Source organism: Xenopus tropicalis, chromosome 8 (assembly GCF_000004195.4).
Source record: "Xenopus tropicalis strain Nigerian chromosome 8, UCB_Xtro_10.0, whole genome shotgun sequence".
NCBI lineage: Eukaryota > Metazoa > Chordata > Amphibia > Anura > Pipidae > Xenopus > Xenopus tropicalis.
The window spans coordinates 125,538,216-125,826,573 of record NC_030684.2 but is presented as its reverse complement, the minus strand read 5'-3'; the positions used below and the strand labels follow the sequence as shown (position 1 = coordinate 125,826,573).

Below are 288,358 nucleotides of genomic sequence, written 5' to 3'. Positions count from 1 at the left end.
GTCACTTATTTTGACTTGATTCTGTCCCTTTTTTGTTAAAAACTGACTGATTGCAAAAATAATGTATTAACATGGCCTGGCAAAGTGGTTCATATAACACTGATATACCCACACCCATTATGCATGCCACCCATGGCAGGTTACATATAGTTACATAATAGAATAGATTAAAAAAAGACACACTTTCTTCAAGCCTTCACAATACAACTTTACTAGGCAACATGGCACAAACTGCTGGGTGCTAAAATGGGCCCAGAGGTCACAGTTGGGTATGTACAGGTGTCCCACTGGAATACCCATCCCTCCGTAGCTGGCAAAACTGGCATTCAGTTTCCTGGTGCTACTGTTCGCTCCTCCAGTATCTGCCACAATATATTGTCGTTAAAGATGTGGGGAATAAAGTTTCATGCTCTTCCCGGTTCATCTTCCCACCTAGTAGGTGACCAATAAGGACTCAGATTTGTTAATTATTAGCCCAGTGTGGACTGGCAGACTACTAGAGGCTCTGTTTAGCAGGACACATGGTCTTTATGCCTTCAAAACATGGCTCCAAGTCAGAAATTCAAAAATGGGCACCAACTTGGAGGCCACTGGGAGCAACATCAAAGGGGTTGGGGAGCAACATGTTACTCACGAACCACTGGTTGGGGATCACTGGTCTACTGGGATACCAGGAAAACTCCCGGTGGGCCCAGGAGTCAGTAGGCTCTCCTGCTTCTATTTAGCCCATTTCATGGTTAATCCCTATTTCTGAACGGCAACAAAGAGGCTAAATAGATGAAGGGATTGTAGTATGTCAAGAAAGTATGTAGTATGTAAGGCTAACTCTTCTTACTGCAATAATGGAGGCATAAAAAGGGGGCAGCAAAACCAGCACATTTAGGGGGACCCAGGAGTGTCAATCACAATTTCAAGAAATGTTTATAAAGCAGATCATCTTGTCCAAGGCTTAAGGGTCCCCATAAGATTTTGTTGTGGGGTTCATTTATGTATCATTATGCTTATTCCTTCTGCCGGCTACCAGTCTGTATCCTTCCCACTGGCGCTGAAAGAAGATCTGAACCACGGACAACCTTTAGATGTGACTTCATTCTCTGACCATTGAAATCATTCAGTATTCTGCTGACATTTTCCTCTGGATTTACAGCAGCCCTTTGGGGGAATTTTCTGTATCTCTTCAGTATCTGTCCCTTAAGGCGGAAGAAGCGCCTTTGAGAAGGTCACGCCATAATACTAACATGTAACCATGACCTTCACTACTCCCGCTTGTCTTTGTGGACAACATCCAAATAATATTTCCTTATTTAAATAATGCCTGCCCTACAAATTCCCCTTCCCCCAGGTACCTTCTGGGCTTTTGAAAAGCAATGAATAATATTGAATGTATGCCGGAAAGTGTTTGCTTTTACTTTTGGGTTTATATTCCCTTTAATATCCTAGGTGTCACCAGTTGATTATTATGACATATTTCATGCAAAGATATCCTACATTCTAACATACTAATGCAAGTTACATAATTTAATTACCGTGGGGTTATATTTTCATCTGTTATAGAATGTCCTATTGTCGACATCTTTTCAATTGGGCTTCTTTTTAATCTTTTAGAGTTTTGGAACATTGGGGTTTTCTGAATTCCCACGTGTCTGCTTTTTCTATATCTGCTCTGTTGTGCCAAGGCTAATTGGTGGTATGTGTACTATGCATTGAAGTGTGAAACTCTTGTTTATTAATATTTACTTATTATATTAAGAATATTATATGTTAACAAACCATGTGCTTCCTTGGCCCTCTGATTTTTGAATAGGTGAGCATCGAGTAATTAATTAATTTGTATTACCATTCTGCTTGCCCCTATCTTGGCTTGGGAAACAGATTCTGATTTGCACCCATTTCTTTTTAAGGATTTTGCTTTGTGTGTGTACATTAGGTGTGCCCTCCAAAAAGCATATTGTTTGTATTGTGCCTCCCTTATTCATCTTCCAGCGTCTCATTCAAAAGACTGCCTGGTTGTCAAGGTAAATCAAACCCTAGCAACCAGACAGCTGCTAAACATAAAGCTAAATAATTCAAGACCAATTGCAAACTGCCTTAGAATGCCACTGTTAACATCATCGGTGTCATATCCATCAATGAGGTACAACCAAAAATAAGTTCCCTTGCCCAAGAGCCCACAATAAGCTACTTGCACCAACCTTGTCCCCCTTGCCACTCGCTCAACCACCCCCATTGCCTCTCAGTCCACGTACCACCCAGCCACTCACTTCCCCCTGACCCTAGTAGTTGGTTGAAGGCCAGCTCAGTAGCCTTACTGACACTTAGTAATACCTACCTGCCCTGCTCATTCCACCCCACCCCAGCCCTTCTTACAACCTGCTCCCTACTCCAATGCTTTGGATAATATTGAAAAAATTCTGGTGGTAATCCAATGAATTTCAATGGAGCAGGTAAGTTAGGTTTTGGGTGCAAATAACTAACAGCAGGTAACCAGGTTAGGGGTTCTTATATCAAGGTGACTCTTGAAGAGTATGGGTCAGATGAAATGTCTGGAGTCATGGTGGGATATAATAGGGGCCTTGCTTCAGATGGAGCAAGTCAAGTTGGGATTAACCCTCCACTTTTCTTCTATAGCAGCACATTAGGCTTTTACTCACAGCTATCATTGGATTGTTAGGCATTACATCAGTGATCCCCAACCAGTGGCTCAGGAGGAACATGTTGCTCCCCAACCCCTTGGCTGTTGCTCCCAGTGGCCTCAAAACAGTTGATTATTTTAACATTTTTGGCTTGGGGGCAAGTTTTGCTTGCATAAAAATCATGTGTACTACCAATCAGAGCCTTCTGTAGGCTGCCAGTCCACATAGGGGCTACCAAATAGCCAATCACAGCCCTTATTTGACACCTCTGAGAACTTTGTGCATGCTTGTGTTGCTCCCCAGCTCCTTTTACATTTGAATGTGGCTCACGGGTCAAAAAGGTTTGGTAACCTTGCATTACATTATACTTATGTTTGTCGGGGGGTATTCAAAAATTGTAGACTCCCCACCCTAGGCGGATTTTTCTGCAGTTTCCCTAATGTCTCTAGTCAGGGCTAGTCATGGTGGATTAAAGAGGCATATGGTCTGCAACTGTTTTACTATATCTTATGTTAACCCCCCCCTCCATCATTTTATCAGAATTTAGTATATTTTGCCCATAGTCACACAGCAGTGTTAGGATATTTGATTAGTCCACATAATTGGTGCGCCTGGAGGTGATGTTGGCTAGTGATATGAGATGGAGGAGGTAGGGAGCAAAAGGGGGATATTGGGGTGTATATATAGTCATATACACAAACAGACAAACCCAGTAAATTGCAGGCAGAACACAGGTTACAAGTCACCCGCTGTATATTGTCTGCCAGAAGAAGATTCTTGATGTGCCTTTTGCTTGACAAGCCGGCTCAGCGTGGATTCATTATCCATACCCTGTATCTATAGAAGAAGAATATCTCCCATCTCAAAAGATATTTCCTGGAAGCTCATTACCATAATTACTGTCTGATTTCACACGCACATTAAAAAGGTAATGAATTATCAAAATATTTTCATCAGGCACTAAATTGCACAGGGAACAGGGAGACAGAGACGAGGAGCAGTCAAGTCGACAAGCTCGCAGCCGCCTCGGCTTCACTGTGAGGGAATGAGGCACCCACGGCAGCAAAGCCTTGGGGTGTGAAAGCTTTTTTTTAAAAATGATCCGGTTCTCCCGGTGGATTCTGGGACGTGGGTTCGTTAATACAAGAATTGCCGCTGGTAAGAGACTTCACATAATAGGCAGTGAGCGCTGGGGCTTTTGGGTTAAGTACCCTGGCTTTCAGAGAAAAGGCTTTAACGAAAAGGATTGGCATGAAATAATGTCGGCCCTTGTCTGGTTGCGCAGATTAGCCTTAATGAATGCAGCATTATGGAGTGGGGGTGTATTAACTCCGGCTGCATACGCCAGCACTGCTACGTCTTTTTGGGGCCTGTTCATCCAAAATCCTGAAGTGAATATTGAGCTGGGGAGTGGCACTTAGACACACGGCTCTGCCCATTCAGTGGCTCATGTAACCCAGCAACCTACCAGTCAAGAAGGAACATTAAGGGGTATATTTATCATGCTGTGTAAAAAGTGGAGTAAAACATTACTGGTGATGTTGCTCATAGCAGCCAATCAGATGCTTTGCTTTGATTTTCTAACTGTTGAAATCTAATTAGTGATTGGTTGCCCTCGGCAACATCCCCTGTAATGCTTTACTCCACTTTTTACACAGCATGATAAATATACCCCTTGCTGTAGTCCCTTTACTTAGGCCACAATTTGACTGGCCCAGCCGGTAAATCACCAGCAAGGACTGGGGCTGGAATTACAAATTACAGGCAATGTAACTGGTGGTACATTTGAAACACCCTACAAATCCCTCCCTTCCCTGATGCACTCACATTTCTCTGCCCATTCCACCCATTACCCCACCTCATATAATGCCCCTGCCTGCTCCCCCCAACCCAAAGGCCAGTATGAACGTAAACAAGGAGTGGCAACTGTACTTAGGCTAGAAGAGCCAAGGGGAGAGCTACCGCCAACTATCAATCTTTGTTGGAACAAAGGCTGCTCTTTCTAGGTATTCCCAGGGTCGGACTGGGGGTGCAGGGCCCAATGAGGCTCCCGCCCCAGGGGCCCTGCAGGGGCCCCCCTAACCCCCCCACAGGGTCCCACACTTGACGTTCTCCCCTGATCTTGCCTAAATTTAACGCGTCAGGGGAGGAACGATCGGGCAGGGGGAGCACCAGCAAGGGTCGGTCTGGGCCGTCAGGATTTTTTCCAAGGGTCCCGGCGGCCCAGTCCAACCCTGGGTATTCCTGACTCCTAGAATGTGCTGTTACAGTAGCTAGTCCTGTAACTGACTAAACCTCATTCACAGGGTCCATGTCTCCTGACTTTCACTAGAAGGGTTGTCAGAAGTCTTTATTGGGCCCTGTTGGGCTCCCCAGACACCTACAGTACATAGGGTTGCCATCTGTCTGGTTTTTAGCTGGGCTGCCCGGTTCAAAACTACTTGCCTGGTTTTTAGACATCTGAAAATGGGGCAGGACTGCCCCCTGATTGACGTGAAAAAGGCCACCACATCATAGTCTACCTCTAAACATTACTGCCCCCTGACATCATTACACCCGCCCCCTGACATCATTACGGTTGCCCCCTTACATCACTGCCCCAGCCCTATCTAGATCAAGCTAAAGACAAAGGTGGCAACCCTACACATTCACCTGGGTAGAGTTGCCACCTGGCCGGTATTTAACCAGCCTAGCCAGTAGATTACAAGATAGGGTTGGCACCGTCATTACAAATCTACTGGCAATGTAGTTAATTTGTAATATCCTATAAATCCCCCCTTTCCTCACCTTCTTTGCTGCTGATCAGCCTTTATAATCACAGGCCTACCTCTGCCCCGCCCATGTCCCTGTCCAGTCCACCCATTTCCCTGCCCATTTACCAGTCACAGTCACCTATTTTGCCCATTTTTCCACCCCTTACATAATAGCCCCACTCCCATATGACATCACTGCCAGCACTCAACTCGAAGGCCAATATTATGGAAAAATAAAGGCGGCATCCCTACACCTGGGTCAGCAGAGGAAGGCCAAAGAGAAAAAGCCTCCCCTTTCCAAGCACTATATTAAAGTGTGACAGGAAGTAGTCCCCAACCTATAGGCCAATAAAATCGATATATAACGAACTAACTTAGATACATTGGTCTCTACTTATTAAACTAAGAAACGTGTAGCCTATTTAAAGCCATACCCTATGGGTCCCTACATAGTCAACTGATAACTTTCATTGTAGTGTTTAGGGACATAGCAAAAATACCTTGTTGCAGTCATTATACGCAGACTGAACACAGTTAGGGTTGCCATTTTTCCTTAATCTTTTTACGAGCAGGGGTGGGTCCACAAGGGGGCAGGTCCTTGAAACCAGGGGAGGAGTTGTGATGTAAATGGAGGTGGGCATGACTTTGGTGGGCCGCATATAAGTGGAAATAGAGATCAGGGCAGGCTAGAAAGGGAGCTGGGAGAGGGGATAGGGGGTGCGGGCAGAAGACAAGTTAATACAAATTTACCGGAAGCTACAATGCTAGTTAATTGACTATATCGTTCCCAGCCCTGGCCGGCATTTTACTGGCTAGGCTGGTGAAATACTACCATGTGGCAACCCTACGTACAGTTGCCATCTCTTCTGGACGAAATGTCAGCCTTTTTATCTTCATTATATTTATTTCTACCAGCCATATGGCAACCCAGGTTATAGGTGCCTCCAACAAATCTCAATCCCCTTCCAACCATTAAAGAGAACTGTTCTGAGGAAATTGTGTGGCAAGTTTGAATACAACAGCTCCCTCTGTAGGTTGAATGTGGCACTGCAACATACAAAACCATAAGATTGTAGGTGCAGCACTCCATTTGTTTAGGATTTGTTTATTACGTGTGCTTAGAGAATAGCCATAGCTGTAACGTACACACAGTCTCTCACTTATATTCTTTTCATGTCTCTTCACCAGAACTTTCAGGAAAAGAGCGTTAAATTGTGGAAATACAAAAACAAAAGCAGATTGCAGCAAGCCAGTAATTGGTGGTGGTGGGGTGCTTCCTTTCCTAGCTATACCCACAGCCTGCCTGCCGTCCCCTCTGTTCCACGGGCAGAGCTACGGGGCCTAGTGTGAGCGCACAGCCTGCTACCAGTAGGAGTGCAACATTAACATTGCCATTGCATATTCATCAGCTTGTGTCAGCACTGTCAGGCCAGATGGGAAGTCTCAATTTGCAGTAACCCTTCCGCTGCTGCCAGCCATTAACCTATTCACCGCTCACAGCAGGGCTATTATACAGACAGAGCTCTTCTTTAAAAAGGAGATTATAGCACATATGCAGTCATGCTGCGGGCAGTGCCAGGGAGGGAGCCTGGGGCATTTGCTGATTTACTGTTTCCCTAACGCTGTGGAAAGTTCTCCCCATCCATCCTACACCCCCTTCTGAGACAACAGGAATCCAGATTTTGGGATTAATGAAGGCTACAGATTTAATTAAACATAAGTATAAATAACATAATAACAATTTATTTTACAGTCAACAGTCTTTGAACTTAAAGAACCAACCCCTCCCCCAAGGACTGCTTGCCAAAATACGACACACCAACCATAGGCTACCTGTCATGCCAGCCTTTTAAACCAACAACAAGGCCAGACTAGGGGGCTGATTTATCACAATCCGAATTTCGGACTTTTAAAAATTCGTATTAAATTCGAAAATTTCTGATGTGCATTAATTGCATCGTGGTCGTATGAAAATCTATGTATAACTTTATTTATAAAGCGCCACAAGGGTACGTAGCGCTGTACAGGTATAGGACCCATTATCCAGAAGGGTATTCTGGATTAGGGGTCTTTCCGTAATTTGGATCTTCATACCTTAAGTCTATTAAAAAAATCAATAAAACATTAATTAAACTCAATAGGATTATTTTGCATCCAGTAAGGGTTGATTATATCTTAGTTTGGATCAAATTCAAAGCACTGTTTTATTTTTACAGAAAAAATAAAATCAATTTAAAAAATCTGAATTATTTGATTAAAATGGAGTCTATGGGAGACAGACTTTCTGGATATCTGGTTTCCGGATAATGGATCCCCTACCTGTACAATCTGACAATATACACAATTACACACAGGGAGGACAAGTGTTATAATAAATAAATACAATAAATACGTATAAATACACAGGGAATAAGTGCCATGTGGTATGAGACACAGTAGGAAGGAGGTCCCTGCCCCGTAGAGCTTACAGTCTAAGTAAGTACGATCCGATAGTGGTACGATCAGAAAGTTCAGAAATTTTTGTATACGAACAATCGTAAAAGGTGAGAAAACCTTTCTGACTTTGATCCTTCTATGCATGATTTTGGAAGTCTCCCATAGGGCTCAATGGCACTCTGCAACCCGGCCCAAGGAAGGTCTCCCATAGGGCTCAGTGGCACTCTGCAGCTCCAACCCGGCCCAAGGAAAGTCTCCCATAGGGCTCAATGGCACTCTGCAGCTCCAACCTGGCCCAAGGAAAGTCTCCCATAGGGCTCAATGGCACTCTGCAGCTCCAACCTGGCCCAAGGAAAGTCTCCCATAGGGCTCAATGGCACTCTGCAGCTCCAACCCGGCCCAAGGAAAGTCTCCCATAGGGCTCAATGGCACTCTGCAGCTCCAACCCGGCCCAAGGAAGGTCTCCCATAGGGCTCAATGGCATTCTGCAGCTCCAACCTGGCCCAAGGAAAGTCTCCCATAGGGCTCAATGGCACTCTGCAGCTCCAACCTGGCCCAAGGAAAGTCTCCCATAGGGCTCAATGGCACTCTGCAGCTCCAACCCGGCCCAAGGAAAGTCTCCCATAGGGCTCAATGGCACTCTGCAGCTCCAACCCGGCCCAAGGAAAGTCTCCCATAGGGCTCAATGGCACTCTGCAGCTCCAACCCGGCCCAAGGAAGGTCTCCCATAGGGCTCAATGGCACTCTGCAGCTCCAACCCGGCCCAAGGAAAGTCTCCCATAGGGCTCAATGGCACTCTGCAGCTCCAACCTGCCCCAAGGAAAGTCTCCCATAGGGCTCAATGGCACTCTGCAGCTCCAACCCGGCCCAAGGAAAGTCTCCCATAGGGCTCAATGGCACTCTGCAGCTCCAACCCGGCCCAAGGAAAGTCTCCCATAGGGCTCAATGGCACTCTGCAGCTCCAACCCGGCCCAAGGAAAGTCTCCCATAGGACTCAATGGCACTCTGCAGCTCCAACCCGGCCCAAGGAAAGTCTCCCATAGGGCTCAATGGCACTCTGCAGCTCCAACCCGGCCCAAGGAAAGTCTCCCATAGGACTCAATGGCACTCTGCAGCTCCACCCCGGCCCAAGGAAAGTCTCCCATAGGGCTCAATGGCACTCTGCAACTCCAACCCGGCCCAAGGAAAGTCACGATACCAAAGCTTGAATGAATCCGAAACTTTCTTACTCGTTGTGCCAAATATGATTTTGTTGCACAAATTGTCGCAAAGTATGTAAAAGTAGCGGAGATTAATGAAGAAAATTTCAGAAAATACACACAGTTCTAAAAAGTTAGAAAAATATGATTTTTAGCCATTCGTACTCATTCGGACTTTATTGAAGTAGGAGTAGGTGGGGATAGGGAACTAGGCACATACCTCTTCTGCCTCTTCTGACTGCCTATCCATAGTTGTGGATAGTTGGCTGCCCCAATGTGGTAAACAGGGTCAGACAGGTGTGAGAGGCTCAAAGGGGCTTCTACCCCAGGGGCCCCCACACCCCCACAGGGGCCCCCAACCACTCACCCACTTAGTCACCTCTAGCCCCGTCCCTCTCTGCAAGTGTAGCTTATACTTCACAGCGACCAGGGAGTGAGGGCAGCGGGGGAGCGAGGGCAGCAAGGAGGGGCAGCAGCAGGGATTGGCTCTGGGTCCCCAGGGCCCATGAAGGGCTGGTATTACAAATCTAACATGCAATGAAATTGGTAGTAAATTTGTATTTCTTCCTGTTTCGTAAAAGTTGTTTGGTGTGAAAAGATGGCAGCCCTAGATGTAGGTGCATACCGAAACAACGAATGGGGGGGTTGAATTATGCCTTGGGCACCCGCATATTTTGGTCCTACCCTAGACCTCCTTGGCCCAGGTCATTTCCAGCGGAAGCCATGACAGTCAGTGGAGAGAACAGAAATGACTTGCTGTCAAAAGCAATAACATTTACAGAACACATTTAAAAACCACTTCTAAATTGTGCTTAACATATTGGAAAATTGCTTTGAATAACATTTTCCTTCCTCGTGAAAACATAGTTTTTTTTTATTATTTGTAGAAATGTATTTTACCTTTGATGCGAGGCCAAATAGAAGTGCAAATAATTCCATATTCAGGTTACAAATATGCAAGGCTTGTTCTAACCAGGAGCGGCTCATTATGCCGCTAATAACAGAGAGAGAGGTAATATCTCTATGCTGTGTGAGCTCAGGATCTTACGCCTAATTGCTTGCCAGTATAGAGACTTATGTGTGTATCCGTCTGTCTGGGTTGGTTCTGTATATCTGTGCCAGCTCCTGTTCCGGCCTGGAAGCTCATTTGTATTTGCTGCCGGTGTGCCGGCTACATCTGCGTATTTTATATTTATGTCTGCATTTTAGCAAAAGGGGTTATGCAGCTGTCTCTAAATATTTCATAGCCCAGGGCGGGCAACCTTTGACACCCCCCACATACAGGTGCTGGTATTAATACATAGTGCACGGGTAGTGCAATATTCATCCAAGGACTTGTCTCATTACCACAGAGAGCCAGGATGCAATTTGTCTCCCCTTCTGCAGCCAACTGGAGGCAACTTCAGATGTTTTTTTTATGGCGCCTTTGCCTGGATACGCTAGGATGTAGGTAGGGATCATTTGAACTTGACAGACGGGTGTCCTTTTTTCAGTTATAGCGACAATATAATTACCCCTATCTCTGAGTTAGATGAACTAGTAACTAGAGGTTGGCAATTGTATTTCTATAACATCTGGGGTGCTGCCTATATCTGCAAAATGCCCATTATGGACATTATGGTTTATACTTTGAAGTCAACATTTTCCCACAACAATCCAAGCATTCATCGTTAACTGTTCATTGGGTCCATATCTGTTATATAGGGCAAATCAATAGTGCAGGCAGTGGCATAATAAGAAATCTTCAGCCCGCTCTGCAAAAATTCTTTGGAGGGGCCCACGTGCATGGTGCCTCCTTAGGGCACCCCCCACCCACAGGGGCTATTGCTAGATTGCAGCAAGTGGCTAAGTTTATAGTGTGAAGAAGGCTGGGGAGAGAGGACTACAATACAGCAGTCCCCAAGGCCCGGGCCCCACTGTCCCCCCCATGGGATCCGCTGTATATGTAGTTGCACCACTGGGTGCAGGCTAGGTGGGTGAAATGGTGAAATGGAGCTTCCCACAAGTAACCGCAAGGTGCAAGGAATATGTATTAGGGATATGGCACATCTCACTCCATAGGCAGATAGGAAAGTCATCTTCTACATTTCTAATTAGGAAATCATGTAAATACACTGTATTAGTGCAACAAAACTGGTGTCGCCCACAGCAGGGGTCCAAAACTGCCAATTAGCCCTGCAGGATTATTGTTATTATTACTATGGGATGTGGATTTTATGTGTCCAATTTTGAATGGCTAAGGTGGTAATCCTCTTAACTGTAGATAATTACCAGTGCTGGGAAGTATTTGCCCCTCAAAATCCAAACTGACCCTAGGAGACAGAATAATTCAGCGGCAAGAAAGTAGTGCTTGGTGTTATCCCTTACTCATTAATCCATATTTAGGATTAATTAAGCACACTAATCGTGCCTGTAATGTTTGTGCCTTCATTCCAATTTAAATTTAGATCAGATAGACAGCAGATATAGATATATGATAGATAGATAGATAGATAGATAGACAGCAGATATAGATATATGATAGATAGATAGATAGATAGACAGCAGATATAGATATATGATAGATAGATAGATAGATAACAGATAGATAAATAGATAGATAGATAGATAGAATTACAGAAAAAGAGAAACAGATTTTTGTTTTGTTTGCTGCAGTAAGGATAAAAAAAAAAAACTAGTCCAGGTGGGATAGAATTCAGTGTGAACACCTCATCTTAAAGAATCTGCAGCGAGCCTGGATATACTGTATATTAACCTCATAATTTAGACCTGCATGCTTTGTCTGTTGGAAACAGTCTCAGTATTCTGTATTTCAACATGTGATTTTCTTTGCATGGATGGTTAAATTCTCTTACTTGGAATAAATAAGGGTAAACGGAACACACAGTCAATTCACCCCTATTTATTTATTTATTTACTTAAGGGTAAATTGAACACCTTTTCAATTTACCCTTATTATTAGTCGTTACTATCTATGTGTGTGTCAATGTGAAATTTTGATGACAGTGGTGGAATATTCATTCAGCTACTGAGACCAGCCCACTCCAAACACCCTGCAACATGGAACATGGATTGGTTGAATTATGAGCCTCCATATTACAAGGGCTTTGCTGTACCTGTGGGATACACCCTGTAAGACTTGCTGAGATGGCTACTGCAACATTTGAGCATCCAAAATCAAGGGATTGTGGTTAGTGATGAGCGAATCTGTTCAAAAAAAATTGTCGCGCGCGGCTATTGTTTCGTCGCACGCGGCTATTATTTTGTCGCTTGGCTATTGTTTCGTCGCCCGCGGCTATTGTTTTGTCGCACGTGGCTATTGTTTCGTCGCACGCGGCTATTGTTTCGTCGCCCGCGACTATTGTTTTGTCGCACGGCTATTGTTTCGTCGCACGCGGCTATTATTTTGTCGCGCGGCTATTGTTTCGTCGCACGCGGCTATTGTTTCGTCGCACGCGGCTATTATTTTGTCGCACGGCTATAGTTTCGTCGCCCGCGACTATTGTTTTGTCGCACGGCTATTGTTTCGTCGCACGCGGCTATTGTTTGTCGCACGCGGCTATTGTTTCGTCGCACGCGGCTATTATTTTGTCGCACGGCTATAGTTTCGTCGCCCGCGACTATTGTTTTGTTGCACGGCTATTGTTTCGTCGCATGCGGCTATTATTTCGTCGCCCGTGGCTATTATTTTGTCGCCCGCGACTATTCTTTTTTGACGCCGGCGACAATTTTTGGACGTGCGGCGAATTTTTCCGCAGTGAAATTTTTCATCCGTTTCGTGAAACAATCCGCCAATGGCGAAACACGGAAATTCGCTGGGAATCCATGCCTGGCGAAACTTTTCGCCCATCACTAATTGTGGTACAAATGCCATATTGCCCATTTGGCATCCCATGGTTTCAGGGGCTGTGGACGCAACTAGTCTTAGTGGCCAAATATTCAGATACTTCATCACAGAAGCCAAGGTCACAATACGGCAGTTATGTTAGATCAGGTAAACTGTAGTTTAGGTAATGAGTGGGCCCTGCACCACATTTAACTACAGGGCCCCAGGGCTTTGAGCTACATCCCCAGTGTGTTGCATACTAACTACCCTTTCATACCCATAAGTGACTCCTCTGTCCATCAGCCCTTGGACACATGGGAATTTTTAGGTTGAACGCATGAAATGCAAAAAGCTGCCATATGCCAAAAAGAATACTCTATACACATCGCCCATTCGGCATTCCATGTAAGGTAGATTTCAGGGGCATCACTGAAGGGGCATCACTGAAGAAAATGACAATGATGAATTAAGCGGCCAAATAGTCAAGGTCACATGAAGGAGAGGACATATATTGGGGTTAATGAGGGCATATGTGTATAGGCAAGGAATAGGCCATACACCGCATTTTGCTACAGGGCCCCAGGGCTTTGAGCTACATCCCCAATAGGTTGCATACTAACCCCCCTTTCATACCCATAAATTATTTCTATGTCCACCAACCCCTGGACATATGGGCAGGGGCTAAAAGCTACCATTTGCCCATATCAATACCCTATGCATACACATCATTATTGGCCTGTGCTACTCATACCTCAAGTAGCCTGCACTCACCGGCACAGCAGGGATCCATGGAAATGAGCCTCATTATAGCATGTTGTGCAAGGTGGTGACAGAGCTCCTATGTGTAATTGCGTACTCTTGCTATTGGCTGTCACAGCCGATGCCTTTGATGATATATACTCTCCAGTGCTCAGACTGGCAGGGAATTGTCCCTGGGCAGACCGGTTCCTCACATCAGATGCAGTTAAAATGATCTGCACCTGCACCTCCTCCTCCTCTATTTCCCATGCACCTATGCTGGTAGCAGCCCCAACCTGATAAATGGGATATTTATATCTGGTGGTAATTAGAGTGTGATCAGTTTGCAGGTGCCACTAACACTCCCATTATTTCCTCTGTGCCGCACACTGACTCCTGCATGGAATGGTGGGAGGATTGGCTGCTGCTGCCGGCTCACAAACACATCCCCTCACGTACGGGTACACACAAATAAACATATATATAGTCATACACATGCGTATGCCAACCCACACAACATATACACCTATACACAGGCACATAAACACAGAGGCATCTTGTTACATGGCTCCCTAGGGCCACAGAAACAACTGACAGAATGAAAAAAAGCAGCCATTGTATCTAGTCTGCTCCCTGTTACACCATAAAATACAAATGTGCTAAAACCATGTAGTAATGATGATTATTCAGTCTGATCTCATTCACGCATTCTCCGCCATTTTTACAAAACATGCTGTTTTTTTAAAAGAAATGTGAGTTTTCTGGAAGGGCAGTTGCCCTTGCAATATAGAATGTACAGTAGGACTATAAAAATAGAAATCTATGAAGCAGTATGTACTGTATATTGGGGTGTTTTCACTGATGCTGCCCTCCAAGTAGAACACTGCTCAGCTCACTCATAGTAGAGATAAAGTTGAACTATAACACACACACACTCAAAAGAAACCTTGAGTGCCAGGAACAACATGAATAAAGGTACTTCTCTTGTACATTGGACTATTATAACTGATTATCAGTATCACAGCAATTCCACAGCTGTCCACACATGGGTATTATACCACCAGGTATCTATACCACCAAGTATATATGAATCTCTTTCTGTTGCATCAGAGAAATGTTATTTACCACCCTGGTTCCCAACCTTTAGTGTCACTACAGTTTGGTGGGCATTGCCTTGTTGACATGGACTTTCCATAGAGTGAGGGTGAAGACACACTGAGCTACTAGTAGCAGCTACTAAACACCAGAAAATACCCTGCCATAGACAATACTGAGATTTGCCTCTGCTAAAACACACGTAGAGATAATTATCAGTAAATGATCAGCAGTGTCTATTTTAGTAGTCATAACAAGTAGCTGCTACTAGTAGCTCTGTGAGTCTTCACCCTAAAGAGCTACAAGGTTCTGGAACCATTATTGGCTATAGGGAATAAAATGAATGGTCCTGATCTCCATGTGTCAGTCCTAATAGGCTTACTGTAAAGTGAGTGAAGTTTTGGTCTCACCCTTATCATGACCTAGCATGTGTGTGTGCCTTGGCTTGTTTGTGTGCACTGTGAATTGTATGGGGTGGCCCTTCATTTTTGAAAGGGCAAATTTCTATTTAGGATTACCCAATGGTGCATATTGCTTAATGAAAATGGTTTATTTATCTCATGTATTTGAATGTGTCTATCATATCCCCCTCTCTCCCTTCTATCATCAGCTGTACAGTTGGGGCTGCACTCTCCCATATACTGTATGTATGTGACTGTTACAATCTTCGGAAGGAACATATTACAAGTGGCTTTGTTCTGTCATATCATTTTACAGCCCCAAGAGAGAGAGAATAATTAAAAGGGGATTTGGTACTTGTAATTAGCTGTATATTACTGTAGTTACTGCTGTCTGGCTGCACAGTAACATGGCGGATTGGAACAAAACAATCAATTGATACGTGAGAGATGCTGGTGACGGCTTGCAATCTAGATAAGTGACTGACGCCGCTAGTTTGGTGTTTGGAGGTAAATAAAATTGCCTTTGAGGATGAGAGTCTCAATCTTTTACGAGTAGCGGAGATGACTCTGGATAGGAAGCAGTGTATAAATCTCCCAGTGCTGAGGTGGTATATGCCCTCCAGTGTTTACCTCTCTGCATTAATAGCGCGACAACTGTCAGGATTGTTTGGGCCGCCAGCACTGAGCTTGGACACGTAAGGGAGGGAGCCGTGGGATAAAGGGGAAGATATTACCACACTATTGCTTGCGCATGGAGTATTTATAAATCACTAAATATTTATTAAAGCACATACTTAATTAGTAGTGATGTGTGGGCCGGCCCGATACCTGCGGGATCTCAGCACATCAATTGCAGGTTGCGGGAGGGTTTGAGTTGAGCTCTTCCGCTCGCCCTCCTCGCCCACAACTTTACACTGCCGGCTACCTCTTCAGGCTTCTGTATTTATAGACATGCACACGGTATGCCCCACCCCTTTTGTGACATCACTGTGGGCGGGAGCAGGTGTATAAATAGAGGGGAGGGGCCAGGTTGGGTAGGGTTCATAGCGGGCGGTTGAGGTTTTCTCGACCCAAACATCACTGTTGATTAGGGATGCATCAAATCCAGGATTTGGTTTGGAATTTGCCCAAAATTCTGCCTTTTTCAGCACGATTACGATTCGTCGGTATCCACTTGCCTGGCCGAAACCAAATGCAAATGCTTAAAATCACATGACCTTTCATCATGAAAACATGGAAGCGGAACATTTTTAACACTTCTCTCTCTTTAACCCTTCCTTAGCCCAATTTGCACATAATAGTGGATTAGGTGCATCCCTATACTTGACGAGCATTGAACGATATTTTACTCTTTATTAGTGATGGGCAAAATAATTTGCCATTGCTGGATTTTTTTGTGAAGCGGGCAACAAAATTCGCCATGGGAAAAATTAGGGGGCGTGGGTTCAGATATAAACATGTTTAAAAAAAGTAAAAGTAAATAAAAGTTGGGGGGGAATGTATAATTGTTAGGGCCCCCTTAATTGCTGAGATTATTTAAAATCCTAAAAACATTATTTTTCCAAGATCCATCACTTACATAAAGCTTTTTTTTTGTGGAGGAACCACTTTGTTCTTCCTCCGCTGATAAGGAGCTGGAAATCATTCACCATATTCTCCTGCCGAGATGAAAACTTGAAGGGTAAGAAATGAAGAAAGCTTTGCATGAAAAAAGCCAGTAATTAGAAATGCATGTTGTGCGGGCTATGTATCTAAAGGAAGCTCGTGAGAGGGGGGACTCGGGGTTGCACCACTGCCTTTTGTTGCATCTAAAGAAGTTACATGAAAAACACAACATAAGGTTGCACGTGTTCCCGGTTACACGCTCGCCCTACCTGATAGTATTCACAGTGCGTCTTGGAACGACTGGTTTGGAAGTCATTTCAAGGGGAAGTCGCAAGCAGCAAATCAAATAAAAAAAGCAATAGGAAAGAATTATTTAGGTGGAACCACAGTTACCCCAGTGTAATATAAAGAGCCATGCCCAACATGAAAAATATATCTTAAATCTTGTAAATGATAAGGATATTAGAAGTCACTGAGGGGTTCTGTGACCATATAAAGACACAAGGTTGCAGGCTGAGTTAAACAAGGAACTCTGGGTATTACTCATGTATTATAAGGGATAATGTACCCCCTACTGTAACCTATAAGGATATTAGCAGTCACTGAGGGGTTCTGTGCCCATATAAAGGCACAAGGCTGCAGGCTGAGTTATACAGGGAACTCTGAGTATCACTCTTGTATTATAAGGGATAATGTACCCCCTACTGTAAATGATAAGGATATTAGAAGTCACTGAGGGGTTCTGTGCCCATATAAAGGCACAAGGCTGCAGGCTGAGTTATACAGGGAACTCTGAGTATCACCCATGTATTATAAGGGATAATGTACCCCCTACTGTAAGTGATAAGGATATTAGAAGTCACTGAGGGGTTCTGTGACCATATAAAGGCACAAGGCTGCAGGCTGAGTTATACAGGGAACTCTGAGTATCACTCATGTATTATATAAGGGATAATGTACCCCCTACTGTAAATGATAAGGATATTAGCAGTCACTGAGGGGTTCTGTGCCCATATAAAGGCACAAGGCTGCAGGCTGAGTTATACAGGGAACTCTGAGTATCACTCATGTATTATAAGGGATAATGTACCCCCTACTGTAAATGATAAGGATATTAGCAGTCACTGAGGGGTTCTGTGCCCATATAAAGGCACAAGGCTGCAGGCTGAGTTATACAGGGAACTCTGAGTATCACTCATGTATTATAAGGGATAATGTACCCCCTACTGTAAATGATAAGGATATTAGAAGTCACTGAGGGGTTCTGTGCCCATATAAAGGCACAAGGCTGCAGGCTGAGTTATCACTCATGTGCAATGTTCACTCTACTGTAAATTATAAGGATATTAGAAGTACATTACTTATTTACCTTTGAAGAGAGGATATTGTTTAATATTTATAAAGCAACTGAGATGGGTTTCATATGTTTGTTTTTGCTTTCTTATGACACATATAAGATATATAAGATCCAAATGAGTGGAGATGACTTTGAATAATGAATGTATCCATTCAGCCTAACAACTATGCATTTCATGATACAAATCCTTAACCAGCTCTGCTTTCCTGACCTCTTCTTCAACACTTACATATACAGTAAACATGGAAGTTGCCACCCATGGCTCATTCTTACATAGTTACATAGTTACATAGGGTTGAAAAAAGACCTGTGTCCATCAAGTTCAACCCATCCAAGTAAACCCAGCACACCTAACCCACACCTACCAATCTATACACTCACATACATAAACTATAAATACAACCACTAATACTAACTGTAGATATTAGTATCACAATAGCCTTGGATATTCTGATTGATCAAGAACTCATCCAGGCCCCTCTTAAAGGCATTAACAGAATCTGCCATTACCACATCACTAGGAAGGGCATTCCCCAACCTCACTGCCCTCACCGTGAAAAACCACCTACGCTGCTTCAAATGGAAGCTCCGTTCCTCTAATCTAAAGGGGGGCCCTCTGGTGCGCTGATTGTTTTTATGGGAAAAAAGAACACCCCCTATCTGCCTATAATCCCCTCTAATGTACTTGTACAGAGTAATCATGTCCCCTCGCAAGCGCCTCTTTTCCAGAGAAAACAACCCCAACCTCGACAGTCTAACCTCATAGTTTAAATCTTCCATCCCCTTAACCAGTTTAGTTGCAGTCTCTGCACTCTCTCCAGCTCATTAATATCCTTCTTAAGGACTGGAGCCCAAAACTGCACTGCATACTCAAGGTGAGGCCTTACCAGGGACCTATAAAGGGGCAAAATTATGTTCTCATCCCTTGAGTCAATGCCCTTTTTTATACAAGACAGCATTCTTGCATTAGATCACACAATATTTCAATCATTGATCTTTATTGTGGCATTGTGTTACATTTGTGGTTAAATGAATTCTTACATGAACACACAGTTACTCCTCACTCACTCCACACATGCCCAGTACAACCAGCCAGGTGTATTGAGCTGCCTCTACCATATCAGAAACAGTAAGAGTTTCCCTGTGTCTTACTACAGACTGCCTCTTGCCCTCTTGCTCCTGTCCTGTGCAGCCACCTGGCGCCCAACACGCTGCCCTTACTGTGAGTCTTCTTCATTTCGCTAACCTCAACCATACATGCTCTGTCTCTCAACCATACATGCTCTGTCTCTCAACCATACATGTTCTGTCTCTCAACCATACATGCTCTGTCTCTCAACCATACATGCTCTGTCTCTCAACCATACATGCTCTGCCTCTCAACCATACATGCTCTGTCTCTCAACCATACATGCTCTGTCTCTCAACCATACATGCTCTGTCTCTCAACCATACATGCTCTGCCTCTCAACCATACATGCTCTGTCTCTCAACCATAAATGCTCTGTCTCTCAACCATACATGCTCTGTCTCTCAATCATACATGCTGTCTCTCAACCATACATGCTCTGTCTCTCAACCATACATGCTCTGTCTCTCAACCATACATGCTCTGTCTCTCAACCATACATGCTCTGTCTCTCAATCATACATGCTGTCTCTCAACCATACATGCTCTGTCTCTCAACCATACATGCTCTGTGTCTCAACCATACATGCTCTGTCTCTCAACCATACATGCTCTGTCTCTCAACCATACATGCTCTGTCTCTCAACCATACATGCTCTGTCTCTCTATAACTGCGATCACACCAACGGGACTCTATCTCACCAGACTCCTTGTTGGGGACAAGGCTTCCCTCTTTTCACTAGTCTGGCTATCTCTCACCTCTGATGGAGCTCCATTTCCTCCACCCTGTCACTGACAAGCCCTACAAAAGATACTCAAAGAATGTTCAGGTGGCCATACACATTGCAAGGTTGCCAAACGAGCAGATCTTCTCCCAATACACCCTTAGGCCTACCCTAGGGCCAAAAGATTAAATTAAAGTGACAGGCATAGGCGCTGTCAGACTGAGGACCACATCAAGGAGCCAATGCGTTCCCAGACCCGATGGAAAATCAAACCTGCCCAATCGAGAGCTGGCCAATTTTAGGCCAGATGTCGGTTGGGTGGGCCATTGGGGATGCCCAAATACAGGCAGATAAGCTGCCGATTGGAATAAAGGACTTTGAATCGGCCCCTGTATGGCCACTTTAAACAGGCTGAAGGATGAGTTTTATTCCAATTATATCAGTTTTAGAACCTCCCTCTTTACTAGAAACCTTCAGGGGAACCACGGACGAACATTAGGATTTTTTCAAAGACACATAACTATATGCAAAAACACTCTGAATGTATGATCCTGCTCGGGGTGAGCGGACCAACAATGGAGGAAGAATGTAGCAGTAAACGCAGGCTATAGAGGTTCTCTAGGGTTCGAGTGTGATTATAAATGTTCTTTAAATTCCAAGCCAGCCGGCACTGACCTTTACATCATAATGTAGCAACTTAGGACTTGTTCATTGTAACAACTCTTTCAGCTACTATTAAATGTAGTTGTAGATATCAATTACTGTTCCAGGTAGCAGTAAATTTAGAAATGAAAATGGTCAAAATCCCAGGGCCTCTTTATTGTACACTCTTCTGTTGAATTTAGTTTTCACTAGAAGAAAGGGAAAGTATGCCAAGGGACCGTACTGTTTTCCACTTGGACATTTAAGTTGTTTATTCTGCCAATGTTGAAGGTTCTTGGGAAGGATGCGGACAGAATACAATTAAGCCTCGGACGTTGTGCCGGATGATAGACGGGCTGTGGGTTGGCGATGGGAGCCAGTTCAACATCCTGCGGCTGGAAACACCTTCTATCAGCATCTGCTACGTGACTCCAGAACACCCCCCAGGAGTGCCCGCACAGCTGCCACGGCACATATACTCACAGCCAAATGTGGACACGACCCAATAGGGACGCTGGTGTCACACATCACTCATGAAAAAATGGCCCTGTTCATTCAGAGATTATTATGTAACGTGTCAATAACTTGATAAAACTTCTCATTTTATATCTACTGATTTAAACAGGGTGCCAGTAATAAAACTATACGAAAACTATAAAACCATAAGAAAACCTTATAAAAATACTTTCTCTTACTCTTTAAAATGCTAGGGGGGTGATTCATCAACGTTCAAATTCAACTTTTTTTCCCCACAATTCCAATATGTTTGTGCCAACACTCCCAGTGTACAAATTATGGTTCAAAAACTTGAATGTTTGATATTTATTAGGCACAAGAAAAAGAAAACTCAAATGTAAAACGTCAGCATGTAAAAAGCTTGTGAGTTTTTATAGAAGTCAATGGGAGTCGTCCCAGGCAAAATTCAAGCTTATTCCGATTTTGTAATAAATAAGCATACATTCATTTTTTTTTTTTAATTCACAAACTCAAAAACTGATAAATAAGCCCATAGATTGTAAGCTCTACGGGGCAGGGACATCCATCCTCTTGTGTCTTTGACTCTTAACTTATTGCAACTGTATTTATCTTGTATTTATCTGTATTTATTGCTATACTTTGTTTTTTTCTATTATTATCTTAATAATTCCCTGTTTATATTAATGTATTCTACTGTATAGCGCTGCGTACATAAGAAGCACTTTATAAATAAAGATATACATACATACATACTGTACATACATACATTATAAAATACACTCTTTAAAACAGAGATTCTCAACCTGTGGGTCGGGACCCCTTTGGGGGTCGAATGACCCTTTCAAGGGGGTTGCCTAAGACCATCGAAAACACATATTTCCAATGGTCTTAGGGATAATTTTATGGTTGGGGGTCACCACAACATGAGGAACTGTATTAAAGGGTCATGGCATTAGGAAGGTTGAGAACCACTGCTTTAAAATAATAGATGGGGCATCTGATGGTGCCCATACACTGGCAGATCCGCTCGCTTGGTGATGAAGCCAAGCGAGCGGATCTTCTCCCGATATCCCCTACGGGTGGGCAATATCGGGAGAATCCAGGGTAATTTGATAGTTTGGCCCTGGGGCCAAACAATTTAATTATAATCATGGGTATAGGCAAAGTCGGTCCAGAGGCCGCATCAACGAGCCGATGCGGTCCCCGATCCGACTAGATTTTCTAACCTGGCCGATCGATATCTGGCCAATTTCAGACCGGCAGGCCTGTCGGAAGTGCCCATACACGGGCCGATTAGCTGCCGAATCGGTCTAAGGGACCCATATCGGCAGCTACTATCGGCCTGTGTATGGGGACCTTAAATTCTGTCGGGATCATATAGAGGTAAATGGCAGGTGTCCCTTTTACAACCAGTAGATCTTTCTTTGCTTTGTGGTTTTAGAGGGTTTTCATGTGTTTTTATGCTGTCATTTGTGGAATGATACAAAATAGTCATGTTTTTCGCCTTTTCCTGCAACTTTTTTTTTGGTTGTACTTTTTAAAAAATGATTTTTGTTTTGAGTTTATTCATGGTTTAAAAAAACTATAAAACCATGATAATCAGAATGTTGATATATGCCCCCCTACATGTCACAAATTTGTATTCTCTAAAGCAGGGGTCCCCAACCTTTCTTATACATGAGCCACAGTCAAATGTAAAAAGAGTTGGAGAGCAACACAAGCATCATAAAAGTTCATGGAGGAGCCAAATAAGGGCTGTGATTGGCTATTAGGGGCCTCTATGCACACTATCAGCTTACAGGGGGCTTTATTTGGTAGTAACTCTTGTTTTTATTCAACCAAAACTTGCCCCCAAGTCAGGAATTCAAAAATAACTACCTGGTTTGGGGGCACTGAGAGCAACATCCAAGGGGTTGGTGTGCAACATGTTGCCCCAGAGCCACTGGTTGGGGATCACTGCTTTAAAGATTCTAGTGGTTTCCAAACTAGGCGCTAGCATCCAGGGTGGACTCAAAGCAATGGGTGAGGGAGCGCAAACCATTGAGAATAATTTGTATTTACCATCCTTGATACTTCTTAAAACTCAAGAAGGGCAAAAATGTTGTAAAAAATTGTTGTCGATTTTTTTATTTTATACCTAAGCGGGAGCTGTTTTGTACCCCAAAGAAAGGCTTAGGCCCAAATACCTCTATACAAAGATATGTTTTAGGATCCAGAAAATCATTGGTGGTGAAAAATTCACCTCCCACACAATAAAGTTGGTTAAATTGACTCTACCTTGGAAACATTTGAAAAAAATGGATGTCAGAATTTAGTTCTATATAAAACTAAGTTCTTCCATCCACTTTTCTGTGGATGTTTATACTGTAGCTATTGAAGATGGCAGTTGGCTCTATTAATAACTGAGAACACATAATTCTAATGTTCCGTTGGCTGAAGACCGATCTAGTCCTGTGAACGTTCTGTCCTAGTAATTTGCTACTGGGTCACTTCAAAGTTGGTTACACCAAAAAGAAAAACAATTACGTGTCACTGGAATCCCCAATATATATTGTAGGTAGGCACATATGTGACTTAGCAGCCATATTAAATCCCAGGAAGGATTTGACCCAGAAACTTTACCCGGATTTTCTGTGTTTATACAAACTAATTATTAAAGCAGAGAACTTGAATATAGTGGATCTCCCAAAGCAACTGCTGATTTTGGCTTTTAACATAACTATACAAAGAATAACCAGAATAACCATGCGTCTGAAAAAAAGTTGCAAGTCAAGTAAATTTCTAGTTTAGAGCCAGAAAGTGCTTTGGTCCTTGTTTTTCTGAAGGGATCTTGGTCATATCTGGTAAGGGGTAAGTTCAACATATAACGCTACACATTGAATATCTTTCCATATTCTGAATGAACACAGCTGCATGGAGTTGACAAATCCAAACTGTTGGTGTAACTGTGAGTAAAAGCACAGGTATGGGACCACAAACCTGCTATGTTTGGGACCTGGGAATTTTACAGAAAAGTGACCTTAAGTCTACTAAAAAATCATTTAAACATTAATAAACCCAGTAGGATTGTTTTTCCACCAATAAGGGTTAATTATAGCTAAAGGTGGCCATACACGGGCCGATTGTAGCTGCCGATATTGGTCCCTTAGACTGATTCGGCTGCTTATCGGCCCGTGTAGGGGCACCAACGACAAGCCTGCCCAACCAACATCTGGCCTGAAATCAGGCAGATAGCGATCGGGCAGGTTAAAAAATGTAATTGGATCGGGGACCTCATTGGCTCGTTGATGAGGTCCCCGAACCGACTCCACCTATTACCGGTGTTCTAATTAGCTTGTTTGGCCCCAGGGCCAAATGACAGAATTAGCCTAAATTTAACCAATATCGCCCAATCGTAGATGGGGATATACCGGGAGAAGATCTTCTCACTTGACATACACATGTATAGCCACCTTTAGTCTGGATCAAGTACAATGCCCCTAGTTATTATTACAGAAGAAAAGGAAATACATAACAATATGTGAATTATTTGATTTGAATGGAGTCTGTGGGAGATGACCTTTCTGTAATTCTGGGATTTCTGGATAATGGGTTTCCAGATAACAGATCCCATACCTGTACTCTAATAAACATTGTTGTGGTTGCCAATCAATTGTACAAACATTCACACCCAGTGGAATACATCTTCCTGGTTTGGGAAAACATTCCATGACTGTTGGTATCTACCAACTTTTTTGTCTTCTCATTCCACCAATCTGTCCACAGGTTCTTAATAAACAGACTTAACCCACTCAGGTATCATAATTGTGCCTAAAGGTGTCACATGGTCTGCTTCATACTCTATAGCAATGGTATTGAGGTTTTTTTAAGTTCAGAACTTATTTGAGGTCCATCCTTTGGCCAGGGCCACCATCAGCTTATAAAATATGTAGAAAATCAATGCATCAACCATTCAGCCATGGTACCATGAATATAAATGGAACAGCAAATATGTTTATGCCTCAGATCTTACCCTGACATCTAAACTGGACTTTCAGGGGTATCTAGGAGTCCATATTCAGTACAAATCTTACCCTAACTAGCCTTCAGAGTTAGCGATGAGCGAATCTGTTCCGTTTCGATTCGCCGAAAAATTTGCGAATCTTTCAAAAGATCCGCGAAACGGTGAAAATGTTGTGCGCCAAAAAACATTGTCGCCCGCGGCTATTATTTTATCGCACAGCTATTATTTTGTCGCCCATGGCTATTATTTCGTTGCACGGCTATTCTTTTGTCGCCCGCGGCTATTATTTCGTTGCGTGGCTATTCTTTTGATGCCCGTGACTATTCTATTTTGACGCCGGTGACAATTTTTGGACGTGCGGTGAATTTTTTCGCGGAAACAATCCGCCAATGGTGAAACGTGGAAATTCGCTGCGAATACATGCCTGCCAAAACATTTCGCCCCTCACAATTCAGAGTTCCACTGCTCTAAGCCCTCCCAGGGTGGTCAGTTTGGGAACCACTTATCTATAGGAAGCACATTGCAAAGGTAATTATCAATATGCTAGTCACAGATTAAGAGCAAATATAACCTCCCAGATTTTTATTGAGTTGACTTTCAAAGGTTCAGAATGTAATTTTAATAGTGTGTTTATTTTCTCCATAATTGATACAAAACATGAATAAAGACACAGAAGCAAAATCAAGGTTTTTAATTGAGATATAATTTTAGCATAATCTTTTCAGATTATCACAGGATAATAAAGATTATAAATGGACAGATACAGAGATATATACAACAGAACAGCACAAACGATTAAAGTAAATCTTTCATTGCACCCATATGTCCAAATAAGCTCTTTAGAAACATGGCTTCATTACAATGAAATCAAAAGGGGACCAGGGTTACTAATTACAAATAAAACAATATCAATTTTGCATTTTCATTGTTTCATTGTTTTTTGTCTCAAAGCCATGAATATCCCATTGCAAGTAGTAATTTTGCCTGGTTATGTGTATGGTCTCCATAAATAGGCCCCGCATACAACTCCATGACCTCATTCTGTTTGGTGATATAAAGGGATTGGTGAATGCAGAGCAGACCTACACAACTGGGTTATGTTATCAGATAAAAAACACAATATTCTGTAGCATGGGACACAAATAAAAAGTATTGCAAGTGTAATAAAAAAGGTTGTAAATTAACAGTATTGTCCATGACATCTTAGTCCAAACAAAAATGGCTTCAGTCTGAAGACAAGAATGACCCCTACAGTCTACTAACTGTGCTTGTACCCGATCATAAATACTCCCTGACCCTATTGTGGCAGTTTTGTTTTTTTTAGAATAGATAGAAAACAAACTATATCAATATATATATATACACAGTATAATATTTGCTACTTTGTGACACTGGAAAACTTTTTAGAAAAGTCAGAAGAAGCACAAAATGCTATAATGGACACACCCTTTCCTTAAAGGTACTTTGATCCGATAGCTTGCCCTTATAACTTGTGCATAACTCCAATGAGTTTCGGTTTGAGATGCTCTGATTAGTGATGAGCGAATTTTTTCGCCAGGCATGGATTCGCAGCGAATTTCTGCATTTCGCCATTGGCGAATTGTGTCACAAAACTTCCGTGAAAATTCACCGCAGAAAGTTGGCGCGCAGAATTTTTTCCGTTGTGCATCAAAAATTGCCCGTGGTAGCATCAAAAAAGGGTGCGGGCAACAAAATATAGACGCGGGCGACAAAAAAAAAATTGTGCAACAAACGTGTTTCACAAATTTTTTACTGTTTCGTGAATTTTCTTGCCATTTTGCAAATTTTATGGCAAAGCAAAATGGGACAGATTCGCTCATCACTAGCTCTGATAAATTGCACCCAATTGCAAAGTACAGGGTGCAGAGATGAAACAAATTCCTTGAGAAAGTGCTACTTAGGGGATCGCACCCTTGCAGCATTATTGCACATCACCACAAATTCATTAATAAATAATACTTTACATATTACACTTAAATTCATACACAAGCCCCTCTATATTTTGAAATTTCCTTCCTATGTCTTTAAAGAGATTTGTGCAGTCTATTACTCCATTTGGAAATTTGAACAGTCAAATGTTCATGGAGGTGCCAAATAAGATTGGCTATTAGGCAGCCTCTATGCCAGTGTTTCCCAACCAGTGGCTCCGGAGGAACATGTTGCTCCCCAACCCCTGGCTGTTGCTCCCAGTGGCCTCAAAGGAGGTGCTTATTTTTGAATTTCTGGTAAGGAGACAAGTTTTGGAGGCATAAAAACCAGGTGTACTGACAAACAGAGCCTTCCGTAGGCTGCCAGTCCACACAGGGGGCTATTAAGTAGCCAATTATAGCTTTTATTTGGCACCCCCAGGAAACTTTTTCATGCTTCTGTTGCTCCCCAACACTTTTTCCATTTAAATGTGGCTTACAGGGGCTTTATTCGGTAGTAAAGCTTGTTTTTATTCAACCAAAACTTGCCACCAATTTGGGAATTCAAAAATAACTCCCTGGTTTGGGGGCACTGAGAGCAACACCCAAGGGGTTGGGGGGCAACATGTTACCCAAGAGCCACTGGTTGGGGATCACTGGTCTACAGTTTATGGATCTGAACAGTAGGGTAATGGCAAAAGTTACAAATCTTCCAATCTCAACTTTAAACCTGCTCAGAGTTGTTCTTTATGAGAACTGTAATGACTCCAGTTTAACATCCTATCAAATATCATGTGGTTTGTTGACTGGTCCTGTTCATTAAAACACTGATTATATTAAACTGTCATACTCAAGTGAAATCTCCTAAAAAGGAAACCAGACTGATGATACATGGAATTGTAATTTTCCCAGAATAGGCAGACAAAATGCCTAAAAAAGTATGGAAATGGTAAGTGGACAACCTAGAACTATCTTGAATATAATGGAGAAGAAAGGTTCCGGTAGAAGAAGGGGTCAAATACTTGATGCTCACACTGTAAGTCAGTATAGTTTGAACATTTACACAAACTTATCTCCAAACAATACTGTTCAATGGACCCAATGAGCATCAAAACTCTGTACTTTTTCACTTATGACATTCCTTGGAATTTGCAATCAAAATTCAATTTTATTTTTCTTGGTACGATCCATTACAACCCAAAACGGATTAACAAAGGACAATATTATCAAGCTGGTATAATGCACAGCAAATCAGCCCACATGTATATAAGATTGCAATTGTTCCAGTTCATCTTTGCATTTGGGACTTCAAAGTGGCAGAACAATAACAACAACTGTTGACAGAACCACTGAGACTGATGGAAAATTACATTCTCTTTAAGCAACGTTAACAATGTCATAGGAGAAACACAGAGCAGAAAATAAAGAATAGTTTCTGATTGTTCTTCTCAAATTGCGTTCTCCTTAATGTTCCATTCGGCTGCAAGGACGGTGTAAACTTGATTGGTGGAAACATTTATTTTACTTAACTCTTGAAAAGGTTGCAGTTACTTTTTGTACTTCTGGGGTGAATTTCTAGGTTTTCATATAGTTTTTTCTCCTTTGGAGAGACAGTTGTAATAATGTATGCCCAAGATTTCTAGTTTATATTGTTTCTTTATAGAAGAGCATTTAAATGACCAAAGTCAAACATCTTCTTGCTCAGTTTTCCTTGCCCGTTATTTCTATACAACTCATTGCATTCACTAACATAAAAACTCATGATGGAAATTGTGGTCCACAAGCTTTATGCTGGCCATACAGAGTCATCAGTTTATAAACCTGGATTCAGTGTCGGACTGGCTCACAGGGCCCAAGTGTCAGTGGGACCTCCTGCTTCTAATCATTGACCTAATTCATGGTCATTCCTTGTTTTTCTATGGGAACAAAGAGACTAAATATATAGAAGAACAGATTATATTATGCAAAGATAAAAAACAAGAAAATGTGGAGGTTGAGTGGATAAAAAAATAGTTGGGAGAGTGGGCCCATGGTCTAAGGTTTTCTAGTAGGCCCCTGGCATCCAAGTCCAATTAGATTAGTCCTGAATTAAACGTATCTGTCAGGCAGGTTGGAAAATCCAGTTGAGTAAAGGTGGCCATACACGGGCCGATTGTAGCTGCTGATATCGGCCCCTTAGACTGATTCGGCAGATTATTGGCCCGTGTAGGGGCAGCATTGATGGGCCTGCCCGACCAACATCTGACCTGAAATCGGCCAGATATTGATTGGGCAGGTTAAAAAATTCAGTCGGATCGGGAACCGCATCGGCTCATTGATGCGGTCCATGAACCGACTGCGCCCTTAACAGACGTTATAATTCAGTTGTTTGGCCCCAGGGCCAAATAACCAAATTAGCCTAAATTCCCCCGATATCGCCCACCTGTAGGTGGGGATATCGGGAGAAGATCCGCTCACTTGGTGACCTAGCCAGGCAAGCGGATCTTTACGTGTATGGCCACCTTAAAGATCGCACAGGAGTTTTGATGTCTTCTATAGATCCCTTTTATAATCCTAACAATGGACTTTACAAAGTTTTTGAAGTCTCAAAAGCTTAGTTTATTAACCTATAATAGCTTTTTTTGGACATGCCCATGTCAAGAGCATCCTGACCAGCCTGGTTTCTGACCTTTAATAAACACCTTTTTACACTTTTGCACATGGAAGTGCCATGGTATGTTCTTTGATATATAACTTAATACCCCAGAAAGGATTTTATATGGTGGTTGTTGCTCTCTTAACTATTGAAGAGAGCACCCTGACCACACTTAGTTATGCCCTGGCAACTTCCAGTTATCCCTACCCATGCCCAGGGTATAAATATGGGATAGATGGCAAATATGCAGAGTTAGAATATCCCTGTAGAGCATTTTATGCTATGCAGACTTGCCAGTAGGCAGAACAAATTACTCTTTTACCACATTGTAATTGTATAATTGATTCAGTACAAATAAAACTACATCCAGTCCCTATCATGTCTTCCCTTTCCCTGCTACTAATAGCTCTTTCATTGCATCCTAATTTCCGGCTGCATTCTCACTCTACCTTCCTTTTCTCCTTCTTGTGGCACACTCTGGAATTATTCTTGACATTCTATACATTTTCTCTACATTTTCAGTGAAGTTATTTTAACTCCCTGTCAGAAGGAAGTGTGAGCATCGCCGAGAACCTGTCGGGTGGTAATTAGCAAGATCAGACAATCAATATGATTTTCTTAGCTAATTACAGCTGCGAAGTGCGTCAGTGGCCTGCTCGTGGCCCACGTGGTTTGTTATGCTTTTGCACACATAGTTTATATTTTTCATGGCTACGAGGTATCACATGATGCTACAGAGAAAGAATAGCACTTGGAAGCCAGTATTTGAGGAATATAAAAGGATGAATTTAGCAAGCTGTAGCAATAAGCCGCATCTCAGACAGAAAACCTGAGAAGCGGTGAAGGGATGATTCAGTAGAATGTCTCAATTGCCGATCATAGGGAAGCCTAGCTTGATATTAAATAATCAGCTCTTGAATATTAAGGTCTCGCACACATTTTTTTCATTGTCTCAGATTAACTTGCCAAAAGCGTTGGCATTGCTGCCGAGAGACAAAATGTTTAAGCGACACTAAAGAGGTGATGTAGTATTATAAACCCATCGCAAACAGATGCTCGTTGTCAGTGTTCTGACAGTGCTAGACCAATAGAAGCAAACTGCTGACTGGTTGCTACGGGATACTGAACATAAGGCCAAATGTTGCCTTCATAATTAAATAAGCCAATCACCATCCCCCCCAAAAATAAACTCCCCAAGGGCAAACATCAGCTAGAAATTTGTCTTTGACTCTTGGATAAAATGTGGCTTATTTACTAGGTGGCCATAGTCCCTGATTGACCAGAGAATGACCAGCCATTATTGGTAGTAGCACTTTCCTCCACCCACAATAAGAAATAAATGGACAGGATGCGTTACATTTCCACCTTAAACGGCAACTTTCAATTTGTCTTTCTTAATTCTTCTGATTTTTTTTCAACCATAGTATTGAAGTTCCCCTTAGGAGAAGAACCATTAATTATCTTCTTTGGCAGCAACGCTGTTTAGCAGGGAACAACATTACCGCAGTTCCCTGTACAAAGTGGAGAAATGAAGCTGTGCCAGGGGAGATCATGATGTCTCCCAGATGCCTGCTTCAAGTCAGTGGTTTGCCTTTTAACGGAAAGTAATGGGCAAAACTAAAATATGACAACGGTTATAGAAGCCTGTATTAAATTACCGGTTGACAATATAAAGTTGTTCCTATAAGAAAAATGTTTACCGATATATCTTTTAACGTTGTTCGGGAATTAAGGTACTTCAGAATTGCATTTGACAAGCTTTCTTTAAGAGAACATGAAACTGTAATATCTGTACTTTGGGAAAAACAAAGAAAGACAAAAGCCATTCAGCATTTGCACTGAATTTGGGGAAACATTGTTGATTAATGCACAAAGCATATATTATGGATGTTGCGTAACAATGATTAGATATTTACAGCATATACATCTGGGATGTCCAAGTAGCAGCCTCTCAGGACATTCTGCCCTATAGAAATGTATTTAGCTATAAATAGTGATGGGCGAAATGTTTCGGCAGGCATGGATTCGCGTTGAATTTCCGCGTTTCGCCATTGGCGGATTGTTTCGCGAAACAGATGAAAAAATTTGCCACGGAAAAATTCTCCACGCGTCCAAAAATTGTTGCGGGCAACAAAAGAATAGCCGCAGCGACAAAAGAATAGCCGCGGCAACAAAAAAATAGCCAAGGGCAACAAAACAATAGTCGCGCGTGACAAAACAATAGCCGCGGGACAAAACAATAGCCGCGGGACAAAACAATAGTTGCGGGCGATAAAACAATAGCCACGGGCGACAAAACAATAGCTGGGCCATTTTTTTTTGACGCGTGACATTTTCACCATTTCGCGAATTTTTCACCATTTCGTGAATCTTTTGAAAGATTTGCAAATTTTTCGGCCAAGCGAAATGGGACAGATTCGCTCATCACTAGCTATAAACCAATGCTGCAGAAGGTAATGGACTTCTTACCTTCCACCATAAGCAAAAGCAGCAGTCTACCCTATTTCCTAGGTTCAATTAAAGCAGGGATCCCCAACCTTTCTTACTCATGAGCCACAGTCAAATGTAAAAAGACTCGGGGAGCAACACAAGCACCATAAAAATTCATGGAGGAGCCAAATAAGGGCTGTGATTGGCTATTAGGCAGCCTCTATGCACCCTATCAGCCTACAGGGGGCTTTATTTGGTAGGAAATTTTGTTTTTATTCAACCAAAACTTGCCCCCAAGTCAGGAATTCAAAAATAACTCCCTGGTTTGGGGGCACTGAGAGCAACATCCAAGGGGTTGGGGAGCAACATGTTGCCCCCGAGCCACTAGTTGGGGATCACTGAATTAAAGTATAGAACAGGGGTCCCCAACCTTTCTAACCCTGGAGCCACAATCTAATGTAGAACACAGTATCATAAACGTTCATGGGGTTGCCAAAAAAGTGCTGTGATCAGCTACAGTACTTGGTAGCCTCTGTTCACACTGTCAGCTTACCGAAGGCTTTGTTTGGTAGTACATCTTGTTTGTATTTAACCAAAACTTGCCCCCAAGTCAGGAATTGGAGAAAAATCCAAGAAGCTGCCACTGGTTGGGGATCATTGGCACAGAAAATGTGTTCCTTTGTATCAAGAGCTGCTTATTGAGAGAAATTGTGATTGGCCCTAACTTGTTGTGGATGAGTGCACCTAATGCCATTCCGATAGAGAGGGTCGGACTGGGGTTGTGCAGGGCCCACTGGGACTTCTGCCTCAGGGGCCCCCGCACCCCCCAATGGCCCCCACCACCTTCACAACCCCCCCTGCAGGAGCCCCCAACATCCTTCGACCCCCTCCCCCAAGCGCGCCTAAATGAAACTCACCTGGGTGTGTAGGGGGAGGGAGACTAGCGAATCGCAGGAGCACCCTTGGGGGTTTGGGTCTGGGCCGTCGGGGCCCACTGGGTTTTTTCCCGGTGCCCCGGCGGCCCAGTCCAACACTGCTGATAGAGCTGACTTAGCATAAAAAAAATAGCACAGGCAAGGGTCAACTATCAGAAGTCAGTAGAATGGTGGGAGAAATCTGTGATGGATGGATTTGACATGGTTAGTATGAATACAGACAGAGAAATGTGGTGCGAGTGGTTTAATAGGAGTCAGGATGCAGTTTTAATGGTGGCATATATAGACAAAACACAAGGAAACATCATGTCTCCAGTAAGTTTGACTGATATAAAGGAATCTATGATAGCCCTTTAGACTACCTTGTACTCTGAAGAACGCTAGAATGCAAATGCTTCCATAGGAAAGTAGTGCTATAGTAGTGATACAGGATATCCTGTTCATTGCATCGGCCTGAAGATATGAGGATGTAATGGCTCGCACCATGGCATGACCTGGTCACAGATAGCTGACATATATGTTTTAATATGTCTGTATTTTTGGGTTCTGGAGGTCGGAATATAAAGAAAACCTACTCTTTGTTTTGATCATTTATATATTAATACCTGTTTGTGCCAAACAGGTACAGTACATCATACCTGCATCCTTCCAACTGCTTCTTAGGGACAAGGAACCCGGAGTCTTTCTTAACAACAGATGGAGAACTGCGGGCTACCCGTAGAAACGCTAAAATTAACATTTTAATTTTCCTGCTAACATTTATTCTGTATTCATACAAAACTATTTGATCAAAATAAATTAAATTGCCTTAAAAAAAAAGAAAAAAAAAAAGCTTTTGTTAATAAACTCAGAGAAGGCAAAACAAGCACAATAAATCTGATTTAAAGTCATCACATTATATTTCCAAACTAAACTAATCTAACCGATAATGAAGTCGTTCTTTTTTTCCTTGTATCCAGGCAAAGCCATAAATAAAAGTGGCACCGCACATCAAATCCTGACTAGCTCATAACATTCGCCTTCCACCGAACATACAAACGACGTCTTGCTCGTGCCTACAATCAAAGGGAAAGTAATCACGAATGAGATGGAGCTCTGGAATTCATAATACAAGCTGTGCATAAGTTATAACAGTGAGCATTTAATAGAATAATGCTTATTAACCATCTCAGTATGCTCATTTAGGGGAATTCTGCCCTTCATATTCCCCCGGTGCAGGCGTAGTGTAATAGGACTGATAATAGCCTTGGGAACACAGTGCTGATTCAAGTTCCTTCTCTATACACCCACACATAAGCAGCAGAGCCTCAGATGACATCTATGCACATTGCTAATATCACAAATGATGGTTTTGGAGTAGTGATGGGCGAAATGTTTCACCAGGCATGGATTCGTGGCAAATTTCCACGTTTCGCCATTGGCGGATTGTTTCGTGAAACAGATGAAAATATTTGCAGCAGAAAAATTCGGCGCACATCCAAAATAATAGCCGCGGCCGACAAAATAATAGACACGGGCGACAAAATAATAGCCGTGCGACAAAATAATAGCCGTGCAACAAAATAATAGCCGTGCAACAAAATAATAGCTGCGGGTGGCAAAATAATAGCCGCGTGACAAAATAATAGCCGTGCGACGAAAGAATAGCCGCGGGCGACAAAAGAATAGCCGTGTGATGAAAGAATAGCCGCGGGCGACAAAAGAATAGCCGTGCGACGAAAGAATAGCCGCGGGCGACAAAAGAATAGCCGTGTGATGAAAGAATAGCTGCGGCCGACAAAATAATAGACACGGGCGACAAAATAATAGCCGTGCAACAAAATAATAGCCGTGCAACAAAATAATAGCTGCGGGTGGCAAAATAATAGCCGCGTGACAAAATAATAGCCGTGCGACGAAAGAATAGCCGCGGGCGACAAAAGAATAGCCGTGTGATGAAAGAATAGCCGCGGGCGACAAAAGAATAGCCGTGCGACGAAAGAATAGCCGCGGGCGACAAAAGAATAGCCGTGTGATGAAAGAATAGCCGCGGGCGACAAAAGAATAGCCGTGTGATGAAAGAATAGCCGCGGGCGACAAAAGAATAGCCGTGCGGCGAAAGAATAGCCGTGGGCGACAACATTTTTTTGACGTGCGACATTTTTGCCGTTTCGCAAATTTTCCGCCGTTTCACAAATCTTTTGAAAGATTCGCGAATTTTTCGCCGAAGCGAAATGGGACAGATTTGCTCATCACTATTTTGGAGACTACATGCAACTTACTAATGATTGTAGCCATTGATTAGCACGCACAATTTCATGCCAATACAACAACGTGCATGACTAATATTGAATGAAATGGGAACCTTAAATTCCAATGGAGATATATCGATGAGTAAAATATGAGCTTCACAATGATATATGCAAAAGAGCTCCCAATGCCTCAACCCAATACGTCTGATATAAGACTTTGGCCGTGGAAGAAACCATTTGGTTCTGCACATCAGACACTGCAGTTGGATCGGCCTATAGCGGCTCATAACAGAGAACAATATGCAATTTCAAAACAAGGACAAGGAGCATAAATCTGTGAAATTTAGAACAAGGCATTCCCATTATAAACAGCATGGATGCAGGTTTATTGTTACTTTAATATCACCAAGAAAAAGGATGATGAAACTCTACTCCACCATCAATGCAATGGTCCTGGAGATTTAAGGCCATTTAAGGCCTAATCAATTTGTTTTACGGAAATTTTACCAAACTCAGGATTGCACAACCAGACACAGTAAACAGAGTTTATGGACTTTTTATGATGAGAAGTCATCTACATAGGAGTAGACATGCAAAGGTAAAGAACATGTTTTGCCATGTGTGGTGGTCAAATACAGCCAGCAGATCGGTGACAAGTAGTTATGAGCGAATCTGAAGTTTGAAAAATTTGTGAAACGGCAGCAAAATTTGCAAAACGGCGAAAAATTTGTGTGATTTTTTTGTTGTTCGCGGGGTCGGACTATTGCCACTTCTTCTGGCCTCCGATGTCCTCTCCTGACACGTTTCACATATGCGCGTTCAGGGGAAGACTTCAAACAGGGGCCCCTGCGAGGGGAGGGTTGTTAGGGGTGGCGGGGGGGAGCTGGAGTCGGCACCTTGGGGGGTGCAGTGCCCCTGGGGCGGCATTTCTTGTATAATTGCAAACAGTTTATAACTATGGTGCACTGGTCTTTCATAGGGTTTTATACTCTCCACAACTAGACTTATTTATGATCTGTGGTGGGGTAGGTTGTGATGCACCATGTCTGTTATATGATGTCAAAACTACATTGACTCCATCTGTATAACATGCAATACTTATCTTACAGTAAGAAAAATTTTTTGAATGTTCCCTTTATATTTAGTAAGCTGTTGACAATCCAAATTGTCAATTTTTTCAAGCCTGATGTACCAGGATGCAGTGGAAATCAGAGAAATGTAGAGTCGACCGGTCTGGGTCTATAAACATCACCAAACATGGTGCACCATAACCTACCACAGATCATAAATTGCAAAATTGATGATGAAGGCACTTGATTAGCATTTCGTAGTCTAGATTGCTCACCATGGCCCACCATATCCGCCTACTGTCATGCATCATCATCACAACTCTTTAACCATGAGAATGAATGCTCTGCCAAGGTGTACCATGTGATGTAAAGTATGCTCCATCTACACTTTATTTCTTGTATAATTGCAAACAGTTTCTAACTATGGTGCACTGGTCTTTCATAGGGTTTCATACCCTCCGCAACTAGACTTATTAATAATCTGTGGTGTGATAGGTTGTGGTGCACCATGATGTTATAGGTGCACCATGATGTTATAGGTGCACCATGATGTTATATGATGTCAAAACTAGATTGACTCCATCTGTATAACAGGCAATACTTAACTAACAGTAGGAATATTTTTTTTTGAATGTTCCCTTTATATTTAGTAAGCTGTTGACTGAATCCGAGCTGCCAATTTTTTCAAGCCTGATGTACCAGGATGCAGTGGAAATCAGAAAAATGTAGAGTCGACCAGTCTGAGGCTATAAACATCACCAAACATGAAATGTTGAAGTCAATGTTTGCCCAGCAACTCTTGGCAAAGTTCCTAGCGAGCTGACAGTTTCTCTGACATGGGAAAGTCGTATGAAATGAACATCTGTGGAAGGCGGCACGGGGAGAATCAGAGCGTGCTAATCCCACGTGAGTCTGGAAGGAGCGAGCTGGCACTTATTGGCTATGAGGGGCAGCAGATGGCAGCAGGGCCATTTGGGGAGGAGAGCGTGTATGTCGTTTGTAGGAAACACTCTGCGTTCCGGTGTAAATAACGAATGGGCCAGACAGAGAAAGTGATGATGAAGGATGCCAGTCCTGTGCTGAAGGCACTCCTAACCTTTTCTCTGCCAAATTACGTAAAACATACATTTTATCTTTCAAATGCTCTTTGATGCTTATGTTCTAAAAATAATTCATTTTTATATGACAAATTTTATGAAGGCAGAGCTGCCCTTCAGACAAAATATCACATTTAATCGCTTACCGGCCCTTCTTTGATTTTTGCTGTGCGTTTCCAATCAACACAAGGGCCCAGAAGTGAAGGGTTAAGGGTAAACAATGAACTCCCAGAGTGTTTGGGCCACTATGTTGTTCTAGGTGTTCAGCCAAACATATTGTTATAGATTAGTCTGCATTGGATGTTACTCTGCAGAAACTTATTCTAATTCTTCTTAAAGCCAGAAAGGGGAGTAGCCTAACAGGCAATTACATCATTGGAGGTGTGGCCATGCAAACAAGTCCATTAAAGAAGCTATCCATAGACAAAACAACTTTTGTTTGTACAGGTATGGGATCTGTTATCCAGAATGCTCTGGATCTGGGGTCTTCTGGATAAGGGATCTTTCTGTAATTTGGATCTCCATACCTTAAGTCTACTAAAAGATTATTTAAACATGAAATGAACCCAATAGGATTGTTTGCCCCCAATAAGGGGTAATTATATCTTAGTTGGGATCAAGTACAGGTACTGTTTTATTATTACAGAGAAAAGGGAATCATTTAACCATTAAATAAACCCAATAGGGCTGTTCTGCCCCCAATAAGGGGTAATTATATCTTAGTTGGGATCAAGTACAGGTACTGTTTTATTATTACAGAGAAAAGGGAATCATTTAACCATGAAATAAACCCTATAGGGTTGTTCTGCCCCCAATAAGGGGTAATTATATCTTAGTTGGGATCAAGTACAGGTACTGTTTTATTATTACAGAGAAAAGGGAATCATTTAACCATTAAATAAACCCAATAGGGCTGTTCTGCCCCCAATAAGGGGTAATTATATCTTAGTTGGGATCAAGTACAGGTACTGTTTTATTATTACAGAGAAAAGGGAATCATTTAACCATTAAATAAACCCAATAGGGCTGTTCTGCCCCCAATAAGGGGTAATTATATCTTAGTTGGGATCAAGTACAGGTACTGTTTTATTATTACAGAGAAAAGGGAATCATTTAACCATTAAATAAACCCAATAGGACTGTTCTGCCCCCAATAAGGGGTAATTATATCTTAGTTGGGATCAAGTACAGGTACTGTTTTATTATTACAGAGAAAAGGGAATCATTTAACCATTAAATAAACCCAATAGGGCTGTTCTGCCCCCAATAAGGGGTAATTATATCTTAGTTGGGATCAAGTACAGGTACTGTTTTATTATTACAGAGAAAAGGGAATCATTTAACCATGAAATAAACCCAATAGGGCTGTTCTGCCCCCAATAAGGGGTAATTATATCTTAGTTGGGATCAAGTACAGGTACTGTTTTATTATTACAGAGAAAAGGGAATCATTTAACCATGAAATAAACCCAATAGGGCTGTTCTGCCCCCAATAAGGGGTAATTATATCTTAGTTGGGATCAAGTACAGGTACTGTTTTATTATTACAGAGAAAAGGGAAATCATTTCTATAAATTAGAATCATTTGTTTAAAATTGAGTCTATGGGAGATGGCCTTTCCGTAATTTCCGTAAAATAAGGAACTTTCTGGATAATGGGTTTCCTGATTACAGATCCTATACCTTGCACAAAATTGTAGGTGTGCCATGAAATGATTTATTAGTTTGTATCTGTGGCCAATACCAATTACCAATGACTGTTCCTACTGTACCATTCCCAGAAAAAAGTTCCAACGGGTTGCCAGAGACAGTGAGTGTCCATGGCAACCGGGGAGATTTTCCGCAGAGATAGTTGTTTGCGACCGACAGTATTAAGAAATGTAACGGTATGAGCGGAGAGAGAGAAAAATAATTGCAAATTGGCTGATGTCTCCTAAATGTGACTTTGCCTTTTAGGGATGATTAGAACTATAGCTGAAGTTCAAACTGCCTCTTAGCGTATACGTCCCACCAGAGACAGACACGGTTGGAGGTCACATGTTCAGCGGTCAAGCCACTAATTCAGTTGATGTATTAAAGCAGACAGTCCGGTTTATTAGCCTGAGCTCAATGAGTTCTGCCATTTCATCTTGTTATGCGGAGCCCGGTGTATTTCTCTTCAAACAAATGTAAAAGCAATTTGCTGGCTCCTTGGAGCAATGCCGTACATTTTTTTTTCGTGCCAACGTCAAGTGGGTAAAGGTGATATATTTTTCTGAGATGATTGATCCAGTTCTGATGGTAAATATAATAAGAGAGGCAGCCCGGGCTGAAATGAACTGCAGTGGGTGCCATCCTATTTACATGACTAGTAGGCAAGGATGCATGGTGTCAGTCTGCTGCCGGGCGTGATAAATGGCGCCACCGTGCTTGTTACCTGCTATGGAGTCACGGGGGACGCTCTGCAATAAACATGCTGACACAGAATATTATTCTTTCTTTTCCATATCCCTGTTAGCTGCGACTTCGGATTCCGACTAGGAAAATGGCACGCACAGATTTGTTTAAACAGAGGGTCTGATTCTTACTAGACAAGACCAGCCAATCAGTAATGTGCTTTGATCAGTCCATTGCAGATAATCTAATAAGAGCAAGTCTCTGATTGGTTGCTATGTGTTACTACACTGGGGCTAATGTGCTCCATTAGTTATCAGGCCCTCTTCCTGGCACAGATATGCAATACTCTAGTTACCCCATGCTGAACACGAGCAACAATGTATCCATGGGTGGGCGTGCAAGTCTCAGAAACTTATATGTGCAGGGTAGGGCACAAACCTACCTTGCTCGTAATAAATGACCCATCATGAGTGGGAATATCTGTACATGTCTATATCAATATCTAGGGCAAAGGCGAGCATACGAGATCTGACCCCATACAGTATATCGTATGAGAGGTATACAAAGGGTCGGACTGGGGGGTGCCGGGACCACTGACCCCCACCGCAGTGCATCCCTAACTCCCCCCTTCCCCTGCAGGGGCCCCTGTCTGACGTCCGTCCTCCCCTGAATGTGCGTTTGTGAAACGCGTAAGGAGAGGACATTGGAGGCCAGAGGAAGTGGCAATAGGGTTGGGTCTGAGCCGCTGGGGTCCACCAAGGCCGGGGCCCACCGGGTATTTTCCCAGTGTCCCGGCGGCCTAGTCCGACCTTGGGTATAAACAGCATGGCCGCCTTCCCCTATTTCTTTGAGATAATAGGCTAAACAGCAAGAAGCTGTGGTTCCTCTTCACTTCCTTATCTGCCAATGCATTATACGTTGGTATATATGGTCCATCGGCAGATTCTATGTACAGTCCTGCCTAACGAAAGAAGTATTATTCAAACAAACTACCAAACCAGTTAAACAAAATGACAGTTTAAATAAGAGAATGGAAAGCAATGAATTGCAATGATGGATAATAAAGACAGATATAATAATAATATAATAATTTACCTTCTGTATAACTAAAGGGGCAATAGAAGTCACCTTGGAGTTCCATGACCTGTATAAAAGCATTTGGTTTCTGGTCTGTTACCTTTATGATCTTGGATTCTACAGTGACTTCTTAAGGTGGCCATACACGGGTCCCTTATCCCTTATCGGCAGCTTATCAGCCCATGTAGGGGCAGAAACGAGGGGCCTGCCCGACCGATATCTGGCCTTAAATTGGCCAGATATCGATTGGGCAGATTAAAAGATTTAGTCGGATCGGGGACTGCATTGGCTCTTTGATGCTGTCCCCATTGCCGCCATTATAATTCAATCGTTTGGCCCCCAGGGCCAAACTATGGAATTAACCTACATGTTCCCCGATATCGCCCACCCATAGGTGATCTAGATCTTCACGTGTGTGGGCACCTTTATATCCTTAACAAGTACAACATGGGGGTACATATAGCCTATATAAAGTCTTTTCTTTCTTTTGAAACAATGAGATCAATAATAATGTGTAAATGGGGTCTGAGCCCTTTTCTATTAATGGCACCGCACTATATTAGCTTACATAGATTGTTGTACAAGGGCAAACTTTACGTTTGTTACTACTCCTAGGGGGTTATATAATAAAAGATAGCATCAGCACAAAGCATTTACTGGTCACCTGTTAAAAAACAATCATCTTATTGGTTGGTATTAGTTACTACTCCTGGGTGGCTTTTATTACATATAGGGGCTAGCCCGTTGATGCAAAAACTGTATAAATTCATATAAATATTGATGGAAAAAATGTCTCCTATAAACTAACTAAATATTAATCAAACAGATTTCATGCATTTAGTCGCCCCTTTTTATCTTTCCCACCTGCACTTTTAATTTAAATGATTTATGTCTAATCCTCTCTAAATTGTAAGAGCCCAAATGGTACCAATAAACCAAGCGAGAGATTTACCCACAGGTGCCGTGAAAAGAGAGATTGCAAACAGCAAGAAATACAGCAGCCCCGCATTAAACCTCATTGTAGGAAATAATGCAATATACAAATTGGCTCTGGATTAAAAGGGTTCCCATAGGATAACCGGCTTGCCAAAATGTCCTCTGAACTCATCAGGTGACTAAACCAATTTGTTATTCATTATTCATACTAACAGTAAGCAAACTATGAAACGTGATACACGGCATTGATGGTACCTTAGATACTGCTCAACTCCATCTCCTTTATTCCTTGCAGAGAAAAGCTGGGCCTTGTAGTTGAGCAACAGCTTAAGAGCGAGATTATTATTTTGTCCATCCTAAACCAACGTTAGTCTACAACAGTGGTCCCAAACCAGTGGCCCCAAAAAATGTGCTTATTTTTGCATTTCTGGCTTTTAGGCAAGTTTTGATTGCACAAAAACCTGCAAGTCCACATTGGGCCTACTAAATAACCAATCACAGCCCTTATTTGGCACCTCCAGGTACATTTTTCTTTCTCTTTTTACATTTGAATTTGGCTAATGGGAATAAAGGTTGGGAACCCCTGGTATAGAGAAAAGGTCCCCAAACATTTTTTTACCAGTGAGCCACATTCAATTGTAAAAAGAGTTGGGGGAGCAAAAAAGCATGGAAAAGGTTCTTGAGTGGTGCAAAATAAAGGCTGTGATTGGCTATATGGTAGCCTCTATGTACTGGAAGTCTAAAGGAGCCTCTGTTTGGTATTATATCTAGTTTTATGCAACAAAAACTTGCCTCCAAGCCAGGAATTGGCCGCTGGGAGCAACAGATAAGGGGTTGGTTGCTTAAGGGCCACTGGTTGGGGGTAACTGGACTAGAACAATTGCTCTGGAGAGGGTTCTGTATGTTGGTAAGTTCTACTATATATATATATATATATATATATAATAAGGGCCTGAAAAGACTGTTTTCCCCCATTGCAGTCTATAGCTACAACTAGTTTCTCTTACTGGTTACCATCCTACCATCGTTGTTGCTTATTTAATGCTCCCTGAGCATGAAGGCATCACTGGTTGAAAATTCTATCTATCAAACTTTGTGGGTCCTTTCCTTGATGGCCTCTTTCACTCATACGGTATATAGAGAGTAATTAAGTCTACTTTTGAATAAGGTACCTTTTCTAAATACTCTCTAATACTGTCCCACTGAGTCCATTAGCTCTTTAATGTAGATGTGTTTAAAGCTTCCGGTGCTAGTTGCAGGATGAAAGAACATGGAGCCGGGTATCCAGAGATCCAGTGGGATCCTTATTCTTTTTGCATTTTCATGGTGTCCCCGGCCCTTGAGAGATGGAGAATGGTTTTTCCCAGCAGTATTGCTTTATAAATGCAACCCGGATGTTGTTGCAATGCAGCTCAAAGCAAGCTTTATCCCTGGTTAATAATGTAAATGATGCTGGGATTTGTGTTTAAGCAACAATTGAGTCATATAAGGTTGACCAACAATGTTTAGGGTTCCAGCTATCCAACCAGCACTATAATAATATGTGTAGCTACCCAATTGCCCAGCCCCTCTTCTTCCCAATACAGTCTATAAGCATGTACCAACTGGGAAGACTCCCCAACTGAGTTACCCTCCATCCTCAGTGTCCCATGGTGGGCCTTATCCTCTTTCCAGCTTCTTTATATCAGTTGGGTTCAAGCAAAAGGAGTAAACAATGCAGGTCACCTCATACCTACTGCCTCAGATTATCTGTATACCAATTGTTGCTCAGTACCTGTGGAGAAATATGTTGGCGCTCTATGAATAAATGTAATGACTCCAGTCTATAGGACTAATGGAATAATGCTAGACTTTGGGAATATTTCAGCAATACTAGGATATTCTTTATTAATTTTATATATCTTAACTGTACCAGAAAGGGTTAAACATTCTCAACCATCCCACTGCCTGCCACATGCATTTCCACTTACAGCACCAGTCCGGCTGCCAAACTGCTCACATAACAACGACATTTGGCTGCGCACAGCCATTTGGCATCAGCTAATATACAATCCTGCAGCGAGCACCGGCTCATACTGTGCAGGGACGGTAAGTGCGGCCAGACCCGGCCGAATTGTCTGTGTTATAAAACCCCTCTGCATATGTTTACAGGGACTGGCTGACGGCTGCACAGTGGGCACGGAAACAGGGCTACACAGCTGCAGGCCCTTTAGAAAGTGAAGGTCTTTTCAAGGGTGCACTCCACTCAGTTTATCCAAGTGTGAGCAGAAATTGGAAGTATCAAAATGTTCCTTAATCCTAACAAATCTAGATTTTACATATTATTATTATTATTCGAACTTATATCATGTATCTTCAGAAGGCGCCAACATAATCCACAGAGCTGTACAAAACAATAGCAAGCAGCCAAAGGTTCATGATTGGTGAATACAGAAAAAAGAGATGAAAAAGTCTGAATCTAATGCCAATATCTGATACCCAACCCAAGTTTATGATCCATACATGTATGTGAGGGTTTTCTTCCTGCTGAGCTATGTGGCTGATCAAACAGCGTTGATGTTGATGGCCAAAATGAAAACTTGGGCCAACAACCCAGTACATTGCATAAATGTGATCACTTGCTTAACAGGAATTGCATTGCCCAAAAGGCTTTTGGCCGGATTATACTGAAATTCGGTTGATTGCCTTGCAGAATGATTGTTCGGATTCTTTGATGCAACTATACCGAGTTTAATAAGAAAAACAGCTTGCCGTGCATAGCTAGAGGTGCTCATTTGGCTAGGTCATTTAATAAACAAAGCTTGGTCTGACTGGGTTAACCAAGTAGTGTTCCAAATTCAGGCTGGGCTAAATATTTGGCATAAGGGGCTAGTGCTTGAATCACATAGCGGCACATACAAATCTATGGCTATTCATCCACAACCAAATGTCGACTTTTGGGCTAATAAAAAATCCAATGGGCATGGGCATGGACGAGTCTAAGGGGTATATTTATCATGCTGTGTAAAAAAATGGAGTAAAACATTACCGGTGATGTTGCTCATAGCAGCCAATCAGATGCTTTGCTTTAGTTTTCTAACTGTTGAAATCTAATTGCTGATTGGTTGCCCTGGGAAACATCACCGGTAATGATCCACTTCACTTTTTACACAGCATGATAAATATACCCCTAAGTCTAAGTATTTTTCAGACCAGATAATAAACCCGACACTCCCCAACTTGCACATCTGAATGAAGCAGCAGCTTGCCTACTTGCCTCTACTTCACCCTACAAGGGGCGCCGCTGCCATAAGGCAAGTTGAGAAGCTTGCCTCTTAAGTTACCAGGAGTGGCAAAAAGCTACTCCAACTAACTTTTGGTTCTTTTTAGCGACACACCCCCTCCTTGATCCCTAGACTGCCTTGGGGCAGCACTAGCCTCTGTGCCCATCCTGAATACAATGCTGCAAAATACAGGAATTGCTGTATTCATGGGCTGGAAAGGAGCACAGAACAGCAATTCTGCTACCTACAGGGCATATATGTATAGGTATAATATAAAATACTACATGAAGACTGAGATCAAAAACACTTGGTGAAACTGTTCTGTTCCTTTTGTGCTCACCCTTATTATCCATAACCGTAGTTAATACTTGTGGAGCAGAAAGCATGTAGCTTTAGACTAAAAGTGACTGTGTACATGAAGCCTCGCGCTTATGGGGCTTCAGATCATTATTATGTAAATAAAAATACAAGTTGGTTGATGCATTTGTTTAGTTTTCTGTGACATGCACCAAGGCATTCTGCACACTGTAATCTATTGTAGACAAAATGACAAAAATGTGTCTTTTTAGAGCCTTTTCTTTACTAATTTCTATCCCACCCCCCGCCATGTTGCTAGCGTATATCCAGCGGCGCTAAAGCGCCTCCATAAAAATATATCACTTTGGTTATTGCGTTCATCTTTGATATTTGGACGGACTTTGAATGCGCACAAAGTTGATGCATCTGCCGCACAGATGCTCGTGAAGCAAATCAACTTTATTGGGAAGCGTGTGTTAGTTCATTCCCCCTGTGTCCCAACTACTGCAACATTGTCTGCCAATGCGAAAATGGAACAGAATTTGGAACAGTTGGAAGCCATTGGTCGTTTTTAATCATGCATGGTTATTTCATTTTAGTACATAAATATAACCCATTTGACAACATGGAGTTTTTTTTTTCGATTACATTTGGATTGTAAGATACCGTCATGGGAGGCACAATTCATAGCAGTTTGTATCTGGGATGACGTTGGACATCCTATATTGGTCACATAAAAAATAACACTATTATATTTGGGCTGCAATACAATCCATTTGTTAGCCGTTTAGAGCCAGACAATGAATTCATTCAATAAACAGAGTACTGCACTAACCTCCATATAGTAGATAGCACACATGTCCCCTCCATGGTTGGTGCGTTAACTAAAGCCTTTTAATCTATAAAGGGATATGTTCATAGCTATAAAAAAAAGAATCCAAGCTCTGCTTAGCAATTGGTTTGTATATATTTATTTGTTGTATAGTTCAATGAGAAATAATGGTTTATTACTGAGTTCCGTCAGCCTATTGTTGCCAACAACTCAACAACCCTTTATGGCAGTTGGGTATTTCATATAGTTCACTCTTGCTGGAATCTGTTTTATAGCCCAAGGAAGGCACCAACTAACACAACCCAACGCATTTTTCCCATGCTACAACCAATTACTTGGGCAAACAGTAAGTGTGGGCATAAAAAATGTTAGGTTGATTACTGATAAAACACTAAATAACTCAAAAGCGGTAAGACAAAAATTAAAAAAGACTATTTGTGAAACAGATTTATTTGACATCTGTAGGGGGAGTCATTTAAAAAAAAAAATCTGGACCCAGAGAAAAAGAACTGATGTTGATTAAAGGTGGCCATACACAGTATAATTCGCTTATTTACAGAGGCCACCAAATGAGTGAATATTTACCCTGATATACCCACCTTGGGTGGGCGATATTGTGCTAACAAATTTGTTTGGCCCTAGGGCCCAATGACCACATCAATCAACACCTGGCTGACCCGTCCAATCGACAACTGGCTGACTTTTGGCCAGATATCGGTTGGGTAGGGCCATTGGAGGGCAGATAAGCTGCCGAATTGATCTAAAGGACTGAAATTGGCAGCTGAAATCTGCCCGTGTATGGGCACCTTAAGGTTGATGGCCAAACCTGTTTCTATTTTAAATGGAGATGACCCCCCCCCCCAAAAAAAAATAGAATCTAAACTTGCTCAGAGTACTCCTCTGAGCACTTTTGATACAGACATTCATTTCTTTTTTAATTTTTGGTGGTTTCTGAGGTATAAGCAGTTTCAGCAGTTTTTTTTAATACCAACCTGAGTGTTCTTGACTCTTATCGCCTCCATAGCTAGTTAACGCCAGGGCCACTGACCCTCTTGACTTGCCTGGTATGAGCAGTAGAAACCTGGTAGTATCTCAGAAGCCATTCAAAATAGAAAACTAATGTTAACTCAGATGAGCAAGTTTAGATTTTTGGGGGGGGCGAGGTTTGGGGGAATAAGGTCTTCTATACCAAGGTCATAGCCATGCCCCACTATTCTGGTTGGTTCATTCAGACTCTTTGTTATGATTGGCTCATTGAGATTCAGTCAACAACCTTCTGGCTGTATGACAGGGGCATTCAAGTGTCATATCTTTTGTTGCCTACTAAAAAAGTACTACAATTTGCAACCCAGAAATAAACAACAATGCCAATACTTAAGTTTCTTTAATGAATTTGCTGTTTAAACATTCTTATTTGCAGTAAGGACGCCCCATTAACATCTGCCCAGGACACCATGGTTGCCAATCTAGAATTATTGCTTCTAAATTATCCTCCATCTCGTTCTGTCCCATTCTTCTGAATTTGTTGTGGGGGATAGGGAAATCCAAAATAAATGACAGGAATGGACACAGTAGAGGTTATAGATATTTCCAGATACCTGACAGTTTTGGATATATAAAATACACATTGAGTCACAGTACTCGAAAATTACTCATTCCCACAAAATAACCACGTGTATTGTAAATGGAAATATAACTTTGTTCTGAACCTTGGTCAAAAAATAACTTCTGTCCAACTCTACGATGCTCTATAGAAATATATCCTACTGAAATATGTTCTCCTGCTTCATAACTGCCCCTCCTTTGGGTTAAGGGGAGACCCTGACATTTCCTGAAGGACATTGGGAAGAAATCACATATTTAAGGGAATAAAGTAAATAATTAAAACCAAGACAACGGCTACATGTCCAACATAATAGCATAAAAAGTATCTGAGGTTTGGTCTTGGTGAGGTTGACATGTATTTTAGGGGTTCACCACCTCACTTATCTGTGCTTCTCTTTTACCTTAAGTTCCACTATTGCATTGTGCATCATCTTAGTCAACAAAATAAATGGCTTCCACCAATTCAATGACCTAAGAGGAACGATGGCCCCTTTAGTGGTTTGCAAAACTAAAAACTACGCCTAGCAATTGGCCAGTGGCCGCCCATAGTAAAAAAGGCAGAATGCTATGGAGCAAACAACTCTACAAATATGGCTTCCGAATGAAAGGTTGGAGTGATGGGACAGCTTTCTACTGGCCACTAAACCAAACCAGCCGTTAATGATGACCTCAATGTCTAGGGTATTGTTTCTAGTTTCCTTAACGTGATACAGAATATATTACATATTAACCACATCCATCCCCCAATGGGCCAGCAAACAAAGGAAAGTGAACATGGAGAGAGTAACAAACATATTAAGAACTACATTCATTAAACAGTCATTGAAACAACCAGAAATACAACATTGACCCTTTCAGCGGCCCCCATCTACCAGTGAAAGAATTCACAAATACTCTTGTAACCCAACCTATGTACATATATATATCTATTTATATATCGTTATGTTATAGCAAGTTAAAATCTATGGGGAAGCACCTGGTTGACTGAGTTTTAACGGGCAGCAATGTTCAAAAACAAGTTGCTTTCGTATGGAAGAGCGCACTTCACATAAAATATATGTTATATGTTTAGGTTATTGTCCTTCATTATTTACCCTTATAATACTTTGATTTATTCTTTAGCCTTATTCTATCTTCACACTTTTTGTATGTTGATCTATCTCCAACCCATTAGTACCTTGGTCTTCTGTACCACCCTACTGTCCATAGGTTTCATTCCCTAGGTTTTATTTGGTTATTTGCAGTTTTACTGATATACAAGTTGCTCTTGGACACAGGAGGCCTTGTTGCTAAGCATTACTGCCACTTTAATTCTACACAGGATGCAACAAATAACCATTTTTCTTAATGGTGCAATTAGAAGACCACAAAACAAAAATATACTATAAATAAAAGTCACCATGGTGGTGTCTTAATTGTATAACTTTTGATAGTTTAATTTGTTGTCTTCCTATGTAGAACATGACTGGAAGAGTTTGCATTGAGGTATGTGGTCCATAGCGTGTAAAAGTATGGGATGGAAGGGCACTTATAGCAAACATATGGCTTGTGATGACTATATACATTGTGACACATACAACAAACTACATACAGATGGAGCTGGCTAAGTTGATTTATTTAAAGCAGCCTCATATTTTGTTGCTATTAAATAGGGGCATATACATCAATACAGTCGTTATATATTGTGTACAAATGAACAAGTGTGTGTTGTTGTGTCGCTTGTGTGTTGTAATAGTTCTATATACAGATGGAACAGGCTTGATAAAATCATCTAGAACCACAATAATGCACAGTGTTTTGTGTGCATCAGTTGTATCAATAACGTCTGCTTTATCTTTGTGTGTGTGTGTGTAAATGGTAGAGTGTGTCTATACAAAAGTGTGCGCATGTATTTGACTATGAACCTAAGCGACACATTATTGGCAAGGTAAGAGTCACAATGCAACAAAACGATTTACACCAAGCCCGGTACATATGGAGTATGACACAATACATTGATTTATTGGTTTATATCATTATCTTTTCCATATGGCTGATGCTATAAATTGTTACCGGTTGGGCTATGTTTGCCAAGCAGAGATAAGCCCTGCATTTGAATGTGTTGGACTGAATGTGCCCTTGTCTTAAAAATGCTCAGGAAGTGTTTAATTACCATCTTTTTTGCCCTTGAGAGTATGGTAACTAGTCCTATGTGCTACAACCAGAACTCTACAACTGACCCACTATCTGGGATGGAACAAAGTGATTGGATCTGTGGCTGGGTTACTGATTTAATGGGAATACTTCATGGTTGGGCAACGATACAGAAAGCTTATATATTATATAATTAACACTTTGTCTTCTAATGTCCTTTTAAAACGGAGACCCTGATTATTAGTTATACTCATTTGGGCTCGCTGGCCACTTCATTTCATTGGAGGAAGGATTTTTTCCAGGGGGGGGGGGGGGGATGGCCAATGGTTCCATTCATTTATTATCTCACTGCCAAACCCTAAAATGGGTGTTTCCTTTATTTCCTACTTAATTGTATAACCCACACTCCTTCTTTAACTGCCTAAATCTCTGCAAACAAAAATGTAATTCTGGTGCCCCCCATATAGACACGACCCAAAGACATTCTTGGGGTAAAATAAACCAAACTTCTACCCTACCTGTTTCATTTACCCTAGCAACCAAAAACGGCAAATATGTTTAAATAATATCGTTTCCATCCCTCTCAACATTCCAAAGTAAAAAATAAAACTTTATACACATTTCAAAAGAAATGAAACCCCCCCCCCCAAAAAAAAGAGCTTAACTCACGATTATTATTTGTTTGTTAGATTAGTGCGTTCACCGAAGATATGTAGATTTTAAGCAAGCAATTTTTTTTATAGTTTTAAAAGTTTTTAGTAATAATTTGTTTTTACAAGTTCGTTTAAGAAGCATGATCTATGCATTCACTGTCTCTCTCTCTCTTTTTCTCTCTCTCTCTCCGGCACACTCTGTTCTTTTTTATAGCCGCCATCTTGCTTTGACTTGGTGAGAGAGAGTTTTCCTTGTGAATCAGATTTTCTTAATGTTGATTTGAATTTGTTCTGCAGGTGCATTTTTGTATCACATGTTGACCTCTTTGCCTTTGACTTGTCTTCAGGATTAAGGGTTGGAGCTTAAATGAAATATTCCTTCTTATCATCCGCTCCGCCTTGTCCACCCTCTGCATTGATGATGGCGGTATCAGCATCGGGGGCATCATCCGATCCCTTGGCCTCGTGGGTAAGATAGGTACCTGAGAAAGGACAGATAGACAACACTGCAGCTTCACCATTATCATCCTCATCATTCAAAGGTACTTGCAATAGAATACAAACCATCTTCTTATGGAAAGACCCTTACCTCAGCCATTCTAAGTCAACTGGTGGAGCATCACCTAACCAAACACTGTAGTATCTTTGTTTGTTCAAAAATAAAATTATTAGGGATAGAGTAGGACAAAATGGGACCCATGGCATGTCTGTTATTTGAAGTCCCATTGTTAGCGCTTCCCATAAACACACATGCAGGGTTGCCTTTAGTTGCAAGACTGTCCTAGTGCCCTACAAGCAGTTGTAGATAGAAAGAAGTTGCAGGTATTTAGGCAAGATGGCGATGGTAATTCTTTATAATGGTGTGGGCTATCCTGTGGTCTTTCCCTTTTTATTGAGAATATTAACAACACAAGGGCCATAGGTCAGTATATATTTTGCCCCTGGTCTGCTTCTACTAGAGTTGGCCTTGTACTTATGCTGTTGTGACTGAGTTTCCTAGCACTTAGAGACCTTTTACAACTGATAGGAAACTTGGGTGGCTGAAACAAAATCTGTAGCTGATTTAATTGTCCCTAATACATGTACTTAATGGAAAACCTTGCCATTTCTACCAGAACGAAGACTCATCTATAAAGGTTTCTAACTATTTACTTCTATTACTTCTACTACCTTTGTTCATTCATGGAGATGATGTCTTTAAGTGATTGATTTTAGTAGATGAGTCTTCCACATATAGTAAGAGATGGGTTCATAATGGGACAATGTGGTGTGCATTGAACATCTAGCAAATCCTATACTTCTACTGTATGTTAGAATAGGGACCTTCACTTCTTTGTACTTCTTCTTCTTTGGACTTCTTTGAGCATTTCTACAGCTAGGTAAAATCTTGTTTGTGACAGTTGCCCATGACTGTTCTTGGACCTTGGAAAGCTTCCTTATGTTTCCTTATGCGTAAGCTTACTTATGAAAACGTTTCAGGCAGAGGAAAGGCCACCATAGGCCTGAAACTATTGGATGGTGCTGTTTCCTCCACAAGGCTTCTGCCACTGTATTTACAAGCTGGCAACCTGTAATGTGCACCTATTGTTGCCCTAAAAAAGTGAGTGAGAGCTGAACCTTGCCATTTTTACTTCCTTATATTTTCTATATTTCTATTTTTCTACATTTACCATTCAGTGTAGTGTAGAGTCCCTTCTCCTCTACTCTTTCTACTAAACTGCTGCTTTGTGCAGAAACCTCACTCTATGGGGTTGATTAGGCAGTTTCCACTGGTTGTACCACCCAAAGACATCTCTGCATGTGTTTAATAGGCTATAGTCTGCATAGACTTAAGCTGGTTTTACTGTATTAATAGCACCTCTGGTCATCCTCTCCTTATAGAAATCCAAATTACAGGTCTCTAGGTTAATAACTGAGGCATTTGTAATTGTGGATTTTTTTCTAGACTTCGGTAAGTCCACAATAAATTTATTTTATACACTGGGGTTTATTTTTTTATCTGAACAGAACAAGCCATTCAGATCAACAGCTAAGTCTCCAGAAGACAGTGAATCTGAAGATGATACAATGATCTGAAAATGAAATTTCTACAAGTACAGTAACTCTGTGTTCAAATGGAGTCCATGTGATTATTTTATTATCTAATACAGGTATGGGACCTTTTATCCAGAATGCTCGGGACCTGGGGTTTTCCGGATAAGGGATCTTTCTGTAATTTGGATCTCCATAACTTAAGTCTGCTAAAAATCATTTAAATATTGAATAAACCCAATAGGCTTGTTTTGCCTCCAATAAAGATTAATTATATCTTAGTTGGGATCAAGTACAGGTACTGTTTTATTATTACAGAGAAAAGGGAATCATTTAACCATGAAATAAACCCAATAGGGCTGTTCTGCCCCCAATAAGGGGTAATTATATCTTAGTTGGGATCAAGTACAGGTACTGTTTTATTATTACAGAGAAAAGGGAATCATTTAACCATGAAATAAACCCAATAGGGCTGTTCTGCCCCCAATAAGGGGTAATTATATCTTAGTTGGGATCAAGTACAGGTACTGTTTTATTATTACAGAGAAAAAGGAATCATTTAAACATGTAATAAACCCAAATAGGGCTGTTCTGCCCCAATAAGGGGTAATTATATCTTAGTTGGGATCAAGTACAGGTACTGTTTTATTATTACAGAGAAAAGGGAATCATTTAACCATGAAATAAACCCAATAGGACTGTTCTGCCCCCAATAAGGGGTAATTATATCTTAGTTGGGATCAAGTACAGGTACTGTTTTATTATTACAGAGAAAAGGGAATCATTTAACCATGAAATAAACCCAATAGGGCTGTTCTGCCCCCAATAAGGGGTAATTATATCTTAGTTGGGATCAAGTACAGGTACTGTTTTATTATTACAGAGAAAAGGGAATCATTTAACCATGAAATAAACCCAATAGGGCTGTTCTGCCCCCAATAAGGGGTAATTATATCTTAGTTGGGATCAAGTACAGGTACTGTTTTATTATTACAGAGAAAAGGGAATCATTTAACCATGAAATAAACCCAATAGGGCTGTTCTGCCCCCAATAAGGGGTAATTATATCTTAGTTGGGATCAAGTACAGGTACTGTTTTATTATTACAGAGAAAAGGGAATCATTTAACCATTAAATAAACCCAATAGGGCTGTTCTGCCCCCAATAAGGGGTAATTATATCTTAGTTGGGATCAAGTACAGGTACTGGTTTATTATTACAGAGAAAAGGGAATCATTTAACCATGAAATAAACCCAACAGGGCTGTTCTGCCCCCAATAAGGGGTAATTATATCTTAGTTGGGATCAAGTACAGGTACTGGTTTATTATTACAGGAAAAAGGGAAATTATTTTAAAAAATTTGAATTATTTGCTTATAATGGAGTCTGTGGGAGATGGCCTTTCCATAATTTGGAACTTTCTGAATAACGGGTTTCCGGATAAGGGATCCCATACCTGCAATTAGAAATATGCGTCACCCCCAGAAAACTGGGGACCCGGGGATGACACGGATATACATTTTTGATGTTAGTATCCTTGCAATGGCTTTACTTTAGTGTATACAGAAGATTATAATGGATTTCACGTGCATGTCATCTTCTTATTGTCACTAACCTATGTCACCATCATCCACACATCTAAACTGTCATTCTTAATCTTCGTACCGTTTAACAAATGTGTTTTTGTTGAAACCGTGAGTTGTTTGCAGCTGCGCTCCTGCAGGAAATCACCTTTCCATTTGTCGTTATTGATGCCATGATTGCTCTGCTAAAGGTTCACCAAGCTCCTTTCTAATTATTAAAAGATGATGTTGTTCCAACTGAAATGCACCTTTAAATTGCACTCTTTTCCTAGTTATTCCTACGAAGGCATTCTTATTTAGCAGCAGATATTTTATTGTTTCTATCAGAAATATACTGCTGCTACGGTCTTCCTTTTTCTAATGGCATGATAGATCTGATTAACTGATAATACTGAGACTTGGTATTTACTTCCTTCCTTTAACATAAACAGTGTTATCAAGCTGTGTGGCAGATAGGACACACGCAGCAACAGACATGTCAAGATTAATGATAGTCTATCTCCCAAGCCCAAATAGTCTATTGTTGCTGTCCTCAGTCCAATCATTTTCTCGGTGCGTGAAAGACAGGATTATGTGCAATCCAGCCACATACATGGCCACAAATGCAGCGATGCCCAAGAACTGCATAAAGAGGCATTGCAGGGAGGATCTTACCTTTGTGTCTGATCAAGTAGCGTCCAAGGACAATGAGCAAGCAGAAGAGTAGAAAGGCAATCACGGCTACGACTCCTCCGATGACAGCATGATCTATGCTGGAGGTGGAGGGGATAGGGCTTGGGTCTGATGGGAGGCATTGAATATCAAATTAAAAAAAAAAAAGAAGGGATAATGTTTAAGAAAGAAACATGAGAAAGAAAAAAATGAGATGCAGTTTTAGAAGAAGAGAAGAACAGATGGAAGTGGGGCAGCAAGACAGAAGATATGGCCGAGAGAAGATGAAGAGACAATGCAGAAGACAGGGACAGTTTGAAAGATAAAGAGCAGAGATGATATAGATATACAGAGTTAGAAAGTTGTGGATGAATTGGATAATGTAAGAAATGTAGAAAGTAGAAGGTTTATTAATAAAGATGAAAAATGACAATAGGAGAAGAGGAAGGCAATAAGGAAGCAATGGTGGGAAACATACAGTACAGATGTTATAAGAAGACAATAGAAACACAGGCAAAGAAATCAAAAGGTTCCAGATGGACAGAGAATCAGACATGAAAGGAAGGGGGGGGGGGGACAAACCAACAAGAAAAGATGAAGGAGGGGGAGACAAAATGTGGAGAAGAGAAAGAGAATATTAAAAAATGAATTTCACAGCAAAAGCACTGTCATTACTAGCTAGAACTACAGGCACTGAAGGAGAGGTATTAATTAGAATTGACAGGAAGATTCGTCTAATGAGAGGCTTTCAAGTAACTCGGTACATGTCAGGCACTGCGCAGGATGGCGTTCCTAGTATCACCAGGTAATCCGTGTGGGTTTTCTATCAGAGTAACACCAACAAGTACTTTATACTGAGTAGAAATGGATTTCCATATAAAAGGTCATGGTGATTAAAACCATTTCTAACATTTTAAAAAAAAATATGAGCACAAGAAGAAAAAACATTATCATGGGAAAAACCCCAATCATTTCAGTGAATATTCCCCTTAGGGTAACATATTTAATATATATATAAGAAACCCATTATTTGTTGGTGTTACTTGTCCTTTACAGGAGAACTAAACATAACCAATGCATATTTAGACACCACCTACCAAGACCAGGCCCATTTTACCTTCTGAACTGTACCAAAGCGACTCCCCAAAAACTCTTCCCTGTACCAAAGCAACTCCCAAAAACTTCCCTGTACCAAATCTTCAATTGCAGAGCTGTGCAGGAGTTCACTGCCGCCATGTTTGGCCAAGATCAGTTTACATCGTGCACTTTTCTGCTCTGCAATCAATGCCAGGGAGCCATAAACCGAAAATGAGGCATCAAATATGGCAGCTGCTCGACATGAGGAGAACCTTTGGTGCTGTTCTACAAGGGGCTGTGTAGGGAGGCTGGTGGGTAAAACTGCATGGATGTTTAGTTCTCCTTCAACAAAGAAAATAGCCATGGGATTCTGAAATGTTAATTCTCATGGAACAATAATACTGTCTTCATGCACACAAACATACATCTAGGGTATAGTAGGGTATAGTTTCATGTGATGAGTTAGTGTAGCTGCCATCGCAGTTTCTGTAGTGAGTAAAAATGGCGTAGGAATGGGAACTAGTGATGAGCGAATTTGTCCCGTTTCGCTTCGCCATTAAATTTGCGAAACGGCAACACGACTGCACCCTTTTTTAACGAGAATGCGCCCAATTTGACATAACCGCGCCTGGTTTTGACGCGGGCGCACCCTTTTTGGCACGACTGCGCCCAATTTGAAGTGCGACAATGGCGAAATGCGGAAATTTGCTGCAAATTCGCTCATAACTAATAGGAGCCAGATATTAGGATGATGAGTAGGATTATATGAAGTGTATTATATGAATGTATAGTGTTGGGGAGAGGGAAATGATAAGCACCAAATCTACATAATGCTTAGGGCCCATACTTGTATATTCCTCTATATTGGGGTGAATCTGCTTTCCAGTTAAGGGGAAGTTTCACTTTATATTTGATTTTAAAATGATATAAACGAACCACAGAATGCTAAGCATTAACAGGAAAATGCTAGGCTGAGGGGGAACATGACTACACTTGGGAAAATGTTCCGTAAATTGTGCTTTTTGATCAAATTATAGAAAGCGACTTCGGAACCGCTAACAACTGTTCCCTACGGTGCCTACGATGCACGCATTGCAGCTCAGTTTCCCTGTTATAGCACCAACATAAAGTGAATGGCGTTACCTGGCTACCTGCGACATTCGCTCAAGTGTCCTCCAGTATTGAAGCACCATTTCTCTCAATACTGCTTAGTGCTTCTTCTATACCTTCACTGAAAACTCCTGTCACTTATCCTTTTATTTACTCTCAAATCTCATTGTTTTCAGGTAAAAACAAACCAATGTTTTTATGTTCATTCTTAATCCTTTCTTTAAAAAGCTATTTAATTAGCAGCACTTATAAAACCATATTAACATTTAAAAGCCTATCTAACAAATTGTTCATACTCCATTTCCAGCCCATAACGCCACCTGGGTTGCACAGTCAGGGTGATGAGGAGTAAGGAGAAGAACCATATTGTTTTGTTTTTTTCCAAACAGAAACAATTTGAGAGTATTGCCCCCACTGCCCAGCCCTGGTGGTATAATTGGCTGAAAAGGAGTCTGAACAACTTGCTTACTTTTTGTCCTTGTGACCAATGAATGCAGTCTGAAATAGCAAAATCAATGGATCATTTAGACTCTTATGGGGTACTGTAAACAATGATCTTGTCTAGTAACCCATATCAGCAGGTAGCATTCATTGCTGTTTTAAAAGACACCTGATTGGTTGCAATAGCTTCTTAGTTGTGAACAAGCTTTTGTCTTTTCATTACATTATCCTATATAGGCTCATTTGCAAATTTATAATACCCATATAGCTAAGCCCTTGAGGGGCTGTTATTTTAACCATTTTATAAAATAAAATTCTGATTAAAGTAAAGCAATTAATGCCCTAAGTAAACAACAGGGCCAATATAAGATTATAGGGCATCGGTTCTCAACCTGTGGGTCGGGGCCCCTTTGGGGGTCGAACAACCCTTTCTTAGGGGTCGCCTAAGACCATTGGAAACACATATTTCTGATGGTCTTAGGAACCAGGACACTGCTCCTCTATGGTTGGGGGTCCCCACTAGTGATGGGCGAAATGTTTCGCCAGGCACGGATTCGCGGCGAATTTCCGTGTTTCACCATTGGCGGATTGTTTCGCGAAACGGATGAAAAAATCCGCTGCGGAAAAATTAGTCACACGTCCAAAAATTGTCGCCCGCGTCAAAATAATAGTCGCGGGCGACAAAATAATAGCCGCATCAAAATAATAGCCGTGGGCGAAAAATTCGCCAATCTTTCAAGAGATTCGCGAAACGGCGAAAATGTCGCACGTCAAAAAAAATTGTCGCGCGGCTATTATTTTGTTGCCCGCAGCTATTATTTTGTCACGCAGCTATTATTTTGTCTGCGGGCGACAAATTAATAGCCGCGCGACGAAAGAATAGCCGCGCGACAATTTTTTTTGACGTGCGACATTTTCGCCGTTTCGCGAATCTCTTGAAAGATTGGCGAATTTTTCGCCGAAGCAGAACGGGACAGATTCGCTCATAACTAGTCCCCACAACAAAAGGAACTGTGTTAAAGGGTCACGGCATTAGGAAAGCTGAGAACGACTGTTATAGGGGAACAAAAGCAATTCAGGAAAGGTAGAAAGGAAGCAATGTGTATTGGCTAGGAGTTGAATAAACATCTCCAACGCTGATCCTTACTATAGATTATAGCAGCTAGTCTATAGGGCCAGCATAGAACGCATAGAACAGATTTGGGCAGGAAAGGGAAGGAACTGGAGAACCCACAGAGATTAGGTCCCACCTATACTTCCCCTGGTTTCTTGTAGGACAACAAGAAACCCTGAGATGATATATTTGAACACTTTTATCTAATGAGGACCGATAAATAGAACTCACCAGTATTATATGGTTAAATTAGACATTGGTCACAGCACAAGAACAAAAGTAACTCTGAAAGGAGCCTACTAATTTAGCAGCTCTTGGTAGGAACACTGGAATAAAAGTAGAACATCTGACAGATTCTGATAACAAGAAAACTGTTCTTCTGCTGTCCTACAGTGTGTATCATTCCCCACAATCTATATGATTGGAAGTTCATGTTATAGCGTACCAATTTCAGACTATTGCTGCCATTCTCCTCTGTTCTGTCTAGATCTTTAAAACTCATCACTAGGGGTCCAGAAACGGTTGACAGCTGTGCTAGGCTCCATAATAGGATGTGATAACTATGAGAATTTCTGCTCAATGGTTCAAAATAATAGTCCCTTTTTGAGGAAACTTGACAAATAACTTGCACCCTGATGGGTAACCATTTGAGTGTGTTAATTTTATGTATGTAAACTGATGTCGATCAAGTGACAAAGGACTATTTTAGTGTTTTTGCTAGGTGAGACTTTATATTTGAGTGCACGGGACTGCATTATTCTCAGAATTAACATGTTTAGCTTTCCTATTAACATGCATTTATGTACAAAGCCAACAGAAACTCAAGAAGCGAAGGGAAGGATACCTGTATGCGATACCGGGGCATCTGTGGATGGGTTATGAGGTCAGGACAGTTCACCCCACACACAGCGAGCAGGAATATGGACAGGTGACAATGGATGAAGCATTAGGGAGGGAAAAATGAGACATGGTAAAATGACAGGCAATGGGTTTAGCAATAGCTAGTCCTCTCGCAGTAGAAATTAGACGTTTAGAATTTGACAACAGTAATACCAAGGACGGAAGCAGCAGTTAGTCTACATGCTCATAATGGACGGTATGTTATATTTTTGTATAATATTTTGGTCTTCCGCAGTTATAGAAGAGAAGCCCAAATGGTGGCAAAGTGGTCAGATTTTCATTGAAAGGGGCTCGTGCCCCAGTGTCTCTTATTTTATCAAACACCTCTTGCCATTTTGCCAAGTCTTGAGGTATATCTTCCAACAGATCCAATATAGAAATAAAATGTATACAATGAATATCACATTTGTATTCCCACATAAAAACAATGTATGAAATATTGTTTTATCATTTTCAGAAACTTTCAAATGGAAATGGCAAACAATTGCAGTTTTAGAATAACTTAACCATCAATAATATTCAATTACTATATGAAAATTATTATTGCTAACATGTATTTCTATCTTAGGGTTTCAAAGAAGATCTAAAGCTGTCTTGCCATTGACTATATGTATCTGCCCCTTGTGATCCAGGCTGTAAGATATCTAAAGATGGACACACTCTTGCTTAACACTTTAGAGGTTGCCATGGAGATGGAGATGGCAAATGAGTTTTGGTTCTTTGTTCTAGACCTTGGTAAAAGCTTCAGACACTGCACACAGATTATATAAAACATGGCTCATTTCACTTTGTATTTGAATTTATTAGAGGTTGTTTTTTGATGTGCACTTGGTTGACAAACAAGGAGGATGCCTCGGAAAATTTGTGCTGACGAATACATCAAGCAGCAAAGGGATCAGCAATGCGTAACCCTTCAACTACCAGAAGCTGGCCGGCTGACAAATAGGACGTTAAAACAAAATTAAAAAGCATGTGCTTCCCATTCACGGTATTCAGTCATATAAGAAATGTATATTTTGCTGTGTTTTGACTTGTTTGACAAACAAGAAAGATGGCTGCTCTTGTGTACTTTGTCAGGGCCGGTTGCTATGGTGATGGTGCTGATAAAGCCTTGGACATTTTTGTAATTCCATTATCTATATAGCTAAACCAGACATTACATTATGTTCGGCTGTATAACAGGACAAAGCATTTGAGATATAAACACAGCTAAATAGTTTCACCATCCATTAGGATCCGGACTTAAAATTTTAGATGCGGAAATAAACTTTCTAAATCCTTTTCACATGGATAATGCAGCTAGAGGCACTATCTCCATAAAATGTTCCCTTGCTTAATTATGCTTAGTGCCGGAGAAGTCACCAGTATGGGCTCCGTATATACGAGCTATGACGGAGCTATAGCACTGTGCCCATCTTGCCAGTGTGCCTTGTCTTAGTCACATCTTCAGTGATATCAGACCGTACCAAGACATTTTTATTACTATAGGTTCCATGCAGAATGTTGCCACTTTGCAGAGTGATTTGCTTAAACTGGAGAAACTGGGCAGCAAAATGGCAAATGAGGTTCAATGCTGATAAATGCAAGGTTATGCACTTCTGAAGAAATAACAAATTCTATTTATACACTAAATGGTATGGTGTTAGGTGATCTGGAAATTTGTGTGGATAACACAATGTGCAACTCTAGGCAGCGTATATAGTCTTGCATAAAATATGTCATAGACATAAGGATAAAAATATAATATTGTCTCTTTGTATATGCCTGGTAAGGTATTATCTTCATTATTCAGAGCGGTTCTTGGCTCCAGTCCTTAAGAAGGAAATTTATGAGCTGGAGAGAGTGCAGGGATGTGCAATTAAACTGGTAAAGGGGATGGAAGAATTACAGGAAAATTAAAACTAAAGAAGTAGGGTATAAATACAGCACATAATGTTTTTGCTTCTGTACCAGCCCAAGAGACCCACAGCCCTTTAGCAGGGAAGATCTATGCCCCCAAAGATGCCCCAGTAGCCCCCCATCTTCTGTTCTGCTGATTCCCTACAAATGCTCTGTGCTTCTGTCAGTTACTGAGCTTAGGGAGCTATGAAGGAGTTGCCACTTTGCAGTTGCAATTTTGCCAAAATTGGAGAAACTGGGCAGCAAAATGGTAAATGAGGTTCAATGCTGATAAATGCAAGGTTATTCACTTCTGTAGAAATAACAAATTCTAGTTATACACTAAATAGCATGGTGTTAAGGGATCTGGAGATTTGTGTGGATGACACAATGTGCAACGCTAGGCAGTGTATATAGTCTTGCATAAAATATGTCATAGACATATGGATAAAAATATAATATTGTCTCTTTATATATATATATAAAGTAAGGTCTTATCTTCATTATGCAGAGCGGTTCTTGGCTCCAGTCCTTAAGAAGGATATTTATGAGCTGGAAAGAGTGCAGGGATGTGCAATTAAACTGGTAAAGGGGATGGAAGAATTACAGGAAAATTAAAACTAAAGAAGTAGGGTATAAATACAGCACGTAATGTTTTTGCTTCTGTTCCAGCCCAAGGCAACCACAGCCCTTTAGCAGGGAAGATCTGTGCCCCCAAAGATGTCCCTAGTAGCCCCCCATCTTCTTTTCTGCTGATTCCCTACACATGCTCTGTGCTTCTGTCAGTTACTGAGCTTAGGGACCAACACACAATATACTGTTTAGTTCTTCTTTAAACTCTGAGGAAAGACTGTCAAGGTTGAGGTTGTTTTCTCTGGAGAAAAGGCGCATTAATCTACCAGCCCAAGACACCCACAGCCCTTTAGCAGGGAAGATCTGCCCCCAAAGATGCCCCCAGTAGCCCCCCATCTTCTTTTCTGCTGATTCCCTACACATGCTCTGTGCTTCTGTCAGTTACTGAGCTTAGGGACCAACACACAATATACTGTTTAGTTCTTCTTTAAACTCTGAGGAAAGACTGTCAAGGTTGGGGTTGTTTTCTCTGGAGAACAGGCGCATTAATATCTACATTAAAGGGCATTATAGAAAGGTAACCTTTTATCAAATAGAGAAGAACAAAGAACCAGAGCCCCCCCCCCCCCTTTCCATTAGAGGAACGGAGGTTCCATTTGAAGCAGCGTAGGGGGTTCCTGAGGGCAGTGAGGTTGGGGAATGCCCTTCCTAGTGATGGGGTAATGGCAGATTCTGTTAATGCCTATAAGAGGGGCCTGGATGAGTTCTTGATCAAGCATTATAATCAGAATACAGAGATACAGAGACACATACGACTAGTTTTATAGTTCAGTGATATAATATTCTTTAATAAACTCACACTCATAGTATTGTGGCGGAAATACATTTCTAGGAGTAGAATATATTTTTCTTTTATATTGCCTTAATATGAATAAGGTTATTTAGCAAAACAAATCTAGGTAAGTAGTAAAGTGCACCATATATACAGCAGTGCATTTTTCTAACATGTTATATATATATATATATATATATATTATACACTCATTTCCCCCCTTTAAAAACCCAGCACGGCTCAGGCTGTGAAACATTAAACAGATATAAATAGCTGAACTAACAATATAGTGTTTAACAGCAATATCCAACAGAGTTATTGCCTTGTTAAATTAAATTAAAAATCTGAACTTGTACAAGGAGGAAGAGGAGGAGGGGGGGGGGGGTTCTGGCTGGACTTTATTCTTTATTCTCACAGGCACAGAAGCACTTTCAGACTGTTATTATGCTCTACTTTCTTTACAACAGAATATACAAAATGTAAATTTATTACATAAAGCCATCATTTACATTTGATTGATCTCCGAGGCGTAGGGGGTTTGCTTTCCGTTGTGAAGTTAACCCCCCCACGTATTTAATATTCCAGCTTCAACTCACAGAACAGAGGGGGTTAAAGCAAAACCGGCTAAAATTCCCTAGTGACTCAAAAGTAATAACCAACACAATAATTTCCCATTAAAAAGCCACTTTCCTATAGTGGCCTCCTCTATAATTCTCCCATTGATTTCCTTGAAGGGGCAGAAATAACTCTTCAAATTAAACAATCGTCGGACAAATTAAATTCTGAAAGCACTCGAAGGGAAGTGCTATTAATCGATGCCAACTTCTCGCTGTTTAATACACAAACGTATTCAAAGAAAAGAGGTTTTGTTCTCTTGATTAGCATTGAAACGGGACACTGAGCCGAAGGAAATTGATTATGTTGCGCGATGATCGTTGCGTTGGTTCTAATTAGAAAAAAAGGCGACAGGATGGACGAGCCCAGTGCTGATAGGATATTGTTTGGGTTGGATAATCCACATGATCCCCTTTATTCCGCCAAAATATGCAGGGAGGTGGTTGGGGGAACTTTGAAAGGCAGATTATGGGTTTGAACTGTTACCGCTTGCTAAAACTTGACTGAGATTTTCAGATTTAACCATTTATTGCCCAATTTTATTCTCAAAGCTGCGACCATTTAGGATTCCCCAGGTCCATTTTTGAATTGGCCCCAAGGCACTAAAGGTCGATAACGCTTATTGCATGCTTTTTTGCGTTAAAAAGCACGCGATAAATAAGTATCAATTCATCAGTCATTTTGCATGTGTTATTCCCATGCGTTATTTACCTCGCATTGCGTTAATTCTCATATAGATATAATACTAACGCATGATTCACAAACACATATGAAGCGCTAAATATCGCATTAGTCTGTGCGAATATTAACACCTACTTGGGGCAGGCGGTAATTATAGAAAAGTACAGTTCATGAGCTTTTGGCAATAAAATATGGACTTTGCAGTGGGATTTATTCAAGTCTGTGTTGGCCCCAGAGTGATGCAGCCGCCAGTTTGCAGGGAAATGGGCATTTTCAAAAAAGTAGTTTTCCGAAAGTAATGGTTAAGTGCGCTAATATAGCACGCGGTGAAATATATCGCGCGCAGTGGGAAATAACGCACACAGCGGAAATTAACACAAGAAAAACACTCATCACAAGTAAAATACAGCAAAGAACATCGCGTCATAACTTTTAGTGAATCGTGCATTAAGCCGCAAAAAATAAGAAGCAATACAATTTTTAACGCATGCTATAAATAGCGCTCATTTTAACGCCCTTTAGTGAATCAACCCCTTAATCTATTAGATGTAGATAGGTGGGCTCAACTCTTCTTACCGGGGGGTTGGAATCAGGACCAAGGAGCAAGCTGAGTACAGAATGACCAATACATGGTATACAAGGGGTTAAGAAAGCAAAAGGTCATATTCAGGCAAAAGGTCGAGGCAGGCAGCAATGAACGTAGCCAGGGACAAGGCAAAAAAGTCAGGAAACCAGAAGATCAAGTCAGAACAGCAATTCAGGTGCACCCAGGAACTTCATGAAGAAAGAACTATATCGGGCATTGGACCTGGGTCTTTGGCGTCTATTTATTTAGAATTCTAGGATCAAGTGTGGCCATGTCACATGTCTACGTGATGAGCACCAGCGCCACACTGCCATCTTGGACATGGCCCGGTTGCTCCTGACACTAATCCACTTTATGGCTTTCAAATAAATCACCTTTTCCAGCACACAACTGAAAATGCCATCTGGTGGTTGGGTTCATTGTCAGGCTTCAGTTTTATCGTCCCTCTTATGTATTTATTGCCTTATCTTTCAGTTCAGCCCCTTTACTATTCACCTTCCATTCTGACGTCCAAACTGCTCCTTGGCTGCTAGGGCAATTACACACAAGCAACTAGCAGTTACAATGCTAAGGGGCTTATGTAATAAAATGTACAAGTTTTCCCAGGAGCAGCAACCCTTAGCAACCAATCAGGAGGTAGTATTTACTGGTCACCTGTTCAAAAGCAAACATCCTATTAGTTGCTATGGCCTATTATTTCTGGGCAAATGTATTACCTATCTAGAGAGCTAGAACAAAAAAATAAAACATAAAGACCAGTTGTAGTTTTAGAAGGTCACCATCACGCAAATATTAAAGAGCAACATCCATGGCATAATACCCAGTTACAGCCAATCTTCCCTTGGTAGGGGGCCAAAAAGTTGCAGCACTCCTTCTGCCAAGTAAAAAACTGTGTTGATTGAGATAATAATTTGGGTGCCCTTTCTCAAGCACCCCCATTTATAGCCATATGCATTCAGTCCCAATAATGGTTTAGTGGAACACAATCACTTATTTAGACAGTAAATAGATCCAGAGGTATAAACTTGGACCTAGCAAGGTTGTGGGCAGGACTATTGCTATTCACATTCGCACATTAGCAGAAACATTGTGCCCCAGTTCAGTGTTTCCAGACATTTGTGGGGGGGGGGGGGGCAATTCATGCTGAACTACAAATAAATATGGACTTTAGGATAAATAAATCTAAAGCAACTGGACTTGTTTGGTAATCATTGAAGAAGTTTAACTACTCATCCGAGCAGCTTCTTCAGTTCTTCAGTTGAACTGAAGAAGCTGCTCGGATGAGTAGTGAAACGTCTTCAACGATGGCCAAACAAGTCCAGTTGCTTTACATTTATTTATACTAGATATACCATGACCTGGATGAATAAAAATCTTCATAGACATGGACTTAAGGGTTAAAGTTTAAACAGGTTAGGAACCTATATCGTCACAAACTGAATCTGCCTAAGATTTATTTCAACTTAAACCTCAAGCATCTTTCCCTCTTGAGAAACTCATGGTCTAGTAATGGAGGTAATGTAAGGTGCAAGGTTTGTCCCTGTTCTACCAACTCATAGCAACCAAGCAGCATTCACCAAACTGCTGTTTGAAAGAAAGCACATGATTGGTTAGTTGCTATGGGTTCCTAGCCCCAGATTAAACATTCCTTAATAGTTTCTTAACCTTTTCTAACAGGGGGAAATTGCTCTCCTTTGATAGACACTTGGTTCCTGATTCTGTATGTTGGTCAGTGGTTTTGTTTGTGTCTGTTCTCTCTGTACATTGTGGCCTGGGGACCTAGGATGATATCAGATTAACCTTCAATTGCCTCGCTGACAATACATCCTTCTTTGTAGTTCCTGGGAAGGTTTTTTTTGTTTTGATATGATATAGAAGGAAACATCTCGGTCCATTTATTTTGTATGTTCCCGACTTAAAAGGAATCAAAGAACAAAACAATATGAAATCAAAGTCTGTGGGTGAAGGGGTAACAGCAGGGGTCATACTTCTATTTTCAATTTATTTTCCTTTGAACAGACAGATGCATGATGGAACAGCTTTAAGGAGTGACCAAAAGCTATGGTCCATATAATAAGCTAGAGTCTCTTGTAGAGCATAACATTGCCATTGTGCCTATGCCATTGATTCTACGGTTCCGGGTTTTAAGGAGGAGTGGCACTTAAAAGTTTAATATACAGGTATGGGACCCATTATCCAGAATGCTCGGGACCTGGGGTTTTCTGGATAAGGGGTCTTTCCGTAAATTCAGATCTCCTACCTTAAGTCTACTAAAAAAATAATTTAAACAGTAATTAAACCCAATAGGCTTGTTTTGCCTCCAATAAGGATTAATTATATCTTAGTTGGGATCAAGTACAGGTACTGTTTTATTATTACAGAGAAAAGGGAATCATTTAACCATGAAATAAACCCAATAGGGCTGTTCTGCCCCCAATAAGGGGTAATTATATCTTAGTTGGGATCAAGTACAGGTACTGTTTTATTATTACAGAGAAAAGGGAATCATTTAACCATGAAATAAACCCAATAGGGCTGTTCTGCCCCCAATAAGGGGTAATTATATCTTAGTTGGGATCAAGTACAGGTACTGTTTTATTATTACAGAGAAAAGGGAATCATTTAACCATTAAATAAACCCAATAGGACTGTTCTGCCCCCAATAAGGGGTAATTATATCTTAGTTGGGATCAAGTACAGGTACTGTTTTATTATTACAGAGAAAAGGGAATCATTTAACCATGAAATAAACCCAATAGGGCTGTTCTGCCCCCAATAAGGGGTAATTATATCTTAGTTGGGATCAAGTACAGGTACTGTTTTATTATTACAGAGAAAAGGGAATCATTTAACCATTAAATAAACCCAATAGGACTGTTCTGCCCCCAATAAGGGGTAATTATATCTTAGTTGGGATCAAGTACAGGTACTGTTTTATTATTAGAGAGAAAAGGGAATCATTTAACCATTAAATAAACCCAATAGGGCTGTTCTGCCCCCAATAAGGGGTAATTATATCTTAGTTGGGATCAAGTACAGGTACTGTTTTATTATTAGAGAGAAAAGGGAATCATTTAACCATTAAATAAACCCAATAGGGCTGTTCTGCCCCCAATAAGGGGTAATTATATCTTAGTTGGGATCAAGTACAGGTACTGTTTTATTATTACAGAGAAAAGGGAATCATTTAACCATTAATTAAACCCAATAGGGCTGTTCTGCCCCCAATAAGGGGTAATTATATCTTAGTTGGGATCAAGTACAGGTACTGTTTTATTATTACAGAGAAAAGGGAATCATTTAACCATGAAATAAACCCAATAGGACTGTTCTGCCCCCAATAAGGGGTAATTATACCCCTGGGCCCACTGATACCTTAAAGCAGCCCCGCAGCTGATTAATTTGAGCGACTGGCGACCATACGGTCTATAAGGCTGAGAGTTTCTCAACTCTTCTGTGTTGGTGTTACAAAAATCTGATCAATGGTTGTTCTAATTAACACAAGCATTGGTTAAAATGCCATTAAACCGCGTGTAATAGCCGGACTCCGTAACCCGTAGACGTAAACATCATCTGAGGTTCACACTGCGCATTAGATCTTTGAATTCGCAAACATTCATCTGGACCACGCTGTTTCCTGACACGTAAAAGTACCCTTTCTGTTTTATTGTGACACGCTAATGCAATTTCTCGAATCCCTTTCAGCGACTGTACTGCGCCGTATGACAATCAAATTATCTCCTCATTAAAAATGCATTTTTTTTTCAGATCTAGCAGCAGAGCTCCAAATTAATTGTTCAGAACACAATATCCAGCAAAAGATCTGATAAAGGCGAACACAACTTTGGATAAATCCCCGTGAAATCCTCGCATTTCTAAATGTCAACAAAAGACCTCTAATTGTACATTTGCTTAGTTTAATAATAAAACGGTATTTGCGACAATGTCAGTTTTATTTAAAAAGGCTCATTTTATTCATATAAACCCAAGGATAATGATCCATTCTTCTTATGGGCGCGCTCTGATACCGGGTTGGTAAAGAGCAATAGTGGAAAGAACACTCAGCAAATATCACTTAATAAATGGATGTTTTAATTATCCTCACCCTATTCATGTAAATGTTGAGGAGTAATATTAATTAATTGCAATTAGGCATATGGCACCCATGACATTTTGTACAGGTATAGGACCTGTTATCCAGAATGCTCAGGACCAAAGATATTCCGGATATATTCCGTAATTTGGATCTTCATACCTTAAGTCTACTAAAAAATCAATAAAAGATTAATTAAACCCAATAGGATTGTTCTGCCCCCAATAAGGGGTAATTATATCTTAGTTGGGATCAAGTACAGGTACTGTTTTATTATTACAGAGAAAAGGGAATCATTTAACCATGAAATAAACCCAATAGGGCTGTTCTGCCCCCAATAAGGGGTAATTATATCTTAGTTGGGATCAAGTACAGGTACTGTTTTATTATTACAGAGAAAAGGGAATCATTTAACCATTAAATAAACCCAATAGGGCTGTTCTGCCCCCAATAAGGGGTAATTATATCTTAGTTGGGATCAAGTACAGGTACTGTTTTATTATTACAGAGAAAAGGGAATCATTTAACCATGAAATAAACCCAATAGGGCTGTTCTGCCCCCAATAAGGGGTAATTATATCTTAGTTGGGATCAAGTACAGGTACTGTTTTATTATTACAGAGAAAAAGGAATCATTTAACCATTAAATAAACCCAATAGGGCTGTTCTGCCCCCAATAAGGGGTAATTATATCTTAGTTGGGATCAAGTACAGGTACTGTTTTATTATTACAGAAATAAGGGAATCAATTTTCAAAATCTGAATTATTTCATTAAAATGGGGTCTATAGGAGGCGTTCTGTAATTCGGAGCTTTCTGGATATCGGGTTTCCGGATAAGGTATCCCATACCTGTACCAGCACATTGCAGCTTGGCCCAGTAGCTCCCACTCACATTAATAGGAAAAAATGGAATAGTGACTCCAATCAACAAGAATAAAATGGATTGGTGTCCATACCATGCATTCATCATTGTCTAAACTGTGAAAGCGTTGATATTTCCTTAGCACTCAGTTAAAGGCAGATACAGGGTCTGGCTGTGATATGCATCTAGTGCCGGCAGTTGGCACGGCTTAATTGCTGCTTTTGCTTGCCGATGCTCCCAGCAGGCAGTGCTGTATTCATGGAGGTCTCTGAGCTTTGTATTGAAGCACAGAAAACTGCAGCAGTTCAAGAACGTGCAGGGCAAGGTGCAAAGTGGGAAAAACATGGAGGTTTGCACCCTGCCCTGCATTTGGTGAATGACCTCTTAGGATTTAAACAAAGGTCTGCAATTGACTTGCCTATTCCTTCTGAACCATCCCATTATCAGATCCCTACCTAGCCACCTCTCAGATCTCTAATGGTCCCAAAGATTATACCTACATAGAAAAGTATAATATCAGTTGGCTTTTATGGCTTTTCCTTATAGACTTTTATTTCCCAATCTCAGCCTGTCCTGACCTAGTTATTATATCTCATGATAAAATGATACATTCATTGTAACGTTAGACAAACACATTCTAACAAACATCTCAGCTCCACACAGGATTAAACTACACACTTGTTCCTCCACACATACAAGGTACCCTCAGAAATGCTTCTCAAGAATTCAGTTCAATTTCTGGAAACAACATCCTATTATTATATTGACTTGTGTTTCTGTCCAAGTAATTAAATATGTACATTCTCTGAAGATTGGGGGAGGGGACTTTAATATGGCTGCAAAGTGCAAAAAAAACAGGCTGCCATGCCATGCTGAGCACCCTGCTCAGGCCTCTGTTCTCCTGATCCAACCCTATGAATACAGAGCTGCCTGCATTTAGCATTGCTGTATTCATGAGAAGTACTGTAACGAGTAATATAATAGTCCCAAAATGCAGGGTCGGACTGGGGGGTGAAGGGCCCACCGGGGCTCCCGCCGGCCCTCCCCCCCCCCAGCATGGGCCCCCACCCAGCATGGGCCCCCACCCAACGTCCTCTCCCAAGTGCGTAAATTTAACGCGTCAGGGGAGGAGCGGTTGGGCAGGGGGAGCGCCGGCAAGGGACGGATCTGGCCCGCCGGGATTTTTCCCAGTGTCCCGGTGGCCCAGTCCGACCCTGCCAAAATTTACAGCACTTAAGAGGTCTTAGGCAAGCAAAAATACGTTTTTTATTTAATTTACAAACTTACATTATGTGGATAGACCCGCAACCCGACCAGCAACCTGCAGACCTGCATCTATACCCGCATCTGAAAATCCTACCCACAACCTGCTGGGTACCAGACCCGCTGCAGGACTCTACCCCAGTGCACCCTGCTGGTTTTTGTTAGGGGATTATCAGAGTGAGAGAGAGGAGCTTTGGCTGCTAATAAGTAGATATGTGGTAAGAAGAAGAGACAATGGCAGTAAAGAACAAGGCAGAAACTAGAAACATCTCCAACAAAGCCCTTTAAACAAATTAACATCAACGTCTTAATATTTTGCATTTTTCTCTTTCTGTTTCTGTTGGTTAAAGGAAAAATAATTAAGACGCGTTGAAAAGGTAAATACGATTTCATTGGAGGTTTTCTTATGGAAAAAACAATCCCGAGCAGACAATGAAATAATCACCTAACAATATTCGTTATGTCTAACAAACAGCTCAGACGGCTTATTCTCGTCCAATCTGTACGTAACCCCTAACGATAAGGCTGTTTGTAAGCTTATGAATATGCCGGGTGATCGTTCATTCAGAATCCTTATATTTTGATGCTTTGTTTGGCTAATGATGGCAGTATAATTAGTTTAAGAGAGGATAATGAGAAAAAACGATAATTACCAAGCAACATTAGAATTAAACGGATCAGGAGAAATTGCATTGAGCACAGGGTACAAATGAAATACACTATACAGCAGGGACACTTGGTTGGCAGGTTATTATTATGGTCTGGTATGGCTACCTGCCCCACTGAGATTGCCACTTGATTGTTCTATAGGTCGGCTGTATTTTGCCAGTAACATATAGAGCCCTTTGAGTTAAATCACCAAGTGCTTCGGTTTTGCAAGACAGACTTTGTTCCGGAGAGCCGGAATGGAAGAGATCAGATGGAATCAGTGAGAGGAAGGAGAGACAAGAGCCGGAGGGAGACATAAATAAAGGAGGAAGGAAGGAAGGCGAGTTGATAAAGCACAGCCTGGGAATAGAGCATCTAAGAAAGAAGAAGGTCCGACCTTGTACCTGTGATAAGAATTTGCAGTAGAAAGCAGCCGGGGACTAAGTGATTGTCTGGAATCTGTTGCTACACAATTCTTATCCTGTTCCATTCTATTATTATTTTAATTTCCTCAACAACCCCGCCAAGGAGAGAGAAAGACACAAAGCTCTAGCATTTTGCTTTCAGGTAACTGTAGAGAGATTGTACAATATCTGTAATCACGGGGTATGCATTGCCGAAAAAAAATGGCTGCTACCCACCACTGAAACCCATGGTCTGTTATTACCAGCCTACCTTCCACGGGGAAAAGGAGAAACAAATTGCACATAAGTAGACGGCAAACGAAGGGGAATTAGTGAACGGAACTGCTTTGCATCACAATGGAGACCCACTAAGATGTAAAGTTTGTTGGCTATATTGTGTGTTTTCTACAAAGTCACAAAGTTGCATGTGTCAAGCCAATTTTGGAGGCATCTCACAGCCAATAAAAATGCAGTTTGAGAAAATCATTGGGACTGACTTGCGCGGGCATTAAAAAAGGAGCAATGAACGCCTAGCAACCAATAAAAATGTTTGCTTTCTTATTTTTTTTTATCTTGTAGGCGACCGATTGGTTGCTACTGTACCAGCACTGGTTCAGTTTAGTACCTATGTTAAGGTGGACAAACATTCACCAATATTATTGTACAAAAAAATGTATTGGTGCATGTATGGTGGGAGACGAGGCGACCAATATTGGCAAAAGCCTTGAATAATGGCTATCTCGTCGTAATGTTAATGCTGAATTGTCAGATAGGGGTAAAGAATTCCTTTGTTTTTACCTGCAAATCTGATGATTCAGCTCTTAACATTGGTAGAATGAAATAACACTCTTTCCTATGACCAATGGTTGTGGAAAAGATCGTAATTGTAGTGTGTATGGCCACCTTTAGTTAGTCAGCTCTGTTGTGTATAAAAAACAAGAATGTGCCAATGGATTATACTTCTCTTAATATAGAAAGATTGTGTCTGAAACATGTGGTTTTTGGCTGATTTATTAAGAAATTCCCCCCCACCCATCTGTTCCGCTTCATGCTGCCTTCTTTCCCAAGCTATGCAGGGGAGCCTGTGGCACTCAACACACTGCATTGAAGGATAGGAACCAATCAGAAGCTAGGTGGACCTACATAGTTAGTTTCATAGTTACATAGGGTTGAGAAAAAGACCATCAAGTGCAACCCTTCCAACCCGGCACACACAAATCTATACTGACCTATCAATACATATTGAAGGTTATATACCTTCTACTTTTACTATGCTTCTGGAAGGGACTGTTAGGACATACTCACACTTACACAGATAGGGACCAGAGAGAATCTATAGGGAGCTCCAAGAAAGCGGCCATTTTTAGCCCAGAGCACCATATATTATTCATTATTGCCTGCATGATTAGGGGGCTTTAATTATGCTATATGTCTCCTTTAAGTGCAGTCTAAACCTTGAAATAAATCCAAAGGATCTCTTGACCACAAACAAGTTCAAGGAATGGAAGCCAACTGTTTAGAAAATAGAGGGTTTGTATCGACTTTCTTGATGTTACAGTTCTTTCTACATTTTAGAAACTTTCTGAACAACTGGTTCGAATAATAATGATAAGGTAGCTGTGGGCCTTCCTTTGCTGGACTGAGATGGCAGGGGCCCACTCTTAAAACTTGATTTCCTCCTCTTTTCCCTCAAAACCCTTTATTATCCTAGTCTCTTTTCTCTATATACTATACTCTATTCTTCCAAATATCAAGCTTCCTACAATACAGAAATAGGGAATGACCATGAAATCGGCTAAATAGTTAGAAGCAAGAGGACCCACCTGGGCCCACTGGGAGTTTTGCTGGTATCCTGGTGGGCCAGTCCTATACTGGGGTCTTCTCATTGGGTCTTCTCACTTCCACATCTGCTGATGCCCTATCACATTGATCCCAAACCAATTACTCAGGAGCAACATGTTGCTCACAACCCCTTTTGATGTTGCTTCCAGGGACCTCAAAGTAGGTGCCCATTATTACATTTCTGGCTTGGAGGCAAGTTTTGGAAGCACAAAACACAGTTTTACTCCAAGCAGAGCCTCCTGCAGGCCTACAGTCCCCATGGGGCTACCAAATAGCCAATCAAAGCCCTTATTTGGTATCCTTAAGGAACTTTTTTTCCATGCTTGTGTGCCTTCACAACACTTTTTACATCAGTAATATTAAATTCTGACATATAACAAGATTTGGGCATGTGTGGTCTATCAATCTATCTATGTACTGTATCTATCTATCAATCATCTATCATCTATCATCTATCTATCTATATATCTATCTATCTATCATCTATCTATATATCTATTATCTATCTATCTATCTATCTATCTATCATCTATTATCTATCTATCTATCTATCATCTATCTATCTATCTATCTATCTATCTATCTATCTATCTATTTATCTATCTATCATCTATCTATCTATCTATCTATTTATCTATCTATCTATCTATCTATCTATCTATCTATCTATCTATCTATCTATCTATCTATCTACAGAGCATCACTTTAATCAATGTGTTTATATGTTTAACATGCTAAGTTTAGCAGTACAATACCAGCAAATGATTTCAAGGTGACCACCAGTACCTGCCCAGTTCTACAGAAAAGATATTAGCAGCGGCAATCAGTGCAGCAACTCCCACTCACGAGTATAAAAATCTCTATGTGAGGAAAAATGTAAGCTGCACACAATAACCAGGGTTCTCAGTCTCTGCTGTCTATGTAAAGGGAACAATCGGAACAAAAACATTGCTTTTATAAAGGGTATATTATTGTTTCAAGGACCATATAATTTCATGCAACCTGCCATGATTATGGAATGTAAAAAACTGACCGGCTTCAAAAATTGTGATGAAGGTGCCCCTTTATATAGAGCATATAAATAAAATGAGTTCTTTCTTATTGATAATCTGTTTTACAAGCACAAATACTAATAAAGGACATTCCATGCTTTGATACTGCATAAGGGGGATTACGACAGACGCATGAGTGGAACACTGCATTTATTCTTTTCTCGGCATGCTGGGAAGGTTTATGTGGCATGTACCAATTACAAGTATACCGCACGTGCCATCTGGGAATGGGGAAAGTCTTTGGCCTCTCTGGTTACACTGGGAACAATTGGAACTAAGTAGCTACTTCCTACATCAGAACAGGTATGGGACCCATTATCCAGAATGTTCGGGACCCTGGGTTTTCTGGATAAGGGGTCTTTCCTTAATTCAGATCTCCTACCTTAAGTCTACTAAAAAAAATATTTAAACAGTAATTAAACCCAGTAGGATTGTTTTTGCTCCAATAAGGATGAATTATATCTTAGTTGGGATCAAGTACAGGTACTGTTTTATTATTACAGAGAAAAGGGAATCATTTAACCATTAAATAAACCCAATAGGGCTGTTCTGCCCCCAATAAGGGGTAATTATATCTTAGTTGGGATCAAGTACAGGTACTGTTTTATTATTACAGAGAAAAGGGAATCATTTAACCATGAAATAAACCCAATAGGACTGTTCTGCCCCAATAAGGGGTAATTATATCTTAGTTGGGATCAAGTACAGGTACTGTTTTATTATTACAGAGAAAAGGGAATCATTTAACCATGAAATAAACCCAATAGGGCTGTTCTGCCCCAATAAGGGGTAATTATAGCTTAGTTGGGATCAAGTACAGGTACTGTTTTATTATTACAGAGAAAAGGGAATCATTTAACCATGAAATAAACCCAATAGGGCTGTTCTGCCCCAATAAGGGGTAATTATAGCTTAGTTGGGATCAAGTACAGGTACTGTTTTATTATTACAGAGAAAAGGGAATCATTTAACCATTAAATAAACCCAATAGGGCTGTTCTGCCCCCAATAAGGGGTAATTATATCTTAGTTGGGATCAAGTACAGGTACTGTTTTATTATTACAGAGAAAAGGGAATCATTTAACCATGAAATAAACCCAATAGGGCTGTTCTGCCCCAATAAGGGGTAATTATAGCTTAGTTGGGATCAAGTACAGGTACTGTTTTATTATTACAGAGAAAAGGGAATCATTTAACCATGAAATAAACCCAATAGGGCTGTTCTGCCCCCAATAAGGGGTAATTATATCTTAGTTGGGATCAAGTACAGGTACTGTTTTATTATTACAGAGAAAAGGGAATCATTTAACCATGAAATAAACCCAATAGGGCTGTTCTGCCCCCAATAAGGATTAATTATATCTTAGTTGGGATCAAGTACAGGTACTGTTTTATTATTACAGAGAAAAGGGAATCATTTAACCATGAAATAAACCCAATAGGGCTGTTCTGCCCCCAATAAGGGGTAATTATATCTTAGTTGGGATCAAGTACAGGTACTGTTTTATTATTACAGAGAAAAGGGAATCATTTAACCATGAAATAAATCCAATAGGATTGTTCTGCCCCCAATAAGGGGTAATTATATCTTAGTTGGGATCAAGTACAGGTACTGTTTTATTATTACAGAGAAAAAGGAAACCATTTTTAAAATTGTGAATTATTTGATTACAATGGAGTCTATGGGAGATGGCCTTTCTGTAATTCAGAACTTTCTGGATAATGGGTTTCCGGATAAGGGGTCCGATACCTGTACCTGCTAGGCTCCCTTTGGGCAAAAGTGGCTAAACCCAACTGGAAGTAAGTGTTTGCCTTATACTGAAGGCTTGGACATGATTATGAACACGCTTTTTATTACAAAATTCAGTTTCTCAAAGGAGAAAGGTACATTTTACAGTACTTACCCCCTTTAATAGATCCTTGTAATCAATAGCCGTGACACACTCGGTCTATTTACCAATAACAACTAACCACATGCAAAGTACTTTACTTAACAAGTCAATGGTTCATGCTGATTGGTTGCTATGGTGAGTAGAACTGGTGTGGGCTTTTAACATATTACCTCATTAAGCATGTCTTTATGGTTAATGGGATTATATAATTAGCCTTTAACCATGTATTTATGACAGCATACTGTCAGAGTGGAAAACCCAAGCACAGGGCTGAACTAGAAGCCAAGATGGCATCTTACATAAAGTGATTCTTCAGCTCAGAGCTGTCCAAGGAGGACAAATGTGGGCCATCAAGAGATCTGTATGGCCCCAAGATTGATCAAGAGCTCCACTGAGCTCTTTGGGTGACAGTATATTTTAAAGATAATATGGCCCCTGAACATGTGATATAATAAGTTATTGGCCTGCTATACAGAAACAGATAGATAGTGCTACTTTAGTATTTAGCGACAAAGGAATTTTCTTTTATATCCTATTCTATATCAATTACAAAAAAAAATGTTGTCTTTAGTTCTTCTTCAAGAAGAGCAATGAGTAGACCTGCTTTCCCCAGGTACTGCAATGGTCATCTGAAATGCAGGCATTAAACACAGGGTAGGTTGTCTTACCATTGACGTCAAGCTTGTAGTGGGTGATAAAAGTTCCTAATGCGTTGGAGGCTGTACAGGTGTAGGTGCCACTGTCGCTTTTGTTTAGGGTGAGGAAAACCAAGCTGTTTCCTTCAATGTTGGCTAATACAGGGAGCTCTCCATTTTCCCTCTCCCAGACATAATTCTCAGGCCTGGAGGAGGAACAGCAAAGAAATTGTCAATTGCAGTTATATTACTAGATCATGATCTCTTTATTTATTATGTGAGCTTTGAGAGTCGATGTGAAAACTTCTGGAGGGCTTAAGAACGGCCTGAAGTTCAGAGAATACTCAATGACCACAGACAGTATCACAGAATGGTATCGCATTTCTTATACATTAATTATGATAAAGTTTGTTTTGACATTGTGTTATGGAAAAGTCTGATCCCAAGGGTCATTTGAGGTAAAAAGGTAGGTTTATTAGATACGTATGTGGGTTCTGAGGGTGTGGTTGAACAATAGAAGAAAGACAGCACTGGGTTTGAGTATGGGTGTTACCAATTTGAACAAAGAACTGTTCTTATGCCACAACAGGTGGCACAGCCCTCAAGGCCGAACCAAGGCTAGCTTGGGAACAGCATCCATCCAAGCCAGGGGGGCGGGGCCTGCAGCTGAGCTCTAAACAGTACAAGACCTGCTTTGAAGAATAAGTAAACCTTTTTTTTTTTTTATCAGTAAAATTACTCTAAAAAGCCTCCAGAATTGCCTACCTTTGTCCCAGCATTCTCTCTGACCTGGTTCCTCAGTCAGAAGGTGATTGTTTTTCTTTGCTTCCTTGTGCAGAGTGAAGCCACACCCCCACTTCCTGTTCAGTTCTCTCTTCAATTCGACTACCTGTAGTCGACCTGAGAGCCTTCTGGGCATGCCTGGAGGCAGCAGGAGCCAGTCTGTGTATTAGCAGGGTTTTTTTTTGATGAGAGACCTGAACAGGAAGTGGGGGCGGGGCTTCACTCTGCACAAGGAAGCAAAGAAAAACGAACACCTTCTGACTGAGGAACCAGGTCAGAGAGAATGGTGGGACAAAGGTAGGTAATTCTGGAGGCTTTTTAGAGTAATTTTACTGATAGGAAAAAAAAGGTTTACTTATTCTTTAAAGCTTTAACTCCATTGGAGCCAGAATGAAGGGTAAAATGACTTGCTTCATAACATCCTTCATGGACCACTGAAGGGGGGGGATTGATATTCTTTATCAATTGTAACATGATCATTTAGAAGAATAATGTGAATAATAAATAGTTAAGAGAATAAAAGAACCAAAAGAGAAACGGTAGAGGACATTTTATCTATAAAGAGATGTGGATGAAGAAACGATGACCAGTTAGGAACACAGAAGATGTTAGAGACATGAAAGAATAATAGGAAAAGAAAAGTCAGACAAGACAGAAAGTAAGAAAAACACATATAAATATAATAATAATGTTAACAACAGACACAAACAAGAGAACAGTTTCATAAGTAACTAAAGAAGCAATCGGGTGAGGAGCTACAACAGCCAAGGGAATGGTTTGAAGAACAGTCAGACAGAAGCTCGAGGGGGAGGAGTCAAGGATAGAGGGAGTAGAACCACTGAGAGAGAAGAGCATAGAGAAGACATAGGGGCCCATTCATTAAACCACAATTTTTTTTTCTAACTTATAGAGCTTTTTGTAATGTCCACGATAATTTCGTTAAAATTCCATGACTTTTTTGTGGTTTTCGTTAACCTCCACAAAAAAAAATCATATTTTTTGCAAAGACTGTAGAGTGCCATTGAGTCCTATGGGAGGCTTCCAAAATCGTACATTGAAGTTTCTAAACCAGAAATGTTTACGCATCGTTTACGAACATTCGGATCCGACAATTTTCTTTTGGAACGCAACCACAATATTTTCGTACAAACGATAAAAGAATTTTCGTGACATTTTCGAACATCAGAAATTATCGTGGTTACTCCGAATTTTTTCCAATCATGATTTTGACCACCAAAAAATCGGGGTTCAATGAATGGGCCCCATAGTGTAAAAACTATCCAAGTTTGATATACAGGTATAGGACCCATTATCCAGAATGCTCAGGACCAAGGGTATTCCGGATAAGGGGTCTTTCCGTAATTTGGATCTCAATACCTTAAGGGGCTGATTTACTAACCCACGAATCCGACCCGAATTGGAAAAGTTCCGACTTGAAAACGAACATTTTGCGACTTTTTCGTATGTTTTGCGATTTTTTCGGATTCTGTACGAATTTTTCGTTACCAATACGATTTTTGCGTAAAAACGCGAGTTTTTCGTATCCATTTTGCGTAGCGTTAAAACTTACGCGAAAAATGCGCAACTTTTTGCGTAAGTTTTAACGCTACAAAAAATGCGCAACTTTTTACGCAACTTTCGTAATGGATAGGAAAACTCGCGTTTTTACGCAAAAATCGTATTGGTAACGAAAAATTCGTAAAGAATCCGAAAAAATCGCAAAACATACGAAAAAATCGCAAAATACCGATCATTACGAAAAAAACGCAATCGGACTCCATTCGACCCGTTCGTGGGTATGTAAATCAGCCCCTAAGTCTACTAAAAAATCAATAAAACATTGATTAAACCCAATAGGACTGTTCTGCCCCAATAAGGATTATTTATATCTTAGTTGGAATCAATTACAAGGTTCTGTTTTATTTCTACATAGAAAAAGGAAATCAGTTTTAAAATTCTGAATTATTTGATTAAAATGGAGTCTATGGGAGACGGGCATGCCGTAATTCGGAGCTTTCTGGATAATGGGTTTCCGGATAAGGGGTCCGATACCTGTACTAATAAGGCAGAAGTTAAAGTCAAAATCAGTAAGTTGCAAATCTACGAGACCTGTCAGGGAAACTGCTCGAGAACAGATGAACTATAAACATACAGTAACAGCTGTCAGAAAGACAGTGGGGGTCATTTCTAAAATTTGCGCAGAGAAAAGTTGCTTTTGTGCATGTTTTCCCCTAAATGCTTACATTTTGCACTGCCGTGCTCATCTTTATTTTTCTGAAAATCACAGTGAAATTCGAATTGCGCACAAAAGTCTCCAAATGAGACTGCAGTTGTGATTATCGTGCGTGTTTATTGTGTGCAACAGTGTTGCGGTATAGTTCAGATGTAGAGTCCATTATGAAGAATTTGCAAATATGCCATATTTAAAAAGATTTTGCAGTGCGAATAAAAAATTTGCAATTATGTTTGCACATTTAATGCACCAGCTTTCTCCAACTATATAAATATAAACACGGACAGGGCAAATATGTTCACTGTGCGAATAAGTATAAATGGCCCCCAGTAAGGTGAGAAAATGCAAGAACATAAATTGAAGTAGTTAGACCAAAGGGACGGGGCAGCATACTTTACAGTATATTTTTGGGAAAGATTAAGGGGCAAATATATGATGCTGTGTATAAAAAAAGGCGTAAAAATTCACGTAAAATCTACATAATTTTTATTCGTTTTTTCTTCTCCTGGAACTTACGTAAAATAGTAGTGTAAAATATGGCATTTGAACTCCAGAGTTCTTCATTTATTTTACACAGAGCAGGTATGGGACCTGTTATCCAGAATGCTCAGGACCTGGGGTTTTCCGGATAAGGGATCTTTCTGTAATTTGGATCTCCATGCCTTATATAGGCAGCTGAATACTATAGGCAGCTGAGTACTATAGCCAGCAGTTAGCGCTATATCTATCTATCTACTGTATAGCCAAATACTCTTGCGGGGAGATTTATTAAGACCCGAACAGGTCCGAACGCGCCGAGCGGATTCGCGCCCGATTTATTCGAGCGGCCGTGGCGTTTTCACGCGGGCGCACGAAAAGTCGTGCGAAAAGTCGTGCCGCTGTTTGCAATGGTTTGGTACGAAAATTACGTGACTTTCGGATTGCCAATACGATTTTTTCGTGACTAATACGATTTTTTCGTAAGCATTTTCGGGATATTTGCGATCTTCAGAAATTTTCGTTTCCAATCCAAATTTTTCCCATTCGGGATTCGAACTCGGGTTTTGATAAATCTGCCCCATAGTGTAGGTTACGTACTGCACAGCTATATCCTATAGGCAGCTGAGTACTACAGCCAGCAGTTAGCTCTTCTATAGTCAGGGGCAGTTACTGTATAGCCAAATACTCTTGGTGTAGGTTACGTACTGCACAGCTATGTCCTATAGGCAGCTGAGTACTATAGCCAGCAGTTAGCGCTATATCTGTCTATAGTCAGGGGTAGTTACTGTATAGCCAAATACTCTTGGTGTAGGTTACGTACTGCACAGCTATGTCCTATAGGCAGCTGAGTACTATAGCCAGCAGTTAGCGCTATATCTGTCTATAGTCAGGGGTAGTTACTGTATAGCCAAATACTCTTGGTGTAGGTTACGTACTGCACAGCTATGTCCTATAGGCAGCTGAGTACTACAGCCAGCAGTTAGCTCTTCTATAGTCAGGGGTAGCTACTGTATAGCCAAATACTCTTGGTGTAGGTTACGTAATGCACAGCTATGTCCTATAGGCAGCTGAGTACTACAGCCAGCAGTTAGCTCTTCTATAGTCAGGGGTAGTTACTGTATAGCCAAATACTCTTGGTGTAGGTTACGTACTGCACAGCTATGTCCTATAGGCAGCTGAGTACTACAGCCAGCAGTTAGCTCTTCTATAGTCAGGGGTAGTTACTGTATAGCCAAATACTCTTGGTGTAGGTTACGTACTGCACAGCTATGTCCTATAGGCAGCTGAGTACTATAGCCAGCAGTTAGCGCTATATCTGTCTATAGTCAGGGGTAGTTACTGTATAGCCAAATACTCTTGGTGTAGGTTACGTACTGCACAGCTATGTCCTATAGGCAGCTGAGTACTACAGCCAGCAGTTAGCTCTTCTATAGTCAGGGGTAGCTACTGTATAGCCAAATACTCTTGGTGTAGGTTACGTAATGCACAGCTATGTCCTATAGGCAGCTGAGTACTACAGCCAGCAGTTAGCTCTTCTATAGTCAGGGGTAGTTACTGTATAGCCAAATACTCTTGGTGTAGGTTACGTACTGCACAGCTATGTCCTATAGGCAGCTGAGTACTACAGCCAGCAGTTAGCTCTTCTATAGTCAGGGGTAGTTACTGTATAGCCAAATACTCTTGGTGTAGGTTACGTAATGCACAGATATGTCCTATAGGCAGCTGAGTACTATAGCTAGCAGTTAGCGCTATATCTGTCTATAGTCAGGGGTAGCTACTGTATAGCCAAATACTCTTGGTGCAGGTTACGTACTGCACAGCTATGTCCTATAGGCAGCTGAGTACTACAGACAGCACTTAGCTCTTCTATAGGCAATATCTATAGTCAGGGGTAGTTACTGTATAGCCAAATACTCTTGGTGTAGGTTACGTACTGCACAGCTATGCCCTATAGGCAGCTGAGTACTATAGCCATCAGTTAACACTTCTATAGCCAATATCTATAGTCAGGGGCAGTTACTGTATAGCCAAATACTCTTGGTGGAGGTTACGTTCTGCACAGCTATGTCCTATAGGCAGCTGAGTACTACAGCCAGCAGTTAGCGCTATATCTATCTATAGTCAGGGGTAGCTACTGTATAGCCAAGAACTAAGTGTAGGGAAAAGCTGCTTAATAGAAAAAGCAGTACAGAATAAATGCAGTTTTCACCTTCCGGAGCAGCCTAACATTTCCTACAGTAAACAAATTGTCTTGACACTTATTGAGTTAGAATCCTAATCCAATGTTTTGTGAAAAGACAAGTGAAGTATGATTACGGAGACAGGTGGGTGGCTTGAGAAAGGGAGAGGTGGGAAGGCAGTTAGGCAGTGTGTGGGAGAGGTAAGACAGAGAGTATGAGGAGTAAGGGACTGTATAAAGGGAGGCAGACACACAGCAGGACACTGAATAGCAATGACAAGAGCCGTGAGAAGAGAGACAGAGGGAAAATAATGAACGAGAAAGATGAACATGTGCCATTTTGTCTAAATCTCATATACAGAAGGTGATAATAGCAGGCACAGAGGGGATTGCACCACAAAAGCAGTTCTTAGTTGGAATTTAATTGTATCAACTGCAATAAATATACAACATACGCAGCAAAGAACCTGAGCAAACGGTAGCTGCTAGTTTATCTACAGATGGAGCCCACGCTATTGGAATATAACTTGTGCCTAACTGTGCTTTTTCTCCTGGAGATGGCAGAGAACCAAGGTCACGGTCACAAGCAATCTGTGTATTGGTAGGCAGACCCATACCCTAATATCCAGCAAACAGGCCTCCACTATGGCCATAAAATATAAGGGCTCAATTACACATCTGTGGGTGCTGCAGTGGTGCAAAATTGCAACTCTATTGAGCTTATTTATCAGTTTGCAAGTTTGGAAATGTTTCTAGATCGATTAAACTCACATATCAAATGCTCAAATGTGGTAAACTTGTGCAATAAAAAAAAAAAAACTCAAATACCTCCAATTTTCTAGTTCACAGACTCATATAAAACTCAAAAACTCTGTAGTTCTCTTTGGCCCCCTCTTTTCTCTTCTCCCTCCCCTCTCTCTTCTCCTCGAACCCTCCCGAACTTGGCCTTCTGATGGTCTTTGGTTCCTGCTTCTCCCCTTCTTCACCGGTCTACTCCTCTTCTCCTTTTTTACTACCCTATATCACTTATTGTTTATAACTAAGGACATCTGATTGTAAGCATCTGCTCTAATTTATAAGATAACAATGCTGTAACTATACTGTGAGCAATTCAATAAAGATATGTTGAAATACAAAAAAAAAAAAACTCAAATATTTCAAATGAAAAATATGGCTTGACTTTGTCTAGGGCAATTCCCATTTACTTATATTAAAACTTTTCATACAAATTTTTGGGGTTTTTTTGCACTTAATGAATATCAGGCATTTCAGTTTTCAACCAAAATTTGATTTTTTTTTAGATAAAAAAAACTTGTATTGTGAAAAAAATCAAACTCATGTATTGACAAATCTCCCCCTAAGTGTGCTCTGGACTTTGTGACAGTTGCAGTTTAGTTGGTGCAGAGAATAGTGCAAGGGCCAGTGACCACCAGTGTGGCTCTCCTTCTCCATGCTCTGGGTCTAGCAAATGACCAATGAGCTGTAATGAATGCTAAAGGCTTTCTTTTTTTTACTTACCAGACAGAGGGCTTGCTGGTTGTAGGAACTACTGCTCAGGGTTGGACTTGGCCATTGGGACATGGGGAAAAAACCAGTGGGCCTTGACCATAAAGTGGGCACTACAGCCCCTGTCAACCCAGCCTACTCCTCCCACTTGTAACAGTGTGTGTCGGTGCTCAGACCCCAATCTCAAAATGGGGTGCACTACATGGTGCCGGGGGGAGTGGGAGCTTATGACTGAGGTGGGGGGGCTCCCAGTCGGCAGCCCCAGTAGGCCCCTAAAACCCCAGCCCGATACTGCCAGTACCAAAGCTCTGTGCCATAACAGAAAATCATAAGAACCTTATTTGGGGTTTAACGGTACCTTTAAGGAGCGTTAATAAGGTCTGCAGGGCTCATTTATCTATTTAAAGGCAATGTGCAAAAAAAAAAAAAGGGTGCAATGCACTCTGCTCACTTTCTTCCTTCTTTGAGGAATTGCCCCAGGTCTCCTGGATACCCCCATGAATACTATGCTACTTGTGCTTGGCAACACTGTGTTCATGAGCTGCAGGAGATAGAATGCACATTGGTATCCCTCCCCCTCATACCACCTAGCTTGCAGACTATTTCGATGCACTAACTATGGAGCGGAGGTTGATTTAGGGGCATTTTAAATGCCCCCAGTGTTTCATAAAGACTACTTTCTCCTCCTCCCACACTTGCTCTGCAGAACCATAGAGATAAGGAATTGAGTACGGCAAAAAGTTTGGTAGTTCTGATTGGTGGTAATTATTTGTTAGCTACTGTTAGAAACAGTTCCAAAATAGTTAGGGAAGCTAATTCTACCTGGGTACCTACAAGAACAGATAGGCATTTTTCCCAATATCACTCAATATCACCCACTATCCACCATCTTCGGACCCAAAAGGCGTCCAGCCCCAAATACACCCACAGGTTCTTGGGAATAGGTGCTGTGAATAGGGATTGTGGGATACTTTGTGATCTTGTTCTGTCTCTCTCCTCTGGCACTTGGTTAGAAATAGCTTTGTTTGTATTCCAGAAATACCACAAACTGCTCCCATAAGCATATTAATAGGCTCTCAAAGTCTCGTAAGTAAAAATATATCACTAAACATATATGGAACTGTGAAAAGTTTAGTAAACAGTACAACTGACCAAGTATATAATTAGACTTAACAAAAACAAAACATTTCATAATAAATATTTTCTTTTAAGAATCCCGTATTTTTTGTCAAGTCTCCAAACTGTCTTAAGCTGTTGCATTAAATCTCTCCATTAAGTAAAGCCTACTAATCCTACAGATTAATCTTTCCAAGAGATTTTCTCTCCAGCTGCTTTGAAACATGTAAGATTGTTTGTCCCTTATACAGTTGACAAGTATCTTGCCTCCCAAGGTTTTTTTGTTTATTGCAGCACAAATGACGGTATTCAGACAGCCTATTCTACCATATTTGAAAGTTTTTTCCATTCTGCTTCTTGCACAGGTATTGACTAGATGCTTTATATTTGCACAAAGCTGCCAGATGTTTAGAAAACCGGCCACCCCCCTTTCCTCTACTTTCTATAAATTGATTGGATGTGTTTCATTGGTAATGTACAATCTAGTTTATTTGGTGTACTACTACTTTCTATGTAATGTTTCCATGACTTGTTTAGAGGGGGAAGAAGGGAAGTAAAGCAAAGGAAATAAAAGGAAAGAAGAAAAGGCCAGAAAGATAGAAAGGAAGGCAAATAAGAGAAGGAGAAAATGGATGAAATGGAGAAAAAAAGATAAGGTAAAGAATGAAAGATAATAAAAGAAAGAACGATAGAAAGGAAGGCAAATAAGAGAAGGAATGGAGGAGAAAATGGAAGAAAAGGAGAAAAAAAGATGAGATAAAGAAAGAAAGAGAATAAAAGAAAGAAAGATAGAAAGGAAGACAAATAAGAGAAGGAATGGAGGAGAAAATAGAAGAAATGGAGAAAAGATAAGGTAAAGAAAGAAAGAGAATAAAAGAAAGTAAAATAAGAGAAAGAAAGAAAGAAGAAAGAAAGAGAAAGAAAGAAAGAAAGAAAGAAAGAAAGAAAGAAAGAAAGAAAGAAAGAAAGAAAGAAAGAAAGAAAGAAAGAAAGAAAGAAAGAAAGAAAGAAAGAAAGAAAGAAAGAAAAGAATTAATTATTGGTAAATTAGATTTAGTTTATTTGGTGTAAACCACTTTCTTTGTAATGTTTCCATCACTTTCTAAGAAGGGAAGTAAAGTAAAAAAACAAGAAAAGGCCAGAAAGATAGAAAGGAAGGTAAATAAAAAAAGGAATGGAGGGGAAAATTTAAGAAAAATAAGAGAAAAAAGATAAGGGAAAGAAAGAAAGAAAGAAAGAAAGAAAGAAAGAAAGAAAGAAAGAAAGAAAGAAAGAAAGAAAGAAAGAAAGAGAAAGGGAAGGTGAAGGAGGAAAAAAGAAAAAGAAAGAAAATAGAGAAGGGAAAACAGCAGGGAAAAATAAAGGGAAAGAAAGGAAAAGATGAGATAAAGAGAAGGAAATAAATTCATTCATCTAAGATAGAGAAATAAATGCTATAGGTTGTGTTGTTCCATTGGGCAACATTAAGTAGAACGAGAGCACCACTTTCTGAAATACTAGAATATAAACTGGCGAGACAAAGTAGAACTCATGCCCACTTGACCCTTTAGTTCTTGTAAAAGTCATGAACTTCCCTGTTGAGGAGGAACATGACATTTTGACTCTCTGCTGACATTTCAGATAGTTTGTAAACATCTCTTTGTAAACAATTTGTAAGCAAGGCCCCTAAGGCAAGGATTCTAAACCAATGGGTTGGGGGCTCAACTATGGGTCCCCTTGCTGTCACCATGGTTCCCTTTAATCCCTTGCAATCTCCTCCTACATCAAAACTTTGAATTAAAATAGTCACACAACTAATTCTAAAGTTACGCCATAAATGTTATACATACACAGGATTTCCGTAGGCATCACACTGCAGCCGCAGTTTATCGCCCTCTCTTGGCATGTTGGGCCTGGACTCAATCTTTGCTGTGGGTTTGTCTGAAAACACAAAGAAAAAGGAAAATCATTATAGAGAAACTGGTTGCCGTTACAGGTTCAGGATTTGCATCCTCAGCAGTAATATAACATGCAGGGACCAAATAATTGCATTGCTTATTAGATGTTGCGGACAGTTTTATATAACCCAAAGACTGTTTATGGTTTCTGGCACACCCCTCTGACCTTCAGAGCTTACAGTCTAAGGTTTCATGAGATAACGGATTATGTTGTCCTCTAGGAGACCTGTCTGATATTGTTTCAGATATCTAATTCACGCCATTCAATGCCAGTCATTAATCTCATTCATCTATAGTTGACGTCAAGATGGTAGAAGTTTTAGCATCCCATCGATTGTAATGTAACCCAGTTTATTATTAAGTTGATTTGTCTTATTATATACAGGCCCTGTGATAAACCTTCCACTAAATCCACTTCATGTTCTACTTTCGCTCGCACCTCTCCAGTCCTCTCTGCTAAGTGCCAAATGCTTTATGGAGCACAGAAATAAGCACCGCGAATAATGTACCAGATCCTTAACACTTTGGAACAAAAACATAAATCTAATAATGACACAGTAGCTCGGAATAAGGCAGCAGAGACTCACAGGCAAGGAGGAAGGCTGATTTTATCATGTGCAGAAGCTGGGAGGGGGCAGGCACAGGGGAAACAGAAGGATAATCTGCACTGCTCAAGGGTACATGAGATGCCTGGAGGGGCTGTAGTGTAGGAGGGGACAGCAACATGGCTAAACTCATGGATCACTAAATAAACATGCACCAAGTATAGGTGGATACTACTGGGAATTTTAAAACAGCTTGAGGTTTGCATATGAGTAATATGGGAACCAGTAGGAACAGGCAATAATGGACAAGAAGACACTGGACAAAATACATAGTCTACTTATACTGTTCAAATGTCATGCCTCCTTAAAAAAGGGCTTCCATGACTGCACTGGCATTGAGAAAGAGACAACAGGAAAGTGATAGAAGTTTAATTTTCTGTTTCTGATGTCCACTGACTAGGCATTAAACTCCATGCTCTGGACCAGCTTTGTCAATGACACATAGATCAGGGGCATGGGTGCCATGGGTGCCTAAAACTGTTTTTTTTCACCTTGCATCTTGCCCCTATTTATAAACAGTTCATTCTTCAATCTGGGGTCAAGGACAGGAGGGGTCAAATGCTGGAGTTAAATAAGTGTAAGCCCATGATAAGCCATGTACATACAGTCCCAACTGAAAGAATAATAATGCAAGGATTCCGTATTAGCTTGAAACTGTTCTTCTACCAAGAACACCCTGATCAAGCACCCTATAGCTTAAGTATGTTCTCTTGCTGGAGTTATAAGAAAGTCTATCAGTAAGCCAAGCCGATTCATCAGGGCATATTGTTGCAGAAAGATTGAGACTCGGATGCAAAATAAGAGAGTGAAATTCAAATTGGGAAGGCTCATTCCCTAGACAGGCAGCTTCCAGCCATCATGGATAAGTTACTTCTTAGTCTTATGCCTCCAGCAGCGGGAATATAAGCTTTTCCGAAACAGGGGAAACAGCGGATGCTGTAACTGGTTCAGCTCCTCAGAGGACAGTGTGCTTATGGCAGCAAGTCACCATCATAAACCCCACAATGGGAATTGCTAAGTAGAAATGCACACAACAAAGGTAATATGCTTAACCCCAAAATCACTGAAATTTCTACCATTTCCTGAATCCAAGCACACACCGACCTATTAATACACTCACATACATAAACCATATATGCCAACATCAATACTAACTGTAGATTTTAGTATCACAATAGCCTTGGATACTATGCTTGTTCAATAAATCATCCAGGCCCCTCTTATAGGCATTAACCACAACTTCACTGCCCTCACCATGAAAAACCCCCTACGCTGCTTCAAATAAAAGTTCTGTTCCTCCAATCTAAAGGGGGGGCCTCTGGTGCACTGATTGTTTTTATGGGAAAAAAGAACATCCCCCAACTGCCTATAATCCCCTCTAATGTACTTGTACAGAGTAATCATGTCCCCTCCAAGCGCCTCTTTTCCCAGAGAAAACAACCCCAACCCTGACAGTCTAACCTCATAGTTTAACCCTTCCATCCCCTTTTCCAGTTTAGTTGCAGTCTCTGCACTCTCTCCAGGTACTCAGGTGCTCAGTAACTCCCATTGCACTTGGCAGCCCTAGCGGAAGCTAAAAACTAATTTTATTTCTAGTCCTATGTGCTTTTTGCTCCTGGGCAACTCAGCATTAGTTCTTGGTCTTTTCTAGGGCTACCCCACCTAACCCTGTCTGGGGTCTACACCACTCTTGAACACACAGATTAAGGTGTGGATTTTTCTTACCACTATTTTGCCCCACCTCAATGGCACACTGAAGAATCTCTGGAATGAGTAAAAACAGTGACACTCTCCTACAGTTCATATGGATCTCTTTTATCACCAGAATTTTACACAGGTACTTACCACTTCTAATGATCTAAATTGGATATTTAAGACTCACCCATCATTTCTGACACATGGAGCACTTTATCATACAATAATAGTTTTATGCTTCCCACTTTGTGGAAACAGTTTGGAGCATTTGCTGTTTTGGCACCTTAATGTCCCAATTCCCCAAAGGAAGGTCAACAAAGTAGAACTTGACTGGCTTTCCCAGAACTTAGCTGAACATTTGCAATGCAACTCCTTCCTTAGACAATGCAAGCCTAGTCTAATTACCCAGCATCCCTGCCCAAGCTCATATATAAATGTAACCAAATCGCACCACCAACATCTAGAGGAAATTTCCCAGAAGAGTAAATGGTGAAGGCTGTTTTAGCAGCAAAGAGAGGACCAACTTCATATTAATGTGCTTAGTTTAGGTATCAGAGGTTTAACAGGCAGGTGTCAACATACTTTTGCCCATATAATGCATTTATAAATATGTTTTCCCCCGTTTGTATGGAAATACCTAGTTTCTAGTAGGACTGTGACCTTGATTTCTTCAACTCAGTGACTAGACAAAGAACCTGTCATGCTTTGTATTAAAGAAACAGAGGAGCTTTATAGCAAAGTACCAAGATGACCAATAATCTGAGCAGAATCAATTCTAAGTGTCTTGTCATCACGAGAATCTCTTGTAATAGCTGCGGAGACAATATGTTCATATACAATAAGCCTGAGGGCCTGGAAAGAATCAATTACTAGATTGGGTGACATAAGTACGATAACGTAATGCAAAATACGCACGAGCACAATTGCTCAAAACATATCATTTTATCACTCTTGCACTATTCCGAGACAGAAAAGCGTTGAATGTTAAAAAGAGTTCTAAAAATAGGTGATAATGGGTGGATAGTATCAGCCAGGGTGCTAGCTGTGTAATCCATGAGACAATAACTGTTTTGTGTAGGTGGAAACCATTTAACACAATACAAATGTTCCAGTATTTTAAAGAGCTAGTGTCCCAGAATACAACTGATTTAAGGGTTGCCAAGCCCATATCATTCAAAGTCCCCAAATCCATAATGGAGAAGGACCTTGGAGTCCTTGTAGATAATAAACTTGGCTGTAGCAAGCAATGCCAGGCAGCAGCTGCAAGGGCAAACAAGGTTTTGAGCTGTATTAAAAGGGGTATAGATTCACGGGAGGAGGGGGTTATTCTTCCCCTTTACAGAGCGCTGGTAAGGCCCCATCTAGAATATGCTGTTCAGTTTTGGTCTCCAGTGCTCAAACGGGACATTATTGAGTTAGAGAGGGTCCAGAGAAGGGCAACAAAGCTGGTAAAGGGTATGGAAAGTCTCAGTTATGGGGAAAGACTGGCCAAGTTGGGTCTGTTTACACTGGAGAAGAGGCGCTTAAGGGGGGGCATGATAACTATGTATAAATAAAAAAGGGGATCATATAATAACCTTTCTAATGCTTTATTTACCAGTAGGCCCTTCCAACGGACACGAGGGCACCCACTCCGTTTAGAAGAAGGGAGGTTCCATTTAAATATTCGGAAAGGATTTTTTACAGTGAGAGCTGTGAAGTTGTGGAATTCCCTCCCCGAATCAGTCGTGCTGGCTGATACATTATATAGCTTTAAGAAGGGGCTGGATGGCTTCTTAGCAAGTGAGGGAATACAGGGTTATAGGCGATAGCTCTTAGTACAAGTTGATCCAGGGACTGGTCCGATTGCCATCTTGGAGTCAGGAAGGAATTTTTTCCCCTCTGCGGCAAATTAGAGAGGCTTCAGATGGGGTTTTTGCCTTACTCTGGATCAACTAGCAGTTTGGCAGGTTATATATAGGCATTATGGTTGAACGTGATGGACGTACGTCTTTTTTCAACCTAACTTACTACGTTACTATGTAAGTCTTGCATATTTTGATTCCCAGCATCCCCCAATAACTTAATGCCACTTAAACTTTCCAATGTGGTTGCTCAAATATGGAGACTTTTTGAGCTCCCCTTAAGTCAGCACAAGCCCCTATTTCCAGCTGCCGCAAATAAATTCTCCCACTCCAAAAATAAATTCTATTTTGGGTGTTTCCCAAACATTACTACTGTGTGTAATGAATTTTATAGCGTAGGTGCCCATGATTAAGTACCTTGGTGCGAAACGAATTGATTTTGACAAATGGAACCTACTGGTTCTACCTGTATCTCTGCCTTGTAGTGGCTCCATCTGCAATATACATATTTGGATCTTGTGCCCTAAAACAATGGCTCTGTTTAGTGAGTGGGCTTTCAGTTCCCTATGTTATTATTACATTACTGTACCAGTTGGGGTGCAGGGTCCCAATAGGGAATAGGTCCAGGTTTTTAGCACTTGGGACTCTTGCCCTACAGGGTAGGTTGTTTCAAGCAACCACAGATTTGCATAAGGGTATAATTTAAGTAAATCATTTGATTTATAATCTGTTCAATCTCAAAACCATGTTGAGTGACAAATATAAAGATCACTACAGATAGTAGAGCACCTACAGTAAATTGTATATTTTGGTTATTTACCAATACAATTGAAGAGTGTGGCAGTGATCTTATAATAACGGACAATCTCTAGGCCCAGGCATAAAACAGCTCTAGCGTCACTTTCCTGCATTAGGGACAGCAGTCACCTAATCTGTCATTTTACAGTCCATTCCACATTTCTATGATCCATACTTCTTTCTCCTAAAATGGTCTGTAGTGCTGGATGAAAACAAGAGGAGCTCACTTAGGCTCAGGGAGCCCTCAGGTACCTACTCTGATCCTGTAGGGGGCGCTGCTACTTAAGAAAAAGCTTTCCAGCAAACACAAATGAGGCCTTGTTCATTTGTAACCTGGTCATTGGCGTTGCATCAATTCTATACACACAATGGACTAAGTAAACAAGTGTTTATGTAGTAAGATGCTATCAATATACTTCTGTTCAATTTCCAGGTAGGTACAGCAATATCTGGGCTTCTGTGGCGCTTACTAAAGGCCTGCTGTACTGGTCAGGGTGGCCGAAGATGTCTGATGGTGGCCCTGGTAAGGAAAACAAGCTAACTGCTCTTCATGCTGCCCTCGACCTGAACTAGACCCCTCTCTAGGGGTTGGGGCTCCAAACAGTCAAGGATCTTATGCACTTTTCCAGTACTGTCCAACCAATGAGAATATTGCATGATAAAATACATGTTTATGGCCTGAATGAAATATGAAGTCCATGTTTGAGAGTCTCCAGTTGGCCAGCTGTGCACTAGAACAATAAAAGATAATTAATAATTAGTTCCAATGAGCACTGTTAGGCACCACTGGATTTGCACCTATTACTGCATAAGCCTTAAGGAAGGTCTATGATGTTCCCCACACGGTGGCACAGATGGAGGGCCCTATGCGTTACAGCTATTTGGGCAGATTATCAGAAGCCATGCAACTCTATATTATTACATACAATTTATATTATCTATATATAACTTCAATATGTGTATCTTTGAAACAAAGAATCAATTAAGAATGATCAATTGTGCTGAAAAACTGCACAAATCATTAGCATCAGTTTATTTTATTTCTACTTTTTTCTTTTGAAATATGACAATAGCCAGTGTAATGTGACATTAGACTAGAAGGAACAATAAAGCACTTGCTCATTGTGAGTGCAAGCAAGATCAGAAGAGTTAGAGGACAGCATTAGTGTGCATGGGAGGTGTTGGAGTAACTTGCAGACAATGTTTGATTATGATCTGTACTAAATCTTTCATTCACACTACATGAGAAAGACACTGAGCTTGCAATTAGCTTGTAACATTAAACATTGTGGATTTTTAGTAACTAAATCTCAGAGTGGAACTTGAGTATTTTATCCTATTTATTAAATAAGCTTCACTATACCTGCTACCCCACTATTGGACTATTACCCCACTGCTACTATAGGCACCATCTCTCCCTACTATACCTGCTATCCCACAGCCACAGTCCCTTCCCAGAGGCTATTATCCCCCCACTGCTACTATAGGCACCATCTCTCCCTACTATACCTGCTATCCCACAGCCCCAGTCCCTTCCCAGAGGCTATTATCCCACTGCTACTATAGGCACCATCTCTCCCTACTATACCTGCTATCCCACAGCCCCAGTCCCTTCCCAGAGGCTATTATCCCCCCACTGCTACTATAGGCACCATCTCTCCCTACTATACCTGCTATCCCACAGCCCCAGTCCCTTCCCAGAGGCTATTATCCCCCCACTGCTACTATAGGCACCATCTCTCCCTACTATACCTGCTAACCCACAACCACAGTCCCTTGCCAGAGGCTATTATCCCCCCACTGCTACTATAGGCACCATCTCTCCCTACTATACCTGCTATCCCACAGCCCCAGCCCCTTCCCAGAGGCTATTATCCCCCCACTGCTACTATAGGCACCATCTCTCCCTACTATACCTGCTATCCCACAGCCCCAGTCCCTTCCCAGAGGCTATTATCCCACTGCTACTATAGGCACCATCTCTCCCTACTATACCTGCTATCCCACAGCCACAGTCCCTTCCCAGAGGCTATTATCCCACTGCTACTATAGGCACCATCTCTCCCTACTATACCTGCTATCCCACAGCCCCAGCCCCTTCCCAGGGGCTATTATCCCCCCACTGCTACTATAGGCACCATCTCTCCCTACTATACCTGCTATCCCACAACCCCAGTCCCTTCCCAGAGGCTATTATCCCCCCACTGCTACTATAGGCACCATCTCTCCCTACTATACCTGCTATCCCACAGCCACAGTCCCTTCCCAGAGGCTATTATCCCCCTGCTACTATAGGCACCATCTCTCCCTACTATACCTGCTATCCCACAGCCACAGTCCATTCCCAGAGGCTATTATCCCACTGCTACTATAGGCACCATCTCTCCCTACTATACCTGCTATCCCACAGCCACAGTCCCTTCCCAGAGGCTATTATCCCCCTGCTACTATAGGCACCATCTCTCCCTACTATACCTGCTATCCCACAGCCACAGTCCCTTCCCAGAGGCTATTATCCCACTGCTACTATAGGCACCATCTCTCCCTACTATACCTGCTATCCCACAGCCCCAGTCCCTTCCCAGAGGCTATTATCCCCCCACTGCTACTATAGGCACCATCTCTCCCTACTATACCTGCTATTCCACAGCCCCAGTCCCTTCCCAGAGGCTATTATCCCCCCACTGCTACTATAGGCACCATCTCTCCCTACTATACCTGCTATCCCACAGTCCCAGTCCCTTCCCAGAGGCTATTATCCCCCCACTGCTACTATAGGCACCATCTCTCCCTACTATACCTGCTATCCCACAGCCCCAGTCCCTTCCCAGAGGCTATTATCCCCCCACTGCTACTATAGGCACCATCTCTCCCTACTATACCTGCTATCCCACAGCCCCAGTCCCTTCCCAGAGGCTATTATCCCCCCACTGCTACTATAGGCACCATCTCTCCCTACTATACCTGCTATCCCACAGCCACAGTCCCTTCCCAGAGGCTATTATCCCCCCACTGCTACTATAGGCACCATCTCTCCCTACTATACCTGCTATCCCACAGCCACAGTCCCTTCCCAGAGGCTATTATCCCCCCACTGCTACTATAGGCACCATCTCTCCCTACTATACCTGCTATCACCACAGCCACAGTCTCAGAGGCTATTATCCTATTGCTGCTATATGCACAATCTCTCTCTACTATCAGACACAGTCCCTGGTAAATAGCTTGTGGTGAGGACAGGAGAATTAAATACTGTTTGTTTTTAATAAAAATCTGTCATTGGTGTTTTAGTTTCCTTGACATAGTTGCCATACAAGGATAGATTTGCATAAATTCATCATGAACTTTCCATTTAGTAAAGGTGTTATGGATGTAAAGAGTTAAATGCTAGATCACCTCCTCTAAGTGGGGATTAGATAAAATTATAGAGATTTGTACTGCAGTATATTCAGTCTTTTTTTCAAGTGTTTCTCTGAGTCAGAAGAACTCTATGTTGTTTAGTAACCTTGATTTTTTTGGCTGTGGTCTAAATCTCATTCTATTATCTGATTAGCTCTGAGCTTGCTGGATCTGGACTATCAGGACCACAGTCAATAATACAGTCAATTAGAGAAACTCAGACAAAAACCACTAGCTCCTTGCTTTTGCCAGCCTCGATGGGGAATTCTCAAGGCTCTACGAGGTTTCTGTTGAAGGACAGTGGGCCCCTGGCCATACATGAAGCTGAAGCCCCCTGATGCAGTTACGTATATATCTTGGATGCCCAACATGCAGCCCCTCAATTATTCTTGATCTATAACTCAGAGCTTTGACTTTTAACAGCCAAAGATCTTTGGTGTCCTTTGTACTTATATTTTCATTTTTCAATAAGGGGGACCTCTCATGGTTTAGAGACCAGGGCAATAGCACTTTCTACTGACCCTGAAATTAGGTTCAATAAATAAGGAGAAGAGAAATGACAACACACAATGATGGGATTATGTATTATTGACATTTTTCTGATTCACTATGCCTTGTATCTCCAGTACTTGCTAGCTACCAGCTAAGGTTGTAATAAAGAATCATGAGGAGGTTGTGCGTAACAGCTGTGACTGGCACCCCCTTGACTGTTCTGCACTGATGTTCAATTTGTGTGGTCCTTCTCCCAGTAGCCTCAGAGTAGGTGCTTATTTTTGAATTCATGGCTTGGAAGCAAGATTTGAGGTATAAAAAACAAGAACCAGAATTCTCCTCCTCTCATCCAGGAGAGTTCAGGCCCTTCCCTGCTAAAGGCCTTATCGTGGCTTCCTATCAAACAAAGAATTTCTTACAAACTCCTTCTCTTAACCTTCAAATCCCTCCATTCCTCTGCTCCTCACTACATCTCTTCCCTTGTGTCTCCGTACGTTCCTGGCCGACTCCTTCGTTCCTCGCAGAGCAATCGTTTGGTTGTGCCCCCCACTACTACTGCTGTTTCCCACCTTAAACCTTTCTGCCTTGCTGCCCCTTACATTGGGAATGCCCTCCCTGATTTCCTCCGGTGAGAATCCTCCCTCTGTCTTTTTAAAACTAAACTTAAAGACTCCCTTTTGGAGCACTCACCCATCACCTGATCTGGGAACTGGCACTTATATTGTAATGTCACCCACTGTGACCTACAGCACTTATAGTTGCCTATTTGTGTCTGTTAAGGTCCCCATACACGGGCTGATTCTAGCTGCCGATATGGGTCCCTTAGACCGATTCGGCAGCTAATCGGCCCATGAATGGGCACTACCGACGGGCCTGCCTGACCAATATCTGGCCTGAAAAAAAATCTAGTCGGGTCGGGGACTGCGTCGGCTCGTTGATGCGGTCCCTGAACCTACTTTGCCTATACCCGTCGTAATAATTCGATCATTTGGCCCCAGGGCCAAACGATCAAATTGGCCTACACCTTCCCCAATATCGCCCACCCGTAGGTGGGGATATCGGGTGAAGATCCGCTCTCGTGTATGGGGACCTTAAGTTACCCTCCCATATACATTATAAGCTCTATGGGGCAGGGAACTCCATCCTCCTGTGTATTTGACTCTTAACTTATTGCAACTGTATCTTGTATTTATTTGTATCTATTGTTACACTTTGTATTTATCTATTATTATCTTAATAACTCCCTGTTTGTATTAATGTATTCTACTGTACAGCGCTGCGTACATAAGTAGCGCTTTATAAATAAAGATATACATACATACATACATACTTACGCACTAATTGCATAATATTAGATAGTAGTGCTATAGTAATGGGAAGGCAGCATCCTGGAATAATGAATGTATGTGTAATGGTGGCCCTTAACTAGAACACATGGGTTTCATTATTACCACCTCTTCCTTTGTGTAAAGAATGACACATTCAATGCAACTAAACAAGGAAGCACTTGATTATCCAAAGTAATTTAGTTGCATCAATAACACAACTAATTTCATATATACAAAAGGGGAGATCTTAAGGGGGTGGTCAGTACTAATTTGGCTGTCAGTGAGCTGCTATACAGATAGTCCATCATTATCCCAAATGTTGAGCATCCTCAGCCTAATCTAATGTGCCTTTTTCAACACAATACAATTGTGTGTATGCTACACAATTTTCCAAATGTAACACATATCTGCACATGAACAAATAAAAGTTTCCTAGCCATCAGTTAACCTGCGAAGATTTAATTTTGTCACATTAAATCAGCTTTTGTACCTATTAACCTCTTCCCTGCCTGGGAGAGCCCTCAGGCTGAAGCAATGGTGGAACAGTCTAAGGACAGACTCTATAATAAAGACGCTTCTCAGCCTCCCGGGTCAATATAAATTGGGTAGGATCTAGCAGGCTGCTTGCACATGCTGAATATCAGTCACTTGGACATGGCTGTTAACTCCGGGGGAAATTGAATTGCTTATCAAACATCTTTTAGAGCAAGGAAACCTGGCGCATTTCCCAAAAATGAGCCCCCTCCCTCCAGACAGAATAAGAAGGGAACCGGCAGCAGTATGTCCAGTGGGTGTGTCGGAGCTGTCAGTCATTAGCAGGGAATATGAGGAATCGGTTAATTCCAAGAAGGTGACATTGTTCTTGAGTACTGAAGCAATGAAGCGGTAAAAGAAAATTATATATATATATATATATATATATTCTATATATATTCTCTTTGAGAAAGGCTGCTGTGTCAGCCGAAACGTTAGTCCTTGCTAATAAATACTTTTTTGTTTTCATAAGTCCTGTGAGTGCGGCATTTATACATACTCTCTATATATATATATAGGTATGGGATCCCTTATCTGGAAACCCATTATCCAGAAAGCTCCGAATTAAGGAAAGCCTGTCTTCCATAGACTCCATTTTAATCAAATAATTCAGAATTTTAAAACTGATTTCCTTTTTCTCTGTAATAATAAAACAATACCTGTACTTGATCCCAACTAAGATATAATTACCCCTTATTGGGGCAGAACAGTCCTATTGGGTTTATTTCATGGTTAAATGATTCCCTTTTCTCTGTAATAATAAAACAATACCTGCACTTGATCCCAACTAAGATATAATTACCCCTTATTGGGGGCAGAACAGCCCTATTGGGTTTATTTCATGGTTAAATGATTCCCTTTTCTCTGTAATAATAAAACAGTACCTGTACTTGATCCCAACTAAGATATAATTACCCCTTATTGGGGGCAGAACAGCCCTATTGGGTTTATTTAATGGTTAAATGATTCCCTTTTCTCTGTAATAATAAAACAGCACCTGTACTTGATCCCAACTAAGATATAATTACCCCTTATTGGGGCAGAACAATCCTATTGGGTTTATTTCATGGTTAAATGATTCCCTTTTCTCTGTAATAATAAAACAGTACCTGTACTTGATCCCAACTAAGATATAATTACCCCTTATTGGGGGCAGAACAGCCCTATTGGGTTTATTTAATGGTTAAATGATTCCCTTTTCTCTGTAATAATAAAACAGTACCTGTACTTGATCCCAACTAAGATATAATTACCCCTTATTGGGGGCAGAACAGTCCTATTGGGTTTATTTAATGGTTAAATGATTCCCTTTTCTCTGTAATAATAAAACAGTACCTGTACTTGATCCCAACTAAGATATAATTACCCCTTATTGGGGCAGAACAGCCCTATTGGGTTTATTTAATGGTTAAATGATTCCCTTTTCTCTGTAATAATAAAACAGTACCTGTACTTGATCCCAACTAAGATATAATTACCCCTTATTGGATGCAAAACAATCCTATTGGGTTCAATTAATGATTTATTGATTTTTTAGTAGACTTAAGGTATGGAGATCCAAATTACGGAAAGACCCCTTATGCGGAATACCCTTGGTCCCAAGCATTCCAGATAACGGGTCCTATGCCTGTAAGATAAAACTCTGAACACCGTCTATTATATAATGTATAGCATTCATAGGGCCTGATTCACTAAAGGGCGATAAAAATTATCGCACGCTTTTTTGCGTAAAAAAACGCAAAATAATTTGCGCGCGATTCACCATAGTATTATCGCGTGCGAAAAATTGGCATTTTCGCATGCGGTATTTCTCGCACTAGTTTTACCGTTTTGCGTTAATTTCCGCGCTGAAAAGAATATGATCGCATGATTCACTATAACTTTTGCGCGCTAAATATCGCATTCGGCTATGCGAAAATTAACACCTACTACAGGCAGGCGAAAAATTATACAAAAGTACAGTAAATGATTTTTTGCAATAAAATATGGACTTACAGTGTTATTTATTCAAGTCTGTGTTTCCCCTAGAGTGACGCAGCCGCCAGTTTGCAGCGAAATGTTCATTTTTAATACAGTAATTTTCTGCAAGTATTGGCGTGTATGGCTAACATGGCGTGCGTTCATTTGCGCAACTATTTCTATTTGGCTAGAAGTGATGAAATGTTTCGCCAGGCATGGATTCGCAGCGAAGTTTTGGACGTCCGTTGAATTTTTTCGCGACGGATTTTTTCATGCGTTTCGCAAAACAATTCGCCAATGGCAAAACGCATGAAAAAATTCGCCACGCAAAAATTCACCGCACATCCAAAAATTGATACAAGCGTCAAAAAATAATAGTCACGGGCAACAATTTTTTTGCCCGCACAACATTTTTGCCGTTTCGTGGATCTTTCGAAAGATTTGCTAATTTTTTCACTAAAGAAACCAGAACACATTTGCTCATCACTAGTGGCTACTATTTATAAGCATCTACTATTTATATGCTACCATTTATATGTGGCTAATATTTATATACATCATTTATATGCGGCAACAATTTTTATACACTATTTCTATGCTACCATTCATATGCGGCGATTATTCGCGTAATTTAGCGCATGTACCGGCAAATACCGCATTGAAATAGTCTTTTCACGAGTTAAATAACGCATGCAATATCGCGCGTAAAAAAGCGAAAAATTGCCAAAATTAAGACGCGGTAAAAATTTTAGCGCACAATAAAAATAGCGCACGTTTTATCGCCCTTTAGTGAATCAGGCCCATAGATGTTTATATAAGTCTTCTGACTCAAGGCACTGGAAACAAAATTGCCTAAATGTTAAAGGAACATACAATATTATTGCAGACAGTATGGCACGTGTCCACCACTTGCACTGTATTAGCCGCGTGGGCAGCAAACACCATGTCAACTGTGTAGGTCGCAACTGGGCCCATAGTGTTGTGTTTTGAATGTGCAAGGAAAGCATCCTCAACTACTATAGGTGTGAAAATAACCCCAAACCAGGTCAGAATATTACTATAATCCAGTTGACTAATTAAAGCAGAGATAGGGATGCTCAGTGTCTATAACTAGTGATGAGCGAATCTGTCGCGTTTTGCTTCAGCGAAAATCTTTCAAAGATGCGTGAAATGGCGAATAATTTGCAAAACGGCGAAGATGTCACGCGGCATAACTATTCTATTCTTTTGACGCGGGACTATTCTTGCAACAGTTTTTGGACGCGCAGCAAATTTTTCCGCAGCGCCAATGTCGAAACGCAGGAATTCGCAGCGAATCCATGCCTGCCAAAACATTTCGCCCATCACTATCTAGAACTACTAAGAACATTGTATATTATGCCCTAAGTTCTGTTCTTCTAGCATTCCACAATCAATGATGCTCTAGAAAGGAGAGGGGACATGTATATGCCTCACCCCACTGAACCCACATGAATACATTTCTGCTCAAGAAAGGTAACATTGTATTCATATAGAAATGGTGGGTTTGATCGAGGTTTGGAGAATATTGGCTTTCTGCAAGTTCATGGGATATTCTCTACTAATACACACACCTGATATATGTACGTATATTTCTCCCAAGAGCTCTAAACCAGAGAAGGTTTACTATCATAAGTAATTGCACCGGTGCAAAAGCTAACTATTTGTCAACATGCTATTCACAGTTTAGCATGCAACCATCAAATGATATTGGTGGATGGAGTAGACAAGATTAAGAAAGTAGAGGCCATATGTGCTTAAGGTGAAAAGAGGAGGGCCATGAGTGAAATTTTGCACCAGGGTCCAAATGCCTGCTTCTATGTTGCCTCTACTTCCAAACACATATGGGTATCTGTGGCCTCCACTTGCCTAGAGTACATGAGTCCAGATATAAATAACCCCCCCACCATCACAACAGTAGAATTCTTTAATGCTTACCATGAATTATACATGTGCTCAAACGCTAAAGCGTTCTAAAGATAGTTGCCGGTTTTCACACATTTATTAATTAACTTGATAAACCCCTTTAAACATTGCTACACCAAGTGCATCAACAGTGCGTGACAAGAATCTGTCTAAAGATATTGTCGGATACGAACGAAGACGGCAAAGAAACCCAAGTTTTAATTAAAAAGGCAGCTTTCCCTGGGGGTACAGACACATGGTTCTCTTTATTGTTAATTAAAAGGTAGGTACCACTTGCTATCAATGCGCATGTGTCATAGAACGTGCCCAGCTGATTCATACAAGGGTTCTGGTAAATGTAAGCTCCCATGATCTCAAACAGTGTAGTGGCCTAGGACGTAAGCTAATTTATATGTTGTTAGTAGATCTTTCCAAGGGAAGAAGTTCACAATATTAATTGGATGCCTTTGGTCCTTCTGTAGAGTTCTACGATGTGGGAAGTATCCTACCACCAGCCTGGAGACTTATAGGTCTCCACTAAGGCCACACATTTGTTTCTATCCAGCTTGTCCAATTAGATCAGTGGTTCTCAACCTTCCTAATGCCATGACCCTTTAATACAGTTCCTCATGTTGTGGTGACCCCCAAACATAAAATTATTCCCAAGACCAAGATCGGAAATATGTGTTTTCCGATGGTCTTTAGGTCCCCATACACGGGCCGATTCTAGCTGCCGATATCGGTCCCTTAGACCAATTCGGCAGCTAATCGGCCTGTGTATGGGGACTACAGACGGGCCCAGGGGCGGGCCAAGCCAAGCGCCCTAGGCAACCCGGTCGGTCAACTCCGCCCTCCTCCCCGCCCCCCAGAACGGCGCATGCGCGCCAATGCACAGGAGGAGGTGCAGGGGGGGGCGGGGCGGTTAGATTGGTCATTGCCTCCGCCGCTAATGACAAGTGGCGGAGGCAATGACAAATTAGCACTAGGGGTAGGCAGGAGAGGCCCCTGCCTGGCACCCCTAAATCGTTGCGCCCTAAGCAGCTGCCTCTTCTGCCTACCCCTAGTTCCGGCCCTGGACGGGCCTGCCTGACCGATATCTGGCCTGAAATCGGCCAGATCTCAGACAGGTTAGAAAATGTAGTCGGATCGGGGGCCGCATCGGCTCGTTTATGCGGCCCCCGGACCGACTTTTCCTATAACCATCGTTATAATTCGATCGTTTGGCCCCAGGGCCAAACGATCGAATTAGCCTAGATTCCCCCGATATCGCCCACCCCCAGGTGGGGATATCGGGAGAAGATCCACTCGCTTGGCGACATCTTGGTGGATCTTAAGGTGTATGGCCATCTTAAGGTGACCCCTGTGAAAGTGTCTTTCGACCCCCAAAGAGGTCCCGACCCACAGGTTGAGAACCGCTGAACTAGAGCTTTGCTCCTCTTCTTTATTCTTATTTTATTGAAGAGAAATGCTGGAAACTATTTCATGTTTGTATGATACACTTAAAAGGCTTAATGCATCCTTTTTATCAATCTGCAGAAACATGCTTTTATGGCTTCTATTAACTAGCTATGACTTTTCATCTGGCTAGAATCGGCGCTGGCCCTTCCCCTTTCAACATTAGAACAATCCCTCCTGACCTGAAGTTTTGAGCTAATGGGGTCGTCTTGATATCTAATTTGCATGAGGACAAGACCAATTAGCATACAACAGACTTCTTCTGAGCTGGATGGAGTCTATTTGCATGCTAATGACCAACCATTTGCATAATTAATACAAAAGAGTCAGGCAGATTGGTTTGGTCAGAGCTTGAGAGGATTAAATGAAGATAAAAAAAAAAAAGAAGGCAGGGAGGTATCGGTGAAGGGGTTAAAGAAACGCACGCACAAAATGAAATTAGGAATGAAATACAAAAACATCCAGAAGCAGCTCTAACTATGTAACTGTAGCAAGAATATGGACCCATCTTTTACCTCTAAAGGCCCCCATAAACGACCGATTCCCGAACGATCCGATACTATCGTTAAGTTATCGTATAGTTGATGGTGTTGCAACGATCGTCGGCCCACTAATCGACCCGACATTATCGTCCCCAAAATCGATCGGCCAGGTTTAAAAATGTTAGTCATTTAACAATAAAATCTGCCAGTTGGTGTGAGTGTCAGACATTTCGAACGATTGTTCTCTGCGCATGTCATGATTGCCAGCAGCGGAAGTCAACACGACATTGGATCGTACATAGATGTACGATCGTACGTATTTTACGATAATGATACGATGAAATCTTTTGCAAATTATCGTTGCCCGTGGATGGCATATCGTATGGAAACCCGATCGCCATACGATCGTTTGTCGATATAATCGTTCGTCGCACAACGAGTGAAATCACCTCGTGTATGGGGACCTTAAGCAGGAACATTCTGATAGGGACCTCATGGCTTCCAAGAAAATTCCAAGATGTAAGCAGGGGAAGGCTCTTACTCCCAAGCAGGCTGTTAGGAGGCACACTGGCTGCTTTACTGACATGACTGTACCACTTCATTCATTACTGTAATATTGTGCAGGTTGCAGAAGACACTCTTCAGCATATTATATACAGCATGGTACCAATACTTTTAAAATAAATACCGGTGAGTTTGCTAGGCTCTTTTCTGGGTCCCTACCCATGGGTAATAAACTCTGTCCTAGACTAAACAGTCAAATGGTTCAGGGCTTCTCATCTGGTTTGCTATAGACATATTATTACTCTTCTTCTGCTTCACCCATGAATTTACTTTCAGATAGCAGTGGTGCACACAGCCATGCCCATCAAATGCAAGATGTAAACACTGTTAATTTCAATGCCTCCCTTGGCATGACACCCAGAGCCACCATGGAGGACATTCGTTCTGGGCTGGTGGATTTCTGCTTATAAGGGGGCTCTGGCCATGCTACACTTCACCTTTTATTCATTTAATTCATTGGTGACCAGCAGCTAATCCAAATGGAATAAGAAGAATCTGCTGCTGCTGTCAAAGAAGGATAAAGAAGCCACCAGAGAAGGATTAAGAAGCTGCTGAACAAGAACAAAGAAGTTACAGGAGAAGAATGAAAAAACAGCCGAAGAAGAACAAAGAAGCTGCTAGAGAATGATGAAGAAGCTGCTGGAGAAGAATGAAAAAGTTGCTTTTGAAGGACAAAGAAGTGGCCAAGTAGAAGCCACTGGAAGAGGACGAAGAAGCTACCAGAGGGGGAGGAAGACAACCATCCACCAAAGTTTAAAGCTAAGTTCCACTGAACACCAATGTTTTTTCCTCCCTGGCCACCAATGTCTTCACCTTTTAGTAGGGACCCTGTGTCTACCAATGATCTTTAATTAGGTAGGGTGCCCTGGCCACCAATTGCACCACTCGATGTGGTAGCAGACTTAATAATCCAAAAAGGTTTTATTTACAGTTTTAGCAATTTTGTTGTACGGTTTGGTCCCGTGATTTCTGAAGAGGCCCTGATGGCACCTTAGCATTTGTTCCTCATGAAACATCAGCTAAATGAATAGTTATCATATCTTTTATTCTTCATTCTTCTTTCATCGTTAGCAAGATTCCTTCCTCTAGCAATAGTGGCCTCCTAAGCATTACTATGCATAAGCCTAAGCATAATGGGATATTATTTGCTTAATTTCACACCTACGTGGAAGCATCTGCTTCTATTATCTTTTGTAGCCCATGTTTTCCTTTATTTTTGCAGTTATCTGTATGTTACATTAGTTAAAAAGAAAATATCAAAGCCCTTATTGTGTTCATTTGGAGAAGACACCATCCCAGTATATCCCTTGGCAATGGCAGAGAACCAACCTTCATTCTAATCTGTGTTTCCCTGTCCTGTGGCATTGGAGTGGACATCAGATAAATCAAGCACATAAGTAAAGACCGAGTTACAGTAGGTGAAGAAGGGTTGAATGAGGATTTATATTTGAGAATTTATGTCCTCACTTCTTATGCATAAACTGACAGGAAAGGTAATATACAGTATGTCGAAGTAACACTTTGCTTTTCACATCTAGGAAAATATAGCAAGTTCCATTGGTGGCAGCAATGCTTTCTAACATGTCTCTAGGTACAGCAGGAAGGCACATTTTGTGGCATACAGCTCTGATGCCTTAGCTTAGCATTCAGGTAGGGGTTTAAAGAAATACTTCTTTATTGTCAGATTTTGGTTCCGGTGCCCAGTTCTCTTGTCAAATCCAAATAGGCAGGTAACTGCTGTAGGAGGAAGAACTGTAAAAACAGTTATTTACATGCAATTTACTCGAGCACTTGAAAGCAGGTATTATGTGCAGAAGCAAGACTCAATTTGACAGTCTGTGAGTTTACTTATATTGATTTGAAAAGCAGTATAGGCGATAGAATTAGACTGGCTTGGGCATGGATGACACTGTACAGTCGGTCCATCTCCATCTGAATTAAAAAGGAACCAAGTATGTCCGTGGCTCTAGGCTGTTACAAGCTTTGGCCTGTGGCATAGGAGGCTGCCCATAAGTACCTACCCAGAGCAACAAGGAGCACAATTACAAACATGAATACCTCTTGGCCCACAACTCATTAGATGGAAGTCACACCGATCAGTACACTAAAGTTGGCCATACACAGGCCGATTCTAGCTGCCGATATCGGTCCCTTTGTCTGATTCGGCTGCTTATCGGCCCGTGTAGGGGCACCAACGACAGGCCTGCTCGACCGACATCTGGCCTGAAATCAGATATTAATCGGGCAGGTTAAAAAATGTAGTCGGATCGGGGATGGCATCGGCTTGTTGATGCGGTCCCCGGAACGACTGCACCCATTAGAGTCATCTTAATTTGATCATTTGGCCCCAGGGCCAAACGACCGAATTAACCTAAATATCGGGATATCGGGAAAAGATCCCCTCGCTTGGCGAGGTCACAATCTTAACATGTATGGCCACCTTAACTGCCCCACAGCCCAATGCAAAACAATGATAAACAAAAATACATTCTAGGAACCTGACAAACCAAGTCTATACATCACTGGGCTACATCCCAGGAACTGCTCATATATGAAAAGTAAGATGGAGCAGACACCAAGCTCTGAAAATCATCTCATGGGCCATCTCTCTATTTTTACCATATTTTAGCTGTTTTGGTGTTATTAAAGCTATAAATGCCTCTATCGCTGGGGCAGGTCCAGCAATGTGGAAGAACGAGGATCTCTGCAGAGCAGGAGGTGCAGATGATACATCCTTGGGAAGGAGGTTCCTCCCGTCAGCAGCCTACCTGCGTATATATATATATCTAACTGAGATGAAAGAAGACCTTCAGGAACCGCAGAGAGATATTGATCCTATCACAGCAAGACAGTAATTTGTCAAGAACAGCTTTGGCAACGAGGCTTCTAAATAGACAAGCCCCTGCCCTGTGGACATAATCAGAGGGCCACTAAAAGTTCACATTTAGAACCCAGCACAGTCTAATAGTATTATATCTATACAAATGTGCAGTTGTAACAAGTACTTTGATATGAAGAGACCTTCAATCTCTAGATCGGTATGCTTTTAGATGTAGGATATTTGACAACCATCCCTGCAGGAATGATACAGAGACACATTTGTGTACGGTTTGGCACTATTAACACTGCACATAATATAAATCTGCTCCGGGGCCAAATGGCATCTTTGGTTCCCCATATGCACCTCTCGCCGGCCCCCTCTACTTCTTGTCAGTGTGTGTGAATAGAGATTGCTACTCTATTATTTCATCTCCTGCTCGAGCTGTGCGGCTAACCTTTAGAATTTGTGTGTGTTTATATTCCCTATCTCTTCCACATTGATTTTCCCTGGAGTCTTGCCCCCCCCCCCCCTTCTTTCTTGGGCCCCCACGGTGGAATATTCCCTTTTATCTTCAGGTAAATACTCAGGCAGGCGAGTTGAATTCTAAGCAGCCAAGTCTGGCTGGCAGCCACCGAGCTGCGTGCTTCTCTGATACGCCGGCCTATGAAGTGTAAAGTGGCAGGGGCATAGCTGGATTGCCAAGGGTACTTTATAGAGGATCTGGTATATACAGTACAAAATGCTGGTGAGTTAATGTATCATATAATAATATTATCATTATATTTCATTTTTTGCAGAACTACTGGTACCACAGAAAAGAAACTCATGTTCCAAATGGATAATGAAGAACCTATAGATGTAGAAGACACTCCTGTTGCTCCACTATACATCTGTCGCCATGGATTTTTGAGGCCCTCTTATAAGAGTTATCGTATAACAGGTACAGAGAATCTGCATTTGAGCAATAAAAGAACCAACAGCCAATTTCTAAAATACTTATGTTGTATTCTGGTTTGTTCATTTATCATGGGGCAACCAGTTTCAAAAATATATTCTACGCATATTAGCAAATTCAGTAGCTTGCCCACTGAGCGATGTGACTTCAGAGTGGTCTATAAATACTGAACACTGCTGCCCCCTGCAGTCTTGTGTTGTGCCTACGACAAGGGCAGGCAACATGGCCACACAAACATAGAAAAAAGTGCTTTTTGTAGGATTAGAAACTGACCAATTGTATGGTCTGTCTGTTTGGTCTTGGGCTGATTGGCCGGACACCTATTAGAATGAGCCAGTGTATGGCTGCCTTAGAATACTGTATCATAGGTCCCCAATAGTAAATATATCCATGGAATGTGGGTTGGATTTCTACAAAATGTCCATACTAAAATATCAGGGGCTACTAAAGGTATTGCGTGTTTGTTTACTGCTGAGGTGTATTAAAAATAATGATGTCTGGGAAGACACCCCCTATATTTGTGATATATGACAAGACCTGCTCCTCTACAGTAAGTATTCCTTGATACATTAGTGTCCTGATGCTACACTGAGTAAAGAGGGGCTAAAGAAGTCCCCTAAAAGTATAAGAATCAGAAACAAAAACTGAAAGTGTTACATACAGTACATGTTGAGGATTAAAAGGCCTATAAGAACTATATATCTGAGATACGGCTGGATGAGATTGTTTTCGGCTCGTATCTGGCTTCTCACTGATAAGCATAGTAAAAAGGATTGCAAGAAGAATTTCAGAGCTTAAATGGCTGATAAGGAAAGACAAGAGGCTAAAATGAAGTCACGGTCACATACAATGTCAAACAATGTCTCTCAAGGTCTGAGATATATACAGTATGTATATACACACACACACACACATAATATGGCCAAACTTATGCGGACAAACCTTCTAATATTTGGAATTGGATATTTAACACAGCTATCATTGCTGACACAGGAGCCGCTGCATCATGCAATCATATTCTCTGCAATTCTCTGCTTCTTAGTTTTTGACAAAAGTTTGTGGAAGGCTTTCCCCTGTTTCAGCACAGTAATACCTTGCACAAACGGGTTTGCTGAGATGGTAGTGGAAGAACCTGACTGACCTGCACAAAGCCCAGACCTCAACCCAAACTGAACACTTGAGGGATACATTGAAATGCTAACTACTGGCCAGAGCGGATCACCAATATTAGTGCCCAATCTCTGGAACTAGGGTTAGTTGCCTAGGGTGCAACAGAGTGTGAGTGAGGGGTTAGGCATATACTTCTTCTGCCTATCCCTAGTTTCTGCAACTAAAGCTGCTTCACTGTCTGACAATGCATGATGGATGCAAGAATCCCCTCTCATCACTAACAATTATTGCATCCATCGCCCATCACAACCCCTCCCTCCCTCACTTCACAGTGCCAGGGCTTCATTGAGTGTGGGAAGGGTGTGCCTTTGACACTATTTAAGCTGGACTTACCACTGGCAAATCCAACCCACAAAGTTCCAACATCTAGCAGAAAGCATTCCACTAGTGGAAACTAAAACTCCTAAAACTTGCAGTCACCACTTGGCTAATCCTTTTGTGCTTGTTATATAGACCCCAAGAGTTGTAAGAGTTGTCATATAGACCCCTTTTCGCATTCATTGTCCAAGAAACTCATTACAGTCTCCCATCCATGACTATACATTTTTCCATTCTATTGAGAACTCTTTGGCATTTGGGATAATAAGTTGTATAAATTGTTTAGATGTCCATACTCACAGCTGTAGACCTACATAAACTTTTGGATGTTGGAATACTGGGACTTCTAGATCAATAATAAATGGATATCTGCAAGGGCTGAGATTAAAACCAAAAGTAATGTTATCCCCCTCAACCCTAACACTCTCCCTGTCATAGTTCAACCCCAGGGAGTGTATGTCTTACTTCATTGGTTCATTGGTTACTTATATGGCTTACATCATTGGTCTCTATATCAAAGAAGTGAGTTGTGTTCAGTTTTTGGTGCTGACTTCTGTTTGGCACTGTATGTCGTAGTGTCTTATTTCACTTGAATGAATGCAAACAATAAATAAAAACAAGACAAAGAGTAGAATCTATTAGAAGACTTACACTGGACTTGAATCTTGTGGCTGGAAGATTTAGAGGAATCATGCAGTGACTCGTGGCCAACAGCGCAGGTTATCTCAGCTCCATCATCGTCTTTGGTCACAGTGAACTCAATAAAGCTCATTACTGTGAAGGTTTTGCCATTACCATCCTCTAATACACTGGTCTTTGCTCCTGGTAGAAGAGACAAAGAAGAAAGTTGATAAGTCAGTCGCAATGTTCATTATGTCTATTAAGTAAATGTCTGGAGGCTACCATCTACATAGCCTAAATCACATGTGGGTGCAGGAGTAACAATACCATTTTGATGGAGCAATATTTCTATATCATTTGTTTTTGGTTGTATTGCATGGTTGTATTGTATTTATGTGTTCCATAAATTCCTTCCAAGCTTATTGTAGGCAGCAGTAAACCACTACATGTAGCTTGTCATTGTAACAGAAAAAAAAACTACAACAAACCGCTAAACAACATCTAGACTGATTATTGGAAGATAGTGATAAGCGGTTTTTTTTTGGCCAGTCACGGTCATTTCGGCATCTGTGAATTTTTTCTCCAAACTTCAGCAAAAAGTTTGGAGACAAAAAAGTCGCCAAGACAAATAGTGAAAATGAAAAGAAAAATGTGGACAAGACAAAAAGTTGCTGCAATGAAAACTCCCATTGACTTTATTGCATTAGGAATGAGAAAAAAATGGCCGTTGACGAAAAAGTCGCCAAGGCAAAAAACTTGCCTAGACAAAAAGTCACCAAAAAAATGTTGCCGAGACAAAAAAAGTTGCTATAAAAAAAAACACCCATCGACTTGCATGCATAAAAAAGTCACCTATTGACTTCAATGGCTGTTTCGCAAATTTTTCAATGGTACGGATTGACTCATTAATGTTTGAAGACACTTGCACTGGGGGTGTTGATCTAAGTCAATGAAGTTGTGGGATAACAGAGCAGTCACATGACTGTAACTGCAGATCAACAGACTTTGTGGTTTTGTGATAATGAGTGCATTCTCCCATTACCATTGTGGGTTCTCCAAGATAATTGTTGTTGTGAGATGCTTGTTAATGCGGTTCTGATACAATTCATGTATAGTTTATGTGGGTAACTGAGCACAGATTTGTTTGCAATTGTTACGGGCATCTTGATCATGAGAATATGGCTTTGTAATCATAAGGTCTTGGACAACCATTGGCTGTTGGTATGCTTGTTATAATAAGGCTGGGAGAGGAAGATTCCCTATAGACCTAAATGGAATTACTTGGGTGAAGATACATGTGCAATCACCATGATCCCAAATGGAGTGTATGTTCTCTCATATTACATTCGCTGCTTACTCGCAAATGGGCTTTTGAAACAATTATCTGGGCTAGCCTGAATTATCCTACCGAGAAAACACCGGCTACATACATCTTTTATATAGTGCCATAAATGTGCACAGTGTTTTCCAGAGGAAAAGAGCCTGAGGGGGAAACAATGTTATAGCTGATATGGGACTTAATGGGGAAGCCAACCTTGAGGGGATTTAGAAGGAATTAAGAGTAAATAAGCTTGTGTGAATATGGTTTAAGGGGGAAAATAGACCCTGTTCATAACAATGGTTCACTCTCAATGTATAAATATTTATGACAGGACATAACGAGGGTTGTTTATCTGCATATTTATATTTATGAGTGGGAATGGCAACATTGCTTCCTCTACCAGAATATAATGAAATGCCTTCAAAAGACTCTAGAATGACTGTAGAATGCCTGCTTGATTTTTCAAGCAATAACCTCTGATCTAAAAATTCTTTTGACGTGGGTGTACCCTTGTCCTACTGAACTTAATTAAAGAGAAGGAGGGAAGAGTAGAGTTGAGTAGGCTTCAGCAAACAAGGTTGAAATAGGCACACCTGGTGTGGGCTGTTGAGTAAGAACCCTAGTACTGGTTTAGAAGATCAGAAGAGGACATGGTCACTACTGCATGGGAATGATTAATATCCTAAGGGGACCTGAGCAGATCAACTTCAATTTCATACCTACATTACTATCTCAGACCCATGCTTCTTCAGAATGCTAATTCATACACACTTTCTTTAGAATATCTTTGATATAATTCCAGAAGCTGCAGAATCCCTGTAGGGTACTCCATGGAGATATGCCAGAGACTATCACGCTGGCTCACTAAAATTGATCAACAATTACAACCAACTAACGGCAATTCTCTAAATCTCTCTAAGGCTCTCTTTGATTTCAACGGTGGCTCAGTGGGCTCTCTTTGATCACGATGAAGGCTTTATGATCACCAGCAAGTTGCTTTGATTATTATTGAGTTTCTTTGATAAAGGCGTTCTCTGATGTAGTCTGTGTACTTTGTTGTTACTTAGGCTTCCTGATTGGTCATGTGGCTTTCCTTGTCTATAGTTGATCACTATCTATACTTACTGATCACAGCAGCTCAGTAGTGGGAAATTGCTTTTGCCAGGTATCCAAACCATATAATTAATAGAGATTTATTCCACTGTACAACTGTCGGTTCAGGGTGGCACGTGGGTATTTGTCTTGAAGTTAAGTATACTCAGTGTGGTCAGGAGAGAGTCACAATCTTTATTTTAAAGAAATAGTTACTTCTGTAGGAATTTAAATTACGAGTGGGCTTCCCTGGATCACTCTAGCATTCTAGCCTCCACTGTGACTCTCGCTTTCCATTACAACGCTCTAACTGTGTGAGAAAATCCCAGCATGTAGGTGCTGTTCTTTGAAATCCTTTACTACAAGCTGAACAGGAGACCTCATGTGGCTCTTGCCCCGCTGTTGAATTTCTACTAACAGGCATATCATTATCTTCTCATTTTGTATTAAAACCAGATCTGCTTTACAGAAACTAAATAGATATGGAGCAACAGTTGAGGAATTTTGTGCTCACAGAGTTCTCAGTAGGGAGGAAGGGCGTGAGGGTGAATGCCAGATGTTTAGGTCTGTCATGATGTAGGTCTCTATGCCAATACAACTCCCAGCTGAGCAAGTAGAACTATAAGAAGCACTATCAAGGGCAAAAACAATGTGAGGTCCCAGTGAGGTCTTTATTCTCCACCTTGAGCCACATTTTCAGCACTGACAGTTACAAGGTAGCCCAGCCAATGGCAACAGGACTTTTTATCACCTTGTTTTTCCCCAGGTTCCTGACTTGCATATTCTTTGTACATACAGGGAGAGGTGCAATTTTTAATTCTTCATTGTAGAACATTATCTGTCCTGCTTCGCTGTAAAATCCGAAACTTCTGAAAAATACCTGAATCGGCGAAAAATCCACGAAACACAATTTTTTATCATACGCAGAACTTTTTTGATGCGACTGTGCCCAATTTGATGCAACTGCTTCTATTTTGACACAACCGTGCCTACTGTGATGCAACTGTGCTCAATTTGACATGGGCATCACGCTCATGTCAAATTGGGCACAGTTGCATCACAATAGGTGCGGTTGTGCGACAAATTTTTCCTGCCATGAATCCGTGCCTGGCGAAAAATTTCGCTCATCACTACAGAACAAAAAAGAGTTGTGCCTCAGGTCATGAGGTGCATGTCCCAGCCTTCCGGGTGCATTCTAGGCACCTTGCAACCAATTAGCTCTCTAATGTATATGTGTTGACGTGATGGACTTATATATAGATCAGTGCTGTCCAACTTCTGTTGTACCAAGGGCCAGAATTATGGAGGATCGATAATGGAAGCCAGTTTTGACCACTCCCCTTTTTAAAACCACACCCACTTGAAACCACACCCTTGTTATCACATGAACATACCCATATTAATGGTGGTAGTACAGCAAAAACCTGCCATACTCAGCCTGCCCTACCATGCCTGTGTGTGACATACTCTGCCTGCCCTATGCTATCTGTGTGTATGGCACACACAGGCAGCATAGGTTAGGCAGAGTATGGTACACACAGGCAGCATAGGTTAGGCAGAGTATGGCACACACAGGCAGCATAGGGCAGGCAGAGTATGGCACACACAGGCAGCATAGGGCAGGCAGAGTATGGCACACACAGGCAGCATGGGGGGGGGGGTCGCGGGCTGCCAGTTGGACAGCACTGATATAGATAATTGACCAAAGGGAAACTGACAGCCGTCATGGCTCCGACTCACAGAAAGGAGACATCACATTTTTCTGTCTATTGAATGGGAACATGTATCCTTACCCTCCAGTTCCTCTGGCCCCTTGTACCACTTGATAATAGCAGCTGGCTTGCTTCCACTTGTGGTGCACCTCAGTCTGGCCTTATCATTCTCCTTAAATGGCAGGTCAAAACCAAAAACCTGTGGTTTCTGTGGCACGCCTATATATTGGGAGGGAGGAAATAGAAAGAAAGACATTCATATACAAATTGCTGTCATATAATCATGAAATTATCTTCTATATTTCACATAGGTGACAGATGTCCCTCTAGGCAGATTTTCATATAGCAAGAACTCTGGCTCCTTAGGTTGCCTAGGATACGGGAACCCTTAGATATTAATCATGATTCTGTGTAAGATTCAGTTTTCAAACATCTCTAAGCACTTCTCTGTCATGTTACAGACTTGTTAATATCCAGAAAATGATGATGGGGAATGAGTAAGATGTACTTAGCTTCTCCATAGTTTTTTTTCTAAATAAGCTTGGTGTAATAAGCTGAGCGATGCCTGGGAATAAGCAAAACGTGCAGGAGAATAAGACTTACCTAGAACTGTAACCACGGCCTTGGCTGTCCTGACCGGCATGGTAAAGATTGAGCAAGTGTACTCGCCCTCATCTGACAATACCACGTTACTGATACTGATAGTCAGCTCATTGGGGCTGGAGTGGACCAGCTGGATTCTGTTGTCCCGTAAAGCTGAAAAAGAAAGAAGACGTTAGAACACAGGTTAGGAGAGATATACACACCAGAAAGGTGGTCTTGTCTTCTGACTCCAATGTGCTACTAAGTGCAGAACAGAAAGACTATTTTAGATGAAGTGCAACCATACCCGGGCCAACTGGTGAAGCACCCAAATGGCCAAAAGCACTGATGAAACAGAAGTAAGAGGAAGACAACATTTAAAAGTAGTTCTGGCATTTATATATATATTTACCTCTCTTTTCACCAAAGTAGAGTGTCTGCTGAGCAGTGTTAGACCACTGAAGTGAGGACTCTTGGTGTTCCTGCACTGTACACTTGAGAATTGCTGTACCTCCTGTTGGGACGACCACATCTGCCGTGACTGGCTGGCTGGCTGCGGAGGAGAAAAGATATCGTGTGTTATTACATCTATCATTTACACTTCAGTGCATAGGCAACTTTGGCATATAGGTATGGGATTTATTATCTGGCATGCTGTGGGGATTTCCAAAAAAGAGGCCTTTCCATAGGTTGAAGCACAATAACTTAGGCCAGGGATCCCCAACCAGTGGCTCGGGGCAACATGTTGCTCCCCAACCCCTTGGATGTTGCTCTCAGTGCCCCCAAACCAGGGAGTTATTTTTGAATTCCTGACTTGGGGGCAAGTTTTGGATGCATAAAAACCAGGTATACTGCCAAACAGAGCCTCCAGCCCATATAGGGGCTACCAAATGGCCAATCACAGCCCTTATTTGGCATACCAGGTATATTTTTAATGCTTGTCTTGCACCCCAACTCTTTTTACATTATGGGTATTAGCCTAAAGGCTAATAAACCATTGCAAATGGAAAACCATGATGCAAACATAGCCTCAGATATAGGAATACCTAGTAACCAATGAGCTGTTTTTTTGCAAATATCAGACCAATACATGCTGCCTGCTGATTTGTTGGGTTACTAGAACTGTAGTGAACCAGTTTACACTGCCACTCCTATCATGTTGTTGTAACCTCAGTTCCAGTTACATCTCCAACTCCAAATATGAAGTGAAATGAGCCATATCTGGCCATTCATAAATCAATCAGGAAGCTCTGGTGCTAAATAGCACCAGTGCAGTTACCCATAGCAACCAATGAGCCCTGTAAGATATATTATACCAGATTTTGCATTTCATATGCCATCAGATATAGCACACTCTCCCACATGCTGCATATGTACACTATGTATAACTTTATTATCAGACTACATTTAGGAGTGCGACACAATACAAATCCTCATTGAACATACTATTTTTGATGTCCCAGGGCAATTATAGGCTACGTGAGGTTATTATCCAAAGCCAGAGGAGCATAAGGCTGAATTGATGTAGCCTTCAGATGAGTAGGCCTCAGATATTCTGATCATCACATTCCAGTCGAGTCACCGCCTCTGCTTCCCTGGGTGAATGGCAGGGTTTGAACCCTTTAGATGCCACCAGGCTTGTGTAGAACGTACCGTGTTAATCAGTGGGCTGATATAATAAGAAGGGGGATCTGGTCACTCACACCAACTTATTGCGACATTATTATATCAATTACATTAAGAGCAAAGCAATGAGTGGTTGCCAGGGGTTACTAGACCTGGGCAATATTTATGTTGCTTTATTATTATAATGTACTCTTTTAGCTACATTTCTGATCATAACCAGCGGTTCTAAGATAAAAATCTACCCCTTCCTTTCTCCTAGTTAGAAGTGCTGCTGATATAGAGACAGATAGCCAGTCAGAACACTCATCATTCCAAAATTATTTATCAACGTCCATAGAAGCATTAATGAAATACAGAAATGAGCATCTATTGGGGGCACTGTGTATGGGGGGTACTGTCTCAATTGGGGGCACTGTGTATGGGGGGTACTGTCTATGGGGGCAGTTGGGGGCACTGCGTATGGGGGGTACTGTGTATGGGGGCACTTTCTATGGGGATTAATGTTTATGGGGCACTTTCTATGGGGGCAATTGGGGGCCTATAGCTATACTGTATAGAAACATATTGTGCCTATACAGTATAGCTATGACTATAGCTATGACTATGACTATAGCTGATGTTCTGTACTTATTCCCACAGAATTAATAACCCCTTAACGTATTTGTTATAAAGAATATCAGTAGCCAGGGGGCACACAGATGGAATATTTTGACAAAGGATGATCCTATATGCCCTACTGTCTTATTCAGTAGCAAATAAAGCAAGCCTTCCCATGGTACACTGCAAACTGGACGGGGCAGGGGTTAATATACAATAAAATGCTGATTGTTACGAACTGAAGAGTAAGAAAAGGGGGGGGGGAGTCTGTGACCTAAAGCTCTCCGCCAAATGGTCCTTTCTGCAGCCTGAAAGTGCATTATACTAATAGAGAGCCATTATCTGCTTGAAGAAATGCGTCTTAAGTGGGTGATTTCTTTTATCCGACTGATAAACACAGTGAAATCTCCCCACAATGCCCATACACAATCGCTGTATAAATGCTTGGCCTATTCCTCTCACCCTGTTGTTGTACAATACCACTTCCATCTATTCACTTGGTATGGTGGAAAATGTTATATCAGTCTTTCAATATATCTGTAACCTTGTTATGAGCTAAGGGGGCCCAGCCTGAAGGCCAGTTAGGGGGGGATTTGGGGTGAGTGCTTATTTGTGCCCTGGGTACCCCTGGAACTATAGCAGGGTGACTGTTACCCCAATGTTTCTATATTTCTGTAACCTTGTTATGAGCTAAGGGGGCCCAGCCTGAAGGCCAGTTATGGGGGGGATTTGGGGTGAGTGCTTATTTGTGCCCTGGGTACCCCTGGAACTATAGCAGGGTGACTGTTACCCCAATGTTTCTATATATCTGTAACCTTGTTATGAGCTAAGGGGGCCCAGCCTGAAGGCCAGTTAGGGGGGGATTTGGGGTGAGTGCTTATTTGTGCCCTGGGTACCCCTGGAACTATAGCAGGGTGACTGGTACCCCCAATGTTTCTATATTTCTGTAACCTTGTTATGAGCTAAGGGGGCCCAGCCTGAAGGCCAGTTAGGGGGGGATTTGGGGTGAGTGCTTATTTGTGCCCTGGGTACCCCTGGAACTATAGCAGGGTGACTGTTACCCCAATGTTTCTATATATCTGTAACCTTGTTATGGGCTAAGGGGGCCCAGCCTGAAGGCCAGTTAGGGGGGGATTTGGGGTGAGTGCTTATTTGTGCCCTGGGTACCCCTGTAACTATAGCGGGGTGACTGTTACCCCAATGTTTCTATATATCTGTAACCTTGTTATGGGCTAAGGGGGCCCAGCCTGAAGGCCAGTTGGGGGGGATTAGGGGTGAGTGCTTATTTGTGCCCTGGGTACCCCTGGAACTATAGCAGGGTGACTGTTACCCCAATGTTTCTATATATCTGTAACCTTGTTATGAGCTAAGGGGGCCCAGCCTGAAGGCCAGTTAGGGGGAGATTTGGGGTGAGTGCTTATTTGTGCCCTGGGTACCCCTGGAACTATAGCAGGGTGACTGTTACCCCAATGTTTCTATATATCTGTAACCTTGTTATGAGCTAAGGGGGCCCAGCCTGAAGGCCAGTTAGGGGGGGATTTGGGGTGAGTGCTTATTTGTGCCCTGGGTACCCCTGGAACTATAGCAGGGTGACTGTTACCCCAATGTTTCTATATATCTGTAACCTTGTTATGGGCTAAGGGGGCCCAGCCTGAAGGCCAGTTAGGGGGGGATTTGGGGTGAGTGCTTATTTGTGCCCTGGGTACCCCTGGAACTATAGCAGGGTGACTGTTACCCCAATGTTTCTATATTTCTGTAACCTTGTTATGAGCTAAGGGGGCCCAGCCTGAAGGCCAGTTAGGGGGGGATTTGGGGTGAGTGCTTATTTGTGCCCTGGGTACCCCTGGAACTATAGCAGGGTGACTGTTACCCCAATGTTTCTATATATCTGTAACCTTGTTATGGGCTAAGGGGGCCCAGCCTGAAGGCCAGTTAGGGGGGGATTTGGGGTGAGTGCTTATTTGTGCCCTGGGTACCCCTGTAACTATAGCGGGGTGACTGTTACCCCAATGTTTCTATATATCTGTAACCTTGTTATGGGCTAAGGGGGCCCAGCCTGAAGGCCAGTTGGGGGGGATTAGGGGTGAGTGCTTATTTGTGCCCTGGGTACCCCTGGAACTATAGCAGGGTGACTGTTACCCCAATGTTTCTATATATCTGTAACCTTGTTATGAGCTAAGGGGGCCCAGCCTGAAGGCCAGTTAGGGGGAGATTTGGGGTGAGTGCTTATTTGTGCCCTGGGTACCCCTGGAACTATAGCAGGGTGACTGTTACCCCAATGTTTCTATATATCTGTAACCTTGTTATGAGCTAAGGGGGCCCAGCCTGAAGGCCAGTTGGGGGGGGGGGGTGAGTGCTTATTTGTGCCCTGGGTACCCCTGGAACTATAGCAGGGTGACTGTTATTTATCTCAGCAACTGAATAACCTTTTAGAACACAACATTATATACTCAATAAATCACTTAATTGCACTAGCTTCCTAAGTGTGGTACATTTCTTATATTGTATATATATATATATATATATATATATATATATATATATATAAAAGGAGAAACGCTTCTCCAGGATTGGGAATACACATTCTGTATATATGAATATATATAGACTGTAAGCTCTACGGGGCAGGGACCTCCATCCTCTTGTGACTCTTAACTTATTGCAACTGTATCTTGTATTTATCTGTATTTATTGTTATACTTTATATTTATCTATTATTATCTTAATAATCCCCTGTTTGTATAAATTCTACTGTACAGCGCTGGGTACATAAGTAGTGCTTTATAAATAAAGCTATACATACATACATATGAATGGCTTATATATTTAGAATTATACCCAGAATACCCATGAAGCTTGCCAGTTTAATGTAAGTCACTACCCTGTTATTATATTAGTCTATACAAAACTATAGCAGAATCCGGCACCCAGGGAGCTTCAGAAATGCTTTTCCTACTCTTCATATACTGTAAAGCCTACTGCCACCCAGACAGTCCTGCCCCGTAACTGTCAATACATTTCCAATGCCACGCTGGGTCCTGTTGCCCATAGCAATTACCCATCCTCTCCAACTGAGTGCAAGCTCTGCCGGCACCCATTCCGCCTGCTGCCTCGCTCAGCAAGGGCTTTCTTACAGAATAGGATTCCCAGAAGCGTTCCTTCCGGCTCCCACCCGGTAATATGAATTATTGAATAACCAGAGAGAGAGAGATCCAGAATCCCAAGGCGTTTGCAGCGGAGAGGTGCTTTGCAGCGCTGTGTCTCCACTTAATGGGAACACGTCACCGTAATTAGGCTTTCTCTATCCTCTTAACCTCCTTAAAGGTCAATATATCAAGAGAGATTAAAAAGCCATCCTGACACACCGTGTGTTGCCGCTGACGGCCGTGTCCAATGCAGGTGCTGTTTAATTGGATTCCTTAAACTGATGTTGAATTTAAAAAAGAGTCCACTGTTTAGTTACCCTGCAATACGTTGGCACACTGCGCTAACTGCCATCTCATCCTTCCCTTAAGTGGCGTCTGCATTTAAAATCCATAGGCTGCATGTCTGATTATTGATTGGTTCGGAGGCGGAACGCACGAGTGCTTTGGAACAATTACCAATCTATTACGTTCTTTGCACTTTGCACCTTTCCCTGCACCTTGGAACAGAAAAATATCAGAGCAAGTCTTGCACTCCCAGTCCCAGTATGAGTATACACTCATACTCACTTACTCTGTTATACCCTTAGCATACACCTTGGTGCTGATTTTAACACTTTGTTTTTAACCCTTCTTATGATTAAGGGCAAGGGCACACAAAGGGGCACATTTACTAATCCACGAATCCGAATCCCGAATGGGAAAAAATCGGATTGGAAACTAAAATTTTGCGACGTTTTTTTCGTATTTTGCGCAATTTTTTCATCGCCGTCACTACTTTATCATATTTTGCGTGACTTTTTCGTCGCCACCGCAATTTTTTCGTATTGAGCAATTGTAAACAGTGGAAAAACCAATCCAATTTTTCGCGCCGGCGACGAAAAAGTTGCGCAAAATATACGATAAAGACGTAACGGCGACGAAAAAATCACGGGACATACGAAAAAGTCGCGACGGCGATGAAAAAGTCGCACAAATACCGATCATTACAAAAAAACACGTTCGGACGCTTTTGGTCCGTTCGTGGATTAGTAAATCTGCCCCAAACGCAGGATCTAGTGGATCTAGTTAAGTGTTATTTTTATTGCCAGTGGAATCCCACTTGACAGTTGAAGTCAGGTTGCATGGTTCTGTTTTGGAGCCCTTGCGCTCTGCTGATTGCCTGCACCTTGGAAAACTGCCGGAGGTCTCTGTGTTCTAAAAAGGAGCATGGAGTCCTGCACACCCCTCCCTCCGTCATGTATACAGTGCTGCCTGTGTTCAGCAGAGCATTATTCATAAGGGTTGGGTAGGGAAAGGCACAGTCACAGTGTTGGACTGGGGTGTTTGGGGCTGTAAAATACAGCCATAAGCATTCACAGAAATGCTCCCAGAGTCACAGAGTCCTCTATCAAAAGAAACATAGGATTCCGTGTATCCTTTTTTGGGAACATGTTTTTCGGTATCAGACTTCCTCTCTTTCTTTTAGGGCTCCTTCAGGTTTGGGGCACGAGTCTGCTCAGTTCTCTCCTCTCTCCCTCCATTTGGAATGTGTGATATGAGCTTCCAAGGGCTATAAAATGGCAATTGCTATCAGAGGGAGCTTCTAGGGCTCTTTACTTGGTATAGTAAAGCTTTCTGCAGAATAAATATAGTGTTCTAGGTGGCACTAATGTGGCGAATCTATTGGTAAGGTACCTACAACCCAGCTGTGGAGACCCTAACACGAAAGTGAATTTCCACGCTGCACCCGTATCCCAAATGCGTACCTCCTAGCTGCACCATTCCCTCCCAATGCACAGGCCTGGTTTTGTGGCAAGGCCCAGGCCTAGAGTGGCACAGATTTAGGGGTTGGCATGCCACCTAGCCGCAATTTGCTCACATCTAGAGCACTGGGGGCCCGGTGGGCCCCGGCCCTAGTGGGCCCCAGCGGCCCAGTCAGACCTTTGCCGGCGCTCCCTGCTACTGACTGTTCCTCCCCGACGCGTTCAATTTATACGCGCTCGGGGAGGACGTCAGGTGGGGGCCCTTCAGGGGGGTTAGGGGGGCCCCTGGGGGGGTTAGGGGACGCGGCTGGGGCACCTGCAGGGCCCCTGGAGCGGGAGCCCCGGTGGGCCCTGCACCCCCCAGTCCGACCCTGGGTGTAGGCTGGAGATGGGGTTCAGTACATACTGCCTGCACTAAGTGTAGAGCTCAGACAGAACATGGACACAAATGCTTTTAATTGCCCCTTAGTGTCTTTGAACTTGTATCCAGGGGTCTCTGTAAATGACCCCTCATTTCCCACAATGCCCTGTAGGAAAGTCTGCGAATCAGATGGCTTCTGTTTCGGTAGTCATAACCACTAGTGCAAAGAACAGCAATGCAAAGCCAGATCCAGTGAACTGGTGGGTTAATCGGCTCCTGAGTAAACTGCCCTTAGCATTTATGGTCACATGACAGAGAATTCAGATTGCAAGCTCAACGGCCGGAGCAAATGAACTAAGTCTTCTCCTTCTTAAAAAAAGGGCATAATAATATTAATCTTGGTTAAAATACTTTAAAAAGGTGACACAAATAGTGGCGATTTTAAGTGAATGCGGATCAGATCCATCTCTTTTAATGCTCGCTATGTTAACTCACGGCGGGCCGAAATGAATACAAATTCTGCTTTAACCGGCATTAACTCATATTTATATCTGACAATAAAAGAAAGTCGTAAAAGAAACGGCCGCCGATTGATATCAGCGCTGTAAAGCAGGGAGCGCTTTCCTTCTGTCTGAGCTGTAAGCACAAAGATGCTCTTATTTAATATACATCCCTAAAAAAAATGCCGCGGACTTCATAGATTTGCATTTTATTTGTCATAAACTTTATTTCTCGATCTGGGTATCTCGCCGGGGAAATGGCGCCTTAAATGCTTCTTTTAGTCGGGGGGAAAGGCATGATCACCGCTATTATAGGAAAAAAATAACTCTTTTACATAAATACACCCCGGCCCATAATATGTAAGTGCTAGATTGCCATGAATTTCCTCGCTGCCGCTGTTAAACACATAGAGGGGAAGGGCTCATGTTCCAGGGCAGGGAATGGCTCGCTATGTACTGTAATATCAGATGATCGACCAATCTGCCCGATTTGCGGCCTATTCGCGCTTATGATTTGGTGCGTTTCAGTAATTTGTAGCCACTATGTAGGCAGATAATAAGCCACGCTCATGCAAGATGATTGGTGCCAGATGATGGGATCTATCCCTATCACTATCACTAATGCTATCATTCTTCTGGCAATGATACTCAGGCATCCATGAAAGCCCAGAGCACCATACAGGCTATCTGCTAATGTCACATATAGTTACATAGTTACATAGGGTTGAAAAAAGACCAGAGTCCATCAAGTTCAACCCTTTCAAGTAAACCCAGCATATACAAACCCATACTGACCTATCTATACACTTACATACATCACCATATATACCAACATCAATACTAACTGTAGATATTAGTATTACAATAGCCTTGGATACCATGCTTGTTCAAGAACTCATCCAGGCCCCTCTTATAGGCATTAACAGAATCTGCCATTACCACATCACTAGGAAGGGCATTCCCCAACCTCACTGCTCTGATTGCACTCACCATCACCCTCAATGGAGACTCCTTAAACCTCCTTTCCAAAGAAACCCCCACCCACACCAGCCTTGCCAAGTGCTCATCACATGGATCTCTGGACATCAATGCAGGACTGTCTGTCTAGATCATGGTCACCTCTTCTGCTTTGGCCCTAACTGACAGCTTGAAACTAGAGCTATAAAATAAGATATTCCTGCCCAGGCAATGCCTGATAGTAATTCCTCCCAATGTACCTGACTTAACTACAGGATCCTGTATTCTTTCAAACTGGTACCAATCTAGCTAAAGAGTTCTTCATCCTCCTGTTATACCTTCCTGGGACTCCCTTTCTGGAGGAGTTTCAGGCTCTTAAGCTCCCTCTAGTGGCCACTATAGATAGTTACAGTACAGTTCCCTCCCCTTTCTGGAGGAGTTCCATTCTCCTAAGTTCCCCCTAGTTGCCACTATTGACAGTTACAGTACAGTTCCCTCCCCCTTCTGTAGGGGTTTCATGCTCTTAAGCTCCCTTTAGTGGCCCCTATAGATACAGTGCTGTACCTTCCCTTTTCTGGAAAAGTTCCATTCTCTTAAACTCCCTTTAGTGGCCACTATTGACAGTTATACAGTACAGTTCCCTCCCCTTTCTGTGGGAGTTTCATGCTCTTAAGCTCCCTTTAGTGGTCACTATTCACAGTTATACAGTACTGTTTCCTCCCCTTTCTGTAGGAGTTTCATGCTCTTAAGCTCCCTCTAGTGGCCACTATTGACAGTTATACAGTACAGTTCCCTCCCCTTTCTGTAGGAGTTTCATGCTCTTAAGCTCACTCTAGTGGCCACTATTGACAGTTATACAGTACAGTTCCCTCTCCTTTCTGTAGGAGTTTCATGCTCTTAAGCTCACTCTAGTGGCCACTATTGACAGTTATACAGTACAGTTCCCTCCCCTTTCTGTAGGAGTTTCATGCTCTTAAGCTCCCTCTAGTGGCCACTATTGACAGTTATACAGTACAGTTCCCTCCCCTTTCTGTAGGAGTTGCATGCTCTTAAGCTCCCTCTAGTGGCCACTATTGACAGTTATACAGTACAGTTCCCTCCCCTTTCTGTAGGAGTTTCATGCTCTTAAGCTCACTCTAGTGGCCACTATTGACAGTTATACAGTACAGTTCCCTCTCCTTTCTGTAGGAGTTTCATGCTCTTAAGCTCACTCTAGTGGCCACTATTGACAGTTATACAGTACAGTTCCCTCCCCTTTCTGTAGGAGTTTCATGCTCTTAAGCTCACTCTAGTGGCCACTATTGACAGTTATACAGTACAGTTCCCTCCCCTTTCTGTAGGAGTTTCATGCTCTTAAGCTCCCTCTAGTGGCCACTATTCACAGTTATACAGGACAGTTCCCTCCCCTTTCTGTAGGAGTTTCATGCTCTTAAGCTCCCTCTAGTGGCCACTATTCACAGTTATACAGTACAGTTCCCTCCCCTTTCTGTAGGAGTTTCATGCTCTTAAGCTCCCTCTAGTGGCCACTATAGATAGTTAAAGTACAGATCCCTCCCCTTTCTGTAGGAGTTCCATGCTCTTAAGCTCCCTCTAGTGGCCACTATTGACAGTTACTGTACAGTTAGTTACATTGTTACAGTTTTTCAGTTCTCTATCCCTATCTTGTGATCATAACTGAATGCATGCATACATTTTCAACCTCTGTAACTCATCCATATTCTTATTCACAAAAATTATTGGGTTAATTTTGCAAGGTATGATGGGAATTTAGGAAGATATGCTTTGGCGCGTTGAGTTATGACATGTAGAAGTATCTTCAAAAGCATTGAGGAACATAAACCCTGATTTAATAATTAAGACCACCCTTAGATTAAATGAGACACGTTAATCCCCCCCTTACCCAGCAGTGACAGAAAGTGTAACCTTGGCTATTGAATAATGTAATATGAGCAGCATTAGGATATATATTCCAGTAATCTCTGCCGTGATTGGACACCTCCTGCATTCCGACACTTTCCCCTCTATAAGACGAGACCCTTTATTGGTCCCATTAACAAACTTAATGGCAAGTGAGGACATGACATGTGAATACGCTATTAATAACCCAGTTTTTATTCCCCTTTAAACGCCGCGTGCTGTAGAGTTGATTATATCCGAAAAATAAATAAATAAAGCTTCACCCAATAGTTTTTAATCAAGGAAATGGTTTTATTTTGTCAGGAACAATTTTCTCTGTAAATCACAAGGGACCGGTATATTGTGAGCGCTAATGTTGTTTCTTGGAAGTAATCTGTGGCCTGCCTGTTGCAAAAAGTCTTTTTTAATGCAAACGCACTTTCATCACAGACCTGTGTTAAATAATAGGTCGACTGTAGAGATAAAACACGAGGCTTAATTAAAGAAGAAACTAAAGACTGACAAGGGAAGACATTGTGTAGGTTTCCTCCCACACCCCAAATTGTAAGCTCCACTGGGGCAGGGACTGATGGGAATGTGATAGGGACCTTAGATTGTAAGCTCCACTGGGACAGGGACTGATGGGAATGTGATAGGGACCTTAGATTGTAAGCTCACTGGGGCAGGGACTGATGGGAATGTGATAGGGACCTTAGATTGTAAGCTCCACTGGGGCAGGGACTGATGGGAATGTGATAGGGACCTTAGATTGTAAGCTCCACTGGGGCAGGGGCTGATGGGAATGTGATAGGGACCTTAGATTGTAAGCTCACTGGGGCAGGGGCTGATGGGAATGTGATAGGGACCTTAGATTGTAAGCTCACTGGGGCAGGGACTGATGGGAATGTGATAGGGACCTTAGATTGTAAGCTCCACTGGGACAGGGACTGATGGGAATGTGATAGGGACCTTAGATTGTAAGCTCCACTGGGACAGGGACTGATGGGAATGTGATAGGGACCTTAGATTGTAAGCTCCACTGGGACAGGGACTGATGGGAATGTGATAGGGACCTTAGATTGTAAGCTCCACTGGGGCAGGGGCTGATGGGAATGTGATAGGGACCTTAGATTGTAAGCTCCACTGGGGCAGGGGCTGATGGGAATGTGATAGGGACCTTAGATTGTAAGCTCACTGGGGCAGGGACTGATGGGAATGTGATAGGGACCTTAGATTGTAAGCTCCACTGGGGAAGGGACTGATGGGAATGTGATAGGGGCCTTAGATTGTAAGCTCCACTGGGGCAGGGACTGATGGGAATGTGATAGGGACCTAAGATTGTAAGCTCCTCTGGGGCAGGGACTGATGGGAATGTGATAGGGACCTTAGATTGTAAGCTCACTGGGACAGGGACTGATGGGAATGTGATAGGGACCTTAGATTGTAAGCTCCACTGGGGAAGGGACTGATGGGAATATGATAGGGACATTAGATTGTAAGCTCCACTGGGACAGGGACTGATGGGAATGTGATAGGGACCTTAGATTGTAAGCTCCACTGGGGCAGGGGCTGATGGGAATGGGATAGGGACCTTAGATTGTAAGCTCCACTGGGACAGGGACTGATGGGAATGTGATAGGGACCTTAGATTGTAAGCTCCACTGGGGCAGGGACTCATGGGAATGTGATAGGGACCTTAGATTGTAAGCTCCACTGGGACAGGGGCTGATGGGAATGTTCATGCTCAGTAATATCCTATAGGGTTCATTTGCCACCACATCCATCCAAAAATGGACCCAGTTGTCATGCGTATTGATGACATTAACTAAAGATGTCCAAGGACACTCATTGATTTCCCTATAGTTGTGCTCAGTGCCAGTGTTTCTGCCCCCCTTCGGTTCCAAAGCGAGCTTATTATAGGAGAACCCTGGAGCTACTGGCACTTTCCAGATGGTGGTAATTCCAGGGTTTTCACTATGGCCTGTGCCAATTCCTGCACCTAAAGAATCTTGCACGGACATCTTTTTTGGCACAGAGCACCGTTCCAACACTCTGACAAGATGTTGCCCTAATTCCCCCTCACAACCCCACTGACACAGGAATTTTGGGGAAAAAAATCTTGCATTCTGGGTAAAGAACTGCATCCGAAATTGCATTTTGCACCTAGCGTCTGCAAAGTTATGGGCACCAAGAAGAGAGAGTAGATTAAGGGTGAAGACACATGGAGCTACTTGTAGCGGCCACTAAAACAGACAATGCTGAACTTTACTGATACCAGTCTCGACATGTGTTTTAGCAGAGGCAATTCTCAGTATTGTCTATGGCAGGGGATTTTTTGGCATTTAGTAGCCGTGAAAAAGTAGCTGCTACTAGTAGCTCTGTGTGTCTTCACCCTAAGATTAGGTTTATGGAGCTGTATGGATATGGCTGAATAGACAGGGGCGTGGCTAAAATTGTCTAGATGTTTTGATTTGCCAAGATATTTACAAGGTACAGGTACACACTTATATCTTTATATTATCAAAAATATGTTTTCCATGAATTAAATATCACATTTTTGCTGTTCTTGTATTACCAGAAAATTCTTTTTTTTGCTTTTTCCCCATTGTCATGTAGTGAGCCCGGCAAGCTCTATGATAGGCTTTAGTCAGTACATCTCTCAGCAGCTATTCCCTCGGGGCAGACAATTTTCTATTTCAGCTCCATTTGTATATATATTTACTTGTCTAATGCATTTGCATTTTCCTAACCTTCCCCCCCCCCCTTCCATTTGTAACAACTATTATATTGTGTTTTTATTGCTTTCTAGTTGCTACATCCAGCCGCTAGCTTTCTGCCGTATTGATACAGAAACTGGCGGGGAAATTAATGCAACAATACAAATTGTTATAATATAAAGGAACATGTTGTTACGATCACAGCCACTTAATACCATTTCTGCCAATGATAGAATTGAGGCTATTTAATAACGTTATGAGGCATTTATTAAGAAGCCAAAGGGAAGCTGATAGCTGGAGATGCTCTCGGGTTGCCTGGCCAATAGGCCACTGTGTATAACTCATTGTGAAGTCTATGGCCCCTAGTTTAGTGTTATATTGAAGTATTATAGCCCTTTATTTCTGCAGCCTCATCATCCTCAACATATTGAGATAGAGCAATATCGGGGTACCTCCAAAGAGAGGCCAAGCCCAATATGTTTCTAAGGCATCGGGGAACCCATCTATTCTACATGGAGGGCAAGTGAATTACTAAATGGCTATGTCAAATGTAGTAATGAGCGAATTTTTTTGCCAGGCATGGATTCGCAGTGAATTACCGCATTTCGCCATTGGCAAATTGTTTTGCGAAACTTCCGTGAAAATTCGCCACAGAAAAATTCGGCACGCAGGTTTTTTTTTTGTTGTTTGTGCAAAAAAGTCGCGGTCGTCACGAATCGGGCTCGGTCGCATAAAAAAGGGCGCGGTCGGGTAAAAAAGGGAGCGGTTGCATCAAAAAGGGCGTGGGTGTGTCAAAAAAGGGCACGGTGGCGTCAAAAAGTGCGGGCGACAAAAAAAAAAGATGCAGGCGACAAAAAAGACGCGGGTGACAAAAAAAATTTGTGATAAATGCATTTTGCTAATTTTTCGCCGTTTCGCACATTTTATGGCGAAGCGGAAAGGGACAGATTTGCTCATCACTAGTCAAATGCTCTTAGGGAACATGTAACCCCCTTTAGGCATATTAGGTAGGCCCCTATGGGTCTAATCAAGGTTTTGACATGGAGTTTAGCCCAATTCCTTTGAGGAGTCACTAATAAATGGAGGCACAGTGGGCAAAGTGCAACTTCAGATGCAATTTATTTTGGTTTTCCCCCCATAATCGCTGCATTTTTGCAAGTGCAAGGTCCTGTTTGGTTTCCAGTGGCGTAATTACGCCTAACAATTGCTTCCAGTTTTGTCCAGCTGCCCTTGTGGTGATCATAAATGAGCCCTTTAGTGTTAAGCTGAACTAAATCTAAAGTCATATGACTTTGATGGTATGGTCAACTGCAAATGAAAATATTTCAACAAATCAGTTTTCAAATCTGTTGTGGACAATTCAAAAAAGATGGGTTTGACGCATCCCTAACAGAATTATTCTTCTCCTGCACTGGTTAGCATGCACGTGCATTTCCCAGATCTCTGCGCTTGGCCATCTGGCTGAGGATTGTGGGATTTGGGAGCAGTCGGAGAGAGGCACACAGGCTGGATAGCTTTGGATTAGCTGGAGATAAATTTGACGATAATACAGTTTATTGTTGACATAATCAGCTTTGTGTTTTCAATTAGCAACTGGGGTAGATTAAATCAGTAAAGGAATTACTTTAGCTCTGAACTTAACAAATAAACTGAAACATAAAGGAAGTCCTACTGGGCAAACACAGTGTAGAGGGATCAGGCTTGTATTAAGCACTGCTGCAATGATCAAGCTCACCCTGCACCCCAGGGGCCTCCACCCATGGCCCCCACACACCCCCAGGGACTCCCACTGCCCATCTAACCCCCAATCATCCCCAAGCACGCATACATTATATGTACCAGTGAGGGAGAGCTGGCAGGCATTAAGTCTGGATTGACAGGGCCCACCAGGTTTTTTCAGCCTAGTCCAACCCTGGGCCTGTCTATAGACAACTATATACTGTGTTTTGCTTCATTATAGCACTAAGATATTTGGGGCCATTGACTCAATTGGAGGTATTTAAAAACAGGTGTAGCTTTGGTTTTACTAATCCTCACCAACCAATAAACTGGTTTTACTGTTCTCTTTGATCCATTGCTAATGGTTACTGGACCAGTTACATTACTCCTATGTCTTCCTACCACACTGTCTCCTTTGTTCAAGAAAAAGAGCATGATATAGATCAACTTTTCCAGAGATAACACAATGGGCCTCCTTTATGTCCAAAAGGTTCAGGACAGGGCCAAAATTACTGGTGAGCCCAAAACAAATATATTAGCAAGACAATCCTTTGGGGGTTCTCCCAGCTCTACTCAATGCAAAAAGGTGCACATACCTCAAGGTGCAAATACGCCCCATTATTTAGGTTTCTCTATGCTGTAGAATCTCATTTTTTAATGAATGAGACGATGATCACAGAGATTCCACCAAAGGCTGGCTGCTTTATTTCAAGGCCAACTCTTTGTTCTTGGGGCTATGGCAAATAGATGTGTGATGCTCTTGGGGTGAAACATGGCAGTTAAATAGCTTTCCCCAGTGTAAAAGGTTAGGGAATACCATCCTGCATCATAAAGGTAAAAATGGACAGAGGAAGGGATAGGAAGCTACATAGGCAAGATGTTGCTCCTTCTCACTCTTATATCCCAACTGCACTCTATGCAACCACTTATATATTTCATTAAACTACCACCTCTAGCCCTGTTTTGATTGGCCACGCACATTTTTTTTCTCATCCCTATTGTCTTTAGTTGCACATTTAGACCGTCTCCGCTTTGTGACAACGGTTATCATCAATTCTGGACGCACTGCGCGGCAGGCTGTAATCATCCACTGTGCCGCTCGTATTCGCGTGTACGCTCAGAATGATGGACGTCATTTGGAAATTCATAGAAATGGAAATAGGCTTCGACAAAAAAAAAAAAAAAATCAGCCTGTTATCTTTGTATGGTTCCACATCCATATCACAGTTCATTTAATTTTTATTAAAGTCTGAAATTGGGTACATAGCTTTGTTCCTTCTTCTAAGGAGGGTAGGCTCAGCTGTGAAACAATGCCCATAGTGTATTTCCCAACACGTTCTTACCAATCATATAACTAAAATAATTGTCGATACATTTTTGGCTTTTTGCACCCGGCCCTGAACATATTAGCCCTAAAAACATCATTTACAAGTATCAATGTTCTTCCAGTTATATTATTATAGGAATGGATGGACAACCTGCCTCCATTGGCTTCCGGTTAAGGGTTTCTTACATTATTATACAGCTGAAACATTGTTCCATTAGAATAAAGAATAATGTATCTCCAGCTAACATGCCTTGGTGTATAAGACAAGCACATTCAATATGCAGCCTTCCAGCTGTTTCTCTATTACAACTTCTCCTCCAAACTTCATAACACAAGCCCATAGAAAAATCACAGATCCTAAGTCGTCTCAAGGCTAAGAATCATTTACAAAGATAAATCCTTGAATGAAAGTAAAACATCATATTTTACAGGAGCTCAATTTGTATTTTATCATGAGTCACTGACTGTGACATCTAAGGCTAAGGGGGGGGGGGGGGATATCCTTAGTCATTGAGTCATTATGTTAGATTAAGGAACAGGTATCCAACCTTCACTAATCCACTGGAAAAGCCTTTTTGAAGCCTTCTGTCTTCATGTTGCTCGGGGATTCGACATGTGCTAAGGTTTAAATAAAAACAAGGTACTCTGTAGGCTGCCCTAATTCAGAATAACTTGTACTAGAATTCTCTTTGTTTTGTTTCTGAGCACAACTCTAGGGGATGCACGTCCAATCAATGCAAACCAAAGTTACCAGTTGGGCCAACTTGCTTCTGTTCCCTTTGAGCTAATATAGTTTATTTTGCTTGGTCAACTTGACTCCAATCCAGATCCAATTGCTTGAAGGTCAGATGAAAGGACGGGAACCACGTAGCAGCCTTCCCATCTCTTTTATCTTTCTTCTCTAGTCATAATGTTGACATCAAAGTATACTTTTTACTGGCCAGTTCTTAGGTGACAAATTTAGAAGAACATGGGCAGCAGTGGGTCTATCTTGCCTCCCTATCAAGTGTATATTTGAGTTCTTTATAATGTACTTATCCCATGTGTGTTTGGGCCTCTCTGCACTCCTGTAAGCAGAATCACTGGTGGCCTCTAGTGATGGGCGAAATGTTTCGGCAGGCATGGAATTGTGGCGAATTTCCGTGTTTCACCATTGGCGGATTGTTTTGCGAAACGGATGAAAAAATGCGCTGGGGAAAAATTCACCACACATCCAAAAATCGCCGCAAGAATAGTCGAACGGCCAAAATTGTTGCAGGAATAGTTGCAGGTGTCAAAAGAATAGTCATGCGACCAAAATTGTCGCAAGAATAGTCGATCGGGCAAAATTGTTGCAATAATAGTCGCAGGTGTCAAAAGAATAGTCGAACGGCCAAAATTGTTGCAGGAATAGTCGCAGGTGTCACAAGAATAGTCGTGTGGGCAAAATTGTTGCAAGAATAGTCGCGCAGCCAAAATTGTTGCAAGAATAGTCGCGCAGCCAAAATTGTTGCAAGAATAGTCGCGCAGCCAAAATTGTTGCAAGAATAGTCGCGCAGCCAAAATTGTTGCAAGAATAGTCGCAGGTGTCAAAAGAATAGTTGCGTGGCCAAAATTGTCACAAGAATAGTCGCAGGTGTCAAACGAATAGTTGCACGGCCAAAATTGTCACAAGAATAGTCGCAGGTGTCAAACGAATAGTTGCACGGCCAAAATTGTCACAAGAATAGTCGCAGGTGTCAAACGAATAGTTGCACGGCCAAAATTGTCACAAGAATAGTCACAAGAATAACATAGTAACATAGTAAGTTAGATTGAAAAAAGACGTACGTCCATCAGGCGTCAGAAGAATAGTTGCGGGTGACAATTTTTTTTCTGCGCGACATTTTCGCTGCTTCGTGAATTTTTCACCGTTTCGCGAATCTTTTGAAAGGTTGCCTAATTTATTGGCGAAGCAAAACGGGACAGATTTGCTCATCACTAGCACTGGCCTCTGCTGGTTCTGCTGTAAAAGAGTGTTTCTGTCCATACAAAATCCAGAAAGAAGTGGTCTACAAAACGTGGATGTGCTTGTCAATAAGCCAGTTTCATGTCTGGCAGAGAAGAGGGCATCTGTGTACGGAAGCTGACATCTTTGGCCGCGCCTTCCATAAACGCCATAGGGATCTATACTGATAAAGTTATAAACAAAGTTCTCTCTATTGGAGTAGCCTCAGACTTAACTATATGCCAACTTTATACATTGAATTTCTTTTCATTTCATTGAGGACATTCTCACTCTGTTGAATCTGGTCTGGGGATGTTCTTGTGCCTTAGCTCCGCTCCCTCAAGAGAAGTGGAAGGGACAGAAGTAGGTCAATCCACCGGTGCGCTGACATTCGCAGGCAGCTGCTGGGGCCTCATTAGTTGCATTTAGCATACACATCGCTCCCCGCTTAGCTCCCAACAGGAGACCTGCAGCTTTAATTGTGTTGGATAGGCCTCCCTCTAATTAGAGCAGTCCTAATTACAGCCGCCTTGTTAACACTGGTGAAGCTCCCTTTAAGAATGCCGGAAAGGGCACTTGATTTTTTCATGTCCATTAACTATTTTAACGCCTAATGAATGGGTGGCAATCCCAGAGCAGCTCTGGAATGTCACTAAGACTTCTCTAGAAGGTTGTAGCCCAAGCTCCTCCCTATAAATAATAAAGCATACACGCACAAGGTGCGCCTCATTGGCTAAAGGTAACAGATAAAGTATAGCTTTAAGGCCATCTGTGCCAATTCATATCTAGTACAAAGGTTCAATCTGCGTAGGCAGAATTTATTATCATTGTGCTTGTGCATAAGCTAGGATGCTCTTGGAATAACTTAACTGACTCATTTGTATTTTACTGAGCGCTACAGTTCATATATTTATGTGATTATTAGCGGGATTGCAGGGAGTACACTTACACCATGATAGACTTACCAGCTGCCTGGAGCAATAACCTACTAAAACACTCAGCTTTATTTGATAGCCTAGGACTACTATAAAGGTTTCGGATAAAAAGTACAGTTATATTAATGATTACCAACGGATTGGAAACGGAAATTTTGCGATTTTTTCGTCGCCGTCGCAATTGTTTCATATTTGTCGCGACTTTATCATGTTTTGTTCGATTATTTTGCCGCATAGTAGTCCCTATAGTAAACGCCGGAAAAACCAATCCGAATTTTTCGCGACGGCGACGAAAAAGTAGCGGAAAATATATGATAAAGTCACAAAATACGAAACAATCGCGATGGCGACGAAAAAAAACGCAAAAATACCGATCATTACGAAAAAAATGCATTTGGACGCTTTCGGACGTTCATGGATTAGTAAATGTGCCCCTTAGTGTAAGTCAACCACAGTCAAGGACTCATGGAGGCCATACAATGGCTATTACTCTATGACAGTGATCCCCAACCAGTGGCTCAGGAGCAACATGTTCCTCACCAATCCCTTGGATGTTGCTCCCAATAGCCTCAAAGTAGGTGCTTACTTTTGAACTCCTGGCTTGGAGGCAAGTTTTGGTTGCATAAAAACCAGGTGTAGTGGCAAACAGAACCATCTGTAGGCTGCCCGTCCACATAACAGTTAGCAAATAGCCAATCACAGCCCTTATTTGGCACCCCAGGAATATCTTAGGCTTGTGTTGCTCCCCAACGCGTTTCACAACTGAATGTGGCTCACAGGTAAAAAAGTTTGGGGACCCCTGCTCTATGATATCCTACTGATTGGCTTGTTGGCTGAAGCACATACTGTTTTATCTCACTATTTAAACCTTTCTGGGACTGTGTGTTTTTGCCTATGATTAAGTGCGCACGCGCACGAAACGCGTTTTGGTTTTAAATGGAATAATAACGATCTCCTTGTCCGTTGCACTTGGAGTTCTTCTGTCTTTTTGTCTCAATATATTACACACCACTGTCCAGGAATGTTCTTCTATATAAGTCTACAAAATATAATAATGAGTATAGACCTTGGTAGAATTTAATTACTACTGTGCATCTGTGCATGTACTGCAAGAACAGCTTGTGTTTTAATGTAAGCAGCCCCATAAGAGTACGTCTGTGTGGTATATTTTTGCCTTCACCCCACATTTCAGTACTGTCTGGCTTCCGAGCCAGTTTTAAGGACTTTGCCAGAGCTAAATGATTAGATGAAATGCATGTTATACGTACAATTGTGTCTTTTCCTACAATTTACCATAAAATTTAATGTATAGAATACAAACACCATGAATAACCTGCAACATATATCCTTAAGGAAGTGCTGAGTGATGTCACAATTTATAATCAGGGCTTTGTGTCGTTATGGTCACTGAATCATGCTTTCTATTAAAATAAGAGGCTATACGATGTCTCCTTGGAGTCCCACGACCTGAAACTCCTTAGTCTCTCTTCTAATATCCTTATATTTTACAACTGGGGTTACTGTTCCCTGTATAATATCTTTCATGTCAGGAAAGTAATATTATTGCTACCATCCAGAATTTGACAGTAGTAGTAGTAGTAGTAGTGCCTGCTTCTTCCAGCTGCTGAAAAACAGTAACTTAGCATTGTAACTCCCATATGTAATAAAAGGCACTAGATTTGCCCATAGCTATCAATAAGATGTTTGACTGAAAACAAGTTATTGGTAAAGGCTAGGTCTGCTGATTGGTTGCTATGGGTTACAACACCTCATCAAACGTAGTGCCTTTTATTACATAGCCCTATAAGTGTCAGGAGACAGTAGAAGTCAGACATTAGAAGATAGACATAAATTGAAACGTCTAAGATTATAATATTGTGGATGTCCATGGTGTCCACGACTGATGGCTAAAGTCACAATTGTGACATCATTCATTTTATATAATATACGACAGGGACCCCCAACCTTTCTTACTTGTGAGTCACAGTCAAAGGCTTGGGGAGCAACACAAGCACCATAAAAGTTCATAAAGGAGCCAAATAAGGGCTAAGATTGGCTATTAGGGGCCTCTATACACACTATCAGCTTACAGGGGGCTTTATTTGGTAGTAACTCTTGTTTTTATTCAACCAAAACTTGCCCCCAAGTCAGGAATTCAAAAATAACTCCCTGGTTTGGGGGCACTGAGAGCAACATCCAAGGGGTTGGGGAGCAACATGTTGCCCCCAAGCCACTGGTTGGGGATCACTGATATACAAGAACCCCTAATAAAATTGTATATGGATTGAAGACAAGGATGTTTTATAGCATTGTCTTATTGCCTAAGAGCTCTATGGTCCATCTACATTATGCACATAGGTCAATTATGACCCCCACAAGGCTCACTCTCACCACAGATATCCTCCTGTTACTTATAATCTGGCCGTCAGACATGTATATTGTGTACAGAATTGGCCGACCATAATGGAAAAAGGTGGATAGCATGTTCCAGGGCTAAAGCTGTACTTCTCAATCTCAATACCTTGACCTATATGAAGGTAGGAGGCCACGGGCAGGTTTCTAGGCTCTAAACAGAAGCTCATATCCCCTTGCTTACATTGTTCCAAGCTACTGCTCATGTATACTATAATGAAAACCTTACTCAAAAATAGTAGTAGATTAGAGATTACCTAGGAGTTCCTTGGGCATTAGCCTCTTGCCTTGACATGGTCATAGTTACTCCTAATCATTTTATAATTTACGGCACATTGTCCCGCTCGACTAAGGTACATCACCAGTATTACTTTAGTGCTACTCCCTTTCAATCTCTATAACTTTATAATTACATCTTCCCAGAACCCTCTTTAAATTACAGCATGCCTCTGTATTCTTGCATTTTATATATATATATTGCCTTATAAAATGAATATTGGCGGTATAAATTCAATGTCAATATCCCAGAGCCCAAGGGCAATGCGTATAAAATTTCCTTTCTGCAAATAAGCGACACGCATCCCCATAGAGACGCTCGACGCGTGAATCCCCGAGGGCTACGGAGGGGTTAACCTGCTCTCCATTCTCAGCTGTCTCACACCTTTACATCTGCTTTCTCACCATCGTTGGATAACTTATGGTCCATGCAGTGTCTGGCAGGCCAGTTTGTAGGAAGAGAATAGCTGTGGTAAATGGGACAGAAAACAGATTCCATTTGCTCTCTTGCTTGCGGAGATGGGGGTGCACCTCGTTATAATCAATTACACCCCATGCTGTAGACACTCTCCTGAGTTTATTTTATGCTCTGCCTGCCTTTTGCGTATTTATGGGGCTCTACCATCGCCTCTCTCTGCATTTTCTGTGCCGTCCATCATTTGAGATTCTTTTTTTTCCTCGGTATTATCATCCTTCTTTGTATAACAAGCCCGCTCCTATTTATTCTTTGTGTAGAATCTATCAATGGTCTTAATTTGTTGCTGTTTACTTGACTATTCTGTTGTGTCCTCCTGCTCTGAACATCTCTATCACGGGCAGAAAGATATGTTTTCATGTTAGATGAAGACACTTTGGCTCATCTGATTTGACCTTTTACATTCTAGGAAACCTCAAGACCTTGTCAACATTTGCTCTTCTCCCGTCTCTCTGCCGCCTCGCTTCTCCTGTGCCATTTCCATAAAACATTATTGCCTATATGCCCTCGAAAGCACCCAATTAAATGGAATGATCTGACCATCAGTTGAAAAGGTTGACTTGGAGCAGAAGGGTGGGGGTTAGGTTAAAATGGGAATACTCCATGCAGTTTCGTCCTCAGTGATCGCACTACCCATGAGGAAACTTTGCATCTATAGTAGATTTGGGCTTCTTCATGGTAGAAGGGAAGGCATTGGCCACGAGACAAGCAATTGGAAGTTGGCTTTACCTAAGCTAGTTTGAATAATATAAGAACATACAGGTTGTTATAGAGGAGAGGAAAAGGGTGAACGCTTTCCTTTAGCCTTTAAAGGGTATTTACACTCGCAGGGTTGAAGAATATTCTTGGAGTCAGTTTTTATTGGTTACTAAGCTGTAGCAATGCCGGGGGGTCTCAGTGTTATTCAGCCCATAGATTCCACTGTAAGGAATAGAGGTTGCAGGTAGTCATTGGGAGGAAGAGGTAGAGTGACCCATTAGCACACTATACAAATAGTATTAGTGCTTCCCCTGCTGCTTTTCCTTGCACCAGTCATATTTCAGTTCAAGTGTTTGGCTCAAGACAAAAAGGGGTGCAATGATGTACACATAAGGGGAGGGTAGGGAGACACCCCTATACCACTCACACCACCCATTTGTTGCACCATACATGACAGGTGTAATTTACCCCACCAGCCGATGACTCGGGTAAATTGTTATATCATTATAAGGAAACAATGGAGCATTATTGGCAATTTGTGCCATTTTGTGCACTGTTTTTGTAAATAAGAGATTACGTGATAAAAGCCCTAATGATTCAGCAGTAGCAGCAAGTGAAACCAGTCCCTTCGATAGCCTCTGCTTGAACTGAAATAAGCTTGGCCAGTTCGTTCCAGTGAAATATATTTTCTGTCCCTAAAAGCAATCTTCTGTATTTTATTATCACATTTGGCTAGCCAAGCCGGCCGGTATCGATCATGGATGATCATTATCAAAACTAGATTAATTCTGAGCTTTAGCCGTGACATTTACATCTCTAATACATCTCTCTAAGAGAGCAGCTCTCCGATGTTTCATCAGTCATCTGTCTCTTTCAGCCCAAACCTCACTTCTTGCACTCTGCATCCCTGGCCTTTCCCTTTCTGTCTGTGTAACCTACCTGGGTATATTGCCCATCACTTTCCCTCTGTATTACACCTGCCAATATATATTCCTGCCTTTCTCTCTCAGTATAACCCCAACACAAGTATAATATCCATCCCTTTCTTTCTGTAAACAAAACACCTGACTATGTTTGTCCCTGCCTTCATCTCTCTATATAGCCCCCAATATAAGTATATTGTCCCTACCTGTCTGTGTATATAACAACAGTCAGTGTATATTCCTGCCTTCATCTCTCTATATAGTCCCAATATAAGTATATTGTCCCTCCCTGTCTGTCTGTATAACAACAGTCAGTGTATATTCCTGCCTTCATCTCTCTATATAGTCCCAATATAAGTATATTGTCCCTCCCTGTCTGTGTGTATAACAACAGTCAGTGTATATTCCTGCCTTCATCTCTCTATATAGTCCCCAATATAAGTATATTGTCCCTCCCTGTCTGTGTGTATAACAACAGTCAGTGTATATTCCTGCCTTCATCTCTCTATATAACCCAAACATAAGTATATTGTCCCTCCCTGTCTGTGTGTATAACAACAGTCAGTGTATATTCCTGCCTTCATCTCTCTATATAGTCCCAATATAAGTATATTGTCCCTCCCTGTCTGTGTGTATAACAACAGTCAGTGTATATTCCTGCCTTCATCTCTCTATATAGCCTCAATATAAGTATATTGTCCCTCCCTGTCTGTCTGTATAACAACAGTCAGTGTATATTCCTGCCTTCATCTCTCTATATAGTCCCAATATAAGTATATTGTCCCTCCCTGTCTGTCTGTATAACAACAGTCAGTGTATATTCCTGCCTTCATCTCTCTATATAGTCCCAATATAAGTATATTGTCCCTCCCTGTCTGTGTGTATAACAACAGTCAGTGTATATTCCTGCCTTCATCTCTCTATATAGTCCCAATATAAGTATATTGTCCCTCCCTGTCTGTGTGTATAACAACAGTCAGTGTATATTCCTGCCTTCATCTCTCTATATAGCCTCAATATAAGTATATTGTCCCTCCCTGTCTGTCTGTATAACAACAGTCAGTGTATATTCCTGCCTTCATCTCTCTATATAGCCTCAATATAAGTATATTGTCCCTCCCTGTCTGTCTGTATAACAACAGTCCGTATATTCCTGCCTTCATCTCTATGTATAACACCAGCCTAGGCAAATTCCCTATCTCTGTCTCTGTATAACACCACCCAGTATACATTCCAGCCTTCTTCTCCCTGTATAGCACCACATTTCTCTGTATATATAAGACCATTTTTTATCCCTGCCGTCTCCCTCTATAGACTTAGCACTAGCCAATAAACAATCCCGCTGTTCTCTCTCTCTGTATAGCACCAAGGGAAGTATATTCCCAATCTGTCTTTGTATATCACCAGCCTATGTATATTCCTGCCCTCATTCTCTAGTTGACATATATTACTACCTTCTCTGTACATTACACCAACCCATATGCGTTTCTGCTACAACAGTGTATCCCATTAGACTCAATTTATCCCTGCCCCTCTCTTTCTCTATGTCTCCCATAATCCCCTGTATTCCCCTGTGTCTCAGTGTATAGCACCCACACCATGAATACAGATGCCTACACCAGCTCCCAGTGATGCTCTTTTCCTATTCAGGGATTTAATGAATCTCCCTCCCTTGCCCTGTTCCTCACTGTGTATCTTTTATCTCTCGCTCTCTCTCCCTCTTTCATTCTCTCTGTCTCTTATTCCTTTTACTGGGTTTCCATCTGTGTCTTGTCTCTCTCTGCCCCCTCACTCTGTCTCTTTCACAAGCAGTACAAATGTCTCATATCCCCTCTATTCCATCAATATCAGTAGGAAAATATTCTCTCCCCACCCTGCACACATGTCTCTTTTTGTCTGTCCTCTCTTTCAGCTGAGTTGTCTGTTAGTTCTCTTTGTATTTTAGCTCTGCCAGCAGAAAAGTCTTCTCTCTCTTAACATCATGCAAGTGTCTCTTGTTGACGCTCTTCTCATTCTGTACAGTTTCCCTACCTCTACCAGTAGAGATGCTTTCTCTTGCTGTCTCTCTTTCTCTCTACTCTACTGTTCAAATCTCTCTCTCTGTGTCCTCTCTCACCAAAACCCTGTCTCTCCCTCTGTCCTCCCTTCCTCACACATCAGAGGCACCACATGGAGCTGTGAGACCTGGCGGAGATAAAAGCTCTCCTCAGTATACGCTCAGTGATACTACATGTCTCCACATTCATTAATTTACTGCCAAAAAGCCTCTTTTGGGCGCCTGATGAATAGTTCTCATCATTTACAAACCTGACATGCCTGAATGTCCTTGATGTGCAGAATATAGAAACAAAAGCTTTTGGAACAAAAAGAGCCCTAATGCAGATGTGACTCTCGTGGGATCGCCATCAATTGCCTACACTTGTGGCTTTGCAGTCAGTTCGGAGTGCAAAGAGTTACAATTTGCTGCACAATCCAATGCATTTGGGCAGATCTGTGCCAGTTATTCATGTAGCCACATAATTATCTGTTGTAGCCATATGTTAGTGGTCTGGAACCACGCTGGCAAGCTCTGGAATATAAAACAGAACCTGGATGGCCCTTATAGGGCTTTTGGCTCTTCAGTTGGACAACCCTGGTCAGCGACCTCTCCTAGAGTAGAGCTTTGATTGTATGAGATAATGAATGCCCATAATACTTCGCGGGAAGCACTTAACAAACAGACAGGCTGCAAAGTCTAATCGAGAAGCTTTGGAAAAACACCGAGCCGTGTTCTCTAAAACATTAAACTGTAATCATTTCATCAAACGCTCATGATTTTTACATCAGTCCTGAAGTTGCTTTATTGCTTAAAAACATTCATCGGGGCTGCTCAGGTAGATGCAAATGTGGTTACCGCATATCAGCGCATAATAAAGTCGCCAATACGAGGAGCAATTTGAATCGCGCTTGTCAATCGGAATAAAAATCCCGGCCTTGTATTGTGCCGTACGGCAGGAATCAGTGCAATTTGGCCTTTACTGCAAATGCATCTTGTGTTAATGTGTTTATTGCTTTGTTTCCGCTTTTTGTTTATGTTCCTAGCAGGCTGTCCTTCAGGGTAATGTCACCAACAAGGTGGGGGGGGGAATGTCTGTGGCTATGTTTTCTACAGCTGCCTAGGGTGAGTTTCATGCTGTCTAGTACATGTATGGGATCCCTTATCCGGAAACCCGTTATCCAGAAAAGTCCAAATTACGGAAAGGCCATCTCCCATAGACTCCATTATAAGCAAGTAATTCAAATTTTTAAAAATGATTTATTTTTCTCTGTAATAATAAAACAGTACCTGTACTTGATCCCAACTAAGATATAATTACCCCTTATTGGGGGCAGAACAGCCCTATTGGGTTTATTTCATGGTTAAATGATTCCCTTTTCTCTGTAATAATAAAAGAGTACCTGTACTTGATCCCAACTAAGATATAATTACCCCTTATTGGGGGCAGAACAGCCCTATTGGGTTTATTTAATGGTTAAATGATTCCCTTTTCTCTGTAATAATAAAACAGTACCTGTACTTGATCCCAACTAAGATATAATTACCCCTTATTGGGGGCAGAACAATCCTATTGGGTTTATTTCATGGTTAAATGATTCCCTTTTCTCTGTAATAATAAAACAGTACCTGTACTTGATCCCAACTAAGATATAATTACCCCTTATTGGGGGCAGAACAGCCCTATTGGGTTTATTTAATGGTTAAATGATTCCCTTTTCTCTGTAATAATAAAACAGTACCTGTACTTGATCCCAACTAAGATATAATTACCCCTTATTGGGGGCAGAACAATCCTATTGGGTTTATTTAATGGTTAAATGATTCCCTTTTCTCTGTAATAATAAAACAGTACCTGTACTTGATCCCAACTAAGATATAATTACCCCTTATTGGGGGCAGAACAGCCCTATTGGGTTTATTTAATGGTTAAATGATTCCCTTTTCTCTGTAATAATAAAACAGTACCTGTACTTGATCCCAACTAAGATATAATTACCCCTTATTGGGGGCAGAACAGTCCTATTGGGTTTATTTCATGGTTAAATGATTCCCTTTTCTCTGTAATAATAAAACAGTACCTGTACTTGATCCCAACTAAGATATAATTACCCCTTATTGGGGGCAGAACAGCCCTATTGGGTTTATTTAATGGTTAAATGATTCCCTTTTCTCTGTAATAATAAAACAGTACCTGTACTTGATCCCAACTAAGATATAATTACCCCTTATTGGGGGCAGAACAGTCCTATTGGGTTTATTTCATGGTTAAATGATTCCCTTTTCTCTGTAATAATAAAACAGTACCTGTACTTGATCCCAACTAAGATATAATTACCCCTTATTGGGGGCAGAACAGCCCTATTGGGTTTATTTCATGGTTAAATGATTCCCTTTTCTCTGTAATAATAAAACAGTACCTGTACTTGATCCCAACTAAGATATATTTATTCCTTTTTGGAGGTAAAACAAACCTATTGGGTTTATTTAATATTAAAAATATTTTTAGCAGACTTAAGTTATGAAGATCCAAATTATGGAAAGATCTGGAAAACCCCAGGTCCCAAGCATTCTGGATAACGGGTCCCATACCTGTACTGGCAGTCCATTGGCTTACTTTAGACCCCAGGTCTGTGCTCCTATTCTTTTAAAAATGCAACACCCCAGGGTATATATCTTCTCAGCACCAAGCTGCCATACTTTTCTGGTGCCCAAGCTTCCTCTACACATGCACAGTACAGATATTAGTGAAGAATTTCTGTATATCATGGATTTTGGGAAGAAAAGGCCCGGAGTCAGAAGTAAGAGACTAGGATAATTGGGTATCCCCCACCAAGTAATCAACCTTTACTTGTTCTTGTTATTGTAATATGGTAAATGGTTGGCTTGTGGGATTATTGCACCCAACCCAGGAACTAAGAAGTGTCGTTCGGAAGATCCAATTAGATATTATAAGTTCCTAAACATGTTTTAAATTCCTTTGCAAAGCAAGAACCTTGGCTCGAGTGGCAATAACCCATCCCTTGTAACTTATAGAGAAGATTTTCCTAATTTGTCTGCACACTTAATGTAGAAGAACACAGTAGGATGGGCCTGTACACTAGTGATGCTGTCCTATGTGCTGGAAATTATCCCAAAATGTCCTTTGGTTTTTCTTTCTTTGCATTTAAAATTCTCCATCCCCCGATGCAAATAAATATATATTTTATGTCCTTTTAACAGACAGAAAGAAAGAAAGATGATTAGACAGACAGACAGATAGATAGATAGAAGTAATTAAGGACAGCCATAAAGGATACATGGGGTGTCCAATCACTGCTGGGGTCCTGAATCCATAATTCTTCTATTCTTCCATATACTATACTAAATTTGGGTTTCTGATGTCATTTATCATTCATAGGTATAGTGATTACCGGCAATAGGTGCAGAATGGCCCCCCTAATAAAATGTAATGCACATAGCAATTCAGGTGAGATTCAGTACATACTGACACAAAGGAGTCTAGGGTATGGGGTAATAATGGAGTTATGGGGTAATATGGGGTAATAATATTGGTGCCAGGTTGTGGCTTGAATTTTGGGCAAGAATGGTATAAGTGATAGGTATAACTGGATACATCAAGACATGGCGGAGCAAGGCTGCATCGCATTGGCTGAAGCCAACATATAGATTTGGACCAATCCCTGAGCATAGAATGTTGTTTAGTTCACCTACAGTATGTATCAAAGGACAATAAGGAACAAGCAGATTAATGAAGATCCTGACCTACAAGGAAGGGCTTCACAAGTCCTTGAAAAAGATGCACTTATACTGGGATATAATCAGTGTGATCAAATGGAAGGAATGACAAATGGAGAGACTTATCTAATGATCTCCTTTTCACAAGGACTATGCAGGGGATAAGAGGAAATCCATTGAGACTGGATGGAAAGAGATCTCACTGTAATTGATATGGGGAATTTTCCAGTTGCTTTTTTGGGGTCAGGAACTGACCTGCTAGTAGGGTGGGTTGCATCAATGTGGGAGGGATTGTTGGACTGTAAATCAGCCCCATTTACTATCTTTTCACATAGATATATCAGGATTTCCCTAGACAATGGAAGGCAAGATATCTTACTATCTAAGGGGTCTATGGAAGGCTTTACTGTACGTGTGCAAGTCGGGATTATCCTTGTTAGTAGAAGACTTCCTGTCATTTCCTGGAAATGATGTTGACGTCCTACTTGTTCCCTGGTTCTAACAAAAATTCTATTTAGAAAATAACCATTAATGATCAGCAAAGCCATAGACTAGAAGCCTCATGAAGAAAATGATGAATATAAAGGAAAGACCTCAATGTGGGGGTCATATACTGGATAGATTTTCCCCATAGGGTATAAACTCACAGCAACTAATCAGCAACTGACTTTGATCAGTCAAGGGCAGACAGAAATATAAAAGGCAATCAGTGATTTGTTGATAGAATTATTACACTCGTGTCCTACATTTATATCTTTCTGTGTATCCTCCTGTAATGTATTATGTTATGTAACTGTAGGCTCTAGGCTAAGACAGTCCTATGATTTATAGAGCACAAAAGAAAGCCCTGAAGAGTTAATACAGTTATGACAAACCCATGATCCTTTGCTGCACAATAACAACAATTTAAAGGTCTCTGGTTCCTCCACAGATTTGTGCCCACAAACCATGACAGCATAGAAATAAGCTCATGGTCTGTCAAGCTTAAACGAAGACTGTGAATGCAGCGCCTTGCTCCGCAGCAACAAGTTCATGGACTTCTCTGCCTTCCATTAAGTTAATGTAGATCCATAATGCTTTGCTGCACAGCAGTGAAGTTCAAGTCTCTCCTTTCCCTGCAAACATGAGCGAGAACGCGTAGTAGACAAACGGCGTTCTTGGAAGAAAGCGGGTTAATGAGAGGATGAGCCGTGCACTAATGCTCGTTCCGGAGAGATGTATAATTGTGATTGATTCATATTTGGGTATCCGCATAGGTGGAGAATAATGAAGATTTAGAGAGGCTTAGCTTCCCCAAAAAGAGACCAGCTGCTGTACATTCATATTCAATTATATGTCCTCCAATGGAAAGCCTTCTATTGGTAGCCTCCACAAACAAACAAATACACCCTCCTCCCCTGGGTATCCATAAATGCTGTCATCTCAACAGTGAGAAACAATGAGGCATATGCCATGGGCACAGAGGTCTTTAACTCCATCTGCAAAGCTAATTCACACCCATAATCCTTTGCTGTAAAACAATGTCTTACATGTCCTTATAGCATGGAAGCTAGACGGCGGTCATTAAAAAATTGGACAGGGCTGATGCTTCCTGGCTGCCGGGATGTTATTTTGGGAGTTCTGCACTCCAGGCAGAGGATTGGCTGAATCTCCAGCCGTGAAGTTGCTGTTTATCTATGCAGATGCCCTACTTGGCTGTAATTACTGCTGTACATAGCAAATGTGGCTTCTCCTCCCCTCCCCTGTTCATTGGGGGATTAATAATATCATAATTAAAGAGGACCTGCTGGCACCAATCTCTGGTGGGAGCAGGGATCCCTGACAATGGGAAGAGATGAAGAACAGTGTTAAGCAAGGACTGAGGAAAGAGCGATCTAAGTATAGAAAGAGTGTTCCAGAAATGATCAGGGGGAGGAACAAGAGTAGGTGATGATATATGGGAAGGGACTGCATGGGAATACAGAAAAGAGTGAATAAAGGGAAGGGAGAAGATGAAATAACAGGTTGCATAGGGCTATGATCGGGGAAATCGTAGGCTGGGAGAGACAGCGCAGAGAGGGTAGTTCCAGGTTGGATACAAATACCCGTTCACAGGGCAATAACTTTCTAACAGAGTAGATTTTATATGCTATAGGCAGTCACCGGAGAGCAGTCATCATGGTAATACAGTGCAGGGAGGCTCTGTATGGGGATGTGTGTGACACAAGACATAGCAAGTGCGCTTGAGCCCAGGGATAACCTTAATTCTGTCATTCAGCGCGGGTTACTTGGCTGCTGAGTATTTAATAGGATTAGCCGGGTCCTTCGGAGCTGATTTGTGCTGCCTCAACCGCTTGTATATTTATACCGCTGGGCTAATGCAGCAAAATATGTTACTGGTGTTGTGTATCCTCCTAGGGATAGAGTGTTGCCAGGTATTGATCTGCTTCCCCCCAAAGAGCCTCATTAGGTATCTCTTAAAAAACATATTCCAATCCCATAAATCTAGATGGAAAAGCAGTGTTTTCTGTACCATTCTTTATCAAATTACTTAAATATCTTAAAGGGGAACTCCACCCATATGTCAATTCAAAAATACGCAGCCTTTTCATGGTGTTTAATGTAATAATATGGTTTGGAACAGTTCCCTAAGCCCCGCCCCCTGTTCCCCTGCTGATCCGGCTGACTGCTTTGTGACTCAAATAAAATGTAACAGTAGTCGCCTGTCCTCAGCCTGCCTTCAGCCTGCCTCCTCCCAATCCCACAATTCCCTGCACACGTGATGGCAATGAACACATGCAATGCACTGTGGGTTATGTAGTTCCTGCATGCTGTCTGTAAGCTGTGGAGAAGATATTACAATTTGTAACATTAGTGTTTTAGTCCCTCCTCCCCTGCCAGGATTACAATTGATCCAGAAAGAGAAGAACTGTTTTGCAGCTGGATTTCAAAGTATAAAAACAGTTTTTTTATTTATAGTTTTCGAACAGATTACAACGATAGGTATATTAGGGGTTTCTATGTTGGGTGGGGCTCTTTAACAAGTTTTGGTTCAGAAGCTAGAGTTCCCCTTTTAAATATTATTTACTTTATTCCAGATACCACTATCTACATTTCAACTCCATTAATTATATACAATAGGGTCTATTACACCCATACAAAACATGAGGCCATCAACTCCAGGACAAGCAACTTCTACCAGATGGCAATATGAATGCCCTACTTCTCCCCAGTTGAGACTTCAGCCCATCTCATGACCTTGCTGGTTCACCTAGGTCTGTGGCAGACATGACAACTTCAGGTCGAGCCTAAATAAGTTTTTTTCAACCAGCCCCCTCCCAGTATAAAATCGTTGTCAGTCTGTCAGTCTGTGTAGCCTCTTAAGGTGGGCATACAAGCTAAAACCTGCTCGCTTGGTGAGGTCACCAAGCGAGCAGACCTTCTCCCAATATCCCCACCTACAGGTGGCCGATATAAGGCTAATTTTGTAGTTTGGCCCTGGGTCAAACAACAGGAGGGACCGATATCGGCAGCTAGAATTGGCCTGTGTATGGCCACTAGTGATGAGCGAATCTGTTCCGTTTCGCTTTGCCGAAAAATTAGCGAATCTTTCAAAAGATCCGCGAAACGGCGAAAAATTAGCGAAACAGCGAAAATGTCGTGCGACAAAAAAAATTGTCGCGCACGGCTATTGTTTCGTCGCACGCGGCTATTGTTTCGTCGCACGCGGCTATTATTTTGTCGCACGGCTATTGTTTAGTCGCCCGCGGCTATTGTTTTGTCGGACGGCTATTGTTTCGTCGCACGCGGCTATTGTTTCGTCGCCCACGACTATTGTTTTGTCGCACGGCTATTGTTTCGTCGCACGTGGCTATTATTTTGTCGCGCGGCTATTGTTTCGTTGCCCGCGACTATTGTTTTGTCGCACGGCTATTGTTTTGTCGCACGCGGCTATTATTTCGTCGCACGCGGCTATTATTTTGTCGCCCGCGACTATTCTTTTTTTCCGCGGCGAAATTTTTCATCCGTTTCGCAAAACAATCCGCCAATGGCGAAACGCAGAAATTCGCCGTGAATCCATGCCTGGCGAAACTTTTCGCCCATCACTAATGGCCACCTTTAGGCTTGGAGTATCTGCAATTAAAAAAAACGTTCTGAAGGTCTGTATAATTTTTGTCAAGTGTGTTCCAACCAATAGGGGTCCTTGCCTATTGTCTGTGCCCAAGCACTGTGCTGATGTCCATGTGTATGCTATAAAACCCGCCGTATGTTGCTAGAGATGCGTGACTCACGAGGCAGTCAGTTAAGACCCCAGCCAGCAGCTCACACCATATGGAAGGGCCTTTTTATGAGACGCAGTTTACAAACTCAGCTACTTTGAGGATTATGTTATTTTGTCTTTTTTTTCCAAAGAAAAGACAAGGCAACATGAAAAAGGCTTGATTCCCATGATGTTGTGAAGTAGGCATTTGATATATTTTTTTTATAGCACAGTCAACAAACCGAGTGTGGCAGCAAAACATTGGCAAATATTTAGCGTGACCCTGGTCGGCAGGAGGCGTAAGTCATATTAATAAAGCCGCAGAAGCGAGGAAGGTCGGGCCGGGATTTAGTGTGCGGCTCGTGTGTTTTGGATGCAGTGATTGGAAGAGACTCTGGGGAGAGGGAGGCATCGAGTTGGGGAACAGCTGCTGTGTGGGAAGAGCCAGTGCAGGGACGGCATGTTCAGCACAGGGAGAATATGTTCTATGTGTTCCTTATGTGTGTGTGTGTGTCTGTGCCTGGCACAGTGTGGCAATGTTTGGTGACATACACAAAAGGTACGATGAACCATAGGGTTTCATGTGGGGTAGGAATCCAGAATATTGGGAAGTGTTAACTGTAAAAAGAAAATAGGGGATAGAGAAGAGCTGTCACAATAAATGAAAGGATACATGAAAAGATATTGCTCAGCATGGATTATGGTGGGTCTGGAAAAGCATCCACTGACAGCCAAGACTGACAATTGGTTATGGGTGTTGTATCGTACTGCAACACCAGCTATTATTATAATCAAAGCCATGGATCCCCAACCTTTTTTACTTGTGAGTCAAATATGTTTTGGAGTCACACAAGCATGAAAAAGGTCCTTGGGGATGCCAAATAAGGACTGTGATTGGCTATTTGGTAGCCCCATGAAGACTGCTAGACTGCAGAAGGCTCTGTATGGAGTAAAACTGTGTCTCTGTACCTCCAAAACTTGCCTCCAAGCCAGAAAATTAAAAATGGACACCTACTTTAAGGCAACTGGGAGCAACATCAAGGGGGTGGCCACCAACCAAGGCTGACTATAGCTGCTGATATATTTGAATCTGAAATATTTGAAAGACGTGGTTGACATACTATTTCTACATGTTATTTTGAACAACCAACTTGACAGCAAACTCTTGGGACATGTACCATGTTATCTATAATCCCAACACGGAAACTGATGGCAGAAACCAACCACTCAGTCCATCTACTGTAGTCTGCCCATTAAATACCTGATTGTAATTAAAGTTTATAGTACAGGTAAAGGACCCATTATCCAGAATGCCCGGGCCCAAGGGTATTCCGGATAAGGAGTCTTTCCGTAATTTGGATCTCCATACCTAAAGTCTACTAAAAAATCAATAAACCATTAATTAAACCCAATAGGAGTGTTTCCCATCAAAAAAGAATTAATTATATCTTAATTAGGATCAATTACAAGATACTGTGGTATTATTACAGAGAAAAAGGAAATCAGTTTTAAAATTCTGAATTATTTGATTTAAATGGGAGAAAGGCTTTCTGTAATTCGGTGCTTTCTGGATAATGGGTTTCCGAATAAAGGATCCCATACCGTTATTATCTATATCATGCATTTACTGTATTGGCCCAATTTCTTCTGCTGGACAGCTGTTCTATGTGTCCTTCAGCCTTCTTCTAATGAAGATCTTTAATATGTTATCTCCCCTAATTCCAGTCATCCTCCTCAATACAAAATGGCTTCCCATTTGTATCAGCAGTCTCCCTGCTCTCTTGTATAAAGACTTATAAAGTCTTGAAGCCCTTCCTGATATTAGGTAATTAATACACACACATCATCTCAGCAGCCCTTCTCTGGTCAGTTTATCCTATATTAATGTTCTATAGTAGAGAGGGCCTCCAGAACTAAACCCAATAGTCAATGTAATGCTTCACCAACAACCTATAAAGGCAGTACAGCATTTCCCCTTCAGACTAATATTTCCTTTGCTTTCCCCCGCACTGTACTGCATTGCTCGCCTTTGTCTGTCTCTAGCAGGGGTGAACTGATTTGTCTGAATCTTCACTCATTATAAATTGATACAAATTTCACGCTGCCGATCGTTTTGGAAATTTTTCCAAGGGGATTTGTAACAGTTTTGGGACCAAAACATTTTAAATTGGTACAAATCAGGCAGTGAATTGAATTACAGCCTAACTGCACTTGTATATTAGTACATTCCTACTGACCTGTATGACAGTTAGGGGGGGCAGGAAAGTATGAAAGTTAAGGGGCAGGAAGGGGGATATCTACATGCCTCCCACATCTTGTCCATCATGAATACAGTGCTCCCAAAAGCCCACGTGCCTCTCCAAACGTGCCACTTATGCATACAGTGCTGTAAAAGGCATTAGGCAGCAGTGTAGTGATAGGTAGAGCATAATGGGGTACAATGAGGGGTTATAGTGAGGGGCACAGTGCAAATGTGCAAAAAAACATCCTGGTTTGTGCCTATTTTCTGCCCATTGTCACTAGGTATAACTGTGGCCCTCCAACTACCATAAACCTAAGAAGTCTCAGAGAAACTATGGACATCCCAAGGTCAGTAATCACTCTGTATTACAATCCAGGCTCTGATAGTACTGCTTGTAATTGCCGAGAAATGGGCCAGACACTGAAGCTATGGAGGGGGATCGGTGAGTGTAATGGTTTTAATGGGAGCAACATTGATTTGTTGAGTTGTGTGGAGGGAGGGTTGATTGCTTAATATGGCACAGTCTCCTGGAAAGAACACATAGCCCCCTCTCTCTTCCCAGCCACGCCGGGGACTGTGATAATGTGCTTAAGTGCCCTAGAGCAGGGAACCTACACTTTGTCTTGTATTAGTCCAAACTCAGCAACAGGACAGGAGACCCACAGTGTAGAATTGTATCTCTTGCTTAAGGAATGAATGGAGCAGAATCAAGACTGTGGGTACGGAGGGAAGATGAATAAACTGAGGTAATGGGGGCAAGAAGAAGAGAAAATAAAGTAAAATAGAACGGAGGGAAAGGGAGAAAGGAAAAAATGCAGAGAATAAAGAGGAGGAAAAGAGAAACAATACAGGGTAGTATTATTATTAACATTTATTTATAAAGCGCCAACATATTCCGCAGCGCTGTACAATAAGTGGGTTTCATACATTGGACATACAGTGTAACATATAAAGCAATCAATAACCGATACAAGAGGTGAAGAGGGCCCTGCCCAAAAGAGCTTACAATCTAGGGAAGGCTTAATTACCAGAATTTGGAAAATTTGCACACAGCTAGTAACCCATAGCAGCCAATTACATTTTTGCTTTCTCTATTTTACCTGAAGATGGCTAAATAAAGCTAACCAGTAATTGGCTGCTGTGATTAACTGCTCGCCCATTGTTGGCAAACTAGCCCATTGCAAAGCTTAGTGTGAGAGTCAATGTAGGCACAATACAATCGTTAAGGCATCACGTTAGTGCTGCAAACAGTGGAGGCTGTTGTGCCCAGGGCTGTACAGTTATAGAAATAACTTAACAATTGTCCAACTAATGCTTAATTATACAATAGGCCTGGTAACCTATAGTAATCTATAAGCAGATTTTACTGGTCATGTGTTTCAAAGCAAGGGTATGATTGGTTCCTATGGGTTACTAGACCTGGGCAAACTTTAAAGGGTACCCGTCATACAGACATAAACAGCTATATTATAAATATCATTTTCAAATTAATATGAAGCTTAAATTCCTTTTTTTTTATTAACACATCCATAGGCATTATAAATGCATTTAAAATCCTTGCTGTCAATCATATCAATTACTTTCACTTTCTATTCAGCACTTCCTAGATGTCATTGCACTCTTTCCATTCCCCCTACCATTTCACCATCTAATTGTGTATCCTGTGCATGGGCAGATGCCCCAGGTTCCCCCCATTCTGACACATACACAAGCTTTTGGCATGATGGAAAACTTGACTTAATAACAGTGTCCACAAAATGGCGCCTGCCTGATTGCTGTAATTATGTAATTCCAAGACTGAAGGAAACAAAATGCAAATAATTTATCTTGTGTAAATGAAGTTTATTATGCTTGACAAACACAATAGAAAAGTATTTGGAGTTATTTCTTAGGGTGACAGGTCCCCTTTAACCCTTTTATAAAATCACCCCATAAGCCCTTTTCTGGGTTTATACCCAAACACCACATTACTCCTCTTTACCAATGAGAAACGCTGTCTTGTTCTGTATTATTGGTCACTTGGGATGCGATGCCAGAAAAAAACATTTATCCTGTTTCTCAAGAACAAAACCCAGTGGCATAAAAAAGACTGGATGAGAAATAGTGCGGAAATGTGAAATGAAAGATGGAGGCTGTGTGTGGCAGCAGCTAGATAAAGACAGAGAGGGAAGGATATGTGAAAGAACAGAGAGGGAGTCAGTGTAGCAAAGAGAGGAGGGCTCCTAATGTGTGTTGGGAATGAGGAATACAAAGTGGCGGGTTCCGAATATAAGTATGGTGGCTAAAAAAGTAACGTGAGAGAAACATATGGAGCCCGTTGAGCACCGAGAAGAAAAATACAGCCAAGCTGATTAAAAAGAGAGAACAAAGACATTTTCTTTTCCTTTGTGAAATAGGAGATTCTCTACTATTTATTTGACGATTCAAAGATCGCTCACCATGAAGTAGACATAAAATGCCTTAATATATCTTTTTCATGACCAGGCACCCATGTTAACTACACTTGTAGCCAGGACACAGATGAAGCACCTAATACACACCGCGCAGCACTTACTTCTATGGCCGGGCATTGCAACGTCTGCCTGATAAATGGGTAAAAGTCTGCTTCCTTTCTGCCTAGGCCCACCACACTGATTCTAGTTCAAGCCCTAGCATTGTATAAGAGATGGGACAGTCGGTAACTTGAGTAAAAGGTTTACAGTATCTGGTAAACCTAAGTAAAGGTGCCCATACACCTTAAGATCCACTAGCTTAGCGATGTCGCCAAGCGAGCAGATCTTCTCCCGATATCACCCACCTACATGTGGGGGATATCAGGAGAACCCAGGCTAATTCTGGGGCCAAATTATTGAATTATTACAGCGGGTATAGGCAAAGTCGGTCCGGGGACCGCATCAATGAGCGAATGCAGTCCCCGATCCGACTAGATTTTTTAACCGATTTCAGGCCAGATATCGGGCAGGCCAGTTGGTAGTGCCCATACATGGGCTGATTAGCTGCCAAATATCCGATATTGATATCGGCAGCTAGAATCGGCCCGTGTATGGGGACCTTAACTGGACCTGTTGAGTCATTTTGATAAGGTCTCACCACTCATCTGAGCGGATGAGATTTAAGCCATGAATGGTGATAAGTGGTAAAACACATTCAAGAACACTCAGTAATTCCTGTAGCTTAAGTCTTATCACTTCTACATTCTGCATAGCAGGGATCCCCAACCTTTTTTACTCTTGAGCCACATGTAGATGTAAGAAGTGTTGGTAAGCCACACAAGCATGATAAAAGTTCCTTGAGGATGCCAAATAAGGGCTGTGGATGGCTATTTGGTAGCCCCGTGTGGCTGGTAGCCTGCAGGAGGCTCTGATTGGAGTTTTTATGCTTCCAAACCTACCTTGGAACCTACGTTAAGGGACTGGGAGCAACATTAATGGGGTGGTGAGCAACATGTACTGTAGCTACTAAATAGGGATCACTGCTGCATAGAATGACCTGGATGAATAAAAGCTATCATAGACAGGGTTAAGGATGTTCCAACAATCTATATTGGTCTTAATCCCAAAAATATCATGGCCAATGAACTTTTCTTAAAACAGATTGAGCAGTTACAATTACTGTAAATAAGACGGTCTGTCAATGTCTAATGTCATATAACTGAACAGACACAGAGATGAGGGTGAAACAAACCTACAGTAAATCTAAGCATATGGCAGCAAGCTCTTCCTTCAATAAAATCTGTGTTTGATTGTCAGAAATGAGTACAGTGTATTATTAAAAGATTAGGATTCCAGCACTCAAACCTCCCCATCCTATGCTCCGAATATGCTGTAGGGAACGTGCCCTTTGAAATAGCTTGAATTCTGAAGAGATACGTTCATTTTACAGATAGCGTTGGTCTGGGAATGGCTTGGGATACAGGAAGCAGTTGTGAATCTAAAATTCAAACAATCCCCATAGCTTTAGGTGTTGCGAGTATATTTTTATTTATCGTTCATTCAAAGTGATGGGAAGTAATCAGATCTGTCATGTAAAGTAACAGCACTTGACAGGATGACCCTGTTCTGTCAAAGGACCAAGGGGATGTAAAGACTGCGTGAAAGGAAGACATTTTGAGAGGAATAGCGAGACAAGAAGAAGGTTGTGATGGAGACAGGAGAATGAGCAGACAAAGATGATGAGAAGTGATTGATCTGACATATAATAACTATTATTATCCCTTATTTATATAGTAGCAAAAGTGCAGTGCTTCACTGGGATTATTCCTAATTCACTCCTGTCCCAGTGGAACTTACAGTCTGAGGTCTCTCTGAAGAGCACTAGGGCAATTTATCAGGAACCAGTTAACCTGCCTTCGAGTTTTCCGAGTGTGGGGGGATTGTGAGGAATGCCATGCAAACACAAGGAGATCATACAAACTCTCTGAAGATGCACTGATGTTCACTGGAGCTGAACTTAAGGTGGGCATACACGTGAAGACCCGAGGTCGCCAAGCGAGCGGATCTTCTCCCGATATCCCCACCTATGGGTGGGCGATAATGGGGAAAATGTAGGCTAATTCGATTACAATGGTGGCAATGGGGCAGTCGGTTTGGGGACCGCATCAACAAGCCAATGCGGTCCCTGATCCGATTAAATCTTTTAACCTGCCCGATCGATATCTGGCCAATTTCAGGCCAGATGTCGGGCATGCCCCTCGTTCCTGCCCCTACACGGGCGAATCAGTCAAAGGGACAGCTACAATCGACCCGTATATGGCCACCTTTAGGAGCCCAGCCCTGTATGGTGCTAACCACTGCTCCACTGTGTTAATGGTAAAAATAAGAAAGGTCTTACTACCAAATAAAGCCCCCTGTAAGCTGATAGTGTGCATAGAGGCCCCTAATAGCCAATCACAGCCCTTATTTGGCACCTCCATGAACTTTTATGGTGCTTGTGTTGCTCTCCAAGTCTTTTTACTTTTGACTGTGGCTCAAGAGTAAGAAAGGTTGGGGATCCCTGTTGTAGAAGATAGTGCTCTCTACAGTTTGAGGCTAAAATATATTGCATCAAAACAAAATGCAATCTTGAAGCACTTGAAAGCCAAACCTTTCCTGCGCAAAGGCTTTCCCCCATCAACCCTGGTCTTTGTAATGCAAATATCCCCCCAGAAGCTGCTCATTCTCTCCTCTATTAAATGGAAAGTTATGTGCTTTTAACGAGGGTCCTAATTAAACAATGAAACCTACTGAAATTAAAGGCAAGCCATTATCTTTTATTAGTGGAAAAAAGATACACAGTTACTTCTCTCTAGATGGAGATTTTTCTTTTATGCCTTTGTTGTTTTAATCACATCTTGGTCAACCGAATGGAATTCAATTACTGGGATTTGCTTAGAACTACCTTTCTTGCATGTTTTTCACTGTGGGCAAAACATGATTCTAATGAATTCCCGGAACAGTCAGTTGACCCCACTAAGTTATATCCTTCAGGACAGTTGCAAAGGCCACTTGTAGGTTCAGCTTTTGCTTAGGACCCCCTTAACGAATAAAGATTAAAGACAATGAAGTATCAATTATTCAACCATGTTCCATGAATATCTTGGAGATCTGATATATCTTGAAACCAATTTTCACACACATTGAATTTCAAACTGCATGTTTAGTTGGGGATAGGGATACTACTCCCAAATCCCACCCCTAGTCTTTAGCCAACCACTGCTCCAGCTCAACCTAGGAGACACAGTCACATAGTTTAGTAACCACTGCTCTTAGTCAGATGTAGAGTTACTGGCATTTTTGTTGCCCAGACATTTAATAGCTTGTTGGCAGTCAGCAATATATTTGGAATTCCATGGGCTTCTACATGACTAAATTGCACAAGAGCATTTCTCCAGCATCTACAACCCTCAAAAACTCCTTTTATGATCCCCTGACCTGTTTTTAGTCTTCCCAGACACTTCAATTGACAATATGCTTATACTGTACATCATTTAGTACTACCTTATCCGGAAACCCATTATCCAGAAAGCGCCAAATTACGGAAAACCCATCTCCCATAGACTCCATTTTAATGAAATAAGTTCTCAATTTTAAAACTGATTTCCTTTTTCTCTGTAATAATAAAACAGTACTTTGTAATCTATCCCAACTAAGATATAATTACCCCTTATTGGGGGCAGAACAGCCCTATTGGGTTTATTTCATGGTTAAATGATTCCCTTTTCTCTGTAATAATAAAACAGTACCTGTACTTGATCCCAACTAAGATATAATTACCCCTTATTGGGGCAGAACAGTCCTATTGGGTTTATTTCATGTTTAAATGATTCCCTTTTCTCTGTAATAATAAAACAGCACCTGTACTTGATCCCAACTAAGATATAATTACCCCTTATTGGGGCAGAACAGTCCTATTGGGTTTATTTCATGTTTAAATGATTCCCTTTTCTCTGTAATAATAAAACAGCACCTGTACTTGATCCCAACTAAGATATAATTACCCCTTATTGGGGCAGAACAGCCCTATTGGGTTTATTTCATGTTTAAATGATTCCCTTTTCTCTGTAATAATAAAACAGTACCTGTACTTGATCCCAACTAAGATATAATTACCCCTTATTGGGGGCAGAACAACCCTATTGGGTTTAGTTAATGTTTTATTGATTTTTTAGTTGACTTAATGGAGATCCAAATTACGGAAAGACCCCTTATCCAGAATACCCTTGGTCGCAAGCATTCTGGATAATGGGTCCTATACCTGTACATATAATTGCTGGAATATGGTACTTCAGACATTTGGTTTCACTATTTTACCTGTTCCAGACTGGTCAATACCAAATTATTGATTTTCTGCCACGGGTTATAAGAATGGGGCATGTATTGCCCATTTTATTTTGTAAGTACCTTAATATTTGCCAGAAGATTTATGATTATTCTACGACCAAAATTTATATTCATGTATTAAAAGGAACAGGTCAAATATTACATTTACAAGGTTCACACTCATAGAAAGACTATGTTTTTGTACACCACATGATCAAAACATAATTATAAGAAGACTAAATATACTGTATATGACCTATGTGACCTATTTTTACACCCCCCCTTCAGTCTCGGTAGAGACTAGAGGATATCGTTGATACAGGTGACCTGCTGTTCTGACAGCCTTGTGTGATTATTCAGAATTTGTAACCATGGCAACAGAAGAAGGCAGGGATACCCAATAGAGACCGTAACCATGTCAACACATGGGCTAACCAATGGGGGTATATATCTTGACGCTGATGGATATAGGTATTTCTACGCAATTACAATGGGGGCATGGCACGTACTCTACATTGCTTCATCCCAGCGGCAATCATCAAAACTGCTCCCCAAATTATTTTTGAAAAATAAATGTGCACATTGGGTGGGAAGAAAAAAAATATATGTATCTAGTAACAAATGGCAATATAACAAAAATAAAGACCTTACATAGGGTGTTTAGTAATGAATGTTCTGTCAGTACTACTCTACTCTACTCTTAGAAGCTTGGATTTATGATTAGGCTTTAATTACAAAGCACCAAACATCTACTGTATATTTATGACCATGTAATGATGTCACAACTTAGCTTGTTATCCAAATAGATAATCTATTACATATTTATAACCATCTGATGATAACACAATACAACCTATCAACCAAAAGGAAAAGCAAGTTGCCTAATGTCTTCTACTGGTACATGTAGGTAGTTTGTTGGGGGGATCCTTAATGGAGAAGGATCTAGGGGTATTTGTAGATAACAAGTTGTCTAATGCCAGGCAGTGTCATTCTGTGGCTACTAAAGCATATAAAGTGCTGTCTTGTATAAAAACGGCATTGACTCAAGGGATGAAAACATATTTTTGCCCCTTTATAGGTCCCTGGTAAGGCCTCACCTTGAGTATGGGGGGCAGTTTTGGGCTCCAGTCCTTAAGAAGGATATTAATGAGCTGGAGAGAGTGCAGAGACGTGCAACTAAACTGGTAAAGGGGATGGAAGGGTTAAACTATGAGGTTAGACTGTCGAGGTTGGGGTTGTTTTCTCTGGAAAAGAGGCGCTTGCGAGGGGACATGATTACTCTGTACAAGTACATTAGAGGGGATTATAGGCAGATGGGGGATGTTCTTTTTTCCAATAAAAGCAATTAATGCACCAGAGGCCCCCCCTTTAGATTAGAGGAACGGAGCTTCTATTTGAAGCAGTGTAGGGGGTTCCTCACGGTGAGGGCAGTGAGGTTGGGGAATGCCCTTCCTAGTGATGGGGTAATGGCAGATTCTGTTAATGCCTATAAGAGGGGCCTGGATGAGTTCTTGAACAAGCATAGTATCCAGGGCTATTGTGATACTAATATCTACAGTTAGTATTAGTGGCTGTATATATAGTTTACAGTATTTATGAGTGGATAGATTGGTTAGTATAGGGTGTGGGTGCTGGGTTTACTTGGAAGGGTTGAACTTGATGGACTCTAGGCTTTTTTCAACCCTATGTAACTATGAAACTATGTTTGTGGGTTCCTAACCAATCCGGAACAGAATAGGGCAATATTAAATGAATTCACTAAATAACAAGTTCACGGTGCTAATCTTTAAAGGTTTTGTCAGCTTTATCTCACATAATTGTACCTTGATCAGCGGAAAGAAAATTCCAGATCCCGTTATATTAGCATTCGACTCCTTGGTGAGCCCAGCTCCGTCTCTCACACTGAGATATCCAAGCCTCATAAAATCAAAAAGTCACTCTTTAACATTTACTGTTTAACCTTCCCATTTTATTAACGCGGAACATCAAGGAAAATTCTAATGGGCATAAAGCTATCTCATGCAGGCAATAATATAGGCTTGATTTAGGATCGACGGGGTTTGGAAAATAGAATGTAAAGGCAAGAGAATCTTTTGCTTTGCTCTTCCCCCCAATAAAGAACTAACGTGGAGCTGAGCCAGGACATTTACATTCACAGATTGACCCGTTCCGAGTGCCTGAGCATCCCACAGAGATAGCCACAAAGCATTTTGGGTAAAGAACATCCAAGTGGAGTGTGGCAGACATTAGCCCTTCCAAAGCCCTTAAGGAGAGACATCATTAGCATTCAGCAATGTGAGCTTGTGTCACATCAACTGTGTCTGCAGCTTGCCAGTTATAGACTTTCAAGCAAGCCCATGAGAAGACTGTTGGCAAGTATAGTCACTAGCCAAAAGCATAGATTTGCCGTTAGAAAGACCCCCGTAGCTTTGGTGTTTTACAGCCATTTTAAACTCTCCCTAAAAACTACCCAAACTGAGATTTTCTGTTCCTATCAGGACCATCTGGCTCGCTGCTTATTCCCCCAGTGACCTCCCTCGGCTGCCTCGTAGCAACTAAATGATGCGACTGCATAATCCCATCCTCCATCCATCTTGCAGAAAAGGCAATTTAATATGTACTGTAGATTCTTGCCCTCTCTCCCTGGCTGATAGATGTTACTGTGAACTGTAGCCTAATCTTCAGTACAAACATGTCTCCAGTAAGGCTTCCTTCTATCCCATAATCCTTTGCAGGCTGCGCCCAACACTCATTTTAATTCTTTATTTTTCAAGAAGCACCCATGGATGAAATGCATATGATTACATTTTTGTGACTGTTCTGGCTAAAACATATACCTTATTATATATTTATTTCTATGAAAACATATACAGGTATAGGACCCATTATCCAGAATGCTCGGGACCAAGGGTATTCCGGATAAGGGGTCTTTCCGTAAATCTCCATACCTTAAGTCTACTAAAAAATCAATAAAACATTAATTAAACCCAAAAGGATTGTTTTACATCCAATAAGGATTATTTATATCTAGACTCCCCTGTATCAATATGTACTGAACCTCAAGTGCCCAGGTACACGCAATGATCATCAGAGAGTGCAGGAAGCTACAAGTGCCAGGCGTGTTACATTTTAACTGGGGCAAATTTGCACCCATTGCTGGTAATTACTGCACCTATAAATGATAAATGACATTGGAAACCCAAATTTGTATTGGGTCCCTGCACAAGTATAATATATGTAGTATATGGATGAACAGAAGAATTATGGCTTCAGGCCCAAGCAGTAACTGGACACCCCCTGTACTCCCTTATGGCTGCCCTGAACTCCTATTACATTTTTAATAATATGTATTATGTCTTGAGTCTGTTGTCCATCTGTCTATCTATCTATCTATCTATCTATCTATCTATCTATTGTCTATTTATCTATCTATCTATTCTCTATTTATCATCATTTATCTACTTGTCTATCTATATCTGTTTTATTTTTCTACATTTTATGAAGGACTGATCAAGCTCCTTATCACCTCTGTTACTGGGGACAACTCCCCAGGTTTTCCTTATAACCTGTACAGTTGATACCTATGTATTGTATGTATGGATCTATGCAAGCATAGCTATTACCCTGCTGTATGCACAATTCTAGAATAATGGAATCTGGGGGAGCAGTCACCTCTAAACACCCCAGCTGGTGAGTATACAGTCTCTTTTAGTGATCTGTAGGAGCAAATGGAGTGTGTTGGAGAGGAAAGGCTTAGAGATGCTATAGCAGAACAATTTATAGAATTTATTATGCTGCGGGGCCCTTGCTATGTATCCCAGTGCTCTCCTGAAGAGCGACGTATTCCTCAGCCTGCCTTTCTTGGCAACACATATCAGCTAATTCAATATTTTAAATAAACACTTTAAATAGGCCGGAGAGATGGAGAGAACGTGGCTGCAGATGTCAGCATCCCCGAGTATAATGAAGCAGCCTCTGCTCGTACTGCGCTTTTTGTGCGCTGTTGAATGTGTCAAGTTTAAAGGGCAACAATCATATATGTTTGTGACTATTTAAACCCTGTGTCCCTACTAATAACAGTGTCTGGGGTCTACAAGTATAACGACGGGCATAGGCAAAGTTGGTCCGGGGACCGCATCAACAAGCCGATAAGGTCCCCAATCTGACTAGATTGTTTAACCTGCCTTATCGATATCTGCCCAATTTCAGGCCAGATATAGGTCGGGCAGGCCCCTCAGTAGTGCCCATACACGGGCCGATTAGCTGCCGAATCAGTCTAGGGGACCGATATCGGCAGCTTAAATCGGCCCTTGTATGGCCACCTTTAGGGTGAAGACACACAGAGCTACTAGTAGCAGCTACTTATTGTGGCTACTAAAATAGACAATGCTGATCATTTACTGATAATTATCTATCTGTGTGTTTTAGCAGAGGTAATTCTCAGTATTGTCTATGGCAGGGGATTTTCTGGAGTTTAGTAGCTGTGAAAAAGTAGCTGCTACTAGTAGCCCAGTGTGTCTTCACCCTTATGGTTCTCAACATGGTTCCCTGGCTGGACAGTGCAAAATTGTGAGCTTTGCTCACAAAACGCAAGGTTTAAAGGGACAAAGAAAGACAGACATTATTTGCAAATGATTATCAATGTGACAAATAATTCTGCCGAGGGGGTCTCACCGCAAAATGCACGACCCCTTGCAAATTCTATGTGACACTTGTATGATGCTCCCCCCTTGGGACTGATCCCTAGAAACAAGCTTCTTCCCTGCTCTCCTCTTGGTGGGGGGCAGATGAGATGCAGAAAAGCAACAAATGCAATTTCTAGGTCGCTGCTTAACGTGGCCGTTGTCTAACCGGGACCTACACAATCTCCTCTGCTCCCCCGGGGGCAGTTCAAAATGAATGATGCTATAACACATTTTTGGGGGAAAGTCATTTTTATCTTCAGCTATAATGCTTTGCCACAACCAATAAGCATGTACCTAAGCCATGAGCAAATAGAGATGACGTGGAACCCTGTCCCGTCACCCCCAGGGCAGTGCTTGAGTCCTGCTGAAAGTGACTTCTATAGGTCAGCAGCTGGTACATGTTCCACTGGGTGACAACAACAACGATTTATTAAAATGTTACATGAGGGTATTGAATAACATCAGGCAAATAGGTTGGTAACTTTATACATTTACATTCTCTTGCAGAATTGTGTTTATTACTGAGGAATAGTTCTGAGACTGCCATAGTTTGAAGCAACTCTTTCTTTGAAGGCTATGGGAAAACGTAAAGGTACAGTAACACCACAGCACTGGCAAAATTTGTGTATTTGCTACAGTTACACTACTATAGGTTATATAAATAAGTTGCTCTATAGCCCCGGGGGCAGCCATTCAAGTTGGAAAAAGGAGAAAAGGCACATGTTCCATAGCAGATAACATATAAAACACCATTGTATTCTACAGAGCTTATTTGTTATCTGTTATCTGCTATGTGCCTGTGCCTTTTCTCCCTTGAATGGCTGCCCCCATGGATACACAGCAGCTTATTTATATAAACTATAGTAGTCTTTCTGAGGCAAACATACCAGTTATACCAGTGCAGGGCAGCAGCACATTATATTGTAAATACTTTTATACGCTATTTTTTGGTGTTACTGTTCCTTTAAGGCACCGTTCTTGCTGAATTGTGCTTAGTAACATGTGCCCCAGTGATGCCATCCCTTCTCAATGGTCTCTAGTTCCACTGTTGGCTCATTATAAGGCAGCCGTGACTCTGCAGAAAAACTTTTAAAAGGGTGGGTGAAAGCAGCCAGGCAGCGAAAAATGGCAGCTTAATGAGTTATTCGGCCATGGGAGAGAAATAAAACATTTGCCTCTTAATATAACCATTAGATAAACATATCAGAACAATATACATTGACTATTAGTGACCCCTGGGAGACATTACTATTGCCAATGGAAGCCAAACTCCATTTAGTACGTAAGCTCTCTTGCACTCATTAAGCCCAGAATATCCATCGGCATTATGATAACAGAGTCGGACTCGGAAGACTCTATGCACTTGCCCAAAGCAGAAATCACTGCTGTATGCAGTTTAGCCCGAGACTGTATTCCAAACCATCTCATCTCTTAGCAATTAATCGTTTTGTCAGGCTGTCATTTCAAGGGCTCTTGAGCTGGCACATCCATAATTATGGATCATGCCAGCAGCAGCGAGCAGAGAGTGAGCATTACTTTCTAACCTTTGTCCAACCAAAGGGCAGCATTCAGTAAGTGCCAGCTAGAAACCCATCGCTGTTAGCAGAGATAACACTGCATTCTTTAGCAATGGCGTTTAAAGGTCTTACAGTCAGCGGGTCGTTCTCATAGTTACATAGTTACATAGTTACATAGGGTTGAAAAAAGACCATTGTCCATCAAGTTCAATCCATCCGAGTAAACCCAGCACACAACCTATACTAACCAATCTATACACTTACATACATAAACTATATATACAACCAGTAATACTAACTGTAGATATTAGTATCACAATAGCCTTGGATACTATGCTTGTTCAAGAACTCATCCAGGCCCCTCTTAAAGGCATTAACAGAATCTGCCATTACCACATCACTAGGAAGGGCATTCCCCAACCTCACTGCCCTCACCGTGAGGAACCCCCTACGCTGCTTCAAATGGAAGCTCCGTTCCTCTAATCTATAGGGGGGGCCTCTGGTGCGTTGATTGTTTTTATGGGAAAAAAGAACATCCCCTATCTGCCTATAATCCCCTCTAATGTACTTGTACAGAGTAATCATGTCCCCTCGCAAGCGCCTCTTTTCCAGAGAGAACAACCCCAACCTCGACAGTCTCACCTCATAGTTTAAATCTTCCATCCCCTTTACCAGTTTAGTTTCACGTCTCTGCACTCTCTCCAGCTCATTAATATCCCTCTTAAGGACTGGAGCCCAAAACTGCCCCCCATACTCAAGGTGAGGCCTTACCAGGGACCTATAAAGGGGCAAAATTATGTTTTCATCCCTTGAGTCAATGCCCTTTTTATACAAGACAGCACTTTATTTGCTTTAGTAGCCACAGAATGACACTGCCTGGAATTAGACAACTTGTGATCTACAAAAACCCCTAGATCCTTCTCCATTAAGGATGCCCCCAACACACTACCATTCAGTAGATAGTTCGCGTTTATATTATTTCTACCAAAGTGCATAACTTTGCACTTATCAACATTGAAGCTCATTTTCCAGTTTGCTGCCCAGTTTTCCAATTTTGTCAAATCGCTCTGCAAAGCGGCAGCATCCTGCATGGAACTTATAGTTTTGCACAATTTTGTGTCATCAGCAAAAATAGAAACAGTACTGTCTATGCCCCCCTCCAGGTCATTAATAAACAAGTTAAAAAGCAAAGGACCAAGGACTGACCCCTGCGGTACTCCACTAACCACACTGGTCCAATTAGAAAATGTTCCATTTACCACCACTCTTTGTACTCTATCCTTCAGCCAGTTCTCTATCCAATTACAAATATTATGTTCTAGGCCAATATTCCTCAATTTGATCATTAACCTTCTGTGAGGTACTGTATCAAACGCTTTAGCAAAGCCCAAGTAGATGACATCAACTGCCATTCCAGCATCAAGGTTCCTGCTCACCTCCTCATAAAAGGCGACTAAATTAGTCTGGCAAGATCTGTTACGCATAAAACCATGCTGGCACAAACTGATAGTATTGTGAACTGCAATGTATTCAACTATCCTATCCCTTATTACCCCTTCCAGAAGCTTTCCTACTACTGATGTCAGACTAACAGGCCTATAGTTTTCAGGCTGAGAACGAGATCCCTTTTTAAATAACGGCACCACATTAGCAATCCGCCAGTCTCTCGGCACCATGCCAGACCTCAATGAATCCTGAAAAATTAAGTGAAGAGGTTTGGCAATCACAGCGCTCAGCTCATTTAATACCCTGGGATGAATCCCATCCGGCCCTGGACCTTTGTTTACCTTTACATGTTCAAGTCTCTTTTGAATTTCCTCCCGAGTGACCCATGCGTCAGTAGCTAAATTACTAGAACTGGGCATATTAAAAGGGAAGCCTTCATTATCTGGCTCCTCAGATGTATAGACAGATGAAAAATAAGAGTTCAAAATTTCAGCTTTTTCCCCGTTCTCATCAACCAACGTACCCCCCCCGATAATAAAGTTCCCACCCCTTCTTGCTTAATTTTTTTACTATTCTCGGTGGTAGAATCAGGTGGGGATCAAGACCCTGCTACTAAGAGGTGGCTTAGGCTACTCAAACAGCTGGAAACTCCTTGGCCTATCCTATCCCGTATAGGCTGAGGGTGCCCAGACCTCATAAGTGATTTATTTTGAGCTCAGCAAAGCATGTAAGTCATTTTTCCTTCTAGTCCAGCGAAAAAATTCAACACAAAAATTTAGTACCTCTACTCCATACTTGGTTCCCATGCATTGTATCATTTTTGTTCTTCAGAAAATACCACCTTAAGTCGTCACAAATCATAAACATCATCTAACTGCCCATTTTTGAGAGACTATAGCCTTACCCATGAGTGCACCTACAGGACTAGGTGATTGCTATTTAAATGAATGGCCTGGATATTCCAAATAAAAGCCTATAAAGTAGTATGAAGGACATGACCCCAATGCATTATGGTATCCCACCTCCAACAGGAATAACTACTGTCAATATGGGTGCTACTACCCTAGTGCTAGCCATACAATGGCACATAGAAGGCTCCATCTCCCTTAAGGTTGCTGCCATATCCTTCTCCTTCTTCTTAAAAATGTTGATTCTCAACTAGAGTTCACAAATACAAATATAAATTAGTGAGAAAATCCCTTATAAAGGATTTACAGGTATATTAGAAACGTCTTGGTTTCTCATTGCCACACGTGTCTTATATGATGCCGGTTTTGCTTATATAGAGATTTTTTTGCAACATACGAAATTGCGTAACCACTTTGGTCAAGAAAGGAAAAGTACGGGTGGGTGAGGGAGTCATCATTGGGTCTCTGGCCTCAAGTGACCAGAGGGACAAAAGCTCCCACCCTTTAGAGGATCAATCTATTTTGTCCTGTCCCTGGTTTGTATCTGAGTGAAACAGATGGAAGAACTTCCTGTAGACATGTGGGAGGTGTGTGAAGCTTCTTTAGCTGTGGCAATCCCTTTAGACATTGCTTCCAAAGTGCTAATGACTGTAATCCATCCTCTTTATTTCTCCCAGGTCCCCCATCTGTACTGACATTAGAAAACTCACTCATATATTAGATTTGTAAATTCCTCACTGCTGCTGTGGCAGACAGAGCCTCAAGTCAACTAAGACGCATACAACTACAACACAGCAATGAACTCGGATTGGGTCTCTCTCTCCATCTCTCTCTGGACTCTGTCTTTCTCTCTCTATATATTATATATGTAAGGATGTGGTAAAATGACTACTATCTTTTGTCAGTTGGATACTTTTTACTTCTCATAAATTTGTTGGGGCAGTCCACAAAATAGACAGGGTTAGAGAGGTCAGGGATGTAACTTGGGGGTTGCTAGGGGCATGGTTTAAATGATATTTTTACTATTCCAATCCTTACATGAGAAACTGAACCATAACTTTATCAGAGAAGGTGTAGTTTACAATATGAAGCACCTACAGACCCAACACACAAAGAGAGTCCTCCATGGATGATCACAAGTAGTGGCAATCACATTGTGTATGACATTTAAAAACCTCAGTTTTGCCCCCAGTGTTCCACCTACTGAACCTAAAAAAGCTCTCTAGCGTTAGTTGGGCAGTGAACCACCCAAGGGCTTATTAAACAATTCAGTGTTAGGGTGCAAAGTGCAAATAATAGTTGCAAGCAATTGAACTGTTAAGGTGCCCATACACGGGCAGACTATAGCTGCCGATATCGGTCCCTTGGACTGATTCGGCAGTTAATCGGCCCGTGTATGGGCAGAACAGAGCTGCCTGGCCGACCGATATCTGGCCTGAAATTGGCCAGATCTCGATCGGGCAGGTTAGAAAATCCGGTCGGATCAGGGACCGCATCGGCTCATTGATGCGGTCCCCGAACCGACTACCCCATAAGCTCAAATGTAATCCGATCGTTTGGCCCCGTAGGTGGGGATATCGGGTAAAGATCCGCTCGCTTGGCGACATCGCCAAGCGAGCGGATCTTATAGTGTATGGGCACCTTAAGTGCAGGTCAGGAGCACAAAGACTTGCTCTGGACTGGGTGAATACAGGGTTTCCAGCATTCAGCAGCTTTGTATTCATGACAGGGGGCTGGAGGAATCATGTAGAAGCCTTATCCTGTATTCTACCAGCCCCCTAATTTAACTTGCCAAATTTTAGGAAGCCCCTGCAGGGGCATGGTATAAAGGAGCCCTGTCATTTAGCACTGTTTTGCCCCCACCAGCAAAGAGCTCACCACCTTATGCTGGATTTTTAATCCAGTGCAAATTGCAGAGTGCGCCAATGCCCCAGGTGACATTAGCAAATGCCCCCATAAGTCCCTTAAGATGTGTTAGATTGCTAAGAATCCAGTTGTGCCAAAATGAGATCTAGGTAATTAATCAGGGAGTAGAACAGTGATCCCCAACCAGTGGCTCAGGGGCAACATGTTGCTCCCCAACCCCTTGGATGTTGCTCTTAGTGCCCCCAAACCAGGGAGTTATTTTTGAATTCCTGACTTGGAGGCAAGTTTTGGTTGAATAAAAACAAGATATCCTACCAAATAAAGCCCCTGTAAGCTGATAGTGTGCATAGAGGCCCCTAATAGCCAATCACATCCCTTATTTGGCACCTCCATGAACTTTTATGGTGCTTGTGTTGCTCTCCAACTCCTTTTACATTTGACTGTGGCTCACGAGTGAGAAAGGTTGGGGATCCCTGGATTAGAGCATCACGACAGACCTCAAGATAAAATGAATTCCCTAAAAAAATTAGATTCTTGCCTTCTAACAAACATACTTTACACCTGTTGTTACATTGCCATCATAGAATCAGTCCTCAAGCGAATCAAAGACCTACTTCCTCTACAGAGGCCAACATGTGACCGGATTAATTGACCATTTTGATGGCACTATAGACTACGCTGGTTTGATGGTTTTATGATAACTCTGCCTGTTCCAGCATATTCATTCTAAAGCTGCTCAACTGCATCCTAAACCTTCTGCCAAATGGTAATGTAACGCCCAAAATATAATCTCCCTATATGCTGATTTAGGAAGAAATCCAGATTACTCTTTATCCAGGGATGCAGACTGGAATTACCCTATCTCTGCATGTTAGTAATCTCCGTAGCCTTGTTTATGTACATGATGTGACATTCTCCAGAATAGAGCGTCCCCGTTGTGACCTGTTTTATTATCTAATACAATGAGCAGCAGAAGTACATCTCGACCAGCTGGCTGCCTTGGCACGCAGTATGTAGGACTGGTGTCCTGCGGGCAGGCCTGAGATAATCCTTCCACTATGCTACTGACCCCAGAGGATTAAAGGCTTGGGACATGCTGAACATGGGCAGCTGTATGAGCACAACAGAGAGCCAGGACCAGAGCAATTAACATCAAGAGTTCTGTCTGTAGGTCAGGGGGTCTGAACACAAAGAGCACACTACAATGGAAACCAACGGCTAACACAATGGCCAGTATTTCTGTCTCTATGTTTGGGTTCTATGTTCAGCGGACCACTATAATGGAGAGTGTAAAAGAATAAAAAGAAATGGGGAAAATACAGAGTTGTTAACTTATAGACTTCTGAAAAGTAATAGAGGACACCAAGCAGAATGTAGAAAGAATTGAGGCCACAGAAACAGCAATCCATTAAAAATCCCATCGTATGGATCCTGTTTGCCGTGCAAAAGCGTTCTGTTAGCAATTTCGTTCCCAGGCCCCGTACACTAAGCAATGTGCTGAACTCTATACTTTTCATTATGATTCCACTGAGAGCAGCTCCATGGATACAAACACATGGGACGAAGTTTTGACAGTGGTTCCAACTGCAGAATTGTTGGCAGTTAACAACTAAGCATTAAAAAATTAGGTTCTGGGTATAAAATACTTTCTGCTTAGACTTTATATATATATATATATATATATATATCTCTATATATATATGTAGAGCAGGGAATTTGGGAAAATGCCAAAGCGGCAGTCAGACAGACCCAGCTAATATCCTGTATGAACTAAAATAATGTCTAGAATATGCATTCACTTTTCTAAATGTAATTAAGCAAAGGACATTGTAAAGGTTATGGTATTTTAAAGACTTCAGATATTAATAATGCAAATATTATTACTGCTCTAGGGGCCCTTTAGTTTGTTGTTCTGTTACTGGGCTAAGGTGCAATACAGTATGTTGTTCAACTGAATACACTGAGCTTGTTGTCAGTGTTTCCTCACAGTGTGAATAAAAAGGAAGATCTAGAATGTGGTTCTAAGGCTGTGGGACTGGTTCCCTCATAAGACCCAATACAATGTATCGTTGGTTTAGACTGTAGGCCATTTCAGGTGAAATTAGGGATAAGTGCATATTAATTTTTTGGATATCCCTGGAACCATAGAAGAGTAAATAGTTTCTTAGATCAGTAACCTTCCATGTCAGGGCTGATGAAATGTTTTACCATAAAAAGCACCTTCAGTCCAAAAAGACATCAGAGGGGTCATTTGCAAACATAAGTGCAGTATGTAGAGTGCAATTTCAGATACAAATCACTGCATTTTTTACCCAAAATGCAGCATTTTCAGATAGTAATAACACTTGTATCTGCAAAATGGGTAAAATTGCATTTGTGCTTGGGTGCAAATTGGATGCAAGTGGCTTCTAGCATTGGGGGTTGCATTTGGCACGTCTATTGACAGAGCTTGCTGTGGGGACTCTAGAGCTTCTGCCAGGTCCAAGGTTCCCAGCATCCCTAGGTATTGTTGCACACCATTCATCAGAAGAAGTAGGAAAGACGCATTGTCGGCCATGTGGAGGTGCAGGAGTGTGTTTGTACTCAATTACATTAAAGAATTGAGCTAATATGTGCTCTCCTTTGTGCCCATTTTAGAGCACACACACACTTGTGGTTGCATTTATAATTGACCCCTCTGCTCTTGAACCATCCTGTAGAGTATTAGAATGTTCTCACAGCTTCTCCAGTTGTTAACCTGGGGGTTCCCAAACTGTGGGATTGGCCCTGGAGCTATGGCAGAAAGGGCCCAGCCTGAAAGTTTGTGGTGGAGACTGGTGGAGAATGGTCATACACCTGAAAGTCTAGAAGGTCAAACAATTAGATTTGGGTAACTTACTGCTATAGATACTCAGAGATCCCAACCTGGATCAGAAGCCTATAACTTCACTGCCCCATTTCCTCCTGCTCCACCCCCATTCTATCCTGGTACCTCCCTCCCCTTGCCAAGCTACCTGCTCCCCTGCTTTGGAGGGGTATTGGGGGACTTCTAGTGAGTATTCTATGCATGGGAAGGGTAAGCTAGGTTGCTAGTACAAATTACAGCGGGTAGTGGACCTGCTTCAATCCTGAATCCTGAAAAATATGAGACAGTTGAAATTTCTGGATCCTAATGACTGACACCCCAATGTTTTTCCAGTGTCTATAACCTTGTTATGAGCAAAGGGGGGCCCTGACCAAACGTTGGACATCTGAGGAGGAGGCGTGCTTGAACTAAAAAAGTCTGACAAGCACTATTATAGTCTATCAGAGTATAAGAGCATTTAGAAGTCAGTAGGCAACAAAGACAACTGCCAAGCGTCAATAACATGAATTTTTTTCCAGTGAAAATATGAAAAGTCAGCCTTCAGTTCTACATTTGTTTTAACGCGGCCGAAATAAAAAGGAAAGTCCGTTTGGAATTTACACTTAGAAATATCTCAAAGGCATTCGCGGTCTGGCGAATCATGCGTAACAATTAGATTTGAAAAAAAAACACGGCAAAGCAAAAAGGATAATGCCTCTGATTATACCAGGGATATGCTCCGGCCCTTAGAGCCGCGTATTTCAAATTAGAATGGATTCCGGTTTTTAATGTCGGTGCCTGAAATCAATGAGGTTTAGGGGGCCGCACAATAGTATTTCAATAGATAATTACTGGGCTCGAGAGGTTTTTTCTTTAAAATCTTTTTAACAGGCCTCATTGAAATTTATAATGAAAAAATCACTGGTTTCGGGAAAGGAGTTAAACGTCTTTTCTTACAGGTCATGGTTATATAGTGCTGCTGTTCATTCCCATAATAATCATTTCTGAATAATTCTTTTATTTTGCTTTTCCTTTAATTAGTTGCTGTTTAATGTCTACTTGACATATGGCTCATTGACTAATCCAGCACACTGCGCATTCCACGCGTTTTACTGAAGCAGGGTGAACTGGGGGGTGAAGGGCCCACCGGTGCTCCTGCCCCAGGGGTCCTGCTGGTGCCCCCGCCGGCCGCATCCCTCATTTCCCCCCCACCTGACGTCCTCCCCCAAGCGAGCTTAATTTAACACGTCGGGAGGAGCAGTCAGGCGGGGGAATGCCAGCAAGGGTTGGGCCTGGGCCACCAGGGCCCACTAGAGCCATGGGCCCACTGGGATTTTTCCTCAGTCCGACCCTGTACTCAGCGCCGGATTTCAAATCCAGGTGCCCCTAGGCCGCCCCCTATTTCCCCCTGCGCATGCATGAACAAACCACCTCCCGCCGCGCCGACGCAAGCGCGCATGCGCGCATGCGCGGACATTTAAACTCCCATAGGGAGCGCTGGGGAGAAGTCCCCAGCGCTCCGTATGGGAGCAAAATGTCAGAATTTTTGTGCGGCGGGGCGGCATGCCGCCCCTAAGTTTCTGCCGCCCTAGGCCTGGGCCTTTGTGGCCTCGCCACAAATCCGGGCCTGCCTGTACTAAAGACAATGTACAACTTCTTCCCTTAGTCAGTGGGGCACATTTACTTATACACGAATGCTCCGAGTATTCGTTCGATCGGTCCAATCGTATTTTCTGCGACTTTTTCCGAACCCTGCGCAACTTTGTCGACTTTTTGGTATTTTTAGTGCGAAAAAAACGGATCGGTTTTTCCGCTGTTTACAATCGTTCCATACAAAAATTTGGGGACTTTCGGATCGCCAATGCGATATTATCATGACTAATACAATTTTTTCATAAGCATTTTTGTGATATTTGTGATCTTCCGAAATTTTCCCATTCGGGATTCGAACTCATGTTTTGATAAATCTGCCCCAGTGGCCGAGTTTGGTTTTGACACAAAGAGATGCGACACTCGCCCAGTTTTCCTTTAGCTGAAACATTAAGTTTGAAAGTCGCAAAAATATCTCCTATTTCTGCAATATTTTTAACTTATCGAAGTACTTTGAGCCGTTGCTTCCAAACGGAACCTTTCAAAGAACCCGTTTTCCTTTGATTTCTCAAGAGGAAACTAAGATGTGATTCTTTTGCCAGAAGGTTGAGGCTTTTAGGCTTCTTTCCAACCTCAAAAGAAATACAATTTTAAGTAAAAACCCAAGTTTAATCGTTTTGCACCTATCTGGTACTAGCTACCAGCGAGTAGAAACCAACACCTCCTCTTATCTTTGTCTCCTTGTCGCTCTATATCAATCCCTGTTTCTATACAGGAAATAGAAGCAGGACAAGCTGTTATTTGCCATAAATGAATATATATTTCCATTGAGCACCATAGATGAGGTGGGGAGATAAATAGTATGGCAGTTCATATAAATTATTATGAGGATTTCCAGGGACTGGTCTGATTGCCATCTTGGAGTCAGGAAGGAATTTTTTCCCCTCTGCGGCAAATTAGAGAGGCTTCAGATGGGGTTTTTTGCCTTCCTCTGGATCAACTAGTAGTTAGGCAGGTTATATATAGGCATTATGGTTGAACTTGATGGACGTATGTCTTTTTTCAACCCAACTTACTATGTTACTATGTATGATTGTGTGTGTGTGGGGGGGGGGGGGGGGCGTAAAGATGTGTACAGGCTGCTACATCTGCTGTTAGAGCTTGATGGCTACACACACAGATAACCAAATGGGCCGTTACTTGCCTAGTCCTACTCATTCAGCAGTTGCCAAAAGGACCAGTCAAAGTACATGACCATTTGATTAATTTGGCAGATCATCATATGCGACAATGCTGTCCAACTTTTTAGAGTTGTGGGATAATTGTTTGTTATTCTGCATGTTCAAGGGTTGGGTTAAACTAAGACGTCTATGAAACCCTTCAGCAATCCCTTTAAAGGACACATCTGGTCTTCAGCCTCCCAGATGAGCAGCCATGATACTCATGGGAACTTTAGGTTTTCCAAATTCTTCACTTGAGGCCTGAATACACTCAAATAAGCCAAAAAAAGATAAATAAGCCAATCGGAAAATGGTATTTGATTCTAAATATGTCTTGTCAAATACTTATGTTTTGTCCATAAAATTCATCTATCAGCTCTTCATCATTATTGGCTAATAACTTGGCCATACATGGATCAATATTAGCTATTGAGTTGGTAGTTTATTATCAATGAGAAGATCAGATATCAGTCAGGTTTAAAAATCAAAAATCACTTTAGACAGGAACCCCATGAACCCACTGATCTCATTGGGCCTTTATAGGTCCCTAATATGTGATCATTGGAAGACTCAGCCTGATTTTCTATGCTATGGAGTGTTCTGTTTGCAGCCTCCTTTGGGTCTAACCTGGGTTGGGTTGTTATAGCCTTATAATACAATAGGGAGGCCATGGGGATACCAAAACAGCTTGTTACCAGGCAACTTAAGAGGCAATAGCACCTTTAGGCAATACTAAAACCACCAGAACAGCCAATAACACCTCCATAGATACTAGATGCAAGTAAAGCAAAAGGAAATACTTATTCATTCACCTCAATATTTCTATTAAAAATGAAGCTATATTGCTCTTTAAGAATTCACACATACTGTACACAAACAGGCCCAAGTGGTCTGATGAAAATATCCAATTACTTATTTCCTGTGTGAGAGCCAAGATACTTCTATTTAATAAACAAAAAAAAAGGTGGTGGATATCTTAATAGCGTTTCTTTAACTGCTATCACTCCCGTATCCCAATTAATTACCATAGTCCTAAGCAGTATGTCAAGGTTGAAATAAAAATGTTCATGGTTTTCTAACCTCTCATTACAAAAATCTGAGAATTAGCCCTTGCACATTGAGCTGTGAAATAGAAAGGCAACGGGGTGTAGAGAGTCCGCGGCCATCTTGAAAGACCTCATCTCGAGTTCTGAGTTTTCACCACGCATGTTGCATCGTAGACTGTTAAATTAAAATCTGCATTATGGGCATTTTTCAAAGTGCCATCCAGTAAATGATATCCTCACAAACAGCGTGTTCCAGTGTCTGTAGCTTAGAAATAGATGGCTCATCATCGCTTCATCACTGTCATCTTCTCTTATTGATAACACTATGGGACTCATTTAGGTACATGAGTGCAATTTATGTTTTTCACTCATAATGTCAAATGAATCCCGGTGAAATTGTGGCTGTGCTCCAAGTTGCATCTACTGCAATTACATCCAATGTGTCAAAACAGACACTATTACTATTGAGTTTCTACGCAAATCGGATGGAAGCAGCTGTGTCTGGCACTTTAGAGTGCAGGTTGCATCACTTGGGTATGTTCAAAATGGGGTTTACTCTGATTTGCTAGGCACAAGAGTGCTGTATAGTGATGGGCGAAATGTTTCGGCAGGCATGGATTCGCAGCGAATTTTCCATGTTTCGCCATTGGCAGATTGTTTCGCGAAATTCACCGCGTATCCAAAAATTGTCGCGGGCGTCAAAAGAATTGTTGCGGCGTCAAAATAAATAGTTACGGCGTCAAAAGAATAGTTGCGGCGTCAAAATAAATAGTTGAGGCATCAAAAGAATAGTCGCGGCATCAAAATAAATAGTCACGCTTCAAAAGAATAATCACGCCATCAAAATAAATAGTCATGGCATCAAAAGAATAGTCGCGGCGTCAAAGAATAGTTGTGGAGTCAAAATAAATAGTTGCGATGTCTAAATAATAGTCACGCGTCAAAAAAATTGCGGGATTCAAAAGAATAGTCATGGGCAACAAAATTTTACACGCAACATTTTTTGGAGTTTCGCAAATCTTTCAAAAGATTCACAAAACTGCGAAAAATTTTGCGCGTAAATTTTTTTTTCCGGCAATGCAAAATGGGACAGATACGCTCATCACTAGTGCTGTACCATTGATGCAATTGTGGGAACCCTAGAGCTACGACCAGGTCCAGAGTGGCAGTCGGTTGCCCAGTGCCATTTGGCACACTGGCACCCCATTCATAAGGAGAAACAGGATGGACACCTTGGCAACCAAGTGAAAGTGATGAATCTTAGAGCAGGTATGTTCCTAAATTACAACATTGGAGAGACTACAATTGCAGACCCAATAGGGACAGGGCTTGATGGACAATATCTGAAGTTTGAGGTGGATTTGGAAGTAACATGGCTCACATTATTTTGCTCTTGTTGACCTGGGTAGAATGGGGTGTGTGGTTTAGTTGTACCAAGGGTGATGAAGCATGAAGGGGCATTACCAAACATCTCCCCATAAGCAATGCAAAAACAGAATTCCAGCAGTCATCTCTATTACTAGAATCAATTAGCCATCATGCCGTACTTCATAGAGAATCCACAATAGGAAATTTGAATGTACCCCACATCTCACCTTCAGGCTAGCCCACTATCCAATACTTGAGCAACCCCTTGGGTGGCCAGCCCACAGTCTGAGGAACTTTTTATCTTGGAGCCCAGTTTCATGGTTGAAGCAGTCCCATAAAATATTTCATGTCCACCACATCGGATAGCTCTGAATGCTTGAGATATAAGTCCTGTTGTCTAATCCAAACTCATGAGCTGAATAAGAATTTATAATAGTCAAAATATTTATTTAATGAATAGTTATAAAAGGGTTTAAGGGTAGACAGAGAATATTCAGTTTGCCCCATAGGGGCAATGATCCTTAATATTCACATACCTCCCAATGGTTCTGTTCATTGGAGAGACTACAATTACAGGGCTTGATGGACAGTATCTGAAGTTTGAGGTGGATTTGGAAGTAGCATGGCTCATATTATTTTGCTCTTGTTGACCTGGATCGTGGTAATGCAAAATTCATTGATGATATTAAGATCTAAGTTAGGGATCCCCAAACTTCTTTATAAAGTGTTGGCGAGCCACACAAGCATAAAAAAATGTTTTTTTTTACCCAATAAGGACTGTGATTGGCTATTTGGTATCCCCATGTGGACTAATAGCCTGCAGGAGGCTCTGCTTGGGCTTCCAAGCCAGACATTTAAAAATGGCACCTACTTTGAGGCCCCTGGGAGCAACATCAAAGGGGCTGGCGAGTAACATGTTCCTCCCGAGCCACTGGTTGGGGATCACTGATCTAAGTGATATATTTTGGGGCACAAACAATTTCATAGGACCACGAAAAGCCATGTAGGATTCTAATAAGGACTTGCAATTAGACTTTAGTTAAAGTACTTGTGGTTTTCAAAATATTTCTATTCAAGCTCTGCAGCTCTCAGATTTGAAATTTAAACTGCTATCGATTTGCTTGGGCTTACTCTAGCCACTTAGTGAGTGAGAATGGAAAATGAAGAGGAATAAGCAATAACAAGTCAAAATAACATTAAACCTAAATCTCAGAGTCTGTTTTTTTTGCTATAACCCTGATAAAAGGGCAGCATTTACTGTACCGAGGCAGGCCAGATACAAGGTAAATAATACATAAAGAATACCAGATGTTGCTTAGAACACCTTCATATATAACATGGTAAAAGGGTTCATTTGAAGGTGAATTTTCCCTTTAATATTTCAAATACCCTCTGCCCTACAATCTCTATAAAACATGGTTTCCATTTATAATTAAAATGTTAGCAACCTGTCTTTTATTTACGAGCCATCTACTGTATACCCCAACGTATACCAACGTATCTCTGCAAACCATTAGCATTATTTCACTACTGGCCCTACTGGACTTTGTGTGCTAGGGTAGAATGGGGTGTGTGGTTTAGTTGTACCAAGGGTGATGAAGCATGAAGGGGCATTGCCAAACATCTCCCCATAAGCAATGCAAAAACAGAATTCCAGTGGCCAGAATCAAATTAGCCATCATGCTGTACTTCATAGAGAATCCACAATAGGATATTTGAATGTACCCCACATCTACCCTTCAGGCTAGCCCGCTATCCAATACTTGAGCCCCCTCTTGGGTGGCCAGGCCACAGTTTGAGGAACTTTTTATCTTGGAGCCAAGTTTCATGGTTGAAGCAGTCCCATAATTTATATCATGTCCACCACATCAGATAGCTCTGAATGCTTGAGATATGAGTCCTTTTGTCTAATCCAAACTGATGAGCTGAATAAGAATTTATAATAGTCAAAATATGTATTTAATGAATGGTTACAAAAGGGTTTATGGGTAGACTGAGAACATTCAGTTTGCCCCATAGCATTTACTGGCCCATCTCCCAAATCACAGTAACTATGGCAGTGCTTCTAAGGTCCAGCCATGACAATACATTTTCAAGATTTCAAAGGTATTGGGTGGGGCAAATAAACTATAGCCTCTAGGCTGTATGTATCCTAGGGACTAGCCTTCTAAGAGAATCATACTGTAGAATAGTAATCCTCAACCAGTTGCTCGGGAGCAGCGTGTTGCTCCCCAACCCCTTGGATGTTGCACCCAGTGGCCTCCAAGAAGGTACTTACTTTTGAATTTCTGGCTTGGAGGCAAGTTTTGGTTGTATAAAAACCAGGTGTACTCCCAAACAGACCTTATGTAGGCTGCCGGTCCACATAGGACCAGGTGTACCAGGTGTACTCCCAAACAGACCTTATGTAGGCTGCCGGTCCACATAGGACCAGGTGTACCAGGTGTACTCCCAAACAGACCTTATGTAGGCTGCCGTTCCACATAGGACCAAGTGTTCCAGGTGTACACCAAAACAGACCTTATGTAGGCTGACGGTCCACATAGGACCAGGTGTACCAGGTGTACTCCCAAACAGAGCTTATGTAGGCTGCTGGTCCACATAGGACCAGGTGTACTCCCAAACAGACCTTATGTAGGCTGCCGGTCCACATAGGACCAGGTGTTCCAGATGTACTCCCAAACAGACCTTATGTAGGCTGCTGGTCCACATAGGACCAGGTGTACTCCCAAACAGACCTTATGTAGGCTGCTGGTCCACATAGGACCAGGTGTACCAGGTGTACTCCCAAACAGACCTTATGTAGGCTGACGGTCCACATAGGACCAGGTGTTCCAGGTGTACTCCCAAACAGACCTTATGTAGGCTGACGGTCCACATAGGACCAGGTGTTCCAGGTGTACTCCCAAACAGACCTTATGTAGGCTGCTGGTCCACATAGGACCAGGTGTACTCCCAAACAGACCTTATGTAGGCTGCCGGTCCACATAGGACCAGGTGTTCCAGATGTACTCCCAAACAGACCTTATGTAGGCTGCCGGTCCACATAGGGGCTACCACATAATCAATCACAGCCCATATTTGGTAGCTCAGGTACATTTTTCACGCTTCTGTTGCTCCCCAACTCTTTTCACATTTAAATGTGGCTCACAGGTAATATAGAATGTTGTCCATGAATACTTCAAAGGCATCCATGGATCAGTTATTACAGTATTGTATCAAACTACCGCTTCACTTCTTCCTATTAAGATGGTACATTTGGATCAGGACAGCCGACAGATCATATCAAGGCAGTACAATTACTTTTTGTTACTGCTACTGTTTATTTAAATGACCTGTATAACATCTTAACTGGTCATGGCCAGACAGCCAAATCCCCACTTAGCAAAGTTGGGCCCCAGCCTAGAATGCAGATTTCTTCTGCATTGTATGCACTGTGCCAGCTGACTGATCCCATAATGCACCAGGAGGCTAACTGCAGGAGTTTCCTCTCTTCCAGCCTAGCGGTTGTTTAAAAATGCTGTATATTCCAGGACTCCTCTAGATCTTCTGCATGGCTCTTCCAGTAATAAGTCTTATGGAAGAATTTTGTATAGTGCAAATGGCAAGCTTGTTAGTGATCTTGTAAGCATTGGGAGGGGTGAGCCACGAGGCATCACAAACAAGCAATAAACTGTAATGTAGTATTAGCGTACCAGTAAAGCTTTATAGCTAACTTGTGGTGACAGATCATGCAGCAAAATACTGCGATAGCTCTTCACCCTTTCACACAAAGCCACATTGGTGTTATTTCAGATTTACAGTAAATTGCGTTCATGTGGGTTGCAGGCAGGAGATAGTGCTGACAATAGGAAACCGCTGGATACTGTCTATAGAATCAATCACACCTACAGTGGCCTCCTATCATATGGTCACTGGGCTGTGAAAAAGCCAGAGAAACCTCCCCGACGACTGAAGGCATCAGAGCAAATACCCTTTTGTCTTTTTTGCTGCCACCCTTAATAGTCTGGGGTCAACAGAGCCCTTTGTGATTGGCTCAGACCATCAGGCACAGGCATCTGGCTATTTAATTTACAGCACCGCATCTTATTTAGTTGGTGTGATCTAGTTCCTATGGTTAACTGCACAAAAATAGGTTTATAACAACGCTCCTTGCCAAATGTAGTAACTCTTCTTCCTATGAAGCCAATTGCATCCTCACGTTCCTACGGAACACTGTCATTTCCTATCTGAGCTCCCTGTTTTGGCACTAGCCCATCCCATTAACAACATAGTTCTACGCTGCTCACTGCAACCTCATTAGCTGTATATCAGAATGAGAATGTTTCTTGTAGTGTTACCCAAACACGAAACACAGAGCAACTCTGCTCATGTAAAGAATAATTATCTCTGTGCCTCCAGGCTTCCACTTGCTCTCTACATACAGAGCACGATATGTATTAGTACTGCAGAGCATTCCCTATATCATGCAGTGTTTACGGTATGACATATACCAATTTCCTAGAATAAAGGCTCTCCCACTAATTCCTATACCATGCCACTCTCACTGCAGTAAAGCACCCCCACCTTGAAGCACGGTGCATCCCTACCCCCTAACAGTTGAGTATTCTCTGTTGCCCTTTGGCAAAGACTATCATGTCATGCAATCCCTGCAGCAAATAAAACTACTAAATCCTCCCACTCACAATTCCAGTTATAGTCAATGTGGTGGTTCTAAAAACGCCCACACACTTGGTTTGCATTGATGTATTTCCCCTTTGTTTATCCCAGTGTACATCTATTAAAATTATTTTCTAAACAGTAGTGAGTCTCCAGGGCCAATGGTGGCTTAAGCAATAAATTCCTATTCTTGCCCATCATCATTTTTATTTACACTTGATAACCTTAGTTATCAAGTCCCCCGTGCCTTTTGCCGTGTATTCTTGTGAACAACACTTCCCTATTGATGATTTTGCTCAGCCTGATCATGTTTGCCCAAGAGGACTCTTCTTTCCGAGCTAAATATATCCAAGTGATTAGTAGTAGGGCCAGTTTATGTCACTGGAATTTGCTCGGCAGCAGGGACCCAATCAGCATTCTGTCTTGCCTGTTTATCTATAAATATTGCTTCAGTGCTTCAGCTTTCCCTCTACGTTTCATGACGTACATCAACGGCGTCCATTCAGAGCCCTAATAGTGTCTCAAGGGTACAATGTCAGAGTAAAGGCAAATCTAAAGCCTAAGTCGAGGCACAAGTGATGTTTTTAAATGGATAGCTGGACCACTAATACTTAATCTAAAATGTCTTGGACCACTATAATATTCATGCATTTCTAAACTCAGTCCTTCAACTTTAGCCACTCAACTGGTGCTCAACTCCAGCTTCCAATAAAAGTGAACCATACACCAAAATCTTAGATGAGTGCTAGATAGGATGATGGCCCACAAGTGTCAAGACTTGGACCAGAAATCATGCTAGCACTTCAAGAGGAAAAATCAGATCTGAGATTAGTTTTAAACAGACCCTATGATGATTGGAATTTTAGACTAAAGGTGGCAGTGAATATAGGTGGTGGAAAAAGACTTTAGGTCTGAGGGGAGCACAGTAGATGACACACAGGGTCGGACTGGGAGGTGAAGGGCCCACTGGCGGCCCCGCCCCAGGGGCCCTGCAGGTGGCCACGCCACCCCCTCCTGCAGGGGCCCCCCTAACCCCCCTCGCAGGGCCCCCCACCCGACATCCTCCCCCAAGCGCGTAAATTTAATGTGTCAGGGGAGGAGCAGTCTGGCAAGGGGAGCACCGGCAAGGGTCGGGTCTGGGCCGCAGGGGCCCACTAGAGCCGGGACCCACCGGGATTTTTCCCAGTCCAACGCCGGTGACACAGAATATATGGAGACAAGTGCAGAGTTCAGGAATGAAAGTCTTGGAAGGATACCAGAACAGTTTTTCAGGTTATCTATAACAAAGATTTTAACAGGATATGAGCAGGTTCTGTTTTAGGAGACAGGAGGCCAATTCTTGAGTTTTAGATCAAATGGGAGGAAAGTAGGAGTAAGGACAAGGATTATAACTTGTTTAGCAAATGTAACATTCTTAAAAGGAGCAGAATCAATATGGTGACCATAGATGAATAGAAGAGACCCTTCTTCAGCTTATAGAAGCCCAACCCATCCGTGTAATGTCTGAAAAACTGTCCAGTCTACTGTATATGACCAAACCAAAGAATGGGACAACAGGAAGCCAAAAACTGGGAAACATTCGTTTTATAGATCTTTTGACAACGCTGCACCTTCCTGTCACTTACAAAGATTTAGAAACCATTTAACTAGGGTGCATCTTGAAGAAGAACTTGGATTGTTAGTCACAAGCAGTGTAAGATCACAACCTAGCCAGTGGGACATTGTTGAAAAGTTTTTTGTGTTCCTCCGTGAACTGGTATGTGAGAATCTGTCGTTCCCAAGAAATTAGCATGTTAATGTTCCCATGAATAATGTCCTGTCGAGATCTTGGCTCTTTAGTGGTGAATAAACTTTCACTGACCTCACTTATATTGTCTATAAGGATCTAGGAATAGAGGAAATGGAGGACCCTGGTCAATCAGAGGTTTCATTTAAAGACAGGACATAAATATACATTTCCTTCCTATGGGAGGCCATTACAGCTTCCTGACCAGGTTCTTGGAGTGCACTAAGTGCTACTCGCTCTTTGGTTTTGTTGTATTCTGAGCTGATTTTTATTAATTTTTCAAAGAAATGGTGGTTCCTCGGCTATGCTTTCATCCTATAGATGGTCCTAACAGCAATGAGTGAGACAATTCAACAGGCTTGTGAAAATTTGCCTTTTCCTTTGATTCCAAGTCTTCCCGCAAACATAGATGTAAAAAATGTTTCTGCTATAATGGGTCAAAACAGACCTACCTCATGTTCAGGAGAACATCAGGTTCAGGAGAACATCAGCATTTATTTGCACAGTACTTCTAGAATAGTGCTCCCCAACCTTTTTTGCACCGTGGACCAGTTTCAAGCAAGACAATTTATCCAAGGACCAGGGGTAAGGGTGGTGGTGCAAATAGTGCATATTATATAATTCAGTTATTACATATATAATGTAAATGTAATTATTACATTTTATATTACGCACTTTATTTTTATTATTATTATAAAATGATACAGCTCATCATAATACAAAATCAGTGGGAGACCTAAGCTTGTTTCCCTGCAACTAGATGTGCCGAGCTCCCTTGCTCTTCTTACTCCCACCTAAGTAGTGACGTCCCCTGCTGCTTAGTATGGAGCTTTAAGTAAGTGTTGTCATAATCAGTAGAAAGCTTCCTGGCGTCGCTATAGCTGTTGTCATGGCTGTGTAATACATAAGGGAGTTGGGATCACAGGTAATTGGGACCAGAGATGGCCCGGTTCATCACAGCCCACAACCGGCACTGGTCCCCGGCCCGGTGGTTGGGGACCCCTGTTCTAGAAGGCCCCCCATGTCTACCATCACCTTTCTATCAGTACCTTGACATAGTCAATTCATACCAACTGGATTATTTCAATCCACTTTAGTCCCCCTTAGGGTTATTCTCCATTTTGTTACCAAAGCTATTGAACATGATAACATTTTTAATTCATGCTGGAAAATGTTGCTTATTAATGTTACTTGGAAAAAAAATATTTTTCATATTCCCTTCCAGCAGCTAACCTCTTTTCTGGTATAAACAGAATTACCTGCTACTGTAAAACACTCAATGTCTTTGGTTTTGCTGCCTGGAGCTGATTCATTGCTGAGAAAATAAAGATGGAAGCCTCTATTTCCCCAACCCATGCTGCTCCCTTTATAATTTGGAGGGTGGGTAGAACTCCAGCCAATAAGCAGAAAGCACTGATTGTATAAGACTAAGATATACGCATTCATACAATTGCACACAAAAGTAACCTAACACGGTGCATTAATATGTATCTTATTCAATTTAAGACAAATTAATTTTCGAACCAAATTCCAAGTACACCACTGGAAATAGAAGCCCCATTGTAAGGCCTAAGCCTTGTAATTATATTGATGCGCTGTGACTGTTATAGTCTATGCTCTAATACTTTTTCTGAGGCAGGAAATGGAAATGGTGTATTAATTATGGTGATTGAATGTGCCTTGCTCTTTGGGCATTTATGCCTATTGCATAGCAAAGACTTGTGTAATAAGGTGGTGCCCCCAGTGTAGCGACCTACAGGCAAACCCTTTAGAACAATGAATTTAGCACTCGCTATTATCAATAAATGATCAAAATATATGAAAAAATCACAAATATCTTCACAGCTAAGCAGCTACCCAACCTCCGTTATTAAGCAACCATTGTATCTCTAAATATAGTATTTTATATTTTCTGGTGCATTCTTCTGATGACAAGTCACTTTGGCTAATATATAAATATACATTATTAAAATAGCTTCTTCAGACCAATGAACACGCTGGTGTCTTCAGGCATTCTAGTGGAAAGCAACGGGCAGAATAGCCTCCCGCTGTAGGGGAAATCTACAGACACAGCATGAAAGAGATTCATTATCCATAGGTGAAGAAAGAACAACAGGGCATTTCTATGATGAGAATAGAGTCAAAAAGGTCACTTCTTATGTCACACTGTTGATAGGTGACATCTGAAATATTGATAAGCAGGTAGAGAATGGTCCAGGTCGGGTTGTTGTCGGAGGAACAGCTATGACTATAAAATGTACTATAATGAACTTGGTGGGACAAGCAATGGTCATGAGAAGATATCTAGGTAAATGATCATCATCTAAGCCAGCGGTTCTCAACCTGTGGTTCGGGACCCCTTTGCCGGTCGAACGACCCTTTCACAGGGTTTGCCTAAGACCATCGGAAAACACATATTTCCAATGGTCTTAGGAATAATTTTATGGTTGGGGGTCACCACAACATGAGGAACTGTATTAGGAAGGTTGAGAACCACTGATCTAAGCATTTTCAGGACTTCAACATCTACTTGTAGGCACCTTTTTACATCTACTGTAATTTAGAGCAGAGATTATGGGTCATTTGATGAAGCCTGAAGTTTATTTCTGTGTGTGTCTATGAATAGTACGGGCAAAGTGTAGCTCAGGAACCTTGCAGACAATCGAGTAGGCCGGTAAAAGTTAACTGCTGATTAGTAGCTGCAGGTCAGGCTTGAATCATGTCACTTTTCTCCCTGTAGCTCAGGCATAAACATAGTGTAGACTGCAATAATATTACACATAATAAGAATTTTGTGCCCCTTCCCAGGATGCTGATCCAGTCGCAGTTGCCGCAGCCGGAATTCATAGAACACAATCAAATCTTTTCATGGTTAAGACGACCTGTATCTCAGAGCTAAAGATTACTCACCAGGAAGAACCCCAGTCACCATCTGATGCCCATAAATACTGCCTCCCCAATGGTTACACTGCACCGTTAGACTCCGCCGCCATTTATTAGCATCATTTATAAAGCACCAGTCCTTTCTCTAGCACGCTTATATCTGCACAGAAAGCCTTTAATTATGCCAGATGCTTACTGGATGCAAGTTATTGGCAACTTCCACTTAAGTCCAAGAGGGAATAACTCCATGGCAACTGTGGATTAATAATTTCATGTTTTATTAATGTACCAACATTTCGGTGGGATCTCTCCCAGGAACAAATGAGATGTGAGAGATCCTGCTGACATGTTAGCGTATTAATAAAACATTGTTTTATCAGTGTTGCGTTACCGCGGATTTCTGCCCAGGTGGGCAAAGCGAGTTCACTTTACGTTTTAAAGCGGCAGCTGACTTTTTAGCTTAACCAGAGATTTCCTTTGCTGACCTGTATATGTCAAGTGATATAAAGGTAGGAAACCCAAGCAAGCAAGAACATTGGTCTCTGGCTATGAAATGAAATATGCGAGAGTACCCAGAAGGCTTTAATCCGCTGTCACATTCTATGTCTTCATCTTGTGCTACAAACCGATCATGCTTATATTCACTATAGACATGCATGGATGGTACATTATGAGTCAGTCTAGTGGGCATGGTGGGGGGCTGACTGATACATAATTGTGGACAAAACATGGGGTTCCAAAGAAGATTTTGCTGTAGGACCCAGACACCACTCCTTTTGCTGCCATTCACAAATTCTTATTAAAATGCTAGGCAGAATAGTTGCAGTTTGATTAACATTATTACCCTTGTGTGGTCCTAGTTTGGACACAACCAACACACTCTTGTATGGAGTTTGTATGTTCTCTCTCTCTGTATGGATTTTTTTGAAGTAATCTCAGCTAACACTAACCTGCTATATGACCTTTCCTAATGTGGTGTTGATATCATAGTGTTGTTTTTATGATGTCACTATGCCAGGCCATGGAGTAACAGCATTTTTATGCCAAACTTCTCAAATAAATTTTAGAGGAAACATCTCTGGTCTTCTGGCCTGTTTTATTGGATTGCTTCATGCTTGTCCTTTCCTAGCTATCCTCTACCCATTCCTGCTTAGTCCTGTTTCTGCTTAGTCCTGTTCCTGCTCAGTTCTTTTCATCCTCACCACCCTGCTCTTGCCTGTCCCAGATGCTTCACCTGCTCCACCCAACTCTTGCCTGTCCCAGATGCTTCACCTGCTCCACCCAACTCTTGTCTATCCCAATGCTTCACCTGCTTCACCCCACTCTTGCCTGTCCCAATGTTTCACCTACTCCACCCCACTCTTGCCTGTCCCAATGCTTCACCTGCTCCACCCCACTCTTGCCTATCCCAATGCTTCATCTGCTCCGCCCGACTCTTGCCTGTCCCAATGCTTCACCTGCTCCGCCCCACTCTTGCCTGTCCCAGATGCTTCACCTGCTCCGCCCCACTCTTGCCTGTCCCAGATCCTTTGCCCACTCCGCCTTTTTCCCCCAGATTTTCCCAGATTCTTCATCTTCTTTGTCCCTGCTCACGTAAGTCTCTAATTCTTTACCCACTTTGTCCTGCTCCTTCCTGTTCCTGGTTCCTCACCCTCTACACCCAGATTCTACCTGGCCTGCTCCTATATTCTGTCACCCCTTTTCTCTACCTATTGGCACAATATCAGTCCTCGCTTGAAAGACTCACCCACTGTTAACCCTCACAGATGGGCACCAGCAGTCACAGCTCCAGGCCCCCTTAGTGGGGTTATCCCCACAATTCAGCAACCACTGGTCTACGTTCCTGAAGCAATAAAGCCCAGATGGGAAATTTGGTGGTATAGTTAAAAAACATACAAAAAGGAGAAGGAGGGGAACGGCACTTACCAAATAAACCACTAAAGGGCCACCAGTTTCCTACCAAAAAATGTCCCTGACTTACACTAATGCTGGGGGGGGGGGGGTTGCGGTACATAGAATGGGACATTAGATTGTAAGCTCTGTTGGATAAGGAACTAAACGCTCACTGTAAATTGATGCTGAACGCTCACTGTAGATTGATGCTTAATATGTTTCTTTCCATAACAATAAAGCATAATAATAGGCTGCTAAAGCAAAAGTGTTTTTTAAGCATAAATAATTGATTGTTGGATTTGATTACTGTAAATATGCATTATTTATAATAAACAAAAGCAAAGAAAGTGATATCGTCTGCAGTTCCTTCAACAACACTTAGCCGGCATTGCGACTCCCTCGGAGAGGGGTTAAGAGGTGGAGTAAATGCCGTTGATTCCTAATGGCTTAATCTAATGCTCTTTAATCACTGCCCAATCTATAGCCAAATGCAGAGTTACAAACACAGGGCGCAAACGTATATCACTGGTGCTCACTAGTGCATCAATAGTGCATGTAATGAAGCCAAACGCATTGATATGTGTGCACTTTTGCTATTCGTTCATGTGCAAATGACTAGGCATCGATCCAGTCCTCCTTATTAACAAACAATCCCACTCATAAGCACTTAGCACACTCACAAGCAATGGGGCCTTCAAGCCCGCTGTCTTCATTGTGATATACACATATCTTTATATTCCTCATTGAATTAAGCTCATTCTGCAACATTTTTTATTAGTCCTACTGTTATATTAGGCCACAACATTTCCCTTCACACTGATTGGTGTATAATTCAACTCATGGTACAAGAGGCACCATAACCCTGGAGTTTGGATCCTTCCCTTTTCCCATTTGATCTGCTAAACAGAAACAAGAAAATATCAGTTCTTCTAGCTCCCTATCTCTAGCAGGAGTTATTACTACAGGCTTGCAGTAGTAGCTACCAAGACAGAGTTGAAACAGTTAATTATTTAAGCAAATGACATCCAATCATGCTTAGGGTCATGCATAAAAATACGCTCAACATTTTGGGGCAGATTTATCTGTGAGATTAGAGTTTACCACAGAAAAACTCACCCACTCACTACTGTTCATTCCTATGGGATTTTTAGAAGCCTATTTATCAATGCGTAAAAGTAAGGGGCTCATTTACTAACCGGTTTGGAAAACGTTGCAGAGAAAAAACGCTGCAACTTTTCCAAGATTTACTATGCGTCTAAACGGCTAAAAATCCGAATTCGACTATTCGCCAGATTAAACTTGCCGAATTCATATAGAAATCAATGGTCAAAAGTCCCTTTCCAGAGGGGTACAGATGGGTACTGCAGGCAGAATACCCCATAGCAAAGTGGGGCCCCCAAGATGGAAAGTTGCTATTGTGTGTCACAAAAGGGACGAGGTCATTGGGAATAAGGGTTTGATTGTGAAATTGTCCGTGGTTGTAGAGGATCAGGGGCTTGGCCAAGATTACAAGAGACTTTTTTTTTTTCATTGGGGTTGTGTATACAGGGCCGGATTTCCAAATTGGCTGCCCCGAGGCCGCCCCCCGGTCGCACGCCCCCCCCCCCCCAGAGTGCGCATGTGCGATACAGGGGAGAGGGGTTTCTGTGCACGTGCGCATGCGCGAACGGGGGGGGGGGCAGGGCGCCTTGCGCGCGCATGCACAGTGGGCCAAACTTGGATACGGAGCAGTGGGGAGAAGTCCCCCCCACTGCTCCGTATGGGTACAAAACTTTTTAGATTTTGGTGCGGCAGGGCGGCATGCTGCCCCCAGGTTTCTGCCACCCTAGGCCCGGGCCTTTGTGGCCTCTCCACAAATCCGGGCCTGTGTGTATAACTTGTCAGCAGGGACCCTGGTGACCAGGGGGCTAATAATTAGGGCCCACAGGGGATGGGTTCTGCTTAATAGTACAGGTCCCTATGATTACTGATACCAGCCCTGTGTGGTCTGTGCTATTGTAATGTACCTACCATTATAATTGCTAAGGATAGATTTGTATTGTTGTTATTATTTTATCACTTATGCTCCTCCAGACCCCCTACAATTCATCTAATGACTACATTTAACCACTGCCCCCCATTAAACCACCTATATCTTGTGCCCGACACTGCAAGTTGGCTGTTAAACCTTCAGAATTGTATTTGCAATGGAAATTTCCAGGATTTCGTCCAAACCGAGATTCGTTAAAGATCTGTGTTCTCTCTTTAGTCCAAATCCACATTAATTCTCGGCACTCCGAGGCGCAGCGTCGCCAATTTCCATATCAAGGATACAGTATATAAATGAGCCGGTGATGTCACACACACAGGAGGAAGCTGCTATAAAAGTCTAATTAAGGAAAAAGACTTCAGTTTATATGTGTGTGAAGCACGGATCGTTAGAATGAAACCCTTTCAGCAGTCTCTTGTGGGATCAAAGGACAGTGATACAGGCAGTCTTGTGCTGGGGAGATCTTTAATCTTTGATAATGGCCCTAGGGCTAAAGGCAATCAAGTGGCAAATGGGGTAAAAGTAATAGTAATGCTGATAGATAGTGATGGGCGAAATGGTTCGCCAGGCATGGATTCGCTGTGAATTTCCGCGATTCGCCATTGGTGCATTATTTCGTAAAACGGATGATAAAGTTCGCAGCGGAAAAATTAGCCGCGCGTCCAAAAATGCAAAAAAAATCAGCACGACAAAAGAATAGCCGCAGGCAACAAAAGAATAGTCACGCGACAAAAGAATAGCCGCGCGACAAAAGAATAGCTGTGGGCGACAAAAGAAAAGTTGCGGGCGACACATTTTTTTGATGCACAACATTCTCACCGGTTCGCAAATTTTTCACCATTTCGCAAATCTTTTGAAAGATTCGCGAATTTTTCACCGAAGCGAAATGGGACAGATTCGCTGATCACTACAGATAGAGTAAGTAGTACCCTGTATGTTACTGCTATAGCTCCCCCTAGTGGAAGGCTGCTAATGGCGGGTAACACTGTTACTGACAGAGATATGTCTCCAATCATCAAGCTGTCAGTAACAAATTATAAATACTCTATCCCACCCCTACCTATGCCTACAGTGCCAATAGAAGTCCTAACCAGAACCTGGGTCTGGGCCAATGCCAATGGCAGTATGTATGTATAACTTTATTTATAAAGCTCCACAAGGGTACACAGCGCTGTACAATCTTACAATATACACAATTACACACAGGGAGGACAAGTGTTATAATAAATACAATAAATAAGTATAAATACACAGGGAGTAAGTGCCATGTGGTATGAGACACAGTGGAAGGAGGCCCCTGCCCCGTAGAGCTTACAATCTAAGTGGTTGGGTAACATACAGGCATAAATTGGAAGACTGGCAGTCCAGGAAGGTTAAGAAATAATGATGGTGTCAGAGAAGGAGGCTGTAACTGAGGGATAGAGTGGTGTCAGCGTGTATAATAAGGTTACATAGCATAAAGGAAAAGGGTTCTACAACTGTACGACAGTATAGTTAGGCAAGAAATCATCATCTACATCCCTGCAACTGTGGGAGAATTATAAGGCAACGTGGTACCCTCCATCTGTTCTTATTCTGCAACTCCCAGCACCCATAACAGTTGAATGAGGCCACACAGCAGGATTCTGGGAGGTAACCCCGGCCAGAGGGTCCCTACTTTGAATTTACCCCCCCCCCCCCGATCCATAGAATGTATTTGATTTCCCCATGCTACAAAGGCGATGGATGTGGCCGGCTGAGCTGCAAATGGATATGAAATCAGCGCGTTTGCAGATTGGTACATTTCTATCGACCCTGGCGAAGGGGCGGATTGATCGGCCAAAAGGTTGGATCTCCAAACTGCGGATCAATAGCAGTTATTCCCGTTATTATGTTCCTAAATGATCGCCCATCTCACCCCTGCCGGTGCGGCAAATGCAAAAAGGGGGCCTAAACCCCAAGAGACCACGTCCTGCCTGACCCTATTGGTTCCGTTCATACACATTGCTGCCCGTTATATGAAAGGCTTGTGGCACACAGATTGGCAATGGCTGTACCCTGCCCTCTGCTAATCTCCCTGTGTCCTTGCCTCTGTCCGGAGGGACAGACAGAAGGGTGTTGATTTCTACTCTTCTCGCCTGACAGCTCACAAGCGGAAAAAATATAATCGATTGTTCTTGGTTTATTCCCTTGCAATGAGGAGGGAGGGGGGGCAGTGATGGATTAATAGCTGGGAGCCGGCTATGTAGCCAAGCTGTGTATAATTAGCTCTCTGTGCTTTGATACCTGCCAGTAGCCACGGGGTTAATCTGCTCAATCAATCGCTTCTAGGCCAACAGGGACTCTGTCCACTGTATAGGAACCAGTATCCGGAATGCTTGGGCCCTGTTGTTCCCTGGATAAGGAGTCTTTCAGTTACCATCTAGATTGTAAGCTCTACGGGGCAGGGACCTCTTGTGTCTGACTCTTTCCTTATTGCAACTGTATCTTGTATTTATTGTTATACAGGTATAGGACCCGTTATCCAGAATGCTCGGGACCAAGGGTATTGCGGATCTCCATGCCTTAAGTCTGCTAAAAAATAAAAAAAACATTAATTAACCCCAATAGGATTTTGCATCCAATAAGGATTATTTATATCTTAGTTGGGATCAAGTACAGGTACTGTTTTATTATTACAGAGAAAAGGGAATCATTTAACCATTAAATAAACCCAATAGGGCTGTTCTGCCCCAATAAAGGGTAATTATATCTTAGTTGGGATCAAGTACAGGTACTGTTTTATTATTACAGAGAAAAGGGAATCATTTAACCATTAAATAAACCCAATAGGGCTGTTCTGCCCCCAATAAGGGGTAATTATATCTTAGTTGGGATCAAGTACAGGTACTGTTTTATTATTACAGAGAAAAGGGAATCATTTAACCATTAAATAAACCCAATAAGGCTGTTCTGCCCCCAATAAGGGGTATTTATATCTTAGTTGGGATCAAGTACAGGTACTGTTTTATTATTACAGAGAAAAGGGAATCATTTAACCATTAAATAAACCCAATAGGGCTGTTCTGCCCCCAATAAGGGGTAATTATATCTTAGTTGGGATCAATTACAAGGTACTGTTTTATTATTACAGAGAAAAAGGAAATTGGTTTTAAAATTCTGAATTATTTGATTAAAATGGAGTCTATGGGAGACGGGCTTTCCGTAATTTGGAGCTTTCTGGATAACAGGTTTCCAGATAAGGGGTCCGATACCTGTACTGTGTATTTATGTATTATTATCTAAATAACCCCCTGTTTGTATTAATCTATTCTACTGTACAGTGCTGCGTACATAAGTAGCGCTTTATAAATAAAGATATACATACATAAGACATGCGTGGTTTATTCTTCACTGGCACCGACAGAGAAGCCCCCCGAGCACGACCATGCTGTATTTTGGGCTCAAATGCACATTTTGGTGCCAGTAGCTACACCAACTGTACCAGCTATCAGGGAATTAATATTGAATTATGATTGAAAAAAACAAGACCAATTGCATTAAATGAGCCTACAAGTCTAAGCTCCCCCCATTATGCTGGGGTCCCAATACAAAATAGGGCCTGGGCAGTCACCCCTTCCCTGCCTAGCATGCATATTACACATATTTCTGGGAAGAATAGGGTTAAGAGCAGTGTTTGTTGCCTCTGAATAAATCACCAGGCAGATAATCCTGTTTCTGGTGCGCAGACTCCTTATAGTAATTAAACAGCCCCAGGGCCCGGAGAATCTTATGCAGCAACTGAACTGAACAGGAGAAGGGGGGGGGGAGCGAGCTGTGCGTCTTGCCACCTTCTCCCAACTCCCCGCAACCTCCCCCCCCCCAACCTCTTTTGTTTGTGCATCAACCTCTTCCAGCCCAAGAAGCCGACTCTAATAATAGGAGAAATGCCTCGCCTTTATTAATTGCAATATGTCGCCTACCTTTAGCTGGCAAATTGGATTTGTGCAGATTCATGAGCATGAAAGCAAATGCTTCTCTGTGTTTGTATTGATATCCCCCCCCACCCCGTGCCTTATTGCTAGTCCCCTCCCTATAATGTAGCCCTTTCCCAGCCAGATATTAGTCTTAATGATTCAAAGCCACAATACAATGGACACTGGCTTATTAAAGCCGCATTATGTTGACCAATTAAACGGCTAGAAAGATGCTACAATAAATATAGGCTTATTAGAGTTATGGCGTAGGACGGCGGGGCGCTTTCCATAGCCGGCAGCCTTATCTCGGCAGGTAAGGGCTTGATTATCCGGAAACCTGTTATCCACAATATGCCCTTTCTCACAGTGTCTAATACTTAACTGTACAACTACCCTGTAATTGAAAGTAAATAACCTAGCATTCACCTACTCTTATGGCACAATAATTCTACTGGGGTGGGCTGTATGGCTTAAATGTTTTTATTGTTGCCTTAGGCGTATTACAGAAAGTGCTCTTATCAGGAAAACTCCCAGTCCCAAGCATTCTGAATAATAAATCCCATACATCCCATAGCTGTGCATGTTTAAGACTTTACCATGCAGCGCGTGCTTTCTGTTCTTTAATAGTCAAGGGGCCAGGGCTTCTACTGAATGTAATACATATTAAAACCACAAGTGCGTTGGCGCTACAATGGACACAAATGTTGAATCGTTGAATTCATTCAAGGTCCTTGCAACCAAACACGTTCCTAGTACAGGTATAGGACCCATTATCCAGAATGCTCAGGACCAAGGGTATTCCGGATAAGGGGTCTTTCTGTAATTTGGAGCTTTCTGGATAACGGGTTTCTGGATAAGGGATCCCATACCTGTACTTCCATATAGATGGGCTAAGCGCCATTTTGTCTGTCCTGCCTTTTCTGCCAAATTGTGCAGCTATTGACGCTGGAGCTGCCACTACCATGAATGTTGCTGTAATTACAGGGTTCCCACATTGTGCTGGGAAAAACCCAGTGGGCTCTGGCCCTTTTAGACCCCCCAGACCAGGGTCGGACTGGGCCACCAGGACACGGGGAAATATCGGTGGGCCCCGGCGGCCCAGACCCGACCCTTGCTGCGCTCCCTCTGCCCGACCGCTCCTCCCAATGCGTTAAATTACACGTGCTCGGGGGAGGACGTCGGGTGTGGGGCGCTGCGAGGGGGGTAAGGGGGGCCCCTGCGGGAGGGGGGGAGAGACTTAGGGGACAAGCCAGCAGGGGCACCTGCAGGGCCCCTGGGGAGGGAGCCCCGGTGAGCCCTTCACCCCCCAGTCCGACCCTACCCCAGACCCAGGGCCTAACCCTTTTAGCAACTTAGGACCGCACCCCCTAAGAACGTAACACTGCATTCGTAAATGACTCCTATTATCCGCTTATTTGGTTGATTCAAGCTTAGTACAACCCCAAGAAGATAATTGGCCACTTCGGTCTCCCCTATGGTGGACAAACCCAGTCTTGTGTAGAATTCAGACCAAAAGTCTATCTGGTCCTATCTGAAAGCCACACCCACATTAACAGATTATGAATATTATTAGAATGACTGCAAATCAGAAAGCTCAGCAAGGCAAAGGAAACAACTCCACTGAAGTAAATTTTTTTAAACACTGGATTTGCGCCCACATTGGTAAATCATGCCTTAGTGCACACAAGGTTCTCCTAGAATGCTGAATTGTGGGAAAAAAAGACCCTAATGCGCATTGCATTTCTAAATGAGCCTTTCCGCCCATATAAATATCATTGTCAGACTGAAGTCAGGGAATAATTTACTGGTCAGTAGGGGGGAATTCTAGGTTCCCTTATATGAAGAAACTATAGGACAGCATTTATTTTTACTATCCTGCTTGCCGAGCCGGCAGAAATGCGGACGCTGTCAATACTGGAGACAGGCGTATCCAATTCAATAGGCTGGGAGCCTTGCGGAACAGACAGCGGTAAAAGGTGAAATAATATATATTTTTAGTGAAGTCGGCCTATCACAGTGATGGGTATGAGCGTCAGGTCGCCCTGCAGTAAAGGCGCAAGAGGCCGGCGATGTGCGATGTGCCACAATGGAAATTTTCCAGTGCATCTGCCTAAGGCGGATTAACCAAGCGCAGCAAATAGCTGACATTTCCCCTGGTATAAAGATAATAAAAGAAGCTGGCAAGCAGCTCCTATGGAGAGTCAGACACTGTGCAGCCCATTTCGCTAAAGGGCAAGGCTACTTGGCTAATGGGTTGTAAGATGACTATACATGGCCAAATTGGGTCGGGCACTTTGGCAGATTGTGACCATAATATCTGACTTTTAGCTTGTGGGGAGAAGCTTTAACAGATTATCCTACAATCTAGATCTGTCCAGGCTGAGAATTGATGATTATTTATACATACATTTATACATAAATAGGGGTGACTTCCAAATGGGTTGGCTGGTCTGTAATGGAAATCATTTAATGTTGGCATCACTGCACTGCACTGTTTGATTTCCTAATAAAGTACTAAGCCCGGACTGGGATTCAATATAGACCCTGGCATTTTAACAGAGGCCAAAACAGCTCCCCACAAGCCTAAAAAATAGTGACTTTCTATGGCATCTTACAGCAGCCCCTGCCAGAATACACAGATTGCCAGTCCAGACCTGATAGGTGCCAAGCCCTAAGCCTTATGCTTCATTGGTGTTAGCCTGCATGAAAATCAATCAAGGATTTTCTACACATCACAATATATTGTATACCAGTAGGCTGGTGTAGTGCTAGAATCACAGCCATAAAGCATGCCTGAACTGCTGCCTTGTAAGGGAAATAAAGGAGAATTACACTTACTGTATATACTCGAGTATAAGCCTAGTTTTTCAGCACCCAAAATGTGCTGAAAAAGTCACCCTCGGCTTATACTCGAGTCGGGTGCCATGGGTCCCTCCAGACTAGCACCCTGTGTCCTTTGTGTGCAAATTAGGCCACCCGCAAGACACTCCATTGCCCTGGCCCGCTCCCAATTCATCTCTATCTACCATCCTCATCTGCCCCATTCTGCACTAGACATTGCACTTTATATTCTATATAAACTATATATAGTTTTGAATCATTTTAACTCTGTGTTTTAGCTGGGTTGCTGATTGAGCTAAGGGAGTAGTACTCTTAAGGTATCATTGTTGATACCATATTGTTTTTGCTGACCCTCTTCTCCACTTACAGAGCTAATTTACTGTTTTTCTTTTAAATAAATATTTAAAAACATATTCCCCATTGATGCCTCATTTAATGTAATTGTATTGGTATTTATTTTGATTATTGAAACTTAGCAGTAGCCGCTGCATTTCCCACCCTAGGCTTATACTGGAGTCAATAAGTTTTTCCAGTTTTCTTAGGTAAAATTAGGTACCTCGGCTTATATTCGGATCGGCTTATACTCGAGTATATACGGTATTCGAATACCAAGTGCTCATTCATGACCACAAACTCAACGCTAGGTGCGTAAATGAGGACATAGTTGCTCCCATTAAAATGCCATTCACAAAGCAGCTCTGCCTACTTGTACTCATCAATTCTAATGGATAATCCTGAATTTTTGGGGAGTCGCTTGTATTTATCCGTCCTGTAGAAGTGGGGCAAGGGGCGTGACTGAAACAGGTGTGGTCAGGTCATAATTGGGCGTGGTAAAGGTGTGCCATGGGCATGACCAAAACTCAACCAGACTAAATTCAAGGGTTGACATCTTGTATTTACACCATGCTCAAGGTAGGGTAGGGTTAGTACAGGGCAGAGTATTTGAGCTGTGTTTTGCCCCTTGTGACAGGGGTAAAGGCATAAATATTAGGTGTGTTAATTGGCCCAATATTCTACCCATTACCCATTGGAAGAGCTTGAACCAACCCCACAATAAATGAGTTCTCCTTCCGTTATCTCCTCATTTTAGCAACCTGTGCACATTTTCGGCAGCAATTTTCTCAATTGTCTCTTATTTATTTATGTTCCTTTGGATATCTCGTCTCTGGGAACGAACACAGCGCAGTACGAGAAAGTCTCACCAGTGATATAAACGCTTGTATTACCACCACTTCACATTTCCTGCTGCTAACGCCTCTCCCGGCACGAGCCCGGATCCTGCTGGCTACCGTCATTCATTCTAAATTATAACTCCCAGGTCCCTTCTAAAGGTGTCTTGCAGCAAAGGAAAAAAAAAAATATATAAAATATATATATATATATATACAAAAAAAATAAAATGACAGCCTTGGAAAAATATGAGTTGCCAAAAGCACAACACCTACGTGACAAATATTATTCTAGTATCAGCGCATATATATATATCAGCTTGAGAAAACATGTCAATAACCTGAGCTCATTGCAGCACAAGGCAAACGATTCCAGCTGAAATAAATGTGGAGGCGCCAGATCAGCGTAATTAAATGTACCAAAATGCTGTGGAATAAAAGGAAAAGAAAGACCGCACGGTGAATATTTGACAAGGGATTAGGGGGCGGCGGCAGCAAAGCAATGAGATTGTTAAGTTAATGAAAGTTTTTGCTAAAAATATAATTTTGCCCAATTTGTATCTGTTAAAGTGACTTCATCTGCTAAATGTTCTGTCCCTCGGATGTGTTAGGTGTGTGGCTCTAAAGCAGCAATGGAACTCAATGAATACTAAGGGTATAGGGGTAAATGTAGGGATGCTGGGGTTGGGAGCAGACATGACCAAATATAATGGAAACCCCTTTTCTTCAGGAAGCATACCCCCTACGGCCCTATTATTTTGCTGGGTGGGGATGGTTCAAGACTAGTGCATGTCAGGACCTGCCTGTGCTCAAACTATGGACTGTATGTTAGGCGGGTTCTGCATTACCTTGTTGAGCCACTCAAGACCTTGGGGAGCCAGTCCTACACTTATTGTTAATCCCTCTTCACTTTTGTGTTCATGCTCCCCTCCTCCTCCCTCAGTAAGCCCAGGTGTTTGCAATCGGACAATTAATGGGCTTTATAAGCTTGTTACAAGCAACTCCTGGTTGCTTGATCATTAAAGTCTAATTGATAGATTACAATTGATTGATACAGCGCCTGTACCTGCTTGATTCCTGTCCGTGTTCCTGCCTGGTTCCTGCCCCTGTTCCTGCCTGGTTCCTGCCCCTGTTCCTGCCTGGTTCCTGCCCCTGTTCCTGCCTGGTTCCTGCCCCTGTTCCTGCCTTATTCCGTGTGCTATACCCTGTTCCTGACCTCAGTTGGATCTCCTGGTATTGACCTCGGCCAGTTTATTTGACTTATCCCTGTCTTCAGCCTGCCCCTTACCACAGCCTGTTATTCGGACCCTCCTTGCTCGTTGCCAGTCCAGACCCTCTTCCTGATATACGGACTTGTGTTGTTTGCTGCCTGCCTCTGACCACTGGCCTGTTGTAAGGACTTTCGTATTTGTTTATGTCATTAATCACTCCTTATAATAAATCATTTAAACAAATGAAATACCCACCCTATCAGCTAGGGAAGTACCCACTCTATCCGTGTTACACACCATATAGGCTTCTACCTGGCAGCCACCCCCCTGTGCCTGCACCTGACAGTGCATCACCCACGGCCTGGGGATATGTTGAGGGACAACCAGCCTAGTCAGAGATGGCCTTTAGCTCGCCATATATATATATAGGGCACACCTACATCTACTAAGCCTTTGGCTCTTAGTGGCTACTGGACGTTATAATTCAACAAAAAGGCCAGAGATGAGCCATGATTTAAAGAGCTACTATTATCTGAAGATTCTTGCTGGCAAGAAAAGGCCTATACTGGCAAATTATGAACATTTATCTACAGTAGCTTTTCAGGTTTTGAGCAAAGTTTGTTCAGGTTGCTAGGCCAAGAGTTTTCCATTAACGACCAAAGTCAACCAACCACACTCCAAAAAGTAGACCATTGTCTGCTTATCCCAGCCCTATAGTCACTAATCATAAGGAGAACAGGGCTACAAGAGTAAGAAGAAAGGGCTACAAGACAGGAATGTTGTGGCAAGTGAGCCAAGAGCAATCATAGCTGACACTACAGGGATGAAACACCATCATAGAAACTAAAGAAGACAAAACAAGAGGAAAAGTATAAGTTATTCTAGGGAAAACCAAAACGTTTAACTTAAAGTTGAACTACCTCTTTAAGATGGAATGCTAACTCACACACCATTGGCTTAAGGGCTTTAAAATATTGAACATTTACCTGTCAGTCGATCGTGTCGCTGTCATTCAGCTAATGACCTTATAACCATAATTATCCTATGCAAGCTCACTCACTTCAGCTCTGCGCGTTTAGCTCCATATTCATCACCTGGCTTAACCTATATTCCCATCCTCATTTTGCTATATGACCCATGTTAATGTGAATCATGCTTAATCTTCCCGATTCATGGACTATCCGAGGCTGGCGCAATTATCTATAGTACTACTTGACCTTACCTCTTTAATCCATGTGATGTGAATTTCTATCACTTGAGTGGATGTGAGCTGTTAATAAGTATTTATAAAGCACCAGCTATTCTATATGTTGGTATAGTTAGTTGTGCTATGAAATATACACATACGCAGTACAAACACTCCCTCCTACATTTTATGGGGAGATTATAGTAAAAATTGTATCATTTACTCCATTGGGTTGGTTGCAATAGTTAAATATACCTGGGACTTGTTGTTTCAAGACACCTTAGGTCACCTTTAGACACAATGCACGTATTGAGAACACTAGTTAACATTCCCCTTTATTTAAGAACCTTAGCATTAATTAAGTCTCTTTCACTCAATAATCCCATTTGGTTTAAGTACCTTATATAGCACGTTGTTCTACGTCTAAATCTACCCCCACCCTCATACAATTGCCTCTATTCTTCCTAAGGAACAGTAACCATTCACTGTCCATACCTATCATAGTTTTACAGATAAACACTGAGGGCTCATTCACTGGCCAACTCCAAATCTGCTATTAAACGATTTACATAGTAAAGTCATGTGGCCATTCATTAGTAAAAATGACTAGCTGAACACTAACACAAAACAGCATTCATGGTTCTCATAGATGGTATGTGGTGGATCAACTTTTCTAGGTTAGTCCTTGTAAACATAGCATTTATGTAAGAATGATATTTGCCTTCTTTAGTCTGGCTTTTACCTTTCTGTAGATCAGTGGATCTAGAGGAAGTCCAACACCTGGTCAGGAACCTCCTTGACCAATATAAAACCTTTTAGCCACAGTTACTTGACCAAGAACACCCCAGTGTTGACCCTACCTCTTACTGAAACTAACCTTTAAGCTAGGCTTCCATAGCTATGTAGGAGAGTAATGGCATTCATATCAAATCTCACCCTAACTGACCCCCAGGTATTCCCACCCCACTGCGCTGGGTCCTCCTGTGGAGGCATGGAAGTTTGGGAACAACCACTCTAGATCATTGATACCAAAGGGAAGTTCAATTTGCTTGGTTATCTTTTTTTCTACATCAACAGAGCTTGACCAAGTCTAGAAACCAATTTCCACCCATCGAAAGTTGGCTTTCATTATTTTAATGGCACTAGACAAGTAAATGCTAAATGCCAATTGGATGCTACGGGTGACTATATTTTGTATGTAACTTTAAAAGACTAGAATAGTGACTGGCATCCTTCTTTTTGGAAAATGGTTATCAGTCCAGACTTGCAATAGCCATGATAGACATGTACCAACACATGAATGTTGGTAACAATGTTCTACACACTATCTCAGAACTTGTTGTCCCATTGCCCTTAGCTGTTTGGTGGAATGCTGGGAATTGGTGTAACACGTGAAGGGCCACAGGTTGCTATCCCTATTCCCAATAGGTCAACACAACTTCAGAACAGATGTCAACAGTCTTGGAACTCATTTATGCTAAGTCACATCCTCAGTAATAAATGTTAAATAAGGTTGAGTGTATTAGACATCAGGACTACAAACTGAGTTCTCTGCATTAGTTGTATGGCTGACTTACTTATTTTCATGTCCCTAAGAGTCTGACATTCATCAGTTGGAATCTAGCTCTCTTCATCCATCATCACATCCCTTCCAGGCTGGCACACAACAATGCACACATCAGATATACATATGTCCACGGTGGCATTTGTGTATTATCACTGGTTAGCACAGTGAATCGCAAGATGATTTTATGTGTTTGTTGAGGTCAATAAAGCTGTCCAAAAACTGTGGAATAACAAGACGTTCCTCAAGCTGTTGGCAGACCAAGCTATAATCCCAGCTTGGTTAGTATCATGCATTGCTTGTGTCACTGTCCTATTGATCTTCCATCTGTGCCATTTCTATTTATAACCCTTTGAGTCAGTTCCCTGCCCTCCCTTCTCTGGAGTACACCTGTCAGCTTCTCATTTTCGAATGTCCTCCGAGCACATCTTAATCGGCCTTTCAAAACCAGCTTTTGTGGTCCCATTCACAGTACTATCCTCCTGCAACAATAAGTATGGGTGCTTTCCAAAGCATTCCGGGAAGAACCATTTCTAGACCTGGGGTTAAACAATTATATGCATTAATATATAATGTATGTTGGACAGGTAGTTTCAGAGCAAACGTGAACTTTATGGGGGTAAAGAATATGAACCCCCTGGAACTCATACACTTGGGGTCTATTTATTATGCTGGGTACAATGAAATTTGCTGAAAAAAAACAGTGTAAAAAGCTGCATAAAATAAATGGAGATAGCCGTCATCTGAACGCCAGATTTTACACCGTTACGTAAGTTTTGCGGGAAGAAAAAACATAAAAACTGATGCCCATTTTACAGCATTTATTTCACAAAGCCTTCTGATGCGTGGCAAATTTTGTCGCCATTTTTTACATTGCATAATAAATCTGCATTCATATAGAGGCACAAAATGCATTCTGGGCCATGGCAATCTGGCACAAAGGCAGAAAGCCAAGTGTCCTCAGGCACAGTCTTTCTCACACCTTGGGTGGCTTTATGTGCAGGGCTTATTTCCTTCCCTGGATCTCCTTCCTTGTGACTCCTGATTGACATGTAAGGGATCCTGGGAACCTGGGCATTCCAGGAAGACACTCAGGTCCTGACCATGAATTTGCCCTTCCTGTATGCCTTGACAATATAACACAAGGCAGAAAGCCAAGTGTCCTCAGGCACAGTCTTTCTCACACCTTGGGTGGCTTTATATACAGGTCCTATTTCCTCCCCTGGATCTCTTTCCTTGTGCCTCCTGATTGACATGTAAGGGATCCTGGGCATTCCAGGAAGGCACTCAGGTCCTGACCATGTATTTGCCCTTCGAGTATGGCTTGACAATCCAGCACAAGGCAGAAAGCCAAGTGATCACAGGCACAGGCTCTCAAACACCTTGGGCAAGCTTTATGTATAGAGATTCTTTCCCTCTTTGTGCCTCCTGAAGGACACACAAGGAATAGGCACACCAAGGAGCTATAATGTCCTGCTCATGTATTGGCCCCTCCTGTATACACAGAGGCCAGACACAGAGGCCAGCTTTGACAGACATAGGCTTTCATACACCTTGGCCAAGACTTAAGTGCAGAGCTCCCTTCATTCCCTTGATATCCTTCCTTGTGACTCCTGTATGGCACAATAGGAAGGTGCATGCTAGATTCTTATTATCCTGGTCATGTACAGAGACAGATGCAACTGTTTGTACTGCATTCTGGGATTGCAAATGGTTGTGCCAATCAACAGCAGGCACAACACCTGGTGTGGACAAAGACCCTAACAATGTATCCCGACTATGCACCTTGCCAGCACCCCCCTCCAACACACACACATTAAATGATTCCTATTCCTTTCATTATATGGTATTGTAGGCACGTTAAATCAAACACCACGCACTTGATTTTCTACTTCAATATTCCCTTTTGATAAGCTTTGTACCTGTCTTTTATCAAGCCATAGCTACATAATGACGACTTCTTCTTCTTCCAAATATATATTTATTTTAGAAAAGAGCGGAACAACTGTCTTTTATGCAGACAGCTGAAATCCCATTCTAAAAACCCACTTCAGCTCCCTGTCAAAATCACAGAAAGGATTCTTTCAAATGAGTACACTAAAGGTTGATTCACAAAATATAGTGGTGTTTTAGCAGCAGCACCCACTCTCTTGGCTGAATCACCCTTAGTGAGGGCGCGGGTGTTTTATGTGAGTTTAAATGGATCATTTCCTAAAGGAAGACTTCACTTATTTCAGGGATGGTATTTGATCTTAGATTCGGAACTTGCCATAGTACAATAGCTTTGTTACCTTTTATTGTGTATAAAGCAAATTGGTGTCCAAGAGGTAATTACTAAAATCTCATTGACAAGAAAGAATACGTTAAAGAGGGGCCTGGATGAGTCCTTGAACAAGCATAGTATCCAAGGCTATTGTGATACTAATATCTACAGTCAGTATTGATGTTGGTATATATAGTTTATGTATGTGAGTGTATAGATTGGTAAGTATAGGGCAGTGATCCCCAACCAGTGGCTCAGGGGCAACATGTTGCTCCCCAACCCCTTGGATGTTGCTCTCAGTGCCCCCAAACCAGGTAGTTATTTTTGAATTCCTGAATTGGGGGCAAGTTTTGGTTGAATAAAAATAAGATTTCCTACCAAATAAAGCCCCCTGTAAGCTGATAGTGTGCATAGAGGCTCCCTAATAGCCAATCTTAGCCCTTATTTGGCACCTCCATGAATTTTTTATGATGCTTGTGTTGCTCCCCAAGTCTTTTTATATGTGGCTGTGGCTGACGAGTAAGAAAGGTTGGGGACCCCTGGTATAGGGCATGGGTGCTGGGTTTACTTGGAAGGGTTGAACTTGATGGACTCTGGTCTTTTTTCAACCCTATGTAACTATGTAACTATGTAAATGTAGGGACTACTTAACCCACCAAATAGTACTTATTATGATATACCAAAGCAACAGTTGCCATGTCAGAAAGTAGTAACTGATCTGTTAAACCTAAAACCCCTCAATTCTCTGGATGAAAAGGAGAAGGTAAGGGGGGAACACAGATCTACAAAGTAATGGTGCAATGATCTGGATCAATAAGCAGCATATGGCTTAGGTGAGAGAAACTGAGTACCAAGGCCTGGATTAATGTACAGCTGCAAGAAGGTGCCTGGCAGGGCTAAATCAATGCAGCCGACATATGCCATGGTGTTAGGTTTCACCAGAAGTGGAAACATGATTTTATATGATGTAATAGTGATACATGATACTGACAGTAACTCGGCAGCTGGAGCTTATCTCCAGGTCATTTGTGTGAATCAATAGCTTGGTACATGTACAGGCTGATTACTTTCCAAGTTTCATAGCAGTTATCTGACGCAGTTATCTGTTATATGATGTCCATATCCAGGGCCAAGTTACCCAAAGGGTTAATGGTTTCAGGGTAGCCTCATAGCAGCACTGATGGATCAGGATCAGAAAGTGAAAGGGTAATCCTGTTAGATCTATTGGCATGTCCAGCAACCATAATGCTTAGTGGTAACTGGCCAACTAGGAAAGTTAAATGTCATAAACAATGGGTCTAGTAATAGAGGCCATGACAGTAGCATCAGGGTGCCTATCAGGCATTCATGTATAAATAATATTGTATGAAAAGAAGCTTCATATAATTACTGGTATGTGTATGGTTTGCCAATTCTGACCAATAGCCATGTATTATGAATATCAGTTGGTTCTAAAACAGGGCTACACAGTGTTTGGCCAGTGCATGGTGAATTGGCAGATGAGGCAGTGAAGAGTTGTTGCAATAGGAAAGTGGCCATAATATGTGTGGCCTCTAGCAAACTCCAAACAGTCCATTTAGCCTGAGGGCCGATAAGTTGGAGAGCATAATAGGTCAGCTATGCTGAATGGCAATCCTGCCTTAGGTAAATTACATTAGTTTCTCTGTTTAAAAGGTTATGTTGGCAACTCAAGTTGCCTCTCATTGGCTGGGGATCAGCATGCAAAGTCTTAGGAGTTAGCTTTATCAACTAAAATGCCCCCCCCCCCCAGATAAAACATTGTTGCCCTTGATTCTGTACTTCTGAAAGCTCAGGGTGAGGGCCACTTCGGGTGGCTTTGGGGATGAACATATCTGCTGTCTCAGGCTTCTTGCTGCTACCGCAGTAGACGTCTAAGAAGTTTTTCAGTTATTCAGCCCATGATATACCATGTCTAGCAGTGACTATTCTAAAACAGCTGGGCTTACTGGGTAGATTTGAAAATGCATCATCGCTCATTCAAGCATATTTAGTCATCAAGTCCAGTTGGTCTAGACTTAAGGTCCCCATACACCTTAAGATCCGCTCGCTTGGCGATCTTCTCCCGATATCCCCCACCTACGGGTGGGCAATATCAGGAGAATCCGGGCTAAACGATCTAAATTATAATGGCGGGTATAGGCAAAGTCGTTCCGGGGACCGCATCAACGAGCCGATGCAGTAGCCAATCAGACTAGATTTTTAAATCTGCCTGATAGAGATCTGCCCGATTTCAGGCCAGATATCGGTCGGACAGGCCCGTCGGTAGTGCCCCTACACTTGCCGATTAGCTGCCAAATTGGTCTAAGGGACCTATATCAGCAGCTAGAATCAACCCGTGTATAGGGACCTTTACCTCCTCTAGATATAGATGATTTTGTTTATCTGGAACCTGTATATCAGGGGTAACCTGACAAAAATCATTGATCCACAAAGGGAGCACCACAAAGTCTAAAAAACCACAGGAATGAAGTTAATAATCCAGGTTGATAACTACAGATCTAGTGAGGCACAATCTGTATGTACATATCGAATATATTCCACAAGATTAGCCTGTGGCCATTCGGATATCAAAAATTAAGAGTTTCAAATTCTAGGTTGACTTGATACCCGAAAAATGAACATATTTTTGGATTTAAAAATATTTCAGGTTCAGATATTTCTTTATGATTTGCCAATTTTTTTTGGGGGGGGGGCAAGCTTACTTAAAAATCAGGGTGGAAACGATAAGATAAAATGAAGCTGAAGAATGCAATACCTTACTCAAAATGGCTGGAAAATAGGATATTTTCCCATTACCAGTCGTTTCAGGGTCTGTTTGTTTCCCATCAGAGGATATCTCAGCTTGAGCACTGCTTTTTATTGATAAGTTGTTTGCCCTCAGGCCGCCATTTGTACTATAATGCTCAGAGGACCTGAACGGGAGGGATGATCCAAGGAATGTATCAGCCGCGTAATAAACCTATCTACGGAAACTTAATATTTAGCTTCTGGCGCTAAAGCACCAAGAGTGGCCTTTGTCACTGCCAGAGGTTTATTTTGTGAAAATCTCTTTGGAGCAATGACCCTCCCTGGCCTCTAACTGATCCGATTCTATGTTGCGCAGAGTGACTCTCATATCCACATTCGCCATTTTCCGTTACTTCCTCGGCTCCCACTGCTTTGCAATTTGTCGTCGTTTTTTCCTTGCGAGAGTAGATTCATTTATCACTGTTTTTTTTATTAGTTTTCTGTCAGACCACTCATCTTGAGTAGTAGTCAGATCACTGCCTAGTTGCTATGGCCACTATCCACAGAGATCAGTTTAAATAGCAAGCTGGAGATTGGAGTTGAATGTTAAAATGATAAAAAAAACACACACACAAAAGAAAATAGAGGGATTGAAACTGATCTGAAATTGGCCATACATGGGTGGTGCCGGCTGCTGACTTGGCCATTCTTGACTGATTTGGTAACCTATTGGGCCCTGTAATGGACCAAACCAATGCTTTTCCCAATAGAAGTCTATAAGGTTCTCAATCAGTTATTGATGATAACAGCTGGAAATGTCCTTCAAACAAGGATCTGTCTTACAATTGGTTTGAACAGTGCCTCCGGGGCAAAATAATTGGATCAGCCAAAAATGGCCCACAACATACCTTTGCACATCTACAGTAGCTTTAGAATGTCATCTTCTGCATCACTAGTCATCAAACTTTTCCAGTTCAATCTCCTTTGGAGACCTGGTCACTGCTTATGGCCCCCTTAGCTCAATACAATGTTACAGATATAGGAAAACATTGTTAATTGGTAACATTGGTAATTCAGCTATAGTTCCAATAGTATTAAATACGTTTTTACCCCCAATGTAGCTTTAAATAACCTCGAATCTGGGCTTTTTAGGAGGAACAATTAGGAATTATCCCCAGGGGCGTAACTAGAGAGGAAGCAGATGCTGCATTTGCACGGGGGCCCATAAGTATAGAGAGTCCAGTAAGGTCCTAATTAAGGAGCAATTTCAATATATCTTGGTAGAACAGGTCAACTTGCCAATGTTTTGGGGCCCTAAATATATTTGCTGTCGGGCTCAGTATATTGTAGGTATGCCACTGATTCGCCCAAAACCCATTCCCTAACTGGTACGCAGGCTAAGCCCCCTTCAGCCACGGCTCCAAACTCCCCACAGCTTGGGAACCACTAAAAGTTGACTTTAAAATGAACATTCCCCTTAAAAGCTGCAACTTCCAGATTCAAAAATTTGACTCCATTTTCAAATCAATGGATCATTTTTCAACGATCAGTTGATTCTTTACATCCATTGCATCCTAAGACTCCAAGGATAGATTCACGTGAAGGAGCAGAACCAGCCTTGTTGTGCTTTCCCTCCATTTAACTTGTTTATCATCCTGTGTCCTCTGCACTCTGCGTGAATCTGTGCCGCCTTTGCTCTCAGCCCGTTCTCTGTCTATTTTTGTTTATATGTAGCAATTCTCCTGGGATCCTGAGCAAGTCATGTTTGGTTTGGTCACCAGCGCTTTAGATGTGATGCAACACAAAGTCCTTGTTCTGGGTTGTTGCAGAGATATGACAGACGGCATCTGGAAGAGGGAGAAGGGAGGGCCCATGACCATTTCTTTTTCCAAGCCATTAATTGCATTTAATGTAGAGTGGAGTGCTACACAGCAGCGCATTAAACATCTACCCTAATCCCCCGAGGCAACTGTACTGAGTTTATGGGTTTTTACCATCTGCAGAAGAGACAAAATGGATGGACTTCCCCTCTGCTGGATCTGAAGTCGCTATTAAACTCCTGTCTTACATACTATGATTTATGGTGCATACCTGCAGGATACCTTGGCACAGGAACATCACTCAGAAGAGAACTATAGGCATTATATATATATATATATATATATATATATATATATATATATAGTGGCAAGATATCTTGTGGCTCAACTAATATTGTGCTGCTCTGTTTCCTGTGTTCTTGTTCTGTAAAAGTTATAAAGTTCTAAACTGACAATATCTACAGGGGCAACTGAAGCGGCTTTTGCAATGCCTCCCACCCGCCCCCTATTGAAGAGGGTCCAGGGGGCACATAAGGTGCAATTGCAGCCCCATTATGCAAGGAGCCCTTGAATATCTGGACAGACGGAACCCCACAGGTCACCCACACCTCCCCTTACCTTTAAGACTATAAGTTCTTTTGAGCAGGACCCAATTGTCCTTTACAAGCTCTATATCTTGTGTAAGGGCAATGTGCAAGTGAATGTAAATTGTTATGTCTATGTATTCTCTTACTTAGTAAAGCACTACGGGAGACGATGGCTCTTTCATCATCATAATAATAATAATAATTTTAATTGCTAATAGGTCTAGTCTAGCCCCGTACACATAATTGTTGAGGACATACTCTATAATAAGAAGTCTTACTCAAGGACACATTTTATACCTGTGAATGTCGCTATGGTATCTACTTTTATTCAGCAGTGATTTCCTTTTCATGACTGATTGGTACTGCTTGGCTAACAGGGCATACAGTCTAATGAGTCATTCATTATATTAGGGAAATAATTAGCACAGTAAATGTTAAACCTCAAATAAATAGATTTAAAAAAAAAAACAGACAGGGAGCAGTGTGCAAAATGTATTATTTGTTAATTTATTATTAAATAAATTGGTGAAGGGTCTCTGTGCTCCAAAATGGTGCATTTGGCAGCACTATATTCATGAGGATGGGCAGGGGGCGGTACATATATATATATCCCCACCCACCCACCCCTTACCTCAATGTATATGAGCTCTAAGGGGTGCTTTTGCATCTCATAATGCCCTTGAACTAGTGATGGTGGCAGTTGTAACTGACCCTTAATCTGCATCCCTTTTGTCCCTTTGCCATGGTGGCCACTAGAGCCTTACTTTGTAGCCATAATCAAATGAGTTAGCTTATTTGTTATTAATATTCAATAACTAGCTTTTATCATTATTATTATTATTAGTAGTAGTAGTAGTAGTAGCAGTAGTAGTAGTATTAGTATTATTATTATTAGTAGTAGTATTATTAGTATTAATAATAATAACAACAACAACAACAATAATTATAATATTATTATTAATAATAACATTTATTTATAAAGCGCCAACAGCGCTGTACAATAAGTGGGTTTCATACATTGGACATACAGAGTAACATATAAAGCAATCAATAACCGATACAAGAGGTGAAGAGAGCCCTGCCCAAAAGAGCTTACAATCTTTCTCATATAATGTGTGGGTGGGGGGGTCTCCTTTTGTTAAATAACTTTGTTAAATAACAAGAGCTGAGAGATAAATCCCAAAGCCACAACAGAACTTGACTACATTTCCAATGAAACCAACCAATCAAACACACACACACACACACAGGTAGCATCGCCATGGTTACTGTCAAAATAATAATCATTTTCATTTACTTTATTAATGAAATATCCTTGTAGCTCTTATATTAACATAATAAAAATCCTGGGAAACATTAATATCGGCAGGAAATCCTGTTACTTTGTCAACATTTCATGGCTGATTAAATGTTTTTTTTTTTTTAAATGGGGCCATGCTTTTAATATCTGTGCGCCAAAGCCACGAATGAGACCCATCTGTATAAACACGGTTAGAAAACAACGGCTGCTGCTGCTAATATGGAGCTGGGGAAGTGAACTTTAATATTAGCTTGAGCCCGTCTATTAGTAAATGAATCTGTCTCGCATTGTTACACAAGCAGCTGACTTTCAGACTTGCATTTAGATGAAGCTGATTATGTTTAGCGCACTGCCATCTCCATGTATGATTGGTGTCCCCAAATAGGCTCTAATCAAGAGACACTGATATTAAAAACCATATTAAATGTGATTTGTGAGCCGTCGTAGACAGGCACTGGGTGTCCACGGAGACCTCGCTGTTATCGTGGCTGCGGCAGGTAGGTTTCATCTGCTGTTTATCAATCAGACCTGACTTTAGCCTCAGAGGGAAGAGACAAAAAGACAATAGTGTTGCTTTTATATCCTCCTAAAATAGGAAGGTGTTTGTTAGAAAGTGCCTTTTGGCCTTTTTTTTGTTGTTGTTTTCATAAATGTAGACCCAAGGGACCTCTGAAGGCTGTGTGGTTATCGTTACCATCCTAACGAGCTAGGGCTATCGTCTCAGCTGATTGACTTCCTACAATGGCCATCAATCATATATCCAAGCCTTGAGCCTTCTCAGCCTTCAGTTTTGATCTCCAAAAACCTGGTAGACCTTGGCCACCTTCTCGGCGGATTGGCTTTTTCTAATTATCTTCTCTCACGCTTCCTTTCCTCTCTTCCTTTTCCTCCTGTGTCCCCATTCTGCCTGGGGGAGGAGGATAGAGCAAGGCTCCGGTAGGGGCTATTCCAATTTAATCACGCCGGTGATGTCTCTGACTTGCAGCTATGCTGCGATTTTACATAATTCTGACAGTGCTAGGTACCAGGATGAGGAAAACTCGCCAGAACCTTGCTGCTCCATAGCCTTGCAATAATATCTTATGCTCCTCTTTGCCTACAGCTAAACATTGCAATAGTGCTTCTATGTTTGATTCTTTATATGGCCTTTCAGTTCACCATGTTCAGGTTAAAAACAGTTAAATTGGTTCTATCCATCTGCCGCCACGTTGCATAGAGATGTAAAGACAACGCCCTCCCAAAAGCAGATGTGGTTGTGACAGGTGGGCCACCGCTCAGAAATACCCCATGTTCACACCAGCTCAAACAGAATACCTGTTTTCTTTAGCTGGGACTGTCCCAAATCATAAATGTAATACTTCAGGATTTTAATGTTGAGATGCGGGCATATATGAAACCATGGGGTCACTTTCATGAGCGCCCAGAGGTCCATTTTGTATTTATACTATGGGAGAAAAGCCATGCAAAATCAACACTAAAGAAAATATGTCCTTTACAGAGTCATAAAGATTCAGAGGTAGGTGCTAAGTTGTACCAGGGCAACAGGTAGTAGACTGATCAAAATGAGTTACTAAATGGTTTCTATGGGTAGGTGCATTTGTGCAGTTTAGTCCCTATGTTGTTAAATGAGACATATAATAGACTAATACACTAGATTAGAATGAGAACACTTACCACCTCCAGCATCCCCACACAAAAGGTTGCCTGTTCAAGTAATAGACTCTAGATTGATGTTGTACAACTGTTTCTATATTGTGGGCAATTGCTCACTATGTGACAGGGGTCATCTATAAAGACCAAGAAGAGAAATGCAAGAGTGCTAGGAGGCACAAAAAGCCCCTTGGTGCTCATTCAGCTAGTACATCTGCCCATAGTCCAGCTTTGATCTCCACCAAAGCTGGACCAGGGGATGCCAGATACACAGTGGCAGGGGCTATAGAAGCAAGAGGGGGGTGCCTAATAATAAACCCCCCTAACATGTTCACTTGGTCCAAAGAGGTCAATGGAGCCGTTGAACACTCTACTCAGTCTTTTGGATGACCATATCAGGCCTGCATACCTCCTGTTGGAGAGGCTTGTGCTAGATGTCTGTGGCATACTTTTCTGTTGATTTAAATTAAATTCAATGCTACATGGTTTACAGACATACAGTCCAGCCCTTGGCATGTTATAACCCAACTAAAAACTTTGTGTATAGGGGCTATCAGTCACAGCATTACATCATAACGGGATAGAAGCGTAGAACTGTATTCTAGCAGAAGGACTGCACAGTTAGCACCAATCATAAGGTTACATTGTCTGCAGAAGGAAAATATGCCCAATAGGAGGTAATGACGCTGTAATTACCCCTTTCATATACTGTGTGATCCCTCATCGGGTAGGTTAATATTACTCAGGGAAACTACTTATCACATTAAATGCTCCTTTTTTTTCCTATTTCTTATGTTTCGCTTGGAAAATTCCCACCTTTGGAGCAGCACAGCAGAAAAATCCATTTAGAAGAATTTCTACTTGAGATTATACAAGAGAGTGGTGCTCAGAGGAGGCATCAGGGAATGGCGAGCAGCTGTATTAAGGATAATGCTCCTTCAATATAAGCAAGCCTCTCCAAATAACTAACCTTCTGATTAACCTTTAATTGACTTACCTGCGCCAAAGTACAGGCGGTGTTTGGGCAGTTTCTGGCTGGGGCGATCTCTGAAGACTCATTTCTGATCATCTCATTTGAGGTATAGAAATGTATAACAAAATGTGTCCTCACCTTTCCTCGATCCCTGACTGGCCTGATATTAGAAATATTCTACTAGAGAAAAATCTCTGCATACTCGCCGGATGTTCCGACAAAAAGATAAATACGTTTTATTTTTCATGCCACAAAAGGAGAAAGGTAGAAAGAAATAGACTTCAAGAATGAGGCAGAAGGACATAAGATACATGTAAAGGATGCCTAACATTGAATAAAATGATCTATAAGGCTTCCCTTACCTAAATATAATGAACAGGTCCTACCATGTAGAATTCTTTATCAATGACCACCATTTTATATTGCTTAATTTCAGCTGATGTCTAGGCCACTGTGTTAGGTGGGCAGGCAGGAGTTGGCACCCATAATTAATACAAGTATATTGGGTGCACAAGGGATATCCTTTATCATTCCCTAAAGTCTAGAGTTGCCACCGGGGCCATTATTACAACTTTGCCTGCAATGTAAAAGGTGACAGCCCTACTAAAGTCAACACACACTTTACTATAAAAATAGGGTCCCTACTAGAGACAGATGCCAACGTACACATAAAGTCCATACTTGTTGCGATTCTTGTCTAAGTAATTAATAAAAGAACCGTTGTCCTTTAAAACCCTTATATAGGGTCAGACCTAGGGGTAGGTAACTAAGGCATGTGCCTTGGGGTACACCTAATGATTGACAGGAGGGAGTGAGCGGAGAGCAGGTAGAACAAGATGTGAGTGGGCCGTGTGGTCCAAGAGGTAGAGATATGGTCATAACACTGTTGGTTTTGCTTGGTATGTAGACCTGGGGGTGGGGCAGACAGGGTAGACATCAAGCCAAGTAGTTGCCTTCACACTAGTTGGTTTGGCTCTGCCCTTTATTGTCTTGTAATGTCTTATGTTTCCCAAGCCATGGAACTAACCATGCAGTGGGGGAAGGGTTATTCAGCCTGAATGCCAGGGAAAGATTTGGGGCAAATGCCCAATTGCTCTCCTAGGTACCTGAAAGTCCAGCTTAATGGTCAATTAGGGTTAGATTTGGGGTGAAAACACATGTCTTAGATATTCTTGGATGATTCTACGGATGATTCAATGTTTGCTTATATCTGCTATTCCTATATCTTGTTATGAGCCAACAGAGGGCCTGGGCAAAGGTTGGATCTCCAAAGAGGGCTTGGACTGGAATAATACTACAACCGCTGGTTTAAAGCAATGTTATCTAGTTATATAAGGTCTGTCTTGCAACTCCGTTTTAAACCCAGGAATAAATAGTTTCAACTACAAAAAATACACCCTCCCTTTCTTCAGTAGATGTCTGTTTATTAGGGTCTCTTTCTATCTGGTGCCCTTTGTCTTTTGCCATCTAATGAGTAGCTCTGTGCACTTTTTGCTTGGATTTTTATATTATATATGTATTGGGAAATCATATATATATAAATATGCACATACTTTCATGAAAGCCCAACACATTGTATATCAAGAGGCCAACTTTTGAAAATACTGTATTATAGCAAATGAGGGACTCGACAATAGACACATCAGACAATGACACTGCCATGAGGTGCGGGATTGTAGAGAACCCAGCGGGCCCTGACTGATGTACAATATAAAAGTTCCCATCGATGCTTATCTTCATCAAAGCACGACCAGGTCCTGAGCCAGCTGAATTACTTAGCAGTGGCCTCCCCAAAAAAGGTTGCTATGGGGCCAATTAACTTCTAGTTATACCTCTGTAGTGGAAAAACTGCTTGTAGCTGTCAGAGTCACTTTAGGCATAGATAATCTTCTCAATATGAATGACTTAAAACAGTACCGGGGTGAATGTCCTATCAGCTTCTGCCTCGGGTGGTTATAATTGAACAATATTCCATCATTAAAGAAATAGAGAAGAGACTAGGACTATACTTCATGCATTTTCCAACACATGGTTGCTGGTAGGTCACAGTAATGCTCATTTGTATAGGAACAAACATTCCAGATCAGCACCCTGGACAGTTCAGTCGGCTCTGCATTCAGCCTTCAGCGTATTCGCTCCACGCGGGGCTTATAGGAAAGTGGGAAACCCAAAGCAACAGGTCTGGGCAAGAAATGAGCAAATCATAGTGTGGCTGCCAGAGATGTAGAAAATAAATCATTATTTTGTATTTGGTGTAAAATGGGTGTATATGAAACTGACAATGGCACCAATTGGGAACAATTGATTAAAAAAATGACTCAAAGTGATCCTACTTGGCTGTCCCATAACCTAATGCTTATCATACACATATGTGTTATCTTATCTGTTTATACAATATCAAGATGCTGCCCATGATGCTGTATGTATTTTATGCAGAGTTATTGTATGGTTTTTCCTTTTTATTTGTGGTCCCTTTCCCTGTTGATTTATGGGTTTTATGGTTTTATATATACAAAAGGTTTTTTATATATACAAAAGTTTTTACACACACATTTATACACACTCCTCTGCACTTTAGGGGTTAATTGGGGGATTGTTAAGTGGTAATGGCTGTGGGTGTGTGTTATGCCTATTTAAACAACCAAGGGGGTGGGTCACAATTTTGGCTTCTGAGGAAGTGGTGTTATAACCATGAAACGCGTATAAGCCAAGGGATGAATATGCTCTGGTTTATATCTATTTTTAATTGATGGAAATAAAAGTCTGATTTTACAAGCTATCCTGTGCTCCGCTTTTTTACAAAATCTTTTTGGAAATTTTTGGCCCTATCAGGGGCGGCATCAAGCGTGGTAGCACGGAAAAGCTCTTTGTGGTTGGCTATCCTGGTGAGTGCTCCCCTTTCTTTTTATGTTTGCAATGATGCTGTATGAACTGGTCTGTATCTTCTCCTTTAATTACAAGCTTGCAGAAATGTTTGGCTTATTGCATTAACTCCAGTAACGCCATTTCCTATGGGTGGGATCAGGGGCGCAGTCAGGGGGCACTGTGATGGTTGGTGGGGGGGGAGATGGAAAGGCGTCATTTACAGCTTGCAAAAGGGGTAGGGCTTTAGGGGGTGAGTGGGGTTTCGGATGGGTCAAAGGCGAGGTTTGGGCATTTTGGGGGCATGGTTTTCACAGATTGCATGAGTGTGTATACAACATTTTTTTTCCATTGGTCCCCATTTTACATGTTGGCATGGCTCATCACCCATGGGGCCCAGGTGACCAGCATCTAATTACTGGAGGGAGAGCCCTACTAACTCAGTATTATGGAGCCCTATCAATACTGACGGTAGTCCAGTCTACAGGGGAGTCTCCCAAGGCCACTGACCAAATTGTATACAGAGGTAGGGTTGCCACCTATTCCTTTTTCACCCAGCTGTCCAGATTCCCAATCCAGACAGTACTCTGAGATAAATGACACTGTGATCAACCAATCACTGATCATCGTGTCATAGCTTCACCAACACGCCACCTCCCAACCCTTGAAACCACCACCCCCCTGCCCAGATCATTGTGTTGAAAAGGTGATGACCCTTTAAAGAGACCACCAGTAAAGAAGCATGCAAGGCTTTGTGGGACCTGAAGTTTTGAATGGGGGAGAATTGACTTCTGATATATAGTCAAGCAGCAGTGAGAAAAAAAGGACAAGCAAATGCCGAAATTACAATTACAAATAATTTGAAAACAATGAACAATTTTATGTTGTTCCATGAAAAATTTGGAGTTGCCCTTTACAAGCGGATACAAGAGGATGTAATAGGTTTCTGTCTGAGAGTGTGTATTCTGGCATCTCGAGTACAGGCTGATGGACCTGTTGCTATGAGATCCCAAACGGCTCAGTAAGTGCACAGATTTCTGCCTCTTATACATTCTCCAACCTCTCCAAATAGCTGATATTTCTGGAGAGTGCAAACTAGTGAAGTGGAGAGGCAAGCCATACACCTGCCTGTTGGCTGATGGGCCTGTACACACTGCCGTGCAGCAAAGCAGCCTCTCCACACTGCTTATTATTCCATTCACAACAGTCTCCCCTGCGCCCTCTCTCCAACCTTGGGCACCTCGCTGTAATCACAGCCTCACTGCCTGGCTGTTTTATGTACCTGTCTCAGGCTGAAGAGTGAGTCTGCAGGAGAGGACTGACAGGATGGAAAGGCAAGGTGGGAGGGAGTGAAGACAAAGGGAAGGATGCTGAGTATGTGAGAGGCACAGAGACAAAGAAAGAGAATGATTGGGTGGAAGAAAGGATGAGCCATAGCACGGAGATCAAACATGGAAGAGGGGAATGTTGGTTAGAAGGTAACATAATTGGAAAGGAATATGCAACAGTATAGATTCATTGATGTCGCACACACGTGTGGTACAACCCATAGTGTATCAGCAAGGCCATGCTCTTGCATGCATTTCCACCTAACGCCTAGCTGGTGTGAAAGATATCAAACACTGTGATAAAACCTGATATCTCTGCTTCAAAGCAGTGTAAGTTGTCTTACAAACAAAGGTGAAGTGTTGACACCATTTACATCAAATGACAAAACTGTGGTATCTCCATCTGCTTCCTAAGAAAACGTCCTAAATGCCTTGCATGGCCTTAGCACTCTACATGAGGGCTTGCACATAATAAAATTGTGTTCTATTGTGTATGGCAGTGGTAGCACAAGCTTGAAGAGTTATTGGATGTATGCTTAAAACCAAAATTGTATTTTTAAGTGTTTAAGTTTGCACCAGCTTCAAGGAAATGACTCCCATAGCTATTCCAGCTGCTATTATAAAGGAGGGACAGTAAATTGTAATGGCATGCTGATATTACCTAATAACTCTGGAGTAAAGAAATACGTCAGTAAAGCATAATATGGGAAAAGTATATAAAAAGGGCAAGGATAGTCACCTTTGAATGACATTTAAACTGCAGATTCCCCAGAAAATATACCACTCACAACCCCCAACATTGCCCCATTTGCCTGTATTTTTCAAAACAGCAAGGAAAAGAGCAACGTAGTGGAGTTGGTGGCCACCATGTAGGCTCACTTGAAGTCCTTTGCCCAACTCTCATTCTCAGACTCAAACATGCCCAGTCGAGTGAAAACCAGATGGGCTTTAATTGAACATACTCCTAACTGCCATAAAGCTGGGCAAAGAATGCCAAGCAGCCCAAGATAGTGGGGCAAATAGGGCAGTACTGGAATTGGGGATAGTGTCTTTTTGAGAATGAGGGAATCTGCTGGGTATGTATCATGTATAGATGACTTGACCTTGTCCCTGCAATGTGCAATATCATTAGCAAACAATAACAGTATTGAGGTGAAAGGGCCAACACTAAACATAAGTGTCTAGAGGAGAGAACATATAAAAACCAAGAGATTTATGGCAATGAGAGTTACGAAGAGAGAGGGGAGGGGAGAGAGGGAGAAACAATGAAGCAAGAACAAGGGAGAGAAGATGGTTGGGGGGGATTCAGATAAGAATGAGAGAGGAGAAATTCATATAAACAAGGCGAGAGAATAAATAGAAAGATCTAAAGAGGTAAGGCTGGGTAACTGGCAAGAATAAAAAAGTAGGAAATGATATAAGATTGAAAAGAAAAAGGGCAATAGAAGATAGATGAGGGTCAAATGAGATAGAAGATGAAACACAATTAAATAAGACAGCGATGAAGAAGAAGATTGGGTTAAATGAAGAGGTGTATGACAAAGGGAGGTAAAATACCAGGAGAGAAGAGCATTGTAAAGAGGGGACAGAGCAGAAGAATTCTGAATGGATAACCAGGGAAGAAGGTGTAAGTCAGAGGAAGATGGAGGAATAGAAATCAAGGCTGAGAGAACAATAGCAGTCAAGAGGGAGAGTGGGAGAAATAATGAGAAAGAATAGTGAATATGACACAAAGGGAAAGGTCTGGAGACAACAAGAATTGTCAGAGATTGAGAGTAAGGAAAACTGATGATGTTCAGTGCCGGCAGGGTCTCATTTAATAGCGTTAAAATCTCTCTTGCCTCTACAAAAATGCAATAATGCACAGTCAATTAAAATTAAAAAAAGCAATTGCGGAAAAGGCACAGGAGAAGTATATCCTAATATAGAATATAATCAGAAAAGAGAGTGGCCAGTCTGGAAGGGCAGTTGGAGTAACATTTGGGGAGAATATCTATTTAGTATCTAGTACAGGTATGGGATCCCTTATCTGGAAACCCGTTATCCAGAAAGCTCCGAATTACGGAATGCGTGTCTCCCATAGACTCCATTTTAATCAAATAATTCAGAAATTCGAAACTTATTTCCTTTTTCTCTGTAGTAACAAAACAGTACCTTGTAATTGATCCCAACCAAGATAGAAATAATCCTTATTGGATGCAAAACAATCCTATTGGGTTTAGTTAATGTTTTATTGATTTTTTAGTAGACTTAAGGTATGGAGATCCGAATTACAGAAAGACCTTGGTCCCAAGCATTCTGGATAACGGGTCCTATACCCGTAGAAGTAAATTTAGAGCAATTGGACTCTTGCTGAGTAGCCATTGAAGACGTTTCACTACTCATCCGAGCAGCTTCTTCAGTTCAACTGGTATGGGAAGTTTCTGTGAGTTTCAGGTGTCACCTCTCTTAAGAGTTACAACGTGCCCTGTGATTGGATTAGTGGAAGAGTTTATATGTGGAAGACTTCCCATATCAGTCAGTTAAACTGAAGAAGCTGCTCAGATGAGTAGTGAAACATCTTCAATGATTACTTAGCGAGTCCAGTTGCTTTAGATTTACTTCTACTAGATATAACCCTGACCTGGATCAATGAAAATCATCATAGTCATAATATCTGTTTAGCTTTCTAACTACTCAAGAAACACACTGCTGTCCTTGATAATTTAAGGACTATAGTTAAACGGTTAAGTGAGGATCTTTTGGGGGTTGAACTAAAAAAAGTACCAATGCTACTGCTCTAGAGTAACAAAGGGACCTTTAGGTTTTACTGGACATATAAAAAAGAAACCTTTTAACCACATGGGTTATGAAACTTGGGTTATGATGACAAATGGAATTGGAGGAGAAGAATAGTATGGCACCAATTTTGATTGAGAGCCACCAAGAGAGGGTGTTGGGGAGTGTGGTAAGGTGAGAACATTAGGTTAAAATACATAGAGAAAGATAAATGATGGGACTTGAGTAATTGTGTTGAAATAACAATGAGGTAACATTGTATGAGCAATAAAGAGCAGGTGGGGGAGGTGGGAAAATCTGCTGTGATGAGTTGGCCCAGTCCTTTCAAGCGAAAGACCTTAAATAGTCTGCTGGTGAGAGATGAGAGCATGATGTGAAGGCGGAAGGTGAGCTGGACACATTTGAAAAGCATTTTGCGAAGAAGAAGAAAAAAGACACATCATTAACCCAGAGCAGTCTGTCAATGTCCTAGTTTTCATATGTGCCCTTTCCAACATTCCCTTTGGTCACACACCTCAACTGGAATGCTAGGGTCACAAACCAATGTCATTCTCCCGTCTGCGATGAGATGAATTTTTCAATTATTCTTTTGGCCACTTGAGCCAGAAAAGCATTGCATTCTCCTTAGATCTGTTAGTCCACCTCTAGACTTACCCTGCATTATGAACCTTTCAAATCAGTTTCATGTCATTTAATCCATGAATGGGCCTAGATATCTTTCTGCCATATTGCTATACTGCCCAAGGTCATGTCATTTTTTGTCCGAGCAACACTAAACATTCCAAAGACCGTAATGATAGCGATTGTATTTATACCTGGAAACCTTGCACAATGCCAAGTACAGAACTTGTATTTGAAGGCACCTTTCAACCTGTGCAGTTTTTCGAATGCATGAAGGGTTTTTACTAAGTTCAAGAGCAGAGGATGTTTCAGAGAAAATGGAAAAGAAGAACAAAAGATCATGTTCTGAATCAGAAGGTGGAATGCTAAGTGAAAACATTTGGGAAAATGACTATACAGAAGCCATGGTGCATGCTTTATTAGGAGCACAGCGAGGAGCAATCACGGTGGGACAATACGGAAACCCTTCTGTAAAGACGGAATTTTCCTGGATGTTAAAAAGGTTATTCTGACATTTAATTGGATTAAGTATTGTTTCTAGCAAGTGAATAAGTGTAGCCGTTGGGGAAGAATTATTGGGGCACTTTTGTAAACCTACATGACTCAATAGAACTCAATGGACACAGTTATTGCATGAATTGTTGCAATGTATTAATAATAGTTGTATCCAAAGGTGCTGGTGCATCTATTTTATCTTGCATTCCCAATCACACACAAGTACACGTATTAAACCAGGGATGCCCTCAAGTTAAAGCCACCTTCAAGCTGGCAGTAGCTCCAGGGTTCCCACAGCACCCTGTGTCATTGCACCCACAACAACTGAGTTTAAACAAATATGTGATGGTATTATTTTGACTAAATACCAACTCCAAAGATTTTAGCATCATAAGCATCAGGTAGAATTATGGGGGAAACAATGCATTGTGGGTAAAAAAACATTGCCACTTGCATCCAAAATTACAGTTTGGACACTTTGCTCCTAAATGAGCAGTTGCTTAAGATTGCATTAAGATTGCTGCCATTATTGCACAAACTGATGCTACTTATTATTATTATCCATAGCTGAACCTTGCACTTGATGGACTTGTTTGGATGAATTGTGCTCAAGTACACTAATTAATTGGCGCAGGGGAAACTTGGAGCTACCTCTACCTCAAAGGTCATCGTCGAAATGAGGAGCACCTGAATAATTGAGTGCATATGTTATTTTGATGTTGAACCATGGAAACACTGGAAAAGCCATCTGGAATTTTTCAGCACAACTACAATTTATTCCCAAGAACAATTTTGCACACTTTGGTACACTGGATGCAACAGCCCCAAAAAGACCTCCCCCTTATGGCTGCAATTGTGCTGGAATTATAGGAAAAACATGACAAAGAAATTGCAAAGTAATTATTACAGGCCTTGTCTTGCTTACCATAGCTAGATCCTGCCATGACTGTATATAGTGCTGTGTAACAGGATCCGCTCAGGTAGGTTAAACTATTAGTCTTATACATGACAACAATGTCAAGAGATGTTATGGAAGGTCAAGAAAATTACAACTGGGAAAAGAAAACAAGAAAAATGAATTGCTGGAGACCTTAAGGAAAGATGTCCTAGTAACCAGTCAACATTGTGATCTTATAAGGAGTTGGGTCAGGCAGCCTAAGATACTGTATTCATTAATCTGTGTATGACATAAAGCTATTTTTTTTCTTTTAATTCTCCTGTTTATTATGGTGGACTTTATGGGTTGGAGTCTCCTCTCTGTCACCTAATAGTCCTCTGAAGGAAAAATATATGGATTTAAAATATATTTAATAATCAGCAGATTCTACAAGATGGGAAGGTATTAAAATTCTTGCCATTCTCAGATTATGGAATGGGTATGCCATATAGGCTGAGTGTGGTAGCTCAATACCCAGAGGATGAAGTATGCCAAAATGGCTTGTCTGAGCATAACTCAGTATAAAGCAGTAACAGCCAGATGGTTTTCAGGTGGTGTGGAATGACATAGATAGCAATAATGGGCCCAAAAGTGGGGAAAAAAAGTCTGTCTAGAACATCAAACCACCACATGTGAACGTACATTTGCTTGGTTGTATATATATGGATGGTTGCATAGATTAAATATATTGATGGACAGCCTTCTTTAACTTGTTTTGTTGGAATGCACTGTGTAACAGTTGGTCATACTGGTTGGAAATTACCAAATCCAATCCAATATGAAGGCATCAGTTAGGGAAATATGAATTGTGGCTTTGTAGATGGAAACATATAACCTAGCTAGGCCATTACATTTTATAAAAAAAGGTTATAACTGGGGTTCCACCAACTTAGAGTAAAATATATGCTGTGCCCCCATCTTCTTCTAAAAAATTATGTCCTAGACACACTCTGTTCATAATCTCTCAATACTTTTTTCCTTCCATTTCAAGTACAGGAGGAACATATGCAACAACTGACCCTGTATTTACACCCTTGTAGGTTCAAGCATAGGACTTACCTGAGCAACATGTAACACTTTTTGTAACATAATCATAGTAACATAGTAAGTTAGGTTGAAAAAAGACGTACGTCCATCACGTTCAACCATAATGCCTATATATATAACCTGCCTAACTACTAGTTGATCCAGAGAAAGGCAAAAAACCCCATCTGAAGCCTCTCTAATTTGCCGCAGAGGGGAAAAAATTCCTTCCTGACTCCAAGATGGCAATCGGACCAGTCCCTGGATCAACTTGTACTAAGAGCTATCTCCCATAACCCTGTATCAGGGCCCAAACTATAGAAAGGCAGCAAAAACATGTACCTAGAGTGCTCCTGGGGTGGGTGGATGTTGGGGCCCTAGATATATGCCGTTGCTGACTGCAGCCCATTATTGCATTGCTGGATGGGGAATTCAAAATGGAATGGTAGTGGGCAGGCAAGTGAGAGAGGGAGAGGATGGGGAGGTGGTTTTGGTTGGAGTGGGAAGGATGGTTGGGGGGGTTGGTAAGAAGGTCGGGTACACAAGTTCTAGAGAAGGACACCAATCCCACTTAGCCCAACTCTGACTATAAATGAAGACTGGTGAGACTGGCTGTTACATTTCATATGTCTGTTATGTGCACTGAAAATTCCATCATACTCCTTGTTTCTACATCACTCCTTTCAGAAAGCTGTGTTTAAGGCTTTATGATACAGCTAGTTTCATGGCAAGTCATGTTTAATGACAAAGCTTTTCACTGTGTTTTATAAGAGAACAAACTGACAAGCAATAGATAGACCAGGATGAATAATTCTCTGTCTGGGAGACACAGACTCTGTCCATCGATCATACTACATACACGCTAAGCCATAGCGAGGGATGCAACACTGGGTACCTCATACACAATTTACAATGTATCACGCTGCATGGTAAATTTATCTCAGAAGAAGTGATGATAACAGAAGTCTCTCCCATAACCTTGACACGAATAAACAAACCAACAAAAATCCCATTACCGATTTATTTCAAAGTACGTTTTCGCCAGCCCAAACCCTCCGAGATGACTATCTTGTTCTGCGTCCCTCTCTGTCCTTGGCTTGTCGGAGGCATAAGGCCGCTTTCCCTAGCAGACAACAACATGAATTTACAGCCTTATGCTGAGGAATGTTCAGAAATCATCGGCGCTTGGCAGTGGCAGAGCGAGCGGAGCGACAGAGGTGCGAGACATTTGCCCAATCCATGGCGTATTTGGGAAATTAGTATTCTCTGTGAAACTTCCGTGGCAGCAACTGGGTATCGGCCAGGAAAGGAAAATTCACTTGACAAATATTAAATCTGCATGTTACAAGTTTGCACAGCTGAAGATGTGTGTTTGCATACGTTACTTCAGAGAAATAGGAACTGTAAATAATTGAAATTATTTAAACGAGCTGCTGTAATGGCTGGGGCTCGAGAAATGTGATTGGCATCGAGAGCAGGTATAGATCCCTCAACGGAGAATGGTGGCAATTTAAGATTAAGCCACAGTTAGAAGTCTGATAGTTCTAAAACGTATGATGGATGGACCTTTCTGGGCCACAACCCCCCATTCCTCTCAAGAAGAACCACACTGATGAATTCCAGCCCCTGCTGATGCCCCTTTCTGGGCCCCCATTCTTCTCAAGAAGAACCACCCTGATGAATTCCAGCCCCTGCTGATGCCCCTTTCTGGGCCCCCATTCCTCTCAAGAAGAACCACCCTGATGAATTCCAGCCCCTGCTGATGCCCCTTTCTGGGCCCCCATTCCTCTCAAGAAGAACCACCCTGATGAATTCCAGCCCCTGATGATGCCCCTTTCTGGGCCCCCATTCCTCTCAAGAAGAACCACCCTGATGAATTCCAGCCCCTGCTGATGCCCCTTTCTGGGCCCCCATTCTTCTCAAGAAGAACCACCCTGATAAATTCCAGCCCCTGCTGATGCCCCTTTCTGGGCCCCCATTCTTCTCAAGAAGAACCACCCTGATAAATTCCAGCCCCTGCTGATGCCCCTTTCTGGGGCCTCATTCTTCTCAAGAAGAACCACCCTGATAAATTCCAACCCCTGCTGATGCCCCTTTCTGGGCCCCCATTCTTCTCAAGAAGAACCACCCTGATAAACTCCAACCCCTGCTGATGCCCCTTTCTGGGCCCCCATTCTTCTCAAGAAGAACCACCCTGATAAATTCCAGCCCTTGCTTATGTCCTTTTCCCCATATGGGGCAACACATTTATCTATGTTTCCTGCTTCTGGATGTAGGAAATATTAGGAGATGGATGAATAATTATTGTCCTATTGATGCAGCCTATGGATCCCATTTACTTTGATGTTGTACACAAGCACAGTTGCCCATGGCAACCAATTATATGTTTGCTTTCCTTTTTTAACTGGTAGTAGACTGATCAATATTAATTTCTGATTGGTTGTTATGGCAAATGTACATGTTTACTCATGCACCAATGTTAGTAAACAGACCCTTTGTCGCCCCTCCTTTATTCTCATTCTGGCTCACTACAGCCTACTGTCTTTCTGCAGGAATAGCCTTGTAGCTTTGCTCATAGCCAGTACTGAGAGAAAAACAATAAAACTAAAGTGTTTTTGAACTGCAGGAATTTGTTGTGAGGGGGGGGTATATATATATTTCAGGGGGACTGTAGCTTTTGCACAGCTGGGTAGCTTAGTATGGGCACATCTTGCTGTAGCGCCAACTGAGCTGGAATAATTGGATTTGCAGTGCTGGTCAGTACTGCAGGGGGGACAGTTTATGCTATGCATGGAAAACAGTTTGGCAATGGCTTGGAGAAAGCTTTAGCTTCTGGACCCTTTCCAAAAACAGAGTCGGCATATCTGAGGATAAAGGGCATGAAAGTCCTACACACAAAAGGAAAAAGTACCCAGCCAACAGTTCCACTTTGCAAACGGCCACTGCAACTTGTATGCCATTTGCAATTTTTTATAGCTGTGTCTGATTGCATAGGTTGAAGGCAATCTAAACACTATCTAAACAGGGTGGGATGCAGCCCTGGAGATGTCCTGGAGGCAGGGAGGAGATACAGTATTAGAGATGAAGAAAGTAGGACCCTGTTAGTGGAAAGCAGAGGGGCATTTAGGAGGGTAGTCTTGGGAATGAAGAATATGGGGACTTTGGAGAAGAGAGGTGGTTGGAACCACTAGGAAGTGGTTCATCAAGGTAAAACCTTTTCCCCAGTCTTTAGCAATTACCTAGAAAGTTGCAGGTCCAAGTATTGACTTTGAGGTGCCATTACTGTACCAAGCAACAGAGAAGATATTAATGGGAAGGGGTAATGTGTTTTCTCTGAGCAAGTTTTGCTTCTGCTAACCCTGTCAATGCCAAAGCACTTTTGCTGCCTCACTTTCTCATTCAGCTCTCTTATTCATTTACTTCATGCGACTGGCAATGCAATACATCTGGAGAAAAGCATAGAATAAATACCTGCCTGGAAAGGGTTTTACTACATACTGCACACCTTTCCTTGTCTAAAGCCTTTTTTAGTATATAACAATACAGCTGTATCCCCCATTCCCCAGCTGCACCGCTACCATGCCAAGCCGGTTAAATGATTGTAACGTAGCCTGTAATTAGCAATCAATAGCCAATTAATGGTTGCTGAGAGGCACTGGTGCATGCTGGGAGTGAGAGGTGACAGCGTGTGAAGGGCTGGACAGTATCCAGGCCAAAGAGATTCTCTTGGGAGATAGCAGAGCCATGAAGGAAAGACGGAAGGAGGAGACAAAGAGGACAGAGGTAGCAGAGATGAGGGGGGAGAGATTTTATAAAGGGAAGAATATTTTTGAAGAGAAAGAAAGAAAGAAAGAAAGAAAGAAAGAAAGAAAGAAAGAAAGAAAGAAAGAAAAAGAAAGAAAGAAAGAAAGAAAGAAAGAAAGAAAGAAAGAAAGAAAGAAAGAAAGAAAGAAAGAAAGAAAGAAAGAAAGAGAAAGAAAGAAAAAGAAAGAGGGAAGGGAAAGAAGGGAAGGAAGGAATGGATAGAAGAAGAGAAAAAATTGGGCAAAATAAATCAAATGAAGACAATTAGAGAAACAGGGCAACAATGAGAGTACAGCTGGCCATACATACCCAGATTTGGTTAAACAGTAAGTGGTTGGTCGGAATGAACCATTAAGTACATAGGTAGCTATGTATGTGTCCGACCCCTTGTACAGTATGTACTCATTCCCCCTGCAGGTCAACCTGCGTATGGCCTCACCAGTTTTTTTACCTGTTCAGGTAAGACTTTTTGAACCAACTTGCTCTTCTAAATTATAGAAATATATATAATACAAATACGTAATAGGAAATACATATACATTCTCCTACATATTCATGTTTTTATATGACAGTAGCCTTGTAAGAAGTTATGGAGGGGCCTTGACCAAATGAAGGACCTCAAAGGCACTGGTTGGTTGCCCTTAGTTCTTCCATATCAGCCAATGATCTCTCCTATGAACTGCTAAATGTCATGAGTCTGCCAGATGTTGTATTTATAGCAATCTGGTTTATTCTGAATGCTGAAACCCATATCTTGAGTTCTTAGGACCCCCATATGGAGTCCAGATCAGACTGAAAATGGCTAAACTAGAAGGCTACCTCCTAAAGCATGTGACCATCTCTAGGGTGAGCAAGTTCTTTAGAAAAACAAGACCCTTTTTCTATGCCCTAGCATTACATATGTAAATCACCACTGCCCTGACAGAATTCAAGAAATGTTACGTTGGCCCCAATATTAACCAGCAGGGGGTTGATTTTATTATTCTCTCCAAATTTTCTATAGACAAACGCTGATCAAACCTTGTTAGGGAACTGAGAAATATGGCTTTCCTCATCTGATAAAATCAACCCGTCTCACCGCAGGCTGGGAACTTTGGCTAAAATAGTACGTTTTCTAAGGGAAGCTTAGATTTGAATGCCTTTATTCACAATAATTCAGTCGGACAGATCTAATCCATTCCCTAGTGTGAAGGAGATGGCTTCCCTGCGCCCTGAAAGTAAATCACAACCGTATAGGAAGAGACAGGGCAAGAAAGCAGATCTACCCAAAGATATAACTTCACTCCTTCCTGTCACGGGCAGATTCATCAGGCGAGGCCCAGAGAGAAAGAAAAGCCAAGTCTTTGAAGATGCATTAAGCGCTAATCCTGCCGGTGTATTACACATGCATTACGGTGAAAGCACTCACCCACATTACACCTGCCCTAATGCTCTTGGCTTTTAACTGAAGAATAGATATACAACGTACTGCGGGGATTTTACAGTTTTCTTTTATCTTCTGGCTTTTCATCGTGCCGTACAATCTGCTCATTCCTTCGCATGAAAGTGTAGGCCTAATCTTTGCCGCTGTCGAAGCAATATTCTCACAGTTTAAAGGAAAAGGCTTTTTAAGAGCGCGCCGAGACGTATTTACTAACCGATGTTCGCAAAAATGAGTTTTATCTCCTGAAAAGTTAATGTCCACCATAAAATATGCATCCCGCAATATATACGAATAAATATTTACATTGCCGCTCAGGCTTTTCCCCACTGCCCCTTGCTAGGCTGATAGAAATAGCCCTTCTAGACAGATTTTTTATGTTTTTGACAGCCATGAAACCTGTTGCTTTGTAGAGAGTCTTCTAGTGCTAAATGGCTTCTAGAGATATGTCTATGAAGATTCTCATTCATCCAGGTCATGAAATACAGCAGTATATTCCCAACCAGTGGCTCAGGGCAACATGTTGCTCCCCAACCCCTTGGATGTTGCTCTCAGTGCCCCCAAGGCTGTCTAATAGCCAATCACAGCCCTTATTTGGCACCTCCATGAACTTTTATGGTGCTTGTGTTGCTCCCCAAGTCTTTTTACATTTGACTGTGGATCCCTGATATACAGTATCTAATAGAATTAAGTCTAAAGCAACTGGACTTTCTCAAATTCTTGAAAATGTTTCAACACTCATCCGAGTTGCACCAATCAGTTCAACTGATTGGTAGGGAATTCTCCGGCATTTAAACCCTTAAGCATAGTGCTATTTTCCTCTCTGTGACTGTACTACTTTTAATTCCCTACCACTCAGTTGAAATGAAGAAGCCACTTGGATGGTTACATAGTTACATAGGGTTGAAAAAAGACCAGAGTCCATAAAGTTCAACCCTTCCAAGTAAACCCAGCTTACACAACCTATACTTACCAATCTATACACTCACATACATAAACGATATATACAGACGTCAATACTGACTGTAGATATTAGTATCACAATAGCCTTGGATACTATGCTTGTTCAAGAACTCATCATAACTCATGGTTGGTGAAACGTTTTCAAGAAAACTCATAGAGTCCAGTTGCTTTAGGCTTAATTCTACTAAATAGTGGCTGCTACAGTATTCTGACCACTGCAAATGCAGATGTGTTTAATGGGTCGCCATGATCTTGGTCAACTTGTGCTAATGGCAATGACGCGCTTAATCACTCTTTGTTCCTTCAAGTATGAAGATAATCTAATGGCGGTAACTAATCTAATAATGATGGTAACCTGATATGGTTTCAAGGCATTTTAAGCCTGATGTGAAAACCATATTATTGAAAGATAAACAGACTCACAGCATTTGGGGCTGCGGCTGAAGCTTTCTGGGAATGACATGTTACTTGCTGGGGGGGGGTCATCAATTTAGTATATTGTTTACCCATGATGTACTATTTTTCAGCAGCATAGCTTGCTCATTGGGCTGTTCGCCAGTACTTTGTGCTGATGTAAGTTGTACATGGCTCTCAATGTGGGAATTTAATGGGAATGACATGGGCATCAGCTTATACTCTGTCTAGTTACACATTATTAAGTTGGGGTACACTAAGTTGTATGTCTTGCAAAGTGAACCCTGGATTGTACACGTGGTAAAAGTAAGGTGTTAAGTATAGGGTTCCCTTCTATTCTCCCTGGTAAGGCCTCACCTTGAGTATGGGGTGCAGTTTTGGTCTAAAGTCCTTAAGAAGGATATTAATGAGCTGGAGAGAGTGCAGAGACTGCAACTAAACTGGTAAAGGGGATGGAAGAATTACACTATGAGAAAAGACCTAACCCCCATATGTAATAAAAGGCACTGTTTGCTCAGTAACCCTTAGCAACCAATATGATGTTTGCTTTCAAACAGGTGACCAGTAAATGCTACCTGCTGATTGGTTTCTAGGGGTTACTGCTCCTAGTCAAACTTAGTGCCTTATACTGCCTAACCCTAAGACATAACCCTAAATATATAACCCTAAGACAATGAGGAAAGATGGGGGTTGTCTTCTTGTGAGAAAAGGCAATAAGGGGAGCAACACAAGCATGGAAAAGATTCCTGGGGGTGCCAATAAGAGCTTTAATTGGCTATTTAATAGCCCCTATGGGGACTGGCAGCCTATAGAAGGCTCTGTTTGGCATTATACTGGGTTTTTATGCAATCAAAACTTGCCTCCAAGCCAGGAATTGAAAAATGAGCACCTACTTTGAGGCCACTGGGAGCAACATCCAAGGGGTTGGTGAGCAACATGTTCCTCCCGAGCCACTGGTTGGGGATCACTGCTGTATAGAGTACAGTATAGACAGATAGCTCTTCACTATGAGGTTGAGAGTGGTGATGGCTACACACATATTTTTGGACCACGATGGGGGGGACCACATGGGTCAGTACCAATCAGTGATGCTGGTGCGTACAATGAAGTGATGAACTTGATAGGCAGTTGTCTTTTTATTTGTCAGTCCAACTTCAATATTATTTATATGAGTATATCAGTTTAACTGATGTTCTTTGTCTATAAATATTTATATATATATATGTTTTGGCCTCTCCGCTGATTGCAAAGGTAGAAGGAGTATAAAAGAATCGCTCACATAAAATAGCATAACACGGAACATACAGTAAACTTGATATTTTTGGTCCCTACCTATTCTAAAGGTGGAAGATTTTTTTGTCTTTTTGGGGGTGTTTATATTCCAGTGAAGGAACCAACTAGAGCCGACTGTTACATTCTTTATCAAAAGGTTTGAGATAATCATTCTCCCCGTCTCCCTGCAGTACTCCCCGGCTACGTTTGATCTCCACTGCTTAGTAACTGCTGTGTGCAACCTTTCCCACCTCTCCCAAATATCCATCCTTATCTCTTTGCCTCAGAGAAGAAACAGCGGCAGAGCCTGCTCCACTGATCCGTATCTCCCAGTTGCCTTCCTGGGAAGACAAGAAAACAGCTCTAGGGGAGAAAGTTGCCTTTCTTCCCAGACTGTAGGGCAGGTTGATGTTTAATGGGGTTGGAGAATGTGTTTGAGTGATAAGGGCCACAAATCATCAAGTGGATAAAGGTTACACTTGACTAGGACACTGGTAAATCCAATCAGTTTGCATGGAGATTTGAAGGATGTGCTGAGGGTGTACAACCTCTTCCCAGGTACTGTTAGACTGAAGGGAGGGGTTTTCATTTTATGAAAGAACTTACCTACAAATCTCAGATCTCTCAGTCACACTGGGCTGAAGTACGCAAGCCTATTGGAGAATAACGCTGGGATGGGCAGATCTAATTGGCCGTGGCTACATAGTTTGAGTCATGGATCAAGGGGTAATGCTGGGCTGGGATGAGGAAGTGCATGGTACATATATATGTCCATTATATTCATAGGAATATAACTTTTAATGTTTTCTTTTCAAAAGTAAAAAACAATTTAAAAGCCCGTACCAGTGCTATAAAGCCTACCTAACAAAACTCCTAGCTTCCATTTCTGATATTTTATCTATCGCTGAGATAAACAGCTAAGAGAAATGCTCTTTTATTTTTTTTCTGTACATGTATGGGATCCGTTATCCGGAAACCTGTTATCCAGAAACCTCCAAATTACGGAAAGCCTGTCTCCCATAGACTCCATTTTAATCAAATCATTCAGATTTTTAAAATTGATTTCCTTTTTTCTCTGTAATAATAAAACAGTACCTGTACTTGATCCCAACTAAGATATAATTACCCCTTATTGGGGGCAGAACAGCCCTATTGGGTTTATTTAATGGTTAAATGATTCCCTTTTCTCTGTAATAATAAAACAGTACCTGTACTTGATCCCAACTAAGATATAATTACCCCTTATTGGGGGCAGAACAGCCCTATTGGGTTTATTTAATGGTTAAATGATTCCCTTTTCTCTGTAATAATAAAACAGTACCTGTACTTGATCCCAACTAAGATATAATTACCCCTTATTGGGGGCAGAACAGAATACCCTTGAGACTCTAATACGGTGACCATTCTAAGTGACCAAGCAAATTGTATTGAACAGTTGTCTGGAGTGTCCCAAATCTAATCAAAATACAAACTATAGCGACAATATTACTATACTATATTCTCTATAATTTAGGATAAAAGTAGGGCATTTAATGATCATACTGACAATTGCACTGCTTTGATATAAACAGTAGGGGATTTGGTGGCGCTCTCTATGGACCTGCCCTGACCTTGCCCAGCGGATAATACACCGCCCTTCTGGGTCTCTGTTTCACTTCTCGTGACTGCAGTGCCTATTGTAGGACAAAGTGCTTCTCTGGAGCCGTATTCTGATTACAGCTGATTGATCTAGGCTTACATCTGGAGATCAATTAGACATCCGAGAGAAAGACAGGGAGAATGATTGGGCCATTTCCTGATCAACAAAATAGGTCATTCAGGTAAGAAAAGTAAATTAAATTATTATATAACCTTGCTATTACATAGACAAGCCAGCTAGATTGGACGTGCCCTGCTGAATCCGAAATCTAAATAAGCGTTGAGAAAATAAATTCTTTTTAATAGGTGTTAGTGCTTTGAGGTTCTATGCCCCATGGCAAGGCTGGCAGCCCTGTGCCACTTAATAGCGCCCCCTCACCCCAACCCCATGCAACTGCACCTCATTTCTGCATTAATGGCAGGGACATATATCACCAAGAAGTGATAACAGGTAAAATGCCAAACAATATGGATTTTGAAAACTGTAGGAAAATAGGTCCTGACATAGGGGTAAAATCTCCAGCTGCATAACAACCCTCCCCTAGGGGCCCCAGGGGCAATTGCACCCCCTTATCCCCCCCATAGTTAAGCCGCTATACATCTGAATCTCTAGATTATTTCTGGTGGGCCACAGACTGAAGACGACTTTTATAGAATCTGTAAGCAACTTCGGTGCTTTCATGGTTAATTATTTTAGCAAAGGAATGCATTTATTTGTTATTTGTTAAACCCATCAATGCATAAATGTAAAATCATACTATTCATTGACCACAAACTAAAATTATTCTAAAAGTTTGTTTTAATGAAGTCTATTCAGAAAGCTCTTAGGAGCCGAATGCTTGGGCACAATGCAAGCCTTTTAGCCGGTGTTTGTAAATGGATGCAAATTGATTAAAATGCTTCATATTGATGCAATACAATTCTGATAAAAACAGAAATAAGTGCAAGAGACACTCCTGCAAATATATATTGCCTAGGCCCAAACATTAATTATATAGGAATTAAAGCTGACCTACAATTGTATTAATGATAATAGGGCCTGTGGATAGGGACTGGGGCTGTGGGATAGCAGGTATAGTAGGGAGAGATGGTGCCTATAGTAGCAGTGGGATAATAGCCTCTGGGAAGGGACTGGGGCTGTGGGATAGCAGGTATAGTAGGGAGAGATGGTGCCTATAGTAGCAGTGGGATAATAGCCTCTGGGAAGGGACTGTGGCTGTGGGATAGCAGGTATAGTAGGGAGAGATGGTGCCTATAGTAGCAGTGGGGGGATAATAGCCTCTGGGAAGGGACTGGGGCTGTGGGATAGCAGGTATAGTAGGGAGAGATGGTGCCTATAGTAGCAGTGGGGGGATAATAGCCTCTGGGAAGGGACTGGGGCTGTGGGATAGCAGGTATAGTAGGGAGAGATGGTGCCTATAGTAGCAGTGGGGGGATAATAACCTCTGGGAAGGGACTGGGGCTGTGGGATAGCAGGTATAGTAGGGAGAGATGGTGCCTATAGTAGCAGTGGGGGGATAATAGCCTCTGGGAAGGGACTGGGGCTGTGGGATAGCAGGTATAGTAGGGAGAGATGGTGCCTATAGTAGCAGTGGGATAATAGCCTCTGGGAAGGGACTGGGGCTGTGGGATAGCAGGTATAGTAGGGAGAGATGGTGCCTATAGTAGCAGTGGGGGGATAATAGCCTCTGGGAAGGGACTGGGGCTGGGGGATAGCAGGTATAGTAGGGAGAGATGGTGCCTATAGTAGCAGTGGGGGGATAATAGCCTCTGGGAAGGGACTGTGGCTGTGGGATAGCAGATATAGTAGGGAGAGATGGTGCCTATAGTAGAAGTGGGATAATAGCCTCTGGGAAGGGACTGTGGCTGTGGGATAGCAGGTATAGTAGGGAGAGATGGTGCCTATAGTAGAAGTGGGATAATAGCCTCTGGGAAGGGACTGTGGCTGTGGGATAGCAGATATAGTAGGGAGAGATGGTGCCTATAGTAGCAGTGGGGGGATAATAGCCTCTGGGAAGGGACTGGGGCTGTGGGATAGCAGGTATAGTAGGGAGAGATGGTGCCTATAGTAGCAGTGGGGGGATAATAGCCTCTGGGAAGGGACTGGGGCTGTGGGATAGCAGATATAGTAGGGAGAGATGGTGCCTATAGTAGCAGTGGGGGGATAATAGCCTCTGGGAAGGGACTGTGGCTGTGGGATAGCAGATATAGTAGGGAGAGATGGTGCCTATAGTAGCAGTGGGGGGATAATAGCCTCTGGGAAGGGACTGGGGCTGTGGGATAGCAGATATAGTAGGGAGAGATGGTGCCTATAGTAGCAGTGGGGGGATAATAGCCTCTGGGAAGGGACTGGGGCTGTGGGATAGCAGGTATAGTAGGGAGAGATGGTGCCTATAGTAGCAGTGGGGGGATAATAGCCTCTGGGAAGGGACTGTGGCTGTGGGATAGCAGATATAGTAGGGAGAGATGGTGCCTATAGTAGCAGTGGGGGGATAATAGCCTCTGGGAAGGGACTGTGGCTGTGGGATAGCAGGTATAGTAGGGAGAGATGGTGCCTATAGTAGCAGTGGGGGGATAATAGCCTCTGGGAAGGGACTGTGGCTGTGGGATAGCAGGTATAGTAGGGAGAGATGGTGCCTATAGTAGCAGTGGGGGGATAATAGCCTCTGGGAAGGGACTGGGGCTGTGGGATAGCAGGTATAGTAGGGAGAGATGGTGCCTATAGTAGCAGTGGGATAATAGCCTCTGGGAAGGGACTGGGGCTGTGGGATAGCAGGTATAGTAGGGAGAGATGGTGCCTATAGTAGCAGTGGGGGGATAATAGCCTCTGGGAAGGGACTGGGGCTGTGGGATAGCAGGTATAGTAGGGAGAGATGGTGCCTATAGTAGCAGTGGGGGGATAATAACCTCTGGGAAGGGACTGGGGCTGTGGGATAGCAGGTATAGTAGGGAGAGATGGTGCCTATAGTAGCAGTGGGGGGATAATAACCTCTGGGAAGGGACTGTGGCTGTGGGATAGCAGGTATAGTAGGGAGAGATGGTGCCTATAGTATCAGTGGGATAATAGCCTCTGGGAAGGGACTGTGGCTGTGGGATAGCAGGTATAGTAGGGAGAGATGGTGCCTATAGTAGCAGTGGGATAATAGCCTCTGGGAAGGGACTGTGGCTGTGGGATAGCAGGTATAGTAGGGAGAGATGGTGCCTATAGTAGCAGTGGGATAATAGCCTCTGGGAAGGGACTGGGGCTGTGGGATAGCAGGTATAGTAGGGAGAGATGGTGCCTATAGTAGCAGTGGGGATAATAGACTCTGGGAAGGGACTGGGGCTGTGGGATAGCAGGTATAGTAGGGAGAGATGGTGCCTATAGTAGCAGTGGGGGGATAATAGCCTCTGGGAAGGGACTGGGGCTGTGGGATAGCAGGTATAGTAGGGAGAGATGGTGCCTATAGTAGCAGTGGGGGGATAATAGCCCCTGGGAAGGGACTGGGGCTGTGGGATAGCAGGTATAGTAGGGAGAGATGGTGCCTATAGTAGCAGTGGGGGGATAATAGCCTCTGGGAAGGGACTGGGGCTGTGGGATAGCAGGTATAGTAGGGAGAGATGGTGCCTATAGTAGCAGTGGGGGGATAATAGCCCCTGGGAAGGGACTGGGGCTGTGGGATAGCAGGTATAGTAGGGAGAGATGGTGCCTATAGTAGCAGTGGGGGGATAATAGCCTCTGGGAAGGGACTGTGGCTGTGGGATAGCAGGTATAGAAGGGAGAGATGGTGCCTATAGTAGCAGTGGGGGGATAATAGCCTCTGGGAAGGGATTGTGGCTGTGGGATAGCAGGTATAGTAGGGAGAGATGGTGCCTATAGTAGCAGTGGGGATAATAGCCTCTGGGAAGGGACTGGGGCTGTGGGATAGCAGGTATAGTAGGGAGAGATGGTGCCTATAGTAGCAGTGGGGGGATAATAGCCTCTGGGAAGGGACTGTGGCTGTGGGATAGCAGGTATAGTAGGGAGAGATGGTGCCTATAGTAGCAGTGGGGGGATAATAGCCTCTGGGAAGGGACTGGGGCTGTGGGATAGCAGGTATAGTACAGTACATAAAGTATTTACTACAGTGATGTTGCTGGAATGGTCGAGTTAGTATAGCTAAAGGTGTTGGCAAAGCATGTGTGGAAAAGAGAGTAAGCCCTAAAAAAATGTATGTGCCGTTTTATGTGAGCAATTTTTGGGCACTTACTTTTATATTTTGACGAGATGCCTTGAACCACATAACGGGGGGTAGGACATTTTAAACCAGGATTTCATAAAAAAAATAAAAGTAATACCCCACAGAGACAATTTAGATATATATAAGCAAGTTGTGTAGCTCAGAGCAGACTTTTCTGTACATAAAAAGGAAAATGTCCTTAACACAGCCCCCTACTCAGTGGATCTCTGCTCCCTGCCAGATATAAATGGAACCGCCACGAAAACACAGAGCTTAATTACAGGAACAATGGCGCAATTACCACTAAAACACAGGCTGCGTTATTAAATAAAGATGCAGCGGCGAGCGGGAAGACAGTTTTGTGTGAGTCCTGCCTCCCCCAACTGAGATTGAGAAGCAAAAAGAAAATACCCAAACATGGGTTAACCTCTGCCGTGCCAGAACACAAACTGAGATACAACATATAAAGGGTATAAAGCAACCTTCATTAGTATAGACATTGCCGAACTCAATCTCCCAGCATTCCCCACGAGCCCTGCTGCTGTAGATGGCCAATACCTAGCAAAGAGGCCTTTGGTCCCTGGCATGTAATGCAGAACAACCCTGTCATTTTCAAGCCTTTCCCTTCTATGCAGGGAATAAACCTGCTGACATGGTTAGAAATGCTACTTATTTAACATATTATTATTGATCGCGGAATATGTTTAGGGCAGCAAACAAGCAAATGGAAAAAAAGCCATAGTGACGGCAGCCTTGAATAACTAGGTTATTATAGTGCAAACTCCATTTATTAATAATGAGCGCAGAGCGGCCCTGCAGTTGCTCCCTACACCAACACATACACACAGTCTCTTTATCACACACTCATTGCTTTCCCCAGAATAAGCACAACCTACACACAGCAGAGCGTCTTGTCCTTCAGAGCAGGAAATTAAAGGCTCATGTAGAATATAATGGAATATTATATGCAGCATTACAGGCTGCAACCATTTAACATGCAGCCCCCATCCCAATGAGACTCCTACTGCTGCAGTTTAGATTCATCTTTTCTGTGAAGGAACAGGGGCTGCTGCTGCCGCCGCCTTGCCGTGCTCCTGCTATGTGCCCTCATTTACAGCTGCTGTTTGGAGAAGCCAGTAAGCTCCAGGGAAACCTCAGATGCTCCTGAGCGCTCCGGCACATTGTGCTTACTCAGGGAAATGCCAAAAGACAAAATATAGGAGAAGGGTCAGTAATGAAATGCCTTATTTTGGCCTTTAAAATGTGCCCGAATGGTAATCATTTGGACTCTGATGGCGCCCTTGGAGACAGGGAAGTGAGCATTTCTGAGCTTTAATTGCCTGACGGGCAAGGGGGCAACCATTTGAGGCACTGGAAGGGCCATGCCCGTCTATCAAGCTGCAATCTGCCACATGTTCCATCGGCACTAAACATTTTTATAGCTTTCTGGCAAAAAAAAAAAACATGTTGATACCGATAGTAGCATCCATTTCAAGATCAGTTATCCCATCGGGGGTCATTTAAAAAGTGATGGGCAGGGTGCAAAGTGCAAAAAATGGGCAAAAGGTCCCTTCGCTCCCTGCATGTGCCCAAATGAATGCTTTGTTGGCTGTGTTCTGCAACATGAGGGATGGGTGGGAGGAAGAACATATGCTATTCCCCTCCAAGCCCCTACCTGTCCCCTAACTTGCATGTTAGACTGAAGTGTCCAGGGCCCACCAGGGTTGTTGCATGGGGGCCCCCCTCCACAGTTATAACCTCCTGCTCCTTCTATGCCACCGCCTCCCCTGCCTCATATTGCATACCACACTTATTTCTGGTGGCCAAGATTGGGGGGAAGAGTGCCATCACTCACAGTTCCCATTATGATGGTGGGTCGTGGGCACAGTTCAGAAGGGGACCATGGGCCCCACAAGGGCCATGGTCCACTGGTATTTTTGCCAGTGTCCTGCTGGCCCAGTCCAACCCTGTTTGTATGACAAGTTAGGGGCACCATGACCCCAAAGGAGCCCTGTACTTACCATGTGCCCTTTGGCTACTTCAGCCTGTGGGTGCTGCACTGATTTCCAACTGGTACTAGGTGCAGAGTGCAACCAGGCCCCAGACACACGTACATTTGAAGGGCTGTGCTTTTGCACCTCTTGATTCCTTTATTTCATTCATAGGATACAATGGCTTGGGCACGAAGACTTGAGAAGACAAAGCTCATTGACACTAGCTGGTTAATAAGGTGCTCGTTGAGGTCTGTTACAGTGAACGTCCAGGTCCTAAACTTTATTCCTTGGCTTTGGACAGCAAACAAAACCTTGATGTACCCTTTATAGGCCTCTACAAACTGAAAATCTAAGCACAAAGAATATTTTAGGAGTAGCAGGTTTAGTTTATGCCCTCAGAACCATGCTCTTCACAGAGAATCCAGATGAATAAATGTCTTGCCTGTCCAGCCTTGTTTACCATCCTACCTGCAGGAAGCGGTTACATGTAGAAATCAACAACCTCGCCGAGAAATGCGCTGGGACCCTCCTGGCACCGCTGTAGTTTAGTGCTCTTCTCAACTCATTATTAAGAATTCATTTCATTGCCTGCTAATGAAATATGAAATATCTGCAGTCTGCGCTGAGCTAGGCTCAGGGGGCTCCAGTGATACACAAAGTAATATTGTTGTACAGATGTAGCATGATCACTTGCACATTTTTGCCAAGGCTGTTATCTTTATAAATATGGGCATGGCTTACAGGGGCTTTGTGATTTACTGTGCGCCAAGACTGGGTTGGCAGAAGAGAGGGGTTTAGTGTGCATAATTCAGTTGTTGTGTATTTGACAGTGCTGAATATAACAGTTAAACACTGGTCTGTAACATGACTTGGTGATAAGATGTGGCCCCTCACACCAATTTTTCAATTTATTTCAATAGACTTCCAGTGTAAAAAGAGTTGAGACTCTAGAACAGTACATGATAGTTTAATCAATTAACCCAAAAGAGATGTAAAAACATATATCCATCTTAAAAGCAGCATAACTATAGGTGGCCAGGGGTCATGTGACACCCAGATCATGGACCTAAATGGGACCAAGGGGCATCAAAAGTGAGATATTGAAATCTAGAAAGGAAAAGAAGCAAACGCTCATCACTTTATCATCTTGAAATGACTGGTAGTGTGCCATGGTATCAGTGAGTTCCTAATTCCTTACCATTATTCAAGAAATATATCCTTTTCTCAGGGAACTAAAGCCCTGTGTGTCTGACATCTATGGCAGGCAAGCTTTTGGTCATTTAAGATGTGCATGGTAGGGTTCAAAGTTCAAAAAAACACAATAAATCTGCCATGTTCTTTGCACTACAGGAAATTGAGCAGAAACCTAGTTCTTGGAGTGGCAGTGGATGTGATTTGATACACTATCACATTTGATACACCACAAATTATTAATTATTGGTGGTCATAAATGTAATGATTTCTAGTTGGACTTGTGTTATTAGAGATGTACCTCAGGGGTCTGTCCTTTTAACTTATTACTATTGCAGAAGAATCTTGAGGAACATCTAACAAGACCAGTAAATTGTCCCCAGGATGCATTGATGCATATTCTATGGAACATATTGCCTTATATATGGGAAATTGAACTCTTGGCCAGTAAAATTCAAGTGCCCAGCATATACTGGGAGAATATCTTATTTTATTAAATCACTATCTAATGTCTCCTTAAGAATCTCTATTATGGAAGGTAATGTTGAGTGGTGATTCACTGCCCAAGTGTTCATCCCCCAAAGCAAAGTTCATGTAGACATTAAGGAGAATGACAACAACATCACAAAATCTGGTAAGTGGCTGTTGCTTTATTCTACACAAGCAATGTCCCACAATGCATCCCTGTGCGGCTCACTGCAGTCAGGCAACGCTATTAGAATACTTTATCTTTAATTGTGACCATCAATTTACAGCAAATTTAGTGGAACCCAATTTATTGAAGATTATAATTAACATACACGCTATAGTTCTAGCCAATTAACTAATAAACTGCAGTAATTATTATTTATTTAGTGGAGAGGCAGATTCCTAAGCATGCTGTGCCACAAAGAGGCAGGATTGCTTACAATCCGATTTTACACAGCCCGGAATAAATAGATAAACTCATTAATACTTTCACTGTGCATGGTAATAGTATAAAAGCAAGGGCTGATCAAGGCGCATTAGGAGAACATGGAGAAGAGGGCTGAGGGTATTGGCACTAGAAAGCGTAAACACGTCAGTCTCGTTCTAGACAGAAACATTATATGGTGCAACCAGAGAAACCAGGACAGACAGTCTGCTTGTTTTCTAACAATCTGTCTTACAAACAGTGTTGGACAACCAGTCCTAATGGAGGCCCAAAAAACTGGATTCTGAAAAACAAAAGCTCTCGTTGGCCAATGTACCCATCAGAGTCTACACATGGAATTCAGCCACAGGTAAACCATAGCAACAAAGTAGCTCATCTGCCTTCATACCAAAAGAAACACAGTCTTTTGGTATGAACTATGTGCCACAGGCATCATCAATAATCTGCTTCATCTATATATATATATGGTAAATCACCAGTGCCAACGTCAACGCCCCATGGTGGCAAACCTAATTCAGATATCCACAAGATTTCATGGAATCATGCCCTTCCCTTACCCTTCCCTTTGATTTGTATCACAGCTGTATTACCTTCTAAAAGGATCAATCTGCTTGGTCAATGCTCGTTCCATCAAGCGCTTGCGAGTGAAAGCGAAAAGCCTTAACAAATGCCGGATTATGTCACTTTATCCTGAAATGACTAGACAATACCCGAGACCTAGACTATCATTATCTCAATGAAGGATGCAGTCCTCTGTCAGTCACTTGTGTCTTTCATTTACCCTGTCTGCTTTTCCTATGATACCAATAAAGCTATTAATAAGAACGGGGGGGGGGGGTTGATATTCAAATCCTTGTAGGAAATCCGCTAATACCTGTATTAGGAGAAACTGTAAACATTCTTGAAAAGGAAATGACCTTTATAATATAAATGAAAGTTTTGTAACAACATAAAAATATGTATAATATGTAGTGGGTAAACATAGACACAAAACCCAGAGCAAATGATACCGCGATTTTACCCCAAATTATACCCCAATATTTGTCACTTTCTAATGTCAAATCTTAGGATATAAATTTACTGAGGACACTTAGTCCATCCAGACAGATAGCCCTACTCCATGTACCCAACTGACATCAATATCCTCCACTTAAATGCTTTCTGATCTGGTTTGGTCAGATCTCTTCTTCTGCCAATAAATCCATGGGAGCCAAATGCAACTGTACAGAGAAGCCGAGGCCTCCGAGCACTCTGACCCCTGCAGCTGGATTAACAGTGGGAAGAGCTACTTGAACATGAGATCATTAAATGGCTTTTTTGATCGGTTCTTAATAAGTTATTTCTGACTGTCAGTAATTCATGATACAAGTGTCCAGCTGGAAACACAGAGATCAAGAATATGTCTACTGTTCTTAAGGCGGGCATATATGAACCAGTTCCACTCATTCACTCATGATATAGAAGACAACAGCTGATTGGATTTCCAGTACAGGTATAGGACCCATTATCCAGAATGCTTGGGACCAAGGGTATTCCGGATAATTTGGATCTCCATACCTTAAGTCTACTAAAAAATCAATTAAACATTAATTAAACCCAATAGGATTGTTTTGCATCCAATAAGGATTCATTATATCTTAGTTGGGATCAAGTACAGGTACTGTTTTATTATTACAGAGAAAAGGGAATCATTTAACCATGAAATAAACCCAATAGGGCTGTTCTGCCCCAATAAGGGGTAATTATATCTTAGTTGGGATCAAATACAGGTACTGTTTTATTATTACAGAGAAAAGGGAATCATTTAACCATGAAATAAACCCAATAGGGCTGTTCTGCCCCAATAAGGGGTAATTATATCTTAGTTGGGATCAAATACAGGTACTGTTTTATTATTACAGAGAAAAGGGAATCATTTAACCATGAAATAAACCCAATAGGGCTGTTCTGCCCCAATAAGGGGTAATTATATCTTAGTTGGGATCAAGTACAGGTACTGTTTTATTATTACAGAGAAAAGGGAATCATTTAACCATGAAATAAACCCAATAGGGCTGTTCTGCCCCCCATAAAGGGTAATTATATCTTAGTTGGGATCAAGTACAGGTACTGTTTTATTATTACAGAGAAAAGGGAATCATTTAACCATTAAATAAACCCAATAGGGCTGTTCTGCCCCCAATAAGGGGTATTTATATCTTAGTTGGGATCAAGTACAGGTACTGTTTTATTATTACAGAGAAAAGGGAATCATTTAACCATGAAATAAACCCAATAGGGCTGTTCTGCCCCCAATAAGGGGTAATTATATCTTAGTTGGGATCAAGCACAGGTACTGTTTTATTATTACAGAGAAAAGGGAATCATTTAAACATGAAATAAACCCAATAGGGCTGTTCTGCCCCCAATAAGGGGTAATTATATCTTAGTTGGGATCAAGTACAAGGTACTGTTTTATTACTAACCGCATTAACTCCACTGTCAAAACCTGTCACTTTTTCTTACGCAATATTGCCAAAATCCGTCCCTTTCTCTCTACTGCAACAGCTAGGCTGCTCATGCATGCTCTCATCCTGTCACGACTGGACTACTGCAACCTGCTATTAACCGGCCTCCCTAACTCCCATCTTTCCCCCCTACAGTCTATATTAAATACTGCTGCCAAAATTCTCCTCCTCTCATCCAGGAGAGTTCAGGCCCTTCCCCTGCTAAAGGCCTTATCGTGGCTTCCTATCAAACAAAGAATATCTTACAAACACCTTCTCCTAACCTTCAAAGCCCTCCATTCCTCTGCCCCTCACTACATCTCTTCCTTTGTGTCTCCGTACGTTCCTGGCCGACTCCTTCGTTCCTCGCAGAGCAATCGTTTGGTTGCGCCCCCGACTACTACTGCTGTTTCCCGCCTTAAACCTTTCTGCCTTGCTGCCCCTTACATTGGGAATGCCCTCCCTGATTTCCTCCGGAGAGAACCCTCCCCCAGTCTTTTTAAAACCAAACTAAAAGACTCCCTTTTGGAGCACTCACCCAGCACCTGATCTGGGAACTGGCACTTATATTGCAGTGTCACCCACTGTGACCTGCAGCACTTATATTTGCCTATTTGTGTCTGTAAGTTACCGTCCCATATAGATTGTAAGCTCTACAGGGCAGGGACCTCCTTCCTCTTGTGTCTTTGACTCTTAACTTATTGCAACTGTAACTGTATCTTGTATTTATTTGTATTTATTGTTATACTTTGTATTTATCTTTTATCTTATTAACCCCCTGTTTGTATTAATGTATTCTACTGTACAGCACTGCATAAGTAGCGCTTTATAAATAAAACTATACATACATATACATACATACATACTACAGAGAAAAGGGAAATCAGTTTTAAAATTCTGAATTATTTGATTAAAATGGAGTCTATGGGAGATGGGCTTTCCGTAATTCGGAGCTTTCTGGTTAATAGGTTTACGGATAAGGGATCCCATACCTCTACTGACCAGTACTAAGTGAGTGTCTTTTTAAGCTTCAGCTACAGATGAATTCCATAACTATGGGGGTAATAAAAGTGGCAAGGTTGGCATCAGGTCTAGTAAACTACAGTTTAACAACCAATCTGTGAGTAGTATTTACTGGTCACCTGTTTGAAAGCTGACATTCGCAGTGGGTCACTAAACCTGGGGCAAACAGCATCTCTTTTTTTTCCATTACTTCCATATGCGTCAAAGTAAATATAAATAAGTACCATGTTCCAACTGCCGGAGCAGTAATTTAAGTCCATTTCTATGTGGGATGATAACTCGTATCTCTGGAATTATGTACATGTTCAGCGGATTTGTTCCTATTCAAGATCCGCCTGTGTTGTCTTATGTAAGTAATTAAAGAACTATTTTGGGAAATAGAATCTTAGTTTTCTGTCATGTTCTGCTCCCATTTCCATGGATACCGGATAAGCTAATGCAAATCTCAAAGCAAATAAAATGCCCCAAACACAGATTTTATGAGTTTTATAGCAATTAGTGCAGGGCAGGATTTCTACTTAGTATACAAGAACAAAGGAACTCTATATGAGGTCAAAGGTATAATAACAAACCATGAACAGAACAACACTTCAGTGATACAATTACTGGCATCTTACTAATTCTATAGAACTTTCCCATTGCCATGATCTGCTTCTTGCAATAATCCATACCCTCAACCTGTGCAAGGAAGGAGGAGGCTTAAACATTTCAATAGAAACTGGCTCCAATGTAAAACTGGGTAAAATCGTGTGGTGAAGTTTCCAAACAGATCTTCACCCACTTTGGTCACCCACATGCTTATCCAAATGTGATCCTCAATCATTTGACTTCTAGAGAAACAATTGGCTCATAGTGGAGGCCTATACAGACCTGTCAGGAGAGGACCACATTAATGGGGAGATGTGGTCATTGTCTGATGGATTTTTCCAATTTGTCCCCTAGATATCTGACCAGGAGAGGCTCACATCAACGAGGAGATGTGGTCATTGTCTGACAGATTTTCCCAAGTGTCCCCTAGATATCTTACCAGGAGAGGCTCACATCAACAGGGATATGTGGTCATTGTCTGATGGATTTTTCCAATTTGTCCCCTAGATATCTGGCCAGGAGAGGCTCACATCAACAAGGAGATGTGGTCATTGTCTGATGGATTTTTCCAATTTGTCCCCTAGATATCTGGCCAGGAGAGGCTCACATCAACAAGGAGATGTGGTCATTGTCTGATGGATTTTTCCAATTTGTCCCCTAGATATCTGGCCAGGAGAGGCTCACATCAACAAGGAGATGTGGTCATTGTCTGATGGATTTTTCCAATTTGTCCCCTAGATATCTGACCAGGAGAGGCTCACATCAACAAGGAGATGTGGTCATTTGTGGTCTGACAGATTTTTTTCCTAGATAGGAGATGTGGTCTTTGTCGGATGGATTTTTTTGAATGTGCCCTAGATATTTTCCCAATTTTCATTTAGAAAAATGGTGAAGTGGGCCATTGGGAAGTCCCCATATATATAAAGGCAACAAACTTGGTATGGGGAGGCTGACTCGGTGGTTGTCAGCTTCAGTCAATTCGTTTTTATTCCAACCCACATACAAACGATATGGTTTCCGTGCTACCACTCTGTGCCACCTGTCATTCAAATGAATTAAAATCTTCTGACACAGTCATGTGGACATTTTCCAGCCAATAACTGACTACGACCTTGACTGGCAGGTGACATAGAAAGGGTCTGCTGAAATGTGCCAGCAGAGGGATGCTCCATTTGAGATTACGCTTAAACAGGTTCTACTTGGCTCTTGACATAGTGTGATTGAAGACCAAATCTTGCCCTACGGTTCCTTTCTCCTTTCTGAATTTATATGATTTTCCTCTATTCACACACTAGGAATATTTCAGAGTTTGGCATTTAAGACGCACTCCTGCTTTTCCCTACGTTCTTAACATTGACAAATCTTTGCTGATGGCAGTCATTTGTAAAACGGAACCCGGCGCAATGGTGAATACCAAAGACTGTGCAAAAAAAAAAAAATTCCATGAAGTGATTAGCTGTCATTCATGGGAGTGCTTTCGGCCATTCTCATCTCATCCTTATCATCATTTTCTTGACATAAATATATCCTGAACTTGGAGCTGCTGGAGATGCCTTGTTTGCTATGTGCAGTGCATTGTTGGAGCTATCATTCTGATATGCTACTTCCAACCCCCGTTCCTGTTTAAGATACAAGATCAACTGGCCTACATGCCAATCAGCTGGATATCTTACAATGTGGCCACACTCGGGGCATAACAGAGACTAAGCCATGCATCTTAAATATGTATGTAGGGACCATATAATATTTATCCGTTGGGACAAAAATGTCTGGTAGGGTGCCTTGCATTAATAATAGTTATTACAGCATACTTCAAGTCTGATAGGATTATTGGTGAAGGGTGTAGATACCTAATTCTAAGTGAAAGCTGAAAAATGATATGTTATTTGTTTAGAATGCATTAAAAATCCCCTTTTCCAAAAGTTGTCGTTGCTTCCAGGCACATATAAAGGGGAACTTCACCCAAATTTTGAAAAGTAGACATAATATCAAGCAACGTTTCAATATACATCAATTAGAAATGTAATAATATGGGTTGGAAGAATTCCCTAAACCCCGCCTCCTGTTCCCCTGCTGATCCAGCTGACTACTTTGAGACTCAAATAAAATGTAACAGTAGTCGCCTGTCCTCAGCCTGCCTTCAGTTTTCATCCCCATTCCCTGCACACGTGATAATTAGTGATGAGCGAAATTTTTCGCCAGGCATGGATTCGCAGCGAATTTCTGCATTTTGCCATTAGCGAATTGTTTGAGAATTTTGTGAAAATTGACTGCGGAAAAATTGTGCGGAATTTTTTTTTGTTGCGCGTCAAATTGGGCGCGGTTGCGTCAAGAACGTGCGACGACAAATAAAATAGACACAGGCTCCAAAAAATAGACGCGGGCAACAAAAAAGACATGGGCGTTTAAAAACAATCGTGCGACAAATGCGTTTCGTGCATTTTTCGCTGTTTCGCAAATTTTATGGTGAAGCGAAATGGGACAGATTCGCTCATCACTAGTGATAATAAGAAAAGAAACATCACAGTGCAATGCATTGTGGGTTATGTAGTTCCTGCATGCTGTCTGTAAGCTGTGGAGAAGTTACAATTTGTAACATCAATGTTTTAGTCCAGTGTTCCCCAACCAGTGGCTCTGGGGCAATATGTTACTCCCCAACCCCTTGGATGTTGCTCTCAGTGCCCCCACTGAGTTATTTTTGAATTCCTGACTAGGGGGCAAGTTTTGGTTGAATAAAAACAAGATTTACTGCCAAATAAAGCCCCTGTAAGCTGATAGGGTGCATAGAGGCTGCCTAATAGCCAATCTTAGCCCTTATTTGGCTCCTCCATGAACTTTTATGATGCTTGTGTTGCTCTCCAAGTCTTTTTACATTTGAATGTGGCTCACGAGTAAGAAAGGTTGGGGACTCCTGTTTTAGTCCCTCCTCCCCTGCCAGGATTTCAAATGATGCAGAAAGAGAAGAACTGTTTTGCAGCTGGATTTCAACAACTAAATATGGTATTTATTTATACTTTTTGAAGGAATAGATAACAGTGATAGGTATATTAAGGGTTTATGTGTTGTGTGGGGAGCGGGAGTTCCCCTTTAAATTGCCTTTCCTCCTTTCCTGTTCTATATTAGTCCATAGGGATGAGCTGCATGTTCATTTGTAAAAGAACAAAATAATAATGCTCAATACGCAGATGCGATGAAATGATAATGCGCCTGGTTATGTAGGAGAAATGGCCCCATTCGGCGTGCAGTGTGCGGCAGGGCCCAGGGCCAAAGTGGAAGTCTAAGTGCACTCTTCGGCTATGGACAAACGCACACGTCTCCGCACATCTGCAGTGCTGCTTTGAATAATTAATAATAATAATAAAAAGAAATATCAAAATAGTGCTGAGGCAGCCGGCTTTACCGTAAATGATAGAAAAAAAACAAAAAAACCCCAGCATTATTCGCCACAAAGATTCCGCCGCTGCCTGGAAACAGAGCCGCTCGCCTTACTGCATTAGCCCAATGACCTGTACAAAAGTAATTTATCAGTTCATAACACGAAAACGCGCTCGCTGTGGGTTTATATGTGGATCCCTATTCTGAGGCTTCCCGTTGTTAGCAAGTGTAATGTGGATGCCTGGGCTGAAAGGTACAGGGATGACTGGTGCAAAAAAATGCGACTTTCTCGCTGCTAATATGATATATCCGGCTAATTACTACATCCGCGAGATGGATGGTACTTATTACATTTGTAAATTTTTACGACATGCTTACCGACTATATAAATCACACTCATGCAGGAGGAGAGGTAATAAAATCCCCTTGATAAAAAACATTTGTCTGCGCTATGGCGAATATAAATTGTGCATATTTATACATCTGCTTATTACCCTAATTAACTCTTTTAACGCAGGAAGGCTGAGTCATCCGACCTAAAAATACGTGTTGTTTTCCCTAGGCTGAGTTGGAAATGTCAACTAACCCTGCGTCATTAGGGTGGTAATGGTCCGGCCATGGATCCAACTAATGGTAATATAAATTAAAGGACAAGTAAAGCCATGTATATATCATACATCCCCTGCAGAGTCAGCCGAACCCAAATTGCACCACCTGCAATCCCCAATGCTGTCCATTTGCCCTAACTTGGTAATAAAACTTAGGGTAGCTGCCATGTTTAGTCCATTGATGTCTTTTTCCCCAGTTGTAGTCAGGACCAGATCTGCCAACATGATGTCCATCAACTCCACTGTGCTATTCTAGCTTTTATTATCAGATATGGCCAATGGGGCTGTACTGGGGTGAGTGGGTGGTGCAGTTCTGGAAAGGAACCCCTAGAGACATAGCTTTCTTGCCCTACTGGATCATCATTATCCATTAGCTGATATTTCGGAAAACAGTGGGGGTACCTTCTTCCTGGGAAAACCAAAGATGCCCCCCTAGAGCTGTTGAATGGCATCACCCAGTAGCTAAAATCTTGCCCATTGTCCATTCTCCTTTCCCATAAAAAAGGGCTGGATTAACGTATGAGCATTCACTCAGGGTGCTAGTGCTCCGCCCTGAGCAGGGAGGTGGAACCATGCCCATTAATTAAGATTGGGGTCATAACATTGATTCTATAGGGCTGCTATATCTTGGTGTTTATAAAGCAGGCCCGGTGCATGTCTAGAGCTTTTTTATTTCACCCAAAAATGTATCTAACTATAACAAATATCTTTGTACTCAAGAGCCTGGACTGCAAGTTGGTATTAGCCACTCACCATAAAATATATATAGATTTCTAGTTTCCTTGCGGTCTATTGAAGCACAAGTGGTCAGTAAGAGCCAGCCATTACCATCGTACTGCAACGGGCATCATTCAAGGCCAACTTATATGCACTTAGAACTTAATGATGCCCTGGGTGCCTGCCTACCCTCCCCATCACCCGCAGCAGCTTAAATCTTTAACTGGCGCTTCTCTGATGAGTATAAACCGGTGGCAGTTTACTTTACCTGTGTGGCCCTATTTCTAAACTAACATCTGCGCTACAGAACTGCAATGCTCATGACAGTTAAGCTTACTTGCTCGGAACGAGCTCTTCGACATAAAAGAAGCTGGTAGGTATGGTTTAAAGGAAAACTAACTCCTAAGAGCAGGCCCTAACAATACCAATAAAATAACCGTGTACCAAAACGTGGGGCATTAACCACTCAGGGAGCGACTGCCACCCCCCAAGCCAGCTGTGAGCAGACATTACCTTTTATATAAACCAACATCATCGCAAGCTTTATTGTGCCTTGAAGTGGCTTTTGGGAAGCATTAATGCAGTTTATAAAGCAGCACCGATGCACAGGGGAGTCATAATACCAGGCATCCAATACAATAGTACACTTAAGGCAGCCATGTCTATGTTCATTTTATTTGTTGACGCAGTTCCCAGCATTCTTAGCTACCTTTCTCACTTTCCTTATGTGCAAACAGAGTTGTCACATTTTATTTACTACTATACTGGCCTTTGGGTCGGGGCACCAGGAAGAGGCGTCACATGGGGCGGAGAAATGGGCAGAGTATAGGTGGGTCTGGCCTTATAATGGATAATTCGGCAGTGGAGAGGGTCAGGGAAGGGTGTTACAAATTTACCGCCTATTACATTGCTGGCAAATTTGTTATTCTGGGCTTCGGCCTAGCTGGTAATTTACTAGTTATATAACAGCTGGGTGGTAACCCTATATGCATGGACACCCTGAACCCTGTTGCTAAACTAAAACTTTCAGCTTTCCCTTCGACAGCTAAAAGGGGGCACCTAGGACATAATGGGCATAACTTGTGCTTCTTTATGGGGCAATTTGGACCTCACTGACATAAACTGGTGCCGCAGACACTTTTAGGCACCAACCTCAGCTCACAATTCATGATAAAAACTATATTTGAAGGTTTCCTTGGGCCTATTTCCTATTTAACCTTGGCGTCTCCAAAGTGCAGCCAGATTAACGGTATGGGGACTCCCAAAACTGATGATGAAACCGAGCATGAATGGAACAACATAAAGTTGTTTCCTTAGTGGAACGTTTTTGTCCCCGGTGACATGTAACAGGTTTCTCCCTACTCCGTAACCGCTGAACAGCAATGATATTATTAGGGCCGTGCCTCTCTTTTTTTCCGTTTTACGCAAGACCTGCAGGGCTCTTCCCATCTCATTACTTCCTCTCAATTACTTGTTCCAGTCTCCTCCTGAGCTGCACCCTATCTGTTTAATTCACTGTCACGCTCGGCAAGCCTATGAATTTCTAAGCATCCTAATAGTCACATTCTAGCAAAAAAGCTTCTGGAAGGAGGCTGCTCTATGTTCCTTCCAAGGCATCATCTCAGTGGGCATGAGATGCCTATCCATCAGCAGAAGGGGGCTCAGTCAGTAAACAAAGTCACCTCATGGAGACATGAATTTAACTACAAGGAAGCCAACACTAGAGAATCTACCAGTTGCCCCCAGGCCAGAATAATTTCCAATAGCCCTTTCTCATTTACACCATAGGTCTATATGGCACTTTTACATTTAGTAGAGTCTACATCTCACTGTTGTGAAAGTGGACTCTAGATGTCAAATTCTCTGGTGAGTCCTAGGAAGTCCAACCCAATATCATGCATATGAACTGCATTGACCTGCAGTGTGTTCATTAGATATGGTTCTTAGCAAGCAGTTGATAGAACTTAGTAAGCCACAGCAGAACCAATTAGAAGTTAACTTTTACCACTTGAGTGTAGTCTCACTAATGAAAGCAAATATCTGATTGGATGCTACTTGCTAGACACCTTGCCCGTTTCTCTTGAATACAGCATCAAATGCCACCCAATATACTGTAATGTTGGGCCAAGATGTGGTTCACCCCCAGGTGACGTCCAACAGTGGCAGAGGGGACACATTAAAGTCCAGTTTAAAGGTCATTTAGGGTGAGATTTGGGTTCAAAAATATAATATACAAGAAGAGTTCTTAAAACTAAGGCTGAAAGTCTGATACCCCAATATATGTAACCTTGTTATAAGCTAGAAGGGACCCTAACTAAAGGGTTGGACCTCCATTCTAAAAAAGTCCAACAACCAATGACCTAGGCCTTCAGCTTCAGGTTGTGGTCTACTCATATTGGTAAATCCCCTTGGATGCTATGATTGCCCCTCACCTTTAAGCCCATTTTGTGAGATTTTGGTAAAAAAAAACACAGACATGGGACCTCAATAGAATGTATGTTGTTAAGGAAATATCACCACCACCAACCAGCAGCAAATGAGCCACATTATATTTAGGGGGTCACTCTCTCTCTCTCTCTTTGTCACCGTAGAGTTTTCTTATTTTGCCTTTATGCTTTCTTGTCCCACTCTTCGCCTACTCACGTACGAATGAGAGGCGACAAGCAATGCACACACTGTAGGCGCAGCCCGAGCAACATGACATTATTAGAACAACTTGCTAAACAAAACCCTTTTGTGCTGCTAAAAGATGTTTTACACATAGACCCAGACAGGAGCGGCTTCCCTGGAAGCTTTTAGTTCCGTACGGCTGCATAGTTATTAATGCAGAGCTGGTGCACTGGTATGCATTAATAAAGAGGCAGTCGTGCATTTCTAAAGGCATCTGGAGCCCGTGGCTTGACCAGGGTACCTATGGATATGACACTAAGGGAGTCAGTTAGGACTGGGCCCCCATTAGGTCTTCACATTTGAACCGAAACCTTTTAGCTGTTGTTGTACTGTAACGTCCAAATAACCCCTGACAGATGTAAGAGCAGAATTATAGAAGAGTGGAGCCCCTGGAAAGACAGAGGCCATAGCTGATATATATATATAGAATTCTGAGATACCAAGTTGGCTCTGTACAGTAGTTTTATTTCAGCTGGGCTGCAGTTAAAGCAGTATAGACTCGGGCAGGGATCCCCAAATCTTTGTACTGAGATTTAAAAAGTGTTGGGGAGCCACACAAGTATGCAACTTGTTTGACGATGCTAAATAAGTACTGTGATTGGCTGTTTGGTAGCCCCATGTGGACTGCTGGCCTGCAGGAGGCTCTGTATGGAGTAAAACAATATCTCTGTGCTTCCAAAGCCAAAAAAATAAAATGGGCTCCTACTTTAAGGCCCCTAGGAGCAACATCAATGGGGGTGGTGAGCAACATGTTGCTCCTGAGTCACTTGTTGGGGATCACTGGAGTAAGTACCAGCACTGCATCAGGGGTCCTAGCCTCCTGAGGTGGACAAGTTGATGCCACAATAGTGCTCTCTGCACTAGAGGAGCTGAAATTTAGGCTCTTTAAGTTATAGAGAGTGGGATTTTGCCGTCCCCAGTAATATGCTGAGTGCAACTGCCTGAGGTGAGTTTCTCAACTCTTATATTATGGGAGTCTGTTTAATAACTCTTTGCAATGGGGGGGGGGGGAGGAACAGAACATGCCTTTTGCTAGAATGTCCATCAGCAGTATTACAAGACTTTACTGGGCTTTACTTCAGCAAATCATTTTAGGACCCCCCTATACTTTGGAAATAAGACATAAACATATGTCCCCAGAAACCTCCTGGGCCCCCTGGGAGACATGGGTCAATTTCCTCTATAGTTACACCACTGATGTCCAGCCTTATTGCCACATTTTGTGTCATTAATGAACTTCCCAGTGGGTCAGGTGTGAGTGAGCCAAACCTTCCGAACCCATAGCGGGCATCAGCCCATGTTGCGCACATATTCCTCCTTGCTCTATGATTGCTAATTACAATATGCTTGGCCATGCCACCGATTAACAAGGCCACACCCAATTTAACCTAATGTCCCTCTAACCCCTCCCCTTTCCAACAAGCCCTACCTCCTTACTATAGCGCAGCATTAAACTACCCTGGACAAATAGTACATTTGACAGGGATTCAACATTCGAGTTAATTTCTGCCCTGCCGTGCCTCTATTCGAGCTGATATCCAACACCAGCTTTATTTTTATCCACAATGACTTCAGTGCCAAGTGAACGAACGTATCAAAGTACAAAAATCAATGTAAAATAATACACGCTGGAAACAAGAATAGCTAACAGGGGTACACTGCATGCTACAGCTTAACTCTATTTATTTTAATGAAGGTGAAATTGGTCTTGCTGTAGTTTAACTATAAAGCCCAGCATCATTTTCCCATTTTAAAAAATCTATCTATCTATCTATCTATCTATCTATCTATCATCTATCTATCTATCTATCTATCTATCTATCATCTATCTATCTATCTATCTATCTATCTATCTATCTATCTATCTATCTATCTACTGTTTCTATCTATCTATCTATCTATCTATCTATCTATCTATCATCTATCTATTTATCTATCTATCTATCTATCTATCTATCTATCATCTATCTATCTATCTATCATCTATCTATCTATCTACCTACTGTTTCTATATATCTATCTATCTATCTACTGTTTCTATCTATCTATCTATCTACTGTCTCTATCTATCTATCTATCTATCTATCATCTATCTATCTATCTATCTATCTATCTATCTATCTATCTATCTATCTATCTATCTATCTATCTACTGTTTCTATCTATCTATCTATCTATCTATCATCTATCTATCTATCTATCTATCTATCTATCTATCTATCTATCATCTATCTATCTATCTATCTATCTATCTATCATCTATCTATCTATCTACTGTTTCTATCTATCTACTGTTTCTATCTATCTATCTATCTACTGTTTCTATCTATCTATCTATCTATCTACTGTCTCTATCTATCTATCTATGACTATGCTTCCTTATGCAACCATAAAACCCCTCATACCTTATTCAGCAAATCCCATCTGGTCCAGACCTTCTGTTAAAGGGGAAACTAAAGCTTAACAACAAATATTTGTATATTGACATATATTTGGGTTTCTGTACGAGCCCAAGGCCACCACAGCCCTTAAGCGGTGAAGATCTGTGGCTCCCCATCTTCTCTTCTACTGATTCAAAGCACATGCTCTGGGCTGCTTACAGTTACACAAGCTAAGGGACTGACACACAATATACTGCATATATATATATATTTACAAGCATAACATGGCTACCCAGAAGAATCAGAATCGATCAATAATCAGCCCTGGAGCGTCGTCTTCTAACCTTCATTTCTGCTAAGGGTTTGATGATTTCCAACGACCCCTAAGCTTTGCTTCTCAACAGCAGCCCAGAGCTTTCTGAGCACGTGCAGTGTAAAGGCACATTCAAAAGATGGCCTAACATGATCCAAAATGGTGAGTTTCTGTGGACTACTATAAGGCCTCAATCATTAATTATATTGGACTGCTGAACCTCAGGGTTGATACAGTAAGTTTAGTATATAGAATACAGCATTTCTACACATATTGTTTTTTAGGCTTTAGTTGTATTTTAAATACAGGTATAGGACCCATTATCCAGAATGCTCGGGACCAAGGGTATTCAGGATAAGGGGTCTTTCCGTAATTTGGATCTCAATACCTTAAGTCTACTAAAAAATCAATAAAACATTAATTAAACCCAATAGGATTGTTTTGCATCCAATAAGGATTATTTATATTTTAGTTGGGATCAAGTACAGGTACTGTTTTATTATTACAGAGAAAAGGGAATCATTTAACCATGAAATAAACCCAATAGGGCTGTTCTGCCCCCAATAAGGGGTAATTATATCTTAGTTGGGATCAAGTACAGGTACTGTTTTATTATTACAGAGAAAAGGGAATCATTTAACCATGAAATAAACCCAATAGGGCTGTTCTGCCCCCAATAAGGGGTAATTATATCTTAGTTGGGATCAAGTACAGGTACTGTTTTATTATTACAGAGAAAAGGGAATCATTTAACCATGAAATAAACCCAATAGGGCTGTTCTGCCCCCAATAAAGGGGTAATTATATCTTAGTTGGGATCAAGTACAGATACTGTTTTATTATTACAGAAAAAAGGAAACCATTTTTAAAAATGTGAATTATTTGATTACAGTGCAGTCTATGGGAGGTGGCCTTTCCGTAATTCGGAACTTTCTGGATAACGGGTTTCCGGATAAGGGGTCCAATACCTGTATTACATATTGCTTTCAAGCACAAATACACAGTCTCTTAGTAGCAAAGTAATGGTTACAGGCATGTATTAGAAACCTACATTGTCATCTTTAGTTGCCCTGAGCTCCGGGTGGGGAGGGATGGGAGGTGGGGATGCCATTTTGATTATCCAGACATGAGCCAGGCATGTTCTAAATCCATATTCATCAGTCTTTAGCTATCACAGTCTAACCTCAGCTCACACCTCTAATTAATAATGCGGCTTGTGAGAAAGAAAATATTCAGGCAGATGAAAGAGTCCCTTTTACATTGTAGGCGGAAGTGCAAAGAAGGAGATAGAACGGAACAAAGGAAAATTAAATTATCGTGGGGGAAAATGGATGAATGGTCTGCGCCGCTGCTATGGAGCTACATTTCATAATCTCGGTAGAACAGTTATGTTCTAAAGGCTTTATGTGTCAGTACTTTAGTTTGCTATTTATATCTGCATGAACGCCGGAAATATATCACATTAGCACATTAGCACTTGAAAGCACCGAGGGTCAAACGACTCTGGGTAAAATGCTAATGAGATCGAAAAAAAAAAATTTCAGTAAACATTAATGTTATTCTGCACAGACAGCTTTAATTACAGGAAGTGTTCTATTTATATCCATGTGCCGGAGCTGCCATGTTGCTTGGTCCGCTAAGGAAAATGATGGATAATATCTATAGCTACCAGTAATCCTAGGTCCTAGGAATAATGTACCCCCTACTGTAAATATAAGGATATTAGCAGTCACTGAGGGGTTCTGTGCCCATATAAAGGCACAAGGCTGCAGGCTGAGTTATACAGGGAACTCTGAGTATCACTCATGTATTATAAGGGATAATGTACCCCCTACTGTAAATGATAAGGATATTAGCAGTCACTGAGGGGTTCTGTGACCATATAAAGGCACAAAGCTGCAGGCTGAGTTATACAGGGAACTCTGAGTCACTCATGTATTATAAGGGATAATGTACCCCCTACTGTAAATGATAAGGATATTAGAAGTCGCTGAGGGGTTCTGTGACCATATAAAAGCACAAGGCTGCAGGCTGAGTTATACAGGGAACTCTGAGTATCACTCATTTATTATAAGGAACAATGCACCCCCTACTGTAAATGATAAGGATATTAGCAGTCACTGAGGGGGTTCTGTGACCATATAAAGGCACAAGGCTGCAGGCTGAGTTATACAGAAATCTGTATCACTTGTGTATTATAAGGGATAATTTAACCCCCTACTATAAGGCACAAGACTGAAGGCCTTATAACAGCCAGGAAACCAAGTTAAGCGGTACATTTTTCCTTCAATAGACGAGAGTGACAGCAATAATGATTAATTATAACTGATATTTATATATGGATAATGTTCCCCCCTCTTGTAAGATATCCTCACCATGACCATATAGGAGATACAAGAGTGGGGTATATAATCCATATATTAACAGTGATTTGCTTATACCATATAACATATAAATAAATATATATATATTACATGTTACATGATATACATATTAAAATGCATAGAGAGAGGTGCAAGGCTCAGTCATATGACCAATGAAGCTCATTGTACAAAACACTCTTCTCTAATATTTTACGCACAATTTGAATTTTGTTTACTGTGTGCAAAAGGAAATTTATTGCCTGGAAGAGAACAATAGAGAATGCAAAGGTTGAAAATATATCCAGGCCATTGTGTCCCTGCGGGACCTAGCCCCAGCTATCGCTGTACAGGATAATTTATGGAAGGGGTGGGGCACACAGAGATCAGAATGTCATTCAGCCGGCAGCTCTATAGGATCCCATTGGAGTGGAACAGATGCTGTGTGTGTTTGGGGAGGGACTGAGATGTTTTAGTGGTTTGATTTCTATCTCACACCACTTATTGTGGAACTACAGCTCCCAGCATGCCCCCTTAGCCTGCTGCAGATTATGTTGTTTGTCCCCTGTGCATCTCTACAGGACAATCAGATGATAAATGGGAGCAATTTTTTATGCCGGGGAGACTGGTTTCTGTGTTTTCTCTATTTAACATGTGTCTAGGGCCTCAATCACACTCCAGGTTTAAATATGGGGTGTCACGGCACCTCGCCCACCCTCGTTAGGAACGTTAAACTGGAACCTTGCGCTTGTTTAGCAGCTGAGGGGGAAGGTGAGGTTGTAGCTGTTTATTACCGGTGGCTGGCGTGGGGGGGATCCGGAGAAAACACAAGGGGTACCTTGAATAGAACAGGGTGTTTTGCCCCCTCTTTTTAGAATGTACCATAAAATGATCCTTCATTACTCCATATAATGTACTCTTCTAAATGCACAGTGTTGCCATCAGGGTCGGACTGGGGGGGGGTGAAGGGCCCACCAGGGCTCCTGCCCCAGGGGCCCTGGAGGTGTCTGTGCCCCCCCCAAAGGGCCCCCCGCAACCCACCTCGCAGGGCCCCCCCACCCAACGTCCTCCCCTGAGCGCATAAATTTAACACATCGGGGGCAAGGGTCGGTTCTGGGCCGCCGGGGCCTACCGGGATTTTTCCCGTTGTCCCGGCGGCCCAGTCCGACCCTAGTTGCCATTTGCACAAGAAGGGCAAGTTGGAATGTGCCAATGCCAAACTAAAGTAGGGTTTCCAGGTTTCCAGGAAAATAAATACCTGCCTTCCTGCATTTTTATGTTTTTTTCCCTATTGATAACATTAACATCAAGCAACATTTTTCACAGGCCAAGCCGATAAAATACCGGCCAGGTATTTTAGAATGTAAGCTCTTGCGAGCAGGGCCCTCCCCCTAGTGTCTCCAATCCTCATCCAAATGTAACTGCAATTCTGTAAAGCGCTGTGTAAACTGATGGCGCTATATAAATAATAATAATAATAATAATAATGTGTTAACCCTAGGGCAGTGGGCAAAAATAAAAATGCCCTGTCTGGAGCCCCTTTGATATCCTCCCTAAATATAGCAATTGCAATTGGTCAGCCATAAGGCTCATTTCTGTTATTATTTTTAATGTATTTGTTTTTTTTTTTTTGCAAAAAATATAGGTCAAAAGAAGTTAAAAACATATATATGGCAGAGGAATGAGGCCGGCGGCAGAGCGTATAGGTCAGTAGCGCAGGCAATAACAGACATGGCACTGTATTTTCTAATATACGGGATTCTGTGTGTTCCAGCAGAAATCTCACTGCGGGTTCAGCGAGAATCAGACAAGCGTGCCCAGCGGCACGGGGGGATTAAACCGTCTGCTGTCGGCGAGCGAGGAAATACTTCAGCGTGCACCTGGCAGACGCAAGGTTAATTGCGCTATCCGCCGGTGAGGAATCGTCTCGGCCGCTGTATAAATTCCCAGCGCCTTGATGTAAAGGCGCCGGACGACGACAGATTTACAGTATAAAAAAAACCCACACACAAAAGAGAGATATAGATGCCAGGGCCACATATACTGAGCCCCTATATAAGTATGACATTTATAACATAAATATTGCAGGAATAACGGTATAGCAGTCAGCTGCTGCCCTTGACATGCTGGGAGATTACTAGCTTACACTCGCACTGCTATCATTGTATTATTTCATAAAGACAATAAATACACACAAAGAGCAGCTACAAATCCCCCCCCCCACCGACCGCCATGTGGTACAGTCAGACAGTATAGGGGCAGGCAGATATACAGCAGGGCAGAGTGACGGGCAGAATGATACATAGTCGGTGCTACTGATATAGATCAGGAAGTCATATTAAGATACTGTCAGGGGATGGGCGCCCAAAGAACTGACACCCTGGCCGATGAGACCGGCTGATTAACGCACTCACGGACGGAAACAGTGGCGCAGATAGAGGCATGCTGATAAACACACTGATCTACAGACATCCTGGATACACGCACACACACCGACACACAGACACGCTGTCTTATGTGCAGCACGATACATGCATAATAAACAAAGTACTGCTGATAAGCATAAGAGTCGCTAATGTGGATAACTTTGTTAGGGATATACAGATTGTCAGACTACAGCTCCCAGCATCCACCCACAGCCAAAGGCTTTCAGTTCAGCAATAGGCAGTCTATCTCTGATTTACATACTGTCAGACTACAGCTCCCAGCATCCACCCACAGCCAAAGGCCTTCAGTTCAGCAATAGGCAGTCTATCTCTGATCTACATACTGTCAGACTACAGCTCCCAGCATCCACCCACAGCCAAAGGCTTTCAGTTCAGCAATAGGCAGTCTATCTCTGATCTACATACTGCCAGACTACAGCTCCCAGCATCCACCCACAGCCAAAGGCTTTCAGTTCAGCAATAGGCAGTCTATCTCTGATCTACATACTGTCAGACTACAGCTCCCAGCATCCACCCACAGCCAAAGGCTTTCAGTTCAGCAATAGGCAGTCTATCTCTGATCTACATACTGTCAGACTACAGCTCCCAGCATCCACCCACAGCCAAAGGCTTTCAGTTCAGCAATAGGCAGTCTATCTCTGATCTACATACTGTCAGACTACAGCTCCCAGCATCCACCCACAGCCAAAGGCTTTCAGTTCAGCAATAGGCAGTCTATCTCTGATCTACATACTGTAGGACTACAGCTCCCAGCATCCACCCACAGCCAAAGGCCTTCAGTTCAGCAATAGGCAGTCTATCTCTGATCTACATACTGTAGGACTACAGCTCCCAGCATCCACCCACAGCCAAAGGCCTTCAGTTCAGCAATAGGCAGTCTATCTCTGATCTACATACTGTAGGACTACAGCTCCCAGCATCCACCCACAGCCAAAGGCCTTCAGTTCAGCAATAGGCAGTCTATCTCTGATCTACATACTGTAGGACTACAGCTCCCAGCATCCACCCACAGCCAAAGGCCTTCAGTTCAGCAATAGGCAGTCTATCTCTGATCTACATACTGTCAGACTACAGCTCCCAGCATCCACCCACAGCCAAAGGCCTTCAGTTCAGCAATAGGCAGTCTATCTCTGATCTACATACTGTAGGACTACAGCTCCCAGCATCCACCCACAGCCAAAGGCCTTCAGTTCAGCAATAGGCAGTCTATCTCTGATCTACATACTGTCAGACTACAGCTCCCAGCATCCACCCACAGCCAAAGGCCTTCAGTTCAGCAATAGGCAGTCTATCTCTGATCTACATACTGTAGGACTACAGCTCCCAGCATCCACCCACAGCCAAAGACCTTCAGTTCAGCAATAGGCAGTCTATCTCTGATCTACACACTAGCACAGAATTCTATAGAAACTCCTGAATGCCATCCAGCAATGTGCTACACTCTAATGAATCATGCACTAAGAGATATTGTTAGTGTGTATAATAGCACATCATGTTTGTAAACACTGTAGAACATGTGTACGGGCACATCAGCAACGACTGTAATAATACATATATACATATAAGGTACAAGGCTACTGAGAAATAATAAATGTCTTTTTTGCAAGCTATTGTGGCAGACTGTCTACCATCGCCTTCTGTAAATGCACGGCAACGATTTCTCTTGAACCCAAACCCCCAGCACCCTGCAGGAATTCATTGGGACGTCCAATCACTAAACTGCGTGCCCTTAAAGATACACAGGCATCAGAAATCCCAATGAACATACTCTCCTGAGAGAGGCAGAGACAGAGAGCTTGGAAGGAGCGAGAGAGAGAGAAGGGGGAAGGCAAGAGATAGATGAGATAGATGATAGATATATAGATGATAGATAGATATATAGATGACTGACAGATAGATAGATAGATAGATAGATAGATGACTGACTAATAGATGGATAGATAGATATATAGATGACTGACAGAGAGATAGATGGATAGATAGATAGATAGATAGATAGATAGATTAGATACATTAGGCAATAGTGAGTTACCCAAGACATAAAGCATTTACTTATGACTATATATATATATATATATATATATAAATAGTGTACAATATATAATTATAAACCAAGGGTGTCCCAGAACTCTTCACTAACTTGTTGCTGCTCAGTGATACTATATAAGTTTACTTATATCAATCACCAGTGTTTGCTGCTAAACATGTATTAAACCTACAGCAGTTATACTCCGGTAGCCATAACAGTACAGCGCAATTCAGGCAGGCAAAGGGTTAAGGCTTCTCTTGCGAAACCCTCTTTTCTCTTGAATCCCACTCTCCACATTTACAGGAAATCCCATTTGCTGCTCTCCATAGGAATATTTATTGCACAAACCACATCATTTAATTTTCTAAACAACTTAAGCCCTTAAACGGAATAACAACAGGCAAAGAATGTGGAATTAGGTGCAGAGCAAGCAACTCCCAGCCTCCAGCGAAACGCACATTACAAAGGACTTTCTGTTAATCTGTCCCACTAATTATTCTGGCAGGCCGCCCAATCATGGCATTTCAAACATATTTTGCTTTTTTTCTGTGTTTCTAACACTCAGTCGCTTGTCTTGAGGCAATATCCCATAAATGAACCTCCCAATAGGATCTTAACCTCTTACTGACAAGGAGGCCATGGGTTAAAATAAAGCACTTAATTTTGTCAGGTGGAACAAATATTAACTATAATGCTCAGGTTTTGATGCTGATTTTGTTAGCCAATCTGAGCATTCAGATTTTCAATTCCATAGGTGCAGGCAAGAGGCACTGCCCTTGGCCCTATATAGAAGGGGCCAACTGAGCAGCAGATGTAGGTGGGAAGAATGTAGGAGGTTCAGTATTGCACCATATAGTAACTTTGATGTTGTGCATACAACATAGCAGGGTCAATTAAAGCAGTGGGTAATAGGGACTGGGGCTGTGGTATAGTAGGGAGAGGTGGTGCCTATAGTAGCAGTGGGATAATAGCCTCTGGGAAGGGACTGGGGCTGTGGGATAGCAGGTATAGTAGGGAGAGATGGTGCCTATAGTAGCAGTGGGGGGATAATAACCTCTGGGAAGGGCCTGGGGCTGTGGGATAGCAGGTATAGTAGGGAGAGATGGTGCCTATAGTAGCAGTGGGGGGATAATAACCTCTGGGAAGGGACTGGGGCTGTGGGATAGCAGGTATAGTAGGGAGAGATGGTGCCTATAGTAGCAGTGGTATAATAGCCTCTGGGAAGGGACTGGGGCTGTGGGATAGCAGGTATAGTAGGGAGAGATGGTGCCTATAGTAGCAGTGGGGGGATAATAACCTCTGGGAAGGGACTGGGGCTGTGGGATAGCAGGTATAGTAGGGAGAGATGGTGCCTATAGTAGCAGTGGTATAATAGCCTCTGGGAAGGGACTGTGGCTGTGGGATAGCAGGTATCGTAGGGAGAGATGGTGCCTATAGTAGCAGTGGTATAATAGCCTCTGGGAAGGGACTGTGGCTGTGGGATAGCAGGTATAGTAGGGAGAGATGGTGCCTATAGTAGCAGTGGGGGGATAATAGCCTCTGGGAAGGGACTGGGGCTGTGGGATATCAGGTATAGTAGGGAGAGATGGTGCCTATAGTAGCAGTGGGGGGATAATAGCCTCTGGGAAGGGACTGGGGCTGTGGGATAGCAGGTATAGTAGGGAGAGATGGTGCCTATAGTAGCAGTGGGGGGATAATAGCCTCTGGGAAGGGACTGGGGCTGTGGGATAGCAGGTATAGTAGGGAGAGATGGTGCCTATAGTAGCAGTGGGGGGATAATAGCCTCTGGGAAGGGACTGGGGCTATGGGATAGCAGGTATAGTAGGGAGAGATGGTGCCTATAGTAGCAGTGGGGGGATAATAGCCTCTGGGAAGGGACTGGGGCTGTGGGATAGCAGGTATAGTAGGGAGAGATGGTGCCTATAGTAGCAGTGGGGGGATAATAGCCTCTGGGAAGGGACTGGGGCTGTGGGATAGCAGGTATAGTAGGGAGAGATGGTGCCTATAGTAGCAGTGGGGGATAATAGCCTCTGGGAAGGGACTGGGGCTGTGGGATAGCAGGTATAGTAGGGAGAGATGGTGCCTATAGTAGCAGTGGGGATAATAGCCTCTGGGAAGGGACTGGGGCTGTGGGATAGCAGGTATAGTAGGGAGAGATGGTGCCTATAGTAGCAGTGGGGATAATAGCCTCTGGGAAGGGACTGGGGCTGTGGGATAGCAGGTATAGTAGGGAGAGATGGTGCCTATAGTAGCAGTGGGGGGATAATAGCCTCTGGGAAGGGACTGGGGCTGTGGGATAGCAGGTATAGTAGGGAGAGATGGTGCCTATAGTAGCAGTGGGGGGATAATAGCCTCTGGGAAGGGACTGGGGCTGTGGGATAGCAGGTATAGTAGGGAGAGATGGTGCCTATAGTAGCAGTGGGGGGATAATAGCCTCTGGGAAGGGACTGGGGCTGTGTTTTCCAACCGGCAGACCTTCAGCTGAATTACAAGTCCCTACATCACCCTAATACAGTTTGGGTGCTGGAGTTTTATATTAGCAGCACCTGAAAAGCCATAGAATTAACCATCCTTCTTAGTATAAATACTGGGGTTTCAAAAAGTCTGCTGTGCCTTGTGCCCCACTACGTTAAACACAGCCCTAGGGCAGGTAATAATATTGTAGCAACACAACACATGCAATAAACCATTTCCCAAGGACAGCCCAGTGCTGCGGGATGCCAATAACAATCACACACTGTTCCATATACCCACAGCTTGCCTGTACCAATAGCTGACACAAAGTAGCGTGCTGCAATGCCATTGTATAAAGTACAGGGCACAGTTAGACCTAGGTGCCAGGAGAGGGTGTGTTTGCATACATTACACATTTCCAAAGCTCCCTTTGGATAAAAATAAGATCCGGTTGGAACCCAGCAGTACAGTTGGCATTGCATAGGACACAACATGACAGCTGCAGCATATCACTAATCTTTCTATATCAAACAGTCTGGCATTTTGAAGGTTAATGACTAGGCTGATTGACCTCTAGACGGGGAGGGCATCTGCAGAATAAGCCTTGCTGACCCCAGCAGTATGCATGGTTAATGTTTGTAGGCTGGCGACTGTAAGCTCTTAGGGCTAAATGAACCCACAGGCACAGCTGCTTTCCCTCAAAGGTTCATTCTTAGCACAAGAGGTCTCTCGCGGTGACAAGCAATAGCCAGAAAGGGAATGCAGGGCAACACTAGCCTACATCCTACCATCAGTATCAGTTATGAAAATCAGCTACTTACGGTCTTCAGGAGGTAGGTTGGCTGCCCCGGTGAGACTGGAGAGGCACAGGAGAAGGATTACAGGGCGATGCATGATAGAATCAGTAAATCTCCTCCAGATAGGATCCTTCTTTCTTTAATGAGAGTGTGGCTGTTTATTTTCTTCCAAGCCAGCAGGGAGAGATTAGCAAGGTCTGCAAGCTTCTCCTGAGCGGAGACAAGCAGTGCATGGAAAAAAAAAGGAAAAAAAAAAAAAATCAAAAGGAATACGATTATATTCCAACCAAGCTGGAGAATCAGAAGGAATGGGGGGCAGGGAGTCCCCGGTAAGGATAACTGCTCAAGTACTGTCAGTGCAAGATATGATGCAGCAGTAGAGGGAATTAAGTAGGGTACCAGGAATGGACCACAAGAGGTGGGTGAGCAGGGGAGGGAGGGAGAGGAGGAGGATGGAGAGGATGCAGAGTCTGCAAATGCTTTGAATTCTTGCAGCTTCTGCAGGTGCCTGGAGTTTGAGTGCACAGCCTCGGCTGCTGATCTCTCAACCGGCCTCCCTCTCCCCTATCGTGTGGGGAATTGTGGTGCGATCTGCTCTGATCCCCTTGAGATGCTGAGGGGAGGGATGTAGAGAGAAGAGGGAGAGACCAGAGGGGGGGGGGTTGGTATTTCTCTCTCTCTCACTCTCTTTCTGTGGTGGAAAGTGGATCAGATGTAATTCAGAGATGGGAACAGCTGTGCAGGCATTGCATTGTATATATATACGTATGTATTCCCTATAGGGCTGTGGGGGGGCAATCAGCATACGGGAGAGTGAGAGCATCCCTCCCTTTATACATATATATATATATATATATACTGATTCTGTGATATCACAGGAAACTCTAGAGGAAATCGCCCGTGTGTATTTAACTACTGTCATTATCACTGATTGGAAGGCACAGTAAAGGATTCCTATGTGCTGATAAGTGCACAATAAACACTATTGCTATTATGTAATACATGATCACACAGACATCATATATCATATATCACTATATATATATATATATATATACTGTATATATATATACAGAAACAAGAGATCCTCTTAACCATTATAAATATTTATAGGACATTAAAACATTCTGTGCATTAAGCTTCCAAGATACACCCTCCCCTATAAGCAAAACAGGGATTGTTTGTCCATATATTGCAATATACTTCAAGCTGGCCAACTGCGTCAGTCATCCCCGGTCTGGCCAGTCCTACATTACACTGACTGTAGGCTTTTAACCTTGAAAGCAAGTAAGTTGCAGTTAAAACTCAGTCCCTTTGTAAAATGTATAATAAAGCAGTAGAATTCTTAAGGAATAAGATGAAAGTGAGTGTAGGACTGGCCAGACCGGGGATGACTGACGTAGTTGGCCAGCTTGAAGTATATTGCAATATATGGACAAACAATCCCTGTTTTGCTTAAAGGAGAAGGCATTGCTTGGTAGCTTAATGCATAGAATTGTACCCCCACCTAATGGTTTCAAATTTAGTGGTAAGCACAACTTTCATATTTATAGATATTTAATATATATTTATATAGAGCGGATCCATATTTGTAGATAGATAGATAATATACAATATAGTAATAATATACAGTGTGTATTGGGTACTGGGATCCCCAGGATATTATCCAGTGTGTAGTGGGTACTGGAATACCCAGGATATTACCCAGTGAGTGTAGTGAATACAGGACATTATACAGTGTGTGTGATGGGTACTGGAATACCCAGGATATTATACAGTGAGTGTGATGGGTACTGAAATCCCCAGGATATTATACAGTGAGTGTGATGGGTACTGAAATCCCCAGGATATTATACAGTGAGTGTGATGGGTACTGAAATCCCCAGGATATTATACAGTGAGTGTGATGGGTACTGAAATCCCCAGGATATTATACAGTGAGTGTAGTGAGTACTGAAATCCCCAGGATATTATACAGCGAGTGTAGTGAGTACTGAAATTCTAAGGATATTATACAGCGAGTGTAGTGAGTACTGAAATTCTAAGGATATTATACAGCGAGTGTAGTGAGTACTGAAATTCTAAGGATATTATACAGCGAGTGTAGTTAGTATGGGAATCTGCCGGATATTTTACCGCGAGTGTAGTTGGTATGGAAATCCGCCGGATATTATACATTGTATAATGTGAGTACAAGAATCCCCAGGATATTATACAGTGGTTTTAGTGAGTACTGGAATCCCCAGGATATTATATAGTGAGTGTAGCAGGTAAAGGAAGCCCCTGGAAATTATACAGTGAGTGTAGCAGATATAGGAACCCCCAGGATATTATAATATGAGTGTAGCAGGTATAGGAACCACCAGGATATTATACAGTTAGTGTAGCAGGTTTATAAATCCCCTGGATAGTGAATATTATTCAGTAAATGTAGTGGGTATTGGAATGCTCAGGATATTATATAGTGGGTGTAGCAGGTATAGGAATCCCCCGGATACTGAATATTATTTAGTAAATGTAGTTGGTATTGGAATCCCCAGGATATTATACAGGGAGAGTAGTGATATACTGTTATACAGTGAGGGGCACATTATGCGGTGTAAAAAATGACAACAAAATTCTTCTTATAGCAACTTTTGCCAGAAATAACAGCATTAAGTCTGGTGTTCAGAGTAAAAACAGGCAATGTGGTGTATTCTTTGGCTCAAGCACACCCTGCTTTACAGCTAAGATCCTAGCTATCTTGATAAAAGCATTTCATAACACTCCCCACGCTCCCTACAAGCAACTCACAGCTTACACTAGTGCTGCACAGGCCATTGAGCCATTAATATTTGGGTTGTTGACATTAGAAATCCAAACAAAGGGAGAGAAACAACCAAACACAGTTGTTTTGAAATATGTTATTTTAGGAAAACAGCACAGAACTGAGGGCAAGTGGAAGAGAAGCAAAAGGTGCAAAAGGGGTATATACAGGTGATACAGGAATGTGCAGTTAGAGAACAGTTGGGCATAGGGGCCGAAGGAGGGAATGTAAATAGTGGTGGGGTTTCAGCTGAGAGAGGAAGTAGAGCTAAGCTGAAAGAAGAGGGAGGGAGGGCAAAGATATAGTGGGCAATTGTAGAGTAAGAGAAATGCATACTGGCACCCTATACAGTAATAGTAATGCATACTGGCATCCTACACAGCAAGAGTAATGCATACTGGCATCCTACACAGTAAGAGTAATGTATACTGGCATCATAGAGCAATGCATACTGGCACCCTATCGAGTATGCATACTGGCACCCTATACAGTAAGAGTAAGGCATACTGGCACCATATACAGTAAGAATAATGCATACTGGCACCCTATACAGTAAGAGTAATGCATACTGGCACCATATACAGTAAGAGTAATGCATACTGGCACCATAGAGCAATACATACTGGCACCCTATAGAGTATGCATACTGGCACTCTATACAGTAAGAGTAATGCATACTGGCACCCTATACAGAAAGAGTAATGCATACTGGCACCATAGAACAATGCATACCGGCACCCTATACAGTAAGAGTAATGCATACTGGCACCATAGAGCAATACATACTGGCACCCTATAGAGTATGCATACTGGCACTCTATACAGTAAGAGTAATGCATACTGGCACCCTATACAGAAAGAGTAATGCATTCTGGCACCATAGAGCAATGCATACTGGCACCCTATACAACAAGAGTAATGCATACTGGCACCATAGAGCAATGCATACTGGCACCCTATACAGTAAGAGTAATGCATACTGGCACCATAGAGCAATACATACTGGCACCCTATAGAGTATGCATACTGGCACTCTATACAGTAAGAGTAATGCATACTGGCACCCTATACAGAAAGAGTAATGCATTCTGGCACCATAGAACAATGCATACTGGCACCCTATACAGTAAGGGGTATATTTATCATGCTGTGTAAAAAGTGGAGTAAAACATCACTGGTGATGTTGCTCATAGCAGCCAATCAGATGCGTTGCTTTGATTTTCTAACTGTTGGAATCTAATTGTTGATTGGTTGCCTTGGGCAACATCACCGGTAATGCTTCATTTCACTTTTTACACAGCATGATAACTATAGCCCTAAGAATAATGCATACTGGCACCATAGAGCAATGCATACTGTCACCCTATACAGTAAGAGTAATGCATACTGGCACCATAGAGCAATGCATACTGGCACCCTATACAACAAGAGTAATGCATACTGGCACCATAGAGCAATGCATACTGGCACCCTATACAGTAAGAGTAATGCATACTGGCACCCTATACAGTAAGAGTAATGCATACTGGCACCATAGAGCAATGCATACTGGCACCCTATACAATAAGAGTAATGCATACTGGCACCCTATACAGTAAGAGTAATGCATACTGGCACCATAGAGCAATACATACTGGCACCCTATAGAGTATGCATACTGGCACCCTATACATCTCTATATATGTCTGTTCCTTCAGACAAATGCAAGAAGTTTAGTGGCCCTTTAATAATTCTGCTATTAGGAGCCTGTAGCTAGGATCCTATACTGGTTATACACACAGGGATTATAATATAACACTGTAGAGTACAACACAAAGGCAGATAATAGAATGATAGGGAAGTTGGATTGCGTATATAGAATATGTAAGTAGGAATAAGAGCAGTGTAATTTCATTATAAGGAAGCCTAAGAAACCCAAGGCCATTGGCTACATGCTGTCAGACATTGGTGCACATGAAGCCTGGGGGGATGGGGGTGGGTAGGTTGCTCTAGAACAGATGTCGGTGGAGGGTGGAGGGTGAAGGGTGGTTGAAGTGTGGGGGGGGGGGATTCTGTGAGGATAAAATAAATATTACAAATATGGATGACCAGTCTTTTATATGTGAAATTGCAGTAAAAGACCAACAGTTAAAGCAAATCCATGGAATGCTTAGATCTGTGAAGCTGATGTGTCTTTGTTCAAAATGACATTGGTTCATAAGTTCATATAAACAGTCTAAAGCTGTAATATTAGTGCCTTGTGACGTGCCACCAGGATTGGATAGATCCAGCTTGGATATGTAACAGCTGCTCTCAGTACTAAAGGGGAACCATTGCTATTATAGAATCTACTAAACCGCAATGGGCGTGTAACAAATCACTTTCCCTCATTTACAAAGCAAGTGCAAAGTGCAAATATCGGACAAAAATCACAGTTTTTTTACCCATAATGCAGTCATTCCCCCATGGAATTACAGTGTCGGTGCCTTCTAAGTAGCATCCGCTGAAACTATTCCATGTTGCACCAATACAGAATAAAATTATTGCTGCCTCGTGTACATGGTTTCAAAATCAAAATGGTATTTCTTTCAGCTTGCCCATGCCAATATTGCCAATGGAGTCCAGCTTACTTGTTTCAAAAGAATGGACACAGCCATCTATGGGAAGCCTGGAATCTGATGGTGGCTCCAGAGGTTCCAGAGCAGGCTGGATGGGTGCATTGGCGCTACCCATAAGTGATTCTATTTGCTTACCTGCTGCTACTGTTTGTTGAGCACCACTTAGCCATCTTCTTTTCTTCTTCCAGATGTTCCCCTTGCCAACTCTAGAAGGGACATGCACAGTACCGAGAGTTTTGTACTGTTACAACTTGGCACCCCCCCCCCCTTTCCTCAGTTTTACCTTTACTTCCCCTTCAACCTAACATTTTTTCCACCTGGGGCAAACACACTCATGCTGTCAGTCACTGACACTCTTTCCATCTCACTACAGACAACATGGCTGTGTTATGTGTAACAAGAAACGTGTTAGCCCGAGGTAACACCCCAACAAATCATTTATATTATAAACACTATAAAAGAAAATGAATAAAGCATTTCCCCTTTCACAGCCCCCCATGCAATATATTGCATTCCTGGCCATTCAGGCATTGTAATTTGGTTTTATTAACGCAGGGTTGGACTGGGTTGTACGGGGCAGCTCCCTCACGGACCTTCCTTCTTCAAGTCACGAACCTTCACCCCTGTGCACCACATCACTCTTATTTGCAATTGAGGTATGAGGTAGGAGCATCTGGGTCAAAAAGCTAGTGGGGAGCGGGATTGGGTTGGCGGGGCCCATTGGGTTTTTTCCAGGTGTCCCACTGGCCCAGTCCAGTATTAACATATGCACAGATGTTGATTTTAAAGGGATTCTGTTGTGATTTTTATAGTGTACTTTGTATTTCCAAATTATACTGTTTGCATAGCAAATAATTCACTCTACCATTTAAAATCATATTTTTGAACCAATAAAATTATTTTTTAGCTGTAATATTGGTGTGTAGGCGCCATCTCAGTCTGAGTCTGAGCTTTCAGCCAGCGCTACACATTAGAACAGCTTTCAGCTAACCTATTGTTTCTCCTACTCCCATGTAACTGGGGGAGTCCCAAGCCAGACTTGGATTTCTTACTATTGAGTGCTATTCTGATACCTACTGGGAGCTGCTATCTTGCTCCCTTCCCATTGTTCTGCTGATCGGCTGCTGGGAGGGGGGGGATATCACTCCAACTTGCAGCGCAGCAGTAAAGTGTGACTGAAGTTTATCAGAGCACAGGTCACATGGCTGTGACACCCTGGGAAATGAAGAATATGGCTAGCCCCATGTGACCTTTCAAAATGAAATATAAAAGAAAATCTGTTTGCATCTTTGAAAAACAGATTTCAATACAGGATTCTGCTGGAGAAGCTCTATTTACTGATGACAGTATTCATTTAAGAGGGATTTATGGACTTTATCCACTTTACAAATATATGAATTCCAATCCCACCAATTAATCAGCTTGTACTGGGTGGCATTTAAGTGCCATTTGCAATATTACTTTCTTCAACCTTAGAAATGAGGGGTACTGGGCTGGCTGTCTTCTTCATGCCATACACATTTATTGGTGCCTAGGCACGTACAGGAAATACCCCTGGCTTTATAGATAGAGAAGGGAAATAAAGCCAGACAATAATGCTGATACAGGTATGGGACCTGTTATCCAGAATGCTCGGGACCTGGGGTTTTCCGGATACGGGATCTTTCCGTAATTTGGATCTTCATACCTTAAGTCTGCTAAAAAATCATTTAAACATGAAATAAACCCAATAGGGCTGTTCTGCCCCCAATAAGGGGTAATTATATCTTAGTTGGGATCAAGTACAAGTACTGTTTTATTATTACAGAGAAAAGGGAATCCTTTAACCATGAAATAAACCCAATAGGGCTGTTCTGCCCCCAATAAGGATTAATTATATCTTAGTTGGGATCAAGTACAGGTACTGTTTTATTATTACAGAGAAAAGGGAATCATTTAACCATGAAATAAACCCAATAGGACTGTTCTGCCCCCAATAAGGGGTAATTATATCTTAGTTGGGATCAAGTACAGGTACTGTTTTATTATTACAGAGAAAAGGGAATCCTTTAACCATGAAATAAACCCAATAGGGCTGTTCTGCCTCCAATAAGGGGTAATTATATCTTAGTTGGGATCAAGTACAGATACTGTTTTATTATTACAGAGAAAAAAATCTAAATTATTTGCTTATAATGGAGTCTATGGGAGATGGCCTTTCCGTAATTTGGAACTTTCTGGATAATGGGTTTCCGGATAAGGGATCCCATACCTGTAGTTGTAGTTACCAAGAGATGTAAAGCTTTTCTCTGTGGGATGGAGTAAGTTGTCATGTTTTATTGTATACAGTGTGGGTTATGTAATATAAGGTGCAAAATTTGCTACACTTCTCTGTTCATGACCAACAGAGGGTGCTATTTTCTGAGAACTAATGTAACTACAAGCATTATGGCAGCTCCTGTGCAGTTATTAACAGCAAGGTGCCCTGAACACACACAGCATAACAATTTGGGGGAGGGGGGGCTCCTCAAGTCATTGATTATAAAACTGGGCTCAGTCAGTAAGGATTTTGCGGTGCACACTTCCTTCTCTTCAGGATGTTAATGGTTAGAACATTAGAAGCAGGAAGAACGGTGTGCTGAGCAAATGACAATTCCCATTAATACTATTGCCTAAAAGGACACCTGCAGTATCAGTTATCCGGAAGGTTTTTTTTTAGAAGCAGCGCTTGTATGCATGTGAATGTTGCAAAGATGGGTCAGCGTTGGCAGGAGGTTCCAGAGATAAATGGTTTGTACTGCCGCACAGCATAAAATAAACTCACAGGGTGCAATGCAGGCTGCATTGTTCTGCCAGATTACCCACAAGCCTGTGCCAAGGACACTCCCTTTTTCACTAAGACGTGCCAGGGATGAAACCATCTGCAGCAGAGCATTCTGGGAGTCAGGTCAACTTGATGTCACCAAGCGCTTTATCTTTGCTTGCAGTAGGCTGTGATAAAGCACAATGGATGAGCTTTCTTTGTGGGGGTGGGTTGGAGACCAGCTCTCCAGACACCCAGCATGGAAAGGGCCTCACAGAGCAGCAGATAAGTATATAGAATAAGTTAAGCAACTCCATTGTGCCCCACAGACTTAATGTGGCCATACATGGGCCGATAAATGCTGCCAGTCGACAGCTTATTGGCCTATGTATGGGGCCCTCAGATGGGGGTGTCTGACATCTGGCTGAAAAATTGGCCAGGTGTCAATCAGGCAGGCTTAAAAATTCCATCAGGCCGTTGATGTGCTCCTCACCCCTATGGCCAGCATCCTATCAGTGAGGTCCAATCCTTTGAATCAATCCACTATGCCGTGGGCATATCTGGGAAGGATTTGCTCATTTGGGACCTCGCCAAAAGAGCGGATCTTTCCCAACATAGCCACCTTTACCTGCTTGCATGGCAACCTTATGGAGCAAATGGACCTTGTTGTCCAAACATGGTTGCATTTCTAAATCCATAAAAACTCCATGCAGAAACAGTTTGCACCATTCTAAAAAGTGCTTCATTTTGCTTCACTTAAGACATATGGGGTCATATACATCCCCAGGATGCGCAAGAGCACACCCCTTAGTGCTCATTTAACAGGACTTGTGCCCCCAGGGTTGTTGTTCTCTGTACAGAGCACTGGCAGAGGACCCAGGTAGGCCAAGAGATAGAACTGGGACCTATTAAAAAAGAATTCCCCCCCTATAGTACAGTCTTGACCATGCCCCAATATGCCCTGGCTATGTCCCATTACTGCAAAACACAATCATTGCCATCCAAAATCCACCCATTCTCATTGCAGACCCACACTCTATTTGTCTGCAAACAGGACCATTTAAGTCTGCCTCAGCCCCTTCCTAACGTGAGGTCCCTAACAGGACTTCCACTCCCCCCCCCCCATGGTGAACCCATTTGTTCTTAAAACAGCCCCAAAGTTCCATTAACTCACAGTTACATAGTTACATAGTTACATAGGGTTGAAATAAGCCCACAGTCCATCAAGTTCAACCCATCCAAGTAAACCCAGCACACCTAACCCACACCTACCAATCTATACACTCACATACATAAACTATAAATACAACCACTAATACTAACTGTAGATATTAGTATCACAATAGCCTTGGATACTATGCTTGTTCAAGAACTCACCCAGGCCCCTCTTATAGGCATTAACAGAATCTGCAATTACAGCATCACTAGGAAGGGCATTCCCCAACCTCACTGCCCTCACCGTGAGGAACCCCCTACGCTGCTTCTAATGGAAATTCCGTTCCCACATGTAAATTATTTTATATCAGTTAAACAGCAGAGAAATGGATGGCCCATGTCCGTGTCATGCCCAAGTCACCCCTGCATTGACACCCATGCATTTTGCTTGCAATGTATTGCAGGTTGTGCATTAATTTGCCAGTATTGATGCATGCCTTGCCTTGCGATGGGCACAATATTTTGCAGCACAGGATAGGTTATGGTGGAACTGAGTTGGAAGTAGTTCTTAGTAGATCTTCAGGGTAACAGGACACTTATGAATGAAGTGAATAAATAATAAACTATCATCCTGTTATAATAAACCCCAGTGGTGTAAGTAGTCCTGTGCTGCACCAGTGGTGTAAGTAGTCCTGTGCTGCACCACATTGACGTAGGGACATCAATGTGTTAGGGCTCAGGGTAGTGCACATTGGAGCACCAATGAATATCTGGTTTGCTGGGGCTGATACCTGAGCTTAACCACTGATCTGAATCAGGCATATGACTGTTGCTATAGCGTTCATCAATATTATTACTATCAAAGCATTAAGTGAAACCACTTCACCCTTCCTACGGACACTTCCAGGGATGGCTCAGCTGATAGAGATAAATGCAAAGTAACCATGCCCTACAGTTAAATACTGTACCTGTGGCTTTTGAAGGGAAATCATTCAACCACCCTCCCTTACCCATTCCCTATACATAGAGACTAGTCAAGACAAAGCACAGCGATATAGTTTCCTTTTTGTTTTGCTTAGGCAGTCCTATTTATCTACAGCAAGCATTGCCAGCTTCAGATCCCTTTCTTTGCATTGATTGGGGCCCAAATTCACCCCCTCCCCAGGGGTGCACTTTCCCTACAATATATGTCATTATTCTTGAAGTGAGGCACTCCTCCATTGAAGAATTTCTTGGTAAACGTGAAGTGCTTGTCTACAAAAACACTGCATTCATTCCACAGGTTGTGCTTTACTGGAACAACACCCCCCCCTTTCAAAATAATTGAAGGTGCCTATGCTTCAGTCATCATTGCTTGCTTAGATATGGATAATAATGGTTAATTTGGATCAGTAACATGGATAACCTTCTCGCGTATAGGTAGATTTGAGGTTCAAGGCACTTGGAATCCCCCTATCCTTATAATGACTTCCCTATAGGTTACATTGAATTGCATTGCTCAAGTGTATACTCACCCCCCCCCCCATAAAAAATAATGGTGCCAATAATATCACAGCAAGCGACACATTGAGTTGCAAGCTAAGAACGACAAAGGCTAACCTTTCCTGCTCAGAATAAATTCGTTGTTAATAACAAAGTACACGAGTGGCAGTAATAAATGGCTTTTTCTCCCTCTCTCTGTCTCTCCTTCCCACAGAATCTAGGGCAGCTGCGTGGAAAATCCTCAGTGGCGTTACTGGAAGGGCTGAGACATTGAGACTGAAGATTTATTATCTACGCTCTCCGTGCTGCAGCGGTTGGAGTCAATATTGAGAGCTGAGCAATTAGCAATGACAAGTGGACGCAACTGCTCCGGAGAAGTTATTGATATTATTACAAAAAAAAAATAATAAAGGGTAAGAGAAACACATATGGAGCAAAATGTTATGTGATTATTTTGTGGCTAATTTGTAACCCTATGTTTTCGACCCTGACTGGCCATTGCTTTAATATTGCATATTGCAATGTATAACAAACAATCCTGTGCAAACTGCTTCCCGTCTGTAGATTGGCAAGACTTGTCTACCAGGGTCGTAATGGAAAGGAAATGAATAGGGGTCTCCTGCATTAATAGGAATAAAAGGGGATCTAAATCCAAACTCCATGTACAATTCTCTAAGCAATTTTGTATTTTACTTTAGTTCTAGATTTTTATTGGCTTCTGAAATATTTGCAGTTTTAGACTGCCAATACAGGTATGGGACCTGTTATCCATAATGCTCAGGATAAGGGATCTTTCTGTAATTTGGATCTCCATAACTAAAGTCTGCTAAAAAGCATTTAAATATTGAATAAACCCATTAGGATTGTTTTGCGTCCAATAAGGGGTAATTATATCTTAGATTGAATCAAGTACAGGTACTGTTTTATTATTACAGAGAAAAGGGAATCATTTAACCATGAAATAAACCCAATAGGGCTGTTCTGACCCCAATAAGGGGTAATTATATCTTAGATTGAATCAAGTACAGGTACTGTTTTATAATCACAGTGAAAAAGGAAATCATATTTAAAAAATAGAATTATTTGCTTATAATGGAGTCTATGAGAGATGGCCTTTCCGTAATTCAGAACTTTCTGGAAAACGGGTTTCCGGATAAGGGATCCCATACCTGTGCTAGACTTTAGGCTTATCAATTATCTGTCAAAAGCCAATCTAAGCAACCCTAGGGTTAACTAACTAAGCACATAATCAGTTAAATAACACCCCCCTTTCCGACTGTGGAGTTGCAAGCCTGGAATTAGCAGTCTAAAACTGCATATATACCCCAAAACAATTGCAAAAGAAAATTTAAGTAACTTGTAAAAGTGCTCAGAGGAGCAATTGGATATGCTTACAATAAACTTCTATTTGGGTTTAGATCTTTTTTCGATTTCCTTATGCATGTAACTTCTACTGCTAGTGGCCATCGGCAAATGCCACCTGTCGCTTTTGGTCAAATGGCACCAGAATACAGCCTGAGACAAGTTTCTCATGTCAAAAGCTTCTATGTTAACCCAGTCCCATTGCCCCTACATGGGCACTAGTGTTGCAAAGGAAACTACTATATATTTCATCATCGCCTTATTTTGCAGTATTTAAGGTTAATGGGCATAATGGTTTGAAAGTTATAGCAGATTCTCCCTATGGTGTTTTCTAGGAAGGATAGAGTTACTGAATGTTTATGTCATAAGCCAAACTGCAACATTTCGACCTTCAACATTTCCCCTAAACTTGGACCAGGACCTAGTGTAGAAAAGGCATTTGGAACATGGACACCAACAATATTATCATATTGGGGTGTTGGTAGAAAGGACATAGTGAGACCTAGGGGCACATTTACTAATCCTCGAATCCGAATCCCGAATGGGAAAAAAACGGATTGGAAACGAAAATTTTGTGGTTCTTTTTTCTTCGCCGTCGCGATTGTTTCGTATTTTGCGCGACTTTTTCGTCTCCGTCACAGCTATATCGTATTTTGCGCGATTTTTCCGTTGCCGCCGCGATTTTTTCGTATTGAGCAATTGTACACGGCGGAAAAACCAATCCGAATGTTTTGCGATGGCGGCGAAAAAGTCTTGGAATATATACGATAAAGTCGTAACGGCGCCAAAAAGTCGCGCAAAATACGAAACAATCGCGACGGCGATGGAAAAAAATCGCAAAAATACCGATCATTACAAAAAAAAACGCATTTGGACGCTTTCGGACGTTCGTGGATTAGTAAATGTGCCCCCTAGAGTCTTTTTTTCCTCTGTGAACCAAATCTCCATACTGCAGGGGCAGAGCCATGGCTCCGTTCATTGACCAAAGGAAGAGAATTATTTAGGGGGTCCCACCCCAGTCATATTAACATGAGAGAATACTTAGGGCTTATTCTATGTTTTAGTCTACTGATAGGAAGGAAATCATTTTGAGCATTTCATTCCCATAGGTCCAAACCTACATGCTGTAAATTATCTCCTGGGCTTTGCATAGGGCATGATTTTATTGAGCTCATTAATAACTTTGACTAGGTTGGTATAGAGGTCATAGGGAGATCTGGAGTCTTTTCCCTCCAAGAACCAAATCTCTATGCTGCAGTGACAGAGCTATGGCTCCATTCATTGACCAAAGGAAGTGAAGGGTATAGGGCATGATTTTATGGGCTCATTAATAACTTTGACTAGGACATTGAAGAAGTGTTTCTTTGCCAATGACACAGAACCCTTTAGTGCAAAAGTGTCCACAGAAGATCCAGGACAAAATAGTGGTTCGGCCTTCTAAATGGGTTTAGTGTAATCGACATTGGGTCTAAAGGTCCATTTTACATTTGAGTATAAAGATTATATTATTATTATCAGCCAACAATACCAGGTGCCTTACCTTTTAAGCCCTAGTCCATATTATGTGGGTACCTTATTCTTTCCATATTTTTACTCCTACCACAGTGTCCTACTTTCCTTTCTCTGTACATATTTTCCTTTTTCAATTTCCAGGCTGGAGAAAAAGCCTGTAGGTCAGAGAGAGAGAGCGTAAAGCTGAGATGGCTGAGTCAGGCATAGGCATGTACAAAGAAAAAGACACATTGGTAACCTTATTAAGGGCCGGAGCTGATGTCTTTAATGTACCTTCCGAGCACTTAGAAATAACTTTATCATTTGCAGAATGTACAAATGGTTAGCCTTATCATCAGCCCCGTCAATAAAATTCCTTGCTGCTTTTTATCCATTTCCCTTCTAAGTGGTCTTATTCTCCGAAAAGTATTTCCCTGTTTGTCCTATGCCTATATGCCAGGCTGATATTAAAGTATGTCCACGGCAGCATAGGCAGATGGTGATTTTTTTTGTTTGGGGAGGCTAAAAATGTTAAGTATCTATATGCACTGACAATCACCACACTAGGCTAAGGCCTCACACAGATGAGTACAAAGGAACACAGAAAGAAACACAGTCCTATACGACAGTCATTGTGGTGCTGTTCCACCTGTGTTCAGTGCTTGCCTCTGCCGCAATGAGTACTGCCTGATAGGAAATATAGGCCCACATTTCTTCCTGGACATAAAAGATCCAGTGCAGGGAAATGTAGGTTAGGGAAACAGAAAAAAAAGATTTGTTTTTTGGTGGTATTGGTCCAACTTTTTTTTTAACTCCCTCCAGTCCCATGTTTCTCTAAGAACACTTAGGGGCTGATTTACTAATCCACGAATCCGAATCCGATTGAGAAAAATTCGGATTGGAAAACGAACATTTTGCGACTTTTTTTTGCGATTTTTTTGTCGCCGTTATGACTTTCCCGTAAATTGTCGCGACTTTTTCATAGCCATAACAAATTTCGTGAATTGTCGCGACTTTTCCATTGCCATTATGCCTTTGGAGAATTGTCACAACTTTTTCATTGCCATTATGCCTTTGGAGAATTGTCGCGACTTTTTCATTGCCATTATAACTTTCATGAATTGTCGCGACTTTTTCATAGCCATTACGACTTTCGCAAATTATCGCAACTTTCGTATTGAGAGCTCGAAAAAGTTGCGACAATTTGTGAAAAAGTCGCAAAGTACCGATCATTACGAAAAAAACGCATTCGGACACTTTTCGGACCTTCGTGGATTAGTAAATGTGCCCCTAAATATTAGATTAATTCTAAACTAACAGCTACCTTACAATCAACTCCCAGCATTCATTTAAGTACTACAGATTGTCTTCTTCAGCAACTAGTCAGTCCAGCCCTCACCGGTTTCATTCTCTTTAGTTCCAAAACTTTTAAGCCCCCAACAATAACCCTTCCAGCTAAACAGTTCTACCATAAGCCCCAACAGAATTCATACTTCTGGCATCCCAGAAATCACTTCCTACAAAGATGAATCCGGATAGCCTCCAAAGATTCAATGGCTCTACCCCAGACTTATCTCTGAAGCTACAGCTCAGCCAGAGTCGGACTGGGCCACCGGGACACCGGGAAAAAACCCAGTGGGCCCCGGCCCAGACCCGATGCTTGCAGCTGGGAAGGAGGGCAAAGAAGGGTAAGAGAGAATAAGCAAGAACTAAGGAATATTAAACTTAGCCAGACAGGTGGAGCCTCCCCAAGCCTTCATTAAAATCTGTATATGCATGGCAGGTTTTAGAGTTCACATTTGCCATGGGTACCCAGGATCATGTAGCCTCCAACATGCAGGATTTATGTTTCCCTCCCCTAAATTGGGGTGGAAGCCTTTTTGCATTGTCAAGCGCCCCCTCTACTCTACCTCCAACCCTGGGTAGTGCAATAGCAGATGATAAAAAGAGCTTTTAAGCTGTAGTTTGAGCACAGACATCAGAGGGAACTGCCAAGCTGAAGATCAAGACATTAACTGCAGTGATCAGAAATTAATTGCTGCAGTAATCAGACTAAACATCAGCTTCACATTAAGGCTTGGCTGTTGGGGGCACTGGAAAGGGGCGTTCTAGATCTCATAATACACCGGCCAATCACCACACCACCCTATTGCCTACTTCAAGATGAAATGTCAAATTCCGGGGACCTAAGTTTTTATCCACGTAAGATGACAGACTGCAGCTACAGGAACTCAGCAGAAATTCATAGCAAATGGAGGCCAATTCAAAGCCCTAGGTTGAAGCTACAGGAACTCAGCAGAAACCCATATAAGATGGTGACCAATTAAAGCAGTGATTGCAAGGCTAGTGATACAGGACATCAGCATAAAACCATAATATATGAAAGGCCAACTTAAAGCACTGGCTAGGCTGGAGATACAAATACACAGAAAAAAAATCATAACAGATGGAAGCCAACTCAAAGACCTAAGTCCTAGGCTGGAGCTACAGGAGCTCATCAGAAATTCAGAACAAAAACAGATGGAAGCCAAGAAAATGAGTGCCACAGTGGACAGGACATAGCAGAAATTTACAAAAGATGGAGAACAACTCAAAGCACCTACTAGGCTGGAGCTATGAACTACAGAAGAACTCCATAAAGAATGAAGGCAAACTCATAGAACTTAGTAGTACAATGGTACACCAGGAACAGAAAACCATAACAGATGGAGGCAGACTCTTGACTGGAGCTATGAAAACACAGCAGATATCAATAACGTATGAAGGCCAACTCAAAGACCTAAGTAGTACAATAGCACTACAGAAAACCATGATAAATAGAGGCCAACTCAAAGTACTAGAATGGCACTTACTTAACATAAATTCATAGCAGATGGAGGCCATCTCCAAGCCTTGAGTATAAGGTTTGGCTAATCCCTAACATGGCACATACAGGCTCAGGAAAGAAGTCCACAAAAGAGTAGAAAATCTGGAGGTATATAACACACCAGTACCATATAGCATGTATCTTAGCTGCTAAACTGCCTGTTCCCAGAGTTAGTCAAATGAACACAAATGTAGACCTGGCAGTTGCCATGCATGTAATGTATTTGAATTAAGCTAAAGATTTTGATTAGATGCACACAGATGACTGGGTTTGTAATATAGGTTTAGCGCAACTATCTTACTGGCTGCAAGACTATACACATTCCAATTAATGGCACGTTATTAAGCGGGGCCAGAGCAGGGAGTATATTGCCTTGAGTTTCTCTCCTTGGTCACACATTTACATTAATATTTTAATGACCTTGAAGCTGACATTGAAAGATATGCCTTTGTGTTTCATAAAATAAAAATCAAGGAATATAATAGGGTTCATGCTGTGAGGTTCTACTGATTGAGGCAATTTCTAAATTGGGGGCAGCTACTGTATGTGGTTTGTGGGGAAAAATACATTAATTATGTAATGAGTGTGTCTGTATTTGACCATTCTGAAATAGAAAGAGATCTTTTGATCATTTAAAAACCCTATAGGGCTTACTGACATCTGCAAGTGCAGTGAGTATAGTACAAGTATGGGATCCCTTATCCAGAAACCCGTTATCCAGAGAGTTCCAAATTACGGAAAGGCCATCTCCCATAGACTCCATTATAGCAAATAATTCAGATTTTTAAAAATGATTCCCTTTTCTCTGTAATAATAAAACAGTACCTGTACTTGATCCCAACTAAGATATAATTACCCCTTATTGGGGGCAGAACAGTCCTATTGGGTTTATTTCATGGTTAAATGATTCCCTTTTCTCTGTAATAATAAAACAGTACCTGTACTTGATCCCAACTAAGATATAATTACCCCTTATTGGGGGCAGAACAGCCCTATTGGGTTTATTTAATGGTTAAATGATTCCCTTTTCTCTGTAATAATAAAACAGTACCTGTAATTGATCCCAACTAAGATATAATTACCCCTTATTGGGGGCAGAACAGCCCTATTGGGTTTATTTCATGGTTAAATGATTCCCTTTTCTCTGTAATAATAAAACAGTACCTGTAATTGATCCCAACTAAGATATAATTACCCCTTATTGGGGGCAGAACAGCCCTATTGGGTTTATTTCATGGTTAAATGATTCCCTTTTCTCTGTAATAATAAAACAGTACCTGTACTTGATCCCAACTAAGATATAATTACCCCTTATTGGGGGCAGAACAGCCCTATTGGGTTTATTTAATGGTTAAATGATTCCCTTTTCTCTGTAATAATAAAACAGTACCTGTACTTGATCCCAACTAAGATATAATTACCCCTTATTGGGGGCAGAACAGCCCTATTGGGTTTATTTCATGGTTAAATGATTCCCTTTTCTCTGTAATAATAAAACAGTACCTGTAATTGATCCCAACTAAGATATAATTACCCCTTATTGGGGGCAGAACAGCCCTATTGGGTTTATTTCATGGTTAAATGATTCCCTTTTCTCTGTAATAATAAAACAGTACTTGTACTTGATCCCAACTAAGATATAATTACCCCTTATAGGGAGCAGAGGAAGCCTATTGGGTTAATTAAATATTTAAATGATTTTTAGCAGACTTAAGTTATGGGGATCCAAATTATGGAAAGATCCCTTATCCGGAAAACCCCATACCTGTACAAGTGCACTCGCCATGCTTTTTCCCACAATGCACCGGTTTCCCCAAAAATACCTATTGTCATTGCAGACAAAACGGGTGATTGTCTTGATGCAATTGCACTACGCTTTGGTTCCCCCCAAATCTTCCTGCAGCCAGTTGCATGCTTATGGACATACAAACCCCCCACAAAAATAAATCACTCCTGCTCACTGCACTTGTGGTTGTAAATGACTTCTATAGTCTTTTCTGATCTCAAACCTGAGAGGTCTCATCATCAGCTGGACATACTAAAGCATTCGCTAACGTTCGTATTTTTTTTGTTTTTCATGATTGGTGTATTTTTGTGCTAAAACTCAAATTTTTCATGTGAAAAAAAAGACAAATTTATGATGATTTATTAAGCATCAAAACCATGAAAACCACTAATACAAAACTTTGCCATCTAAAAGCTTTTGAGGACATGTAGAAGTCAATGGGCAGCCGTCCTGTTCCCAATTGCAAAAGCTTCTTTTGCTTTGTGGTATTAGAGGTTTTCAGCAGTTTTCAGATGATCCATTTATTGAAAAACATTTCCAGATTTTTTTATCCATTCATGCTTTTTTCAAAGGCTGTTTTCATAAATCACTGTGATTTTGGAGAAAGTTAGTTTATTCATGGTTTTGAAAACCACTAAAATGAGAATGTTGATAAAGTGGCCTCAGTGAGTAGTGCCTCAAAAACACTGAGATCTTTTAGGAAAGAAACACTCCCTTAAGGTGGCCATACATGTTAAGATCCGCTCGCTTGGCGAGGTCGGGTGCCTACGGGTGGGGGATATCGGGCAAATTTAGGCTAATTACGACGGCAGTGGGCGCAGTAGTCGGTAATCAGTTGGTTGGGGACAGCATCAACGAGCCGTTGCGGTCCCCGATCTGGCTAAATTTTTTAACCTGCTTGATCGATATCTGGCCAATTTCAGGCCAGATATCGGTCCAGATATTGGACCAGCAATTTCAGTGGAAACCTGTGATAGGTGAAGGTAACTGACTTTTTTTTCTTTTTTTTTTTTTACCACATAGTCATGTTCTATGTCAGAGATCCCAAAGTGTTGGTGAGCCACAAAAACATGAAAAAAGTTCCTGGGGTGCATATAAGAGCTATAATTGGCTATTTGGTAGCCCCTATGTGGCTATAGAAGGCTCTGATTTGCTTTACACTGGGTTTTATGCAATCAAAACTTGCTTCCAAACCAGAAATTTAAAAATGGCAACCTACTTTGAGGCCCCTGGGAGCAACATCCAAGGGATTGGTGAGCAACATGTTCCTCCTGAGCCACTGGTTGGGGATCACTGTGGTAGCCCCATGTGGACTGCTGGCCTGCAGGAGGCTCTGCTTGGAGTAAAACTGTGTCTCTTTGCTTCTAAAACCTGCCTCCAAGCCAGAAATTTAAAAATGGGCACCTACTTTGAGGCCACTGGGAGCAACATCAAAGGGGGTCACTGTTCTATTGAATACAGGTGAGAACCCGTTATTCAACCAGCCACAGACACCATGGGAATAACATGGCAGCACGACCTTATTTTTAATAGCTACTGTTAGTTACTATGGCTATTATTGTTGGCCCATGGTTTAGAACCTATGACTTTTGCTCATCTTTTGTCTTTCCCAACATGCCTTTTGCTTTAATGAAATGACAGCTATAAAAGATGGAATTGCCTCACATGACATGCCCTAGAGACATTCCCTAATTTATAATCTTGTTGCTTGATTAGTGCTACACTACAGATGAATGCAGAATTATTTATAATGAAAATTGCATCCATTGTCATTAATCTCCCCGTGCATTCTGTGCATTCCTCCCATACTTAATAATGAATTTTACTTTTCATTTGATAAACTGTCCTTGTAAATTTCAGCAGTGCCATCTTGTACGTCATGTTCCATCCATTCATCTGTGCTTCCATCCCTCTTCTCCAAACTCATCGGCTGTTCACCTTTCTTCAAGCAGGCCTTGCGTGCTATCATGGTCAACATTCAGCCTCACCCATCTGAAAACTAATTTCTAGAACTGGAAGTGTCTAGATGAAAGGGATTGCTGCTCAACTGTAACTTTCATTGCTGTGACAGTATAAAGAATGAAAGAGATGGGTGCCAGTGGTTCTTAAATCTATAGAAAATGTACCTCTTATTACACATGGTAGTTAAGGCAATGGACCATGTTCCCTTCCAATGAAAGCCTCTTAGGGATAAACAATGACCTTCTTTTCAGCTGTGGTCCCTACACTAAGGCAGCTATTCCCTAGAGAATACTAACCCCCACTAATTCTCCTTGGTGGAGCACAGTACTGCTCTTGCTCACTAACCCTGACTATCTATGTGGCATTCTATAATGGAATGATAGCTTGCTACTACAGTTATAGGACCCATTATCCAGAATGCTCAGGACCAAGGATATTACGAATAAGGGGTCTTTCAATAATTTGGATCCCCATACCTTAAGTCTACTAAAGATTCAATAAAACATTAATTAAAACCTATGGGATTGTTTTGCATAAGGATTAATTATATCTTAGTTGGGGTCAATTACAAGGTACTGTTTTATTATTACCAGAAAAGGGAATCATTTAACCATTAAATAAACCCAATAGGGCTGTTCTGCCCCAATAAGGGGTAATTATATCTTAGTTGGGATCAAGTACAGGTACTGTTTTATTATTACAGAGAAAAGGGAATCATTTAACCATTAAATAAACCCAATAGGGCTGTTCTGCCCCCAATAAGGGGTAATTATATCTTAGTTGGGATCAAGTACAGGTACTGTTTTATTATTACAGAGAAAAGGGAATCATTTAACCATTAAATAAACCCAATAGGGCTGTTCTGCCCCAATAAGGGGTAATTATATCTTAGTTGGGATCAAGTACAGGTACTGTTTTATTATTACAGAGAAAAGGGAATCATTTAACCATTAAATAAACCCAATAGGGCTGTTCTGCCCCAATAAGGGGTAATTATATCTTAGTTGGGATCAAGTACAGGTACTGTTTTATTATTACAGAGAAAAGGGAATCATTTAACCATGAAATAAACCCAATAGGGCTGTTCTGCCCCCAATAAGGGGTAATTATATCTTAGTTGGGATCAAGTACAGGTACTGTTTTATTATTACAGAGAAAAGGGAATCATTTAACCATGAAATAAACCCAATAGGGCTGTTCTGCCCCCAATAAGGGGTAATTATATCTTAGTTGGGATCAAGTACAGGTACTGTTTTATTATTACAGAGAAAAGGGAATCATTTAACCATTAAATAAACCCAATAGGACTGTTCTGCCCCCAATAAGGGGTAATTATATCTTAGTTGGGATTAAGTACAGGTACTGTTTTATTATTACAGAGAAAAGGGAATCATTTAACCATGAAATAAACCCAATAGGGCTGTTCTGCCCCCAATAAGGGGTAATTATATCTTAGTTGGGATCAAGTACAGGTACTGTTTTATTATTACAGAGAAAAGGGAATCATTTAACCATGAAATAAACCCAATAGGGCTGTTCTGCCCCAATAAGGGGTAATTATATCTAAGTTGGGGTCAATTACAAGGTACTGTTTTATTACTACAGAAAAAGGAAATCAGTTTTAAAATTCTGAATTATTTTTTAAAATGGAGTCTATGGGAGATGGGCATTCCATAATTTGGAGCTTTCTGGATAACGGGTTTCTGGATAAGGGATCCCATACCTGTAATTCGATTTCTGTATTCCTACTTCTCAAAAGTATTGTTATCTTAGGGTTCAGCCTCTTTAGACACTGGTACCTACCATAACCCCAGGCCTTCTGGCAGATCAACCTCCTGCTAAAGTGAAGTCCAGAAAAAAGACACTTAGCACATGTTTCCCCCACCTTTATACACTACATAATATGTATGGCTTTACGAATTAGCCCTTTTTGATACAAGGAATCTATTGAGGCTTCAGCAGATTTCCAGGTGCTTCTTTTAGGGGTGGCTAGCCTCACAGTTTAAAGAGCATTGCCCTTGATAATAAGCCATTGTGCCAAGTCTCCTAAAAGGAGCTTTACAACCAAATGATCAAATTATGATAGCTAAACCTATTGCAGTATAATGTAATTAGCTCTAATGGACTCGCTGTCCAGTGGTGAATGTATAAATATCAATGCAAGGCTTCCTGTTGAACAAATTAAATATCATCTATACCTATAAATATCCATTTCCTTTTAGTAGTGTTCTCCTCTGCCTTTGCCAAACAGCACTGCAGTAGGGAGAGTGGAGATCCAGGTTCAGGAGATCCAAGCAATGTCTCATTTCACAAGAGTTTTTTTGGTAAATATTATCCTAAAAATTTCCTTCTCAGATTGCAATGCAAATTGTATGGAATTTAGAAAGAAGAGGTTCTAAAGGGTATTTAGTGTAAAGCACCAAGATGTGGGTCTCAGCCAGGAAACCCACTGTGTCCTGGAACCTATCAGACATCTAATGCATATTAAATAC

At 41.9% G+C, this 288,358-nt stretch overlaps 1 protein-coding gene across 2 annotated transcripts; it reads right to left on the bottom strand.

The window, feature by feature from the left end:
• Positions 1-45,849: 45,849 nt before the first annotated feature.
• cadm3 (cell adhesion molecule 3) lies at positions 45,850-266,190 on the bottom strand. Of its 2 annotated transcripts, XM_002937752.5 has the most exons (10): positions 265,602-266,190; positions 115,597-115,737; positions 115,206-115,358; positions 114,684-114,821; positions 110,508-110,678; positions 87,407-87,497; positions 77,314-77,486; positions 59,368-59,388; positions 54,785-54,910; positions 45,859-50,998 (listed from the first exon to the last, which is right to left on the bottom strand). In XM_002937752.5, exons 1-10 carry the CDS (start codon positions 265,672-265,674, stop codon positions 50,880-50,882), a joined length of 1,206 nt encoding a protein of 401 aa, XP_002937798.1. In that variant the 5' UTR covers positions 265,675-266,190; the 3' UTR covers positions 45,859-50,879. The 2 variants fall into 2 exon arrangements, with proteins under 2 accessions (XP_002937799.1, XP_002937798.1); XM_002937753.5 differs by lacking the exon at positions 59,368-59,388 and having other exon boundaries at positions 45,850-50,998; positions 265,602-266,189.
• Between the last annotated feature and the right edge of the window lie 22,168 nt (positions 266,191-288,358).

Coding starts and splice junctions, on each gene's coding strand:
- cadm3 (XM_002937752.5), bottom strand. CDS start 265,674: ATGCATCGCCCTGTAATCCTTCTCCTGTGCCTCTCCAGTCTCACCGGG. Junction 54,911..59,367: donor TGCCCCGGTATCGCATACAG/GTATCCTTCCCT, acceptor GCCTCCCATCAG/ACCCAAGCCCTATCCCCTCC. Junction 50,999..54,784: donor CTACTTGATCAGACACAAAG/GTAAGATCCTCC, acceptor GTCCTTTCTCAG/GTACCTATCTTACCCACGAG.